The sequence below is a fragment of the Pteronotus mesoamericanus genome, unplaced genomic scaffold (genome assembly GCF_021234165.1).
Source record: "Pteronotus mesoamericanus isolate MK-2021 breed Mesoamerican mustached bat unplaced genomic scaffold, CSHL_Meso_final contig_101, whole genome shotgun sequence".
Lineage (NCBI taxonomy): Eukaryota > Metazoa > Chordata > Mammalia > Chiroptera > Mormoopidae > Pteronotus > Pteronotus mesoamericanus.
In genome coordinates, this window is record NW_026555001.1 from 12,259,990 (window position 1) to 12,525,000 (window position 265,011).

The 265,011-nt window shown below is 48.4% G+C and overlaps 2 protein-coding genes across 3 annotated transcripts; both read left to right on the plus strand.

Moving 5' to 3' along the window:
* The first annotated feature begins 3,139 nt into the window (after positions 1 to 3,139).
* Positions 3,140 to 25,217, plus strand: CAPN14 (calpain 14). The gene is made up of 18 exons (XM_054566061.1): positions 3,140 to 3,162; positions 3,845 to 4,019; positions 4,612 to 4,677; positions 6,654 to 6,739; positions 9,158 to 9,232; positions 10,348 to 10,511; positions 11,336 to 11,499; positions 12,002 to 12,010; positions 13,882 to 14,087; positions 15,074 to 15,110; positions 15,605 to 15,658; positions 16,965 to 17,022; positions 19,600 to 19,664; positions 20,985 to 21,053; positions 21,654 to 21,732; positions 22,336 to 22,452; positions 22,797 to 22,852; positions 25,191 to 25,217. The coding sequence occupies exons 1-18, from the start codon at positions 3,140 to 3,142 to the stop codon at positions 25,215 to 25,217; spliced, it is 1,530 nt and encodes a 509-aa protein (XP_054422036.1).
* Positions 25,218 to 54,571: 29,354 nt separating this feature from the next.
* Positions 54,572 to 243,444, plus strand: GALNT14 (polypeptide N-acetylgalactosaminyltransferase 14). Of its 2 annotated transcripts, XM_054566074.1 has the most exons (15): positions 54,572 to 54,700; positions 170,734 to 170,903; positions 197,358 to 197,456; positions 204,305 to 204,372; positions 206,182 to 206,247; positions 206,423 to 206,544; positions 213,286 to 213,373; positions 214,100 to 214,184; positions 215,314 to 215,417; positions 225,510 to 225,636; positions 227,873 to 227,965; positions 231,993 to 232,076; positions 232,543 to 232,687; positions 241,958 to 242,077; positions 243,286 to 243,444. In XM_054566074.1, the coding sequence occupies exons 1-15, from the start codon at positions 54,572 to 54,574 to the stop codon at positions 243,442 to 243,444; spliced, it is 1,659 nt and encodes a 552-aa protein (XP_054422049.1). The 2 variants fall into 2 exon arrangements, with proteins under 2 accessions (XP_054422049.1, XP_054422057.1); XM_054566082.1 differs by lacking the exons at positions 231,993 to 232,076; positions 232,543 to 232,687 and having other exon boundaries at positions 243,286 to 243,388.
* Positions 243,445 to 265,011: the final 21,567 nt, after the last annotated feature.

Sequence of the window (265,011 nt, forward strand, 5' to 3'; positions counted from 1 at the left end):
AATGGGGATAAACAGCCAGTATTAGACAGAGGAGCGTTCAGTTTATGACTCACTCAGTGCAGAGCCCACATGGGGTCAGAGGGTAGGGCCATTCCACAAACTGGTCACTGGCAGTGCTGAGAGCTAAGGACGGAACTAAGGGTTAAGTTTTCAGAATGTTTTATAGCAACTGACTGATAGTTTTACTTTTGTTGAATCTGACTTTTTTAAAAAAGGGCTTGTCTTTTGTATATTATTTTTAAATTTCATTTTCCTTTTCATTAAATTTTTTGTGACAAATTGGAAATAAAAGCATACAGGTCCTTCACTAGTGATAAGGTGTAAGTAGTAGGGTGTTCTATGAGGAAAGTGGCAAATCAACAGATAATCAGGATGAGGGGGAGTCATTGAAGGCTGGGCACCCAAGGAAGGCTTCCTGGAGGAGGGCTTTGGGGGATAGGCAAGATCTTGACAAATAGAGAGGACCTTCGGATCACCCCTGCAATGTATAGGAGTACATCTTGGTACAGACATGTTTGCAGGCTGCTTCTAGTGCATATACATCTTGTTTCATTTTTGCAGGCTAATCTCTCTTTCTCATATTCTCTCCATCTCCCCCCTCCTCTCTGTGGGAATGCCAAAGCATCCATAAGAAGTAAGTAAACTGAACATCATCCTTCCATTTCCGGAGCAACAGAGACCCTCCAGGAAGACTGCATCCACATCTTGCTATGTCTCTGTGGCTACCATGGCGAGGCCGAGGCAAGCTAGGGGAGAAGAACCTGATGGAGGACCCTTCACAGCTCCCCAGGCAGGACTATGAGGCCCTGCGTGAGAAGTGCCTGAGGGACGGCTGCCTCTTTGAAGACAGCAGCTTCCCGGCCACCCTGAGCTCCATCGGCAGCGGGCCCCTGCTGCAGAAGCTGCCGCCCCGCCTGCAGTGGAGGAGGCCACCGGTAAGGGGCTGGGAAGGGGGCTTCCAAACCACACATGCAAAATGTGTCAACCCAGGCCTTCCTTCCGAGGGCTCAGGGCTTTCAGATATCCGGTCTTACTCTCATTGGTCCCCATAAGGAGGAAACTGGGTGAATCCCCACATCCCCCTTTTCCAGGAAGAACCAGGGATGATCCTGGGAGGGTGTAGCTCCTGCCAGCCCCCAGGCCCGAAATACACAGAGCAGCTGAAGCCAAAAATATGTTAAGGTACTGTTGAGCTTCATCTGAGGCAGCAAGGCACCCTGAGCCACAGCCAATGCCACCTGCCGGAGGGACAAATTGTAACATTTCACACCCCACTCACCCAAAATCAGGCTCATGAAACCACAAATTAAGAAGCTGTTAATCACTTTACACAAGTATTCTCCACTTCAAAATGCATCAACAATTCCTTTCAAAGGCAACTCTTCAATGTGTTCAAAAGAAATTCATCTCCCCCAAACTTGATTTACATGCCAGATTCCAGAACACAGTAAAATCAACCCAATTCTCCCCTTTTGTGTTCCCTACTCAGCCATGACCATCAAAGTCAGACTCGTTAAGTCCCTACTATGTGTAAAATTCCCAAGGGTGCCTCCTGAACTAGAGGGCAGTCATGATTTTACTTCTTCCAGAAAATCTTGGGAACTATTGACACAGTTTTCACACACCTGAGCTGGAGTGAACCGTGCCCGTGTAAAAACTGAGGGATTTGGTGCAGGCCATGGAGCAGAGAACAGCCCCTCTCCCTGTGCCCCACCCCATCCCAGCCCACTTGTCAGCACAGAAAGCCAAAGAGGCCATCATGCTGGGATTCGGGGCAGGGAGGAGGAGTAGGGGGAGAATAACAATGGGAAGATCTCTAGGAAAACTGAGAGTATCCCCTATAAGAGGTACTTCTACTTTTAATGGAACCACAAGAAAGGGCATTTTTTGGTACAAGTGCTATTTCTCAGTATCTACACAGAATTCTCCAGGACCTGACTTATACGAGCTTTAAGGAATGAGAAATACAATGGACAGAATCTGTATGCTGGATTTTCTGGGACAGCCCTGATTCTACATCTACATCTACATCTACATCTACATACATTTATTCTATATCAATGTCCCCATAAGTCCAATTTGGGAGTATGGGACCCAATGGTCACTGTAGCTTCAGGAGCAGCTTCTTGGTCAGAAGGACAATTCTATCTGTCCCTGCAGGAACTGCACAGCAACCCCCACTTCTATTCTGTCAACGCCAAAAGGCTGGATCTGTGCCAGGGATTGTTAGGTAAGTCTGCACAGCCCCTGAGACACACACCTGGCAGCTCCGAGTCTGGCTGGGCCAAAGAAGAAAGAGGGGGGGAAATCAAGAGATTCCACTGGGGGAAATGGCCACCTGAACTCTAGCTGTGTCCTTTGCTGGGAAAATGATAACAACTGGTCCTGTCAGGATGCATGGGAATGTCAAAACTTGCCTAATGGTAATCTTCATCATGAGTCTAAGTCTTACCTTGGTCTAAATCTTATTTTGGGAAAATGTGCTCATTCTACTTTAGTCCCTGTAATGAGTCCTTCTTGGCACACCTGTCACTAGATGGCCCAGATTAGGGTCCAAGAAGGCCTCTTCTCAACTTCCTTTTTAGAGTAATATAAATAAGCCTTGGCCATGAAGGAAGGCACATGTTTAGTAATATCTGTTTTTACAGACAGGGAAATGGAGTCCAAAGGATTGAGGTTTTCCTAGAAAAACATAAATCAGTTACAGAGACAGGAATTAGAAAAGCTTGGTTTTGTGTGGGTCCAAGTTCCTGAGGATGGAGCATTTGGGGAGCTAAAAGCTGGCCCAGGAATATGGCTCAATTCTTGTCAAGGCTGGATTCCAGCCAATGTACCCTACCCACCACACTTTACTCCATCACCCTTTTCCTCCCCAGTATATAATTCTCTTGTTCTAAACTAGGCTACAAGCCCAGAATGGATAGCAATTGATACCCAGCATTTCTTGCATGCAATAAATCCTCAGTATATCCATGCAGACACCTGGAGAATGTGTGCACATGTGCAGTACATCCATGCAGATACTGTGTGCTGTCTGACTTAGGTGACTGCTGGTTCTTGGCTGCTTTGCAAGCTCTGACTTTGCACCAGGACATCCTGAGCCGGGTTGTTCCCTTGAATCAGAGTTTCACCGAGAATTATGCTGGCATCTTCCAGTTCTGGGTGAGTGTCCTCCTGGTGCCCCAGTCTGGGTTGGGGGTATAAGAAAGAAAGTTCTTGGAAGAGTCATGCCTTTGCTCCCTTGGCTGACCATGCTCCACCGTAATCTTCACTCACCAATGGGCCCTCTCTCCTCCCAGTTCTGGCACTTTGGCAAATGGGTGCCTGTGGTGATAGATGACCGACTGCCTGTGGATGAAGCTGGCCAGCTGGTCTTTGTCTGTTCCACCTACAAGAACTTGTTCTGGGGAGCTCTTCTGGAAAAGGCCTATGCGAAGTAAGACAGCCATGAGAGATCTTTTCCTTTCCCTTCCTCCCTCTCCCACTGTCCTGTCTCTGTCTCTCTATCAATGTTGAGGGAGGGCAAGAGGAGGCAGGTAAAGTTTATGAAGTGAGATATACTAGGGCATGACTCAGCGAATATACAATGGACGTATCCAGAGCCTTTTGTGTAGGGGGTCACCCCATCTGAACAAGTTTTCAGGGATTTTGCTTGCCCTAATGGATACGTTTGTTAACATGGATAAGAACTGTGAGCACATATTTTCTCCTTTGCCCTGGGATGGAAGGAAGGGGTAGCAGACACATGCCCAGAGAATAGCCAAGCAAGGCTCCTTTAAACCATCCTGGGCTGCAGGATAAATACCCCTTTTCCTCTCCCTATATTTACTTCTTTCCTGGGCAGGCTCTGTGGCTCCTATGAAGACTTGCAGCGTGGACAAGTATCTGATGCCTTGTTAGATTTCACCGGTGGGGTGACAGTCACCATCAACCTGGCAGAAGCCCCTGGAAACCTCTGGGACATCCTAACCCGGGCCACCTATAGCAAAACGCTTATCGGCTGCCAGACCCATGAAGGGGTGAGACTGGGCTGTGCGCTGGCTGGATGTCCTTCTTCTCTGCTGCCGTTCTCTGGACCGGTCACTGTTTTCACCTCATTCTGAGCCCCAAGCCTTCCCCACACCCCTGCACCTACAGTCCTAGGTTTAACCAGAGCAGCCTTGGGGCAGAGGACAAGGGAATGTACAGAGAAGGGGGCTGACAGTTAAGTGTCCACGACATGTAAGGTATTTTCCTAGCACGGCTAGTCCTTGCTATCTAATTTTAATAACAACCAAGAACATGGAACTGGAACAGGGAGTCCTCAGTTCAGCTGTGTCTCTGCTAATGACCATTGTGTCACCTTGTCACCTTACACAACCATTTAGTGGCTCTAAATCTGAGTTTGTCCTCTGCAAAGTGGTTATAATCACTGTAGCGTGGCACCCTGCCTTAAAGGCTCACATGAGACTGCAGGTGCTGAAGAGCTGTGGAAACTGTCAGGTAATGCAGTACCGTGTGGGTCTCTTCCAGCCCCACCCCCTATAACCCCTGCTTCAGCCAAACCGGCCCCCATGACTCCTGGATAAGCCGCACCCATTAGGACTGACAGGTGCTCTCTTGCCCGTACAGAGCGAGAGGGTGCTGGAGAACGGACTGGTGGACGGCCATGCCTATACGCTCATAAGGATCTGGAAGGTGGGTGGAACCATGCCCTTCTGTTACCTTTCAGCCTCCCCTTCTCTCCTAGGGCTGTTCACCAAGGCTTGGGGTCCTCTTGGTGAATGTTATTGTCTGTGTCTAGTCTGGGGGTAAATTCTCTGGGAGTCCTCCAGGGCCTGACAAACCTGGTGGGGCTCCCTGTACCTCTGGACATATTATCTGGGGTGAAGAGGGGGGTCCGGCCTTGGCCACCATCACTGCATCATCCCCACCTCTCTTTACATGGGGAAGCCCCGGCCAGCTGGCCACCTGTCCTCGCCGTACCTCACAACCTTCCTTGAGCTTCACTTCCTTCTGGGCTCCCATGTTTGCCTTTATAGCTGTCTCTTCCCTCCCAAAGGCCTGCTTCTTTCTCCCTTGCTCTTTTTCAAGTTTCCCAGTTTCCTTCCATTGCTGTTTACCTTTGAGCTCTACTAAGCACTGAGAGAAAGAGGGATCAGACAGGGACCCCACCTACAGAGAGCTCCCCATCAAGTATGGAGACAAACCATACCTGAAAGTGACAAGGAAGAAAGTAGAAACTGAGAGAAGAAGGCATAGGTCAAAGGCCTGAGGGGTTCAGAGGTCGGAGGGGAGACATTCACCTGGTTGGGTTGGAGGGAAGTCAGAAAAGGCTTCTAGAGGAGGTGACATTGAGCTGGTCTCTGAAAGGTGGTAAATTTGTATGAGGAAAAAAGGGCATTCCTGGCTGAGGGAAGAGTGTATGCAGTGTGGAGATAAGAAATCAGTAGGTTCAATCTTAAAGAACCTTGGATATTCTCTAGAAAGCCTCACTTACCAAAAGTCCTCCAATTCCCTTTAATTCTGTTTCAAATTTTTTGAACTCAACTCAAAACTGATTCTTCCTCCTCCCAGAAATCCACCAATCATTTTTGTGTGGGTAACAAGAACTTTACATTTATTTTCACATTTATTTAGAAAAATTTATATTTGTTAATATTCATGAGTTTATACTTGTTATACATTTATGTAACAATATTTGACAAAATTTAGCACTTACTATGTGTTAAATACTGTCCTGTTTACAAACATTAACGTAATCCTTACAACAACCTTGTGAGTAGGTGTATTAGTGTCCTAGGGCTGCCATGACAACAGAAATTTATTTTGTCACAGCTCTAAAGGCCAGAGTCTGAAATCAAGATGTTATTAGCGCTCTGGCTGGTGTGGCTTAGTTGGTTGGAACATTGTCCTGTAAACCAAAAGGTTGAGGGTTCAATTCTCAGTCAGGTCACACTCCTAGGTTTCAAGTTCACTTCCTGGTTAGGGTGCATATGGGAGGTAACTGATATTTCTCTCTCATATCAATGTTTCTTTCCCTCTCTCTCTCCCTCCCTTCCCTTCTCTCTAAAATCAATAAGCCTGTCCTCGGGTGAAGATTAAAAAAAAAAAAGATGTCATTAGGGCCTCATTCCCTCCGAAGGCTCTAGGGAAGAATGCTTCCTTGCCTCTAAGGGTTAGTGGTGGCTTCCAGCAAGTCTCTGCTAGGAAAGCATAGCTCCAATCTTTGCTTCCATCTCCATATGGCCTTTTCCTCTGTGTCTTCTTCCCTTCTTTTCTCTTGTCATTGGATTTAGGGCCTACCCGAATCCAGGATGATTTCATGTCGAAATTCTTAATTACACCCTCAAAGACCCTTTTTACAAATAGGATCCCATTGACAGATTCTGGGTAGACATATGTTCTGGTGGGCTGCTGTTCAATCCACTATAGCAGATGTGACTATTAGCTTCATTTTACATATTAGGAAACAGCCATAGAGAGGTTAAGTTACTTGCTTTATGTCTCATAGCTTGTAAGCAGCAGAGCCATTTTCTCCTCTGCCAACCCTCAGGGCCTTTGATCTTCCGGTTCGAAGTCTCATCTGCAGGCATGAGTCTCACCCAGGTATCTTGTAACACTTGCAGTTGGCACTGGGCCCAGCCACCTAAACTGCTTCTCATTCGGCACAGGTGACCTGCAACCATGCACCTGAATATCTCGTCAAGCTGCGGAACCCTTGGGGGAAGGTGGAATGGAAAGGAGACTGGAGTGACAGGTGCGCTTCTGGGACTGGCTGGGAGGGGTGAGGAAGGGGCAGGCGAGGCCCACAAAGGAGGTTGCCATCTGCACACAGACTCAGGGTCTTCTTCCTTGGGTCTCAGGCTGGATCAGGGAAGTTTTCAGAGTGTGATGGTCAATCTCTCACATGTATAAAATGGTTAATGATATATAGATTGTTTTCTCATTCATTATAGTAATTAAAGTTCAATGTTCGTTAAGAGTTCGCCAGCACTGTGCTAAGTCCTTTGGATTTTAATCTCATTTAATCCTCCAAATAACGCAATTATAAAGCGGGTAGTCTTATCCCCATTTTAGTGATGAAGGAACTGGGGCTTAGACTAGGTGAATTATAAAGTCTCAGAACAGGCTTCCGCCTAGTCCTTGCTCCCTAGTCATCCAGTGTCCCTTTCCCGGCGTGGTTCAGGCCACTCTTGGACTTGCTGAGTCAGAGGTAGACAGATCCCATTGGCCCCTGCGTTCTGGTTTCATTTAGTGGCCTTAGGTGGCTTCTACCTATAGACAGCCCTAGAGGGGTGTGGGATTTACAGACTACAGACCGGCTGGAGGGCACAGGCCAAAAGGGATGCCAGCAGCAAAGTCCTTCACCTTCTTGCATGAAGATCTATAATACTGGGCTCTGTATAACGCTTTAAAGTATAGAAACATTATCACTTAATTAGTTTTATAGATGAAGAAATGAAGGAACAGAAAAATAAGTTATATTCCACTCCTCATAGGATGTACTGTGCTTGATTTGTTGCACATGAATTAAAAGAATTGTCAGAGGACCTGGGTCTATGTAAAAAATGGCATCCAAAGATATATATAAATTTTAAAGTGGTACTAAAACAGAGCACCATGATGTTCGTGTTAGTTTGTTTCATAGAAGAACAATTACTTACATTAGAGATAGGTGAGAAATTAAATTAGTTTTGTAAGTTGTGTGATCCTGGGCAAGGTTAAATAAAATGATGGGCCTTTAATCCACAGAGATTTATCTGCTGTTAATCTCATCCAGTGTATCATTTCATTTTGGATATTGCATTTCCTAATTCCAGAGATTCCATTTGAGAATATCTTCTCCTTCTCTCCTCTTTATGTCCCCAGTTCTTTCTATAACCTTGAGAATATTGAATGGGTTATAATAGCTGTTTAAATGTCCTTCTTTGCTAATTCCATCATCTCTCTCATTTCTAGGTCTGTTCCCCCCAGTTGTTTCTATTCTGGGTCATGGATCCCCTTTTCTACTTTTTTAGATGCCTAGTAAACTTTTATTGGATGCTGGACATTGTAAATTTAAGCTTCTCAGTGCTTAATTTTGTTGCATTCCTTTAATGAATGTTGGGCTTTTTCTGGCAAGCGGTTAAATTAGGGACAATTTCTGATACTTCGGAGTTTTGTTGTAAAGCACTTTTAAGGCAGAGCTAGAGAAAACTTTATGTCAGGAATAATTTGACCCCACTATTAAGATGTTCACCCTCTGGGATCTCTACTGAAGACCCCATGTTGTCAACAAGATCTTTCAACTCTGGCTGGTGGGAATTCAAATGATCCCCAGCCCCGTGCCAACTCTGGAAATTCTTCTGTGTATAGTTTAGTTTTGTGGGGTTTTACTTTATGTATGCACAGATTTGATTTCAGCCAGAGACTCAAGGGAGCCCCAGTGAAGTCCTCCAGAGTTCCTTCTTTATGTAGCCTCCTTTTCTCAGGCTCTTTCCCTGGCCAATTCTAGCTGCTGTGGCCTCCCTGTACGCGGGACTCAGTTTCCAAACTTGTCGAGACTGTGAGGTTCCTTCTGGGTTCCACTTCACTGCATCGACACCCAGGAATTAGTTTCAGGCAGGAGTCCAGGCAATGTTAGGGCTCCCTTTCTTTGTCCCCCTCCTCTTGGGGTCTCAGTCCTGTGCTGCCTGCTCTCTAATGTGTGAAAACTGTTGTTTCTTATATTTGGTCCCAGTTGCTTATGGTGTATGAAAGTGATACAGAAAAGCCTGATCCTTCATGGCCAGAAATATAAGTCCGAAATGATGGACTTTGACAATAAGTAATTCCAACATAGGTTCAAATGCTGCCTCTGACATTTCATAGCTTTGTAACTTCAGGCAAGGGACTTCATCTCTTTTAACCTCAGTCTCCTCATCTCTAAAATGGCAATAAAAATTCCTACCTTGCAAGGTTGTTGTCCTTGATTGAAATAAAGGCCATCATAAGCCTAGGCCAGATTTTGGCTAATAATGAATGATGAATTAATGTTACATGTTGCTTTTACAATAGAGATTGTGAGATTTAGTTGTCTGCAAAGGCAGCATGAAGAGAATACATAACAATGCTATAGAGCATTCACTGAAGAATTTCTCGCGCATCCTCCACAACCCTTTCATTCCCCATGACAGCATTTCTGTTCTGTTTTCAGCTCAAGTACATGGGACCTCCTGAGCCCCAAGGAGAAGATTGTGCTGCTGAGAAAAGATAATGATGGAGAATTTTGGTATTTGACTCAAGGATGTGGGACAAATGCCCTGGCTTATATTTGCTCATACATCCAGCAAATATTTATGGGGTTCCTCATGTATGCCAGGCATCTCTGACGCAGTGATCAAGAAGATCCTTTAGGGGCTCACAGTCTAGCAGGGCAAACAGCCCCTGCAAAGGAACAGCCACAGTCTCTGACAAGAGCAGTGACCACCAGCATGGGGCTCAGCAGGCGCTCAGAGCAGGGTTCGGGGTGGCCGCCTCCTCCCGACTTCCACCTGCTCTTGCGTCACTCTGTACGCTCCATCCAACGGTGGTGCCTTTCCTGGCCTAAAGAGGAGATGAGGAAAGATGGAACTGCAAGGTCTTGCCAAGCTCTAAGCCACCTCACCTGTGTCCTCCAGCGCAGAATCGCACTACTCCCACTGACTCCAAAGCCACTCACCTCTTATTATGAGAGGGCACCCAAATGCCCTGAGCTGATGCTGCTTCTGGGTGTCTGACATGAGACCCACTGTTTCCCTCCCCCTTTGCTTTTCACCCTTACTATTAATTTCCACCCTGTGCCCCTGATTCCTCTTCTCCATGACCCATCGTTTTGAGACTGCTGCATGCAGCCCTCTCTCTCTTTTGAAGTAGTTGCCAAACTCAAGAGCCCTGTAAATATCATTATTTCCACACTACAGATAAGTAAACCAAGCACCGGACAGCTCAAAGTGCATGCCTTGATTGCAAAGTTAGCAAGAACGAGTGAAGATTTTTATCAATTAATGAATGAGAACTGATTCGTGAACACCTATAAATCAATTGACTGGTTGTAAATGCCTCAATTCAGCTTTATCAGTGCAACCAGCAAACCAGGAGGAACACTCTTCTCAGGCAACTGTTGTATGAGGCTACCTCCAGACACAGGAAGGGGTTTGTTGGTAGATCTACCAACTTGAGCAGGCCCCTCCCCCTGGCCTAGCAAGCCACACTCTCAAGTCCAAGGCCTGCTCAGCTCTGCACACGGACGTGCAGCGTCGGGGCCGGGTCTGGGAGAGGGCCCGCTGCTTGTTCCAGCCCCCTCTTAGGTCCTGCTAACTAGACATCACCTCACTTATCTTTGTATTGCTCCTTCTTCCTCTCCAGGATGACGCTTAAGGACTTTAAAACACATTTCAAGCTTCTGGTCATCTGTAAACTGACCCCGGGCCTGATGAGTCATGAGGTGGGCCAGAAGTGGTCATGCACCATGCAGGAGGGGCGATGGGAGAAGGGGACCACGGCTGGCGGCCCCGTGAACTTGCACCACGGTGAGATGCATGGAAGATGGGGCACCTTTGGTCCTAATTGGCACAAAGGCATGGGAATCTCAGTCAAGCTGCCAGCCTGTTGGGGCCGCATCCTTCCAGAGGGCGCCTTTTCCTAATTAGTACCAGGAGGCCACAGACACGCACACATGGTAAAAGGGTGGGTTACATCTTGTTCTGCTTTGAGGACAAGGTGATCGATAGGTTGAAGTAACCACCCCTTACCAGGCAGGACTGAAAGAGCAACTACATCATGTTATCGGGCCCTCCTTACCTACGGGGTCCTCCCTTACAGAAGACAAACATATCTAAATTCTCAGAATGGAGGATTTGGTGACTGTGTCCCTTTCTCCACAACAGAGGCAGTGAGAGGTCCCTTCGGAAGGAAAGGCCTGTAGGCACGACTGCAGTGGGCCGCGGTGGCCCGAACTCTGGCATCCGTCCCACTGGAGTGTTCCTCCAAAGCCAAAACTGCCCTTAAGCTGAGGCTTGGTTCCTTAAAGTGCAGATCCCCTTGGGCTCATGGGCATGTTCTCCTCAGTTAGTCAATGTAGCCACGTAGGCAGCAAATGTTCATAGGGCACGGAGTCTGTGCCTGGCACTGTGCTGGGCAAAGGGGCTGCGGCGGTGAGAATACCTCTTGGTCCGTGTGTCTGTAGAAAGCCTGTGTGGTGGCGGTGAGGGGGGAGGGTGGATAAGCTGAGGCAGAAGAGGCCCCAGCTCTGTCCTGATGAACCTCACCCTGGGTCTGTGACCTCTCCGTGGTTTGGGGAACGGGATGCTAGGGGAACCAAGGACCTGTCTCATTTTGCTGTGTCCAGCCCGAGACACATTTTGGAAGAACCCGCAGTTCCTGCTGTCTGTCTGGAGGCCAAAGGAGAGCAGGGCGTTCCTGATGCCCTGCAGCGTGCTGGTGTCCCTGATCCAGAAGCCCAGGCACAGGCACCGCAACCGGAAGCCCCTCCTTGCCATCGGCTTCTACGTCTTCAGGGTAGGGCCGGGGGGGCTCTGGGGCACACAGCCTCACACGGAGGCTCCAGCGGCTGTCCTTTCTTCCTGTTCCCTGTCCTCTGTCTGTCCACAGACCTGGGTGCAAATCCTGGCTCTGTCCTTTAGGAATATGTGATATAGACCAAGGCATCTCCTTGAATTGAACATCAGCTTCTTCATCCGTAAAATGGGGACAATGATATTTATGCAAAGAGCAGAGTGAAAGATTGTATGGCAGTGCTTTTCACTGTGCCCAGCACACAGCTTACAATCAATACTAGTTTCCATTTTCTCTCCAAAGAAGCCACGGCTGCCTTACTTCACCCTTTTCCAGAATTCCTGATGATGGATTAAAAAGTCATTGACTGGGGCCGAAGGTCTCGTGGGAGAGGAAGGGGTCTCTGGGAAGTCTTCTTGTCTATCAGCCTCCATTAGAGTTTGAGCTTGTGAAAGAGCATATTCACCGACTAATGAAGTCTCTCTCTTCTCTCTCTGTTTTTCAGATGAACCAGGTGAGTTCCCAACTTGACCAGCTGGCCCTGGTTTGGAGTGACGCCACGTGTGGCCAAGCCACTGTGAGGTTCAGTTTGACCACAGCAGCATTTCACAAGGAGCTCGGAGAATGTCTGACAATGTTACTGCCTACGTGTGTGGAAGTAAAGAGCTTCTGTGGGGTTTTGTTGTTTTGGGGGGTCTTTTATCCAAGGACCCCCCAAAAACCCTTATTCCTCTATAAGGAGGTCTCTGAGCCTGGTGTAGAACCAATAAATCTTAGAATTTATTAAATCCCTAGGTAAATACCTAGGGCTAATATCAGAAACTGTCACAGTATAGGAAAGCTGATAAATCACAACCTTGCCTGAGTTATGAGACCCATAATAAAATAGATCTATAAGATATGAGACAGGAGAAGACCATGCAGCCCACTGCCTTGGGGACAAGGGACAAGGGATTGGAAAACAGGGCAGAAACTCTGTACTTTGGGTGCAGTCCCTGAAGTATAGCCTAGAAGGATCAGTTAAGAAGGCAGGAGGCCTCCCAACCTGCAGGGTGGCAGCTGTTATTTTGTCTCCCGAAGATAATAGGACTAAAAATCTTAATTTTCTCAGATTGGACTAAGCAGTATAAAAGGATTTTTATAAAAGGAATTGGGTGTCTTGGGTCGGTGTTGGTTTTTTCCTCCTGTGGGAACACTGAGTAATCCCAAAGTTGCCTATTAATTAAAAAAAATTATTTACATCAGGACTATTTCTAAACAGAACAAAACTACAAGCCAGTTAAAAATTTAAACAGGAAGAAAGTAATAAATACACAAGGGATAAGTAGGCAGTTGATTCTACCAGGAAAACTAAACCTAGGTCAGCGAATGTTGGCTGATTGTAAAATTTAGTTCTGAGATTCCTAGCAGCCAAGGCAAAGATGGCAGCCAGATGATACCCTAGTTCTCATCGTCTGATTTAAAAAAAGCACGTGGCATCAGGAGATAAATTTTGTTTCCCTAGCCCTGAGTGGAATCTGTGAAATACATCTTTGTGTGGGTGGGTAGTGTCTTTGTTAACAGCTGTATATACACCAAGAAAGGATTCTCCATATGGACCTCCTCTTCCTTCACAGCTTTGAGTGAGGGCAAAGAGAAGAGGGAGCAAGAGAGAAAAATAAAGAGAGAGAAGTAAAGGAGGGAGGGGTGAAGGGATGGAGGGAGAGTTAGAGAGAGAGAGAAAGGAAGAGGGTATATGACTATAAGATAAAATAAATCACAAGCCCAGGCAATGCGAGAACTAGAGCCCTGATTCGTGCCTCCTGAGCTCTTGTCCAGGCCTCTTTCTCCCTTACAAGGCTGTTTTCCCTGACATGGAAAAACAGCTATGGACTGTCCAGCTGATCTCTATGTAGCTGTTGTGATGTTGGTGGGGAGGTGGTTGGTGGGTCCTCCCACCATAACCATGTCATACTCAACTTTGAAAGTGCAGAATCAGGACATGTGAAGAACGTGGGCCCTGGAGCTCAGCTTCCCTGAATTCCAGTCCTGGACAGGACTCTTACCAGCTGGGTGACTTTGGGAAGATGACCTAACTTAGAGAAGACAGGCATAGTGGCATTCCTCACATCATCCTGTATACGATGTTGTTTTCAACATAATGGCAAATCAATTGACCAAGTGTTTGTCTGGCCCCACATCAGGTTCCAGTGAAAGTGCCCACTCCTGACATGTTCTGTTTTCATCTTCCGGTTCCCTACTCCTTTATCCCACCCTCCACTGGGGCAGGGTGGATTTGGCAAATAAGAGGCCACCTTACTCCGGGCTCCTGGCGAAGGGCCCCAGGCCTGGCCACAAGTCCGGGGTAATGACCTCAACTTGTGCCCTTCTGTGTGTCACCTACAGATCTATGATGACCACAAGAAATTGCCCCATGAGTTCTTCTTGACAAATCACCCCCTGAGCCTTCCTGAGGCATTTCTCCAAGAAAAAGAAGTGAGTCGGGAGCTGTGGCTGGAGCCAGGAACATATCTCATCATGCCCTGCACATCGGAGGCTGGCCAGGAGTCAGAGTTCATCCTCAGAGTCTTCTCCAGAAAGCACTTCTTCCAGTAAGGGCACAGCCTGTCCTGGAGGTTGAGGTCCCCTTGGGCCAGGGACAAAAAGGAGTGTGAGGTGGGAAAGGCAGCGACTGGGGTCTGTGTGGCCAGTACGGATGGGGATCAGGAGAGCAGGAGAGCAGGCCCGCTCTCTGCACAGGGAACATCCCTCCCTTCCTTCTCCTGCTCTCCTTCTACTATCCCATGAACGCTCTGCTGGGTATTACAGAGAAAACGATAGAACAGACACAGGCGTGGCCCTTGCCCTCCAGAAGCTCAAGGTCTGGGAAGGACAAGGACACATAAGCAGTCATTTTTGTTAGGCTGTGTCCAGCAGAAGCATTTATATGCACAGATGTTAGAGGAGCATCAAGAAGGAACATCAGCTAAACTTCCATGGTCCTGGGGAAAATAGGAGTGGCTTCTGGGAGGCAGTGATTCCTAAGAGATGCGCAGGGATGGTTCAGATGAGGGGAGGCTCTCTGTCATTGACCAGCAGGCCCAGACAGTGCTGGTATATACAGGTGAATCAATACACAGACATCCCAGCTACACTCATCATTTGGCCTATGATTGTTTTGACATGGCAGCCCTTCGATGCTTAAAATCCAGTGTTTTCCCCTTTGTTTTGGCCATTGATAGTTTGATTTGATCTCAAGCATCACTGCCCCGTCAGACTGCTGCATCATAAACTATGAGGACGAACAGTTAGATGAAGGTGGTGGGAAGCAAAGGGCGTGCTGGGCAGAGGGCTTGGCACGCGCAAAGGCACAAGATGATAAACAGCACTGGGTGTGTGAGGAGTCACAGCAGTATGCTGTGCTGTGTGCTTGAACTTGTACTTCAAGGAGAAGTGGGAGGTGAGGCATGAGAGCTGGACAAGCCCATATGCTGCATCAGCTCAGGAACTTGGAAGAGTTCCAGGGGAGGGAGAACATTGGCCAAAAGATTCCCAAGATGATCCCCAAGAAGGAATCCTGTCTTTTGTTTTCCCTCAGTGAAATTGGCCATAACCACAAAGCTGTCTTCTCTAAGGTAAGTAGTCGGGTGGAATTCCACGTGGCTGGGACTGTCTACCAAGGCAAGGTGGTGGGTTTCTCCCCTCATGCTCAGGGTTCGGGAGAAGGTCCTCAGATGCTGCAGACCCTACTCCATGGCTCACACACCACAGTGTCTATTGTGCCCTAAGTTTACCCAGGTTCTGCTGTTTTTGCACCAAGAGAACTGCCCTTCTAATCGGGCCCTTGTCACCGAGGGCCCCGAGCACCAGGTGCATGAGTTATACTTTTACCTTCTTCTGCGTCTCTCTGTTTGGTGTTTCTCTTGCCCACTTCACTCTTTGCTACTTCCCCAAAGGCAGCGAGAATTGGAGAAATGAGGGCCATGTGAATGCTGTGATAGAAAATGTCAGACAGTGCTCAAGGTCAAACTTCTGGATTTTAGAAGCCTGGGGGCCATGAGACAAGAGTGTGTGTATGGGAGTTCACATGTCCAGGTGAATGAGTCTTCCTGTGTGTCTGTTCCTCTAGGAAATAGTAGACCAGACTGAAGGGCATGAGGAATTCTTCAAATTCTTTGAAAAGGTAAGTTGAAAAGGCATGGTAGCCAGAGGTGGGCAGGGCAGGGGACAAAGTGAAGCATGTGATTCCACAAATGATATGTTTGCATCTGCCTGACCCTGTGTATAAACTGTGATGTAAGGTGACCTATTGCCCAAACTGCCACATTCTATTCAAATCCTCAAGTTTTTAGACAAGTGATTGGAGTTGCCCTCTCCAGAAGGCTCCTGTAAAACGCATCTGTTCTCAGAAGCTCTGTGGATTAGTTGTAGGAGAAAATGGAGTAGAGTTGAGTCAGAAATCAGTATTGGGAGTGGGAGTAGGCACGGCAATGACAAGCCCAGGGAGAAAGACCCCTTGGGTGGTTTTCTGGGGAGGGGGTGGGGTGGAGGGCCCAGGGCTGCACACCTGGTCCCCGGGAACATCTTTCCTTGGGCTGATCCAGATCAGGAGGCCAGTGGGGTGGGTGTAGGGCTCTGGAGGCCACTCTGACCTGCAGGACACGCGATCTATTTGGAAAAAGGGCAAGAAACACATTGGAAATCTGGGTCTGACATCTGAGTGATTTCATTAAAAATGGAGGAGCATGAGTTCCTCATGCTAGTAACACTCTGGATTTAATTCACAACCTGTCTGTTCTCCCATCCCCCTCATATTCACCTCCAGTGCTTTGCTTCATGTAGCCAGAGGGGATATGTCAGAATCATATATGTGTTGTTTATAAATGTTTTCCTCAACACCAGGGGTTTCCGAACACTTTCTGCTGCCGTCCTTTTATCTAATGAAATCTCATAGAGAGTCCCAATATAAAAAATTGTATATTATGAATATGTGTCTGTTTTGTAAGTTCAAATTTGTGATCCTTGTGTTTTGTGAATATATTTAAAAGTTAAATATTAATGTAAAGAGTTGTTTCTGATGAATCTAAAATTAAAATCTAGACTCTTGGCTGAGGATATTGTATTAGGAGTAAAATCTAAACCACATTGCTTGCTCAACTTCTGAAGCATTTCTGTAGAATGAGGTTTGGATGCCGCCGCTCCCTTTTGGTCTGTCTGTCAGGAGTCCTGCCCTGCTGAGGCGCTGTGGACTTGGCACCCAGTTAAAAACTGTTGTAAAAGTTCTTATGAAATTCCAGATTTCATGACATGACGAGTCATTTTCCTGATGTGCACGCTGACAATGTCACTGGCTGTGCCCAGAAGCAGCCCCTGGGTCACGCTGAGCAGGCGCTGGAGAGGACAGCCCAGCCCCCTCTAGCAGTGGCCCCTGTGCCTCTAACGAGCCTCCCATAATGATGATATTCTCGGTCCCTCTGCTTTCGCTCCAGAATCCAGAAATAAATGCCGCTCAGCTGCAGAAGATCCTGAACGACCTGACCTGGTCAGGTGAGTATTTCAGAGTCGTCCATGCTGTAGGACTCAGGGGACACAACTGTTCTGTTCTCAGGGTCCGTTTCTCTTTTCCCTGGTGGGACACGTGCATTATGCCATGTGTCGCTCCCCTGAACAGCTGTGTCTTATGTCTTACACCAGGGTGGGTCATGTGGTCTGACAAGGCAGTAGAGGAATTTATGCAGCTTGGAAATTAGTTCTTTGTTTTGTTTTTTTGTGTTTGAGTGTGTAGAGACCTATCACAGTGAAAATGAAGATTTCTGCTATTTTCTTGGTTTGGGAAGAATAGTTGAGTACTTCTTTCTTGGCAAATACATTTCATGTGGGGAAACTGTACTCACTTCCTCAACAGGGCAAATAAATATTAAATATTGACTAGCCCACCAGGTTTCTTTCTGAGAAATTCATATTTAAATCAATCAACCTACAAAAGTCTGGGAGGAGGGAGCACGTCACCTAGGAGGGCTGACAATGGGAGGCGTGGATGTCTGTGGAGGAGGCCTGGGATCCATTATTAGGAAAGCTTCAAGTCCATATAAAAATATTTTATAAGCATATTTTGAGCGAGAGGAACATGATTTCTCCAGGGAGGATAATAACTTCAAAATTTTTTAAGCCAAAAAATTAAAGGGTATTTTATGCCTAACATATGTGATTGCTTCTTCTTCACATGGAAACAAGACTTCAAACTCAAACAAGTTATGGTCCAGGGTACTGAATAGCCCAGGGCTTGACATGATTTCCAGATGGTTTCTCAAAGCCTAATTTGGGTGAAGTAACCAGAAGAAGAGATTCTAGAAATGGTAGAATCTAAGAATCCTCCCTCTGCCCCACTTGGAAAAGGATTCCAGGGAAATTATCTAGAAAAGTACACCTTTGCATTTTTTAGAATGCCTTGATCACAAGTATGCAAAATGGTTTTCCAAGGAATCTATGGACCAATGGCTTCTGTTGAGTCTCTGAGAGGTGTTCTGGTTTGAGGGATCAGGGAGCTCCTATGGATTTTGGTGAAGTGCTTGGTAAAGTCTCCCATGATAAATGATGACGTGTGCATTGCAAAGCGGCAACATGAGGTGGATTCACAAGCTTTATCACCATTCTCAAGAGTCATACAAATATAAAACCAGAGGGATAATTCTGTGATAGCTGAGTGTCTAGATGTTTAGATGAAAGTCTTCAGACTTTGCCCTTGGGGTCCCCTTCACTTCCTCAGCTTTTATCGGTGGTTCAGAAGAAGACGTGGAAGGCAGGCTGACCAGATGTGCAGGTGGCTTGTGCTGGGAGGACCATTGTCATAGATGGCAGAATTGAAATTCAGAATGCCACTGGGAGCTGTGCCCAGACCAAAAAGATGAAACAGAGTCAGGATGATCATTTAAAACTACCACTTTGTTATTTTAAAAACTTGATTGTGCGTGTTCCTAGAGACCTCATTTTGGTGGCACTAGATGTGAAATCTATCTGGTTAATGTAGGTGACCTTGAGCTTCACATGAGCTAATAGTTTTAAATTGCTGCTATTAAATAAGCTAATCCAGATTCAGGCTGTATTGAATGGAAGCATTTGTTTTTTGGGGGTTTTTTTTAATGGAAGCATTTAGATTTGTGTTTTTGAAATTGTGTTTCAAGAAACATTAGAAACCAAGAAGTTTTAGTAAGTATCCCATGAAATAGAAAGGATTAGGTTCTGTGGTCAAGTGTGCTTGGGAAATTCTGTGTCAAACAAAATTTCAGTGTTGGCCCTTCGCTAGCTCTTATGTACTAAGGTACCTGATAAATGGAGAAAAACCCCTATAGAGACAAAGTATTTCAAATTTGTTTGAACTCAGAGCCCGTTCTCTACAGAAAATTTCCCTTGGAACATAGTTTGGAAAATGCAGACTGAAAATTTTGCAAGTGAGAGAACCATTATACTCTGCTTAACCAAGTTGCCTCTGAAGGAGTTTGTTCCAAGCTTCGTGTCGAATCTGAGAGAGGACCTGGCAAAGTGTGAATCTAGAAGAGGGCAGTGAGAGTTTAGAAACCCTATCGCCTGGGGAACGGTTGGAGAAATGTTGAGAGGAGACAAAAGCCCTATGATATCTGGAGGCAGAATGAGGAAGGGCGAGTGGATCTTACTGGAGCTTGCTTTGCAATTCACATAGGAAGTTTCTCCTGCGTGGAGCTAGCCATCCAGGTGGGCACCCATTATTCACCGACCATTGTCAAGACGTCTGAGGAAAGCACCCTCTAATTTAGGTGGGAGCTTAATCAAGATGACCTCTCAGACCCCTCTCATTCAGTCCATAACTCTCGGATCCTGGCCCATCCTGGGTACGTGGGGCCACGTTCTTCTGACCCACTCTATAGGCAACTCCAGGTTATGGCTGGGGTTTACTGTGCCATTTGAGTGTAGAGATACCACCAAGCCTTCCCTCTCTCTCCGTGGCTCTTTGTCCCTTTCCTTCCCACACAAATGGTGGTTATTGGAACCTGTGGCTGGCCTAGACGGCACTGTCTGGTCCCATCCAGAAAAGGGCCATGCGGTGCCATCCTGGGCCAGCCCCCATGAACTGTTTCTGTTCTTCTACAGGTCTGGGGAGCACACAGCCCCTCTTCAGCCTCGATGCCTGCCAGGGGATCCTGGCTCTACTGGACGTATCCTTTCTTGTCCATGGGGAGACACGTGCTGCTGGTTGAGAGCTTTGCCCTAAAGCCAGGCTGCCTGGGTTTGAATCCCAACCCTTGTGCTTTCTAGCTGGGTCATCTTGGGCAAATCACTTAGGCTCATCGTGCCCCCGGGTTCTCATCTGCAGCATGGGGATGGCATTCGAGCCTCGTCGGCAGGATCGAGGTGAGAATGCAAATGGCACATGCGGCATAAAGTGCTTAGGACAGAACTGTCCTAGGAAAAGTGACTAACATTAACTATTAGTAACAATAGTCTGATAGTGAGGAGGAGGCAGCTGCAGGGTGGTGGTTAGTAACAATTCTCCAGATTTACGAGAGACTTTAACAAGAGCTTCAGGGTCCTAAGTTTTCTGTTTGGTGACCAGGCAGTGGCTGCTTCCATGTATAGGTCAGGAAATCAAAGCTCAGGAAGTTCAACAACTTGCTGCAAACTCAGCTTTCCTGGTTCTCAGCAATTTTTTTTTTTTAAGCAAAACTTCTGCCTGTCTAAGTGGACACTTTAATCGAACTTTGGTTGTCCATACTACAGATAGGCACATGGGATGAATGTGGGTGGGTGAAGTAGCAAATACAAACCAGTGTTTATAGAAACTTTGCAGAGGGCACGGACCCTGTGGGATGGCGACAGGCATTGGAACAGGTCTCAGCCTTGTCACCAGCTGTATGAGCTTGGACATGATCAGATTCTCTGAGCCCTTATTTCATCATCCATGACAGGGGCAAGTTAATACCAACCTCACCTACTAGGTGAAAATGAAGTGACACGATAAAGCGAGGAACTCAGAGCTAGTCCCACTGTTAGGGTGGCATGTTTCCCAGTCTCTCTAATGCAAGCGTATTGGGACATGATCCTCAAGGCCAATCATTAAGCTTTTAACATTTCATAAAATGACTGAATATAAGAAGCATCCTTAGCCAGCTGACTCCATACCTTAGCTTTGACACTAATGAAAAACAGTTATTGGTTTTTTTTTTCTTTTAATTTAAATCAAATCAAATTGGCCATGTCAAAATATCCTGCTTCAGGAACCAGTAGCTGTGGTCATTGCCACCATTCACCAGCAGCAGCAGTTTGTCCCAGGGCTGCTGCGTTGCAGCTCATTCTGTCCTTTCCCCAAGGGCAGGGAGCCCCGGGCTGGGCTCGCCAGCAAGTGGGGGCCACCAGAGATACCCCACAGTGAACGGGGCTGCCTGCAAATTGCACAGTGCTGTGTGGTGGGCCCGTTGCCACCTCCAGAGGCATAGATGAAGCTCCCCTGGCAGCTTTGACTTTAACCCTGCTATCAGCTTAATGCGTCAGGTACTGTGAGCATCCAGGAATTCAGGGACCTGTGGAAGCAGCTGATTCGCTATCAGGTAAGAACAAATCTTTCAGGATGCTGCAGCAATGGCAATTCTGCGAAGTATGTGAGGCACTTACTTCTCTCCCTTTCAGCGCTTTAAACCCAACTACTCACCCAAGCTTCTCTGCTCTTCCTCCAATGGGACTCCTTCTCTCTCTCACAAACTCAGAGAGCCTGAACCTCTAGTACTCACATCTGATCCTGTCACTCTCTCCCAAAAGCTTTGTGAGACTCCCCATGGCCTTCAGAGGAAGTCCACACTCTTCAGCATGGCATTAAAGTCCTTCATAAACTGGCTCCTCCCTGCTTTTCTAATCATTACTCACAACTCTCCCCGTTGTCTCCTGAGTCATAAAGTTGGAAGCCCTTCAGAGGTTGGACTTTGAAGCCCATTTATGTGTACACAGACTCTCAATCCCCTGTGACCTAAAGACCACCCCCTTTCTCAGAAGCCTTAAGAAGAAATGGGCAACACGGTGGGGTCCCGTCATGCACCCTCTGTCCTGGTACCAGACCCTGCTGATGGAGCCTCCATTCTCGAACAGTCCTCTGCAGGGTTGACACTGGGGACAGAGGGGCTCTCAGGGAGTGCTTAACATTTTGTTCTTTGCAGGCGATTTTCCACAAGCATGACAGTAACAGGTCAGGATGCCTGAACTGGGCACAGCTGCGGGCTGCCATGAGGAATCTAGGTGGGCATGCGGGAGCCGGTGCTGAAGGCACGAATGGATAGGGGGTGAGGGGTGGCTGCATGTCATTCTGGAGATATTCTAATGTGCAAAGTTACTCCTCGAGTTCAGATATCCAAACACATAGATCTACAAATAACAGAAGCATTTATTATTATCACTAAAATCATTGCTAACAATTATTGAGGAGTGACACATCCACATTCGCATTTAAACTTCAGCAATGCCCTGTTCTAATCCCCACCTTACCGAGGAAGAGATTGAAGCTCAGGGAAGCTAGGTAGCTTGCCTGGGCTTTAAATTCAGGACCACCAGGCTCCAAAACAGATGCTCTTGACCCCTAACAGACTGCCTCCTGCCTTGAAGGCCAGTAACCCACTTGATAAAAAGATCCTCATGCTGGTTGCCTAAGGGGATGGGGGTGGGGAGTGGAGATAAAATGAATGGACTAAATAAACAATTCACAATGAAGCCCATAAAAGGAGATCCCCATGCTTTCAGGACCCAGGTCCCAGAAGAGGAGGGACAATTGAAGGGGTCTCAGATGAAAGGGGAGCTGGGAATGAAGTCCCCAGCACTCATGGCAGGAGTCTGTGTTCAATGCAGGAGTCGTGCTCAGCGATGACGTCTACCAGCTGATGCTTATCCGCTATGGTGGCCCCAAACTCCAGATGGACTTCGTCAACTTTGTCCACTTGATGCTGCGTGTGGAGAAGATGGAGAGTGAGCTGGCGGGAAGAAGGGAGGGCCAGGGCTTCCTCTGCGCTGCTCATGGACTGCCCACCTGCCTCCAGTTCAAGCAGGAGGGAGGACAGCTGCCAGTGCAGAAACAACAGGCCAAGGGGCTCCGGGGAGCGCTGGCTGCGTGCCTGGGAAACCTGGCTGCACCTACCCTGGCTAATTTGTACCCTGCCTTTTCCAGAGGCAAAGGTGGGAGGTAGCTCACTTATGATAAGTGTGGCCACATGTGCTTCCATCACTGGATTCCCAAGTGAGGAGACATAAGGAGGAACTAGTGCATAATATTTTCAAAATACTTTAGCTGTGTTTCTTCTGCATTTTCACAGGTGTCTTCCAAAACTTAACCCAAGATGGCAAAGGGATATACCTCCAGAAGCCAGAGGTAAGACTTTCTCCAGGGGTCGAATCACATCATGTAGGGTACTGGGGGCCAGTGCAGGTCCAGACTCCCCTGATGGAGAAGGGTTTGGGGGACCCTTCATTCTCCTGAGTTCAGGATGTGGCACTGACTTCACTTTACATATTTATTTGCATATTCATCACATATTTAGTGGGTACCCACTCTGTGCAAGGCACCTATGAAGGGAACAGGAGACCAACTCAGTGCACCCAGTGACTATGACCACAATAATGCTATGTGACAAATCCACACAACTTCAGTGGTGATGACAGCATGTATTTAGCTCCTAGTCACATGCTGGGAGTCAGCAGATCTCAGCTGGCTGGCTAGTGCTTGCGGGTAAGCTGGGGGCTTTTCTGACGCCTTCATTGAGGATGCTCTGGCTAGGCTTGCCTTTCTCAAAACGATGACAGGAGCAAAGAGGGGTGAACCGCAACATGCAAGGGCTCCACATCTGGGGACAATGTGCCTTGCAGCTCATTTTGTTGTGCAAAGCGAGTCATGTGGCCAAGCCCCCTTCAACACACGGAGAACTAGCCTTCTCCTCTGTCATGGGAGGAACTTTAAAGTCACTTGTAGAGGGCATGGACGCAGAGAGGGTGAAGGCCTAGGCCAACAATGAACTTGAGCACAGACAGTCATAGGAGAGCTGGATTAGGTAGCATGTTCCGCAAAGGCTTTACTGGAGGAGATGACATAGAAGTCGAAACCTGAAAGATAAGAAGGAGCCAGGAAGGCATAGTGGAGAGTAGGAAAGGCCCAGGCTAGAAGGAACAGCAAGTTCAATCCTGGCTGGAATATAGACAATGGGAAAACTGGCTCAGAGTGAGTCTTGGAAGATCAGGACATGCAGGCCAGAAATAAACCTTATTTCAAGATCTGACTTAGCCTTCCCCATATGGGAAGGGATTCTAACCAAGTCTCTGAGCCCTTATCTTGAACCTCATGCAGTGCTTTGCACGAAGTAGGTGCTTGACAAATGTTTGTTGAGTGGATGAGGTGATAGGCTGAGGAGAAGACAAATCTGTGCCTGACACCAGCTGTTGTCCTTGGTCATTGAAACTGCATGGGTGTACTGAGCATCTGCTCTGTGCCAGATGTGGTGCTAGGGGGCGTTTGCTGCAAAGGCATTGGAGCCTGGGATCTGTTCTTTCTTTCTGAAGCCCATCCTCTGTTTGGGTTGCTTAGAAAGCACCTACTAAACGCTGAGCCTCTTCTTTGACCTCAAATGTCCATTTTATGGAATATCTTCCCGAGAGAGGAACCCTCAGCCTGTGTCTCCCCTCAATGGCTCCCATGTTCAAGTGTGAACGTGAGATTCAGCTGGAGGAGCAATGGTTAGACTCTTCTGAGCCAATCCCCACCCAAGATCCCCAAGGTCACCTCCTGTTCTCAAGCAATCCTTCCACAGCACAGGCTCAGAGCTGAGCGAGCAGGACGACATGAATGTGCAGTTGAAACAAGACCGCCCACAGCCTGAGCAGGCTAGCAGCCCAAGGTGCTACAATGGGAGGAAGATTGGACTGAGGCCTGGTTGAACCCACTGCACTCTAGTGACTAGCAAATCATGTTAAATCTCAGTGTGTGGGCTGGGCTGGGTGCTCCCTAAAATCACCTCTATCTCTGACCATTTCTGGTTTCATGAGGAGGAGATCCTCAGGGCCATCCAAGGAGTTCTATAAGAAGTGGCAGCCAACTTGTCGGAATTTCACTCTGGGGTTTTCTTCGACATCGTTGGTAACTTACTTCACCATTATCATCTTCATCGTCACCATCCGATGACCATCCCATTATCATTGGGATATAATTAGCCCGGGAAGTGATTTCTCCAGAAGTGCCCTCCGTGTGAATTAGAGGGACTCTTCATCATACCCACATAAAACTGTCAGACAAATGGGTCTATAAATGTAAACATGTAGAATATGCTCTAATGGATTTCTGCTACCTGGTCGGTCCATATACCTGCACACACAGCTGTCACGAGCATGCCAAATTGAATTCACGGGGGCAAAAAGGCACTGAGAATTGAATACAGAATCAGCCTGTATCTTGGCTATCATCATTCATTCTCAGGCACCATGAGAAGTCAAGGTTGATTATATTTCAGGTTGATTTATAAACGTAGTACCAGATGGTGTGGCCCCTCTGGCTAAACCATCCATTAATATCCTGTCTCCATGGCTTTCCCAGGAGTGAGGGGGAGGGAGCCCCAACTCCTGTGTCAGGCACTGGGACCTGGTGACTGAGAAATGAAACCCCTTTAATGGAATTTCAGGGGTTGGGCTAAACTGACCATAATTTGCTTCCCCATTCTGTGCAGTGGCTGCTGATGATTATGTACTCCTGAGAAGGCTGGAGTGTCATCTGCCCTGACTGAGGACCCTCCACATGGTCCATGGTAACCATAGGCTGAGACAAAACTGATGCTCAACTCACTTACTGTTCTTCAGGCCCATGTCTCCAGTTGGGAAGACTCCTCTTCTGTAGATCTGCCCTTTGAGTGGCCATTATGCAGAAAGAAGAGGGAGGTAGCCAGGACTGCCTTGGAGTTGTAAAGATCAGCTCTTGCTCCCTGTGGCTACAACCTTGTCCCAAGCAGGGATGTCACCTGATGTGGCCTAAGCAATACGACTCCAGAGTTGGTGTCTTAACCTCTGTACAACACTGCCCCCAGGGCTGTCCAATTTAAGTGACCTTAGACAGGCTGAGTGTCATCACGTTTGGGGTAACACTCTAGGTTTCAAGATCTGAAGAGGAAATGCTATGTTCTTAGATGAATTGTGCCAACATCTGTAAATTGGTGAAGGCACAGGCTAAGTTTCAACCATTTGAGTAGGGGCTGGGGATATGTTGAGCTTTCAAGAATAGGCAGGGTTCAGGTAGGATGAGCTGGCTCTGGCACCTGAGGTCACTGGGTGGTCTTCTGACAATATCTCCAGATGATTGGATTTGGGGTGGTGGAGGACCAGTTGATTTAAAACACCTGAGTTCTCAAAGGGCTTCCTGTATGTGACGAGTGTCAGTCTGCTCACTTGATTTATGGACCAACAGATCCATTTCAAATTAGTCCAGAAAGCCTCCCTGTGCCTACATCAAAGAAGAGCAAACCCATAGAGTTAATCAGCGGATGCCCAGTATATCTGATTTTCTGAACTACAGTGACACCTCACTTTCATAGCATCCCCACCAATCCACGACCCAGGTGGAAAACCAGAACGAAGGCCATCTCCCAAAGCCCATGCATTTTCCTTATAGGTGGGCATCTTACCGCCATCCATTGAAATTCAATCTTCCTCATTTACACACCATTCTAACGAACATGACTATCTCATTTCCAAGTCCTTAGCAGGCTAAAAGAGAAGGCTCAATGTCAGGATAAAAGTGTGCCCACTGGCAGAACTAAAAGAAATTTCACAGCCCAATAGAGGGCTACTGATGGAGAAGGAGGGAACCCTTTCAAACCTTAGGGAGGTGGAAAAGAGCTTTATCGAGCGAAATCTTTATGTCTTCTAAATGATGAAATGTAAACTGATTTGCCATAAAGTGCCAGATATATGAAGTATTACTGATTTTATAAATGATCAGCATGTATTTATAATCTTCAAAAGATTCTTATGTCCATTTATATATCAGTATCTCTGTTTTAAGATCCTGCCATTGTAAATAGTTGTTTTAATTAAATATCACTACATTGGTTCATGAAGGCCATTTTGGGTTTTTTTTGGTGGTGGGGGGCGGTCGTGGTTGGGAAGGTGTTATCGTCAGCCCATTCTTGAGACTTGGGCCACAGTGTGATGGTTTTGTTTGGTGCAGATGGGCCAAATTAAGTCTGACTTCCTGGTGGTCTGAACTGCCCTCCTATGCCACTCACGTGTTTCTCTTGTCCCCGAGTCTTTTGATCACTGAGGCAACTCAGAGAAGCCTTGTGCCCTGCAGACCTGAACCCCACAATTTCCTCCAACACCCCCCACAGTGAGTAATGCAGATCAGGGGCAAAGCCATCTCCCCACCCTAATATATCTTTCCCATCTCTTGTCATTCTAGGGCATGGGGAGGGAGGGGTCAGGATGGACTGGGAAAGGGTCAAGAAAGGGTCGTGCTGAAGGTCCAAGTCATGGATATCAGCAATTCCATGACTGAGACAAGTGGGAAGTGTGCATACCAGGAGTCCGGTGAAGGAGGAGTGAGGAATCGGTCCTCAGGCACCCAGACAGGCGAGGTCAGGGAGTCCAGGGGGCTGGGCTGACCACGGTCCTGCCAAGCAGGCAGAGCATAATGCAGTAAGCCCTGCCCTAGGCTTTCAAAATCTCAGGAAAAAAAATAACTCTCACTGGTGAGAGAAAAGGACAGTACAAGAGGGGCTAAAATATATGGTTTTTCTTCAGCCCTGTTTAAAAATTGTTCCCCCTTTCGTGTTTTGCATAAAAATCCTATCACCTAAAAGAACCTTCCAGACTGCAGGCAGGGCCTGGGCAGGGCAGTCAGCAGCTGACTGCAAACAGCACAGCTTTCCTGCTGCTCTCACGCTGGGCTAGAGAAATGATTTTAGCCTCCAGAATTTTCAATCCGACATTTCTCCAGTGCAATAGATGTATTTATATGCATAATAGAAAAAAGGAGGAAAAGTGTTTCATAAGTTATGGGCAGATAGACGGGGGCCAGCTCTCTCTGGCTTTGAGGAGGAGAAACCCATGTGTCGAGCACCAAGAGCTCGGGGAAGATGGCCCTCTGGGGTCGCTGGTCCCAGTCGCGGGTTACCACCTCTTGGCCAGTGTCCTAAGGACAGAGCGGGTACAAAATCCAGCAGGAACTAAAGTGAGGAGGACATAGGAGGGAACATTCTAACCATGCGACATTGGACCTCAGTTTACTTATTTGTAAAATGGAGCCCTGTATGTCTCCATCTTTGGGTCATTGTGAAGATTAGATACTGTCTGCATGCTGTGGGCACTCGCCAAATGAGGCTCCCCTCTCTTCCCTTAGGCAGCGTGATATCTTTAGCAACTCTTATTATTCTTATTTTTATTTTTTAAAGGACATGGTCGCTCACAGTGACTGCTCCTCTGGAATACCCAAGGTTCCAGATTCCATTTTCACTATCCTCTTCTTCCTCCCTGTCTCCTCTCCTTGAAATGCAACCTCAGGAGGGCCGTCTCAGTCTCCAATGTCAGGGAGCCAGCTCCAGGGACCTCAGGGAAATGGGCCATCTTGTCGTTAATGCTCCTTTTCAGTCACACAGACAAGGGACCCTGCCCTCTACTTACTTCGAACCTCAGAAGCAGCAGCAGATTTACTCATCAGAGGCCCAGATTGTTAATGAGGGGTTGAGCGTCAGCAAAATAGTGAGAACAATATTTCCTTCACAGGGTGAGTATCACATGATAACATAGGATTGGATTCTGGCATTTGTCAGTGTACCTTAATGCCAGTTCAACCCGATTTCTCAGGGGGAGGGAGGGCACCCTCCTTTCCGCCTGAGCGGCATGTGCCGAGGCTACACCACCAGTAGATGGCGCTCTGTCCCCACAGAAGGGCTCCTTCAAGGCCACTGGACTGCAGCTAACAGCTTTAGCCCTGGTAAACCTGGGCTAATCAGTTCCCTGGCTCAGCTCAAAGACCAGCTTTAGCCCCACACAGGCCTACTTGCCTTTCCTTGCCTTTTGTTTTTCCTGCTTAGTCTTCAATTGATACACAGTTCTTTATTTTAGGCAGTGTATTTGTTTCTGAATAAAAAACAACCTGTGTTTTGAAGCCCTGTTTAATTTTAAATGCATCTCCTTGAGGGATACATCTGTACCCAGCCCACTCTCCCTTGTACCCCAGTACCTAGCTTAGCCCCTGCTCACATTTGGGATTCACTGAATGAATAATGTTTTTTTTTTAAAGTCATTCACATGAATCCTGTCATTTGAAAAGTCAATATCTATTCGAGGTGATAAGTGAAAGTATTGCAGAGACATACGACTTTCCTTAAAAAATAAAACCGTCCGATGTTGCATCAGGTAGAGTTTCACTGTGAAGCCAAGGGCTGTGCCCTGGCCGAAGGGGCAGTTCAAATCACCCCTGAGAATCCCGTCAGATTCTCCCTGAAGACATGTTTCAGATCTTGCCATTCCAGGGACTTAGGCGTCCTCTTCTCTTACACATTCAGAATTTCCTTTCCCAGAAGGGTTAACAGAGTGGGCCAAGCTCCAGAGTCTTTTGCTTTTGGGTTATGAGCAGTGGGAGGTGGTGTGTCCTGGGCCAGACCCAGACCAAGTTGCGGGAAGGGGCTGGTTGGTTGGTAAGTCCTTGTCTCCTTCCTAAGCCTCAGCGGGTACAGTCTCTCCTGCTGTACAAGAGAAGGAGGCCGTCTGCCACACAGCCCCACAAAGCAGCAGGGGTGGTGGAAGCATCAGGCCTCACTGTGTCAGGGAGTCTAGGTGTTTTCAGTTCTCCTGAAAAGCTGTTCATGGGGCCTTAGGTCAGTTCCTGCACTTTTCTCTCTATTTTAATTGAACTTATTCGGGGGCGGGGGGGTACTCAATTCTACTATTTAAGAAGGTTATGTGTGCAGCTGGAGGAGATTGGACTGCAGAACTTCCATACCTGCCTCTGGCTGGAGATCAATTTGCCAAGAACATGCACAGGGCGGCCTTAAAGCAAGATGCCTGCTTGAGTCCATTTCCAAGTCTTAAGTCTGGATCAAGGGTGCCACACGCATGTGGCTTAGCGCCGAGCCAGGCTCTGCTGTGGCTTGCCCTTACCTTTGACAGCCACACTGACCCGAAGGACGGGCCACTCTGCAACAGCCCAGGACTCTGTCAGAGGAGAAGCCAGGCGATGTCTGAACCAGAGAAAACCAGGCGCCAGAAGGCTCTGTTGCCTGGATCCCAAGTTTCAATTCTGCTTGGAAAACATCTATTTGAGAGCTTTTGCACAAAGGATTCATTTCCCAGATTCATTTTCATTTTGGCTGAATAAAATGATCAAAATGATCATTGTCTTTGTTTTGACTTTCCATTGGCCTCACATCAAGTCTCCCCCAAGAGGGAACTTCATCAGGCTCCGCATTCCGCTCATTCGGCAGCAGACAGATTTGCTCACCAGCAGTAGCGAGAGAGGCAGCCCTGTGGAGGCCTCACAGCCTCGGGCAGAACACTTGCTCAGGCGGAGCCCTGGGACCCGGCTGCCGGCGCTCAGGCTGCCCTTTCCCCTCCTCTAACCCCCCTCCCGGCCCCACCCATAGCTACTGCACACACTCAGAGGCGTGGGCCCGTTTGCGGCCCTGCAGCCAGGCTGGCCTGTGAGCTGCCCTCACTCCTATCTGTGTGGCCAGGGTTCCCTCGGTGCAGCTCTTGAGGGTTGACACAGAACTTTCTTTTCCTGGTCTTTGGCTTCCTTGGGAAGGGAGGAGTCAGAGACTGTTAGAGTGCCCTTGGAGGTGGTGGGGTGAGGGTGGGGGGCTGGGAGGTGGGAGATGGGAGGCGTTCAGGCTGAGAGGACCTGGTGTTCTTAGGGTGCAGAAGTTTCTCCCCTGAAGCCGCTGCAGGTCTGCGTGAGTGGATGAGCTTCTGCAGGGAGTGAGCAGCAGGGAGGCCTCCTGTGGGCGCCATCCAGTGGTGAACAGGCAGTTAGGTTTGAAGGTTTTGGGTAGAAACGGTCCTGCGAGATTGTTTTTCAGGCCAGCTCATTGCTGCAAATCCTTGCTCTGTAAAGTGTGTGTGTGTGTGTGTGTCCCCAGCACCCAGGCTTCCGGAATGCAAGTCCTTCAGGTCAGGCTGCGCCAGGCTGGGAGGTGAGGGCTGAATTCTGCACGTTCTGCTGTGAGAGTTGGGGGTCTTACAGGGAGTGAAAGTGATCTGGGGCAGGCTGGTTGGGTGGGAAACATGCTTGCCCAGAGGCCAGGTGACTTGAACTTCCGTCCCCTCTGCCACCAACTGGGTGTGTGATTGTGTGGCCTTAGGAAAGTCACTTAATCTCTCTCAGCATGAGTGTCTTCATCTTCTGATTTGGGACAGCAACTCCTGCCTCACAGTGTGGTGGCAGCGATTAAATAAGATTGTGAATGTGAAAGAGCTTTGCACATCGTAAAGTGGGGTTCACAGTTGGGGGTCGCTGTTCTAGCAACTCACGTGATGTCACGTGCATTTGCTGGACTATTTGAGACTGTATGATTCTGCTCAGAAAATGGGAGAAACAAATGAATTAGGGGGATAGAGAAACCTAAGTACAAACAACTGGCTTGAAAGAGGTGAGACAGAGAGAAAGCAAACTACACGTATTAACACTGGAAGGGAGGGGAGCTGAGCAGGTCCTGAATATTCATGATTCACAAGATATATACATGAGCATATGAAGCACCAAATAGGATACATCAAACACACCTGAGTCCCACGAGGCTCTCAGTCTTCAAAGCCTCCCATTGGGGATGCCGTGTGGCCTCATTCTAACTGCTAGTAAAGCAGATAAACAGCCAAGGCCTTCAGCTGACTCATTGGGAAGCTGCAGCTGTGGCCAGCTGCCCCTGCCCTGTTGTCTCTGATAGAGCACCTGTGAGGTTGGGCCCCAGAACCTTCTGTCTCCTGGGCTCCTTGCCGAAGCCTTCCCTCAGGTGCTTGTGACCACAGTATTAGCAGGAAGGACTGATGTGACAGAGGGCAGGGACATGAGCATTAAACACCCAGGATTCAGTCCTGTGGTGCCTCCACCACCCCCACACACAACATTCTAAGCGTGTTTGCTACCCCCTCTCCCTAGTCAATCACGTGATCTGAGCCTCCTGCTTTGGTCTGTGAGCTCTTCTGTTTAGGGGCTGGAATAGTTCACTGGTAGTGGACAGGAGGCTCCCGCTGCAGCGAGGTAATTTCCCTCATGACACGTGGGGCCAGGGCGGGGGGCCGGAGCTTCAAACCGTGGAGCTTGGCTACTGACACGTGGGTGCTGTGCCGACATGTGTGGTGGGTGAAGAGGGCCCTGTGGCCCCTCTGGTCCCCCAACCCACCAGCCCTCAGCAGGTAGACCAGCTCCCCGCAGTGTGCTGGGCAATAGGCTGTCTGTGCTGCTCACCCCCAGGAAATAGAGGGCAGAGCTGAGCGGAGCATGGTCAGTTGTTCCTAAATCAGGTATGTCTCTCATCATTCGTAAAACAGGGAAGAAACCCAGCCTGGGAATAGGATTCTCAGATGCTTGTGCCCTCACTTTCCACAACTGAGATGTGGTCCTTCTACCCCGACTCCCACCCCCACTCCCATTCCTATCCTCAGTCTACCCAGCCAAGGACAGTCTCCTTGGAGCCAATTCCTAGGGTTTCTAGTCATTTCTTTAATATGCTCAGCACTTCTCCTAATGTCTTTGCAAGTAATCAGATTTTTTTTAAGCCAAATGAAACATGTTGGAAATGTCCTTATTAAGAGGCAGTGGGAGGCTAGACAAGCAGGCTACTATTCTGGCCGGGCCTCCAAGGCCTGTATCCTGATGGGATCGCCACTGTTCGAGGCTGAGCTGGTCAGAAATGCCCAGGGCAGGGCACCCTGAAATCACCGGTCTCTGGGAAACTGGGTCCCCACCAGTCACGCTCATGAGCTTTTAAGGTGTCCTCGGAATCCAATCCATCAGCCATCACTGAAGCTGTCACTAGAGTGACCAGCCCTCCGAGAAGGGCCACCTCTGGGCTCCTGGAAAAACAAACAAATCATATAGGTGGCTGAACAGACTTACAGCCCAGGAAGTGAGCCAAGCCCGGGCCGCGGCAGCAGAGGGCTTCCCAGTGATTAAATATTTGTGCCGCCAGATGCGCCCTCCGTTGTCCCCCTGGACGGCCCTCCCGACGGTGGCAGGCTCTGCTTCCTGACTGTGCCGTGATCAGCTGTCGGTCGGCTTCATCCATCTGCCTGCGCTTGTATGACATCACCTTCTTCGTGTGAACGCATTGAGCTTTCACGGCAGGCCACGCTGTCCAAGTTCACAGATGGGTTTCTGGTGATTGCGTTTTTGAGTGGCTGCTTCCCTGAGACTGCAGGGAGGGTCTTGCTCCACCAGTGGGCGCTCGCTCCCGCAGTCACTCCCACAGCCCAATTTACTCCTGGGAGGATTTCCCGTTAATCCCCATCAGGAGTGTGGGTTCCCATTAGACCTGATCATAGAGAGAGTCCCAGTGATTTGCCCTTCCCTTAAAGCACCACATGAGTCTCTTTATTTAGCTAATAGCTGCTGCCTTTAATGTTGTTAGGAGCTCATGGGAGCTTCTGTAAATATCTTTGGAGCGAAAAACAATAGGAAGTGTGAGGGGGCCTTAAGCAGAGCCAACCTTTGAGTTTAAGACTTTGGGATTTTGAAACCAAAATCTTTTCCTCCTTGGCTGGTGTGGCTCAATGGACTGAGTACCAGCCTGTGAAGCAAAGGGTCGCCGGTTCGATTTCCAGTCAGGGCATGTGCCTGGGTACCTGGGTTGCAGGCCAGGTGCCCAGTATGGGGCACGTGAGAGGCAACCACACACTGATGTTTCCCTCCTTTCTCCCTTCCCCTCTAAAAGTAAGTAAATAAAACAAACAAATCTTTTCCTCCCCTTGCAGGGAATTTTTTAAAAGCAAGCAAACAACAGTTTGTTGTTAACAGGCATTTAAAAGTGAATTTTTCATAAGAAACAAAGACCTTAAAGTTAAACCTTGGGTCTTTATCTTCAAGGGTGGCTTCCCCCCTCAGCACCCACAGTTATACATTTCATTTGGGGATTGTCTATGTATTCCCAGTGGCTTGGGCTCTTCATTGTTTGGAAGAGCTCTCACTTAAAAGCCCATTTCTAAGGAAAGTGATCTTTAAAGGAGGCATTTGCCACAGAACTGAAGTTCTTAACTCAGTTCACTTGCCTTAACAGAGTTAACTCTGGGGGTTGAGTAACGTGATAGGGTACCTGGACACCTCCTTGGTGTGCCTGCCGAGTGGGACTTTTAAGTCAGAATTACCGGAGATAGTTTTAGACACACAGCTTCCAGGGTCCCTGAGATCACCATCTACATTTTAACACACGGCATGTTCATGGCATGTCATGTGCTTCAGGTTTACAGGTGGTTTTGTGTTGGTTGCGTTTTAGAGTGGCTGCTTCTCTGGGGGGCGCAGGGAGGCACCTCGATTCTCCCCTTAAATCTAAAATTCTGGGCCCAAGGCATGAAAATTCCAGGATTTCACAAAAGCTCACATGTTCACAAAAGAATCAATAAAATGATTCTGATGTATGCAAAGACCATTATTTCAGTACCTACCGATTTCTCTTGGTCACATTTCATTTGTTCCATCTCTCTTCAAGACGTCTCCTGTCCCAGGCTTCCAGGACATACGAGACTCATACAAGGCAGCTAGCAGATGGGCACAGGCAACCCTGACCTTGTGGCACAATGGAGAGTGCCAGGGGGGTTGTACATTTCCGCATCCTTCCCCCCTGTGCTGCTTTCTCAGGCCCACACTTTCTCCAGGGCTCCCCAACCTCGTGTGAATCTGAAGATGCCGAATCTGACCTGCTGGCAATGTGGGTATCTTGTTGAGAAGAGAGTGAGGTTTGGTTTACTGTTGTTGATGTACACACATTAAATTTAGGGTCTTCATCTGCTCTGGTAGATAAATTACAAACATTTCCATGAATAACCGCAACTGTTATGTAAATTGGTTTCCGTCTGCTGGTCTGTTGAGAATAATGTTCCATAATTACAACAGTTATTTACTTATGGGCAAATAGCTTTCTTATCACCGTCTTCCTTTGAGAGTGGCCTCCAACTGCTCCAGGAGCCCACGTGTCTACAAGGGCTGCGGTCTGAGTTTGCAGGTTCCAGGACAGAGAAGGATCTGAATACCTTTGGTCAACGTGTGGGGATTGGGCTCCCTCTTGGCTCCTCTGAACTCAGGTTTTAGGACACACTCCTCAAGGGTTCTACAGCTAGGAAATGAGTCACATGGAACAAATGGAAGAGAATTAAGCCCTAGCATGTATGATTCTGCTTAGGATCAATGCAGTAAGTATCCAGAAGTATCCAGCAAGGAAGAGTGATGTGGCCTGAAGAATTCTGAGGTGGTGTCCTGCAGAGGAGTTGCCCTGGGCTTGGGACGATGGGGAACATTCCTGGAGAGATCTCAGATAGGAAGGCATTCTGGGTTCAGAGCCGAGGCTGGGGAAAAGAGCTAATGTAACACGGCCTGTCTGGGTGCAGGGAGGTGGACCTCCCAGCCTGGAAGGAACTGACGTGGATTGATTGAGCCACTGGTCTCTTGTCCCAGGTTCACTGAGTTGCCCGCTAACAGTAGCAAGGGAGGTGGGAGCATCTCCAGGTAGGAAAGCCGAGGCAGGGAGAAGTTAAAGCAGATTCCCTTATGTTACAGAACCAGAAGAAACAGGGTTGGAGACGGAGGCAGGGTTGGAAGACAAGGGAAGTTCTAGCGTTGCAGGGAATGGCATTGGGACGTGCCTCTCTCGGTAGGGTCCCGGTCTGTGGGGAAGCGGCTAGCGCTGCTGGGACGATGAGTCAGAGCAGAGGTGGGCCACGGGGAGGGCCGTCACGCTCTCTTCTCTGGGCTTTGATCTTCCCTCCCCAGAAGGGCTTTTTCACCTTGACTTTGCACATTAAACCCAGTAAGAATAGTATCCATATCTGTAGTTTTCATTTTTCACAGACAAGGAAAATGAGACCATGGAACAGCGTGTCACCAGCTATTTGATCTTTTTTTTACTACTTAGTCACAGAATGCCAATTCTCTCGGGAGGGGGTCTTGTCACCCTTAGGTAGAATTCATAATAATATTGATCTCCATCTCATACTTTAGTACTTCCTGGAGCACCTGATAGAATACAGTCCTTGTCTTCAAACAGCTTCCACTCTAACATGAAAATATTCAAAGTGTTTGTTGGGCAGGGACATAGGACAGATTTGGGTCCCATGCTGAAGAGCCTCTTTATCTACCTGGCTGCCTTCTTGGTGGGAAAGGGTCAGAAACCTGAAAGACTGAGTAGCCCAAAGAGCATGAGCTATACAAAGAGGTTCCTAACAGATAAAGCTAAAATGTGACCTTGTGAACTAGATACAGTATTTCTCCTTCACTGTCTAGTAGATGGAAGGCAGGACTGAGAAGAGAAGGGGAGGCTTGGGAGAAAGATCAGATCCGCTATGGAAAATTGAGTACAGTAGGTATAATATCAACAACTTTATGGTCTGAGGAGAGATGCTTGAATAATAGCCCTGCACCCTAAGGAAGGGTTTTTTTTTCTTCTTTTTTTATGGTTTATAATTGCCATAGAGCTTGAAAATCTTCCAGGTCTTATAGTTCTTAATTATGCTCTCATGCATATGCATCAATTACCCACATGCTCCTTACCTAGCTTGTTACGGCAACGATATAAAAAAAATATATTTGGAACCATTTCCTCTGCATGCATCTCCCTCTGCAAATATCCTATGAAATATTTCACCTCCACTGCAATAATCTGCTCCGGTTGGGACATGCTTGCCAATCTTCCCCCTGCACGGCCGAATTAAACCTGACTGTCATCTGCTGTGGTCTCAGTGTCTGCTCATTCTACCTGGCAATTCTCTCCTCATTAGCTCCCCGTGGTTTAATTGCAGATCCAGTTCTCTGGGTTTGTGCCTGCTTTGCTGGGTATGGCCTGCAATCCAGGAAGAACCGGGAGGTTATGTTTAAATGGCAGTGGAGGGGAAGACAGGGTGTTGCTATTCTGGCTTGCTGTGTCTCCCTGTTGGAAGTGGCCCTGCAGGGCCTGTGCTTCTGGCCCACTGAGTTTCCATCGTAGAGCTGCTAGAGAGGCAGCTTTACCTGCAAATTGAGACTCGGCTCAGTGATAGCTTATGAATTCCCCAGGTGGCCCTTTGGTGATTTTCAGTCCCAAATGGCTTAGTTGACTAATCTACAAGTTAATGTTCTTCTTCCCTGGTCCCTTCTCTTCCTTCTATTCTTTCTCCCCCTGACTGCACCCCTCTGCCCTGCCCCATCCTAGAGGTGCCCATAGGAACTACACCTGCTGGCTTCTGTTGGGAAAATCACAGAACCGCATGGGCATTCTCATCAAATGGACCGATGTCATTCTGCTAGTGAGCTGAAAGTGGTGGTCCGCCTCAACTTTTGACTGTTGGACTGAACTTAAAATATTTATTTTGTGAAAGAGATGGTGTCACCTGTGGGGCCTCCATTGTATAACATATAAGTTGTATCATTAGGTAAACCCCTTAACCTCTCTGCATCTCAGTTTCCTTATTTGTAAAATGGAGATAATAGTATAAATGTCGTGGTGGTGTCCTGGGGAGGATCAAATGAATAAATATGTAAAATGCTTGTCACATATAGAATAGAGTCACTCTAAACATACTCGCTTCATTTTTATGCTAGAGATGCGTACACACCCTTCCTGGTGTGCTTGCTTTAAAGAGAGATTCTGGGGTCTTAGTACGGAGGGTCGGGTTCGGTTAGTCTTGGGGAAAGCCTGGGAATCTGAATTTTGAGCCAGCTGCCCAGGTGACATGGATGCAAGTGGCCCTCAAACTCTGCCTTTAGAGACTGCTCCATGGGCTGTGAAGATTGCAAGCTTGGCATAAGCACCTTTAGGGCAGCACCTGTGGGGTGTCCGCTTGTGTATGACCATGATGCCTGTCACAGAGGACATGCCCAGTACACACTGGCCAGCGTTAAATGAATACCTCTCACAGCACAAGCCAAGATATCAACGCGCTGTCTTCCCCCTGCTCCACTGCCTTTTAAACATAACCTGATTCTTCCTGGATTGTGGGCCATTCCCAGTAAAGTAGACACAAACCCAGAGAACCAGATCTTCAATTAAGCCTCTGTACACCTTCACTATTATCTGATTGATTTTTTCAATTAATCAGGTCATATAGGGCCATTAGAAGGCCATGTATAAAATGCAAAAACCCATCACCTGAACCTTGAGACTTATTCCCAGGGGTTGTCTAGAGTCCCCGTTCTCCCCTGTTCCAGTGTGTTCAAATCTAACCACCTTTCAGTAAGTCCCAGTTCAGAGCTGTGTTGTCTATGATGCCTTCCCCAGTTAAAGCTGACACTGCCCTTCTCTTCAAGCAGCTTCTCTATGCCATTTAAAACAGGTGAACTCTATGGTTTTTTATGTATGTGCATTCGCTCTCTCAGGAGACTGAGTCCTCTTGATGGTTTTTCCCCACTATCTCTCAAATCCACACCTTTCTCGCATCCCTGACATGTTGGCCCAGTCCCAGATCCATCATCTTGCTTGTATTCACTCTATCAGCTGCTTCTTTGGTCTGTCTGCCCACTCTGGCCCTTACCAAATTGCTCTCATTGTCGAAGCCAAAGGAGACTTTTGAACACAGGAGGCTGATAACATCATCCCTCTGCAACCCTTTTTCACTAGCCCTGCCACTTAGAATCCTCTCAGGCTCTACTTCCCTGTGCTCTTGGGATAAACCTCCAAAATTAGAACATGACCTCCAAAGCTCTGGGGGGCCTGCCTGCCTCCCACCTCTCCTGGCTCCTCTTGTACTATTGTCCCCTCGCCCAGATCTTCTTGCAGTTCCTGAAATGCAACCTGCTGCCTCTGCCTGAAGTTCTGTCTCCTCTTTGCCCTCTGGCCCAGGTAACTTTGTGGTCAGCAAATCTCACTTCCTCAAGAAAGTCTTCAGGCGAGTCCCCATTCTAAATAAAATTCCCCTGTTATACGATATTCTCATATCACTGTGTTCCTTTTCCTCATTGTTCCCATCTTACTCATAATTATATTCCAGATAGTTTATTGTTTGTCTCCATGAGAGCAGGGACTTGTCTGCTCTTGTTTATCTGTGTCTCCTTAGCCTTGGAAGGTAAGACTTAACACATACCAGGTATTCAGTTGGTGAATAACAGAAAGAGTAAATGCATGAATGAGGAATATGCGGATTTTCCTTCAAATGGGGGCTGTTTTGAACTCTCCCAGAAAGCACCTGGTTTCGCTAAGTCCTAGGAATCAGAATTAAGCAGTAGGCCTCTGAAAAATAAGTCAGAATTGAAAAATTTGTGAAAAGTGGTTTATGGCTTAACTTGGACTCAAAAACTATGCTGATTGATTATGCTATGACTATATCAAATTCTCTAAGAAAGCAGATTCTGCTGACTAAATGACTTATGGAACAGACTTTTGTTAGACAGATGGCTGTAGAGCACTATGTCAATGTGAGTTTAGGAGACAAATGTTTTCCAATGAGCAAGGAGGTGACTGCTATGATTAGACAAGGGGAGAGTGGGTGGATGAGAGAGGGGATGGGAGATGTGGGCTCTCTGGGTTGAGATCATATACTGTCATAGACCCCTCCCCATCCAAAACTGAATCTAGGAATATAATGCAAGAGTAGATATGGCTGAGGGTAGGTGATGGGAAAGTGAAGGTCATGGTCAAGAAACGGACAAGAACAAGATATGTGGAATGAAGGGCAGCAGTACACGGGAACTGTGGGAAATTAAAAATAGGCTCAGGAGATTTTTTTGATCATGGGAGCTGCAGCCACTTAGCTTGAGGTTCCCACTTCCACCCAAAGCTCTCCTCTCAGGCAGTTGGTCCAGCTCAGGTTGGCCAAGGCAGCCATACCTGGCAACCTGCCCTTTCCCCTTTCACTTCTCATACAACTGTTGGTTCTAGAGCAGTTTTCTGAGTAGAGCTGAGCTGATCAGACCCCTCTTTTGAAATCTGGAAGTGGAATAGAAAGGGACTGAGTTATTTGTCAGAACCTGAGCCCAAATTGTATATAGAGATGGGGTCAGAGTCACTCCAATGGAAGCCATAGCTGACATATGGGAGCAGAAACCATGGGTGAGGGTGCAGGTGTGCAGAGGGGAGAAGGCAGTGCAAGCTGGAGAGAGGCAGAGGTGCAAGACTCTTTGTGTCAGAGAGAATCACAGAGAATAGCTGTCATGTCCCTGTGCCTTCCAATCATTGGACTGGCCAAAAAGTCTGCTTAGTTTTTGTCCACAAAATAAGAAACATATTTTTTTCATTTTTACCAATAATTTTATTGGTTTGAATATTTTGAGTATGTGTATTTTCTTCCTTCTTCAATATTACAATGGCTACACAAAGAATTCACCAATTTTGATAATTTTTTAAATGCATGCTGATATGACAGCTGTCACAATAACAATATAATGAAATTATTTCAAATGACATTAAAGACAACTGAGCTCTAGGAGAGACATCTTATGGAAAAAAACAAACTTTTTGGCCAATCCAATACTTAGATCCTCTTTCCAAGAGCCCAGCTGGGCCAAGTGACTGTGCGTCCTGTATTTTCCCAATAAGCCTTCTTTTAAGGGCTAGCCTAAGTGGATCTCTCTCCATTCTTTATATTCAAAAGAAATTTGGGAAGCCTTCAGTGGATGAGTGTATCATGGAGCAAACTGTTTTCATCTGAATTTGAGATGGGCCCAGAAGGATTCAGCTTCCCTGAAGAACGGAGCCACAAACATAGCCTCAGCAGAAATAAGCTGGAAGGATCGTGCTTCTCTGTAATTAAGCTGAAGGCTAGGTCTGTGTTTATGTATACAGTTAGCATTCCCTGTGACTCACACCTGAGTGCGGGAGATTTCCTCACTGCTCATCAGACCTAACTGGAGTCAGGCTAACGTCCTGCTATGATGGAACCCCCGAGACGGAGGTCCAAAGTGCAGAGTCTTCTGTGTTGCCTTGGGAAATGATCGTGGAAATGCCAGGCAGAGAAAGAACCAGCCTAGCTTTTCCCTCTTCCCCTTCAATAGTAGCCTGCCCTAGCATAAGGTTACGGTCCCTTCCCTGGTCTTCTAGATCATTTCTAAGGCGTTAGCACCATGCTGATGCTCTTTTAAATCACGGCGGCTGCTACTCCCCTTGGACAGTGTCTCTGCCACCAGCTCTAAATGCCTTCCGATGTTCAAGTCAGCAGACTAAGTACCTCCTCGTTGCCTAGGTGTTGTCAGCTAGTCAGCAAGTGTGTGCTGAGCATTCCCTGGGTGCCTCTGTCTGCACCAGGTGCTCAGTGAACTTGGCTTATGTATGTGAAGAAAATAGTTAATTGACTGCAATATGTGCTCTTCTGTTGGAAATGTTCGATGCTTTGGTGAGCATTGCTAGGGCAACTGTACCAAGGGCCTGTTAATTAATTAATACTGCAGTGATTGCACCCAACTCGAGCTACAGAGCAGAGGAAACTGGTTTCTTGTTTGAGAGGGACAAGTAGGAAAAAAAAGAAAACACAACATGGAATGTCACAGCATAGAGCGGTAGGTCCCATTTTAAAGATAACTGGGAGAAAACACTGAAAGAATTGGTGTGTTATGGGGTTGTTATGGATGAAAATAGTTCAGCTCAAAACCAAGCAGATGACCAGAAGAAAATTAATTGAAGGTTTTCTTAAGAAAGAAGAAAACCACAGCATGAAGCATCTGTCAAGGGAGAAGCTCAAGTACTAAATTAGGGTTCAGGTTCCATGTGAAAGCTTGCCTTCTGATCAGGGCTTGTGAGAAGTTCCACTTAGAAGGGCTTTCACAGAAAGTTAGGAATTTATTTAAAAAACACACATACAGGTATGTTTTGTGTCATTTTTTTAGATTAATTTTGTGTGCATGTATGTAATAACAAAAATCAATTAATGATTGTCCAAGTTCCCCATTGGAAAGGAAGGAGAGAAATATCAATGTGAGACAGGAATATCAATTGGCTGTCTTCCATATGTACCCCAACTGGGGCTAAACCTGCAACCCAGGCATGTGCGCTGACAATCGAACTAATGACCTTTTGTTTTTCTAGAGCATGCTCAACCAACTGAGTCACACTGGCTGGTACAACAAACTGTTGTTTTTTTTTTTTTTTAATTTCATATATACCCACATGAGATTAAACAAAACAAAGACTGTGCACATACCGTTTTTGACTTAGAGATACAAACCCTTTCTTCCCACCGTCCTGGCTACCTTTCTGTACTTTGGGCCCCATTCTGTAACCAAAGGTCTTTGGACATAGGATGGACTCCAGAGGGATTCATGTGTAGGCTGGACTGAGTCAATCAGATTTTTTCTCTCTTCAAAACTTTCACTCAGAAATTAAATTAGTCAATAATTTAGAGCTTGAATGGGAGGGAAGTGTGCCACAGAGACCTGGTTCTGGGCAGCCATTTTCTTCCTTGAGCTCCCAGAAGCACCTAGAAGCAGAGAACAAGACTGGAGAGAGAAGGAGAATTCATTCATTCATTCATTCACTCATTAATTCATTCTTCACTCATTTGGAACTATTCATTGAGCACCTTCTGTGCATCATACTCTCTTCTGGGCCCAGATGATGCCACAGTGATTAAAACAAAGTCCCTCTAATCATAGAGGCAAGGGAGAGACAGAAAAATAAATGTATAGGATATGCTCAGGCAGTAATAAGTGCTATGAAGGAAAAGAAAGACACTAAGGAGCAGCCTCTCAATCCCTACGTAGGGATTATAGGTAAGGAGGGCAGGAGATGGGAACAAGGGTACAATCCATGCAGCTATCCAGGGGGAAAGAATGAGGCAGGTCGATGAGAGGCTTAGGAACAAGGCTTCATGTCCTAGAGAAATGAAGAAAGGGATTTTTTTTTTTTTTTTTTTTTGAGATCTGGCTCTCCATACTGTCCATGGGTTCTGCGAGATATCTGCTATACATCCAATGATTTACCCCTTTTTGCTTAAGTCAGTTTGAGTGGTTTACCTTTTCTTGTAGTTAACAGATATCAAAGCCACCTACAAATCCACAAGGTGGGTGTAAAGCTGTTATAAACTACCTAGAATTCCTGTCAAGGCTTGGTAAGCAGAACATGTGGCTCTTTATCACCCCCTAATGGCAATATCCATAAAGTGCAGGGGCCTTAACAAAGGCACAAAGCACAACCAGTCTGAGCAAAACGGACGGTCAAGAGATAATAATTCTGGAACTGTTTCTTACTCCAGTTTTAGCAAACTTTTAAAATGGTAAACTTTTTTTTAAAGCATTATAAAAGTATTTATTCACAAGATTTCCCTATTTCATTTGGAGGATTTGGAGAAATGTGGAGGTATGTGTTGTGATTTCTCGGAACTGTGGACCAGAGCTGGCCCCCATGCTGGATTCAGTCCATACAGATTACTCTTGATGGCTCTGAGTGATTCTGCATGTAAACCTGGGGTATGGTTTACCCCTGGCCTTCTGATCTCACTCTAGCTGAAGAATCAGCCAATACGGTGGGATCTCTCTAGAACAATGTGGATCCCTGAGGCACACAAATACGCGAACATCAGAAAGGACTGTACTAGTAAGTAACAGTAGCTTAAGGCTATGACTGCTGCTAGACTTGTGTTTAAGGCATATAATGTTTATTGAGTACTCTGTTGCCAGACACCTGACATATATTTTTGCCTTCTATCCTTGAAGAATTAACCTACTCTAAAGATGAGGAAACTGACCTGCAGAAACGTTAAGAGCCTTGCTGGATCAGTCAAAATCTGGGTTGCATGCTGCCGAAGGTGCCTTTGGCTGATAAAACCAAAACAGAATATTAAAAGGATTTGGGAAGCTCACAGGAAACCAGGGCTAAGCTTCTGGAGGTGTTTCTAACCTTGCACTACAGAATTGGTCCCTTACAGAGAACTAGATGCCTGTATTCGCCGCTCCGCCATTTCTGTGCAGGTACTCAGCCGCACGGCTCTTGCTATTGATGCCAGCACCGTGCTGCTTTTGTACCAGGAGTTCAGCCTTTTAGCTGTCACTGCTCCCACTGCTCCCTGTCCTCTCTTGTCCAATCAGCTCCCGGGTAAAATCTGGCGCCGTGGTCTAATTGAGAAAGCATAAATCTGGGCTCTAGCTGCAGGGGAGGCTAGGAAAGGAAGTAGTTAGCATTTTCAACTCCTTTGGGAGAGGCGTCTAGTCCCTCATTAAGGGAGAAATTCCCCAAAGATAGAAAGTGATTCGGACGGAGAGCACCAAACAAAAGTCACATGTCCACCAGAGTTGCCAACTTGATGTACAGTGGAGTTGGTGCTCTATTTCCAGGACGCATCACTTCACATTCCCTATTGTAGGGCTGCCAATCAAGAGAAAGGAGGTGCTCACTTTAAAATATTCATCAAACAAGTGCCGTGTTGAATATTTTCAATATACTCATTATATCACTAAGTGGTGGGGTACAAAGGTGCCAAAGATGTAGTCCTCGTCCTCAAGGTGAGAGCTTAACCATCATCACGTGGTTATGAGCAGAATAATGGGTGGCTAATATATTGATCACCTTCTGTATCAGATTCTTTGAATCTATAGTCTATAAATTTTGACAAATTTTCTGCAAGAGCATATTCTTAATGTCATTTTTTTTTTTTATGTGATGGCACTGTGGCTCAGAAAGACTACACAACATGTAAGCTATGTAAGTAACTTAATTCTAGAGGTCTGTCTGACCAAGTCCAACCTGGGGACACCAGGAGACAGAAGGACTCAGTAGCTTGACAGAAGTCTGCCGCTGATGGCAGAGCTGGGATTTGAACACAGGCCTCTGACTCCAGCACCCAGGAGACTCACCACTAAACTAAACCGACTCCATGTCAGCTATGCCCACTTCATGTCGTGTGTTGGCTGGCCTGCCCCTTTTTCCTGTCATTGTTCTGAATGTCTTTTATTAAGTCCTAAGGTTTTTAAACTTGACCGTTCCAGTTTCATGTTTCTGAGGGATAATGACCACTGATGATGCAGCTGATTCCAGGAAGAAAGGTGTGTCACTAAAACTAGACCACCCAGAGACCCTCTGAAGGCAGGCTAGAGAGAATCAGGGCATCACCAGCTGATCTTGAAGGGCACTTCCTGGTTCAATTCTCTGTGAGGAGGGCTTGTTCCTAGGGTCTGTGACTCCTTCAGGATAGAAAGCTCTGGATTTTAACTCTCCTATGTGAGACTGCTGAGCTGTATGATCTCAGCTTGTCACCCTGACCCTTGGTGAGTTCTTCCTCTAAAGGACAAGGACAGTCTGCTGGTGGTGATTGGCTTCCTAATGAGGAAAAAGGACTTTGGAAGAAGAAACATGCTCTGGTAGGGGACATAGTGAGTGACATCATGAGGACATGCCTCCCAACTGGTTAGGTCTGGCAGAGCTGGGGTGAAGAAGAGAGGATATTCTGAAGGAGGGCACATGAGGTTGAGAGAGAGAGAGAGAGAGAGAGAGAGAGAGAGAGAGAACTAGAGAAACTGGTTCTTTACCCCACATCTTTCTAGCCCCTGTTTCTTCACTGGTCCGGTTCCACTATGGTCACCTAGCCTTAGTTTTCATACCGCCCCTTGATGTGCATGCGGTCTGTATAGAAGTGCTTAAACATGATTATTGTCATTATGTTAACATTACTGGGCCATTTCCATTCAGTTCCTGGAAATGGGAGTTCATACCACTTCCCCGCCCCCAACTCATCCCCCCACACACCAGTGGAAATCTCAGATCTGTTTGCTGCACCCTGGAGATTGCTTTATCTTTGAGAGTCCAAAAAGAAAAACCAATCAAGCTGTCAAGGATTTTTAATTATTTATTTTTAATTATACAAGCAATGCATGGATATGTTCAGGTTGTAAAAAATTCACACAATACAGTACCTATAAAATTAAAGTGCTCCCCAAGCAAAGAATTTTAACTAGCTCTGGCGCTTATGTGTCAGACCACAGCTCTGCTGTGGACCAGTTCAGGGACTGTGGGTGAACCTGGCGGGGGTTTAAGGAAGCACAGAGCCGTTGTGACACTGGGAAGATGGGGGAGCTGCAGTCACTTCTAAAATGGAATGGGGGTCTCAAGCTGAACTTCCTCATGCAAGCCCTCATCCCATCTGACTTCCTGAAGGAGCTGCTCAGTGTTGGCTCACACACCCTCTTGAGTTTAAGGGGCCTAGACACATTTGGCCATAGCAAGTGGGTAGATTTGTGTCAAATTAATTTCTTTCTTAGCACCATTCTATTAGTGAGTATTTCCCTATGTTTCAATAACCCCCTGTAAAAATTTGTGTGGAACCACATGGAGATGAATAAAGGGTTTTAGAGGAAGAGTCGGAAATGCATTGAATCAAAGAAAAATTGAAGTGAAAAAGACCTTAGAGACCACCAATTTAGCCCTTCGCTTTTCAGATGAAGACATCGAAGACCAGAGAAGTTTGGTCCAACGCCCCAGGGCACACAGAGAGCTGGAAGCAGAGTGAGAGCCGGCGCAGCATGTGCAGGCTCCCAGCTCAGTGCTCCATCCGTTGTACCAGAGGTGGACTCCGACCGGTCACTGTGATCTAGCTGCAGGACCTGGGCCGGTCACAACAATTCTTGGCCCCAGTTGCCTCCTCACTCCTGTCTACCTTAGAGTAGCAGTGCTAACAGCATCAAATGAAATAATGACTAAGTGCCATGCAAATTGCCAAGCAATTTTTAAGTACAAAAGGTAAACTGCCTTTCAGTTTTTAGAAAGACAAGCGTTCTTAATTAGACAGTCATCTATAGTAGCATTTCTCAAAACATGATCATTACCTAACTGAACAAACATTTTTGGGAATCTGGCCAGAAAGCTCTGGCTTTTTGTTTTCATTTGTCTTTTTAAGTCCCCTAGGAACTTGATTATGGGCTGAGTGTTGTATGATCTTAGGAAATTATTTTTAATTGAGTTAGGTATGATAACGGTGTGTGGTTATGTCCAGGAGATCATTAATTTTGGGGAATGCTGGAGTATTTCTGGGTTATTTAAGTTTATTATTCAGGTATAATATATCATGATATCTATAATTTACTTTCTAATGGGTCAGCAATTATAGATGAATGCATGTATGTGCACACAAGTAAGGCAACATGTTAACAAGTTTTGAATTTAGGTATATTATATGTGGAAGGTATATTATATGTGGGGCTACCGAGCAGACTATCTTTCTGTATGCTTGCTATTATTTTATAATAAAATGATTAGGAAAACAATTTCTCCAGGTGATTCTGATTCTCTCTAATGGGTTGAGAACCAGTGACCTGGAGCTGTGAGCCACTGACCAAGGACAAGTGTGAATGGGAAAATCTTCTAAATCCCCTCTTTGATGTCTTGTAGGAATTGAAGTCAGTTTTCCTTAGCAATACTGGATAGATTCCATTTCTTATTGCTTCATTTTGCCTGTAAGACCAGAATATTAAAATAGTGGACCCCCTTCCTCATTTCCAGACAGGTCTAGAAATGACACTGATTCAACTTGATTAGACCAATTGTTCCCAAACTTTGGGGGCCTGGAAACATCAGCCATAGACTTTCAGCAGGCGTCGGGTGAGACACAATCATCTAACGTAACAGCAATCAGGGGCCCGGCTAATGTACATCTAGGTTTGAGACCCATTGCTTCCAGCCATCATGACCACAAAGCCAAGTCATGGGTTTGATTCCCGACCTAGGAGCTACTGAACTTTGCACGAAGTTCTCTTCTTTAATGGCATCCTGCATAGCTTACCTTGTTCTACCACTTTGAAATACGGGTTCTAGTGGAAAAAATGAAAAAAAAAAAGAACCAGGAGGAAGAAGGTATACGGATCGGAGAACTTTACTATTGTAAATATATATACAATTTTTACCCCTTCTTGTGAGAGCCTGCTACAATACTTTCTATTGTAGAGGTGGCTGCCTTTAATTGATGGGTGAAAAGAGACCTTTATTCGTTGTTCTCTGCTTATGAAATGTACCAACTACCTCAGAAATTTTGGATGAAAAGGTAAAAATGTTTTGTCAGCATCTGTGAATTATGATCAAAATGAATGATGCTTTTAATGAAAAACACTTGATGAACACTTACCCAGCAAGCCCGAAAGGAGAAATTGAAGCTCAGGGAATAGAAAAATTAACCACTCCCCCCTCACCCAACCATCTTTATTACTAACACTTCGGAGCTTCTTACACTGCTGTAGAGGAAGAGAGGACCAGCCCTTGGGTGTAGCCCCGGTTTCCGCAGCAGGGCCCTTTCCTGGCACGCCGTAGAGCGGCTTCTCTTGTTCTTATGTAATACGTCTTTGCCGCTTAAACCTTTAATTAACCAGAGATGTCATCAGGAAAAGTTTGCCAAGGGAGAGGATGCCTGGTTTAATTAAAAAGATCTTTAATAGTTATTAAGGAAATCAATTTGGAATTCAGGCCTGAGAGCAGTGATAGGGGAAGAAATCACGGGGAGGAACTTTGCCATCTCTTCCGGGAACGGAGGTTAACTCTTTGCTCTACGTCGCTGCAAAGCCTCCGGGGTAGCGGCTCAGGGAGTGGAAGGCATGCTTATCAACTCATCATTTTGAATCTACATTCTGGATCCCAGAGGTAAGTCTGTCTTACATAGGAGAAGCCTAACCTTCTGGAATGCAGTTATCCGGGCAATTGAAGGAAACAGGAGACCTTTATAAATTGGAAATCACCTACCACATAAGTATAAGCTATTTTTTTTTTCAAAGAGATGCATTATTTCTCCCTGAGGATTTGTGCTTGGACTGTACATCAGACTTCTTTCCATTACTGCTCGAACCCGCCTTCTTCAGATCCAGCCAGAAAAAGGGATTTGGCTCTTTGAAACACAAGAGAAATATTATTTTCACTTGTCTCATGAAAATAATGACACAAAAGGTGAAGTAGCCAGAGGATGGGCAAAATAAATTGTCTGCATGGAGGAAAACTGCAAAAGGGAAGGGGATTTTCTTTTAAAACACAGCCTTCTGCCAGCGGGCGATGGTTTCCTATCACCCCCTGATGCAGCCCAGTTGAGTTCAGATGCTAAAAGTGCCTTTCAAATAATCTATGCTTAATTAATATTTTTACAGCACTTAGAGAGGGAAACTGAAGACAGGTGCAGAGTATGGCAACAGGACTTCCCTGTTGCAACGTAGCCATTTCTCAGGTGGACTGAAATACCTCCACCTGAGACTCAGATCATTCCTCAATGGAAACCCAAAAGAGAGGAGGGACCAGGTCTTTTACCACCAGAGCCTGCATCCTAATCACCGGCTCACACTTTCTTGAAGAACTGGAAACAGGCCTTGTACCTATTTGTACTCTTCACAGCAAATTGCCCAGAATCTGTACTCACAATGCATTTGTTGATTGCTTTGCTGATTATCTGGAAACTTCCGGGCACAATAGTCCCCCAAAACATCTCAGCTCCCTGTTTTACTCGGTCCATTAAACCTTGTAAGGAATGGCACTTGGCGAATGGGGTATCTGGGGAGCTTCACCAAAGGACTTGTCCTGCTGTAGTTAGATCATGTAGCTTCTCTGGGCTGTACTTTCCTCACTTACAAAATAAGGAACGTTGAATTAGTTGGTCTCCCAGTCTCCTTCTGACCTAATGTAGTCTGATCGACCATTTCTTCTTCGTCTTAGCTGCGTATGTCTGTTCTAGGTTAGTAAAATGATGGTAGACAGGGAGTCTCAGTGTTTCTTATAATGTTTGTGGCAGAAGTATGAGTTGCACACTGGCAAGCAGCAGGTGGGATCCAGGCTGCAGACACGTTTGGCTGAGCCCACCTGATTTGGGGCTGGGTGGTAGGAATTGAATTAGTTAACAACAGTTGCAATGCAGGAGGTTTCATAGTTACCTGGACTTGGGTTCCTGTTGGGAAGTAGGGAAACTCTGGTGCCACTTTATCGACACTGGCAGTGATCATTGGAACTGCTTCCTTGAGAGTCCTGCATGGACCCCACCCTTCTTTACTGTGTCCTCGATAGGAAGGCCGCATGCCAGTCCCTTTGTTATCATTGGGCTTACGCTGTGGTTTTCCTGACCCCAACTCATCCCACTCATTCCTGTGACATTCTTGGCCTGAGTAGGAAGAGATGGTTGGAGGGATGACTAGAGCCTGACGTCAGGAACCGCCTGCCCCCTGGAGAGACATCCGAGCCGGGAACATGGCTGCTTCCCTGGCCGTGCGAGCTGCTTGGTAGGTAACATGCCTTCAGTTGGGTGGATGGGATCAGACAGCCATTGATTGGTGTGGGCAACACAATTATTTCCTATTTAAAGGAAGCTCGGACTGTGCGCATGATCTCTTCTTTGAATAAATGTCTTAAATATCACTTACCCGGATCAGTGCCCCACACAAACATACAGGCAATCCCAAACTCAGCACACACTCCAAAGAACTTTAGCAGCCGAGACTTACATTTTTAGTCACCATTGAAGAGGCCATGAAATTTATTGCCTAAAGGAGGACATATTTTAAGAGTCAGAGGGGCATTATTAATAATTATGCCAGAAAAACAGGAATAAACCAGCAAGCACACTGGGGCATGTGGTTGCCCTGCTCAATATGCAACATCCACGAATGACTTGATTACAAAATCTGCCACTGGCCGCCGGAGGTTGTTCTGGGAACCAGATTTGTCACAGTTCCACCCCTGGAGCTTGGCTCCTCTCACTGTTGAAGTCCTTACTGCAGGAGAGAGGACCTAGGACAGTTCTGTTCCTTCCAGAACTGAGCTCTCCTGCTCTCTGTACCTTTCACTGATGCCTCTAAGCCTAAGCCTCCTACGAAGGACTGCCTTTGACTCTCAGAGATGACACAGGTGGCTGTCAGGGTTGGCTCCCTGAAATCGGGGACCTGGCAAGTAAATGACATCTGTCTTTGGATCCCTCGATTTCTTTTTCTGCTGTGCTCCCCTCTTTCAGAGACCTTTCTAGGTTATTCAGGATAAACAAGTTTCCTCTACTCTTCCTTAAGCTAACTGGGTCACCCCTTCATGCTACTAGAAATTTGCATTTTCTATGTGTGTGTAGGGGGGCGGGTCACGGCTCAGGTCCCTGCAGGACACCACCATTGAAGATCAAACCACTCTCAACAACCAGCAAAGACATAGCATTGCAGCAGTAGTAAGTTTTACACTTGGCATTTGGGAGAGGAACAAACGAAGTCTGAGGGCATTTCAAATATTGAAAGAAAGAGGCAGGTTTTTGAAATGCAAAGATATGAGTCCCTTTCCAGGAGGCAAATTATATAGTAGTAGCTAAGATTAAAAAAAGGGAGGAGGGGTAGAAGGTATTGGGATGGTGAAAGAAATTGTTTAATGGATAGAGAATGATCCAGAAAGGTGACTCTCAGATCCCTTAGATAAAGCCACCCAGCTACTCGTCAAAGATAAGAGGAAAAGCTGGCTGGCTTTATTCTTTTGACAAAGATGCACCAAGGTGGCAGAGAGAGGAGGTTAGAAGGTTGGTAATAGCTCATTCTCATTTACAATGCATCCTAAACTATTCTATCACTCTTTATAAGCAGGCCTTGCAGGAGACTCGGGCCTGAAGTTTTGACAGAATCTACAGTGGCAAGGAAAAGGGGGAGAGACACAGGAAGAGGGGGCCGGTGTATTATTTACAGTCGGAGAACTTGCACAGAGCAGACTGCAAGGGCTGGCCCAAGACTGGTGTCTGTATGACTGTGGAATAAAGACAGACGTACCTGCATTCTCGCTGCGGCTGTGCTGGGCCAGCCTGCGGGCGTCTCTTCGCTGTGCTACAGTCTGCCCTGCTACCAGTTACCTTTCCCTATGGCCTGGCAGGGTAAAGAGCTCAACAGAACGCTGGTCAGGCCCCTGGGGATGAAATCTCATTAGGATGGTACGGGGAGGGCATCTCGCTGGTGGTGACAGGTCTAATAAGCATGCAGATGGCAGACACACACGCACGCACACACTCTACTGAAGTCACCGTGCGGTGGGCAGAGAGGAGGGATGTGGGGAATCTGATCCGAAAGGAACAAAAAGCTGCAGCCTCTGCAGTGAGCCGAGAGAGAGAGTGACAGGAGGACAGCACAAGGAAACAAGAAGCAAAGTGTGAAAACCCGCAGCCAAAGCCGCTGGAGAGCATATGCATTGGACTTCACAGTTTCCTCCCGTTTCCAGCTTACATTTGCTCCATATGCTGCTTTACACGGCTTTCCAGGGCCATAATGGGTTTTATTCCATAGTTTTTATACTAACATGAATGACTCACATCTGCTCCAATACCCAATTCGCTCTCTAATGTCTTCGGCTGCGAGGAGAGAACAGCTTACACAGAACTTGCCAACCACAGGAGTGGCAAAAGGAATCCTAATTCAGGGACGTGGAAGGTTAGAACTGTGTGTGAGCTGGAGGGGTCTTTCAGAGGGCATGACACGAGGGATGGGAAAACTGAGACCCAGAGAAATGTGGAACTTGCTTAAGAATATCAAGACCAGTGAGGTCAATTCATGTTCGAGCACCAGGGCATACCTAGTTAGTAGGGTACTTACTATTACTATTATTTTTTTATTTCCTGCCATGTTAAATCTTTTGCTGGGAGATTTTCCTCCCCACATAGGCTGTGGATTAATCGCTAATGATAACTAATCCCCCATTGGGATCAACTGCGCTCTGCATTACTCAGGCTGGTTATTAAAGTTTTAAATATCTGCCAGAGCGTGGAGGTCCCCTGGATAGACTGTGTCCTGCTGGAGACCTACAGGGCTGGGCTCAGCGTGGAGTTTCGCCTGGCTTCCAGATGCTCTAAGTCCCATCTGAAATTGACTTCAATCCTAACAACACTTACTGGTTTGACAGCCCAGACTAATGTGCCCTTTGGCTGGATCAGGTAACAACACTCGGCAAAGCTGGGTTCCTGCGACAGCTTCCGGAGGCCCAGGGAGTCTTCACCTGACTGGAGGACAAAATAGTGACTCGAGAGGCAAGCACCTTCAAAGGTAATGCCTGCTATCCCAGGCCTCACAGGCCTTGCAGGGAGCTGCCATGGGAATCCCAGGGCCTCAGTTTCCCCAGGTGCTAAACAGTTAGAAGGAAGTACCTAGCACCTCAGCAGCAGGCAGCGCCATGCCACACCATCTCGAAAGCTTGGCGGTGATGTTGTATAACTCCCTGCCATCTGTTACGCAGAAGCAGTAGTATCACAAAGCGCTGAGCAATGGACTTCGGTGCTGCAGCTCCTGCCTGGAGCTGACAGTGTCTCCGCGGCTTGCCTGGGGGTCCCCTGCAGAGTCTGCCGCAGAACACTTTGCAGGCCCAAGCCTGCAGGTCCAGGGTGAGGCTCCTGGAAGAGATCCAGGCACTCAAGATGCTGTAGGGATGGGTTCTATTGCTGCCATTACTCCCCCACCCCATGGCCCCATGACCATGGTCTACCTGGACCTTTGCCAGGCCAAAGGCCAAAGTGATGGCTGAGGAGCCTACACCAACCTTTCAGTACGTAGAGTTCTAATGGAGGTGAATCCTGGGTCACCCCCAGGGCTCCGAGGGGAGGTCTGAGAGCTCAGCCAGATCATGAGATGAGCTGGCAAGAGTGCTCAGCTTTTCTGGGCTGTTTGATTTCCACCTCTCTTCCCAGCCAGATACTTCTTATCTACAGCCTGGCTAAGAACTCTTTGGGGCTGTGAGGCAGGACTGCCCTGGTACTGAAAGACAAGGTACTAGACACAGTGGCTTTCAGCAGGTTCCTCCATTTCAGACTCTACTTCTTAGGGGCTCCATCTTACTGGAGAATGAATTTTGAGCCCCACTTTCCTGGTGCATGGGGCTTCCCTTATGCTGAGCTCCGTGGGTAGAAGCAGGAGGAAGGTGGCTACAGTGGTAGGTACATCATTCTCACCTCCTTTTGGAAGATAACCCTCTACATCCAGTATCTCCCTGCCCAGGGTCACTTTCCAAGAGCTCCGCGTGGTTGGCTTAACTTCTGACCTCCTCCCTGTAAGCTTCTGAAAGCACAGAGCTCTGATGCTTATAAGGGAAAGAAAACCCTTAAGGGAGATAACTGCCCCTTAATTTTTAAAAGGATGTCTTTAAAGTTAAATTTAGACCAACTCAGCGTTCCATTAAGCATAAAAAGTTGCTAGGCACCTGCATGCAAGTAGAGAAACAAACACCCTGGGGAGTTGGCTGAACTCGGCCTTGGCCCTGAACTGCCAGGAGCACCTCCAGCGTCCCAGTGCCCGCTCCCCGAGGGGGAGGGGTGGGGTTGGTGCATTGAGGGCGGGACTCGGGTTTGAGCGCCACGTGCAGCCCCCTGCTGAGGGAGGGAAAGTCCTCCCGGGGACAGCTCTGCCAGGCGTAACCTGCTCCTTCGGTCCCAAAATGAAACTGGCGGTGGCGGCCTCCTGGATGCACCGTTCACATTCCGCCCCGCCCCGCCCCAATCCAGGATGGCCCTGGAGCTGCGCCTTGTGTTCGGCGCGGGCGGCCCCAGAAAAGCACCGTGCGCCTCGGTCGGCGGGCGGCGGTAGCGCCCCCTGTCAGAGCCCCCTCACTCGCACCCTGTCTCCCTCCGAGTCGGTCTGTCGTGCCTTCCCTTTCCATTCTCTCCCTCCTCCCCTTTCTCCCTCGTGTTCCTGTCGGGGTGCCGGGCACAGCCTCGGATTCCTCCCTCCCCGCAGCTCGAGTCAGTTTCCCTCGCGGCAGCGGCGGTGGCGGTGGCGGCGGGTGAGGCAGAGGCGGTGGCGCGGGGACTATCTCGGCTGCCACCGCGCTTGTCCAGCTTGGCTGCCCCTCGGCCCTTTCCTGCCGCGCCTCTGGGCGCGCCGCTCCCCCACTCCTGCTCTCTTCTCTTCGAAGCGGGCGGGGCGATTTGCAGGATCCCGCCGCCTCTGCACCGCGTTCCCAGACTAGCGCTCCACCGGGCAAGGCGCTCTCCGGGACTCCTGCCCCGCCGACCCTGACCGCAAGGGGGTGCCCCAGGGGCGTAGCTCCGCGGAGAGAAGGCAAAGGGGACCATGCGGCGCCTGTCTCGCCGCCTGGTACTGCCGATCTTCGGGGTGCTCTGGATCACCGTCCTGCTGTTCTTCTGGGTAAATAAGAAGAAGTTAGAGGTGTCAACGGGACCTGAAGTGCAGACCCCCAAGGTACGCGGTTTGGCGGCGCGCCGGGAGCAGGGCAGCGATTTGCAGGAAGGCGCGCCGGGCGCGGGGCAGCGGTTTGCAGGAGGGCGCGCCGCTCGCGCGCTGGGTTTGCATGCTCCCAGGAAGCCAGGGCTGGGGTGTGGGTGCTGCGAGCAGGTAACTGGGAGCCAGATGCGGCTACACGGCATTATTTCTGGATTTAAAAAAACTCGGGGGCATCTACGGACCCTTAGTGTGTGAAAGTGGGAGTGGGTGTGGGTAGTGCGCGCGCCTCGCGGGTAGAGCGGAGCTGTGAACTTGGACAGCGCGCCGGGGTCCCGGGGCAAAGGAGGCGCTGCAGAAGAGTGGCCCAGAGGGTGGCTGTTTATGGACTCCTCGAGAGAGTCGCCGGTGTTTGGGTCGGGTGGCCGGGCCGGCGGTACTGGCGCCAGCGAGAAGTCTGGCGGCTGCGCTGACCTCCTTCTTTCCCGTAGCTGCCAGGCCCAACCACCGGAGGCCAGAGGCCCGGGGTGCGCCGCGTGCGTGTGCTTCTCTGGTGAGCGCCCTGCAGCCTTCCAGGGCGGCTGCAGCCAGTGCTCATCTGGCCTGTCGCCACCCCTGCTTTGTAATTGTCCCTGAGCCCTTCAGCTGCATTGGAAATTTAACACCACTAAAGAGTCTGTAAAACAAACTCCTTGGTATTGGTGGGGAGTTTGGGGAAATGAGAATTCAAGTGGCTTTTCAAACTCCTGCCCAGTTGGTTCATCTTTGAAGAGAGCCAGAAGGTTCTCTCTACAGGCTCACTTATACCTCTAATTCAAAGCCCCCATTCGTCAGCCTCTTTCTCTTCCATGCACCTGGTCGTGGGCCAAAGAAGGCGGCCTCCGGATTTCCTGACCAGCGAGGCAACATTTATGAACTGGGGCCAGAGTAGTCCTGCAGGGACCAGGGAAAAGCCCTTGGGAGAACTTCAGGTCCAAACAGGAGACTGAAAACGGAGGGGGGGGGGTGGAGGGGAGAGGGGAGTCTCCCCAGTAAGTACAGTTCAGAGGACCCACAATTTGCCAGGTAACGTAGCCGGTGCTTTTTCTTAAGTAGTTGTATGACTTGCGTGGTACTGTCCTTATTTCATAGGTTAGGAAACAGGCTCAGTCTTTGAGTGCCCTGCTGTAGGTCACTCTTCTGATTTGAACTAAGACCTCGGATATTGAGGACCTTTCTACTATATCCAGGTGCCTCTCAGATTCCCTTCTAACTAAGTCTTCTGGCACATATGTTTTGGAATCTTGCCAGTTCTCAGTTGGGTTTCACAAGCATTTTTTTTTTCTTTTTGTTGCCGGGCCATGTGCCATCACTATGGGTACAGAGATGCAGAACTTACACTCTGGGGTGGAATGGACTCATCAATGGACTGACTATACAGTGTGCTCAGGGCCAAGAGGGTCTCAGTGCACTTTGTGTCCTAGGAGCCTGGGGACTTCCTGGAGGAGTTCTTAACAGGACTGCGTTGAGAAGGACAAACAGTAGGTCTGTCAGCGGGCAGGGAGGGCATTCCAGATAGAGGTTAACTGCACCAAACAGGCTCAGAGGAATGACACAGCATGCTGGGTGAGTTTGGCATAACTGGAGTGTAAAGCAGGTGGCAGACATCAGGGGTGAGGCTGGGGAGGTGTATATGGGTCGTGTTGGGTAGGACCTTGTGGGTGCTAGTGGGCCTCGGAGCGGCACTAAGCAGGGAATTGATGAGGTCAGACTCATAACTTCCAACAGCCTTTGGCGCGCAGGATCAATTTTCTTACTCACCTCAGACCTGCCAATAGATCTAGAGAGCTTTTCTCCTTTTTCCCTTGGGTGGTTCTGTGCCTTGCGAGGCAGCTAATGGACGCCTGCGGGGACGTGAACTCTCTTTTGTGTTGCACCTCATTTCCTGAAGTTCACTTATTCTTAGTTTCCACCAGGGATCTGGGACAAGAGATGTTTCCTTCTTTGTGCACCTTGTCCTTCCTTCTCTGCCTGTACTCACCCTGGCGTGCGCTGAACACACGCTTACAGAAGGAATGCGGCTGTGTGCCAGGCTCTGTGCCAGTTTGGGGGCTGCCCTTTGTGGGATGGCCTCACAGTTCCTGGTTGAGGCTGAATTACAAACTAATGAGTAGATGACTAGTGTTGGGAGTGATCTAATAGCAAAGTCAGGACATAGTGCTGTGCTGTCTCAGAAGTGGGGGCTTCTAGTTTTGAGCACTTGCTCTTTGTGTTAACATCCTATTTTTTTCCTTTTCCCCCTTTTCTGTATTCTTTATAATACAAATTCCATAAATGTGGAAAATCTTGATACCTTTTATTAGGTGCCCTTCTTTTTTATTAGTTTAGCTCTCCTTCCTCTTTTTCATCTTTTTCATCTGTATGTATGACTATATGTCTGCATAGATGTGTGTATTTGTGGGTGTGTTTGTGTCTGGAGGATGAGCACCCTGTAGCTTAATGTGTAGGCATCTGAGGACAGAGGTGAGAGGAAAAAAAGAGATCTTGTGTTAGCCCCAGAACAATTTTATTCCCGTGATGGGTCTATGCAGTATAGGAAATTTACTTGTCTTGTATGAAGAAGTGCAGTTGGTCCCCAAACCTGACTGCACGCCAGAGTCACCTGGAGAGCCGGTTTACCAACCACACCTTGGGGGGTTGTAATCCTGTGGGTTTGGGAGAAGGTCCTAGAATCAGTATCTTTACAAGTGCTCCGTGTGAGTTGGAAGCAGCCTACTGATGGATGCCATCTGGGAGCTTGATGAAGAATATCAAGTGTGTGGATTTTTTTTACAGTTCCATTGGTCCCGTGTAAACTATGCCTAAATGATTTCATTCTTCTTGAGTTGCGGGTGGACCAAGCTTGTGTGAGAGTGTGCACTCATGTGAAATAACAACAGCTAGCCTTTACAAGTGCTTTCCAAACTCACAAACTCCGTTTTACATATATTTATTATCTCTTTTCATCTTCACAGCCTCCACAGGAAGCAGATAATACTTTTATGCAGATAAGGTTGACTAATGAAGTTACACGATTGGCCCACGCCAACAAGGCTATTATTAAGTGGCAGCGCCAGGGACAAGGGTGGGACGGGATCACTCTGGGAACTGCCCGCCTATGTGGCCCTTCCATGCCACCATGCTGCGTGGACCGCCTGGGCCTGCATTTGTGGGTGATGGGGGGAGGCGAGGGATATTTATAGCACTTGCTCCCCAAACCGCTTTTCAGCGCTTCCGTGCCTCATCCCTGGGCGCTGGCCTTTGGAGAGCTGCAGGGGTGTTGCTGTGACTTGTGAGAGAACCGTTTCAGAGGGAAATCCCACTCTGCCCTTGGAGGAGGCCGCCTGGGGCAGAGGAGGCTCCCCTGGCTGGTCAGAGTACACCCTGGCAGGGGAGGTCCCATGAGAGGCTGCACCCAAAAGTTCCTGATGGTTGCAGCACCTTTGGTTTAGAAATCATTTGCCAGGGCAGAGATTGTTTCCTCTACAGTAGGAATTTGGACATTTCCTGGGACATTTGTCTATTGCAAGAAAAAAAAAAAACGCTCGATGTGTGAGTGAGTTCTGTACCCCACGTTTGCCTAGGAAATGCTCGTGCATAGTTATGCAGAGCTCTTGCCTCAGACATGTCAAAGACTCAGGAACTTTTCCTCCTGCCTAGGCCTCTTCCCGCTGTGGTAGAGGGGTCAGCCTGTTTTCCAAAGCAAGGGCAGTGGGCTCCCTGCCCTTCAGAGCCTTTACAAAAGTTGGGAATGCCACTTGGAGAGGAGTGGGCTGTAGTGAGGGCTCTTGGGCTGGGGACCTCCTGAATTTTAGATTCCAAGCAGCAAATTGCCTCACTGGGGTCTGCTACAGGCTCCAGTCCTGGGTTTGCAGACCCTAGTCTCCTTTCTTCACAATGTTAGGAAACATTCTCATTCACCCAGTGATGGGATCTCCGAAGTGGGCCCGATAATAAAATAAAACCTATGCCTGGTCACAATCCACAGGAGATGGGGAAGGCATGCTGTACTACTGGTTGAAGAAAATTAATTGAGTTTTTTTTCCCCCTTCGTTTCAAGAAGGGCTGGTTCTATTAATAGCTCAAGTAAAGATTTTTTTAAATTTGACTTTTTAATACTGATTCTGCTCTTTTACCAGGTCCCCTACCACCAAATCCAGCCAGCTCTAATTCCTAATTGGAAATTATGTAACAAGTCTGATGTTTTAATTCAAATTGCATTTTAGTGATAAATATGGTACCACCAAAAAAATGCCTGAAAAATGTTTTTATTTCTTCTCTTCCCTGTCATTTGTTTGCCATTTGGACCATGCTACAATAAATGACAGAATTAAAAAAAAAAATGGAACACCAGCAAATTTTGTCACTGATTTCCTAGAACTAAATTTAGTCCAGGGGCTTAGGCTTTAATAAAAGCAAAAAAAAAAAAAAGTTTTATTTTTTTGAGGCCTGAGGGTACTTTTTGAGGGAAGTATTGGAAATGTAAAGGCTTTGAACAAAGTGCCTCGGGCTCATGTAAATGTATTTGTGCTGTACTGGAAATATAACAAACACTGTGAGAAAGAACTTGTCTTTCTGTAATATTTGCATACCACAAGTGCCTTCAGTATATGATACTGTTATTGTATTCCCCATTTAGTAGATAATTTCTTCCATTTAAAAAATCATGAACTTTAGAGAGAGACCCTATTAATCTGCTGATGCTCAGTGCATGCATGTTGGACTCTGTCCAGGGAATTTTGACTCTGGCATGACCAGAAGTGGCTCATTATCAGAAGAATGTTTATCCATCCGTTGGCTCCTGTGTCTGAGCGGGGCCCTGGGCTGTGATTTCCCCTCTAGCTGGTTCCTGGAGCAGGTCGGGGAAAGGCCCAGCAGTGGCTGCGTTTGAGAGGCTGGGAAATACACAAGTAGGAGGTTGGAACCTCGCGACTTTAAGAAATAGCATGTCTTTGCTTTCTAGATATCAAGAAGCTTTTTAAGCAAACACATCTGAGTTTACCCCGCCCCCTCCCAATCCCTTCAAACGAGTGGGAATTTCTCCCTCCTGGGTCATTTTTGGCTGCTCTGGGTTGTGCCCACGTCCCAGCCAGCGCTCTCCCCAGGCCCAGGTGGGAGGCAGTTCCAGAGACCCACAGATCTATTTCAAGGGAATCTCTTTGGGCCGGTCTGCAGAGCTGTCTCCCTCCCTAAACCCTTGTCACCCTAATTGGCCTGGTGCTTTTGGAAACAAAGACGGGGCATCCCTGTCTCAAGCATTCCTGGAGGCACCAAATGATAGCTGCTCAAATCCAAGAAGACAAAGGGGCAAAAGCAGGAAGGAAAGAAAAATTAATGTTTCTGTCACAAGCCTCCCCAGCCTGTCTAGGGACTACCCTTTTTTCAAGGTGGTTTATCTGTTTGTATCATTTAAAAGTGTTAATTTCCACTCATCAGAGGTCATTGATAAACTGAACGGGGACAGAATGAGGCTGTGTTGGCTGCCACCCTCGGCCCAGGATGTCCGCACAGCCCGTTCATGTGCCATATCATCTGCGGTGTCTGCCTGCGTCTTTCCCCACACCTGTCCCTTCACAAATTTCCCAAATAGCGTTATCTGTTACCAGGCGCCCAGGAGCACATTTGGAAGAAATGTGTTGCTCTGTCCTTGTGTAGTTTCTAATATACACAGTTTTATCACGGTTCCAGTGCATCTCAAAGTCCTCCATGCATTTTTTTTTTTTTAAAGAATCTGAATTAGAAAGCAGGAACAAATTCCCAGCTCGACTCTTAGGGGGAGACTATGGATCCTGCAGTGGCTTTTGCATATTCCACCCGAGAGACCAGCATTCTAGACCTGCCATCTCTGTGGGGAAGTGAGTCTGGCCGGGCCCATGCCCTCTGCAGCTGGCTGCTGACTCTTCCTCTTGCTTGAGCTGGGTGGTCAGCCTTCTTCCCCGTATGGACCTCAAAGACTCATACTGCTCACTAGGGTCAAGGATAGAGAGTTTGACCCTTTCCTGGTTGCTCCCATGGCGTCATAATCAAGCATGCGTTTTCACCTTCTGGGTTTTCTTACTCACGCGGCAGCATGGGCATCTCTTTCTGGCATTGGGAGTGCTGGGGACACACCAGATCCCCTCTTCCAGCTCAGTGGCCTTGCCTGTGAGACGGGAGTGGCGTGAGGCAGCACTGCCTGTCTCTCACGTGTCCTGCCAGCCGTCTGAGTCATTTCGGGTTACTTGTGAATAACTCTAAAGCGAGACCTCATGGCTATCAATAATTACACCAGAGATTCTCTGTGTCTATCACTTATCTTTTAATTATTTTACCAGAAATGCTAGATTAACCAAAAAATAAATCAGCCTCTGAGTCCTCAGATGTTGAACTGATTAAGAACGAACCCCTTTGGGATACTTAAGCGCCAGCGCACACGCGCACACGCGCGGGCACACTGGTACACTGGGGAGTTCTGCAGAAGCTCCTGAAATTTGCTGGCTCTGGTATTTTGGTATTTCAGAATAAATGGCCTGATGTGACCTTCTGGGGCAGCAGTCTGCACTTGGCAGCAGCTGCTGCCATCTCAGGACCTAATGAACACTAGGAAGCTGATAGGGAGAGAGAGAGAGAGACTTCTACGGTGTAAGAAATAGTGTGCCACCCAAGGAGTTCTCTTTCCTTCGGTTTTCTTTCCACGTGTCCCTCCTTTCTTCATCATGTTTCTCCTCCTTATCCAGTGCTAAGCTAGTGGGGGTCTAGAGCAGAGGGCCCCGGAGCATGTGGTCAGGAGCCCTAGGAAGAAGCCTGGAGAGACAGGAGCCAGTGCATCCCTGCAGGCTCCAGCCAAGGTCAGGAGCAGCCTGCCTTGCTGCTGCTCTGGACACAAAGGCACTTCTTTCTGAAGGAGGAAGGTAGCCTCTCTGGGCCACCTTGGGCCATGCTGCTCAGATGCCCTTAGACCAGCGGGAGCCCTTATTGGAGGAATTCAGGAGCCATTTGACCCACTGCCTCCGGGGAGATGCTGATTTTCAAGCACAAAGTCTTTTCAGCATACCATTTCTGGAAGACAAGATTAGGCACTTAAAGAAAAAAAACAATTAAATTCTCCTCGTGTCACTTGTCTTCTTAACTGTAAGCACTACAGAGATCTTTCAAGGAAATGCAGGGGAGAGAGACACACTCACATGTTCTTGCCTTGGATTTGCATACCGAGAGGAGGAAAGCTCCCCCAGCTGCCTCCTTTCTAATGATCCTGTTGTTTAAACCCAATTTGCATCTCATTCCAGGCCAGGAGAGAGTGGGAAATGCCTGTAGGACGGATATGACCAGCCCATCTTGACTAGCTCTCTCCAACGAGGTGACTGTCTCTTTTCTCTGTCCTCACTAAGGTTTAGAAATTAGGATTTTTCTCCCCTAGGGTCCGGGCTGAAGATTTATGTATCTTCTCTTGTTCCTCTGAGAACACTCTAATCATTCATCCTCCTTCCCCCAGCCACAGAGGCTGGTCTAATCAATATTTATGCGCCCATCACTCGCAGCTGCAACACGCAGGGATAATGGACGCCCAGTTCCTTGATGGCCATTGAAAAATTAGCTGGCGCCTGCATTTCAGGCTCATTGTTTTCTAGGATCTGGGGAGATCAGACCACGTGGTCCATGGATTAATTAAGCCACCCAGATAATTGGCTGTGAATAGATGGCCAATTGATGGCTGCCAGCTGGGCGCTGAATTGACTCCAGTCCTTCTGGTGGGCTATGGTCCTCTACAGAAGAGGGACAGGCCAGCAGACTTGACTGATGAAGGGTGAATCAGGATCGGGAAGGTAAGAGGAAGCTTCTTTTCTCCACCACTTTGTGTGATGTGTTTTTACAGTGTACAAAGCGTTTTTCTTTACAAATACCTCCTTTGATCCTTCCTGCCACCCTATGAGATGGACGGTATTATTATTCTCGTTTTCTGAAGTATGATGAATCTGAGGTGATAAAGGGAGGAGGTGGGCAAGCTTGTCTAACCAGTGAGTGGTCGTGGACTCACGCCTTCAATTATAACGCACGTGCTCTTTGCATTGTGGCTATGCTCAACTTTTCCAGGGAACCGAAACCTATTTTATCTATGTCTGTATTATATGCATATTTTCATGTGGACAGAAAGTGAGCGCTCTTGCTGAGAAATGGCTCCCTGCCCCGATGAAACCCCAGAATTGCTTTTCTGTACGTTGATGATGGGAACTGAAGAGTCAATGATGAGAAACTTAGAGGCTGTCTCTGGATGGTCACTGGGGGGCCAGGAGGACTTTAGGATAGGCCAAGTTTAAACCGCCTGCCGGTATTAGAGAAATATCCCGCAGGACACTGCTTTCTGCTGTAGGAAGCTGCTGGGCCAGAGCGGCCGACTTGGGGTTGCAAGGAGCAGTGGACAGAGGCTCTGCCATCCCCTCAGTCCCGAGGTTGGCACTGGCTCGGCCCTTCTGTGGTGAGCCTGCGCTGGGCAGCCACATGGTCCTGCCTGGCCCCGGGGGGTTTGACAGCAGGAAATGAGGCTGCTCAACTCTTATGTCAACAGGATTGTGCAATTAACAGAGAAACTGTTGATTGGAATCCCTTTCGTGATGAATGTGGTCCTTACAGAATCAGAAGCAATTTCCCTCTAAGAGGAAAAAAATGTCATTTGAAGGAACTTAATGTGGCCTATTTGAAATGCAAGGCAGGTGTAATGGGGTGGGGGGGATGGAATGACTCCAGGGAAGTGCCTTTAGAGCTAGACACTCAGCATCTTCACCTTAGAGCCTCCTTCCTTCTCAACCACAGAGGGCGCTCTGCCTGGGTCTTCATTGACCCTTGAATGTCCATTGAGGACTGCTCAGTTCAGTCCATCCGGTTGTTGGGGTGTCCGACCTGCGGACCGCGGGCCGCATGCAGCCCAGGATGGCTATGAATGTGGCCCAACACAAAATCCTACGTTTACTTAACGCATTATGAGTTTTTTTGTGATTCTGTGTCACTTTGTATTTAATGTGTGGCCCAAGACAACTCTTCTTCCAGTGTGGCCCAGAGACGCCAAAAGGTTGGAGGATACCCCTGGCAGGCGGGCTGTTTGGTTCTGCCCAGTACAGAACCAAACAGTCTGGGTGTGACTTATGTACTGCTGCTCATGTATCTGTTTAACCGTATGAAAGCGTAAAATCAGGAGGCTGCTGATGTCTTCCAGGATATTTTGTGTGCAATTCAGGTAAAGTACTGGAGGGCTCATGTTCCATGGCCTGAATGACAGTTTGTTCTGCAAGATCCACAGCGGAAACGCCACTTTCTCCCTCTTGTCCACTTCTGCTGATAATGGCAACATTAAAGGAAACTGTATTTTTGAAGAGTGTGCATGGAGTAAGAGTGAAAGAAATGTAAACCCAGACAACTCTGATGTTTTCCCTCTCCCCTTGGAGGCCCTGATGGTTTTCTAATCACTTGCTCCTTTTTGGCTCAGATCAACTCCCTATAATCCTCCCTGTTTATTGTTAAATGAAATTATGATTTTAGTTTTTCCTCTTAAAACTAAGCATATCTTTTTTAGAAAACTTCTTGGTGGCATCTACTATAGCTGAACATACGTAGATCACCTTGCAATTCACTCCTAGCTCCCAACCCAGCAGACATGCGTAGGTATTCCAGGGAATGCCATGCCCTGGAATCGGAGCTGGCAGACTTTTTCTGTAAAGGGTATTTTAGGTTTTACCATTTCTGTTGTAAGCAGTCAGCGCTGCTGTTGGAGAGTGAAAGACGGCATGTGAAGGAATGAGTGGCTGTGTTCCAATACAGCTTTATTTATGGACACTAAAATTTGAATTACATATATTTTTCATGTCTCATGAAATATTATTCTTCTATTGGTATTATTTTCAAATATTTATAAATGTAAAATCCATTCGTACTTTGCAGGATGTACTAGAGCCAAGTGGCACGCCAGATTTGGCCTGAGGGCTGTGGATTCCCTTTATACAATATATGAGAACAGGCAAAACTAAGCTATGGTGTTGGAAGTCAGTTTCATGGTGATCGGTGATTGGGGTTAGTGACTACGTGGGAGCAGGGGGCTGCTGGGGGGAGTTGGCGCTGTTCAGTTTCTTAATCTCGGTGCTGGTCACTCAGATGTGTTCACTTTGTGAAAATTCATTGAAGACATGCTCTTTTCTGTTTGTACAGTATATTCCACTCTAATTAAAAGTTCAAAAAGAAAACATCTAAACTGCGTGTGGCTTCTGACTCCAGGTTTTAGCACCTCATTTGGGGTTAAAGTGTAGCAGTTTTCATTCTTTTTATAGCCACTGGTTTCTGTTTTCTAATAAGAGAGTCTTTGAAGAAAGGTCTGATATGTCTTCCCAATTTCCCAGATCCTATTTCCTTTTATAGACAGGGAGACATTTAACAACTGGTGTGGTACAGACACCAGCCAGCCCAAGTACAAGTATGGCGATGAGTGTTAACCCTCTGGTTGCTGGATCACGGGAAGATGGGGGAGGCTCTGGGAGAGAGCAGGGGCAGCGGGAAGGCCTTCAGGACCGTGGGAACCACGAGTGGGACTTCAGATGGTACAGCTGCCCCCAAAGTGAATCTGGACTGAAATCTACTTATGCTTACACATAGAGGTGGAGGCTTCATTGCAGAGAATGGAATTATATGGCACAAGTGCCTGGCTTGTAGAAAACCAGTTTCTTTCTCTCTCTCTCTCTCTCTCTCTCTCTCTCTCTCTCTTTCCAGGGGAGGGAAAAAAACAGCAACAGAGAACTGACAATCAGAACCCCTAGTAGGCGTCAGGTGCCTCCTATGTATTTCAGTCATCTATCCTCCATAACAACGCTGGGCAGTAGGCGTTATTTTGTTTTTCTGATGAGGAACATCAAGGCTTAGGGTGACTCTTCCAAGTGACTTTCCCAAGGTCGTGCTGCTCACACATGGAGGAGCTGGCTTCCCAATCAGGTCTGCCTGCCCCCAGAGCCCCCCTCTTTCCACTTCACCATCCTCTCCCCATGTTCCCTTCTCTCTCCTCACAGTCACACTGAATCTGGTCTCTTGAAAATGATGGCCTCAATATATTTTCCCCTGAGCAGCCAGCCTTTATAGCTCGCCTGTGTTCTGCTTCCCAGAATTGCACACACTTGTTTGGATGAGAGCTGTTGAATGAAATAGTTTTATATCAGCAGCTATCTCTTCTAGGACAAGTCTTTTTAAAACTATAGTCAAAGAGAAAAGTTTACAGCATTTTCAAAGAGAAATATATTGGGCTTTCAGCACTATTTGACATCCCTTATGAATACTTCTCTCCTACAGGCGACAAGGAATGTTTCTGGTCCCAGGGTTAAATTTTAAAAAAGAAGTCTCCCTGGCATCACACTCTGGGAGTGTTAAGGTGCTTTAGGCACACCTCAAGAGTGACTCAAGAGGGGACAATGAGGAATTCATCCACAGATACAGAAAATGCAAAGGCTGTAGTGGATGGTAAACACTCCCCACATCACCATTTGGAGAGGAATAGTCTTGTATCTATTATAGCATAATAGCACCAATTATTTGGTTGTTTGTGCTGAGGAGTTGAAAGCTATCATGTGCCGGGAAAATACTCAGCATGGAGCAGTAATTATGGATCAGCTGATGATAAAGGATGCATTGGATTGACTGCTAATTAGATTATTAGCAACAAAAACAAATACCTGCTATTAACCATAAATAAGCTGCATTTATGACATTTAATACTTTTTAATGCATATTTCTTTTTGTAATGTGCAATTTTCTTTCTTTTTATGTGCCAAGACTTCCCATGCTCCCCAGTCATATTAAACATATTTGTTTATTGAGCTGTAATCAACTCCTTTTCTTGTTTCCTTCCAGTCTCGAAAGGGGCTGAGAGAGCCGACACACACTGAGTGCCACATATCAGGCCCTTCGTGATGTGTGTTAGGTCTTCTCAGGGAAGGAGTCAGGGCTATTCCAGAAGCAGATCCAGGTCTTTCCAGAGGCACAGAGTCTTTGTTAAGGGTAAGGGATGGTGGGGTTTTCTCAATGATATCGGAGTCGCAAGTTCATTGTGAAAGAAATGACCTGGTTGCTTTTTTGTGGCACTTTGAGGTTAAGTCCTTTTTATTCTGGATTCAAGGAGGATGGGATGGGCATTCGGGTGCCTCAGATGACTGTACTTCTCTTCCCTCCCCACCAAATTGGTCATCTTCCTATAAGTAGGTTGACTGTGTCCCCAGCAGTGTGAGACTCCTGCTGTCCTCCTGCCCAGGTGGCTGTGAGTTCTGTGAGGAGGACAATCTGGGAGAGTACTTGGAAGCCCCCTGGGTTATCTGGAGAGAAAAGCCAGCATGATCCAGCAGCGCCTCTGGCCACGACCTTGATAAGCGATGTAAGAGATTGTCAGGTGTCCTACAGGAAGTGCTAGACATGGAATTGTAAGTGGCCACCATTATATGTCAGGAGCATATGTAGAGAGAACAGGTTTCTGTGGGCAGAAGGGCATGTGACTGACTGCCTTTTGAGAGAAATGGCAGGTGCTTTATGTGTGTTAAGTCATTCATTCTTTACAGCCCCCCCCCGCCCCGCCCCCGTGAGGTAGGCCAGCTGAGAGTGAGTTAGTGCTTGCCTGTGTTTAAGGCTGGCGCCTTTCTGATTAAACAGAGCCTGAGCCGTGCGGGTTGTCAAAATGTTGTCTGATGAATACTGTCTCTGGATGACGTATTGATGATCCTTATTTTACCAGTGAGGAACTTGGGGTTCACAAACATCCAATAATTTGCCCACGTCTGTTGAGCTAATTGCTGTCAGAACTAAGGCAGGTCAGTGTGATGCTGGAGCCCATGCCGTGGTGCCACTGGGTCACTGGCAAGTGAGAAAGATGGTGGGCTCCTTGAAGGAGTTTTTCCCTTTGTATGTCTTCCCAGTGTGGGGATACTGAGAGGGCAGACTCCCCCGTGCAGGGCACTTGGGTCAAGCTCATCAGCTCATCCAGCAAAGGGATGTGGGCATTGCCGTGTGGGAAGCCCTGTGCAGGAGGTACCTGGCCCGGGCTCTGCTCTCCTTGCCCAAGGTGGGTTCTGGGGAGTGGGGGCGTATGGAGCAGCGCTGGCCCCTGGCCGCTTCTGTCTCTAGAACTCTGTCGCCCTCTTGGACTTTAAGATGTGTTGCTTTATCCCGAGAAAGACATCGCTGCGCCACAAGGATGTCTGTGCAGCGGCGAAGGAGACTGCAAGATGGATTGAAGTTTTCTCTCTCTTTTGAGTCAAAGTGGAATGTAAGGCCAAGGAGATGAAGAGACGCTCTACGTGGTTCCTGGGATAGAAGTTTGAGACAATTGCTTTTGAATTTCCTAGGAGTCGTTCCGCAAGGTTGAATTTCTTCCCCTGATCACGCCACTCTTGTGTTAGCTCAGAAAACTGTGGTTGAAGTTAAATCTCATCCTGAAAGCCGTTTCAGTATACCAGGGACCTGTTATTCCACAGGGCCTTTTGTTAGAAGAAGAAGGATTTCGGGCAGTCTTTTAAAGTCAGTGATTTTTGAAGAAGTATATTTGCTGGAATCTGCTTGTCCCCAAAGTGCCCGATGTTTGAAAAGCATAGCGCTAGTGGAAATATAACGGGGAAGGAAAACCAGCTTCAGGATAGAAAATAGGCTGACTGAACAATGACTTTAATTTAATTAGTGTGGGTGGGGGGAGCTATGGCACGTTCTGTACTGTTTGGGGCATCCTAGGCCAGGGTCAGCCCATGGCAAATCCAGACCCCCTTCCTCCTGAGGTTTATGCGTGGCTTGTGAGCTGAGAATAATTGTTTTATAGTTTTAATGAAAATTACATGAAATTCAAATTTCAGTGTCCACAGATGAAGTTTTATGGGAACACAGTCACGCTCATTCCTTCAGGTATCGCCTGTGGCTGCTTTCCCACTGCGTGGCAGAGCTGAATAGCTGCAATGGAGACTGCTGGCTGGTCTACAAAGCCAAAGCCTAAGCTGCCCCTTTTTTAGAAGATGTTTGCTAACTCCTGCCCTAGACCTTTGCTTCTCAGAGTGTGCCTTCCCTCCCCGCCCCCAGGCCCTATATCCTGGTCCTGGCTTCCTTCCCTAAGGAAACTGTCCGTTCCAGGACCTTCCCTTTTCTCTTTTCTCACTTCTACAGCTGTTCCCACTCATCTTCACCTCCAGGCAACAGGCACTAAATTAAAAAGCAAGGTCGGAAGCCCCTCTCCCCAGAGTCCCCCCAGTCCTAGCACCTCCCTCTCTTCCCCCAGCAGTCCCCATACAAAGCCCATGTCCACGGGAGAAAAAACATTTTTTGTTTCTAAACAGGCAATACCTGACTATTTAGTCAGGGGGCACTGGCCTCTTTTCCCTTAGATTGTCAAATTAAAAAATGACAGCAGCCAACACAACAATATCTGTCCAGTGTGAATGAATCAAAATTATACCTATTTTTTTGGTTCAGGTCAGTGAAAGAGATAATGTATTTTTTGGTGTGCCGCAGAATTTTAGCAATTGCTTTATGTGTGTCATGAGATGGAAAGAGTTGAAAATCGCTGTTCTACCGTATGGATGTGACATTTTGTTCAATCAGTTCCTTTTGATGGATATCCAACTTGTCTCGTATCTCTTGTCACTACACACAGTGCTGCAGTAAATAGCTACGTACACGCCTTTTTCCATGTCGGTGCTTTTACTTCTATGGATGAGATGTTGAGGAGTGGGATTTCCAAGTCAAAGGGAGGCATACGCACACGCACACACATATTAAGACTGCTTTTAAAACAGCGTAGTGTACTCCACCTTTCTATGAGCAAAGTGTGAGGGTACTCTTTCCCCAACATCCCCTCTAGTGTAAATTTGTCATTTTCATTTTCCCTATTAAAAGGTACGAAATGGAATCCTACTGTAACTTTATATTCCTCTGACTACCAGAGTGGTCCTTACATGTTTATTGCCCTTAAAGGAACTGCTCTTCGGTGAAGTGTCTAGTCATCGCCTCTGCCCATTTTTCCATGGGGCTGTTTATCTTTTTGTTGTCAATTTTAAGAGCTCTTTGTATGTTATAGATAGCTCTTCATTGGTCACACATATTGCAGATTTTTTTTCCTAATCAGTCGTTAAGCTGTTGACTTTGTTTATGATATACATTGCCATGCAATTTTTTTTTGCTTATTTTTATATAGTTAAATGTGTCTTTTAAGAAATAGCTAATGAGTGTTGTGTCTTATTGAAAATACTTTCCAAACTGCTAGGATATGTATAAAACATCCTAAATTTCCTTTCTTTTATGACTTTAAAAACACTTTTAATCTTAACTCCATCTGGGTTTTATTTTTATGTCTAGTTTGAGGTAGGGATTTAACTCCATTTTATTCCAAATGGATAGTTATTTGTGTCAAAGCCATTAATTATAAATGATCTTTTCCTCCACTAGCTGAAATACCATCTTCATGTATTTTTATATATGCCATATATTTATTTCCCATAAACATTAGGTTTTAGTTCTGGAAGCTCCATTCAATTCTATTGATCTATTTCTCTCTCACTATGCCAATATCATATGTTTACCAGAATTTTCTTATTAAATCGAGTAGTTACTTCTTAATTAGTCCAGTGGTTTTATTAGGTACAAAATCATATCATTATCAAAATGAGTTACATTTATCTCCTCTTTTTGAGTATTTATCTTGATTATTTTTATTACTTGTTTGTCATATTCATGAGAAGATTCGAAATGAAATACAATGGCAATATAGGACCATTCCTTGATTTTGATGCAATGGCTATAGTGCCTCACTATTTACTATTCACTTTTATGAAATAAGACTTTATTAATATTTTGGTAGTTTTCTTTACCTGTGTTACTTCAGGTTTTTATTAGAAATTGTTATGGATTTTTATCATATTTTGATTGAATCATAGATTTAGCTTTTCTCTTTTTTTCATGCAGTGAATTACTTTGACTTCCGTATTTTGAACCAACCAACCTTGTATGCTTGAAATAAGCCTTATTCAGTTATATATATATATTTTTTGTATTTTATATGTTGTAATTTATTTGGAATTTTAATATTTATAGTCATGAATTAGATTGATAGATAGTTTTTTGGTACTCATCAGAGTTTAGATTTAAGCATATAGTGCTACCATAATTAGAGAAAATGAATGAATTAGAGAGTTGTTTTTCTTTTTTAACTTGTGGGAATACTTTGAATACCTTTGGCGTATCTGTTCTTTAATGGCCACTTAAAACTCCAGCCTGAAATTACTGCTACTGTTGACTTCTCTTGGGGTAGCCCTTGACGATCTTAAATACCTATTTTTATTTTTCAACCCAGTCTGATAACGTTTGTATTCTAATAGAAATATCAACATATCAAAATTAGTAAAATAATTGACATATTGAATCTTTACTATTTATTTTTCTTTACTTTTATCTTTTTACCATCTTTACTAGTTTGGCCAATTACTATGTCAACGCTTTTTTTTTGGTTTGTTTTAAAGTTAGATATCTTACTATAACATCAACACCATTTACCTTCCTTTTCAGGACATTTAAATAGATATATCTATAAAAACAAGATATCAACAATTGTTTAAAAACCAGCCAAGCTGTTCTACTCACTTACTCATTGTTGACCTAATAAACCGTGCTTTTTAGGAGTACTTTTATGTCCTTACTCTTTCACTGAAAACAGGCAGACCTTTTAGAAGACTTTTACTCATTCTGCCTTCTACTGCTCCTAATTTCTAGGTTTTGCTAAGATAATCAACACTACTGGAAGTTAATGTCAAGTTTTTCTCTGCTGAATGCTTCTTTTTAAGTATTCTTGTTGCTTATATTACATGTTTCCAGCACTTTAACGCTATTTTGAGCCAACCATGCAAATTTTAAGTAAGGTTCATCCTGCACCAGTGTGTTCTCTTCATCTCACTCATCTTGAGCTTTCTGTTTGAATTCATACATATATAAATTTGTTTACTTAAAAAATTTTAATTGTAGTAGACATACAATATTACATTAGTTTCAGGCGTAAGGGTTATATTTTCTATGAACCCTTGCGTACCACAAATATGGATACCATGTGGCTTGGATATCTGGCAGTCTGTGGATGGTTTTCTACTGTCTTCTAGACTCCAGTTTTGCAGATGGCAGGTCTACTTGAAGGCTTAATTACTTTCCTCGGGAAGTTACTTACTTTTTCTCTTTGGGGGCTTATGAGATCATTCTTGGAACTTAGAAATGCACCTTGGGCTATGTCCTTTCCCGTGACTCCTGCAAGGAGCTCAGTTCCCTTTGCAGGCAATAAATGCCCGTGGACCATATTCATGAGCTGATCAGTAGGCCTGACTCGGAGGTGATAGTGCTGTTGAAGAGCGTAGGTTTTTGCCCAGGATTTTCTCAGAGTAAGAAAGCAACAGTGGTGTGTTTGCTCCCCTGTGTGCAGGGGCTGGCTTATTGCTGGTTTATGGCTGAATGGCCATTGGCCTTGAGCTCGTGTTCTTTGTGGAACAAAGAGAGATACAAAGAAGAAAAAAGAAGTAGCAAATACACAGAGCTATAGAGGGAGAAGGTGCCTAGCCCCTTCCTCAGGGCAACAGTGGCCTGTGGGACTGTCCTGTTGGTGCTTCAGGTGGCAAATTGAAAAAATTAAAAGGTAAATAAGATATGAGGTAGTAGCACAATAAATGTAGTAAAACGAGGGAAGGATCAAACTGTGACTCATCTTGCACAGAAAAAGTGACTAAAGTCAGAGAAGGACCTTTGTCTGGAAAAAAGTTTTAGCCAAGCATCTACTAACCTGCATCCTACCTCAGTCTCACAAGGCAAAGTGTGCTGATGATGTGCCTCAGACTCATGGATCCTCGGAGGCAGGGCTCAGGGGTGAGCCCTGTGCAGTTCGTGGTGGTTTGTTGTAGTTTATTTTCAGTTTGCTGGGTTTAGTTTGAAATCTTGGATGAAAGCCACACAGGGGGCTTATAGAACAGCTGTTCGAGCCAAAGCAGCCTGGGGAATAAGCAGAAAGGGGCCTTCCTACTGTTGATTTTGTGAACAAGTTAAATTCTACAAATGCTTAGCAAATACCTGCTGTGCATCAAGCACCGAACTCATCATTGCGGGCATACAAGTATTGGGTTAGCCAAAAAATCCGTATGGTTTTTGCTGTAAAATAAAAGATCTGTTTTCCATTTTCACCAATAACGTTATTGATTTGGATATTCTGAGTATGTCAGCTCTCTCCCATGTAGTGTAACATTGATTGTTCTCAATTAATGTCTCAACTTGATCACTATCAACTTCAACTGATCTACCCAACCTGGGAGCATTGTCCAGTGAGAAATCCCTAGCACAAAACCTCGCAACCCGCTTTTGATACATTCGATCAGTCACAGCACCTTCTCTATGCACCGCACAAATCTTTTTTTGCATTTTTACCTTTCTTGAAATACTAAAGCATAATATACTGAAAGTGTTGCATATTTTCTTCCATTTTCAATATTAAAATTTAGAATGCACGCTGATACGACAGCTGTCACAATGCAATCTAACAAAATTGTTTTGAATGAAGTTAAAGACAACAAAGCACTACTAGAGCCATCCTAGGGAAATAAAACCAAACAAACTTTTTGGCCAACCCAACATAAACCCTGGCCCTTTGCCCCGGAGACCTGTGAGGTTTAGGAGGGTAGTCACCATGGGAGGCCCTGTTTTGGTGTGCTGGTATCTTGATAATGCAGAACGCTGGGCCAACATGCTGGGCAGCTCAGCGGAGGCATCTCCCCAGCCACAGCTGGACACTTCCCTGCCATCCTCCGCATACTATCTTTGACGCTCAGGAGTGCCCGCTATTTTAAATCCTCTGACTCTGCATGAAGACCGCAGGAGCGAGGGAAGGTTTTCTCACTCTCTCTTACAAATGGGGCACGTCAGTAAGGGAAGACTAAAGTGCTTGACCCTCAGATCATTCAGGGATTTGGAGTTAGAGTCCCAGTTTCTACCTTTTTCCTTAACCCCCTCTGACTCAGGTTCAGTCACATCTTTGAAAATCAGGCTTCAAGGATTTTTTCGCTTGAATTGAGTACCTATGGGAGAGTTGATACAAGTCTTGCAGAGTCAGTTTTTCCCACTCAGAGAAAAAGACCAATCAGCTTGATGTGAATTCCCTGAAAATTTAGAACAGATGGTTTTCTAAGCACTTAGGGAAAGAATGTGGTGATTGCCAGGCGTCTCTAAGAGCAAAGCACGTCTTCTTTCCTGTGGTCGTTCCACTGGGGGGTCAGGGGAAGAGCTGGCCAACACCTAGCCTGTGTGCTGGCACTCCCGCCCCGGCGCTCTGACAGATGGCACACATTGTCTCCCGTGTCAGCCTACGTCCACGGTTTTCATGGGAGCCAGCAACCATGCTTGGCACCCGCTGGTCCGCTTTGATTTTGCTTGCTAAGGATTGCCTTCTGGGTAAGAAACAGGGTTCTATCTTTCTGCGACTTTCAAAATCCTGGGCCTGGTCAGTTTCTAGGATGCCTAGTGTTTGGGAGACCTGTCCCAGGGAATCGCTACAGGTAGGACAACCTTTGAATTGGCGAGCCAGTGAATAGAGTGCCCAGAAGTGGGGGCCATGAGGAATCTGTGTACTTCTTGCACTTGAGGAGATTTAGGCGGTAAGGGAGGAAGAAGGATATCCTATTCAGAGACCTGGTGTATTGTTTCAAAGAAAGGCAATGCAGAAATTAAACCATTTTCTTGGAAAAATGGGTCTCAAAGACAAGGAAAGAATGGATTTGTTTTTAACGATTTCAAGTAGAATTGGGCCTGTTCCTGTGATTGTTGGAAATAAAATTGGTTAGAAAATGATGTCAGCAGAGAGTGGGGATTGTGAACCAGGAAAATAAATGAGCTCTGAAATCACCTTCTATTTTATAAATATTGTTTCTAGAGCTGAGAAAATTGAGACAGATTATTCCTTTTTCTCTCTCCCAAGCTATGGGTGGAAGAAGCCCTGAGTATCCCATTTGGACCTTGTGAGGAGCGTCTCATCTTGTCCTGGCGCGCTAAGCGGTTTTTTCTGTATTTAGATACACTCCATTTCCCTTTCAAGGACTACTATCAGCAGCAGCCAATTACAAACACACCTCATAACACATTATTGAGACACACTGCACACAAATAAGCAGGAGAGATGTTTAATGATTGGACCACACCGTGTCCGTTACAAGCTGTCCGCGCTGCCGTGGTCGGAGGGGCCAGTTCCCGGGTGTGAGTGTCTCTGGGTGTGTGTGTTGATGTGTATTTCATTGTCACTGTGTCTCATTTAGACTTAATTTGAGCCACATCAGTTTACACTTTTAAGGAAGGAAAATGGGCATTCCCTTCACGTTCTGACAGGCTCCTTTTAAGCCTGAGATTCCTTGTCTTTGGTTTTCTGAAAATATCAGCACTATTAGCAGCCTGAATTCATCTGAGAACAAGGGCTGATGCATTTTCCGACTCAATGGGTGGCTGCCTTCCGTTATCTGTTTCTCGTGGAGAGGCGAGAGGTGGGCAATTTAGGGAAATGTTACTTAGGCTGTCACTTCCTCCACTCTTTCATCTGCTGGTTTGGTTTGGCAGTCGAAGTTTGCTGGATTTTATTTTCCCGGCCCTTTGCCATTGCCGTTGGTTTTGAAGTAATGGCTGTATTTTGCCCCGGTAGCAGCTGCATTCTAGGCTCGGGTGAAGTGGCGGCTCATTCATAAAGCACAAGGCCTTCCCCAACAGTGTTAGGGGAGTGGGATCTAGGAATGAGATGACAGCCAGGCTTAGGGGGCTAAGCCAGAATCTCCACTTGTTGAGGCAGGAAGCCATTTTTTTTCCTTCACCCGAGGACATTTTTTTTTTCATTGCCTTTAGAGAGAGAGCAAGGAAGAGAGAGAAACATTGATGTGAGAGAGAAGCGCCAATTGGTTGCCTTACATATATGCCCTGCCCGGGAATTGAACCTGCAACCTATGTATGTGCCCTGCTCAGGAACTGAACCCATAACCTTTTGATTCTGGGATGATACTCCAACCACCTGAGCCACACTGGCCAGGATGGGGCAGGAAGCCTTTGAGTTTCTCAGACTTGCTTGCTTTCTCTACCTCTGAGGATGCTGACGCTAAGGAGAGGAAGTTACCTTCTCAAGAGAACTCAGCTGGTTAGTGGCAGAACTTACCTGGAGCCTGGCCTCTTGGCCCCTAGTCCAAGCTCTTTGCATTCTGCCTGCTGAGAGCTGGCTGTGTTTGCCTCTGTGAAATGTAGCGTTCAGCAGGGAGCTGGGAGCTGCCGACACGGATGCTGGGAAGCCTGTGGATCCTGTGCCATGAAAACCGTCACAGGGCATGCAAATGATTAACACCCACATTGTGCTCATGCCCCAAGGATACTCTTCCCATTCTGCAGAGCATCCTTAATGAGGGCATATGATTTCAAAGGATTCTTTTATCCAAGGATTGGTTTTATCTTCATGCTTTTGTAAAAATGGAATGCTCCATGCACCCACCCGTGTTGTCTCTCTTGAGATTTGCGCCTGTAGTTCTGGACCTCTTCTGGAAGAGGTAGCAGAGGAAAGAGAGAACACACCCTTAAGTCAGCCAGAAACATTTTCAGCTGGATGGAAAACTAGGTTGGGCCTTTTAGAGCTTGTTTGTATAGTTGAGCGGGTGACATGTCCAGCCTTCTAAACTTGGAAAAATTTACTGTTCACACTTCATTTGTATGTTCCTTAGTCCTTGGCAAATGAACTGCTTTTGAAGAATTTATGTTCCATCTGCCACTTCTATTAGTAAGAGTGACATTTCTGACTGATGTGGTGATGGTGGAGTCCTGGGGCTTTGGTGATTTGATCTTGCCCATCTGCAGCCTGAAACTTCGGGGTCACGTGGGTCAGAGGAAGCAGGGTGGGTTTGGTGTTTCCTGAATCACACTGCCTGGCGGAGGGACCTGTGTTTGCTCTCAGCCAGGTGTTTGGTGCCAAGTAGTGGCACATTCCTACTGCTACTTTGCAGCCAGCAAGAGAAATGAGGCAGGGCAGCCAGCGAGTTGGTATTTGGAAGAATCTGCTCTGTCTTTGGGTGTGAGTGTGGGTGTTGTTGGGGAGGCGGTGAGAGTCTGAGGCGAAGGGTATGATTCTGTCCTACAGAACCAGCTGTTTCCTGGCTGGTGGGCTCTAGAAGTGCAGGCGCCAAGGGAGAAATTGGATGAGAGGTAGAACGGTCAGCACCATGGAAAGCACCATGTTTCTTGCCATTTAGGACATTTTTCCTGATACCAAGGAGACTGTGCCTTCCACACTCTGCTCTGATCACCGTCAGAGGGAGCTGGGTGAAGGGCAGCAGTTCCTTCTGCCTACTCTGCTAACAGGGATCCCGAGGCTCAAGGGGTGACCGGTCTGAGATTGTGGTGAGCCAGTAGGCAAACAGGACTTCCAGCATGATGTGGTTGTTTGTGCAATTCAGCCTCTTCCACTTCCTGGTCTTGTATATCACACAAAAACGACAAGGAGAACAATTTGAAAAATTCAAATGTCCTTTTCAGCGGAATTAAAGAATAGATATAATCTGTGGGGTTTGAATTACATGCATCGGCTGCCCCCTTGGCTAGGTCAGGGGGAGGCCCCTCGGGGGATGTGTGGAGAGGGTTAGAAGAGTGGCAGGCGGGCCTTGGAGCAGCAGGTGGCAGATTGCCAGCGAAATGTGCATTCCAGAGGTGCAGGGATGTCCCGTGGAGTCCCCAGCTACATCCTGTATTTGCCAGCATTGGACAGGGACTGGCAGGAGCAGAACTGAAGGAAGGTGCCTCCCAGGCCTGTTTTGCTTCAGAGCAGCAGAGGACGTGGGTTCATATGAGGGATCCTCCAAGAGACCTATTTGCAGGAAGTCATGTCTGTGGTAGCACAAAACAAATCCTCCCTCCTTTCTTCCTTCCCTTAACATTTTTCTTGAGGTATAACATACATACAGTAAAATATACAAGTAGTTCTAGCGTGACGAACTTACATATGTGTACACTCGTGTCGCCACCAACCAGATCAAGATCTAGAGTGCTTTTGGCACCCAGAAGTCTCCCCACGACCGCTTCCAGCCATTACCCCTTCCCGCAAAGGGAGCTTTTTGTAAATAAAGGCTACCCTGCTTCCTCCTCCCCCCTCACAGGAATTTCCTGCAAAGAGCTGGTCCGAGAAAGTCCATACCATAAAATAATAAGTCATAGAAGAGAAATTGAGAGTATTGGTAGAAAAGAGGCAAAGATATTCTATTGAAAAATGTCAATAGTAGCCGCAAAAATTATCCCCCCAAATAAGGAATATTTCCAGGAAAACGTTCGTAGGGAACAGATGAAAATTGTAATCAAGTATTTCACAGTGAATTTAAAGAACTCAATGAAACAATGATTTTTAGAAGAAAAACTACAGTGCAGAAAAAAGACCTCTGGGAGGGATGGCAAGATGGCGGGAGGTGGTGAGATGTGCGCTGTCTGGACTCAAAGGAGGAAATTGGATAAAAAAGGCAAATTTATCTCAGAAATGAAGATAAAGTTGGGAGGACCTCAAGGGAAAATAGACACTGGAAAATACAGTGCAGGAAATAGGCAGGGGAAATGAGAAAGGCAAATAAATGCAACTGAAATAAGGAAAGCATTAATAAAAATTAGAGTGAAAGTGATCAATATAGAAGACTGGCAATGGAAATCCAACAGAAACTTAATTTTAGTCCCTGAAGGAAAACACAAAATAATTTAATAGAACCAATATTTAAAATATAAATTAAGAAAGCTTTTAATGATTTACATAGACTTAAATCTAAATGTTGAAAGAACTCAGTTTGGGTATTGGGGAAAATTATCCAGAAAAGTTAACACTAAGATATAGGCTTGTATAGTTTTAGATGTTAAAGACAGGGAATGATTCTTCTCTCCTCTCCTCTCTGTCCCTCCCCTCCTTTCCCGTGCCCTCCCCTCTTGCCTCCCCTCTCTCCTTCCCTCCTCTCTGCTCTCCTCCTCTTCTCTTCCCAGCAGGGTAGGGGGTGCGTGTGCACGTGGCAGACACAGAAGGGGGCTAGAATGATTGAAAAATTGGTTACAGAAGGCAAATGAGTTAATTGATGCAGCAAGTAAATAAATATATAGAGGATAATAGGACCCATATTGTTCACTGTTTGAAAAGAGATTTATAAACATGGAAAAAGGGAAGGCTAGGAAGAACCCGGGGGTCAGGCTGGAGTTAGAGGTAGTGGCCTGTGTGTATACACACGTGTGTTTGCTGGCTCATCCCACTGAGATGATGTGGCAGCAGTGGAACTGCAGTAGCGATGAGTAGGCATCGAATATTTGGACCCTGGTTTCTGAATACTGTAGTCCACTAACAGTTACTGGGGCTCCTCAGAGAAATAGCTGATTGAAGGGACAGGGCCAAGGAAGTGTAAAATGAACCTGAAATATTTTACCGGAAAGTCAGGAAAAGATCAGAACATGTAAAAAGGATACAGAAGCCAGCTTGAAGGAGTTTCCGTGGGCCAAATTGAGGACAGTATGAGCGTCAAAGTAACTAAGGGGTATCGGATTACCACCTATTGAATAAAATAGGAATCCATGAGCTCATACTGTGATAAGTGGATGAGTAAATAAATGAGTGAGTGAGTGAGTGAGTGGGGGCAGGGGAGAGAAACTCTTCCTTACAGCAGAGCCAACTGGAGAACATAGAGGGGATGATGGAAATACATATTCACTGTATTTGCCAAATGTTGTTGATACAGGCAGGAGTTGTCAATATGTAGTGGGTGGAGGTTTCATAAGGATCAATATATTGGTACCATATTGGAATAGTTTCCCATGAGATTGTAATCAAAGACAATAGAAAAATGGTGAGTTGACAGCCGTGAAACCCGGCAGACACCAACTTGGCCAGGTGAGCATAGTTAACATCGCTAGGGGTGGGATGGGTTGACCTAGGGTGCCCCAGGTGTGATGCACTGAGGCCGTGACGTCACTTCCATTGTAGCCCTGCCTGGAATGCATGGCTTGTGTCTGGTCATGAGGTAATACCAGACGGACTCAGGCCCTGCAGAATGGAAGGCCTGCAACTCTTTGAGACTTTGAGAAACTTGAAAAACAGAGAGAAAAACTGAGGAACGCTTTCAGATTGAAGGAGACTGATGAGACTTGACAACTAAATGCAACCCATGTTGGTGGATAGGATCCTGGACCCGGAAGAGAAAGGAGACATCGCTGGGATAGTTGGAGAAGCTTGAATGGGTCTGCGGATGAGCTCTGTGGTTTATGGTAGACATAGAAGAAGGGAGGCTTTCATGGGAGTACTTAGAGGTGATAGACATCATGTAAGAAGAAAAATCTCTGACGTCTCAATAAAATATCATCACCTAGGGAATTTGTGTGGAGGGAGTATAAGAGTTTGTACTAAACTTGTAACTTTTTCTTAGGTTTGAAATTATTTGAAAATTTATAAAAGGGCCATGAGAAAGAACAGTATATAGAAAGGAAAGGAGGGAGGGAGGGAAGAAGGAAGGGAGGAAGGAAGGGAATCCAGGCAAAGAAATCAAGTTACTTACTAGGAGGAAAAGTATCAGGTTGGCCCTGGTTTTCTCTGCAGCAACATTCAATGCCCAGAAGACAGTGAAATGTCTACCAGATAGCCAAGGAAAGAAAGTGTGAGCCGAAGATTTATACCCATCCTAGCTGTCTTTTATGTATAAAGACAGTTTTGAGCATGTGATAACTCAGGGATTATTGTTCCCAGGAGCCTTTCCCCGAGGAAACTAGCAGGGGATGAACTTTAGCCAACAAAGAGAAGACTGAAGATGAACACTAAACACTTCCAACTGTCAAAGTAAACTAAAACAAATACAAGGATTAGAGCAGCAGAGGAGAATGTAAATGTTCTGTGCCCTGATGAAGTAGAAAGGACACAACCAACAAATATTGGGAGGGGAATGAGGAAAAAAGAGTAAGTTCTCTGGATGCCTCATTCTGGAATATCAAGAAGTCACAGGGTATAATTTAGAGCTGACAAATAAAGCAATGTAAGCATAATTATATTTAAAAATAAGTGGTAAACATTAGGAAAGATAACATTATTGACTAAAATCAGGTGGTAGAAGAGATGCAGTGCAGCCAGCGTAAGTGGTCCCTGGGGACTGTGTAATGTGTTTGCTCTCTCCCCGCGCAGCTGCCTCTGTGTTAGCGTCTCCGTGCACTTTCAGAACTGGCATCCGGGGACGCGTCTGTCTCTCTCTCTCTCCACCCCAACCAAGCCTTTGCTGTGCCTCTGTGGGAAAGGACATAAAGAGGAAGAAGAGAAAGTGTACCAGTTTTATCTTTGCTTGTAGTGTAGGATTAATAATGATGTCCAAAGACATGCGTTCAGATTATTATATAGCATGGTAGATATGAATGCAACCACTAGAATAAAAACATGAACCTTCCCAGAAGAACCACCCATCAGAAACAATCACAGAAAGACTGAAAATAATGCCAAGGAACCAGAGAACATGATATAAAACGAGAACTAGGAACAAATCCATTTGTTATATTGCTAAATATAAATGAGTTTAACTCACCCTTTAGAAGGATTTTCAGATTGGATCACAAATCACAATCCAATTCTTTCTCGTTTGTAGAAATGCCCCTAAAAGAAAGTATTACAGAAAGGTTGAAAATACAGGAAGTAATGAATAAAGGAACACGAGGAAAATGCTTTAAAAGGTCAATAGAGAGTAAAGATAGAAATAAAAATTAGTAATTATGAGCTTGCATCACACAAAGTAGAATTCAGGCTAAAATGCATTAAATAAGATAAAGAAAGGAGTTTCTTAATGCCAAAGTGTATATTTCAGAATGAAAAAAAATAGCAGTAATACTGGAAAAAAAAAAAGCCAATCAGAAATCTCAGGAGATGCAAGGGAAAATAGGCCAAAGCACACTAATAACAGATCACTTTAATTTACATGTTTCAGATAACTGGATAAAGAATAAAAATCAATATTGAAGACCTAATTAATATAAGTAATAAAGCATGTCTGATTGATAAATAGCAAACCCTGCAGACTAATGAAAAGAATGCATCTTTCAAGGGCCCATAAAGCATTTATAAATATTGACCATCTATTAGGGGACAAAGATAACCTCCATAAATTCCCAGAGGTAGAGAAATATAAAAAGTATCCTCTGATTACAGTACAATTAAACTAGAAATTAACACTGAATCGGAAAACCGAAGGACCAATCCACTGAAAGAAAAATCAAAACAGAACAACAACAACAAGAAAACACTCAATGCCTGACTCATAAAAATGGAAATTGCAGATTTTCTGGAAAATAGCGATTAATGAAAACACTCTCAGAACAGATGTGATATAGTAAAGTAGTACCCAGAGGAAACGATATAGCTAAGGCAGTACCCAGAGGAAAAATGATGGACTTAAATATTTACACAAAAGAATGATAGTACACGAATTCGTCATGTAAGGCAAGGAGTTATAACAATAAAACAGATTATAGCAGAGTGAAAGCAGAAGGAAGAACAAGATAAAAGTAAAAACTAATGCTTTAGAAAACAAAGCAGTTGAAATAAATTTCAAAGCTGGTTTTGGGGAAAAAACAACCATGAAATAGATAAGCTACTAGTTAACCTAATCAAGAGAATGTGGTAGCAAGTGTAGATACATAAAATAAGAAAGGGTATGTGGGAAATAATGATGTAACAGGAGATTAAGGGGCTCACAATAGAGTACTTTGCTCAGCTCTATGCAAATAAATTTGAAAGCCTGAATGAACTAGATTTTTCATGAAAATAAAATGTATTCTACTGACCGCAGAAAAGAATCCAAAATTTCCAAAGTGGAAATTTAAAAACAAAGAAACAAACAATAAAACCCCAAAAGCTTTTCAGACATGCGTGTGTGCCATGCCTCAAAGAGAGCACCAGCCCCGATGGTTTTACAGGGAAAATGTTACCAAACGTCCAAGGAACAGTTTCAATATGAATAGTCCTAAACGAGTTAACAATATACTCAACCTTACATCATAAAAAAATCAAATTAGAACTATATATAAATACAACCATATTTCATCATATTGCCAAGTTAAGAAAAAAGATGCAGAACAGTATCTGTACAACACTAATTTTATATAAAAGGTGGTAGAATGGAGGTGGGGGCAGGATTAGAATGTGTGTTTATATTTGCACCTACATGCATAAGAAATTCTGGACAGATACACAACAAACTAACAATGGTTTGCCTTTACAGGTGGTGATGTGAACTAGGGGTGGACAGCGCAGAAGGGAAACTTTTCATTGTATGCTTTTCTTTACCCATGTAAATTCATTTATTCTGTAAAGGCATTATTATGCTAACATGATTCTCACATATTCAATGACATATTTATATCAATAAGATGATGCACACTCTTTTATCCCCCAGCTACAGAAATGGGTACAAATACTTCTGCTCCAACAAAATATAATTTGCTCAAAGTCTTCCGCTCTTTAATAAACCATGAAGGATAGAGGCAGAGTTTTCAGCGTCCACTGTGAGTTTTTCAGGTAAAATTAGCATCTTCTCGAATCACTGAGTTTTATTAGGCTCTGGAGTGTTTGTTTGCAGAACACAGTGCATTTGCTGAGTGCACGGTTTGCATCTCCCCTGATGATTCGACATGGATCTGGATCAAGTGTTAGATGCTTGTTTTGCAGCTTTTTAATGGAGATGTACAATGGTGATTGATACCAGTTTGAGATTACTCAGTTTCCAATTATAATGGAAGTCTGAGCAGCTCTGACCATATAGAGCATAAGATGCAAATTGTGGAAGTGGAATGGAGTCTATTGTTTTGTGAAACTCCCTCATTTCATTGGTAAGGAAACATCCCAGCCCAGGTAGAGGGTACACGGCTTGTCAGTGCTGAGCTAGGAACTAGATAGAGCCTGAGCTTCTAAGCTGGAACCTGTCAGTCGTGGTTCTTTCCCATCGTCCATTTCCTGTGATCACAGGTTGTGGCTGGGTCAACACAGTGTGATGCTATGAACACAACAGTATTAGGGACGCTCAGTAGGAGGGGGGTCAGTGCCATCTGTGTCAGGATGCTTGGGTGTGAACAAGGGCAAATGTGACCCAAGTGAACTGAAGCACAAGAAAATTAGGTAGTGTAACTGAACAGAAGTCCAGATAACACTTTTGGCCTCTCTCTGTAACAAAAACCCTATTTTATTTTTTCATAGCCCATAACACTCTTGAAAAAGTATCTTCTTGGATTTTTTTTGCTTATTTACTTATTTGGTAGCTCCACGACAGTAGGGGACTCATCTCCTCGTGTATCTTGTCTACTCTTGTATTTCCCATGCCTAGAGTACACATTAGGTGCTTAGTAGATACTTGTAGTTGGAGCTAATTTTCTACTCTTGGAGTGGAGGGTGGAGAATAGATCAAGCATATGGTCTGAGAGTAAGCAGAGAGATTGTCACAAAGACTTTGATGTGACAAGGACGCTCGGGGCCAAAGAAATACCAAATGTCTACTGCACCTCAAAGACTGTCAGATAATCTTTAGCTCCCTCATCCTTCTTTGTTTCCTAGAAAATGACTTCACTGTTCCTGTTTTTCCTTGCACTGTATTTGACTTAGGAAGACAGGGAGGAAATTCTATAATGGTGCTTAGTTGTCCTGTCTCACCTCATCAGGAGGGTCTCGTATCCCCAGCGCTGCACAGAGGACATGAGACCCTCCCTCAATCCCAGCTAGAGGCTCATGACTTCCCCTTGATTTAGACCAAGGATTGTGCTGATAGTCTCATAACAAGAAGGAGGGATATGGTTTTAGGAGGATACTTTCCGTGGGACACAGCCTGACGGAGTACAGGAATCCAAAGTGGCAGGCCCAGAGTCCTGAGTTATCTTCAGAGACCACTTCCATGACTCGATTCTGCTGTTGATTCTCAGCACATCATTTGCACTCTTAGTGACTGAGTTAGAATATGCCCATTGATTCTACTCCAGACTTGACATTTACTTGGTCATTCTTTTGTGTCAGCTCCTGGCCTCTTTCTCATTTTGATCTTGATACTCCTACTTTGTGTCTCTGACCCAGCTCCTGGTCCAATCTGCTCGTTGGACAGATGAGCCGCTAGGGCCAGAGAGGAGAGATTCCTCCATGGGACCCAGTATCACTGTGACAGCTATGAGGCCAGAGCTCAGTTTCCCTTACTCTATTCCTTGTCCTCCCCCCTCCCCCCCACCAGTACACCCTCTATACTACATATAGTGAGTATGTAGAGGCATCGTTGCTGGACAAGGTACCACCTATGCCTTCTAATATTAAGGCCAACCTCATGTTACTTAAAATTACTTAAACATGAAAGTAATTTCAAGAAGATGCTGAGAGACACCTGGGGAATGGTGAAGTTGGGCATGAGGAATGAATTGGATCAAGGGAGGCCTGAGGCCATCTTATTGCCAGAGCAAAGAGGGATGAGCATGTAGCCACATACTACCCACATCCAGTTTTTAGGACTCTCTGATCACACAATAGCTTTGGCTTCCGGATTGGGCCAGGTCAAAGCCTGCAGCTGGGGTAGATCTCATTGCACCAAAATGAATGTAAATGACCTGGATTCAATGGGTTTTTTAGCCAGTCCACATGCTTGAAAGGGGCTTGTCAAGTCCTGCCCGGTGTAGTTCAGTCTAGGATATGGAGGAACCTGGAAGTGTTTCTGTTCTATGCTCACAGGTGATTTTCTGGAGACTGCTAGCCTACAAAAATGTTTTTTTTTCAGTCCATCTGCATTCACCACCTGCTGGATGCTACAGAAATAAGGTGATGTATACATGATAGATAATAATAAGAAATGCAGCACTTGTCATTTGTTAACGGGGCTATTCATTATTCTTCATAGCAGCATGATGTGATAGATTCACATTATCCTTTTCCTAAAGAGGACCGACACAGGCATGGTGGATGGGAATTGATCTACCATGTCTGTGGTTCCTGCTCAGGATGTTCAGTGGCAGACTCCCCAGGGACTGCTTCTAGAGGTGGTGCGGCCTCTCTTCTAGGCTGACAAAGAGGATCCAAGATTCACAGTACTAGTATCAAGGTTTGTGTCTCCCTACTCCCAAAACTATTATTTAAAGTCAGAGAATCCATCTCAAGCTGGCTTCTGAAAAGTGAGATTTTTTTTATTTGTAGAACTTTTTATTTTCTTTTTTTAAAACATATTTTATTGATTATGCTGCTACAGTTTTTTCCCGCTTTGCCCCTTACCACCCAGTACGACCGTTTCCTCCAGCAGTCCCCTCCCTTAGTTCATGTCCGTGGGTCGTGCATATAAGTTCTTTGGCTTCTCCATTTCCTATACTATTCTTAACCTCCCCCTGTATTTTTTGTACCTACTATTTATGCTTTTTATTCCCCATACCTTTCCCCCATTCATCCCTTTCCTCCTCCCTGCTAATAAACCTCCAAATGATCTCCGTATCTATAATCCTGTTCCTGTTTTGGTTGTTTGTTTAGTTTGCTTTTTTAGATTCAGTTGCAAATTTGTTGCCATTTTAATGTTCATAGTTTTGATCTTCTTTTCCTTAAATGAGTCCCTTCAACATTTCATATAATAATGGCTTGGTGAAGATGGACTGCTTTACCTTTACCTTGTCTGGGAAGCACTTTATCTGCCCTTCCATTCTAAGTGATGGCTTTGCTGGGTAGAGTAATCTAGGTTGTAAGTCCTTGCTTTTCATATTGAATATTTCTTGCCAGTCCCTTCTAGCCTGCAAAGTTTCTTTTGAGAAATCAGCTGACAGTCTCATGGGAACTCCTTTGTAGGTAATACTCTGCTTTCCTCTTGCTGCTTTTAAGATTCTCTCTTTATCTTTAACCTTTGGCATTTTAATTATGATGTGTCTTGGTGTGGTCTTCTTTGGGTCCAACTTATTTGGGATTCTGTGCTTCCTAGACTTGTATATCTATTTCCTTACCAAATTAGGGAAGTTTTCTTTCATTATTTTTTCAAATAAGTTTTCAATTTCTTGCTTTTTATCTTCTCCTTTTGGCATCCCTATGATTCGGATGTTGGTACATTTGAAGTTGTCCCAGAGGCACCTTATATTATCTTCTTTTTTCTTCTTGCTCTTCTGGTTGAATGCTTATTTCTTCTTTGTGTTCCAAATCATCGATTTGAATCCCAGCTTCATCCCCTCCACTGTTGGTTCCTTGTAGATATTTCTTTATTTTACTTAGTGTAACTTTCATTTCTTTCTGGGTCTTTTTTATTTTGTTGCTGTACTCTAAGTTCTTTGAACATGCTGACCACGTTCAAAGTGTTTTGAAATCTGCATCTGATAGGTTGGTTTTCTCTGTTTCCTTTAGTTCTTTCCTGGGGTTTTATTCTGTTCTTTCATTTGGGCCACATTTCTTTGTCTCCTCAACTTGGCAGCCTCCCTGTGCTTGTTTCTGTGTGTTAGGTAGAATTACTTTGCCTCCCTATCTTAGTAGCATGGCCGCCTGTAGAAAAGGAACCTGTACATTTTTGTGTAGGGGAGAGGCTTAGGTAATCGCCAAGGGGGGCAACCTGCTTCACTGCTCTGTGGCTCTGTGAGTGGGGAGGGCTCGGAGAGGGGACAGTGCTGCTGCCTGGCTTCTGGAGGTTTGCCTGGCACTCCTCCTGTATAACTGGTACCCTTCCAGCTGTTGCTCTGGTGCTGACTTTCAGAGGGGGTGGGTCTGCATATATTTTAAGGCCATGTGAGCCCTTTAAACAGAGTCTCCTGCAAATCTGGCAGTTTCTCCTGCTGCCCCAACCCCACTGGTTTTTATAGCCAGAAGTTATGGGGATTTAGTTTCCTGGTGCTGGAATGCCGGGCTGTGAGGTCTGGCCTGCGGCTGGGATCACTCACTCCCAAGGTGTCCCTCCCATTTTTATCCCTCATACCTGAGTGTGGGACGGCCTGTCCCCCGCCCCCGCCACTGCCTCACCACATCACATCACATCTCTTCGCCCCTCCACTCATCTCTGCCCCTCCTACCCATCAGGACGAATGTGGCTTCTTTAAATCCTTGGTTGTTGGACTTACATACAGCTCTATTTTCTGATGGTTCTGGGTGTTACCATATTTTGCCTTGTATAACCCACAGCCACATTTTTGGCCAAAACTTTCAGGTAAAAAAATCTTCTGTTTTAATTCAATTTTTAATTTATTTATATTTATATACTTGGGGTTTTTTTTTATTATAAAGGAATTTTAGCATTTATTTTTGAACGTATTATGGTACAAGAAATTTTATGTAACAAATAATTACAAAACATGAGAACACAAGGTATGAGAAATTTTATGTACCAGTAACACATTATAATATTTACACATCATAGAAGGCCAAGCACTCTTCATCCCTATCAATATCAGAAGTATCATCATCAATTTCTACATTACCAGTGTCTTCTGAAGAGTCGTTTTCCTGAAGAGTCACATAAATAAAAGAATTAAAAACATTTATATAGGTACGGAATTAATATTACCCATGTATAATGCTCATCCTTATTTTTCCTTCAAAAATTTGGGCAAAAAAGTGCACATTATACATGGCAAAATATGGCATTTGTTTTGAGGTCTAGTTGTAATTCTGTGGTTGTGCAAGGAGGTGAAGCGTGTTTACCTACGCCTTCATCTTGACCAGACTTGACCAACTTGACCAGAAGTTGAAAAATGAGATTCTTAAAGTGATCCAGGAGTGTGGTTATAGAAGCCAGGCCTCGTGAAAAGTTTGGAGGCTGGGACGTAAACCCGTCGGGAGCCCTGGCAGAACATAGACCTTTTTCTATCTCATCCCTCTCCCCCTCTCCAGATACCTGCTTTATTCTTCTTTCCTGGTAGACCAACTTTCTTTGCTCCTGAGCCCACATGGTGGATGGAAAGGTAACCCTCCAAGCCACACAGAATACCCTTATCCTCTCCCTCTTTCCCACCCTCACCTGTTCTTAAGTTCTAAGGTGAGGGAACCCCATGGGCCCCAGCCTCAGACAGGAGCCTTGCCTGGTCCAATAAACCATGGTTGAGTCACATTGTACAAACGTGGCATCCAGGGGCATCCTATCCTGTCGATGCTTGTGGTGGTTAAGGAGGTCTTTGCAAGGTAAGTAGTTTTCTGAAAGATGAACTGGTGCTGGTGATTGATCACTACATTTTACATTCTCGACATTGTACATCAGCTGCTTGGAGTGTCTGTAACGACAGGGACCTCATCACCTGAGACAGTTCAGTGAGCTAGGATGCTTCCTCTCTTTTTTCTTAACATACATCTTTTTTTCATTTTTTCAATTGTTTAAGTACAGTTGTTCCCATTTTCCTGCCACCACTTTCCCTGCCCCACCCACCTCTCTCTTCCCCCCCTCAATCCTTCCCCTCTTTGGCTTTGTCCATGGGTCCTCTATACATGTTCCTTCTTTTCCCCTGTTATACCCCTTCCCCCTCCTCTCTGGTTACTGTCAGTTTGTTCTTTATTTCAGTGTTGCTGGTTATATTTTGCTTGCTTGTTTGTGGTTTGCCAATATTGTGTTGAGGATTTTAGCATCTATGTTCATCAGCGATATTGGCCTGTAGTTTTCTTTCTTGGTTGTGTCTTTATCTGGTTTTGGGATTAGGATGATATTGGCCTCATAAAGAGTTTGGGAGTCTTCCCTCTTCTTGGATTTTTTGGAATAGTCTGAGAAGGACAGGGGTTAGCTCTTCCTTAAATGTTTTGTAGAATTCTCCTGTGAAACCATCCGGTCCAGGGCTTTTGTGTGCTGGGAGTTTTTTGATTACTGCTTCAATTTCACCAGCTGTTATTGGTCTGTTAAGGCTTTCTGCTTCTGCTTATTCTTCATTCAGTTTTGGAAGATTGTATTTTTCTAGAAATTTGTCCATTTCACCCAGGTTTTCAAATTTCTTGGCATATAGTTGTTTGTAGCAATTTCTTACAATCCTTTGTATTTCTGTGGTACCAGTTGTAATTTCTCCTCTTTCATTTCTGATTTTATTTATTTGGGTCCTCTCCTTTTTTTCTTAATGAGTGTGCTTAAAGGCTTGTTGATTTTGTTTATCTTTTCAAAGAACTAGCGCCTGAATTTATTGATCCTTTGAATTGTTCTTTTAGTCTCTGTGTCATTCAGTTCTACTCTGATCTTGATTATTTCCTTCTTTCTACTCACTCTGGGCTTTGTTTGTTGTTGTTTCTCCGGTTCTTGTAGATGTAGGGTTAGGTTGTTTATTTGAAATGTTTCTATCTTTTTTTGGTAGGCCTCTATTGCTATGAACTTCCCTCTCAGGACTGCCTTCACTGCGTCCCTTAGGCTTTGGACTGTTGTGTATTCATTTTCATTTTTTTCCAGAAACTTTATGATTTCTTCCTTGATCTCATTATTGACTCATTCATTGTTTAATAGCATGCTATTCAGTCTCCATGAATTTGAATATTTTTGAGTTTTTCCCTTGAGGTCGGTTTCTTGAGTTTGGATGCTTCTTCATATTGAGTTGAGATTGTCCTTCGGTACTAAGTGTACTTCTTGCAGCCACAGGGAATTATCCTTGTCTTCCTTCTTTGTGACATTTCTTGGATAAATGTAGGCACCCCCTGAATTACCTCTCTAACCATTTTTCCCATGATACATCTGAGTCTCAGCCCATCCCTGGTTGCCTCCCTGAATATGACCCATTTTTTTTATATCTCTTAAAGTGGAATCCTTATCAATTAAATCCTTACTCATCCCAGATCGTTTTCCAGGAGTAGCCTTGACACAAGTAGAGAAATGGACTGTATCTGGGGTTGGCAAACTTTTTCATTAAAGAACTAAGCAGTAAAAAATTTGGCTTTACAGGCTACATGGTCTCTGTAGCATCTACTCGGCTCTGCTGGTGTAGAATGAAAGCAGCCATTGGCAATATGTAAACAGGTGACATGCTGTGTTTCAATAAAACTTTATTAATGAACACTGTAATTTGAATTTCATATAATTTTAATGTCACAAAATACTCTTCTTTTGACTCCCCCCAAAAAAACATTTAAAAATGTAAAAACTGGCTCTGCTTGGTGTAGCTCCGCTGGTTAGGCATCATTCCGTGAAGCAAAGGGTCGTTGGTTTGATTCCCGGTCAGAGTTCCTGCCTGGGTTGTGGATTCAGTCCCCAGTTGGGGCATGTACAATAGGCAACTGATGGATATTTTTCTCTTACATTGATGTTTCTCACCTTCTCTTTCTCCCTCCCTTTACCTGTCTCTAAAAATAAATAAAAATCTTTAAAAAAGTATTCTTAGCTCACCTGCCATACAAAAAACGAATAACAGGTCAGATTTGGGCAGTGGGACATAGTGTGCTGACCTTTGGTCTAGATTCTGTAAGTAAGGTCTTGAGCACCTCCCACAGTCAAAACAAATGCAGTTCCTTTCGACCATGCCCAAAATACCACCATTGCTGAAGGAAGAAAACATTGGGAAGGGAGGTCAGAAGTTCTTTTTAAAAAGTGAAAAGGCTCTAGCAGAGGTAGTACAGCCTTTATAACTTTAGTATGAGTTAGTGTTGATGACTTAACTTTTGAAAAACACTTACTGGTTTATAAAACATGCATTACTTAATTCTGTCCTTGCAGCACCTGTGAGGTGGCTACTTTAGTGTTCCCCTCACAAGCGAGGAGAAAGTCCCTTAAAGATAAAGTGACTTCCTCAGACTCTACAGTTCAGGCAGAGCTGAGGCTTATCACAGGCGGCCCAGTTCCCCACCGATCTTATGCTGTGAGAATATAACAGAGCATTTATTGGGCACTTGCTCACTTGTTCCTGCTGGAGAAGGACATACAGGTGGGTGTGGTACAGCTCCAGTCCCAGAGAGCTCAGCGTCTCGGGAAGGAAACACCTACCGTCATTGGCAGCGCTTCCCTGGAAGGGGAGGGTATGGTGCTCCCAGGAGCTCGGAAGAGGGCACCCTGAGGGCTTCTTTAGGGACACTTTGCTCCAGCAGAGGAGGATAGGTGGGCTGCCTTGGCGATTCTGGTGTCTGGAAATGATGGGAACTGGGGAGGGTGGACCGCAGCCTTTAGGGGAGGGAAGGTAAGTTCCCTCATGATCTTGCCTATGGCCGTCCTGCAGCCAAGCAAGTGTTCTCTGGACCAGTCCTGTCTTCACATATAACTGGTGGGTGTTGGAGATGGCGGCGCAGGACCTTCTGAAACCCTCAGGTTCTTTGAGCTGAGACGTCAAGGTATTCTCAGCCACCCTGGGTCAGGCTCGGGCGTCAGTCCCTTGAGAGCTACCTCCGCTCGCTCTCAGGTACAAACAAGATTCGCATAGTTGGGACGGAGAGAGCATGCTGGCTGCTGGTTATTTCTGGGCCCCCGTGCATGAAATACAGGCTTCCTAGCATCACCTGTCAGATACGGTGCCAATTGTTTCATTAAAAATAAAACAGAAAACCCTCTGAGCAATGGCATTAAAGAACATCTGGAAAATAACCCTCCTGTCTTCCCAGGGAAGGTGTCAGTATGTCCAAGGCAGGATTGATGAAAGAATTTTTGAAGCGCTCAAGAAAATGGATCAGGCTTCAGGGACACTGGCATAAGAAGTAAGAAAAAAGTAACCCCAAACTAGAAAACATGTCTGTCTCCAAAAACAATAGTTCTGGGGCTCACTCTTCACAGCTCGTATTGCCTGATTTGCTTTGGACCAAGTCAGCTCTTCTGGAAGAGGAAACAGTGACAAGCACTTTTTCTTCTTGAGCTGGTTACCAAGTAATTTTTAAGCCTCTTCAGTATGACCGTCACTATGTCATGGGCATTGTAGGGGATTCAAAAGAAGCAGATGGTATATTTTCCACCCCACCCCCCGTTTCATCAAGCTCAAGTTCAGCAGAGGGAAGATATGTGGGTCCTGCATCTCACAATGAGAAGGCTAATCAAGTGTTGGACTAGGGTGAAGATTACGGATGCTGTAGGAAAAGAGAGGGGTCAGAGTAGACTGAATGAGTTAGCAAAGGCTTTCAAGGAGAAAGTGAGACTTATCAGGATTTAATTTAGTGGAGAAAATTGGAAAGACACATTTAAGGAAGGGCAAACGACAGGCAGCTAGCTCTCCCTCACCACCTCCAACAACACTCTTCCTGATGATTTTGCCTCTCCGTTTCTTGAGACGTTCAAGTCCATCCAATCTGAGTTCATCTTTCCCCTAGCAGACTTTAAGTTTGACACCTGGGACCATCTTTTCTATTCAGCTGTCTTGGCATTGCCATGGGGGTGTCGTGATAACCCCCAAACTCAATACATCCAAATGGAATTATCTTCCCTCTATAATTTGCCCCCTCGACACCCCCACCCTAAGCCATAAAGGTCATAAACAGGCTGTGTTGGCACCTGTCTCAGGGCCTTTGGAAAGGCTATTCCTTAGGCCTGGAATGCTCTGTGCTCTTTTCCTCCCCACCCCACTCTCCAATGGCTGGTGTCTTGTCATTATCAGGTCAGGTGGTCAAAGGTCCCTCACCCAGAGAAGCCTTTCTTAACCATTCTCTCTAAAGGAGGCCATGTTTTCTAGGTTGTCTCTCTCTCTCTCTTTTTAATGTCAGCCCTATGTTTTCTACCAGTTACCATAATTGGTCATTCTTTTATTTGTTCTCTTGGATGTTTTCTGTCTCCTTAACTAGAATGTACACTTGCTAGCAGGCACTCAGTAAACATTTGTTGAATTAATGACCTTGAAAAGCCCATAGAAGTTGTGCAGTTCACTGTTTGCCAATCTGTAGGCTTGGACTCTGGGGGACTGTGGAATTATTACCATGGGTCCAAGAGTCCACAGCGCACTAATCACTGCTTTGCTGTCAGAGAACTAAGTAATAAATCTCACGTGTGTGTGTACTACTATTTTTCAAATGATGGTGTTGTAATGAATAAAATACGAATTCATTCGAAGGTATTATTAAATTCATAGGGCCTTTTTATCTCACTTACTAGCATAATTGTATAACTTCTATCTTTCTAGTGTAAATACAGCTCCAGAGAGAGGAAGGTCCTTGCTCAAGGTCAGGTTCTTCAGCAGCAGCAAGGCCTGGAGAGGGATGGAAAGGGAAGGTCAGGGCACCGGGGAGCTCCCCAGCCTGGTGATTAAGAGCAGGACTGTGAGACAGACACCGGAGGGCACCTGCTGTGGGGGGTGGTCTCATGTCCCTGGGCCCAAGCTGCTTTGTGGGGTTGAAAGCCTATGACTTGGAGGCTAGTAGGAGGAGGGAGGGTGGAAGAGCTAGCAACTCTGTGTGCGTGAAAACCAGGGTTTAGCCTGGAGACTGTGGGCCACTTCAGACATCTTGGGGTGTAGTGAAGGCCTGATGACCAGGGTGGGGGTGACCGTGGCAGATCAAGTGTCACACATAGGCAGGAACTGAGCATTTCAATTTGAGAAGCATCAAGAAAACACAAGAGAGCAGAGGGGTCACAGCAACACGCAGAAAGGATATGAGTGACTTCTAATGAGGGAGAAGGAGAAAGTGTGACCGAGGTGGCAGAAGGTAGCATGGGGCTTCTTTGGTCAGTACATCGGGGCCCAGGCGAGGGAGCTGCAGAAGCCGACTCCCCGCCTCACCCCGTGCCCTCCTTTACCCTCCTCGCTGCTTTCCTGTGGTTAAGGCTCCCTCCTGTCTGCTGCTGCTGGAAGTTACACTCTTCTGTGGCTGTTCTTGGGAGCCTCTTTTTGAAGCCCTAAAGATCATGCTTGAGGGAAAAGAGGGGCACGGAATGGAGACTTTGAGTCAGGCTCCTAGTTAGACCAGTTGGTGCAATTAAATGCCGTCCTGGGGAGAAGGATAGCTTCTGTGTGGCTTGGGGCCTGGCACTCTTGCACTTAGCAAATGTTTGCTTAAGATGATGTTCCCATATAGGGAGGGCTACCTTGTACCCCATGCAATGCAAAGCATGTCACACTTGCTATCTCTAATACACCAGCTCTGGTGGGTAAGCCAGGTTCTAAGTGAAGAGACTGAGGTCAGGGAGGTTCAGCGACTCGCTGAAGTCTGTGTAGCTACCATGGAGCAGAGCCATTATTGCAATCCTGATTTGTGGGATGTCTAAACCTATGCTTCTCATTTACTGTCCCACCTCAGCAGTGTTTCCAAGGACGAGACTGCCTCCACCCCTGTGAGCCAGACATGGTGAGCATCAGGTCAGGGCGCCGCCTTAATAAGTCTTAATAAGCGTGGAGGGGCAAGGCACATCACCCTAGGGCCTCAAACGCCGCCCCGGATGGCTTGCCCAGAGAGGACTCTTCTGTCCTGAGGTTTCTGGGGTCCTACATCAGCCATCATCAGTTTGGTGAACGTTGCCCAACCTGACCCACATCTTTCAAGTTTTCAAAATCAATTGTTTCAGCTCTAGCCAACTCTGAACCACCAACGAAATTGCTTTGTTGTCTTGAATAGCTCACCTCTCTTAGCCTCAGATCTCAGCTCCCTGAGACTGATTTTTCATAAAAAAGGGGAGGCATAACAGTGCTTATTGTGCAGTTTTGTGGTGAGAATTAAATGAGGACAGACTTTGAGAAAGTGCCTCATGCAGTTGCCGCTCCCAGTGCCCAGCCAGCAGGGGTTAGCTGACGCTGAACTTGGAGGGTGCCAAGCACGCAGGTTCTGACTGTGAATCCAGTGCCCTTTCTCCCCTGCTGCGCTCTGTATCTGCAGCCTCTAGAAATAATTTTCCTCATTCCATCCCCAAATCCAAATGTTCTGCAGCCCTTTCTTCCCAGCTTTAAGATTTGCCAGCAGCAGGAGAGGGAGTAGGAACCCAAGGCTGTGTAACTGCCCTTTCCTCGGGTCAGAGTTATAGGCAAGGCTTTGGGCCTGGGCCCCCTGGGACAGGGAGCAGGGCCTCCCCGCTGAACATGGCTCCCTGGTAGTAATTCCAGCCAAGTGCCTAGGCCTTTCTGCAGAGACACTCAAGAAAGTGGCGGATCAGAATCCCAGCCCCACCCCCAGCCTATCAGGTGCTGTGCACTTGGGGTTGAGAGCCCACCACCCGCCAGGCCCCTGGGTGAGGCACTGGGTGGAGGTTAAAACTTGGTGAAAGGTGGAAGATCAGATGAAACTCTGAAACTCAGTGATTCCTGGCACGGCCAGACGTGGCTTCCTCACCACCCGCTCCTAACCCTTTGTTCTGTTTTGCTTAACTGGAACTGACTGGAGGAAGTGATTATCCTGGACAGCTCGTTAACGATCATCGATTCACTACATTCCCTTCACTAGGTGAAGAGAAAAGCCAGGCCATGATCCTTGAATACCTTTCCACCTAAGAAGCTGTGGTGCCCGGCTCCCTGCCTCTGCTGACCCCTGATCCTCAGAGCTAACAGCTCATAATGCCACCTGCAGGGTCTGTCCCACCCCCAGGCCCTGTGAGCAGTCTGGGCACAGTGCAGGGAGAGAAGGACCTTCCTGGTTTGCCCAGCTCTTCCTAGCTTTAGCACTGAATGTCCTGAATCCTGGGAAACCCATCCATCCTGGACAGGCTGGACAGTTGGTTCTACGAGCGGGGAACACCATTTTTTCTTCATCATTGTCATCTTTATCACCCTCATCCTTATTGTTGTTAATAACCAATACTGAGCACTTCTCATGTTCTACGTTGATACATGCCACCCACTGTAAGTCTTTATGAGGTTAGTAGTTCTCTTTGGGAAGCTGAGGCAGAGGACGTGGTTAATGCATCTGGTCAACCTCTGCGCGCCTCTGTGTCCTGGTGCCCCCAAGGCCTATTTTTAGCATCAGGTCAGTCTCCTGCAGGGGCTCCTCGAATCCTGTGGCTCTAAACACTGGTTTCTCCCACTCGGCTGCCTTGTCCTAATCTCCGGCGCTCTGCCTCTCCTAAGGCTGGGGCCCGCTGAGTGCTGCAGCCCCCTGTGACTGAGGTCGGCCTTGTTCCTGACCGCTCTTCCAGACTTCTACAAGAGCCTGGAGTGTCGCACTTGAGTTTCTGTTGTGAGGCTTCCCCTGTGCACCCGTGCTTTGGACCCTTCTGGCTGCCTCGACCCATGCCTGCTCAGTCGCTTAGTGATTATAGTTGGTGCTTGGTTGGCCTCGCTGGGATTATCTGCAACTGGTCTAAGTTTGCGGGAGCCTCTGCTCCTTGCTCTGTCGGTGTGGCAAGGGGAACACAGTTCTTTTCCTATCAGTCTGAGCATTCTATAACTAGGAAGACAAATAGGCCGCTGAAAATAACACCATGCACTCCGAAGGCACGTATCAGTGACTTTTGGATAGGGTGGGGTTGATTAAAATCAAATTGATTCAGATCATGATTTGAATCACTAGTCAGGAAGAGTCGATTAAATCAATATTTTCCCTTCAAAAATGCATTTATTTTTGATATAATTTTAATGCACAGTCTCCACAACTCTGACAGAGATAGATGTGGTTTTCATTTTTAGGAGTTACGTACCATGCATTTTTAAGCTGTGATTTATTTTGACATTTCATTGAATCAATTTTGCAGCCACATCTGAGTCTTGAGTGATGACTTGGTTATTTTATTTACCAAAGCTAATCAAACAAATGTGTATAATTTTCCCAACAAAATAAGCATGTGCACTTTTGAATCTTTAACTATTTTTTTTTTTTTTTTGCTGTAAATGTAAAAATGTGTTTTTGCTGAGATGAATTAGACTGTTTTGGGCAGATCCAACCCAAAACACTTATAATATTCTATTTTGGAGTTAACAAGAGTCTTTACCTTTCATTTCTGCTTAATTATATATTAGAAAAGAAAGGTAAGCTTTTCTACTTTCGCAGTTGCCAAATCATTTTTTAAATTTAGACTGAATTAATCTCCTGTGGAAGACACTCTTGCATGTATAGAGAAGAAATAGCTGTGATCACACCAACTTGATATCCCTCTTCATCATTGTTGGGAATCCGCACGCTTGACTCCTGCCAGGCATGGGTGTGGGCCTGTGGGAGCCTTATCAGCATCTTTCATGATTAATTGAGCCTTACTATATCTGAGACCAGTTGTCTTCACAGGCATCAGTGGATTGTATTTTAAGAAAGTATTCTCACACCAACAAAACCTTTTAAGATTCACATTTGGAGTCAGTTACAGTCTTAGCTGTGGCTGTCTTAATGGAAAGACAGCTTCCCTTCCCTTCTCCCAGCCTCAGAGTGTTTGGGATGGACCCCACACAGCATGAGATGCCCAAATAGCTTGCTTGGGTTTATGAGTTTACCTCTGTCCTTTCTGAGTCTGTTTTGGGCTTACCCATGACATCATCTCCACATACGTTTTCTGCCTGCTGGGAAGTCGAATCATTGTCTATAGATGAATGGATACAGAAAATGTGAGACACACACACACACAGGAATATTATATCACTGTCTATAGATGAATGGATACAGAAAATGTGAGACACACACACACACACACAGGAATATTATATCACTGTCTATAGATGAATGGATACAGAAAATGTGAGACACACACACACACACACATACACACACACACACTGGAATATTATTCTGCCTTTAAAAATAAGGAAATCCTGCCATTTGTGACAGCCCGGATGAACCCGAAGGGCATTAGGCTAAATGAGATAAGCCAGGCACAGGAAGAGAAATACTGCGTCATCTCACTTGTAAGTGGGATCTAACACAGTCAAACTCATAGAAGCAGGGAGTAGAATGTTGGTTACCAGAGGCTGGAGGAGGTGACAGTGGGGCGATATTGGCCAAAGTTTCAGTTGGGGAGGATGAATAGATTTTGGAAATCTAATGTACAGCATGGCAACTGTGGTTATAATGCTACACTGCATACTTGAAATTTGCTAAGAGAGTAGATCTTAATTGTTCTCACCAAAAAACAAAACAAACAAAACAAAACAAAAAAACCCCCACAAACCAGTAATGATATGAGATGATGATATTTTGAAAAAGATAAAACAGTACCTGCATCTTTCAGGTGCCCTCTAGTTTTCCTAGGACTCGGAACAAAAATACATTGTGTTCACCCTGTTCATGTAGTTCTAATTGAAAAGAAAATTATAACATTTTAAGGTTGGAAGGAACATGATACTCTCCTCGTCCCATCCTCAAAGTACCTCTTTAATGTAAAAATTAAGTGATTTGCATAGGTCACAAGCCTGGGACAAAAAAACCGTGTACTCCAAGTGACTTGGAACAGGGCGTTTCTTGTAATAAATCATGCCTGGATTTGGATATTTTCTCCTTTTAGTCTTTGTCTTATGGAAAATAGTGATTTTTTTCAAACATCTTTATACAAATGCCTAACTTTTGTTCATAGGCAGCTGTCCTTTTCTGGACTTTCACTGAGCTGCACTCACAGTCCAGGTGTGGAAGGGACACCACACGTTTCTCTAGCAGGGATGCCAGCGTTAGCAAATAAAAATAGAGGACACCCAGTTAAATCTGAATTGCAGATAAACAGCAAATATGTCTCTAGTATAAGTATGGCCCCCAAATTGCAGGAGACATACTTACATTAAAAACTTAACTGGGCATTCTGTTTTATATCTGGCAATCCTTTGTTCCTTATTATTCGGGGTAATGTGGTGTGTTTGGTTTCTATTCGAGAAGGGATTCTATGCTTAGGGAGCTCATGCCTGCCGAATACATCCTGTGCAGCACCAGGTGTCGGGACTGGCCAAATCCAGGACTGCTGGAGGCTGGAGCGGTGCCCTCAGTGCCCTGGTCACCGCCAGAGGGAGTGGCTGTGATAGGGGCTGAGAGACTGCGAGCAACCTCGCTGTGCCCAGAATGGGAGATGTAGACGCCTGAGCAAACCCCTGGGGACACAGCCGCTTTGCCGGTTGATGGGAGCCTCACCCAGAAGCCAGTTTTCCCTAGATGCGTGGCTTTCTGATTGGTAGAGCAGTTCTTCCTGTCTCTCACTTCTCTCCTAACATGGAGCCTGGGCTCTTGGTTTAGACAAACTGGTTTCCCAAATGTCATGGCGTGCATTTCCGTTCCTTATTTCTTCGTTTTCCAGAAATGAAATGGTGTGCAGCAGCAGCCTGGGCCCACCGTATCACTTGGAGCCCAAACCCAGCACCCCAGCGTAGCTCCCCTGCTCCCCCTCCGAGGCCCCGAGATGGGCACATGCAGCAGGGGCCCTGCCTACCCCGCTTCCTGCTCCAGTGGGCCCCACGGTGCCTGGGTCTGCAGCCCTGTGCCCCTCTGGTCTACGAACCGACTTTGCCCTGAACTCTTTCCTCACTCCAGTTCTCCCAGGCCCTTGCCTTGTCCTGTGTCTTGCTCTCATGTGTCTGTGTCATTCCCTGTTGCTTATCTTGGTGCCTCACCATGCTGTCCAGCTTGAGTGAACACTCTGTCCTAGTGGGCGGCGCCGCCCCCCGGAGCCAGGACACGCCATCTCTCCGGTTCCAGCCCTTCCGCAGGCCTCGGCCCAGAAAGCTCACGGCAGCTGGTATGGTGCAGGGCGGTGGGACTGATTTGTACAGGGCCCACGGAACGGGAAGAGAAGTCTGTATGGGCCAAAGCCTCCCAGGGTGGCTTTGATGAGAATTTCAGACTTAGACTTTTTATTCTCAAGTCATTTAGTTAGCTTTAATTCTGGACACAATTTTCTGGTAACCTTTAAAACAATAAGGTTTTCTTATCAATTTGTGTTCCTTTATTAAGGGACAGGCTGATTAAGACTGGAGTGGGGGGCAGGCCAGGGGGATTTATGATGGTCTAACATTATCAAACCTAATTACCATGTGCAGAGCCTTGCTGAAACTCTGAAAGTTGTTGAGCAGGATCATTACCATTCAAGTTCTCTCTTTCTAATGAGCCTGAACTTCCGCTTCCATTTGCTTCCATCGCTTATGCCTGATACTTTTTGGCGGTTGTCCCTATTGACTAATGAACGTAATTGGTCCTGGCCTTTTTCTCCAGCCTTCTCACTTCAGAATGAGCTCGTCCTCCCAGGAGCCAGTCTTTTCTCAGGATTACCCTTGCCTTCCCTTATTCTTTTTTTGGTGTTGTTACCTCTGCGATGACAGCGCAATGTGCTCAACTACTGACATGAGCTGTTTGCTTCCACGTTGCCCCAGGCTCTTGGCCCGCCCTGGTCTCCCCTGTCCCTGGTCCACATTTTCCCGCGGGCACAATATGGCAAATCTTGGTCAGGCTCCTCGGCCAGTCCTCCGCAGCCTTCCCGCCTAGACAGCGCCCGAAAAGCGAGGGTTGCGCGACGGGAAAGGGGCAGCGGTGTGGCCACCCTGCTTGCTCGCTGTGGGATGAAAGCCAAAGGTGATGAAGTTGAGTGAGAAATGTGTGTATTTTGCTGGCACTCAGGGAAAAATCGGTTTAATTAAAGACAGATAAAGAGGTACAGAAAGATTTCTGGGGATTGCGAAGGGGGACTTCTGGGCACTTTTTCTGTCATGATGGAATGATATAACTGTTTATTATTTTAAATTTTATTTTACAACTTAAGCTTTCATTTGCCTGCCTAGAGGAAGTCTTTGACTTACCCAACAGGATTAGCTAGTGTCTCTGGAGGTTTGTAACAAGAACGGAAATGGGGAAAAGAATATTTAGAGAAAAGGAAAAGTGTTTTCTGAGATAATTGAAGGGGAAAAGGACAGATGTTAAAGAGGGAGACACGTGTTAAAATGGAGAGAAAGAGAAACTGCCTGAGATAGCACATGAGCTATGAATGGTAAAGATGAGGGTATATTGGGTTTATGGCCTCCTAGAGGAATACAGCTGAAAATAAATAATGAGAGAACCAACAGTTTATAATGGGGATGAGGTCCTTTAAATTCAGGCCTAGGTTTGAAGACTCAGCTTCTGTGGCCGCCGAGCATGTCACTTAACCTGAACTCTTTGTACCGTGTTTTTACTCTTCTGTAAAATGGGTTTACTCACCTCTTATCATTGTGAGGATGAAATGAGATTATGTTTTTAATGGCTCAGTGGAGTACCTGGATTGCCCGATCAATAGAAGCTGCAGTTATTATTAGGATTGTTACTATAATAGTACAAGTAACACCAGTAGTCATTAGTGCTGATGTTACAAGGCACAGGGTGGCGCTGCCAGAAGTCAGCACTTGTATAGGACAGATGAAAGCTGAGTCTGCATAAGTTTGGCTAGGGGCTTATGACCTTCTAGCTACCTTAGGAGACCTTAAGTCCTTGGTCAATTTGGACAGTCCCGTTTACATCTATTGTCCCAGGGCAGTGGTGGGCAGTGCCTCCTTTTCTTCCTAAGAGTGTTCTGGTTTGGATGACAAATCATACAGTTACCTGACATATGGTTCTTAATGTTTAAATCAGTAAGACAGTATTGTTGCATTATTTATTTTCCTATTTTCTCAAATACATTGAGTTTCTTGAGGCCACTATATATGTGTATATGTGTAAATCTGTGTATATGTACTTGCACGTGCAGATATACACATACGCCCCTGGTACTTCTTTTGCATTTATGTCAGGCCTCCACCAAGAGATGTGGTGACCTCATCCTACATATTCATCTGTACAGGACATAGCGCCTCGTGCTGTTTGCTACTCAATGCACCTGTCACAGAAAGGGGGTCATCAGAGGATGGTGAATTAAGAGCAGAAGTGAGGAGAGGGTATACATAGGGGCAGAATTGCTTCTAAAATGTGGAACTGTGGACAGACAACGAGTTTGCCTCCTCGTCTGTCACCTGGAGCCACATGCTTTCGGACCACTTATTGAACTTTGAATCTCCAATTGCTCGTACAGAAAAGTGAGTAACAAAGTAGATCTTGAAGGCTTGTTTAGAAGGATTGCATTGCCTGGGGCCTGACTGTAGTGGGTGCTCAATAAATGGGAGTGTTGAAAGGACAGTCCTCTAAAGAGATGTGGGTGACACCATGTCCCTGCCTGCCCCTATTCAACTCTTTTCTCTCAGTTTTCCAGCTGTCCTTTGTATGCTGTGGCTTTCAGGTCCTTTGGTGACCTGAGTATGCTTGAGTTCAATGGCCAGGTAGATGGATAGGCCAACTCGTTCATTCGGTAAATATTTATTGAATGATGGCCACCGTGCAAGGCACAGGGAACTCCCTGGTGGATGCCAGATGCATTCCTGGTCCCGTGGAACTGGTGGCTGCCAGAGCTGTTTGTAAACTGCTTTAGAAAGATTTCCATCCACATCTCATGAAAACGCCCGTAGAACCTGCTGGGGTCCCAGAGCCCATTGTCCTCTGAGAGAGGTGTTCCCCCCCGTGGGCTTTGAACTTCCTGCCTGCCTTGAAGTTAAATCATGTTATTCAAATGGGATATTTGTGATTCAATAATCAATTCAACAGTGAAAGGCAAAGGCGCAGCCTGCCAGCCCTGGCGGAGTAAATCATCCTGGAAGCATATGACGAGCAGCAGCCCTAACAGCTCTTGTAAACATGCTGTCACTCTCGGCATTGGGCACAGTCCAGCCCAGCCTCTCCCTGGTGCTCATCTCCATTTCTCAGAAGCTATGTGAGCGCCAGCTGTGACACACATCCTGCATCAGCCCAGAAACACCACTCAGAGATCGGTTTGGAAGTTTGCATACCAATCAACAAGACTTTGCGGAGTAGCTTCTCAGTGGGTGGAGGGTAGAGACTCCGAGATTCAGTGAGACATATTTGCAGGTGAAAGGTGTGGGGACAGTGGAGCCCCTATTGTGTACCAAGTTCTGCCTAGGTGCTACCACTAATGCTCATAGCAGCTGTCCCTTGTGGCTTTGTTTTATAGATCAAGAAGCTCCAACTTAAGAGGTCAAGTGACTTCCCCAAGGCCACCCAGCAGAGGGCTGGATCCAGGACTGAGTGCAGGCTGTGTTTTCTGCTCAGTATACTAGGAGCTGAAAATCTCTCAGTATACTGTCGACTTCTGTCCTCCCCTAAAGTGACACCTGGCCCTCCCTTACCTGCTTCCCCTGCATCTTGGTGTCATTCCTCACCCACATTTATGTCTTCCATCTCCAACTCACAGGCAGCTGTTTGCAGTGTGAACCCCAATGGATTATTTTGTGCAGGAAACTCAAATAATGTGCAGATAGATAAGTAGCCAGCTGGGGGTAAGGCAAAGGATCCCGTGTAACAATGGAAAGAGGGGGTGCACCCCAGGTGTTGCTCCTCCCTTGCACTCTAGCCCCTGAATTTGCTTTATTTTTCTTCATAACAGAAATAATTTATCCGTGACTTGTCTATCTCCTCTAATAGAATGCAAGCCCCAAGAGAGCAGAGTCTTTGTTGGTTTTCTTGACCACGATACCCTCTGTGCCTGGGTCAGCACCTGCACACAACTGGCACACAACACTTGTGTTTATTTAAGCCCCATCTTTATAAGTAGCATGTACTGAGCGCATATAATATGCCAGGCACAGGGCAAAGTTATTTATGTTATCTAAACCTCATAAAACCCCTACGGAACAAGTCCTGTTAACATTCCCTTCGGCAGATGAGGAGTCTAGAGCATAGAGGGGTTAAATATTTTGTCCAAGATCCTACAGTTGGTTAGAGTTGGAGCCGGGGCTGTTTGACTCCTGATCTGAAGTCCATAAACACTATTCTTGAGTGACCACTTGCTGCCATCACTCAAGCATTTGTGGGAGGGGCTTTCCCAGCAAAAAATTGCTTGTCCCCTGCAGTTTCTGGTAGGTGCTGTGAATTGACTGTTCTCCTTAACCGCATCTTCCATCTTCCCAACACTCAGCTGTTTCAGAGCAGAAGCCAGTTTATCATTGTGTGTTGAGGATTTAGGGCTTAAATAAGACATGTGGACACCTATGATGCCCAGTGCAGGGCAGAAGCCACACGTGGTCACAGAAGGAGCACCGGGCTAGAATCTGGTGGCCTGTGTCACCCCCGTCCGGCAGGCACATCTCTGCATGGTGTCCTCATGTGCATAGTTTCCCTCACCCTCTTGCCCCATCTAGAGGGCTGAGAAGGAAGTCCCTCAGTCCCTGTGCACTGAGGTGCGGGATCCTGTTGGAGGGATGTGTCTGTGTAGGGGGGGCCCATGTCCTCCAGGTCTCCTTCAGCTCCAGGGGGCCTCGTCTGTGAGCCCCTGAGTCCAGTAAGGGAGAAGCAAAGGAAGGCAGAATTTCCCAAGCAAACCAAAGCAAGGGGCTGTGCAAGGAAAAGAGAGAAGGAAGGAGGCAGGGGAGAGAGAGGACAGAGAGCGGCCAAGGCAGGGGACCAGAGGAAGATGAGAATGAAACAGAGAAGAAAGCAGTGAAGGAATGAAGAAAAAAAGACTGGGACCAGGAATGGAAAAAAATATGGATTTGACATGTATGTGTGTGTTTAAAATAAACATGGTGGAGGAAGGAGGCGGGAAGCCAGGGACGGGGAGTGAGCTCTTCTCGCCTGACCTGCACCCCTGCCCCTCCTCCCCTCCACCCCAGCCCCTCTGGACAGCACAGGTTGGAGACCTGCCTCCAGTCCTCCCATCCTGAAATGCTCCTCTCTGCCCTGGGTTCACTGTGTTCTTCCACGTGTCTCTCTCAAACGTCCCTTTCTGGCCCTGCTCCCACATCCTCTCCCTTCTCTCACACACAGTGGTCCCTGCCGTACCCAGCTGCAGTCCTCGCTGTCCCCTGGGCATAATCTTCACTGGCAGTTGCTGGTCAGCACCCCCAGGCCAGACCTGTGTGTCCGGGCAGCCCCCAGACCGCACAGCTCTCCGGGTGGGCGGCTCCTGCGATTGCACTGTGCTTGGTCTCATGCCTGCTGTTGCCGTATTAAAATTCTTCAAGAGTTTTAAACAAGGAGCCTACACTTTCATTTCGCACTGGGCCCTATCAGTTATGTAGCCGGTCTCACCTCAGAGCCCAGAAACCCACTGGGGGTTCTGAAGGGAGAGGGAGATTGCAGAATTCAGAGGAGGGTGCGGGGGAGAGCGAGGGAGACCCAGATAAGTCAGGTCAGGGAGGAGAAGAAGGTGGGCCTTGGATGCTGCGGGGAAGGGTCCTGGGACCAGGTGAGCCAGGTAATCACAAGGCAGGAGAGGCCGGCTAGGGACCCACGGAGTCGGCCTTCAGGGTCCCGATCACTGAGGCAATGCTGCTTCTTTGCGTCTGGCTGCAGGGACCCCTCCCTGCCTGGGTGGGCAGGGAGAACAGCTGTAATAAGGGGGACGATGTCATTTGACACCCGTTTCTGAACAAAGCTGCTCTGCCCACCCTTGGTTTCAGGTCCAAGTGGCTCTCCATTATGCTGTAGTGTCCTCTGGATGTTGTTCAAGAAAGAGCTGTAGAAAGTCAAGTCCAGGGAGAACTCAGACTCATGATGGGTATCCTTGGTTGACCCCATTTCCACTTTTCTTCAAGCCCAAGGAGGACTTGCTATCTCTCTGCTAATAAAGGCATCTCTTACCGCTCCTGCAAGCGGTAAGTGCCCAGCCCCGAGTGGGCCAGCCGCTCTTCATCCCCCAAACATTAAGTTACCCAAACTTCCTAATCTGCATTTTTGCAACTGGACAAAGGATTTCAGATCGCCTCACCAACGCCATGATCTGAGCAGTCGTTGCAAACTAGAATGTGGATGCACCTGAAGGAAATTCAGACTTGAGGATATAGGATTTCAAATTAAAATTGGAAGTGTGGTTCCCAGCGCCGCTTGTTGTGGCCGCACCGACTCGTGCCTGGCGGCTGCCTCTCAAGCGCACTGATAAATGGCTGCTGAGCCCTTTTCGGGCTGATAGAAATGAATGAATCACAGGGTTTTGGGAGCCTAACTGCAAGCTTGTTAAAAAGTTCAGTGTAAAATGGGCAGGTGGAAGAGACAGCCTTCGAGTCAGGGGCCCACGGGGGTCTATGGGTGTCTGTTTCTGAGGACAGGACAGCCTGGGCAAGGCCTGTGTGGTGTTACCATTTCTACGTTCCTTCCATCTTCAGAGGAATGTTGGGACCTAAACGATACCCTTCATAACATCCAAGCTGATCTCCTAGGTTTGTTCGGGATGGTGGGCAATGCTGTGTGCAAACTGAACTTGTGACAGGTGCTTAGGAAATGAGTGGATGGGGGAGTGGGTCCTGGCTCACCCGCGGAGGAAGAACTTAGGATCAGACTGTGTACCCTGCCATGGCGTGGCAGGGCCTTTCAGGTGGTGGCTTACGGTTTGTCTCTTTTCCTCCCAGAGGTTATTGGGGCATGCTTTGCAGAGTTCAGGGGAGGCGCAGGTGGGTGGAGGGAAAACGGTGGCTTTGCTCTCGGCCAGCTGATTAAGCCATCTCCTTCTCTTCACCCGGGTTCTAGCTGGCGTTGATGGATTCCTCGCCTCCCTGTCACAGCGCCTGCTCCTCACTGAGGAAGGCAGTTCATCACCCCCATCGGGATGGGGAGACAAATGACAGTAGTAACGGGAACTGAGGAGGATTAGATAAAACCAAAGAGCTATCACACACAACAGCGGACAGTCATTTAAAAGGAAATCCATCTCGTTGTTGCCTGAGGCTTCTCGGGAAGAAATAGACATCTTCCTACTGCGAGTTCAGTTTTTACTGCCGGGGTCAGCCCCCAGGAAGCTTGGGCCCTGCTTCAGCAGGTGGGCATGGCCCTGGGTGGCCTCGAGCATGCTCTCCCAGGGTCAGGGCAGGGGGAGGAGGGAAGGTTCTAGAGAGACTACCTGAGTCCCTATCCCAGCGCCAGCACACAGGGTCTGCCTGTCCTCGGACGAGGTATTGCGTTTAACCTCTCGGTGAGTCCAGTCTCTCATTTGTAAAGTGGGGATAATACAAGCATTTACTTTGCACAGCTATGGTGAAGAATAAATGAGGGGATATGAGCAAAGCGCTGAGAACACAACTAGGATGCAATAAACGATAAGTATGGTGATTACAGGGCAGAAGCAGGCTGTCTAGCCTGTGCATGGACAAACACACACTAACAAACACACACAGACCTCCTTGCCGACCTCAAGGAGCCGTGCTGTAGATAACAAAGAGAATGTTTCACCCTATTTCTGAGATAGTCACCTTCTCCCTGCCCCTCTCTTAAAAAAAAAAAGGATAAAGGGGGTAATCCTGGCATTTTCTTATTTTTTCAAAACAGCTTTATCGAGATATCATTTACATGCCATAAAATCCACCCACCTAAAGTGTGCAGCTCACAGGGCATTGGTGTGCTCACAGGGTTGGACAACCATCACTGTAACCTACTTTTAGAGCTGCTTCACCCCCCCAGCAGAAACCCTGTACCCATTAGCAGTCACTCCCCGTGCCTCTTACCCAGGTCCCGGCACCCACGAATCTACTTTCTGTCTACGGACGTGCCTCTTCTGGACATTTCATACACATGGGATCGTCCACTAATTGTCCTTTCATGCCTGGCTTCTTTCACTTAGCATGCTGTTTTCTAGGCCCATCCATGGGGTAGGGCGCACCATTCCTTTTCATTGGCTAATACTAACCCCTGGTATGGATGTCCTTGTCAATTCATCACCTGGTGGATGTTTGGTTGTTCCCACTTTATGAAGAATAATCCAGCGTCGTCTTACACACCCAAGGGCACCGCTGCTGTGCTGGGCTCAGGGGCAAGGGGTGCTGCTGTGCGCTGCAAGGGGACCCGTGCCTGCCCCTAGTGTGGGTCCTCTGGGGCTGGGAAAGCAGAGGGGCAGCTCTGCGCCTTTTGTTACTATTTAATTGGTTCATCCTCAGTTACAAGGACCTTTCTCGGAGTGCAGCCCTTTGTCTCCCTTCTTAAGCAGCCTGAATACAGATGCCTGTGGGGCTCGGTTCCAAGGTCCTGACCAGAGATTCCAGTGTGGGGAACGGCTTGGAATCCCTTTCTGGGCAGGGCCGGGTGCGGGATGGGAAGCGGAGGCCCCTGAGCTCCGTTGCTGGTGCAGATGGGGCGCTCCACACCCTGCAGATGGGGCGCTCCACACCCACAGGAGGGAAGAGCAGACTCGGGGTAAAAGGCTGCGTCCTCAGCCTTTCTGCCTGCATCTCCCTAGGCTGTGGCTCGTGGGCATATTGGTACCGCAGTCCCCCTTATCCTTTGCTTCCTGTTCCGCAGTTTCGGTTACCTGTGGGCAACTGCGGTCTGCAAATATTAAATGGAAGATTCCAGAAGTAATTCTTAAGTTCTGAATCACGCGCTGTTCTGAGTAGCGTGATGAAATCTTGCGCTCACCGGCTCCGTCCCACCGGGACGTGAATTATGCCTTTGTCCGGCATCTCCGCGCACTATACATTCCCTGCTCATTAGTTACTTACTAGCCGTCTCGGACGTCGGATCTGCTATGAGAGAGAGAGGGAGCGAGGAGAGACCACATTCACATAACTTTCATTGCAGTATGTTATTATAATTGTTCCATTTTATTATCAGTTGTTATTAATCTCTTACTGTGCCTAATTTATAAATTGAGGAAAAAAACAGCATTGATATGTATAAGGTTCAGCACTATCCAAGGTTTCCGGCATCCCTGGGGATTCCCTCGGAGGAGAGGGGCTACTGTACTGTGCATGTCCAGCCTGCCGGGATTTGGCTCATCCACATGGACTGGGTCACTGAGCATCCTCGAACCCCATCCTTGTCTGAAAAATGGGGTGAGGCATGCTCACTTCATAAAACGTTGATGGGAACTTAGCAAGAGGATGGTACTGGAAGCAGAGCTCTGCCTGCACACAGAGGGTCATTTTTATTGCATGGGAAGTTCGGACTCCTGAGTCCCCTGTCTGTGAAGCTGGGTAAACTGAGGCATGGAAAGCAACCTCAGTTTCAGGGCCATGACGGGTGGAGTTGGGGACCCTGCCCAGTTTCACAAGAGGTCCAGTCACCTGCAGACCCCATTTTCCTGTGCTGTTGGCCCTTCCCAAAACCTGCTGGGAGGAGGACTTGAAGAGAAACCTCAATGTCTGCAAAGTCCTTGGGAAGCGGCGCAGAAAGTCAGGCCGTGGTTGTGCGCCTCCTTTGGGATTCCAGGGTGGGCCCCTGCCTCAGAGGGGACGCGTGCTCCTGCCTCTGGGCTCGCTCTGCGGGTGCAAGGCCTGAGCTCCTCCTTGCCCTTTCTCTCCTCAGCGTCCCCACTTAGGTCTTCAGGGATCTCCCCACTCGCCCCCCTTGTTCTCTTCTGTGTGGCCAGGAGGCACCAAGGCCAGGGGGGCCTGGGGACTGGGTGAGGGGGGCAGGGCACATGGCGCACCTGGGGCTGGAGGAAGGTAGTGTCAGAGCAGGTGATGGAGTCCGTGAGGGGACGGCAATGCCGCGACTGCTGGGGGCAGAATAAGGAGATGCCTGGCTCAGTGGGAAGCCGGCATCGTGCCACTGCATCCCTGGAGCAGCTGGGGCGGGTGTCCCTGGCCCCGCGCGGATGAAGGCTGGTGTCCGCACACCCTGAGCAGGGACGTGGGCGAGGCGGCCGTGCAGCCAGGGCCCCTCTCCCGCTCCCCGCTTCTCGGCCTGATGGGGCCTGGGACTTGGGTCTTTCACAGGCTCAGCCGCTTCCTGCTCTGACTTGATTTCCCTTCTGCTGCTGAAGAATGGGCCAACCTTGGGGGTGGGGGGGTGGTGGCAGAATGTGGCACCAGCGGCTAGGTTGGCCTGGGAAGGGCAGGTGGCCTCAAACAGGTGTCCATGGCAGCAGCAGGGTGGTTCCCTGCCCTACCTGCACCAAGCCCCGCAGGCTGCTCTGTGCTCTTCACATTTTTGCAGCCGGTTTTATTGTTCCTCCGGGATCCCAGGGATGACAATGTTTTGGCCAAGATGTAGTCCCGGCCCAACTCGAGTCAGCATTTCAGAGGGGACGAACTCTAACAACAGGCTTCTCCGCATGGCCCCCTCCATGCTTGCTCAGCTCCAGTGACATAAATAAGCCCCTTGTTTCTCTTTCACAAGCAAACATGGACCCTTAATGGTGGCTGGACGCCACCTCCCCACCCCCCATCCCTGGCAGCCGCTGGGAGTCCTTGGGCAGAGCCGGTGAATAACGGCGGCTGTCGAAGCCACAGCCTCACGCCTGTAGCTTCTGACAGGCTCCTGGGTGCTTTACAGCGGGGAAGGGTGTTATGAATTCTTCCTCCATCTCCCTTTGATGCTGGAGCTCTAGACCCTGGGGTGGCCTAAAAAACAGCTCAGCTGAGCAGCCAATGGGATGCGAGTACAGTGGGCCCTCTCAGAATGGAACCTCCAGATTGGTGCAAACAGGGAAAGGGCTCCTGGGAAGGGGGCACTTGCGTGTGCTATCCTGCTCCCAGTTCAGCACCTTGCAGCTATTGTGTCCTCTCTCCCGCATAACAACCCCGTGTGCAAGGTGTGGAAGGTAAGGCTCAGAGATGTTGAGCCACTTGTTCTAGGACACACAGCTGGAGAGAGGATGGGGTAGCGTTCTGAATCCTGAACTGCAGGCCTATGCACTGGCTGTAGGCCAGTGCTCTGCTGACTTCCCATGGGTTGAGTTTTGGGGCCGTTTGTGGAGATATTTAAGTAAGTTACAAGGCATGGAGGTATCAAAGCTGGAACTCAAAACCGACACCTGCCTCCTGCCTTCTGCCCTGCTGCTGTGCCTGCGGGGGGAAGACCCAGGATGTGTTGGTACCTAGGGAGGACTTATAGGAGACTTTGTTCTAGTCTTTTGCAAAGTAGAAAGCTCCCAGTACAACTGGAAGGTGATTTCTTTCACAATACTCCAACCCACACATCATTTTTAAAGTCCCATGTAGTGAGCGGGACCTGTCAATCTGAGACCTGGGAGGCGCTGTTACCGGGCTGATGGGGCTGGAAAGGGGTGCGGTAGCCTCCATTCATCCCAGGGCCTTTCTTCAGGCCCTGACTTGTCTGCCAACCCCACCCAACACTATGCCGGTTACTCCCTTTTCTTGTCCCCCAGGACTTGCTGGCTACTGAGTGTGGTTTACCAAAAGCATCTGTGTTGCCTTAATTCTTACCACTCTCCTGAAAAGTGTTCTCCCCATTTTTCCCATGCAGATAATGGAGCTCAGAGGGAGCCCGTGACTTGCCAAAAATCACATCATTATGACATAGAAGGGAGGAGTTTGGATTGACTCACAGTCCCCACGTCTCAGCCTTGCGTGGAGGGAGGAGAGAGGAAGGAGGAGGCTTGAAGACAGACTGTGAAACAGCAGACGCAGTCTCTGCCCTCTGGGTCCTAGGAACTTAGTGCATCCACATAATAGTTAAAAGAATAAAACAAAAGAGTAGATAAAGGACCACGAGAGAAGCATAGACCACAAGTTCTGGGGGGACCCAGAGCTGGCAGGTCTTCAGGGCTGATCTGGAAAGGAGAGGTCAGTCTGGGCCTTGCTTCCAGCCCATCCTCCGTCGTCCGCACTCCCCCTCTCTTCCCCCAGGAGAGGTGCAGCCAGCCTGAAAGCGTGAGCACTTAATGTGCCAGCCATGAAGGAGGAGATGAATCTCTTTAACTGTTGTAACAGTTTTTCACTGTTCTTTCCCTCCTTGTCCCCGTTTATTCTGGAGATCGATACGAAGGAAAAGTTATTCCCAGGAGAGGACCTGGCTATGTAGTTTCTTAAAAAATATATTTTATTGATTATACTATTACAGTTGTCCCAGTTTTCTCTCCTTTGTCCCCCTCCACCTGGTACCCCCCTTCCCTCCAGCCATCTCCCGCCTTAGTTCATGTCCATGGGTCGTGCATATAAGTTCTTTGGCTTCTCCATTTCCTATACTATTCTTCACATCCCTCTGTCTGTGTTGAACCTGCCAAAAATACCCTTAGTCCGTCTTCTCTGGCCCTGCTTGCCTTCCCCCATCACAGGCATTTATAGCAGAGCTGTTTCTGAGAAGGGACACCGGGCCATGGTGCTGACCTGGACAGCGCCACTGCTGCAGGGCCCGCGGAAGACCCTGGAAATTCATCTCTTCTTTAGACAGAAGTGTTGACTTCCTGAGTCGGAAGCCTTTGCAGGAGAGGGGACCCAGAGGCAGAGGAGACGCCATGGTGGGCGGGAAGGAGGCATAAGGGAGCCTCCCACTTTCAGATCTCAAAATATGGGAGTGTCTGGCAAGAGCCAACAGGACAATCTAAAGTCTGCCAATCCAATACAAGTCAGGATCCTCTGTGCCATATATTTTGACATGGAAACATACAGTCTTGGCTGTTCTTTCTCTAAGCTAGTTGAATAAGATATTAACTTTCAAACATTTCCCCCAGTGGAATCCTTGTAGTTTGATTGAAATCTGTGCCATGTCCCGTATATGAACCAGATAAAAGTGGAGCTCTGGTGTTGGGGAACCAGGGATTGGGGGAGATGCTACCTCTTTAGTCGATCTCTGCATTACCATAGGATCTGGGGGTTTGAGAGGGGCAGGAAGGCCCTGGAGGGTTTGGCTCTGGAGTTGCTGCGGATCTAACACTCTAGAAACATGCTGTCTTAACACTCCTCTCCTGTCAGCTTTGTGCCTATGCTTAGACTTTCCAGGGACTCCGTGAAAGCTGTGGTGCAGAGGCCCTATCTGACATCAGTGTCCTTGCACATAGTAGGGACATGAAGGCAGATGTGTACACAGTTGGGTTGCAGTCTCTATTCCCACTAAACTCAAGTGTTTACAGCACATTATCTGGGGGAGCCGGCCACTCCCTACCAACCTAGATGTGACGTCCATTCTGAGTTCCAGTGGAGTTGGCTGGGAGAGCGGCCATTTCTTCTCTTGTAATCACTAAAAGCGATGAAATGAGAAGGGAATCCTCATTTTGGAGGTCCCCTCCTGTAGAATTGTCTTTTTCATTCAGGCAAAATTATTCATACTTACCATGTCAGGGATTCAATTCATTGTCAACATTTTACTGAAACCATTTGATCCCGGCACTGCATTAAATGCTGGGGTGTGAGTAAGCTTAAACTACGATCTTATTTTCCAGGCCTGTTTAATGTGGGTGGTGACAGTAGGCACCTAGGAGCAGATGACAGGGTGATAAGATATAGTGACAGGTACTCAGAAAAGGGGCAGGTGTAGAGTAAATGGCAAGACTTTATTCTGAAAGGACCAGGGTACCAAATTTAAAGGATAAATAATAAGGAAAAGAACATTCTAGGCTGGGGGAAGGATATGAGCACACACTTGCAGGCATCGTGATGCCTCCCTTCTTAAGGCTGTATGGTGGTCTGCGGTAGCTGGAGTATCAGGTTTATTGGGGAAAGTCGCTCGAGGTGAGACTGGCCAGAGAGTTTGGGTCCCAAGTAGGAAAAGTCATACAAGCTACAGGACAAAGAGTTGGTTCACAGGAGGAGAACATTTATGGTCATTACTCAGTTTGGGGAAAACACCCTAATTATATTTTAGAGGATGTGTATTGTCCTTTGGAGTAATGATGGAAGCCCAGGCTGAGATGAGATGACTTCATTTAAAATGAGAGAGGAAGATAGATGGGTGCCAGGGATATTTGGTAGTAGAATTAATAAGCCCATCAGTGGCTGTGAGAGTTGAGAAAGAGAAATTAAGGAAGAAGTCAAATGTTTGTTTTGAGAAACTGGATGGAGAAAGGAACTTGCTTTTGAGATTGGAGGTGGGGGGAGAAAGAGCACCGTGGGTATGGAAGGTGGAGAGAGGATGGTAGCTGCGTGGGGTCTGTGGGGCATTCGGCGGGGGGCGGGTGCTCGGTGGGCAGCCTGGAGCTCAGGGGAGAGGCCTGGTGGAGTTTGGGACCCTTGGCCTCAGGGCGAGGGTTGACTGCCTGGGTGTGGGCAAGCGATGAGGGACGCCTTGAGGGGTGGGGAGAGAAACACCAACACTTAAGAAGCAAAGGGAAAAGGAAGTGAAAAGAACTGCAGAAGGGAGAGCTGGAGGAAGGCCTGCCTCCTTTTAAAAGCCCACTGGGAAGAAAGTCTGCAATTCCTACAGCAGATGCCTCTGCTGCTCAGAGACCTGTCCTGTGGCGATAGAAGCCCTTATCCTTCTATGCCCTGGGGCTTTCCCACGAAGGTCCTGGCTGGGTGGAGTGCATTCAAGACTCAGGAGAGCCAGGTGGTCCTACAGAATTGGTTGTCGCCTGGGCTTCTCTGACTTCCCTTGGAGAGGGGTGACCCACTGGGCCCAAAGCACTGAAACTAATCGAGAGAGCTGTTTAACTTAAACATATCACCCCGGCTGTGTTGGCTGGGCCCCAGGTGTCACGTTGACAGCCGCTGGCCCGTTGAAGATGCAGCTAGTCTGATGAGGCACAGTTCCGAGGAGCGGCTATTAACAGCATTTAATAGCAGGAGTGTAGTTAATGGTTAGCAAATGTTTTATGAACAGGTTCCCTCGTGCTCTGGGAAGGAGGATTCAATTTATTCAGAATGGATTTGCTTTCCCCTATTAAGCTCCAGAGTGTATCGTCAGCTCTGTTCCTTCACGGAGGGCTTTCTCTCTGGCTTGATTGGGATCTGTTCAATATTGGTCCTGTTTAGGGTCACGAAGAAGCTCTGGATGGTTGGCCTGTGTGGCTTGTTGGCAAAGCAGTGGCCCAAGAGACTGGTTTGTGGTGTGTGGAGAAGGGCAACCTGGAAAAGCTTTGGGGTCATAATAGAGCATTCCCAGACTGGTAGAAAATCCCTGACTTGGGAACTCTTTAGGGACTCCTGGCTGAAGCACTGTTGTCCTTGTCACTCTTGGGTGAACCATTTAACCTTTCTGCTTCTGGTCTCTTCATTTGTGAATTGCAGCCAATAACACCTGCCTTCCTCTGAAGGGTCCTGGAGGAATTTGTGACTCTGGAGAATTTCAAGTTTGGGGATGAGAAAGGGCTTGGGATAGTAGTGTCCACACTTAGCATTCAAGGAGACTCAGGAAGTCTGGTTCAGGGAAAGGGAAACATAAGCTGGCATTACCAATAAATCATGTGTTTAATTGAATTTCTGATCGTGTTTGTTCAGGACAAGTCACATTTTAGAACAGACACATGAAGTGTTGATCTGTTTCTGTGCAGAATGGAAGTGGGCTGTGGTTTTTGTTTTTAATTCAAAGAAAACTAACACTGTTTTGTTTTTTGTTTTTTTTTTTCATTAATGCTGGATAGGCAAGGAGGAGGGCAAGGCCCCCGCCTGGCTTTCTGTTTTAAAACAAAGGTGAAGAAAGTGTTGTCTCTTGGGAAATAACCCAGTTAAGATGAAATTCCAGCTCTCTAACTTTGACTTAAATGAAAGATGTTTCTTGTACCTCTCTTCTTTTTCCTAAAATTAATTCTCTAGATGACACAATCAAACCACACATGCTCAACGACTAATGGACAAATGACTCTCTCTGATGCCACCCCTGTTTCTCAGAGGCAAGGCCTGCCTCTCCAGCCCAAAGACTGCTGGAGGATGCGGATTTCGTTGGGTCATTTATATCTGCTTTCTCAGGTCTTTCTACTGGGTAAGAACTTGAGACGTTGTTTAGAAGATTGGAGAACTAGGCATGGTTCTGGTACCTAATAGATACATAACTCTGGATAATTCTCTAGTATCTCTGAACTTTGTGTCACCCAAAAACTAAGTAGTATAATAAGGCCTGCTTCATAATATCATGAAGATCCAGTGGGACATCCTCTTGAGAGCACCTGTCAGGTGTGGTTATTTACTGCCCAAGTGGGAAAGAAGAGGGAAATAAGGGGGAAATCTAGAGGGTATTGTCCCTTAAGCCAGATGGCTCCCCAGGGCCAGCCTGGCCACCTTTCTCCTTCGGGGAATGGGCCCCAGCTGCTCAGTGCACCTCTAGGGCAAGAGGCCTCTGAGCCCTTTGTGCCACCGAAAGACCTCCCCTAGAGCGATTCTGGCCATTCTGGACAAGGGACACACTAGGGTTGTTGACCAAGAAAAAGATATAAAACAACCTGTCCAGAGCTCATCACCAGCTCTAAAATGAAAGGAGACTTGGTAAGAGCTTCTAGAAGATGGGCACCCTGCTAATCCCTCTGTACACACTGTGCCACTGAACCGCAGCCCCTGGTGTTGAGAGAGGAGCTCCGGCTCCCCTTCCATGGAGTGGGAGGCTGATTGGTGGGTTACCTCGCCCAAGGTCCCAAGGCTAGGGGGCTGGTTATATTGGTAGGACTCTGGCAAGAAACAGCTGATGTACAGAGAGCATGGCCGAGGGGACCTTAATGAAGAGGGGTTTAAAGATCTGTGGGTAGGAGTGAAGGAGCCAGCAGGGAATGGAGAGCCCCTCAGGAACTAGCAAAAGCAGGAAGCCGTTACCCCCTGGCCTGGAGGGGCAGGGGAGAGGTGGTGTTACTGGAGTAGGGAGCCATCTTGGAGCCCCAGCAGAGGGTGGTTGGGTGTGGCCAATCCCCAGGGCGCAGAGTGGGATGGGGAAGGTCAGAGACAGTATATGGGGGGCAAATGGAGAATAACTGGGAGGCGAGCCGGAGTCTCTGACATCAAAATCAGGGCTTGTTACTGTTTCACTAAGCTGAACTGGTGTTACACATGGGCTCCCACATGCAGGGATGTGTCATGTGATAGTCTAAGGCTCAGTGGCAAAAAAGTGAAGCACCAGGTGGTAGTTGCTCCTGGTGACCACCAAGAGGGCTGTTGCCTCTCCTTTGGTACCAGAGCCAGGCCCGGGGCCTCAGCAGCTAAGCTGGGTTCCTAGCGTGGCCCTAGCTTTACACTTAAACTTGTAGCTGCTATAGGCATATAAAAAAAGTTTTCATCTTGTTACTACCATGAAATTATAGCAGTTATTAGACCACTGCTAGATATTGTTGTTGAATATATTATTATGTGCAATTTTAAAAATTTTTTGAAAAATCATATTTGAATATAATTTGTTTCCTTTGTAACACTATGCATTTTATTTTATGCATTTATAAACATTATTCTGAGAAGGGCTTCCCCATGGCTCGCGCACACAGAGAATATTCAGAATCCCAGTACTGCACGGTGTGGACCCTATGCGTGTTGCTGTAACCACGGGAACTGGATTGTGGAAGATGACACCTCGAAGGTCTGTGTCAGAGGGCCTGGCCAGTGGTTCCTGAAGGCCAGGACTAAGCTCCAGGAGTGTCCCTGGTATGATCCTGACTCTTTCTGCCTCTGGATTCAGTGACTTAAACACTGAGCCTTTCTGAGGATCACACTTCTGAAACTAGTCTCCTGGGAAACAGTGGTGACAGATAAGTCTGAACCTACCAAGTGGACCAGGGTAAACCAGAAAATCATCCGCTTCAATCCGGCGTTTCCCCAAAGTGTGAGTCATTCATCCCTGCCTGCCTCAGACTCACCTGGGGCGCTTATTACAATGGAGACTCCCAAGACCCCACCTCAGAGCTACCGAATCAGAATTTTGGGGGCAGGGCCTGGGAATCTGGGTTTTATGAGCTTCTTGGGTTGAGTTGCAGGCATACTGATTGTTGAGACCCAGGACCGCTGCTTTAGGTTGTTGGTGCCTGGGGCTTTTAATTTGTCCTGGAGTTCAACATCTTTTTAACTTCACTTTAAAAAGATGTTGAACTTCACTTTTTGTTTAAAATCACTTTTTTATTGTTATTCTATTACAGTTTTTCCCCCTTTGCCCTCCTCTGCCCATCCCACCTCCCGCTCCCACAGTCATTCCCACCCTATGTCCATGTCCGTGGGTCATTCATATGTGTTCTTTGATGAGTCCCTTTCCCTTCTTCCCACCCTTATCCCCCTTCCACCTCCTCTCTGGTCCCTGTCAGTCTGTTCCTTGTTTCCCTGCCTCCGGTTCTATTTTGCTCATTAGTTTATATTGTTCCTTAAGTTCCTCTTACAGGTGAGGTCATATGGTATTTGTCTTTCACCGACTGGTGTAGTCACTTAATTTTAACTGAATTTTCAAGAAGACATCTAATCTCTAAACCAAGCTACATTTGGTTTGGGTGAAAGCATGCAAGGTAGGGACTCCTGACTTTTCACAGTGTGCATACAGGTCTCCTCATGCTCCGTCCAGCAGAACTAGAGGTCTTCTTGCCAAGAGGGGCTCTCCTCTCTGTCTGGACCTCTGTTCATAAGAGAAATAAAACAGCCAGTCACTATACTACCAGGGTCTCATCCCCTGATGCTCTGAAAGGCAGGCGGAGTAACAGATCCTCCGGATAGTCCTTCAAGTGGCCCCTGTTAGCCACAGCCTGGCCAGTGGGGAACCTGTCTGCTTTGCTGTGGACCTGCTTAAAGCCCTCATTATGCAGGAGGCCCCTCCCAGGACCCAGCACACTGCAGATGGGGGGGCAGACACTCGGTGTCAGGAGCAGGCTGGGGCTCAGAGAGCAGATAATGGCAAAATGGCTCCTTTGTTCCTCTGGCAGCTGGAATCCCAGTTGACCTGGGACTGTTGTGTTTTGACCCTGAAGCTTTGCCAGGCAGTTGATCACGTGAAATGACAAGTCTGTGGTTTATCCAGCACCTTTTGCCCCAACATTTAAAGTGCTATTCAAAGGTCAGCTTCCAAGGGGTAAGTATCCATGTCATTTATGCGTTTAAAATATTAGAATAATGAAAAGCAGCGTGTTAGCACCGTGCTAATGGGTGCACCCTCTCCAAATTTTCATTAGCCTTTCTGAAGATTGCTAGTGTTATGTGGATGATCTATTTGATAGCAGTGAGCCTGAAGATACTGTGTACTGTGCTGTGAATAATAATTTTTGCTTTTATTTAAATTACTCCTTTTCCAGAGCATGATTTCTTTTATGAGCAATATTTTCACGGCCGAGTCTCATCTTTTTTTCCTCCGATAGTGTACAGGGTTTTTACTGATGGCTTATATGGCCTCCCACCTCCGTCTTGCCACCCAGAAATAGAAAGGTATCCCCAGTCTCCCTTCCACCAGGAGAATCTCTAGTGCTTTTTATTTTGCTCCATGGTCTCTAGTGTTGAAAGATGTTATCCACTAAATAAATGGCTCTTATGTTATAATGGTTTGTTTTCCCACCTTTAATACCCAAAATATATTTACTAATGAAGAGTGTCTGATTAGAACGGGTGCCAGTAATACTGAGTTGATATCAGTCTAGTTAAAGGCAAAGAAATGTGACATTTTATTTCTCCTATGGGACTTTATCAAGGGTAAGCAAACAGATGAAAACTGTTAGGCTTTGGAATATATTAGAATAGCTCGCAGTGCCAAGGGCCCCTGGAGGTTGGGAACCAATGGGTTGTTATTCTTTCCATTCATTCAATCGTTTATTGATTTGTGCAGTAATACCGGTGGAATGGGCACTGTGCTGGGCGCTGGGGGTGTAGCACTGTATGAGACAGACAAGAATCTGTTCTAGGCGGAGGATGGATTAACAAATCAGGAGAGGTCAGGCAGAGATAAATGTTGTAACAACAATAAAACAGGATGATGGGAGAGTGACAGGGCCACCTCAGATCAGGCAGCTGGGAGAACCTCTCAGAGGAGGGGACATTTAAGGTGAGACCACAATGACAAGAAAGAGCCAGCCACGCCAAGATTATCTTTGATCACATTGACATAATGGCCAGAGTAAGTTCGCACATCTGCAAATATGACTTCAGTTTTAAACCATATTTAAAAAAAAAAAACAAACCTGAAAAACCAGAACAATCATTAAGTAGACAGCTAATCCCAGGGGACTGAAGGATTTGTCACACTTCCTGGCAGTGGCCGGTATACTTGTCCCTCTCCTTCCATGACGTGCGATCTTCTTGAAGGCAGGGTTGCTGACTTGCTCCCCCTGTGTCCGCGGAGCTTGGAGCGGTGCCTGGCTCAGGGGGGCCTGCAGTAAAGTCAGCGCGTCGATGGATGAGTGGAGGACTGGATGATGTCCACTGTCACCCTTCTCAGGCTCTGCAGGACTACCAGGTGGTGGGATTCTTGCCAAGCAATGACAGGGCTCCAAGGTGGGCAAGAAGTAGTAAGAGAGGTCTTCCCAGCCTTGACCTGACCTACTAGTCCCCTGAACACTATGGTCTGAAGACTGCAAGAGAAGAAAACATTTTGTCCTTAGTAAAATATTAATGCTTTGTTTGTCTCTTGTTAAGAAGGCACAGATGCCAGGACAGCCAAGAAGCCAGTCTAATCGGAAGCATAATTGTTTTGGATTCAGGCTCCCAGTTGGAATAGGTGTCTCAGGGGAAGCAATGGGATTTCTGGTGGGGGCCTGCTCGGGAGCTCCACCTGGCTAAGATCCCATTCATGGCTCTCAGAGCTGGGGACTGGCTGAACAGTAGGGCGTGACAGGGCATGTGGGGAAAGGCGCACCGAGAAGGTTCTCACTCCCCTGAGAGGAGAGCTCACCCAGCTGCAGGTGCCCCGTGGGTGAGTTTACACTGACAACCACTGCAGGGCTTGGGGCTGTCGTTGTCCTCAGTCACAGCTCCACCAGGGAGGAGGGCGGTGCATACCCAAGGTGAGGTAGCCGGCTGTCCTGGCAGTCAGGACGCTCCCCCCATTATGCTGGGGTTTAGGCATTGGATCTGAGGACAGGCAAAGGGCCTGATATCATCAGGCAGGTTCCCAGCTCTCAAAGTGGTACCAGGCAGAACACAGCACAGACATGCGGTACAAGTGGAATGCAAGAGTAAGGGTTGGGGCCAGGTGAGGGCTGGGGTCAGGTGAGGGCTGGCTGGGAGCACTGGGGCTCCCTTTTGGTGTGTGTCTGGAGCTGGTTAAACCCTCTTGCCTCAGGTTAGGGCTGGGCCTGAGCTGAGCGAGTGGACTCAGCGGCGAGGAGCAGGAATGGAAGACCCAGACAGAGGCTGGTGACCAGTCAGGCCCTGAGGCTGTAGCTCTCACAGATCCCTGCCATTGGAAGTAGGGACGCCAGGTAAGATGCGGGTATATAACTGGGTGCCCAGTTATATTTGAATTTCAGAGAAACGATGAACAATTTTTAAATTATAAGTATGTCCTACATCGTACACGAGAGGTATTTGTAGTTGATGTGAAATTCAAATTTAATAGAGTATCCTGTATTTTTTAAAGATTTTATTTATTTATTTTTAGAGAGGGGGGAGGGAGGGAGAGAAACGTCTTAGTGTGTGCGAAACATCGATGGGTTACCTCTCACACGCCCCCAACTGGGGACCTGGCCCACAGCTCAGGCATGTGCCTCGACTGGGAATCGGACTGGTGACCTTTCACCTTGCAGGTTGATGCCTAACCCACTGAGCTACACCAGTCAGCATTGGCATCCTATATTGTTATTTGCTAAGTCTGGCAACCGTAATTTGAAGGCAAAAGGCAGAAGCTCCCAAAGAGGCCACTGATTTCTTGAGCATCGGCTGCCCGGCCAGTCCTCTGCAGTCACGGCCGATGGAGCCTCTTTCCTCTCCCACCTCAATGAGCACATGTTCCTTTGGGTTGGCAGTTGAGCTGAAGGAAGGAGCCGGAGTGCCTGGGGCTGATGCAGGCAGTGGGGGGCATCCTGGCCGAATGGAGGAAGAATGCCCTGGCATGTCCCAGGAGGCCCGGCTTTCATGGGGAGCAGGCTGTTGCTCTTTGCTACTCCTTCCTGAAAAAGTGTCCAAAGTAAAAATGCCCGACTTCTCACTTTGTTGTTTGACCTTGAAGACATCCTCTACTGACAGGTAGGATGTGACCTGTAGGATGCCACCCACCCAGCTGCATGGGTCACCAACGTTTCTGTTAGGTCACAGAGCGGGGGACCTGAGGTGCAGAGGAGAACAGGGAGATGGGTGTCTCAGTGTTGCTCGGGTGCTGGGAACGCAGCCCAGATCTGTGGGCTCCTGGTCAGCTGAGAGCCCACAGGCCCTGGGCTGCTTCACAGACGCTGTTCTTGTCCTTGATGCCGAGAGAACTGCAGGACCGAGGACGACTTTGAAGGACTAGTGGCCTGTCCCGGTGAGGTGGTCTGTTGTGTGCTGCTGGTAACTCAGCACCTCAACAAGCACCTCCTTGGCAGGTGGCACGTTTGTTCTCTTCACCAAGGAAATTCTGTCAGCCCAGGGCATGTGTGACCATGGAGGGCGGGGAACCTGAGTGATGTGTTATTTTTGAGTTGAAAATGAAAGGCCGTGGGGGGAATGCCCACTAAGCTATTTCTAAAATGTTTGTCACTTACTGTCACTTTTGAGAACAGGGAAAGACACCCTCTTAAGACAATCAATATGAACTCTTTATTTCAGTGACTGAACGGTGAAGCAGTGAATGCACCGGTGATGGGGTGTCACAGACTCTAAACCCACAGAGAGATGTCAGCGGGACAGAGAGTGGAGCAGGCACCTCTGACTCTCCACGTTGCTTGTATTAGTCATGGTTCTCCAGGAAGGCAGAGCCAGTATATGGCTCTATCTCATCTCTATCTATTTATCTATCTATCTAGATTAATTTTAAGACATTGACTCACGTGATTGTGGTGGCTGGCAAGTCCAGAACCTGCAAGGTTGGAAGTTCAGGAAAGAGCTTATGTTGGAGTGTTGGGTTTGGAATCCAGAGGTCAGGCCATGCAGGATGGAGGCCCAGGCAGGGTGTTCAGGTTTCACTGGTGAGGAGAATTCCTTCTTCGGTAGACCGCACAGTTTGCTCTTAAGACCTTCAGTTGATTGGGTGAGGCCCACCCACATCAGCTTAACTCAAAGTCTGTTGAGTTAAATGTTCATCTTTACTCAAGGTCCAGGGTCATGTAGGTTGCACACGCCCCCCTGGAGGCAGGTTCGAGGGATCCCAGCCATGGGCTGCCTGAGCCCAGCCCAGAAAGTGCCATGTGGTGTGAAGCATTCTACCGAGTTTGTTTCACTGCCTCCGTCCAGTAGAATTTTCTGGCAATGAAGGTGGTTTCTTTGTAGCATTTTCTGCCTGATTCCTTTGCTTCCATCTCTCTGCAAAGCCTTTCCCTTCTCCTTTTCCCCTTTGACCTTCTCCTTATTTGTATCCTGCCTGTGACTTGCAGGCTCTGTCTGGGGTGAGGTCCCACACAGAGCAGGTCCCTCTTGGTGCTGGGCTGCCCCCAAACCCCACCACCCCTAATGGAGAACCTTCTTCTCCTCCAAAAGGGCTGCACATTCACTTTTAAAAAGTGAACTTTGTAAAATTATTCAGAACTTTGTAGATCAGAATAATTTTAGATTTACAGAAAAGTTGCCAAGAGTACAGAGAGGTCCTGCCTACCCCTCACCCAGTTCCCTCTGATGTTATCATCTTGCATTACAGGGGACATTTGTCATAATTAAGAAACCAACATGACTGACTACATTCCTATTAACCCAGCCCCAGACTCTGTTTGGCTTTCACAGGATTTTCTGCCCCAGGAGCGCCCCCCCCCCCCGCCCCCTGCCGCCGATGCCCCAGTGCCTTTCAGGCTCCTCCCTTTTTCAGGCAGGCTTGGTCTGTCTGCCACTTGCTCCTTCTCATCACGCCCCTTCCCAGTCTCCTGCCTGTGGTTCATGGTCACTGACTGGAAGCCCATGGCCATGCCTGTTGATCTCTGTTCAGAGTCCTAACTTGGAGCCTCCTCTTGCATGTTGGGAGGAAGGAAGCCAACCTGGCTGCTTGGTAAATATTTTACAACATCTAATGGAATCAAGTTGTTTACTCTGCAGGAAATAGAAAGGCATTAGTTAAAGAAAGTAACAAGCTGGCTGGTTGCTGACGTTTCAGATGTAGGGAGGCCTGGAAGCCTGAATGATTTCCACTGAAGGAGTTTTAGTGCTGGCAACTAGAACATCCCAGACAGGATTGGCTTCTGCCTCTGCGGGGGCAGGGGGGGGCCTGGCCCCCAGAGCCCTAGGGGCCAGGATTGGGAGACAGGCTCCCTTGCAGCCTCAGATTCTTTAGGGACCTTGCTGGGCTTGTGCTCAGGTCTGTCCCACAGCACCCCCACTCCCAAACCTCGTTCCCCAGTAGTTCTCCAGTTGGCCTGTTCAACTCGACTCCCCCGGCCTGCGCCCTTTGGGGTGTCCAGGTGGGTTCGTGGACCACGTCCTGAGCCGGTCGAATCCATGTCCATCGTCAGGGCCCGTTGGCTGCAAGATCTAGCTCCTTGTCTAGAACGAGGGGGGCGGCGCTCAACACGAGGCCCCGAGACCGTGAACGGGGATGCTGGTGCCGAGGGTCCAGAACTCCCATCCCGCGCCTGCTGCTTTTGTTTCCTGCTCCTGCCTCACCTCCCCCACCTCTTGGTCCTACCTCTACTTTTCATACTTTGTTTCCCAAGAGTTTCATTTCACAGAAGAGTGAAATAAAAATGTTTATTATTTAAACCAAGGCAGATAAAGGTTGTAGTAAATTGTTTTGATGCCATTTACAAGCTGCGTGTTGTAGTCAAGTTTAATGTGAAGTCAGAAGGGATTCAACGAAGGAGGTCTGAGCAGAATTTTGAATGAAGGGGAAATGGATTTTATAGACCCACAGGCTTGCAGGTTGGTCCTCTCCTTGCCTGCTACTCTGAAAAGACTACTGTCTGCCTTGGCCCTTCTGCTTGCCCTGTGGCCTCTTCTCCCTCCTCAGCCTGTGTACCTTCCCCCATCCCCCAACCCCTCACCCCTCTCTATGCCCTTCCTCATCCCCCCCTTCTTGGCCCCTGCCACACACACACCACAGTCCTGGGATTCTCCAGGCCCCAGAGAGTGAGCTGCCAGCGTGGATCACGGCACCTCAGCCCAGAAGCTGTGCAGCCTGGCTGTCCCCCAGTAACCTGGGAGCCGAGCAGCGGAGCCAGCTCAGCTCTGGCTTGAAGCATTCAGGAGACTTCTCAGGAACCTTAGCTTCCCTGTGTCCCCCAGCCAAAAGCCACAGAGCCTACACGGCCCCAGGCCAGTGGTCCCTAATGGAAAGTTAGAGAAACAGACCAGTTCGTGTCTCCTGCCCCTGCCCTCCCACCTTGGGTGGGTAGCACACATACCCAGGAGCTCTCCTGAGGGGGATGAGGTTATTCCCGACTCTGAGCACGCCCCCCTGGGCCCAGGCCAGGTGGTTTCATGACCCCCGAGTCTGGGCTGTTTCTCCCAGAGAGCTGGGAGCTGACTCTCGGGTGTTCGGGGGCATCCCAGAAGCTCAGCAGCTTTGGGTTAAAATGTTCGAAATCCATCGATTATGGGCCCCATGCTGGAGCCCCAGAGGCCTGGTGCTTGGCTGTGAGCCGGTGCTTCCCAGAATAGATTGGACAGTGGCACTCAAAACGCGCCTTGAGATGAGGTGGGTGGGTGCCCACAGCTCGTTTCCAGCTGTCTGTGTCCCCTTACTGGTCACGGCTGGTAGGAAGGCTCCGTTACAGCTTTGCTTCCTTATGGCACGAGACTCATCTGCGGAGCCGGTTCGCATGCAGACTCCAGGGTCCGCTTGCCGAGCTTATGATTCAGGGTGTCTAGGGTATGGCCCTGGAGTGTGCGTTTTGACCAGACTCTCCTGGCGATCGATCCTACATGTGGCCAGATTTGGGAACTCTTGCTCGAGCCTGCCCTCTTCTTGGAAGTATCCTTTCAAGGTCACCAGCCCAGGCTTTCATGGATTTGGATATAGAAGGGAGACTGGGGAGCACCTTGGGCCCCCCAGCCCTTGCTTTTAGTTATGCAAAGGTAAGAGATGTTACCTCCAGTGCCCATCGTTATCAGGGGACAGAATCCTTGGGAAGAGCCAATTCTGAAGCTATTCAGTGTCCATTGGGTGGCTACAAATGGAATCTGGGCCACTGGGAATGATACCCTGCCTTGCAGTAAAGTGGGAAGGTAAGGAGCAGCATAGGAAGATGGGGGGCCCTAGGGCTGGCTGACGGAGGATTTACCCGGCAAGATTACTCCTTCCTCAGGGAATGAGGCCAGGCCACAGAAAGGCGGGTAAAACGGCATCCCTTCTTGGCTTGCTGGGTCTGACTTGGGGTGGCACGTAAGGCGAAGCTGCAAGGTAGGCCTCCCCCTGCTCTTCTCAGCTGCCCAGGGCCCGCAGCGCAGCCTCCTGGACCAGTCAGGCCCTGCTGTTTTCTCTCGGAGAAGGAATCATCAGTAGAGGTGCCCATTGCTGGCATCGTGTCCCCTGTGTTCTTTGGGGTTCTGATAGGGAGGGGATCTATCCTGTGAGGTTTACCCCCTCACAAGGAAGCAGGAAACCTGGATGGAGTTTATTTCCAGCCACACCACTTCCCAGCCTCCCAGCACAGGCGAGGGGCTCGACTTCCCTGAGGCTTAGTTTCTCCATTTGCAAAAGGGGATTTTGATTTCTGTCTTGCCTTCCTTACAGAAACATTTCAAAGACCCAATGAGCTGAGAGATGAACAAAATCTTGAAAATTCTAAAGCGAAGTCTGTGAACTTGAAATGGGTGACATAAATGAGTGACCCGCGGGCAGTGAGGGATGGCGGGAGCAGTGGAGGACTGGAGAACAAAATTAGATTCGCTTAGAAAAAAAATAAATACTGCAGGCTCCGAATAACTCATATCTAAGGGCTAAATTTGGCTTCTTGCCAACAATGAGCCTCTACTGTAATGTGTTGTTCAGAAGCAGGTATCACCAGTTTCCATACCACATTCATTAACTATGATGCAGCAACATTCCAAACAATGCCCTGCAAAGTCTTTTATGCCTGTAGGTGTCTACACAGAGGGGTTCCTTGAGTACAGGCTCCAGAGTCAGCCTGCTTAGACTCAGACCTGTCCCCTGATGCTTGGGAATGTTATTTCAACTTCCTCCACTCTCATTTTTTAAATATGTGAAATGTGGACAATAGTAGCACCTACCTCATGGGAATCCTGTGAGGATGAAATGAGATTCTCCATGAAAAGTTTAGCCCAATGACTGCTCCTAACATAACCTTCTCAATGAAAGTTCATTATTATGTTTTATTGTGTTATTATTATCATTCTCTGCTTTGTTGCACAAAGAACTGGAGGGATGTAAGCAGCGATAACAACATGATGATAATGCAGAATAAAAGATGGAGGTAGAAAAGAGTCAGGACTTAAGAGCAGACAAAGATCACCACAAAGATGTCATGTGGTACCTTTTGGGAAGTTTCACACTTCACTCTGAGCTCCCTGATGACTACGGGGGACAGGGAGAAATGGTCAGTTAAAGCTTCTTGTCAAAAAGGAAGGATCATGGAAGTTCCTCCTGGATTTTTGTTTGTATTTTGTTCAAGAAAAGAAGTAGAAAAGACTTTCATTTTTGGGTGACCAGCTATGAATGTACCTGGATGACTCAGTGGATGAGTTGGAAACCAGTGTTTTCTCATAGGCACGTCTGCGTTCAGCTTGGCACCTTGGCGGTTGTTAAACCTCATCCAGTCCCTGGATTCTGAGATGTTGAATGGCCCCCTCAGGGCTAGGGCTTCAAAATTCAAGGTTTGGGCCAGTGTTTTCATCTTTCTGAATGCACCAAGATAGATCATGGATGCTACTCAGATGATTCAGCAGTCCCATCCTTGCCTGTACCTTGTACCTAAGTAACCTGGCCATTCTTCTCTTCCCAGCATGCAGAAGGCTCCTGACATCTGCCTCTCTACCTCCCATCAGGAGGCCCTTTCTGAAGGTTTTCTAGATGGTGATTTTCCTTGTGAGCATTATTGGTTTGAACTTCCAATGCCTTTGATGGATCTGATGCCCATACTTCTGACCAGTCAAATGCACTTGGGTTAGACTGTAGCCAGTGTGTACTTTCTAGAAGAATCCTGCCTGGTGTGTTCACTGTTAATATGTAGTATCAAAGTATGTGTTTCTGGAGTGCAGAGACCACACACCTGTTTATCTTGCTCTGAGTTACATCCCGGGCACTGAAGGACACTTAATGAATCAATGGCTTGATGAAGATGGTGGTATTGTCAGTAAATGATAATACTTGGAAATGCAAAAGAGGACGATGTTACTTGATTTGAATGTAAACATTGGGTTTGGGGGAAAAAACAAGCTCTCTGCAAGCATGTGGACTTTGCAAGCCCCTCACCATTGTGGGGTGGGGTGGGTGGCGGCGAAGAGCAGTGCATTGTTTCGCTGCTGAGCCCTTCCAAATATTTCTGGGAACTCTGATGTGTCAGGACAAAAGGCTTGTCTGTTCCCAATAATGTGTAGCTTTCAAAGGCTTACTAATGAGAACATGAAGAAACAATGACATGAAAAAAAATTGATCTTCGAATGATGTAATGGTCTTCAAAATGATTAGGTGGTCTTATAATAAGCTGCTACTCCATGGCTATGTTTTTATAGAGGACAGTACATGAAGGTGGCAGTCAGGAAACTTGACAGCATTCACTGAGGGTGGGCCCTTCTGGTTCTGCTTTCCATGATGCAGTGAGGCACCCTGTAGCCCATTCCCTGGCCATCCCCTACCCCTACCCACCCTACCACTGACCTCCTCCCTGTTGCATCTATGATTCCGTGGCACTTTGCGTAGACATCTGATAACATATTGTATTGTAATTCTTTGTTTACAGGTTCATCTCCCTGGACTGTAGGGAGGGACCATGCGGTGTGATGTCTCATCAATCTTTATATGCACAGGACTTAATAGGTAGCAGGTCCTTATTATGAAATTGTTGAATGAATTGAGTAATTTTGAAAAAGCACTAAAAAAACAGTTATTTGGTCCATCCGTTACTGGTAAGGTGGAGTATCCCAGAGAATTTAAATGCCTTGTCTGGAATTCTGCAGCCAAACTTGTGGACGCTGCCGGGACCGGATCCTTTGCCTTCTGTCTCCAGGTGCAGCATTTTTGACTGGAGTTGCTGAATTGTGGGTTTCCCTCCCACTTATGTGTATGTTGTTTTTTCTTCTTCACTCATTCCTTCATTCATTGACTCATTCTTATGTTTTTTATCAAACAGCTACAATGGGCTAGGTATAGGTATCAAACAAAACTGATGAGGAAAACTGATGGGCTTTTATTTTAGCAGGGGAAGATAGCCAGTAAATAATAAGCATAATCCATAGTATAGTATGTTCAAAGGAAGTCAGTGCTATTTAAAACAAAACAAAAGAGGAGAGCAAGGGGAGGGATTGGAAATATTGAGGAGGGGCAGGCAGGAGGCTGCAGCATTTCATTGGGTAAGAGTGAGAAAGCGAGATTTGAGCAAGAGCTTGAAGGAAGTGAAGGATTTAGTCTTGCAGATATCTGGAGTAGTGTGTTCCAGGCAAAGCAAAACACTGCAGCAAAGGCTCCAAAGTGAAAGTGCGCTTGGAGAGCTTAGGGAACAGCCAGGGGCTGGCAGAGTGGAGTGGAGTGGGCTGGGTGAGGGTAGGGTGAGGCAGGTAGCCAGGAACATATCAAGTAGAGCCTTGTAAGGCATGAAGAGGATTTTGGCATAGATTCAGAAGGAAATGGAGAGCCACTGGGGATTTTTGAGGAAAGGAATGACTTGATTTGAGTTGTCTTTTCAAAAGGACCATTCTAGTCTATTGAAAATAGACTTTGGGAGGGAAAGGGAGGAAGCAATGTGACCTACTAGGAAGCTATTGAAATAATCCAAGTTCAAGATGGTGGTGGCTTGGATCAAGATAGTGGCAGTAGAGGAGATGGTGAGAAAAGGCAGAGACTGGATATGTTTCAAATCCTGGAGAGCCATGAGGATTTCCTGATGGATTAAATGCAGGGTGTATGCAAGAGGAAGGGAGTGAAGGATACCGGAAGATTTTCACCTCGTCAGATGGATGGATGGAGTTGCCATCAACAGAGGTGGAAAAGGCTGTGGGTGGAACTGAGTCTTACCATCCAACCAGCGGCACTGGTTCGTGAAAGGAGGGGGAGCGGGGACGATATGGAAGGCTACCCATCCTGGTGAGACTACAGTCCCCGCTTCTGAGCCCTCAATCTTTTTCTTTACTAAGTCAAGTGCCACCCTTTCAGTATTCCCTTTAAGATGGATCACCCCCTTCATGACATCTACCTTGATTAATTTTACCTGGCTGAAGTCTCCCAGTTCATTCCATATTCATACATAGATATGCTTTACTTAACACAATAGATGGGTTTTTGAAAAGAGAGGTGTAAGTCACCTTTCAAAAAAAAAATATTAAAGCCTATTTTATATTCACCAGGGGAGCTAACTATTTGAAGTACCCTATTATTAATGCTTTTGTAAGGTGAAGAATCCTTTTGTTAGACGACTATGGAGCTCCACTAATTTATCAGTTTTGAAAGATCAGGTCGTAAATGTGTAAAACTGAGTGCGCACTTATATGCTCTGTCTCTATACATGAGATACCTGCTAAGCATCTCATCAGAGGGCCCACTGGGACCTCAGGCTCAGTGCATTCTCACCTGAGCTCATTTTCCTCCTGAATTGTCTCCTGTACCCTCTGTTCCACGCAGGGATGAAATCTCAGAGTCATCTGTTGATACCTGTTTCCTGCATTCTCCCCCGCTCCCAGCTCATCACCTCTTCCCATCTGTAAACTCTCTTGCATCTCCTGCATTCTTTCTAAGGCCCTCTGCCTCTGTTACAGTGCGAGTGCCCAGGACATTTTAGTGGACTTCTTAACGCTTATCTTGTAACTACTTTATCCGTGTTCTCTAATGTATCCTCCCACATACAGCTATTTGAGCAAACTGCCAAAAGCATTTTTCTTATTATGACTCTTCTCTGTTGAAATATCTGTAATCTCATCACCTCGTCTTTTGCTTGCAGTGGAAACACCCAAGCATGGTATCTGAAACCTGTCTGTGATGAACCTGCATGTGCATTTCTGGCCTTCTCACCACTGCTTAGCCATCATCCTCACATGTCGTGAGAGGCATCATGGTGAAACATTGGCCACGCCCCTGCAGCCCTGAGCACCAGCGGGTCTGCACCCTCACCTTCATCACCCCTCAGGCCACCGTGTTCTGTTCAAATCCTTTCCATTTTCCAAGACCAGCCAAGAGTCCCTTCCTCTTTGAGCCTTCTCTTTCTTCAGGCACAAATGACTTCTCCTTCCATAGCACTTTATGCAAATCATTTTTATAGCCCGTCTCCCTCTTCTAGTGTGTTGTTATTCTACTTCTCATATCTTCCTCTCCAACCAGTACCTTTCCTGGCTGCTGAGTGCTGTCTTCATCCTCACCTATCTCTCTCGTGCCGTATGTGTAATGAGTGTATAGGATGTCACATGACTGTCTGGCTGTCCTTTTCCTTAGTAACGTTTTATTGTTGACGTGTGCTGCCCACATTAAATTCTGTTTCATGAAGGCTGGAACTGTCCTTGTCTTTTTTTCCCCTCCTTCCCTTACCTACCACATAGTCCCCGCTGATGCTGTTTACTGTGCCAGGTGCGAGCTCTCCATTTGCCCTTGGGCTTCAAGGTGGCATGACCTTAATGGTGGAAACACAGCAAACCAGGAACTGATCCCAGGCACTCTGGCCTCAAGTCTGTTTACTTACTCATTCATTTATTTATATCCCACATGGCATGTATCAATTTCAGGCCACAATGGTAGGGTGCAAGAGATGTCACATTTCTTTATCTGAAATTTAATGTGTGTCAAGCTTCCACCTGCTGAGCTGGCAGGAAGTTCAGTTTGTCTTTTGAGAATCTCCCAGTCCTAACCACTGCCTGATGACTGTTCAAAAGCCTCAGTGTTCTCGCCAGTTCTGAAGGGCTGGGGAATGGCCCTTTCTCATTCTAGCCCATGTGATCTGCAGGCCAGTGGTTCCTCTGCTTCTGTGTTATGAGAGCGAGAGGGTCGGGGCTGGAGTTCCTTTCTGAGATCCTCCCATAGACCCAGGATACTGCAAGGAGAAAAGCCCCAACATCTACCACTCACGGTACCTCCAGAAATTAAACCCCATCTCAGCTTCAGGGGACACTCTCAGAACTTCTTCCAGATGAGAGGGAAAATAACTCTTGTTCCTTTTAGCTTCTTTCTGTATTGCTAAAAAAAAAAATAATAATAATTGGTATCAGATTGATTTTCCTGTCATACATCTTAATACAGTGATTTATGCTAAGTATACATCATAAATTCATCACATTATAGAAATAAAGAATTTGGACCAGGGAAAGCCCCCAAAGTTGCAGTGACTATAATTGCTATAGTTAAACTTCACAGTTGACTTTAAGCTTCCTGTAAAAGTGAAAAGGGAGATGTGATTTCATAACCCTGTTATCAGAAAAGGAGAAACAATCAGTTTCTCAAGAGAAGCAAAGATTTTTCTATTGCTTGATTGTAAAATAAATTTTTCATGTGAAGCATTATAAAGGGGTTATGAAGTCTTTTAAGGTATTCACATAGGACTTTGTTTCCTGAAGCTTGTGTCGCCTGATAACCACTTGTGAAGATAAATATGTCTGATGCCTGCACATAGGAGCATTGACCACAGACGCCAGTCTCTTTTTTGCTGTCTTTATCTCCTGTTTAAACTTATAAATATGATCATATATTATTGATAGCACCACTAAATGAGAACCTAAACAGAACAGGGGCTGAAATAAATGTCTACTGAAGATTATAACCTAAGAGACATAAAAGTATGGCCAGTCTGAGCAGATAGGTTCTGCTCTTGATGTTGCCTTTGCCTGTTGATGGCCTTGGCTGTTTATTTCTCCTGTTGAAATGTCTTTGAGCTGGGACTCTATTCATCATTGAATCACCAATGTCAAACATGGTGCCTAGTACTTAACAGGCAAATAAATCATTGTTGAATTAATATACTTGTTTTCATCTCTCTTTCATGTCTGAAATATCATCTCTTAAGCTACCGTCCTGTGTTTCAGGAGTAATATGGAGCTAAATGATAAAAGAGTTTCTCCAAGGTGGACCCTTTTTCTCCACATACATGACAGGACTAAGGAAATAGGCCTGAGGACCCTTTAGTGAGTCAGGAGACATATGAGGATTAAAGGAAAGTATGAGAAAATTGTTTCATTAAATACAGAATGTCAATAAAGAGTTTGAAATTATATATATATTTCAGTTATACTTTTTTATATTTTACATATTAAATAAAAATTCATTAAAGAAGCTCAATAGCATATTTGGTTTGGCAAAAGAAGGAATCAGCAAACTTAAAAATAGGTCAATTAATATCTGGTCTGAGAAACAGGATGAAAAAAGACGTAAGAAGAATTGACAAAACATCTGAGACCTATGGTACACCGTAAGGCAGGTCAACATATGCTTTATAGGAATTCCAGAAAAAGAGAAGAGAAAGTGACAGAAAGGAAATTTGAAGAAATAATGTCCAAAAACTTACCAAATTTATGAAAAACAATCTACACATCCAAGAAACTCAACAAATTCCAAGTAGAATAAACTCACCTAGACAATCTTCATGGTTAAACTTTGAAAGTCAAAGAGAAGGATAGAGCATTTAAAGCAGATTGAGAGAAGAGACTTGTCACGGACAAGGGCACCTCAATAAGATTAACAGCTGACTTCTCACCAGAAAGCATTGAGGCCAGGAGTCAGTAGTATGAAGTATTTAAAATGCTGAAAAAGAAAGACTGTTGACCAAGTATTTTTATATTCAATAAAAACTAGGTTTCAAAAGTGAAGGAGAAATTAAGATATTCTTAGAGAGACAAAAACTGAGAAAATTTGTTATTACAAGACCTGCCCTATAAGAAATACTAGTGTCTTTCGGGTTGAAATGAAAGAACACTAGATGTAACTCAGACTCACATGAAGAAGTAAAGAACAGTGGGAAAAGTTGCTACAGTGTGAATGTATTTTTATTCGTTATGCTTTAGCTTTAAAAAGCAACTAAAATTATTGGCTTATAATGCATAAATAATTTGTATGGCATTAATTGCATGAAATGGGGGGAAGGAATAGAGCTATATTGGATTAAAGTTTTAAATACTATTACAAATAAGTTGGAATGAACCTGAACTAGATTGTTACAAATTAAAATGTTAATCGTAATCTCCATGGAACCCCCCCAGGAAAAAACAAAGAATAAGGAATAAAAATGGTACACTAGAAAACATCTATTTAACATAAAAGAAGCTAGTAGCAGAGAAATAGAGGAACAAAGACATAAGACATACAAAAACAAACAGCAAAATGGCAGACCTAAATCCTACCTTATCATTAATTACACATTATATTTAAATAGACTACTCCAATCAAGAGGCAGAGATTGGCAAATGGATTTAAAAGAAACATGATCCAACTATCAGCTGTCTACAAGAGACACATTTTAGATTCAAAGACAAAAATGGGTTGGAAGATATAACATCCAAACAATAACCAAAAGGAGCTTTACTAATACCAGACATAATAGACTTCAAAAAAATTTTAGTAGATGCCAAGAAGGACATTTTATAATGATAAAAGGGTCAGCTTATCAGGAAAACATAGATATAAGCATATAATCACCTAACAGCAGAGCTCCATAATACATAAAGCAATAACTAACAGATTTGGAGGAAAAATAGACATTTCACAATAAATAGTTGGACACTTCAGTACCCCACTTTCAATAATTGGTAGAAAAACTAGGCAGATGACCAACAAGAAAATAGAAAGCTTGACCACTATAAATCAGCTCAACAAACACCTGTAGAACATTTCATCCAACAACAGCAGAACATACCTTCTTCTCAAGTGCACATGGGATATTCTCCAGGATAGACCACATGTCAGCCCATAAAACAACCTCGATAAATTTAAACGGATCTAAATCACACAAAGTAGTTTCTCCAACCACAGTGGAGTAAAACTGAAAATCAACTGGAAGAAAATTTGGGAAATTAACAAGTGTGTCGAAATTAAACAGCATACTTCTAAATAACCAGTGGGTTAAAGAAGAAATCACAGGGAGACTTAGGAAATACTTTGAGAAGCATGACAGTGAAAACACAATCAAAACTTATGGGATGCTGCTAAGTCATTGCTTAGAGGGGAATTTATGGCTGTACATGCCTAGTTTTAAAAAGAAGATCTCAAATCAATAACCTCAACTTCCACCTTAAGAAATTAGAAAAAGCAGATCAAACAGAAGGAAGAAAACTAATAAAGCTTAGAACAGAAATAAATCAAACAGAGAATAAAATAACTATCAAGACTAGGAAGAGATCAAAACTCAGTGACTGGAATAACCACAAGCAGCTCACCTCATTCGCGAGACAAGGCTGCAAAGGCTGTTGGGACCACATCTTTTTTGTGAAGGGCCCCATGCTGGACTCAACACTATATTTTGATGTGTGAGCTCAGAGGACTCCTTGGAACTTTCTCCTAGAAGAGTAACAAAATGAAATATGCCCTAAAGGATTATTTAGTGTTCGTGTGCATTATTTGGAAGCAGTGTTCAGTGCATTATAAAGACTGAAGAATGGAATCAGTAAGGTGAAGCAGGAGGCCACTCAAATAACACAGCCAGCTAGGGATGAAGTCGAGTTGTGCAATGGAAGGACAGGCTCAGCATAAAAGGGATTAGGAAGGAAAGACGACTTCATAGGATTTGATGGTGTTTGGATCTTTGATCTGAGAAGTAAGAAAGCATAAAAACTCACTTTAGTCTTAACTCCATAATTTACTAGCTATTTGATCCTAGAGAGTTCTGAGCCCCCAGTTCCTTCATCTATGAAATGAGAATAGCACTGCTTCCCTGGCTTTTATTCCAGGATTTTGGGTACGATTTAAATGGCCTAACGGGTGTCAACAGGTATTAAAACCTATGTGAATGTTCAAACTCTTGATGAGTATGAGGTTTTGTTTGCTATTGTCATAATGAGTTCAGTTTCTGACTCATTTCAGTAGTGTGAACATCGAAGGGGAGATGTTGAGGTTGGACCATTGAGAACATGAGAGGAAATTCTGGAGAGAAATCAGTGCGAGAGCTAATATCCGGGCATCACCAATCTGTCTCAGGGAGAGGAGTGGATCGTGGACTGGGATGGAGTTTTGAGTGGGCAAGGACTTGGCCCGGGGAGAAATCAAAATGGTTAGGGGCAGAGGAAGGCCAGGGTGGGACGGAATCAGGAATTCAGGATACGGTTTCCCAGAGTCACAGCCATTACCCCTGAAATGAGAGAGAGAAGGTAGTGGGTCTGGGGACGAGGACGTGTCTGTGAGTTACACACAGGCATGTCCTCTGAAAAAGAAGGAAGCAAAAGAAGCGTTATCAGAACCTGAGATTCAGGAGTAAGGCGAGGTTGGCAACTCTGTTCATTTTAAACAAGTCGTTTGGGAAGAGGGGCCTGGGACAATTTCAGAGTCTTGTGTTGCGATTTCATGGTTCTTTATTTTGAAATGGAAATGGTTGTGCTTCTGCTGTTAGACGTGTCAGGGCCATGAGGGAGGACAGGAGATCCTATCTTGTCCCTGCCTCTGGTGCGGGTTTTGCAAGTAGGAGCCCTGCCACACGTGACAGATAGATGGGAACCCCTGTCCAGGAAGCTGGAGGGAAATGCTCTGCAAATCAGAGATACCCTGAAGCCTCGAGAGCTCATCTGCTTCTCAGTGACTCCGCCTGAGCACTAGAGAAGCAGTCCACCCGAGCCAGCAGAGCTCAGTCTGGAGACCCAGTCTGTTCCCCAGCCCAAGGATGTTCACTAATCACAGCATGGCCCCAAGCTTGGGGTGAGGTGTGATCCAGGTCCCTCCCAACTCAGGGCTGCTTTGGGAGTTGACTATGCAGTGGTCCCCTTGGAGCACAGACGCAGCCTTTCTGGCTCCTTCTCCCACAGAGCCAGCTGTTCTCTAGTGTTGAGCGAAGGGCCCCCTGAGGCAGGGCTTCCTGGCTCCCAAGTGCAAGATGCATCTTCAGCTCCTCACAGCAGCCCTGTGGGAGGTTGATGTGACGCTAATGGCTCAGCAGTGTTGCTGAGCTGTGCTGCAGAGGGGCTTCCTGGGCGGAAGGGGGATGGGGCAGGGAGAGCATCAGGGCGGAGGTGGTGGGAGTATCCTCAACAGCAGCTACCCCAACAGGATCAAGTTGTGCACTGGCTCGCACGGACCCCTGGGCTGCTGCGGTCATTTCGCAGTCCCAGGGTGCTCCTTAGTACGCTTGATGTTGGAAGGCACCAGAAGAGTAGAAGCAGCAAAAGTCAGGCCCAGCTACCCTGAACCGCCGATTTCATCTGCTTCCCACAACCTGGAAATGAAAGTGGCTCTGCCTTTGGTGGCTGTTGAGGACATTTTGGAGCCCTGCACTGTGGTCTGCCTGCCACCCCAGGACCCCTGATGTTCTCATTCCCGACTTGGGGCTCAGGTGGGGATGAAAGTTCTGGGATGTCAGTGGCTGGGAGGTATCTCGAGTAGGTGAGTCCTCTAGGGACCACGGGCACAGCAGACTTTCAGAGACAAACCACTCTTTCTTAATAGTTAGGACTTTGGGCTTGAGCGCAGTTGGTCACCTACCTTGGGGATCCTGCTCCATCATCATGGGCCTCAAGGGCTTCATTGTATCCACAAGTCTGGTCCCTGGGTAGTCCTCCCAAAATCCCACCAGCGGTTCCAGTGTGGCCTTCCCAAAGGACAAAGATGCCTCCTTCCAAGTGAAGGAAGGTCCCTGGCAGATTAGTGTAGCAGCTACAAGGAGTTCCTAGAGGAGTGGGCAAAGGTAACAGACAGCTGAGTAATACCATACACAGAGGCTCCAAACAGAAATCTACTTATTGTAGAGAGAATGCATTACCCCAGTATTGTGTGTGTGACTCATGTGTGACTCACCCACAGTGGGGTGGAGGGATGGGGGAAGCTTCTACCTCTTCCTCTAAGTTGGAATGTATTGCCAAGACTCAGCACCCAAAGCCACATTACTTTATGGAATTCTAAAGGTGGCAGCTATTTTCAAGGTTTAGGCAGGACATTTAAAAAGCCTTCCTTTTTCTCCATATGATCTTGATTGGCTGGATCCGGATATGAATGTGTGACAAACTGTAACTAGGTACTTGGTTTCCTTAACTTCATGTGTCGGGGGGTTGGGGAGAGGAAGTGATGAGCAATGTATGAAGTGTGGAGGTGGCCTTGGTAGATGAGGCTAATCAAAGAATTTTCAGGGCAATGCAAAGGTGGGTTTGATCACAACTATGATTTCAATCACTTTAGTGGGTGTAGATATAATTTCCTCGTTACCACTTGTGATTTTAGTATTACATCTAATAATGATTGTTAAAAATGGTGGTCCAGTAACCGGAGAGTGAAAATGTTTTTGTTTTTGTAAATGTGTCTAGTTACCCAGTTGAGGTCATGTTAGGCGAGGATCAATAGGGCTTGCTCCCCAACCCTGGGGCTGCTTACACCCTGGGGTCACCTGATGGGACTCCTGTGACTACGCAGACATTCACCTGCTAAGTGATCTCATCGTGTCAGGACAGGAGTTGAGATGTATAAATTTTGAGAAAGGATTTTTAGTCACTTAAAAGTTATGATAGTAAATTCTCTAAACACAGCCTGATTTCCATTACAGGAAACTCCATTCTCACATTAGAATTGTACTGTTGGGGCTAGCTGGTTTGAGGTGTATATGTGTGTGTGTGTGACTATGCTTTCTCATGGTGCTTGAATATTAGTGGCTCTTTTTTTTTTTCTTACCTGAAAGTGAGAATATCAAGATCTTTCAGTCCCCAGGGAATCCAAAACACAGCAGTTGGCATCTCAAGAAAAAGAGTTGCTGATGGATCCGTATCTAAATTCAGGCTGTGATTGACTATTGGTGTTCAGCACCTTCTCTGTCCTTCTTTGTTCTCATCTATAGTTCAGTGGCTAGAAATCTGCCAACCATATTTGTCAGACTCATAAAGATTCCACCAACAAGAAGAATTTGCCTAAAATTTGCAAGGCAGGAGAGAAGCAGAAGCTCAGTGGGAAGGCTCATGGACTTCAGCAGATGGTACACATGAGGTTTTGCCGGTGCTTCTGGGTGTCCTCCTGTGAATGGTGACAGAAGTGTCACCTACCCTGAGCTGTAGACAGCTGAGACCATTGGTTGCCATCTCCTACAATTCCTGCATTTTCTGATTTCCTGAACACTAGTGGTGACTTTCCTAACTTTTGCTCCCTCAGTCATTTTAACAGTTTTATAAGCTTCTCAATTCCTGTTTAATCCTTGCTAAAAAAATACCTGGAGTGGTTCCTGATACAAACACCTTGTTTTTCTCTTCTTTTGTCCAAACCTGGTACCCAGCCCTAGATTTGTGTGACTCCTTCTTTTTCCTTTTCTGGGAGTCTATCCATTGATTCCAGAGGGGGTGGAGGGAAGAGACAGCAATGTGAGAGAAACATCAATGGTTGCCTCCCACAAATTGTGTTCTGGTCACTCTTAGCATTCTGTTAAGGCTCTACTTGCTGTTCTGGAAATGCGAAAGGTCAGGCCATTCCATAGAAAATTGATTCCTTACATAGTTCTGCAGCAGCGAGGACCCTTGAAGATGCCATGGGAGAGCCTGATAGGGAATTTATTCATTTGTTTATCCATAATTTTATGACCACTTACTAGAATAAGTCATCACTTAACTTCATTGATAGGTTCTGGGGCTTTAAGTGAAACAACATATAATGAAACCAGTCATACCATAGGCTAATTGATAAAAACAAAAGTTCCTACGGCATTTTGCCAACATTACAATCAAACAATGTTATTTGAGGACATGCGTTGCCTGGTAAACACTTTTTTTAGGCCCTAGTGATATCAGAATAAAGGTGATACAAACCCTGTTCTCCAGCTGCTCACTGTCTACAAGACACATATGTAATAACCAAATAAGTGTGGGTGATAGACTCTCAGAGAGGGTTGCCACAGAGATGGTGTTCTGTGGCTGCACAGTGCAGAGGCGGGCTCAGTCCCTGCAAGGACAGTGGAGGTAGATTAGTTAGGGCATAGACTGTGCCCCTGTAACAAAGATACCAAAAATTAGAGTGGTTAGACCAACACAGAAGCTTCTTCCTTTCTCTCTAAACAGTGCAAAGGTGGTCCAGGGAGGGTAGTGTTCGGAAGCATGAGGTCATGTGGAGAGCCTGGCTCTGCCTTGTTGTTTTTCTATGCCTCGGAGTGTTGTCCTTGTGCACGTGGCTGAAACTGGCCATCAGCATCACATCCATGTCCCAGTCCAGGGGAAGGGGGAAAGAGAGGAGTAGGGGACAGTCAGTCCCCTATATGCTATATACATAATTTCTACTCACCTTCCTTTCGTTACATGGTTCCATCTGGGTGCAAGGCAGAGGGTGGGAAATACAGTTGCTAGCTGGGTGGTCACGCCCAGCTTCAACTCAGGAAGGGATTCTGGTACCCAATAAATGAAGTAGGGGAAGATTCAGGGAGGCAGAGATCAATCTTTGCCCGGATGGCTTCACTGGGAGGGGACGCAGGAAGTGCTGCCACCTGCGTGAGACTGGCTCTGCGCAGGGCCAGATAGACAGATGCTGGTGGGTGAAGACCAGGCATTTGGATAGGATGGTGGTGGAGGCAGCGGGGTGATGGTGGCAGAGCTGGTACAGGGGCATCAGTGACAGCGAATGTGGAGGTGGAAGTGGCAGAATATGTGTGAATAGGCAGACTAGCTATTCCTGGCTTCAGTTCTTTGTTAAAGAGTCACAGAGCTTGCCTCCTCTTTTATTTTACAAGTGACAAAACAGTTACAGAGAGTTGAAGTGACAACCTCAAGGTCGCACTGCTGGTGAGTTGTTGAAAAGAAACTCAACCCCGTGTCTTTGGTCTTCTGGGACAATACTCTTCTCTCGATACATGTTAGAATCCGGGGGAGGGGGGCGGATTTTGATAAAGGGGAGTCCAGGGAGCACCCAGAACGCTGAGGGTAGTAAGAGCATTTGAGAACTGCGGATTAATGTCCTCATTCCTGGCCCTCAGCCTTCATTCTGGAAAGCAGTGCTTTCGTTTTTATTTTTCATTTTTTAACATGGCCAGTCCTGCAACTGTAAGCTCTCCTCAGCCGTTGCTGCTCGTGGTGTGAGCCGGCCTCCTCTCCTCACCTTCCCTACCCCACTGGATACGGAGGCGATGAAATACCACCGTGGCTGAGTCGGAGAATTTGTCATTTTTACATCTCCACATTCTAGTGTCTTCTGCTCCCGGTGACAAATAAATCCTTGGGCTGATGGCTGGCCCCGGCCATTCATTAAGCAAATATAGCCCCAGTGTGCGAGTGGGAGACTCGTAAATAATTCCTGGTGTTTTATCCCTGTCGCCTGCTGCCTTCCAAGCTTTGCATATTTATAATACAGGAGCAGTATTTCTGACACAGACTGTTGTGTGTGGGAGACTCTGGGGAGAAGGACAGACAGAGGCAGCTGTAACCTGGGTGGAGGGAGCTGGTTGACTGGGCCTGGCTGTGGGCAGCTGCCCGGAAGCTCTGAATGTGGGTGTCACCCCCCAGCAGGGGCGAATGAGGGACTTGGTGGTGTGCCACCTAGAGCCGGCTCTGGATGGGCTGAGAGTTCTGATCCGGCTCCAAGTTGAGGTGGGGAAGACGAGGGTGACCTGGGGCAATCGGCATCTTCAACCTGGTCTGTCCTGGGGGCATCCCAGGCTGAAGGTGCCACTTCAGCTAGGGAAGTGCTTGGCAGTGAAGGACACAGTGTCCTTCTCAGAGAGGCCAAGCACCCTCACACCTGTCTCCACGGGCAACCTCGTAGATGAGGGCGTCAGACTTCGGGCACTGAGGAGCGGGAGGAGGATGAGAAAGAGTTCCTGCCAGGAGCGATGAGAATGACAAGAATCACTGACAGGAACGTTTACCACTCAAGCGGGGGGTCGAGTTTACAGGTCTAGTCATGTGCATTACCTGCCTCGTTGCACACGCTCATGACCAATGGACTCTGCAAACCTCGTTTACGCGAGGAAGATGTCACCGATGTGGCCTCCCACTTCCAGCGCATATGTGCACGCACGCACACACACACACACACCAGGGAACTCTTAGCATGTCATGTATCTCAGGCAACAGTTGTTGCCTAGAGCCTTCCAGAAGCAAAACCTGTAGTTTGCAGAGGTGTCCAGTCTACAGGGGTACACGATGGTGGATGTGAATGCATTTCAGTTCCTGTTTAACCATATAGGGTGGGCACAGGAAATTGTGGTGAAAAATAGAAGCACAGATAATGGGCAACTAATACAACATACCAGCCCTGAAAGGAACACTTGGGACAACCTCACATTAACCCACTGGTATCCAGGTGCCAGGTTTCCTCCAAAAGTTGCCAGGGTTGACTGGTCTCACACACGACCCACATTGTCTGGGATCCATGTGCACTGTGCAAGGACCCCCGAGGTTGAAGGTTCGATCTCAGACTGGGCCCCATGACTTCTTAGAGTAAGATAATGCAGAGAACAAAGGCTGCCCTTGAGCCCTGGTGAAAGCATGTGGACATGCTGATTCTTCACTGTGCCTGGATAGTGTCAGGTGGACCAGAGTGTTTTTTAAATACACATTATGATGCATCAATGAATTGTATTTTTTTAAGATACAGGGCAGAGTGAGAAAGCATTACAAGCAGAAAGGGAGCTTTCCATTCCTAAAATACTAGCCTCTGTTGTGTTTCTAGGCGTATGCACTAGGTGGGTGTGCTGGTCATATTATAAAATGTATTTCTTACCTTGGGTTGCACTCAAACAAGTGGGCAGTGGAGGCGGGGAGGGGAACTGGCGAGGAAAGGGCTCTGGACTTGGAGTTGCGGGTCCTGGGTTTGGTTCCGAGCTATGCGCCCGAAGTCCTCGAGCACATGTTTATACATCCTGACCCAGGCCTGACCCCTTTCTGTGTGTATGAGCATGACAGAAATGGCCTGCCGTGATGGCATGGTAGAAACGTTAGAGCGGGAGATTATCTAGGTCTGCAGGGAAACTCCAGGACAGGAAAGGCGGGTCTGTGGTCCCTTGGCACATTAGCGGCAGATGCAGGACTGGAACCAGTGTGATTCCTGGGACAGCCTCCTTTCTGATAGGTGAGTGATATATACAGGGGCCTCAGGAATCTTCTTAGAAGCAAAAATCTCCATATAGCAGCCAGGATGACCTGGCGTCACCCCGTTCTAGCTCTCATTCATCTCTGAGCCAGGCCGGGGCAGCCCACTTAAACTGTCCCAGGCCACACTCCAACGTCTGTCTGGGGAGAGGAGACAAGATACCCTGCATCCAATTAAACCCAACAGGAGTATGTAAGGGAAACAGAAAGTAATTCTCCTTCTTGGAAGCCGGCCAGGGCATCCTCGTGCCAAGATTAAGAAGGATAATAACAACAGCCATAACAGTGGGAAGGATAAAGCTTCTACAAGGCCTCAGGGACCTGGCGGTGCAATAAGAGAAGAAGAGGAAATCAGGACGAACACTCTGACCTTTGCAAACCTCCTGCAGAAAAGCCAATAGCCCAGCCCCTTACTGGAGAAAAATGGCCTCTTGAAAGCTCCAGACATCCACCTGGGTCTCCCATCAGCTCTGCGCACTTGGCACTTCTGAGGACAAGCTCACTGTGATGGTTCACGCTATGTGTCAGCTGGGTGAGACTATGGGGCCCAGCTTCTTGGTCAGCGCCAGCTGATATGTTGCTGTGAATGTGTTTTGAGCATGTGACAAACATTTAAATCAGTAGGCTCTAGTAAAGGTCAACATTTCAATTAGCAGACTTTGAGTCAAGCCTCATTACTCTTCATAATGTGGGTGGGCCTCATCCCATCAGTTGAAGGCCTTCCGAGCAAAGGGTGAGGTTTCCTGAAGGAGAAGAAGGAATTTTTCTCTCAAGATGTCAACATCAACTCTTGCTGGAACCAATTCCTTAAAATCAATGACACTTGCTCTCCCTCTGGTCTGTTCTGTCTCCCTGGAGAACCCTGACTGCTATAGTCAGCATCTCATCTCCACTTATCTTCTGGGTTACAGGTCCCTTCAGCCAAAATTAAAGTTTTTACCATTCCTGCAAACATGCCTTTTTTTCCTCCTCCATGGCATTTGTTTTGCCACACCCTCAGATATCTTGAAAGCTTTCTCCTAGGTTTCAGTTTGTTGAAGTTGCATCTGTTCTTCCAGGCCTGTCTCGGATGCACCCCCGGCCAAGTAGCATCCCCGCCTGGGTGCTTTCCTCGGTCTCTCCAGAGCACTTCCGTCAGTGCTGCCCTTGTTACTGGGCACGCTGAGCGCATGCGAGGGCAGCAGCACAGCATGGCCACCCACGGGTGGGGAGCGAGAGGAATTCAGCCTCTATGCACTTACCCAGAATTGTGGTATTAGAAAACCTACAAAGAACCTCTTTTCCTTTTTGCATACTTGTACATTTTGTGCTCTACTGGGGTGACACATTGTTCTTATTTGGAATTATATATGGCAGAGGGCAGCATAAGTTCTTCTGTGCTTAGATCCAAAGATCCCTAAAAAGTCTCATCTGGTCCTGCGTACCCTCTTCTTCCCCTAGGCGGCTATAGTACCTTGGGCAGGCATTGTGTCCCACAGTCTTGGGGTCTCTGCTGTACCTTCTTAGTTCCCAAATGCACATTCGCTGAGTGTGAAGACACTGTTTTGTAGTGGTGTTACTTGGTTATGTGAGGCCCTATGTAGGGTGGCATTCTGGCTTGGAGGAAATTAGAGTGTTGGTTAAAAGTGTCCTTATTCCAAAACTAGGAGGAGAGGGGGCAGCAGGGCTGAGTATGGGGTCATGATGCATAATACTCAGCCCAAGGAGAGGCTGACCCCAAGCCAGCCCAGCATCCCACCGCCCCCCACTGAGGGACCACATGGCCATGTTTTAGGTGCGGTCATGTTCATATTGAAAAGGAAGGCAGGCTTTGACTGGGCGACTTACCAGTATTTCTCCTGGGAAAATCAAGAATAACTCTCCCTTCTTCCCTCCTTCCCTCCCCTTTCTGACTCATGCCTCTCATCCGTACACATATTCACAAAGCACGTGCCAGGTCCCTGAAAATATTCCTGCCCATGGGGAGTGGGACGTAAACATATATTTCAGAAGGAAGAATCTCCGTTCTATCTAATTACTTATTGATGCATCTTCCTTTGAGGCGTTCACTGCACACATACCTTATCTCATTTTCACTAATTATGACAACAACCCTCTAAGCAGACAAGGTATCCCCATTTTATAGACGGGAACAACTGACCTCTAGAGAAGTCAAACCTTCCCAAGGCTGCACAGCCAGGACAGGGCAGAGCACACGGTTAATCTCCAGTCTCCTGACTTCCCCCCTCCAGCTCCTGTGCTCCTTCTATGGCACCAGGGTGGCAAACCTCTTCTCTGACAGTCCAGGGAGTAAGTATTTTAGGCTTTGCGGCTGTGTGGTCTCGGATCTGCTGTCGTAATGAGAAAGCAGCCACAGTGTATGAACTGTGCGTGTGACTGTATTTCCATAATACTATTTATCAGAGCAGGTGGCCGACTGGATGTGGCCCCCAGGGTGAGCGAGAAGACCCCAGACCTCCTCCAAAGCTTTCTGTTTCCTCCGGTCCTTCTGTGACCACAGCTTCACGTGGCTGTCAACGTCCCTTCCTCGCCTGCAAACTGGCCCAGTTGTGCAGTGCTTGCTGGCTTTTCCAGCTCTTACAGGAATCTCTCGGCTCCAGGATGGGCGTTTATGCTCCTGCCTTCCCTCCAGGCCCATTGGCAGGTGATTAAGAGCCCAGCTATACATTTCTGACAGCAGTGGCTGGCAGAAGGGACCGCATGGCTGAGATAAGCGAGTGTGTGCTGGGGAAGGGGACTGGCCACGTGGGATGTGAGTTTCATTCCTGGAGAGGAGTAATAAGCATGTAATTGGCTTTTCAGAAAATGTGCAGGCTGCTGGCAAGCCTGTTTCTCCCGCTCACCATGCTCTCCAGAGCGGCTGAGCCTGGCTCACCCTGAGTGGTGATGAGCCAGATGAATTCTGGATCAGCAGGTGGGAGCCGCCTGTCCCAAATAATCACTGTAAGCTGTATGATGTTTGGGAGCCAGGAGGCAGATAAGGACAAGACAGAGGTAGGTTGTTCCCACCAGCAATACACTTCCTCACCCCCCGGGAGCAGAAGAGGTGGGCCTGGGAGGGCCCGTCCTAGACACAGCATGATTGTTGAGGAGTAGAGAGTTAAGCGGCTTCCCCAGGGTGCCAGGACCCTTGGGCCTCAAAAGCGTACGATTCTTAAGTGATTCCCCAAGACCACCTTGAATTCCAGGCACATGTGGGGACTGCATACCCCCAGCTTTGTGCTGCCTGGAGTGGGTGCTCTGACTGTCTTTGCATGAGGAGATCAGGAGCTGCTGGGGGTCCCCTGTTTCTTTCTAATCCTCTGTTCTCTGGGGCATCATAGACCCACAGGAAAGTATTAAAAACTGTAGCCATGTTTTTGACAGAACAGTTACAAAAAAAATCAGCTTTCACTTTAGGTTCATTCTAGGTTCATTCCCCTTTTAATGAGCACAGTTAAAATGTATGGTTTTATAAATGGAGTCTATTTTCATGTTCTGGATAATGATCCACCACTGCCTTGCTGTGCTATAGCAGCATGACACATCTATCTAACATGTATGTTTCTAAATCCCTTATACTTAGTGGTTGTTTGCTCAGCAGAGATGCTGTTCATAGGGTAGACCTCTTGCCCCTACTCTAGTACAATTCTATACTTAAATTCTGGCATAATAATCATCTCTTACACTTGTGGCATGTTTTTTTAGGTTATCAAGATACTTTTATGTGCATGTTTTTACTTAATTCCCACAACGACCCTGTGACCCAGGCAAGCTAGGAATCATGATTCTCATTTTTACAAAAGGTCAAATGGAGGCTCCATGCATGGTCTTTTGGAGTCACACGGGGAGTAAGTATGGAGATGGAGCTAGACTCCACTACTCTTTCCTCTGCTCTAAGTTGCCATTCTCATGAGGGTCCAGGCTCCAGGCTGAAGCCAGGGTACCAGACTCTGGAAAGGGAGCAACAGATATAAGATCTGTCTGGAAAATGTCCAGCCAATGTTGATATAATGAGAATGGTTTGTGTGACATCGATGTAATCTGGCAGCCAAAGAGAGTGGACTGGAATGCACATGTGTGAACAATGACAACCTCACTGTACTAGTCAGTGGGGGTGATAGACTCTGTTGAGTGAGCATGTGTACTGTGTGGCCATCATATTTAAAATGACTGAACCAGTAGAGCAGTGAATCTGCATCAGATTTTGCATTAAGCTTGAACATTTCTCCATGAAAACTATCTGGATGATTCAGAAGGCTGCAGCTATGGGTAACTGGTGATTGGCAGCCTCATCACGACAATGTGTGCGCTCATGCTCACGTCTCATGCAAAGTATTTTGGCAAAACATCAAATCAGCCAGATGACTCAGCCTCCCTACAGCCCAGATTTAGCACTTTGCAACTTCTGGATTTTCCCAAAACTAAATCACCGCTGAAAGGGAAGAGATTTCAGATCATCGATGAAATTCAGGAAAATATGAATGGTGATTGGGAGAACTGTATGAGGTCCCAAGGTGCCTACTTTGAAGGGGACTGAGGTGTCATTGTCCTATGTACAATATTTCTTATATGTTGTATCTTCTTCAATAAATGTCTCTATTTTTCATAGCACATGGCTGGATACCTTCTGGACAGACCTTGTGCATAACCTCTGTGAGGAACCCTTGCATCCCCTGAGCCTGCCCCATCACAATCCTCCTGACCTTTCAAGGTCAACTGCAGGCTCCTGATGCAGGACTGAGTTGTGTGGTTGTGTGGTGTACCCTCGGCCTGCCGGCCAGCCCAGGCCTTGCAGGGCACAGCTAGATTCTGAGTGAGTGGTCATTAAATGAGTGAATGAATGAGTCACCTGGGACCCTCACAAATGAGTGTGGTGGCCAGTTAGGTGTCAGGCACGAGGCTCTGCAGTTCCAGAAAGGGGGGTTCTGTCCAATCGAAAATTAAAGCCAAATCCACTCACAAAAAGTGCTGATGTCAACAGACTCTCGGCCCAAGTCAGATTCTCAATGAGGACCACCCTGCTTGGTGTTGATGTAGAGTTGCAGCTGAAGGCCAAGTGGAGGAGTGGCAGTGTCTGCCCTTTCTGAGAGGGTGTCGGCCCTCAGGCTTCCATCCCCTCCGCCGTGGGTGGAGGCACTCGGGGTGCTGATTTAGGACCCCTGTATTTGAAGCCTCTCTGCCTCCTACCAACCTGTGGCCTTGGGGACATGACTTAATCTTTTCTACTGCGTGGAGTTGTACGAGGATCACATGAGATGATGCCCAAGAAAGCATTAAGCATAGTATTGCAGATACCTAACTTGCCACCACCAGCCCCTGCCACACTGTCATTTACTCACTTAATGACCACTCACGGAGACTCTGTGTGCCCTGCGGGGCCTGGGCTAGGCAGCAGGCCCTGGGAGCTGCACCACACAACCACAGAGCCTGCGGGCCACACTGAAAGGCCGTGAGGTCATGAGGGCTACGCGCTGAGTAAACCTGTGCATTTATTGTCACCATCCTTTGCATCATCCTCGCACATCCCAAAGGACCTGCACAGATTTCCTTCTGATTCACTTTGTCCATCCCTAGAAGCCCTCACTGCTCCAGATGTCGTCTGGCTCAAGTACATTTTTTTAAAAAAGAGCCCACGCCTCTAGTTTCTTTAGCAAGAAAGGACAATGTGTGGTATCTGTTCCCCTCAAGTCCTCCAAAGCCGACACTCCCTCTCCCCTGAGCCGTGGCCTCCTTGCCGATGGCAGAGGCCGGCCTGGGCTTTCTTCCTCTCACTCGGCTCCAGGCCCCCCTTCATCTCAGGAAAATTGCATCTCCTGGGGCCATGAAGCCGCGAATGGCTGCCCCCGACCTCAGTCGGGAAATGAGTGGAGTGCGGCCCCCAGGGCCTAGGGCCTGTGGGAGGGTGATTTACCCTTGTCACTATGACTACAGAGGCCCTTATTACTCGCACAGACTGCGTGCCCTTGTTTAACAACATATTAAACCATTAGTCTCCATGCCAGTGGGTTCACTTAGTTCAAAGTGGCAAAAGCTGATCATTAAATTCTTTTTTCCCTGCTTAATCTCTTTTAAATTGGTTGCCTTTTAATTTCATCAAGTGCCTTCTTTCTCAACCATTCCATCGTGCCTGGTGCGGCAGCACTGGCGGACGCTTAGGCAAGAGGAGCTGGCTTTCTGCGGCTTCCCTGAGTGGTCTCTATGGATGAGAAGGATGCGGGGACAGAGGCCAAATGGGGTCCTCTCCTTGCCGAGTGGGCCCTTCTGAACACCGTGAAAGGATTGTTGGTTTTCCTTTCTCCTCACTTATCTCTGATGCCTGTGTTGGAAGATTCCAGTCTTTAAACCCTTTGATTCATCATTCTGTCCAAGAACCGGGGTGTCCTGTAGGTAAAAGTTAAAATCCTGTGTTTTCTCAGCAGAAAATGCCAATATTTATTAAAATGGAGACTGTGTTATATATATTACTTGCATTAAATTCAGATGTCATTAAGGTTTTAATAGGAGGGTTCAGTTTGCTTGGACCTGTCAGAAATGCATGTGTGGGAGCAGGAAAGGGAGGTAGGAGGGGGTGCTGAGGGTCCACTCTCCCTCCTGGCAGGTCTTATTGGTCATGGGAGGAGAAGTCCTGGCTTTCAAGGTACCAGGGGTCAGGTCATCCCTGCTGAGGCCACGGGATGGAGGGAGATTAGAGCCTTCGTAAGAATGTAGAGACAGAATTGATATGTGAAACAGAAACAGCATTAAAAGAATGACCGTGGGGCCAGACAGGTTGGGGCTCAGTTAGAAGATGGCATAGCTCGGCTCATCCATGACCAGGACATCATTTATTCACCTTGTAGGGTTGCTAGGAGGCGTCCGTGAGTAATAAGTACAGTGCACCCAGCCCGGAGCCTGGCACATGGTAACCATGACAGTGTGCTGTCCTCTCAGGGCTGCCTCTCCATGCTGGTGCCTCAGGATTGCTCCAATGGGCTGGTGGCTTCTGAGTGGCAGAGTGTGTTTTAGGATCAGTGGATCTGTAGTATTATACCCACCACTTTACTCCCTTTGACAGAAAGAGGTCTCTTGGTACCAAACATGCTATGGGTGGGTGGAGTTCCCTGAAGATAGATCAGACTTTGTGTGAGCCTTCAAACGGTGGTACTAGCTGAGGCTCCGCAGGCAGGAAACGTGAACACATACCTGGAACACATATTCAACTGGGAAGAACGAATCGCTGCCTCTTCCATCATGAGAAGGTCCAGTGGAATCTACTTGCACGCATTGGCTGGCTGGTCTCCTCAGTGCATGGTGCTCTTGGGACTCAGCATTGGTCTCTGTTGTTGGCAGGTTGGCATGTGGCCATGGCAGTGGCTGGATCACACGTAGTGAAAGGGAGGCTGTGCCTCAGTCATTGGAAGTGACAAGGTGGCAGAGGGGTCTGGCCCCCTGTTTGTGCAGCCTTCTTGTGCCCTCTGGACATACTCAGCCCAGTTCTGGATGTTCTTGTTCCATTTTCTGATGACTTGCTCCCAGACCTGCTCAACCTTATGGCTTGGTAGGTCAGACAGTATTCGGTTCATTTTGAAAAGTTCTGGCTATGTTCTTGTTTGATGTCGCATGTTAGATTTCTTTTTAAAATGTTTTTTTCTTCACTTGATATCTTAGGGTTAGTGGCTGTGTGTGTGTGTGTGTGTGTGTGTGTGTGTGTGTGTGTGTGTACATTCTGTCTCTCCCAGGCCCCAGGAGCATGCCCTGGTATAGAGTTCTCTGCCTCAAATCACATATGTCACCTAACTACATAGCCCTGAACTACAGACCTACTATCAACTAAACTACAGTTTAAAACTCTGCCAGTTTTTCCATTACTGTCCTCTGGCTCTTCTGGGATCCAATTCAGTTGTTATATCTCCTTAGTCTTTCCCAGTCTGTGACAGTTTCTCTGTCTTTCCTTGACTTTCATGACCTTGACACTTTGATGAGTATTAGTCAGTTATTTTGTAGAATGGCTCTCCATTGGGTTTGTCTGATATTTTCTCCTGATCGGATTGAGGTCGTGGGCTTTTGGCAAGAAGGCTGCTACAAAAGTGATGTGGAGCCCTTCAGTGCATGATTTCAGGGGATACCTGATATAGCTGTCTTATTACTGTGGTGTGGACCGGGATCACTTGGCTAAGGGGGTGCCTGCCAAGTTTCTCCATTGTGAAACTAATATTTTTTCCTCTTTGGAATTAATAAAAATCTTGGAGGAATGAACTTGGAAGCAATGCAAATATCCTATTCCTTCTCAAACTCTAGCCCACCAGTTTTAAGATAGATGAATGCACTTTCTTTGCCTTTTGTGGCCCCTTTTTATAAAGTGGCATCGACTCCTTTCTACAGTTCTCCCATCAGGAGTGGAACTTGGGGTCGGAGGCATGTAACTTTCAGCTCCCACTGGCAGGCAGCTGACATTCCTTTAAGGCTGTTGAACTTGGTCTGTCATAGGCCACAGAGCTTTTGCTCTTTCCTGCTTCCTTTTCTCATCTGCTCTCCTGCTAATTTACACTCCCATCTCATGTTTCCTCTGTCTTTCTCCCTGTTTCCTTTGGTTGGCTTGTGGAATTCATTGTGGCCACAAAGACTTCATGCAGGGGATGCAGCCAGCCCAGAACTCAGCACTCAACCAACCCTCAGGGTGGACCCAGAGAACTCCGAGAACTCCCACCCTCCCTCTCCACCGATGAGTAAATAAACACAGGGCACTGACAAGGAATGAGCAGGTGCCGGTGCTGGGTCTAGAGCTCAGCTTCCTGACTGTGTGTCCTGTGTTCCCCGGGGTGCTCAGTCCCTCCAGGCGGGTCCTACAGAGATGCCCCCAGGCCGTCAGAAGGAGGTGACCTCTGGCAAGCAAGCTGGAGCCACACCTCCTGTCCCTCGGCTCCTTCCCTCCCGTTCAGTCTTCAGCTCCTCTGCCCCCGTCCTGAGGAAAGGGGCTTGCTCTCTGCCTGGTTGGAAACCGGGGCCCCATGCCTCTCTGGGGGAGAGGCATCTCCCTCCTCTGACTTGCAGCTCTGCCGCAAGGACCTTGCAGGAGCCGAGTCTCCTGTGTACTATCCAGACCCAGAGCAGTGTGTGTTCCTCTTGCCTTTCTTTGGGGGAGGGGAGGGGGGCAGGATGCAGGGGTACTTGAAATGCTCCCCTTTCGTTCTCATTTTGTCCTCATCTTTGGTCCCTGTCACCTGTTAGCAAACAGTTACTATGAGCAAGTCACAGCTTTTTACATATGGTATTTTCACTCAATCCTTAAACCCTGAGATAGACATGATTCTCCCCATTTTACAGGTGAGGGAACAGACTCAAATAGGTTCAGTAGCTTAATCCAAATCACATAAAGGGTAAGTTTTCAGACCATTCCCAGAGCTGGTTAGTGTTGATTTCATGAGGAAATAGATTCAGTGTTCTACTGGTTCTTATATTCCATTCCCAGGCTTCATTACGAACCATCTCTTCGTTGGCTGGGTGTTCTTTAGTGGAGTCTTCAAAATGGGCTCAGACGAGCAGCAACCCCTGAGCTCTCCCATAAGGAGAACGGCAGTCTCTCATTTTCACATTTGAACAGCAGCCCAGCAGGTTCAGATGCTCTCGGGTTGCACTCGGACTTAGCCTCCGGGGACAATTTCCCCAGTGTCTTCTGACAATGAACGTTGCCGTGGGGAGGATTGAGGCCGCAAACATTTTCTCCTTTGAGGTGACTTGTTAGTTCTGCCTGGATGCTGGATGATTTCTGACTTGATTTTCCAAGTTCATTACCTAAACCAGGAAATGTCTTCCTGTCAACTGTTCTGTATCCATTTTTTATGGAACGCAGCACACTCTTTTGATATGCAGTTTTGGAGCCTTTAAAAAAAATTGGTTTGTGGTTCAATTACAGTTGTCCGCATTTCCTCCATTACTCTCCCCTGCTCTGCCCAAGGCCCCTAAGGTGAATACCTGTTTGTGTGCTCCACCTGTGTTTCTGCCTCAGCTTCCCCAGTTTGCTGATGTTGGGTCACCTTTGTGGTTTCTACGTGTTTTTTCTCTCCTCTAGTTGCTTTAATAACTTAAGCCTTTCACCTTGGCAGCCTCAGTGACTCGCCAAGGACCTGCTGCTGCACAGCCGATGGGGATGAGCACCCTGCACTTGGTATCACTAATTAGGTTTTCTCCTGCGTCTGCCCTGCACCTTGGAGTGTCTACGTTTACTTACTGGGTTCTACAAAACTGCTTTGTGACTCTCAATTGTATAAACCTTCATTTCATTTCTCTGCTTTATCATCTCATCTTTAGCTCTTAGTTGATTAATTTATGTTCTTCAATTGTTCTATAACATGAAGCAGGTTTGGGTAGCTTCCTTCTGTTCCTAGTTTCTGTTTTCTTCCACACAGGGGAGTTTTTTTTAAATGTCTGTGTGGTGGTGTTTTTTAATATATTTTTTACCCTGTATTCTGTTTCTTTGTTTATTTTTGTTATTTCTGCCCACTGACATGTGTGTATTATTGCCATGCAATGTGTTCTCATCTTGCCTGGCCTACTGACCCTGATTTAGGGCAAGTCACTTCTCACGGCTTTCCCTGCCTGCCTGCGCTTGTCCCTGTCCTCCGGTAGAATCCGAGGGCCAGGAGTTCAGTGTTGCGCTTGGTGTTCTGCAGCCTGAGAGCCTGGCCAGGTGGGGGGTGAGAGAGAGAGCTGGCCTAGGGCTCTGAGCCGTCTTGGCCAGGACACCCGGCCTCTCTCTGAGAGGCCAGGATTCAGACAGAAAACCTACGCTCCTGCCTCTAAGGCATATGCTACTTAGGGAAGAAGGCACAATAAACAGGTAATTATAGTAAGTGTCATGACCTAAGAGGAGGGAACACTTTTAGACTGCAGAGGCCAGGTGTCCTCAACTTACTCCCTGTACTGGCGGTGGCAGTTTAAGGACACCATTGTGCGGGGACCAGGATGGAACCAAACCTGATGAGGCTGGAAGTCCAGGGAAGGACTTGCAGGCCACAGTAAGGAATTTGGCCCTTATTCTGTCAGTGGGACCTAACTATGTGAACTCATTCCAGCAGCAGTGTGAACGATTAAGTACAGATCTAAAGACAAGTCCCTGGCGCATACCTGTTGGTCAGCTCTGTGAAGGGACCAAGAAATCTCTTCCACACTTGGAGCTAGGGTGCCAAGGCGTATAGAGGTTCCTGAAAGAGGCAGACACCCCCACTCTTCTCTATTCCTGCCCCATGTAAAACACCCTCGGCTTCTGGGCAGCAGCTGAAGAACACGCAGCTTTTCATCCTGGTGATACTGCCTCGTGGCCCTCTGGAGATGTTTTCGGGGTCACCCAGATGGCAGCCAGGGCTGGGGAGTGTACATCTGGATAATATATTTCAAGGTTATTATCTTTTTTTAGCACAGCACAGAGCAGGAACCAATGATAAAGCCCTTCTTCACCGCATGCCTTATAACTTTGCTCGGCATATGGGATGGCCGGAGACTGGCAGAGCTGGGGAACTGACTTTGGCCCCCTAAAGGGTTGCTGGGAGGGGAGGAAGGATGTCGCTGGTTTCTTCCCTGCCAGACAGGTCTGCCCATGTGAGCTCGTCTTTTCAGGGGGGCACCCACTCCTCTGCACCTGATTTGGCAACCAGGTGCTTCCTGGGGCCCCAGGGTGGCACTTGGTCCTTGATACTGTAAGCAGAAAGTTACTTCTGCAAGGATATTTCTTTGGGGGAAAGGGCCATGCATTCCCTCACATTGAAAAAGGGGCCATGTTTCCTCCAGAATGCCTGCCCTATCTAACCCTGCATTTCATAGGTGGGAAAAGTAACCAGAGACCCAGTGAGCAGAAGTGATCCACCCAAGGATACCAGGTGGTGGCAGGGGCAGGTCTAAAAGCCAGAGCTCCTGGATCCTCCAAGGACTCCTCGCTGCCTCGCCGTGAGATCACCTCCTGCCCTGTGGACACACAGTGTTGTCTTCATTTTACTAACACACTTATAGCTACTCTTTATTGAGTGCTCAGTGCTTTACTTATATTAGCCTGGTAGTTCATAAAACAGTACATGCCGTGATGTTGCAGAATGGGCAGCTATGTCACTCTCAGTTGAGAGGAAGAGGATAAATCACTTGCTCAAGGTCATGGAGACAGTAACTGGAGGAGAGAGACGGCACACTCAACTCCTTTTGGCATCCGCTCTACCCATCCCATCCTCCCACTGTTTTGGGTTCCTGTCTCGGTCTGGTCCCTCTCTAAAGGCTCACGTCAAGCCGTATCTGCTCCTGAAGTGTCCTCTGACAGGCCCATTCCTTGCCAGCCTTATCTTCTCTGGCGGATGGGGCCTTTGCAAGTCCTTTGTAGGCAGGCGGTCCTGGTGAAACTCTCATCCTGCCGCCTCCCTGGTGGCTGCCCTTCTCCCCCACCCAGCGTCTGCTTGGATGTGACATGGTAATAGCCATAGTCCAATCCTGGGGCTTTTAAGAGGATTAAATGACATCATTAATGTCCACTGACTCTTTTATTCAGCAAGTATTGGAGAACCTACCATGTGCCAGGAACTGTGCCAATGATCCCAGTTGTGACTGAAACTGACACAGTTCCTGTTCTCAAGAAAGTCCAAGAGGCAAACAGGAAATATGTAACTAGACAGAGTTACCTGCGTTAGGCTGGGACTGCCAAATTCCATGAAGGAGATGTGCCAAGTTCTAGGAAAACATAAGGAGGGACTTGGTTCGGCCTGAAGATTCATGGAAGGCTTCTTTAAAAATGTAACAGTTTGTCTGAGAGTGGATGGATGAGTAGGGTTTGACCAGGTGAAGAACATTCCAGGAAGGCATGGGGTCTGGAGATGGGGTGTTAGTGTGCTGGTTGCCATTACAGAATACCACAGGCTGTGTGGCTTAAACAACAGACATTTATTTTCTTGAAGTTCTGGAGGCCTGAGGTCCAAGGTTGAAGTACTGGCAATGCTGGTTTCTCCCAAGGCCTCGCTCCATGGCTTGCAGAGGACCATCTTCTTGCTGTGTCCTCATGATGCCTGTTCTCTGTGCAAGGGCACCTTTGGGGTTTCCACCCCTTTGTATAAGAACACCAGTCATATAGGATGAGGGCTTCACCCTGGTGGCCTCATTTGAACAATCACCTCTTTGAGAGTCCTATCTCCAGGTACAGTTGCATGGATTAGGGCTCACCCATATGACCTCAGTTAACCTTTATTACTTCTTCAAAGGCCCTGTCTCTAAATACAGTTACATTCTGAGCTGCTAGACACTTCAACAGATGACTCTTGGCGGGAGACACAATTCTTCCCCTAACAGATGGAAAAGAGCTTGTCTTGTTTTACAAGCTGAAGGGAGGCCAGTGTGGCTGGACCCTAATGATCGGAGAGGAAGGGAGAGTGGGGTGAGGCTGGAGAGTGCAGGGCCTGCGGGGCCACAGTGCAGTGAGGACGGTCTTCCGGGCGCAGTGCAGAGCCCCTGCTGGTTTGTGATCCAGAATGGGGGAGGTTCGGGTGCCATTTCTAAAAAGATGATTCTGGAAAAGGGATTTTTCAGGCCAGGAGTAGAAGTATGGAGTTGGGCCCTGTCTGGTGTGGCTCAGTGATTGAGCACCAGCCTGCAAAGCAAAGGGTCGTGCGTTCGATTCCCAGTCAGGGCACATGCCTGGGTTACGGGCCAGGTCCCCAGTGGGGCGGGGGCGGGGGGGCGCGCATGAGAGGCAACCACACATTGATGTTTTTCTCCCTTTCTTTCTCCCTCCTTTCCCCCCTCTCTAAAAATAAATAAATAAAAATCTTAAAAAAAAAAAAAAAGAAGAAGGATTATGGAGTCAGGCCTACTGCAGTCCGTATTCCAGAAAGGAGTCGGTGGTGGCCAGGCATGGTTGTAGAAATAAGAGAGGGTGGGTGGATGGGTATAGACACGTTTTGGGGGTAGGATGGACAGGACATGGTGATGGGTTGGAGACATGTGTGGGGGTTCAAGTGATCAGGCAAACATGTGGGTGAGAGAGAAGGGCACGTCAAGGATGATTCTCAGCTTCCTGGCTGAGCGCCTGTCTGGATGGTGGTTCCGTCCCCAACATGGGAAAGATGGGAGGAGGTGCTGTTGTGATGGAAAGATCAAGGGCTCCATCTGGAACCTACTAAGGGGGAGAGGTTTGTGAGACACCAACGTGGGCCTGTCAAATAGGCATATGTTTAATGTAGATGCAGAATGCAGGCAAGAGGCCTGGGCTGTAGAGATATGTTGGGAATTATCCACCTGTAGAAGGTTTTCAAGACACGGGCATGGAGGAAGTCACCTGTGGTCAGCATGTCATGAGAAGAGGAGGGACCAGGGTTAAATCCAGGAGCAATTCCAACATTTGGAAGCCAGGGAGGAGGAGAGGGCAGCAAGGAGATGGGAAAAAAGGCCCAAGCGTGAGGGAGCCCAAGGGAGAGGGCCGGGGGGGAAGGCAAGACACAGGAGCACTTGAAGGGGCTTCCCCAGCAGGGCAGAGTGTTGCTCAGGGTCAAGGTCAATGAATAGGCCAAATCATAGCTCAGTGCCGGGCAGCCAGTAGGCGTCCATCAATGTGGGAACCTTTTCCTTGCCCCTCTCTGTTTCAGAATTTGTTTTCTTATTTCTGAGGATGGCCTTTCCCCTCAGATTACAGAAAGAACTCAAGGAATAATGAAGGAATGAATGAACGAATGCAGGCATCAGGTGAATGAAGAAGCGTGTGACAAGTGCAGCTGTTGTTGGTGGCTCTCCGAGGTGGCCTGTAACTTCCCTCACCTGCCTGCCTGCAGCTTGGGCATTGGTTTTGTGCAAGGGCTAGACTGGGTGCAGTTTCCTGGACACCGTTGGCCCCAGTCTGGCAGAGGGCCCTCTGGGGAGCCTCTTCTCCTGCTTGTCGGGCATCCGGGCCTGAGCAGGATGGAGGCGGTCCCCTTGGCTGCCCGTGCAGGGAGCCGCCTTTCCCAGCAGGTCGCCAGAGTCCCTGCCGTCTTTCCTCCCCGAGCAGCATTGCCTGCACTGTAATCACACAATTATGATGCCATTAAAATGTCACATTTGGAGAAATCCATATAAATAAAGCATTAACGATCACTTGAAAAGCGTAGTCTTCACCGCTAATGACCTACTTTTTCTACACATCATGCCCTCCTGCCACCCCCACTCAGCTGCTTTTTCCCCGGCCTTGCTTCAGAGACAGACTAGAAGGTACGGTCGTCTCGGCTGCCTGGAAAGCTTTAATGTTTAATGTGTTGGGAGAGGTTTCTTGGTGGGGCCAAAGACGTCGAGGCCAGGGGAGCCCGGCACTGAGCACTTAGTGAGTGAGGCGAGAGGATGCCACAGCCAAGCAGATCTAAGATTCTGATGATGGAAGGGCCCTCAGAGAGAAATCTGGACCCTGGGAAGTGGATGAAAAGGATGGTGTTGAAAAATCTGAGGGGTAGATTCAATCCATTGGCTTCCCCTCCTTTTGGGAAGAGATTGAACCTGAGACATAGTGGTCATGGCATCCTGCCCAGGGGCTGCGGGCCAGAGAACTTGGGATCCCCACCGCTATGAATGCAGGGTGAGAATGTAGGTAAAGGTAGGTGGGCAGAGACCCACGGGGCAAGACAGCTCTTGATAGTTTTCACCTCATTTCCCAGCATAGTGCTCTGGAAAAGTTCAGGTACTGAATTTTCTTTGTCATCAGAATCGAATTTTAATGCACTCAAGCAGCAATTTTCAACCAGTGAGCCATAAGAATTTTTAAAACATGCACTACCTGACTATTTAGTCAGGGGCACCTACCTCTTTTCCCTTAGATTGTCAAATAAAAAAATGACAGCAGGCAACAGAACAATAGCTGTCCGGTGTGAACGAATCAAAATTATACCTATTATTTTGTCAGATGGGCAAAAAATGTATTTTTTGGCGTGCTGCAGAATTTTAGTAAATTAGTTTATGTGTGCCACGAGACGGAAAAGGGTGAAAATTGCTGCACTAAGGAAAGGGAGTATTGAAAGGAATCTTGTAGTGAGTGAGCCTATGAAGTGATACACAAACCAAAACAGCTCTGGTGAGTTGATTAACCTCTTTCCCAAAGGATCTGAATTGCAAATCTGGATTCCCATGCAGGTCTCGCTGCGATGGAAGTGAGAATACAGCTAATTTTGAGGAAGCCAAGTGAAGGCCACTGTGGATGAAGAGAAGTTGAATTATAGCATAGGAGACATTGGAAACACCACTTTGGCACCCTACATGCCTATAACAAAAAGAATAATCAGTGACAAGCATGTCATTTAGGGAGCAATTACTGGTGGTTCCTAAGGTGGTGGGAATGCCCTCATGGGTCTTGTTTGCATAGCAAATGCATTATAAACCCCTTCTTATAGTTCATACAAGATGCCCTGGAATAGTTTCCTGCTGCGCTGTAAAGATGGTTGATACTTGGGACAGGCTCGTAGGATCTCTCCCAGTTTCTCAGTCTGCTGCCATGACCGCTTGCGGTATAGCTACAGCACTTGATTTGCGCTTGGCTGAGGTGGGCACCCTGCCCCCACCCGGATTCGGCAGGCACGACAGCAGGTACTGTGGCCCTGCTTTTGACATACCAACCAGCGGCTTCCATGGAGTCCTGTGAGATAAAGGCATTTCAAAGTCATTCACTCTCACCCCACACCGCCACATTCAGCAGCTGACCTAGTTTTGAGGGAACTAGAGGATAGCTGGATGTCACCTTATTTACTGAGCTGATAGAAAATGCGCTAAACTCTGGGCACAGCGTCTGGGGAGATCTTGCAAGCGCCTCGGAGGTGTGGGAGACAGGGGGACACATTTTTCTCAGCTGAGAGTTTGAGGCTTCTCACTAATGTGACCTTATGGGAATGAGCCTCGGAGCTCAGGGGACACTCGATTATGAAGCTCTCTTTCTAGCCAGATCCTGGTTTAGCACCTCCGCGTATGGATTAGGGAAGGTGTTTACAGGCTAACCGTAGGGGAAAGTGTACGATTGAGCTTCTGGCTGGTGCCTCCTCCCTGCTCCTTCCTTTGTCTTTTTCTCTGAGGGCTGTGGGTTTGGAAGTCTTATTGCACCAATGACCCTCTGCCATTGCAGGTCCCGGTTAAGGATGTGACAGAGCTCACCTGCCTGGATTTAACCCCGTCACCTCCACTTATAACTGTGTGACCTTGACCAAGTCTCTTTAGCTCCTCAGCTTTCCCTTCAGTAAAAAAATAAGGTTCATAATAGCTCCAACTTCTGGTTTGTTCTCAGTATTTAATGAGGGACGTTTCTAGGACAGAGCATGGCACAAAGTATACTCTACAAAACTATGGGTTGTGGTGGTTCTGAGTTGTGTCCAGTGTGAGAGCTGATCACCCTTTCTAGTCTGTCCTTTCCCTTGGCTTTCCACAGCCATTTCCACCTTGATTTCTCTGGTCACCTTTCCCAGAATAGCACCCAGAGGGAGATGTGGACCGGGGGCAACCCTTGCCGAACACATTCCTGCTGAGCACAGCTGCAGGACTGGCCCTTCCAGCCCTCAGAAGCCAAACCCCAGGCGCTGGAGAAGCCCTTCAGTGGACGAGAGGAGCCAGCAGCTGAACAGAGAGACCTGACGTCCAGGCTCCTTGGCCAGATGAGAAACTTTGGGTCTGACCCCAGGTCTGAGATCTCCAGATCTGTCTCCTGAATAGCTCAACACAGCTTCTGGCCCCACCTCCAGATGCATGAAAAAGGGTTAGCAAAGAGGCCACACAAAGCTCAATTTCTAGCCCTCTAAGCTGGTGATAATCTTACGTATTATGCTCCTTAAAGCAGCTTTCTTGTCTTATCATTCGTATGGCGCAAACCCATGTTCGAGATGGAGCTTTTGGACTGAAAAGTCCTGCCGAGTCCCAGGAAACACTGGTGTTGATATTGACTGACGGCTTTCGTCTGGGCAGTAGGTGATGCATCCAGTTGCCTGTGGATGCTGTCAGTGATCGCACCCAGAAGGAAGTGTAAATTACATTTTCTCTCCATTAGCATTCAGTCCCCAAAAGAAATAATGGTAACCACAGCAATGTGGACGATAATAATATGTTACACATGCATTATGTTTTGCCAAGCAGTGTTTCATGTCTTATCTCATTTCTGAGATTTCATTCTGTAAAATTGCATGGGGTGAAGATTAGCATTGTCCCCAGGATGGAGGGAGAAGCCGACGACAAAAGGAAGAAAGGACATGCAGAGCAGAACCAGGCTGGCTCGGGACCGGCTCTCCCGTCTCCCGTTCTCCTACGGTGTCGATGGAACTGTGGAGGAGAAGTACAGGACCACCCTCATGTTGTACTTCCCTTCTCTGCCCATCTTCACCTTCCCACACAAAACCACTGGTGCCCTGCATTTCTTCCAGGTGAAATTGGCTTAAAATGTACAAGGGACCTCTTTGAAGAAGAAAAGAAGACACAAAAACATAACACATAGGATGAGCACTTTTCCTTTGATTTCCTTCTCCCCTCACTCTCTTTACCCTTCCCCTTTTAATCCATTACTGTCCCTGGGTTCATAATTTGAACCCTTGGTCCTGCAGGCCAAGGTCGGCCCACAGGCATTATTTTTTTCCACCCCAAAGGAGGTTTGAGCGGCGTACCTGGGCAGTAATTGGGTAGTGCTCACAAGGCCCTCGCTTACAGTTTGCTTCTCAGTGACCCCGAAGGCAGGTTCATTTGTGACCCCGGCTAGATATCTCGGTTCAGTAGGGCCCCTTGAAAATTGCTTCACTCTGCAGCTACACCTGAGGCTAAAGAGCTTTCTGATGCTGTCTGACGATACTCCCTCAGCCTGTCCAGGCGAAAGAGGAGAGAAGAGACTGACTTTTAGAGAGGCTGCTCCTGTCCTTGAGAAATCGAAATCTTATTTTTAGTGTTTTTTTCTTCTCCTTCTAGAAGTGGCTTCCAGTGGGGTAAGCCTCTAACTATGAGGTTCCATCTCTGTCCTGCTCGAGGCCACTCTGGCCGCGTTGCTGGGCCACCCTAGGGAGGAGTTGGCCTCTCTCTCGCACCCCTGCCCTGGGAGGTGCCACGGTATCACCCTTGCAGACCTCCCCTCAGTCTGACGAGGGGACCCTCCACCCATGACAGCTCGACTGTCCACACCATGGATAGCATGTTGCAGTGTTCAGCGCTGTCTGGCTGGAGGCCTTCCTTCCTGAGCTCACTTCTGGTTCTTCTCTTCCCAAGTCGAAGTCCTCCCTTTGGTCTCTCCCAGGCATGGGTTCCATCCCTTGGTGCATGCCATCCTCCAGTGTTGGCAAATCCACCCCCGGGACCCCTGTGCAGTCCACCAACCCCGCTTCCTCCTGAGCCCAGTGTGGGTACCTGGCCCCCTCCCTCCGTGAACTCCTGTTCTCTGGTTCCACAGCTGGGAGGGATAGAGGCTTCTCATGGCCCCGTGATCAGCTCTAGTCTTTGAACACAGAAAAGAGGGTGCAGAAATAAATGGTGCGGTTGGGGCCAGCTCTCTCTCTCTCAGTCTTCATGCCCACCAGCAACTGGAAGGTGTTCCTCAAGCGAGCAACAGGTGACTTGAGATGCCTGTCTCCGTAAAGGAGCTCTGGGTTTAGCCTTTGATGGTGGAATTTATAGGGTTTTGGGTAGGAAGGGAGCAGACACATCAGCATTAGAGCTCACGCACCCTGGCACATGCAGGGAGCCAGTCATCTTGCCTGGGCATGCTGACTTACGCTTCTCTGGCACCTCCCTCTCATGCTAATTAGTAAGCAAATTAATCTCTATATAGGGTCCAAATGGTGTGAGTTTCTTTATTTCTATTCCAGAAACAAGAGCTGGGCTTCTGTCCATTCTGTTAATCACATTATATTTTGTGGTTGGAGTTTTCAGGCAATTAGAATTATCAGAACTTTTCTTCTCCCGGAAAGCCTGACGCAGCCCCCAAAGCTGTGATTGCACATGCGGTGTGCAGTTGGGATATCGGTGGTGAGCGTGTGTATCGGGGATGTGGCGCGGAGGAGAGAGCCAGGCGGTGGTGGCTCTTGCCGTCAGAGGCTGAAACTAGATGCAGAAAGAAGCCAGCATCCTAGCGGGCTCTAGACATGGCGTCAGGGTGGTCAGACCCTCCAGGGCCTCAGAGCGGCCAAAGCCAGCCACTCCCTGCAGGGCTCTCGATGGCGGGGGCGGGGAGAAGCGGAGTGGAGAGAAGACCCAGAAGAAAATAGAAGTGTAAACTCAGTCCTGCTGATTACATGCGACCTCATTTGGTCTGAGAAATAGCCCTTTCCCCCTCTATTATATGTCCATTTCATCTATTAAACTCTTTAAGGAGTGACTTTCATATAATTAATACTAACCATTAAACTACAGCATTGAAGAAGCAATTGCCTAATTCTGAGGAAAATTTAAATTTATTAGCAGTACCCGAGATAAAATGAATGCTAAAGAGAAGGAGAGAAAACCCCGTAGAAGATAAATAGAAAGCCAAGTGGGATATTGACTTGATCCTTCTCCAGTGCTGGGTAATTTGGCTTCCAAAGTGAGTTAGATCATAATAAATTAAATTTAGATTTCTGCACATCAGTTAAATAACTCCCAAGACAGAATTGCAGTGAGATGAAGAGGTGCTAATACATGGTGAAAATATTAAAATGAAGATCTTATCTAATAATCCATAATTGATGTGCTGTCCCCAGATGAGGGGGAAAGGATTTTCCAGCTCTTTGTCATGAGCGCAGGTGAGTGAAGGGCTGGCTTGCCCCTCATTATTTGTTTGAGTTTGTCTTGCACGCCGGGGGTGTCTGTTATCAGCGATCATTCTTCTCCCAGAATACTCACTCTAGGGAGGATTTACAGAGCAGGGGTTATGCCGTACTCTTCTCTCATTTGATTGGTCCTGGGAAAAATGAGGTCTTGCCCAGCAAGGTGGACTGTAGAACAGTATAGGAGTGAGCGAATACTTCTATATAGAACAGTATAGGAGTGAGCAGATGCTTCTACATTCTTGTGACTGCCCAGCATGGGGCAAATCTGGCCCTGTGGATGAGCGAACTATCTGGTGATGTGGAAGGAACACCAGCTTTGAAGGCAGAGTCCTGGGTTGGAGTCTCAGTAGCAGACTCAGCATCTATGTGATTTTAAGCAAGGTCCTTGGCTTCCCTGAGCCTCAGTTTTCACTTCTGTGAAATGGGAACAATGTAACTGGCCTGTGTCCTTCACAGGGGTCATACAAACAAGCTGTTCTGGTGAAATCCTTTGCAGATTACACACATTCCCCTTTGGCCAGTTGGGTATGGACTTTCCATCCTTATTAAGCTCTTTTTTTTTTTTCTAAGTTATGCTGGTTCTTTCTTAAAGAACCTTTGTTCTTTGCTGATTTTCTATTCCATATTTTAACTATTTTATCTACAGTTATGCTTTATTTTGTGTCTATATTTCCTGTATTTGACGTCCTTAGAAGACCAAAATACCAGGTCCAGGAGAAGTAACCCCTGCTTGAGTGTGGTTGGTAGGGTAATAATATGGGTGGAACAATTGATAGTTTTAAATGGAAAATTTCACCTAAAATGTCATGTGGTGTGCTTGAGTGTGATATTGTCATGTTACAGAATTACATGCTTATGATTTTGTAATAAAAGATTTTGTAATAAAAAAACGGACGCTATTTGCGCCAGGCCCTGTATATTGTTTCTGCTGACTCTCCCACAGTGGCTTGTTTCCTTGTGCGTCTGATCATTTTTTTTATGGTGATTTCATCTTTTGGGGAGCTTTGTGAGAATCTCAGGAGCCTAAATTGGAGATGCTTTTCTCCAGATAGGATTTACATTGGCTTCCGCTGGGAGCCCTGGGATCAGTTGATCTGGGACCATTTCATCCCCCTTCTGGGCCTTCATTATGGAAAACGCAAGTTCATTTTTCCCACCGCATGGCCCCCCCCGCCCCACCAGGGCCACCTCCCGTGGCTTTGCTTACCATTCTATTATCACAGCCGCGATGTCGGCGCCCTGTATTTTTCCCTAGCTTCATCGCTTGTCTCACACTGAAGAGTTCCCTTCTAGAAAGCCCAGAAATGTATTTAAAAACATGTTTGTTGTCATTCATGCAGAATCCAGTTGTCGCCAAGCATGAGTTCCCGGAGCGCCTGGTCTGTGCTAGAGGCAGAAGCCCCAGCGGGTGGGAGGCAAGGACACGTGGAGAGGCTTGGGGAAGCCAGAGGCTGGGGGCGCACGCGGGTGCGAACTCCAGGACCGCACGGCTGGCTGCCTTAGGAACTGGGGCTGCGGGGCTTTGAGACAGACACTTCTCAGTTGGGTGAACTTTGGCAAATCATCTCTCCTCCTGTGCCTTGGTTTCCTCATTTGGAAATTGGGAATACAATTTTCTGTTGCATGTTAGGTGAATTTCATGTGCCCATTTGGCAGGCACTACCACAGACACAGCATTTCCACACAACAGCTTCCGTTTAGGAAAGCTGGATATACAAGTTAGACCCCACCATGAGCAAGGCCTCCCTTGCATACACCACTTGTACAGAAGGCTTCCCAGGATGTTTGAATTCTTGATGAACCCCACCTGACGTCAGTTGGTCTTGTTCTCTTTGACCCTTAATATATGCTTTGCACTCTTCTGTGTCATTTATTCCGAGCTGTAAGTCTCAGCTGGTGGTACGGGAGGGTAGAAGGCCCAGGAGACACAATAGTTGCCATTGTTTGAAAGGTATATAAAGATTAAACTGGTATCAACTAGTCTAGGGGATAAAACCAGGCCCCCAAAAGAGAGATTACTAGGAGACAGATTCTGGTTCAATATTAGAAGGAAACTTCTAGAAGCGGCGGTCCTTCGAAGCTTGGAGTGGGCTCCTTGGGACCTCCATGTCCCTGGCTGGATCCAGGAGGGCTGCCCACGGGGCAATGGAATGTCATGCTAGGGTTTCAAACACTGAATGGATAGATGAATTATATCATCTTTAAACAATATGCTATATCGTTATTTTCCTCAATTATGACCTCCCGAGTGTTAGACTAGCACAGTCCCACCTTCCTGCAGGCGTGTGACTGCAGGTTTTCCTGCCCCGGCTGTGGGGAAGAAGCCTGCTGCCGGGAGAGCGACCGCCCGGAAGGGACAGTGAAGAGCAGGTGGGGCGAAGGGGAAAGGGGTTCAGACAATGGCCTTTGGCAGAGGAAGGTCCCCGAGCAAAGAGAGAACTTGACTGAGAAAAATGGCGGGAAACACGTAGACAGTCTTCGCAGACGACCCGAGGAAATGGCAGGGAGGCTGCAATAAGGCGGCACCCACCTCGCGGTGGGGAGCTTGGAAGCTCGAGCCAGGCCCCCCGGGTTCACATCCTGGCTCTAGCATGTACTTCCTCTGTGACACTGGGCAAGTCACTCCCGCTCTCTGTGCCTCAGTTTCTTCATTTATAAAATAGGAAGGGTGCTGTCGACATTCATCGTTGTGGGGATTAAATGAAATATTTATGACACATGATAGATACCCCCAAAGTGTGAGCTGTTTTACTGTATTATTGGGTAAGTTTGAGAAGTTTTATTCCGGATCTGCACAGTTCGGAGTAGGAGAGGAGCCTTATGAAGAGATAGAGATGTTCTCATTTTAAAGGTGAAAAAGTTGAGAATTAGGACAGTAAGAGAGAACTTGGAGGACCAAACTGGGGAAAGGAGGGAGAGTGGAAAGAGTGGAAAATAGAGGCAGCTTCAAAACTGAACAGAAGGGAAGCCTTACACCGTGGTTCCTGAGCCAAGTATCAGCTTGAAACCAGAGTGAGAGAAAACAGGCCGGGAAGGGATGGGGCAAGGGGATTCAAGATTTCTCGTGGAAGCGTGGTGGGCGGAAAGAATTAAGCAACCTAACAGATGTGCTTTTGAGCTTTTGTTTTAGGTGCCAAATTATTTCAGCAACGGTCTTGGCCAGGGGTTTGGCTGACTTAATCATATGGTTCCTATTTAAAAGATTGTTGTCTGTCTGTGGCATCGTACTGACCGTTTGACTCTAGATTGAATAAATTCTGGTTAGAAAGTTAAGTGGGGACTTGCTAGAGGGGCATGAATGGTAGCCAGGGCCACCCAGGAGTGGGCACAGCCCTGGGGTGGGGCCCTGTGAGGGTGCCTAGGTGTGTGTCCTTGTTTCCAAGAGGAGCATCACTTCCTGTTCTGGGGGGGCGGGGGTTGTAAAGGTGTAAGTGTCGGTTCAGTTGCTTTCCTGGATGGTCCCACGAGCCCAGAAGCGAGTGGGTACAATGAACTGCACTCTGGACCCTCAGACGCTGGACATGGGACTTGAATTGTAGAGCTTGGAAGCCGAGTACAGGCTTCCACATTAGTACTGGAAGTATCTGGGGAGTCAGTGGCCCCTCAGAGAGGCTGAGAGGCCCACAGCTGGCCTGTTCTGGGCGCAAGGAGAAAAAGAGTGGCAGACCTTTCCTGTGGGCATGGCCCACTCCACTCCTCAAGACAGTGGTTGTCTGCCTACTCACCCTCAGCAGAGGAGATGCTCCTTGTTCCTGCCCATGAGAAGATAGAGCAGACCGTGGCCTTGAGTGGCTCTGGGGAGGGTTCGATCAGCTGTCCTGTCACTTACTAGCTATTAAAGCCACTGAACCTCGGTAAGCTGATCCCTCCCTGTGCAAATGGGGTTGTGTGCAGATTCTGTGACAGTTGCACACGCTGCATTGTAAAACAGAAATTGCTATTCCAATGGTAGTGCTATTATTTTAAACACAGGTTCACCATTATTTAATATGTCCAGATATCGTGATAGGAAAGCCAAGCTCCCAGTGCAGAGTGTTCTGCGCCGTGGATCTCAGAGCAGAAAAGCGTGGGCCAGCTCTGTACATGTGACCATCTGAGGGAGCAGTTCCCTCTTAGGACAGCCTTGTTGTCTAGTCTTGACTGTTCAGGTGACTGCCCTTGCCAGCCTGGCCGCTGCTCTGGCTCGGGGCTCTCTAGGTGCCAGAATCCCACTGAGTTCTCATGGCACCATCTCCAAGGAGACAGATCTGTCAAGGAGGCTTCACTGCTCCCAGGATGGCGAATGCCAGGCTAAGCTGATCACCCAGCCTCATGCCCTCTTGGCCCCAGGCCTGGTCTAGTGGGAACAGAGAGGAGGGGATGAGGCCAAGAGGTTGGCTCCCTGCCCCTCCACGGGCACCTGCCTCTCCACCTGTTTCTCCTGCTGATGCTGGAACCATCCGTCTGGGTCCCAGCAGGGCCCCGGACCAGGCTGCCCTTCCCACCAGGCTAGTTTACTGAGGTCACCTCCCAGCTGGCCTCCTGCTGTAGCTCCCTTCCCCCAACGCTATCCCACATATGTGGCCAGAGACGTTTTCCCCCCTTACCTGCTTCCTACAGGCCCAGCTGCGCTCCAGAGTTTTCTTTCGCTCATGCCTCTTTGCAGCCCTGCTCTGGCTCCCCCATTCCTGAGCTAGCCGTGCCCTGAACAGATTTTCCTCCTTTGGGCCTTCCTTTCTTTTACCTGGGTTTTCACTACACATGTATTTGCCCTCCCCCTACATCTTCCCATAAGCAAAGTAAAATTCCCGCTCAGATTTCAAGCTGTAACTTATTTGACACTTCTTCCAGGAAGCCCTTCCTATTTCCCTCACACCTCTGTTGGAGGGGTGCGAGGCCTCTCCACACGTCTCTCTGCAGCTTGCAGCCCCCTCGGGGGCAGAGGCCTCCCGTCTCTGCACCTCCCTTCATAGCACAGAGCGCTGTGGGGCTCACAGCTTATTTAGAAAAATCCAATGAATTAAACTGGAAATGAGCCATCCGGAGACAGTTCAGGACCCCATGCTCCTTCCCTGGAAAATACGAGGTCAGTTCAGAGGGGGTGACGTTCTAAGCACAGGTGACAGCTGTCAGGCTATGACATTGCACAGCACAGGCTCAGGAGTTTCACACACACTCTTCCCCCTTCCCCCACCAAGTTCCCCCTGAGTAGCAATAGTATCGCAGGACATTAATAAAATCAATTATTGGATAAAAATCACTCGTTTCTAAAGCTTCATTTTGTGCTATTAGCGGGAGAGTGCTGTTTCAAAAGGAGATAAGGAGAGAGAAAGGGAGATCAATTACCAGATAAGATCGAGTGGTGCCCGAGGTATGCGCACACTGGCAGCGGCCCCCTCACCTGCCCTGTGTGGGCCGAGCACCTGCACTGCTGTCTGTGTGCCTTCCTGTCTGGTTCCCCAAGTGAAGGAGGGCATCCTGCTCAGCGATGGGACGGTTGGGACCCGGGCGGCTTGGGATGCTTGCCTAGCAACTAGGCTCAGTAACACGTGAGTGAGCCTCTCATCCTCAGCGAGGATGCCAGCCCCAGGGTACTGGCCGCCCATCCCAGACCCTGGTTAATAGGCTCTTCCTAGAGACACAACACGCTTTTGGCTTTGCCGAACCTGAAAGGTCTGAGCTTGATTGGATGCTGACTGGCGCTCACCTCGCCGGGTGACAGCGTGGGTGTCCTCGGGGCAGTGGTCGTCCAGGGAAGCATCTGGCTGCCGAGGCCCTGAGGCCCACGCCTCCGTGCTGGCCTTGCGGAAGTGCCCTGTTGGCGGTGGGGCTGGTGTGGGTGGGGCAGAGGAGACAGCCTGGGCTCTGGAGGGGGTCCCCCTCCCTGTGTAAATCCTGGCTCCTCCTCCACTGTGCAGATGCACCGGAGGGCCCCGGAGAATGAGCTCCGCTTTAGGGTCTGCCTCTGTCCACCTGGGTGACCTCAGACAAGCCAGTCAGCTTTGCGAAACCTTGATTCCTGACTCAGTGCAGAGCATTTCGGGGAGGGTGAGACGAGCTCATGAATAAGGAAACCACCTAATACCTTCTAAAGTGCTGTCTCCCCATCTGGTAGGGGTTATTACTTGCTCCCCAATTGGTGCTTTATAAAAATAATTACAGATTCCTGGGTTGGAGGATGAAAGGACCACATAGGGTATCTGTCCAGTGGGTAGCACACCATTTTAGATGGATCACCTACTTCTCGTCACTGCCTTTCTATGGGAATGATGGTCATTATATACCTACTCTGTGGCAGCTATCGTGCTGGCAATTTCAGTCATGTGTTCTCAGGTTATCCTGGAGAGGTGGCCTCTGGAGTCAGGATGCTAAAATCTGCTTCCTGATTGTGGGATATGGAGCAAGGTACTTAGCCAGGTGAGGCTGGTTCCTTGCATATATAATGGGACTGTGAGCGATATCCATCTTACAGAACCACTACGAGAAATACATGCCATCACATGAGTAACGGTCCTCGCACGTGCCTGGTACATAGTGCTCAGTAAACGGTAGCTGCCATTACGGTCATTCTGTTTATTTTTGTTGCTGATGTTATTATTAACATCCTACCTCCGGCCCATCTTCAAGCTAAACTTGCCAGATCAAGCCTGGCCTCTGCAGCTGAACATTGACAGACGGACAGACGGGCTGGGGGAAGGTCGGAGCCATTCTCACAGGCTTCCTGTTCATGTCACACAGATTCTGGATGCTGACTGGGATGACCCGTGGGACCAGTTTGATGAGCGGCGGTATCTGAATGCCAAAAAGTGGCGTGTGGGTGACGATCCCTATAAGCTGTATGCTTTCAACCAACGGGAGAGCGAGCGCATCGCCAGCAATCGGGCCATCCCGGACACCCGCCATCTGAGGTATTCCTCCTTCTCTGCTACTCTCCCCTCCCCTCCCTGTAGCGATGACACTTGATTTATGCAGTGCCCAGTGCCACGTGCTGGGGCAGGCAAACCATTTGGTGCCAGTTGGTTGCTGGAGGATTTATAATGTGGTCATTTACACTGTCTGTGCTGCTCATTGTTGTGGGCCACCCCATGGGGAGGGTGGGAGTCCCCCTTCACTGGCAGCAGGGACTAGAAGTCTCCTGCAGTCTGAGACCTGGGGACGGACTATACCTAGAGCCTGTCCTGCTGCTGGCTTGAAAGCTTCTTAGGGTCAGCGTCTTATAGTATTCTTATGAACAGCCTCCAGCACTGATCCTGGTCCTTGCCATCTGATAGAATTCTATTTAAATATTAGGCTATTATACTCGCCTGAGCAGATTCCATATAGGAGAAGAGGGAGGAGACAGAACGCTGAGAAACCCCACAGGGCCTCAGTCTGGTGGTGCCTTCTTGCCCTGAGCCCAGGTGCCGAGCTCTCCAGAGAGCTGGTGAGAGCTCTGGGAGGGAGCTGGAGGGGATGTCCCTGAATAGTCTCCCCTGCAGCGGGGAGGCTTCAGGAATTTGCTGAGGAGGCAGGTTCGCAGGGATGCCCCATGCAGGGTGAATTGCTGCGTTCACCCTGTTCTATGATCTGAGAGGCAGAAATGCAAGAATTTTAAAAAGGCCGGATGTCCCCGAAGATCCAAGTGCCCCTCATCCAGTCCTGGGCTCTGCAACTAATCCAGCGAGTTCCATCTGTTCACTAACTGTGATCTGCTGGGATTGCAGCAAGAGGGGAAGAGAGAATCTAGAGGAAATCCAGACACCCTTTGGGGAGACACAAAGGAAAAGTGTACCAGACATATGTCTGCCTCAGGGCCCTAACCTTGCCTGGTGGAAGCTGGGATTGTGTTACTGAGAGCATTTCACATTTATGGATCCTAACCTGAAAGAGCAGGAAGGGGAGAGGAAAGGGGATTGGGAATGAGGGCAAGCACATGGGATCAGGCAGTCAAGGAGGGGGTATTGAACACCTACTCTGTGCAAAGCCCCAGGGTAGCACCGTGAGAAACCACTGATTGGATCAGCCATCTCCAGGCTCAGTTTGGTGTAGGACTGACCCTGTGCCCACATCGCTCTTGTGGTAGTGCGAGTCCCAGAGACCGCCAGCAAAGCCTGGCGTTCTTCCCTCAAATGGGCCCCATTGCGGGGTGACCTTATGTCTATAGGGTCTCCCGCTTCCAATGCCTGTGTCCATGAGGCCGAAGTTACCATCTAAGTCCCTGAATCCTTCTCTGATTCCAGCCCCCACTGTATACTGACTTCATCCTGTTGTGATGCGTGGGGCTTGCCTGCTGGTCTGGCAGAGCGCCGGGGCCCTTCTTGGGCCCTGCCTGCCCCAGCACTGACCAGCTGTGGCTGCTGGTGACCTATCTACATCTGTAGACTAGGGATTCTCAACAGAGACTGACATTTTGGGTTGGGATAATTCTTTTTTGCGGGGTTGTCCTGTGCATTTTAGGATATTTAGCTGCATCTCTGGCCTCTGCCAACTAGATGCCAGTAGCACCCCCAAGTTGTCAAAACCGAAAATGCCTCCAATCATGGCCAGATATCTCCCGGGGACACAACTGCAATGAGAACCACTGCTGTAAAGCCCGCCCCCCTTGTTACCCGAGTTCTCAAGAATGAAACATAAACACGCGATATCAGCCCCAATAATGGGATGCGTCCATACCTTCCCTGGAAAGCAGAATTAAGCAGAAGGCAGTACAGCCCAGAGGTCAAGGTGCAGACTCTGGGGTCAGATCACCCTGTTTCCAGTGCTGGCTGTGCTGCAGACACAGCTGAGGGAACTCACCATTGCCTGCCTTCCCCCGACTGCAATTTCCTCTTTTGACAAATGGATAAAAATGGCAGTAATGATACCCACCTAATGTGATTTTTTGTAAGAATCAAATAAAACATGTGTAAAGTACTTATCTACTCCATAGTAAATAGCCAAAGCTTTCCATTGCAGTTACTATTACAGAGTAATAACATAAGCAGGCTGGCCCTGCAGGGCCTGAAATGGAAGGAGAGGGCTCTCCTGAGAAAAGGGAAGATGCTCAGGCAAAGAGATGCAACCAAACCCCAGGCATCAGGAAGGGGCACCAGGAGGATCACTAAGTTGTCGGGAGTGGTGGTAGGGCCGGGAGACACGGAGAAGGGTTTCAAGATTAAGTTCAATGCTAGAGAAATGGGAGCGTTGGAGTCAAACCCATAGGTGTGGGTGTGGAGTGTAGGCATGAGTATGAACCTCAGCAGTTCCCAGTCGAGGCCTCACAGAAGAACTCCTTGGGGAGCTTTTTAAAAATGCTGATTCCGAACTCCGACCAGCTGAAGTTGCTCTTGTCTGAGCTCCCTGGGTGATTCTAATGAGCAGTCAGGCTTAAGAACCCCTGCTCCAGCTAAGTGTTTCTCAAACTTAAATAGGCAAACTGAAAAATCATGCGAGGATCTTGTTAACCTCTGATTCAGCAGGTCTGGGGTAGAGCCTATGGTTCTGCATTTCTAACAAGGTCCTGGGCAACACTGATGGCAACTCTTCATGGATCACGCTTTGAATAGCAAGGGCTTAGAATGACAGTTCTCTAAGTGTCGGTTCCACGAACTAGCAGCCCAACAGCAACGGGCACCATTTGGGAACTTGTTAGAGAGGCAAATTCTTAAGCTTCACCCCAGAACTACCAAATCAGAAACCCCAGGCGTGCAGACTAGCAGCCTGTGCCTTGACAAGTACGGCAGGTGATTCCGATGCCTGCTCGAGTTTGAAAACCATAGGGCATCAGCTTATACATGCGCTTGCTTTTGGAAGCCAGATGAAGTCCACGGGCAGGTTGGTTCAGCTGGAAGACTCAGGGTTTCAGTAGAAAGTAAAGGCCCTGGAATAAGGCCACCCACCTGCCTGCAATCTGCAGCACTGTCCCTCGATCCCGGTGACAGGACATCTGTCTTGCCCTGTGCAGACCTTTGGCTTTTCTGGTTCCTTCCAGCTCCTCCCCTCTTCTCCTACTTTCTTCAGCCATAGAATCTGTACGTAACCATCCTCCTGGACTTCATCATACTGTGGGGCACTCCTGGACCGGTGGCTATTGTCCAGACTGGGCTCCTGGCTCCTTTGTGGAGTCCAGCCCCATTGATACAGGCTTCCTTCCCGCTGCTCTGCTTTTGTGTTCCCATCCTCGCTTGCCGCTCAGGCTCTACTAGTTAGGACATCAGTTGCCCTCCCAGGGGAGTAATCTTTGATAACATCTACTACAATGTGCCTGGTGTGTGATAGGAATTCAGTAAATGTTGTTGAACCAATGTAAGGGAGATTAAAACTAGAAAGACAATGGACTACTCCCTCCCATCTGCCTTATGTGCAAAGAGTAGAAGGGGAACTAGTAGAAGTCTCTTCTGTCTTCCTTCCATCCTGAGGGCATTCAGATGAGGGATCTGCACAGGCTCAGTTAAAGGAAAAAGGCTTTTCCCTTAAAGAGTTCTCATTATTGAAGAGAAGAGTGAAGATACAGCCTGTGGGAGGGGTCTGAGCTTATTAAATTTACTTGCAATTTTCTTACCACAGTAATTGGATTCTGATTTATAGGATGCATTTGGACAGCGTCTGAAACAGAACTATTAGCGGAGCATTAGAACAGCGCTGCCGAGAGAGAGGGCGGGCGCTGGGGTGAACTGCCTAGGAATCCAAAAATGCAGCAGGTGGGGTGAGGAGGGGGAGAAGGAGGAAGGCTCTGGAAGCTGTCACCCAGCAGGCTGCTGTGCTGATTGAAAAGCCTAGTGTGTTGGCAGCATGGAACACCCCTGACAAGCAAGTCACAGTATGTTGTCATGTGATAGAAGAAGCCCCAGAGAGGCTGAGGGCTCAATTTTTTTTTTTTTTTTTTTTTTGTATGGAACAGGACAGAGTTGCCATTTTTCTCTGGGGCCTTTGCCCCTGGAGCCCATGGTATTTTGGAGGCAGCCGGTTTGCAATGAACATGATATAACTGAGGAGAGGAGTTTAAGAAGATTAGATTGGAGCAGGCTTCAAACTCCACTTTCCTGGGGTTTATGGGATCCATGCGGTGGGCAGTGAGTGATGCCCACACCCAGACTGGTTTAGAAAATGCATGCCCACAGTTTCTAATGGATCCCCTATTCATTCGCCCTTTGGAGTTAACAACCACCCTCTCAGGCCCCCACCCCTTCCACAATGTTTGACATTTTCACAATTTTAGATTGAAACTTGGTGTTACTGGCCTTTAGACACATGTTTGCTGCAGCTGGATATCCTCCTCTTCCCAGTTCAGGTCCTGGGAGAGGAGTGAGGATGAGGTAACCAGCCATGGCCTTCCACACGTTCCTGCTCCTCTCTTGGCTTTGTTTTCTCATCCGTAGTTGGACGTGAAGCTTTATCATTCTGTAAGTCGCCATGCAATTGTAGATCCAGTCACCCTCTCGCTGTTGGTCAGATATTTACACATGTATGCACTCTGCTCTCCCACCCTGCCTCAGCGTGAACAAAGCAACTGCACCTGTGTCAGGGCATCCTAACCCTTAATTCTCCCCCTAAGGCCCACAATTCTGTTAACACGGATGAAAGCTTTAACTTCCAGGACAGTGCCTAGGTCCTGTGGGGTCACAGGGATGAATAAGTCAGGGCCACCCATATCAGGGAAAGGGGGTGGTATTCCATAAATAACTCACAGTGAAAGAAAGAAGCAGCATCTAGCTGGGGTGAGTCTGAGATTTCCCAGGAGAGTCCTGCTGTCTATAAATCATTGACTGGCTCAACAAATAGTCTTTGTTTTCCTGTTGTCCTGCCCCCGCCCCATCCTGGGGACAACAGCTGGATCTGCCATCATCCAAGGAGCACATAGAACATCTGACAGTCAAGAAGCCCTTAGCCGGAGGCACTCCTCTCCAGAAGGGGAGAAATATTTTGAGGAAACAAATGTGTATCTTCACCGTCACCCAGCAATACTTATTATGGGTTGCTTTGATTGCAGGGAAGCAGGTAGCAGGGGGCGCTGAGCCCAGAAGCTGTGGGCTGGAAGCAGTTAGAGCTGGGAAGCCCCATTAGGTCACCTCCTCCTGGCCCGGCTGGTGTGATATTCCCCTCAGCACATTCCCCCGGCCTTTGTCCAGTGCCGCGCTAAATGGTTCAGACAGTGGGATGCCTATCAGTGGCTTGGAGGGAAAATTCCACACTTCTGCACATCACACCAGGAGGACCTTTTTCCTCTGCACCTGTCATCCTGGGGAATGAAGGGGCAGTGGCCCAGTCTCAGCTCCCATTTCTCCCTCCTTGTATTTACTCAGTTGGAATGGCTGCCAAAGATCATCATCATTCCTCTCCTTGTACTCGTCACTTAGCAGTAATAGGATAAAAATCTTTACGGCTGGAATGGCTAAGCATAAAAAATGTTCACACTCCCTCAGAGTCAAGGCCATTCCACCAGCTCAGCACAGAGTTGGTGATTCCACGTCAAGGTGGCGGGAAGGGGAGGGGAAACCCATCACAGACACTTAGCTTTTGCAAACAAGCTCCCATCTGCTATCCTGGTCCCTCCTGTGCACTGTTTTTCAAGACAGGAGTGTGTGCGCCTCTTGACAGTGGTGCTGAGTGCACTTCACCCTCGAGCGTCTCAGACTTTCAGGGAGCTTTGGAAGGGAGCAACAGGAGTTTCTGAACATTCTGGAGAACTGCGTCTGCTGCCCTAGGCGGCTGTTCAGGTGCCACCAAGGGCCTTGGAATGGATCAACAGGGTGGCGGGAAGAAAGACCACAGAGGCTGAGAGAGGAGGTGCCTCTGGGCCAGGATTCCTTTTGCTCCCAGTCCCCTGGGTCCTTACATGCTGCCCCCTCTGCTGCTTGTTCTGTGAGTTTCAGACATGTTTCCCAAAGAGGGAGCTCCTCAGCTGCTGAAAGGGAACCATTCAAGAAAACATGCTGATGAGAATTCACCTAGACAAACTGCCTTACTAATTAATGTTTTCTCACACCTTGTTTCCTAGTTAATTCCCACCAACTTTGACATTGCGTTGTGTACCTCGTTCATTCGTTTTCCTATCATGTGCTCATTCGTCTGCTCAACACATTTACTGAGCACGAACCACGTGCCACGCTCTATGCTAGGAATTGGTCCCCACTCCCCAGGAGCTTGTGGTCTTGTGAGAGACGTGCACATGGGACTGATTCCTGATGCTCAAATGTGGATCGCCCCAAGGCCATGTCCTTGATTCTGGAGTTAATGCACAGACTCCCTGCCCTCAATTTCCAAGCACCCACGTCCTGCCCTGCCCCTGATTTGGGTGTAGCTATCCCTGTCTTGGCCATGGCGCGAACCACAAGAGTTAGGAGCTTTCCTGTAAAGAAAAAAGACAAAGCATCAGGTGGGCATATGGAGAAGGAATGTGCAAGTGGAAGGGAGATAGAGGCTTTTTGACTATGGCATCTGGGCTGGCGCTGGGGGAGGTAGGTAGGGTTTTAGCCAGTGGTAGGCACTCCCAGTTGAGAGAACAGCATACACAAAGACAAGGAAGGGGAAAGCCACAGTGTCTTGTAGGAGTCAGTTTAGTTTCCCTGAAGTGTGGGATGATGGCGTGCAGGGGTTGGGGGAAAATATTTCTGGAAAGAAAACTTGGGGTCATGTTGTGGCAAAGTCTTAAATTTAGGATAAGAGGCTTAGCGCTAACTCAGTAAACATTAGAATGCTCTGACTTTCATACTGTCATTGCCTTATCATCATGACAGCTCTGAGAGACACCCTAAGCCACGCACCTTTGGCTACCATCACATCCTGGGAACTCCTGCCAGGGGATGGGGACAAAGGTAGGACGGAGCAGAACTGTGCTCAGATGGCAGTGATGCAGGGCCCCCCACAAGAGAAGGGTGGGCGACAGTACATGACGGGCTTGGCTTGAACTGGGTGCCACCCCAGGGGGCAGAGAGTAATGTGGGATCTTGGCTTTAAGGCATTGGCATCCTCAGGATGGAAGTGTTGGGTCTTACCTTGGAGAGTTTGTTCTCGGGTGAGGTGGAAGGGATGAGAAGCAAGAATTGATCCTGAAGGAAAATGAGCTGCTGGGAACCTAGAAAAGAGGTCTATGCTCCACCCCTAAACTAAGTGCTGGGTTTCAGGATTGAGCACTAGTACTGGCCATGGAGACCTGGGCAAAGAGCAAGACACTAGCAGATTAAGCATATACCTAGATAAGGGGATTCAGGCTAAAAGAGGTTAAAGGACTTGTCCAAGGTCGCACAGCTAATCCATGCTTGGCTGAAACTCAAAACTGAGTTTTCAGATTCTAGAGGAGAGAGAGAGAGAGAGAGAGAGAGAGAGAGAGAGAGAGTGTGTGTGTGTGTGTGTGTGTGTGTGTGACCTGTGCATGCGGGACAAGGAGAAGAGATGGTGCCTGAGAGTTCTGAGTTTCCCAGTTAATGGTGTTTGATATTTCTATCTTAGCTTTGCTTGGCGGCACAGATACAACATATATCAACTAGCTAACAGAGTCAATAGTTTTTCCTGGGGTTCTGTCACCAAGACCAAGTTCTAATGGGCAGGTAACCCAAGAAGAACCTGTGTGCCTTTGAAAGGTGCTAAATGGCCTTAGTTCTGGGGGCAGATGTCCCTTCTTCCTCCCTGGATTTGCCTGCTTTATTACACATTGCCTGAGGAAAGAGGCAACGGGAAGATGTGGAAAGGGATAATGAAGTATGTTCATTGCTCAGGATGGGAAGGTGATTTGGAATTCACCATTCCCATGAAAATTCATCCTGAAAATTAGTGCATATAAGACTATTAGCGATATATCAGTAAACGAGCACTCTGAACACCCGTTCTCATGGAGCTTATATTCCCCAGTGAGCAAACCCCCAGCCGGCGACCTGGAACTGCTTTAGTGCCTCCTCAGGCTACCAGTACCTTCTCACCTGTGGGTCACCCAAGGAAAGAGTGTTCCCCTGAGCTAGCCTTGAAAATAAGCCCTGGCCCAAGTATTCAGGGCCAGAAATGCCAAGGGGAAGGTGGTATTATTTCTCCCTCCCCTAAATTACCTTTTTAAAAAAATTGTTTGGGGGTGTGCTTAGAAAAAGGTGGAAGGCAGAGGGGGAGGCCCTGGATTTGCACTCTGCATTCTGCGATGCTCTCTGTTGTGCTGTGGGTTGCCAGGGTAGCTGGAGTTCTAAGCGGGGGAAAAGGCATAGTTGTGTTTGGTTTTGGTTGTATTGAATTCTTCTACTTCATGGGCTGTATTGAATTCTTCTTGGGCTCAGGTGGCAGTGATGCACTGCCCCCCACAAGAGAAAGGTGGGCAACAGTACAGGCTTGGCTTGAACTGGGTGCCACCCCAAGGGGCAGAGAGTAATGTGGGATCTTGGCTTTAGGACATTGGCATCCTCAGGATGCCAACTTCATGGGCTGTATTGAATTCTTCTAGGTCTGAGGCATCTGAAATATTGCTGCAATGCCAAAATATGCCCCAAGACCGGAATCTCTCTTTTCTTAAATAAACTATACATGAAAGTGTCACATTCATATAGAAAAATTCAAGCATCAAGCATGGACAGCTTGGAGATTTATCCAAAGAGAACACAGCCATGGTCCTGAATTAAGCACCTTGATCAAAGACAAGAAGACTCTTAGTTTGCCAGAAACCACCCTTGTGTCCCTGCCTCTATTCCCCAGCACAAGCAATACTGCGTACCTCAAATGCCACGGACTAGGGTTGCTTGTTGTTGAACTTCACGTAGATGCAGTTACACAGTATGTACTGTGTGTCTGTTTTCCCTCAAAATTATATTTATGAAATCCAGCCACAATTTTGCAAGACAGTATGTTCTTTCTCATTGCTGTATAGTATTTCTTTCAGTGAACGTATTACTATTTATAGACCTAGTCTACTGTCAGTGCACATGTTGGGTTTTTCCAGAGTGAGGTTCTTACTGAACAGAGTGCCTATGATTAACCTCATACTTGTCTTTCAGTGAACAGGTATAAGTATGTCTCTAGGGTGTATTCCTGGAAGCTTTTGGCGGTCCTGTCAAACATCTAAGGGAGTGGTTTTACCCGGTTCCATCCACTTGCGGTGTAGGGGAGTTCCAGCTGTTCCACGGCTTCATTATCAGTCACTTGCTATCATCTGTCTTTTCCATTTTAGCCTTTTTAGAGTCTGAGTGGTCATATCTTATTGTGGTTTAAATTCGCCTTTCATAAGTTTTTTCGCCTCTTAAATACCCAAACAAGTGTTCTGCACCTTCTCTATTCATTTTCCTGGGCCCTTTGCCCAAGAACCAAGCACAAAGCCTGACTTTTAGTCTCTTTTCAGTTATGATTATTCTCATTTTGTCCTGCTTCTTGGCAGTGTGCTTAAAGAGTGGGGGGAGGGGGCAGTTAGACTAAGCCGGAGAAGACTTGTGTCCTATCTAGGATATTGTCTGACCCTTCAGCAATCTGGTGTCTGTTTCATACCTGTAGAAGCGAGAAGCAGCTCAGAGATGGTTATTAAGGTCACTTCCAGCTCTGTCTGCTGGTTGAAGATACTTCTGCCAGGAAGGACGTGTGGGAACTGACTTAGGAACTGAATCGGATTGGAAGCTATTTCCAGATGCGTGACTCCGGCAGCTCAGCAGCAGCTCTCCTCCCCCACCACCCCGGATTAATCTTTCTCCTCACACACTTCCCTTCCCAGCAGGACACAGGACCCGTGAACCATCAGAGCCGCCCTTTTCCATGGCTGCTTTGTCTGCTTCCTTATGCAGCCTTCCCCGGCCCTCATGCCTTCCACTCCAAAGAGGTCACCAGATCGGCTCCCGGCTTAAGATACACACGTGAGCTGGTGCGACACCGTCTCTGCGTTTATCTGAGGGCCCAGGATCCATTAAACACAGAACAGTAGAGCTGCCAGCTCTTGGAGTTGGCACATCACGTGGATGGCAGCCTGACTGCGAACTGGTGACCTGCCCGCGTTTGCCAGCCTAGAATAAGGAGTTGGAACAGACAGACTTTCCCCCTTTAAAACCCAGAACGCTGTCGTGTTCGGTTACCATTTCCCTCCAAGGCTTTACAGAGCCCTTGGCTTGGTCTGATACACCACGTGGGGCTCTAATGCCAGAAAGAAACAGGGCTGCAGAAGCAGCTTGGGAAACCCTGAGGCCACTCAGGGCTCAGAGCGCAATTCTCAAGTAAAAGGCCGATCCTCATAGGAAGTCCTCGCATAGGAATAACCACTACCTGATACACCTTATAATTATGTGAGACTTTACAAAAATGCTCTCACATCTCTGTCACATGATGTCCTCAGTAGCCCTTGGGGTGATGGGCCATCCCTGTCATCACTGTTTCACAAGGGGAAGAAGCTGAGGCACAGGCAAGGGAACTAGTTAACAGGAGAGCTAGCTGTGTGAGGTGTGAGGTCAGGCACCCCAACCAGCTAGTAGCTGGGCCTTGCGTGTGTTACTCAAACTCCCTGAGCCTCATGGGGATAACAAGGGTCGCTGTAGGGTGAGCGAACCCACAGTCCACGTCAGAAGCTGGGCAGTCTTTGTCCTCTAGTGATACCGGGTGACTGTGTTAGCTGTGGTGATGAGTTAGTCAAATGGGTATTCGTAGGAGGATTAGCATCAACACGCAGGCCCTGAGATCTCTTCTCTGCTTGGTAGCTGTGGGTAGAAGCAGGTCTGGGAGGCAGGGCAGAGAGGGGGACAGCTCCAGAGAAGAAAGGAGTAGCAGGAATGAGGTTGCAGAGGTCCTGGCTTAGCTCTGCCCCCCACCTTTGAGTTGGGGTGCATCCCAAGACAAATTTGGGGCCAGGTTGGAGGGAAAGCAGGCAGAGAGCCTCCTGCCTCGGCCCTGGCTCCTGGCACCATGTGCCGAACGCTTAACTTGTCTGAATGTCCAACTTAAAAAACTGGAAGGCAAAGTGAGCAATGAGGTGATTGTGATGCCCGGTCTGGTGAAATTCGTACTTTTAAGATGCTGGGGATAGAAGGCAAGGGCAACTGAGAGAGTGATTTAAGGGCCGGGGGCCAGGAATTATAAATGTGTTGACAGGAGAAGAAAAGAGCAGAGAGGCGATGACAGCTGTGGGTGGGAGAAGCTGTGGCGGGGAGGCGGGCTGAGGTGACAGACACTGGGATGGAGCGATGCGATGCGATCAGCAGGGCCCGAGGGCGGCTGCAGAGCTAGGAGGCGGTGTGATGTGACAGGAGGGGGGCTCTGCTGAGGGACCCGTGGAGCCACGGAGCCAGCCCAGGTTTGAGCTGGGCTAGCAAGGGGTGAGATCAGCGAATGTCCCTTGTGGTTGTCCTTGGTGTCCCTTGTATCCAGACGGCTCTCACCTTCTGCCCTCACCTGACCCTCACGATGACCTTGGAGCTAGCCAGAACAGGTATGGCTCCCTTCTTCACCTGTTTCCCCATTCCTCCCTGCCCCTCCTGGATTCATCATACAGACACAGCGTTCATTCCTTCCCCGGGTCCCTCTGAGCCTGCCTGGACCCCCTCTCGAGACAAGAAGCATCCATGTTGCTCTGACCTGCCTCACCTCAGTGCAGGCCCTGCTGTTCGCCCTTTGACCGAAGCCCAGACCCTTGCAGTCCTACTCGTCTCTCACCCTCGTTTTGTTGAGTCTGCCTCCTAGATAGCTCTTGACCCCTGACCTTGCTGCCATGCTCATCTGCTGTCCCCTCTCACCTGGGGGACCGCAGCCGACCCCAGCTGCCTTCCTAGCTGGCTCTGACGCTGCTTCAGTCCATGCTCTGCGCCTCCTCCATGGGAGCTTTCCGAATGCGGGCACATCGTTCCGCCTCTACAGTCCTTCCACGCCATCAGCTCGCCCCTCTCCTGAAGGCGTGCCCGCCCCAGCCAGGCCTGGGGTTTGCAGCTGCCTGTCGGTACCCGACGGTTCATGCTTCCTCATCCTTGCTGGTCTCCCAGCGCGGGTCCGAGCATCTCCAGGAAGACATCCCCCCTGCTCAGGCCAAGTTAGGTAACTGCTCCTCTCCCCTATGCTCCCCAGCAGCACCTGTACCCCAAGTCACAAGCATCAGTTTGCTTCGCCTCTCCGCTCTGAGACCTTGAGTGACGCGGGGCAGGGATGCTGACTTACCTTGGTGTGTCCTTCTGGAGCCTCGCCCAGTGCCTGGCACGCAGACTCCTCACTGGTGTCAGCTGAGTCCACATGGATTCAAAAAGCACCTCATTGGATTTATTCCCAAACTACCACTGGAAACATCAGGGTTTGAGAGTGTGGGCGTGGGAATGAATCCTCAGAACAGAGGGAGAAAATCAAATCACAGGAAATTTAAAACCACCTTCACTCAACAAAGAATTCTCTGTGTTGGTACATAAATCCAAGACCATAATCAGCCAACATTTATTGATCAAACTATTTCCCTGACATGTGGTAGGCACCTTATATATGTTCTCTCAGTTAAGCCTCGCAACAAATTTGCTGTGACCCTGGTTTTAAAGATGAGGAAATTGACTCCAGTCAGTTGAGTAACTTGTCCAGAGGAACGGAAAGGTGAAAAGTGGCCTCTGCCCCCAAGGAAGATGGCACAGCGGTGCAGAAAGGGGTGTAACCCTGGGCAGCCCATGCGGAGTGCGGTGGAAGAAGCCGACTTGGGCCAAACATTGCGCAACAGTTACAATTTAGGCAGCCCCAGAAAAGAAGGTGGCAGGATGGGAGGCATGTGGAGGTTGTGGCTTAGGGCAGGACCAAGGGCTTGTAGGGACAGAAGCTTCCGGCAAGTTAACTATGTGGCAGGGCTGAGGGTTTACCTGGTGGTGGAAGCCTTGAGATATGGTCAAGGTTTAGCTTCAGTGACTGCCGGAGACAGAGCTGCATGTGTGAAGCAGTGTGCTGTGAAGGTTAATGTGCCTTGAAGGGGAGTGGGTGTGGGCCGGATGGAAGTGAGACTAAAAGGAGGTGGTGGTGGCCGAAGTGGGTGCAGGACTGATTTAGGGATGGATTTGCTGCCCAGGAGGGTGCAGGAAGGTGTGAGACGCCTTTGCTTTTTACCTCCCACCTCAGACCTTCCAGAGGCTCCCACTGTTGCGAGAGTCCTGGAGAAGAAAAGATGGAGACATGAGACACTGGGCCCTCAACCAGGCTGTCCCTGAGCTCAGTGTGCTCAGTCTGGTGACATCCCTGGAGTCACTAGGCTGCAAGGCTTATCTCAGCTGCTTCAGTTTGAGAAACCTTTCGCCCATTAGGCAAAAGGAAGGAATGACTCTTTTCTAATCTTTCAGCTGGGCGGTCTGAAAAATATCAGGAAATAGCTCAGGGACTATCAAGGAGACAAATCATTCTGTAGCAGGTGATGGATAGCCCAGCATCGTGATTTTCCAGCTTTCCAGAACCTTCCAGGATGAGACCTTCAAGACCAGAGACAGAGAGAAAGGTCAGTATGAAATAAAGGTTTGCGAGCCAGTGAGTTGGATGACCATCAAAGGTTATTCTAGTGGAACGCGTGAGAGCACGGAGTGGGAGCCAGGCCGTCTGCTTTTACACCAAGGCTTTGCGGCTCACGGACTGTGACCTCCCAGTCTTCTCCCCAACAAGGGAGAAGGAATCGTAGCACTTACCTCTGAGAAATACAGTGCAGATTTAAAGCTCTTGAAGAATGCCGGAGCCATAGCGAGGGTTCAATAAATGTTATCTATTATTCCTGCTGTGGAATATGATCCAAGCAGGGCTAACATAAGAATTAAAGGAGCCCTGGTCTCAGATACTGAGGAATCTTTTTCAGAAAGCATTTCAAAAATAAGTCTTGGCCTGCCTCCACACTTGGGGGCCAGCTAGACTCAGCATTTGCCTTTTGAAAGCACTCTCCCCTGTGCACGCATTTGTTCACACACACACTCACGCACACGTATACACACGCACCGCTGCCCTCTGGGTGGCGCTCTGTACCACCCAACACAGGTCCTGGTGGCGTCCCCAGAGAAGCCTCTTTGCAGCCTCCCAAGGGCAGCTGATCTTCCTGGAGAGAAGGCAGTGCTGCCTCCACGGTCTTCACCGAACCTCGAGGGCCCACTCACCTCGAGGGCGCTGGTGCAGACCAGAGCAATGGTCATTTCTAGGAGGTCTCAATGCAAACAGTCATCTGTATTCTGCAAGTTAGGGGAGGGTCCAGAGTGCATGGGCCGCGAAGAGCCTGTGGAGAAATGGGGCCATAGATTGGAAAAGCCACACAGACTCGGCATCAGCGGCACCCAGGACAGAGGTGGGGCTGCTGGTCCCAGAGCTAAGAGAGGAGACGGCCCATCTTCTGGGTTCAGGATCTGTGCTATCTGCAGAGGGGAGTCAGGCATAATTTAGGCTCATCATAATTTAGTGGAGCAAACCCTTGGTGCCCGTTGGTGGGTGAGGTAGTGCTGATCTGGTCCATGGGTTCGGGGAAGAAGGGAAGACTACGAGGGAGGTTTTCTTAACGCTAACTTACAATTAAAGGGTTTTCAATTGTTCTGAGATTGCGTCCTTTTCTGGCGTTTAAATACCCTTTCTTTTATAAAATATTGATGATACTAGACAATGGGATTTTTATAATATATTCTTTTCTGCAGAGGAAAATGTCGTAAGCAATGGTCTTTCTAATTTTTGAATTTTATTCCACTTATACAAAAAGAACCGAATATCTATTCATAGAAACCAATGTCTGACGCTAACGTTGAAATTTTAAGTTAGATTTTATACAAACTAAGGTTTAGGAATGACCTAGGACCACAGTGTCCAATAGAAATTGATGTGAACCTCATATATAATTAAAATTTTCTAGTAGACACATTGTTAAAAGTAAAAGAAATAAGTAAAATAAGTTATTTTTAATAACATATTTTATTTAACTCAATATACCCTAATAGTATCATTTTGACATATAAGCAATGCAAAAAATTTACTGAAATTGTTTACATTCTGTTTTGTACAAAGTCTTTGAACTCTCATGTGTATTTTGCACTTACTGCATATTTCCATTCCAACTAGACACCTCTCAGGTGCTCAGTAACCACACGTGGCCAGTGACTACGGATTGGACAGAGCTGGTCTGGGAGAACAGTGTTGAGCCACAGTCTACAGTCCCGTCAGAGAGGATTCAGTCTCTCTTGTCCTACTTAAGGAAGCATCCCTTGTCATCCCTTAAACTTTGGTATATAAGAGGAACATCCCACCCTTTTAACATAGTTGAGTATTTCCAGCACAACAGAGAATGGGTCAGAGCTCCTCAGAAGCACCGTGTGACTACCCCAGATGGCCTCCAGGACAACCTTAGCCCCAAGCCCCCTGTTCTTGCCACCGTGGCTTCATACTCCTACTTTAGTTTTGGGGACTTGTTTGACCTTCCTTCTCCGCATGACTGACCTTTGGCGCCTCACTCAGCTCACAGCTCTGCCACTCTCTTGAGCTGGTGTCACCCATAACTTAGCAAGGGACGTTTTCTCCTGTGGCTTTGCCCCCATGGAAGTCTCACCTGCTTCCTCCCCCACTCATTCTTGAACACTTACTGTATGCCTGCTGTGCTTAGTTACTGTGCTTGGTGCTGAGGTTGCAACTACAAAGAAATCCTTGCCTTCCCTGCAGCTAACAGTCAGTAGAGGAGAAAGAAACGTAAATTCTCAAGACTGGGCAGTAACTTTTAGTGATGTGGTGAATGCAGGGTCCTGGGAGAGCCCTTTGGAGAAGTCTTGGGAGACCAAGGAATGCTTCCCAGGGGAAATAACTTCCCAGCTAGGATTGGAAGAGGAGAAAATAGCCCAGCCTTGGAAGAGAGAAGAGTGCATTTCAGACACATGGGAGGGAGGCGGCGCCTGCACAGGTCCAGGAGGAGAGAGCAGGTCAGGCAGAACCTGGCTAGGGTGTGGAAGATGTAAAGAGAGGAATCAGAAGTGGCTCTGGGTCACAGAGATGGTGAGCCGTGGTTAGGAGTTTGAACTTCATTTTGTGAGAAATTTGGACAGTGTTGACAGGCGTTAAAGATTTGCAGTTTGGAAAGATTGTTTGAGCTGCAGCGTGCAGGGTAGATTGGAAGTGGATAGAGCCCGCCAGAAGTTGCTGCCCTGATCCCCGAAGACCTGATGGGAATGTGGCGAAACGCCCAGGTTGGGAGATAAGGATGAAGATCCGCAGGGCCAGGTTTAACCAGATGGGGTGTGGGTGAGGGAGAGGCAGCATTCGAGAATGTCTCTTAGGTTTGGTCACACCGTAGACGGTGAGGTGGGGAACATGAAAGGGTCAGCAGACTAGGCCTATGTGTAGGAGGCACCGCCGGGGGACATGCAAGGGAAGATGCTTGTCAGGGTTAGGGTCAGGGTTGTAGTCATTAGCAAACAGACAGGAAGTTGAAGACAACTTGAAAACAACTTAGGTAACTCAAAGAGAAGGAAGATTGAGAAGAGGATGGATTAGAGAGCCTTTTTTTTGGGAAACACCAGAATTTCAGATGAGGGAAGGAAAAAGAAAACCAAGAGGAAACAGCTTAAGATGAGGATAGCCATGCTAGGGTGATTTCACCAAAGCCAAGGGGAAACAACCAAGCCTTTCATAAAATGGATGGTCCTCAGTGCCAAATGCTACAGAGATGACAAGTAGGAAAACAACTGAAAAGGTTTCCGTTAGGTTTAGCACCATAGAGAAGTAATAGGGAACTCGGTGGATGTATTTTGAGGGGAGAGGATACCAAAAGGGCACTAGAAGGCAGAGGTGGCCAGTAACCCTATGTGGACTGGGGCCTGGGGCCTCTCTGTACCATCTGAAAATCTGATTTCCAGATTTTCTTGGAAATCAGATGCCTGAGTGCTCTAAGGAAATAGCAAATTCAGTCCCAAGAACTAGGAGATCTCAGCTCTGCCACTAACTAGCAGGGCAACCTCGGGCAGGTCAATTCACTGTTCTGTGCCTCCGTTTCCTCATCTATAAAAGAAGGAGGGAGCTAGAACCAACATGTTCTAAACCTGTGTCCCACACCATTCTGTTTGGTCGGATATTAAATGCTGGGCTTGACTCAATCTATATTCGATGAATATTTGGGTTCCCATTATGTGGGAGGGATTGAGAGCTGGGAAAGAAAAAGTGCGAGGGGAAGGGAGGGGACAGATTTTGAGGTCAAAGCTTGGTAAACAGTAGGCTAGTAGAAGTCTCAGAACCTTTAACAAGTTAATACATACGTGGGTGGGTCACCAAAAAGGTAATCTGGTATTTTTCCAGTATTTTTCATTTGCAAAGTTATTCGACTCTTGTACACTCTGGCAGTCTCCCCTCTGGATCCCAGAGCCCCTTTAAGAGTTTGTCTTGTACACAGAATATCACAGACTTCTCTTAGAGATATGTCAGCAGCTCACAGTGTAGGGACTGCGTAACCAGATGATCGCTATGGTCTGTCCCAGTCCAGGGTTGCAGCAACTCAGGAGTTTGGTGCCAAAGAGAGAAAGGTCTTCCGTTTGCTGTGGGCTGCAAAATAAAATAGAGGCAGAGACTGAGCCTTTATGGGAGCCAGGACAACATGGCCTCCTATTATCATGGGGCCCCACTTCCCTAGTTAGCCTCCCAGTTTGTCAGCAAAGACCCCATGGGGCATTCTTACGTTGCCAGGGAAATGGGCTTGCAGAGCTGACTTCTGGGATTGCCATTCTGATCTACAGCCTGCAATTAATTGATCTTATGGGGAAGTGCCCTAGAATTATCATAATGCAGATTTTCTTGGAAATTGGATGCTTCTGGAAATCTGTGGCTAAGAAATCCAGCCGGGTCCTCTGAAGAGAAAGAAGTGAACTGAGAACCCTGAGTTGGTCTGACAGATTCAACCAAGACTAGGGTGGTGGTTGGTACAGGGAAATGCCTTTGTTGATCTAAATAGGCCCATCCTGAAACCTAGCACCCTGTCAGATGGCCCTGTGTTCATGGAATGGAGGAATGTCTATGATACCGTTTAGGCCTTTTTCTTCTCTCTCTCTCTCTCTCTCTCTTCCTCCCTCCTTTCCTTCTTTCCTCCCTCCCTCCCTCCCTCTCTTCCTTCCTTCCTTCCTTCCTTCCTTCCTTCCTTCCTTCCTTCCTTCCTTCCTTCCACTTTTTAGGCTGGGTTATTTTGTTTGTTTTTAATTAATTTATTTTCCAAATACAGTTTTACCATTGACGTATAATATTATATTAGCTTCAGGTGTACAACATAGTGATTTGACATCTATATGCATTATAAAGTGATGGCTCTGATAAGTCTATTAGCCGTGCGACACCAGACATGGTTGTTACAGTATTATTGTAGGTCAGCTTTCCTTAACAGGACTTCTGCAAAAGAATTAAGCCCTAAAGCCTAGGATGTCCATTGTCTGAAATGAATTAACTTCTCTATACATGTGTAAAGGTATTAAGTATGTACCATCCATGGAAGAAGTGAGAAGACAGTCACTCAGATAATTTTCTGTGTATTGTGTTGTATATTAGGAATCTGGGAGTGGAATCTATAGAGTAGAACAAACCCCAAAAATACTGCTGGAGGGTTTTGTTGTTGTTGTTGTTGTTGTTTTAAAGCTAAGAGTGCCTGTATTCATTGTCTATTGCTGCATAACAAATTGTCCCAAAGCTTAATGGCTTAAACCAATGACCATGTTTATCATCTCACAGTGTGTGTGGGTCAGAAATTCAGGAATGGCCCAGGTGGCCCCTTCACTGCAGGGTCTCTCTCAGGCAGCAGTGAGGGTTGGCCAGGGCTTCAGGCCGCTCAAGGCATGACTGGGGTGGACCCTCGTCCAAGCTCCCTCGTGTGGTTGTCGGCAGGATTCAGTTCCTTACAGGCTTGGACCGGAGGCCGTGCTCAGGCCCCTGCCGTGGGGGGCTCCCAGGTTGTGGCGGCTTGCTTCGCCAAAGCATGCATGCCAAAAAAAAGGTCACAGTCTTTGGTAAACTAATCACAAAAGTGATATCCCATCTCTTTAGCTGTGCTCTGTTCCTGGGAAGCAAGTCACCAGGCTCAGCTCACACTCCAGGGGAGGAGATCACACAAGGAGGTGGGATCGGGGGCCGTCAGCTGCCCGCCACAGAGCCCAGCCAACGTCCTGTGCAGTTCACGTCTCTGCCCCAGCCCACCCGATATCCTGGAATTTAATAACAGGCTCAGCAATTCAAAACATGACAATGTCGTGGAATAGCAGATCTCAGTATCATTTTAAGTGTCTTGATGAGATGGAGGATTTCTATAATACTAAGTGAGGGTGGCTATTGAAGCAAGAAACAGGAACAGTTTATGTTTATGAGGAAGAACAAATTAACCTGCATGTGAAGTCCCAGGGAAATTGACGTGGAATAAAAATTTCATGCCTTACAGTGTATCCATGTTGCCCATGAAAGGAGATTAAAAGGAATTTCTGATTTCACAGTTGTCATACATTTTAGACTGCTTGTGTTTTTCTCTCCTACAGAGTTGAGTTTGAACCTAGAGGCCAGTCACAGATGCGGCATTTCATAGTTTGTGGGCGTCTTCCTTTTCCTCCGAGCTGAGAGCAGGCTTCCTTACACAGAACTGAGCTGGGAATGCATTAGGTGTTCTCTGCTCTAAAGAGTAAAACGACTCTAAGAGCTGGCAGCAAGCTCATGGTGCCTGTCCTCAGGGAGCTGACGTTCTGGGAAGATCACTGGGCCGAGAGCTTTTCCCTCGTCGTCCTTTCTTCCTCGCACACATCAGTTTTGGTGGCAGGGGAAAGGAGGGGAGGAGACAGTGGTCTCCACACGGCTTCAGGGCTACAGCGGTGCCACAGGGGGCTGGGTGGAAGTAGGGCAGGGAGGGAGAGGGGATGTACCCCACCCCCTGCATCTGGGAATCCACAGATGGTCGTTCCCTCGAGGACAGTGTTCTTCCAGGAAGCTACCCCACTGTATGTCCTGTGTCTGTGTTTCCCTCAGCCTTTGTGGCCGTGGAGTTCGGGAAACGAAACACAAGGAAAAGATAACCATTCATTTCCTCTGCCCAGGTCTGAGCTCCGTAGAGTGCGCTGAACTCCAGGAATTGGAGGGATAAACCATAGCTTTCTGTTTAGGAGCAGCTGTTCATTAACTGCCCCTAGAGAGAGGCCTCATGGGAATCACGCCTCCACTCACCTTTTCTGGCTCCATCTGGGAAGTAAGTAGAGGCCCCTGTTAGCATGTCCATGTGGCTGCTCAGCCAGCAGGGTCCCTGTCTTCTTGTTACTAAGCAGGGGTGGCAGCCTGTCCCTCCCTTCTGGGCAGGTCAGTACAATAGCTGGATTCCAGAGCTCAGTAGAAATGGCTCTTGCAGTGGTGATCGATGTGGGCCCATGGGTCCACGTGGTGTGCAGGGCACGGAGTGGACCTGAGTAACAGCCAGGTGCTTGAAACAGTGCCGGCATGGCCATGCTGTGGCGTGATGCCAACCCCTCCAGCAGGCCTGGGGTCGCTCGCCTCGGGGACTGTTGACCTCCCTGAGCCTCAGTTTCTTCATGAGTGAACTCACGAAACAGTAGCCCCTCATAGGGCTGTTGGGAGCATTACATATGCCGGGGGTTCCGTACAGTGCCTGGCAGTGGGGATCACTAAAGAGGAGAGTAGAAACGTTCCTTGCAGCAGAGATTCTGGCCTCTGTAACCAGGGGGCTCCGGCTTAGAGAAGGGAAGTCACTGCCAGGCTTCCTGTCACTCCGTGTGTCCCACTCAGACCTGCCGGGTTTCCCTTACACCACGCTGCGTGATCTTTGTGTGTGACCTTCCCCCTTTCTCTAACTGCCTTCAGTCTCCCCTCTTGATTGCCAGAGCCCCTTTAAGAGTTTGTCTTGTCAGACTCGGAGCCATTGTCCGTTCTGGAGGAGCCAGAATGGCTTTGTTTTATGTGGACATTTTCGTAATAATAATTATGCTTTCCTCTCTGCTTCAAAGTTATTGAGGCTGCCTCTCCATCATTCCCTCCTGATTTTATGCTCGAGAATAAAATCCCGTATGTTTATACTTTATGACAATGTCTCTTCTTCCCTAAGGGCAGCATGTCGTAGGAGGAAGGCTGTGTATGGGAGTCAGAGGACCTGAGTCCTCGTCCCAGCAGGCACGCCCCCGGCCACTAGGGGCCCCTCCTGCTCACTGAGAAAGTGGGGATGATGATCATCATAACATTCTGTTTACGGGTTGCTGTCCGTTTAATGAGCTTGTGCAATAAAATGAAAGGCATGTGCACAGCATTACATTTCTATGATAACTGACAGTGATCCTCGCTTGGTGAGTTTCTGACATACCCGAGTTGGCATGTGTTCAGGTGCAGGGGCGGGCCGAGGTGGGCAGGGGAGCAGTGATTGGCTGGTGGAGAGATGGAAAGAGACAAAAGAGGGAGAGGCTCTAACCGCCGGCCAGGGGTTAGCATCTCAGACCCCTCTCTTGGAAGCAACCTCGGCCCTGAACACTCAAGAGGTAGTTCAGGAAGCACTTTGAGACCCAGCTGAACTTACGGAAGTCATGAATCTTAGTAGAATCTTCCTTTAAAGGAAAAAATAAGCTCAGAGAAGCATGCATTATTCAGGAGCTGCTGTGGCAATCGGGATGGTAGCCCAGGGCTGGCATCTGTCTCTCCACAGAGTCAGCGGTGGGCCCGTCCTTCCTCCTGGTCCCACCCCCACACCTATCTTTCCTGCTCACTAGCTCTTCTCTCCAGTAAAACCCCTGAGTCTTTAATAAATTATAAACATGCTTTCTGGTCCGTCTGCCGGCGCCAGAACTCTGTGCTGGCAGCCTTTTTCATTCCCCTCGTGCCCCTAATAGATCTCGCTGTTTGATTAATCTTTTAGATTGCTCTCACTGAAAGCCAACTCTCCTCACTGTGTCCAGTTTTAAGGATTTTTCTCAGCCCTTGGCTTTGCTGTCTAGTGCTCATTCCAAAGCAGGGCTATCGCTCCCTCCACCCCCAGCCTCGGAGGGCTGGCGGCTCTTGCACAGGGTTCAGGCAGGTGGGCCCCACCTCACACCAGCCCCTCCATCTCTTGTGCCTCAAGCAGGGTGAGTTCACAGTAGGACACTAGAGACATATACTGGGTGACAAGTCACAGGACCTGGGTGAAACTCACTCTGCAAGTGTGTGATCTTGAATGAGATTCTGAGCCTCAGTTGTCCTCATCTGTGGAGCAAAGGTTCTCAGAGGTGTCTCAACGATCAGATGAGACACAGGGTGACTCTGGGTACTGCGAGCTATGAGCAGGGGCAGAAGGCAGGGGGTGCTGTGTCCCATGAGCCAGGATGCCTGTACCTTTGAGGTTGGAGCACCGCCCTACTGCCTGCCCTCCCCAAAGCCTGTACATGCTTGTGGCACCTGCAGGATTCCTGCCCAGCCTGGAGGAAGAGCCACCATCCTCTAGGCACAGGAAGCTGGAGGGGGCCGAGGCCCAGGAGCACAGTTGCCCAGGCTCCAGCCCAAGCCTGTTATGCCACAAATTTCTACCCAATTTAGGAGATTGGACTGGGCCACTTCCAAAGCCCTTTCCTCTTCTGACCTGTGAGCTTGTGGTTCTAATTCAGAAGTGCCAAACACGGCATGGAGGCTGGTTCGGCCTCCGTTGTGATAACAATGCTTAGCCGCCGTCTACTCAGCAGCCGCGCAACACCAGGTGTTTTGCCTGCGGTATCTGTGGTCTTCAGAACAAGCCTGGAAGGAAGGTATTTGTCCACATTTTATAGATGACGACATTGAGGCTCAGAGAAGGTAAATGACGTGTCCAAGGCCACACACAGCCAGCGTCTGGCAGATCCAGGATTCACATGGACATCACAGCGCAGTTTCCTTTCTCTGACATTGATGCGACCCCCTCTGCTCTCCCCTCCTCTTCTAGCCTCCCAGCACCCCTCAGCTACTATTGTACTGTCTAGACAACTCACCAAAGACACCCTTTCAGCCCATGCAAGATCTGGCTCCAGCCAGTGGAGGATGGGTCTGCAGACTTGAATTGATGTTAAAAATGAGTTACTATTTGTCAAGCATCTATTAATAATCTGGTGGACATGGGGGATGGGGGAAATCTACAAGTTAAAAATTGTCTCCACTTTCCAAATAAAGAAACTGAGGCTTAGAAAGTAAAGTCGGATGTCCAGCCATGCAGTTGAACCTTAGCTGCTGCATATTTGACATTCCATGCAAATCAACCATTCTTTATTGAATGCCAGCCCTCATCAAAGCTTTTGATTACTGGTGCTGTAAGAACCTTTAACAGGAGAGCCCTGTCTTAGAGATGAACCCAAAGCAGCCTGGAGAGGCAGGTGGTCTGCCCATGGCCCCACTGCTGGTCAGTGGTGTCCGGACCCTCGGGCCAGAGTACCAGGAGCTGCCTCACGGGCACTCAGCCCATGGGTCCAGGACTGTGCTGTCACTAGGCTGCTGTACCCCATTTTCCACCTGCCCAGGTCTACCTCTCCCTGTGAGATCCAGCCTCTCTTCCAGGGAGCCTTGCTCACCACCCCAGGTGGAGCCATGCGTACCTCTCTGCTCTCCCAGCCCCATGTGCTGTGTCACTGTGGGGACATACACCTGTCTCCTGGCTGGATGCCTACAAGGCAGGAAAAGTGGCCCCTGTCCCCTAAAGCGCTCTAAACCATCAAGTCCCAGTACCACCCTCCTGCACCAACTTGCCCTTGAATAACTTTTATCACAAAGGTTGGGGGGGATCCCATTGCCCCCCAGGGTGTGGAGGGGAAGCCATCTCCAAGACAGTGCCTGGAGCCTGGCCCTAGACACAGCCCTGGTAGTGCCGGCCTTCTAAGTCACTCTGCGTGGTCTCTTTTTTCTCTCCGTCTCTAATGGAGACGAAGAGGTTCTGCTAAGTTCTCAGCTTTATTACTGTCCTGTAAAGGTGCTGACCATGCACATTGCCACCTATCCCATGCTCCAGGCCTCTCTGCATCCTCAGGAACCTTGCAGCACACCAACCAAGGGTCCCTCCGCATCCACCTTGACCAGCCACCTGCCCTTCTCCCTCCTCACTGCTCCCAAAGTAGATTCTGGTCTGCGTCCAAAGGTAAGGCAGTCCAAGGCCTCGCCTCATTGGGGGCCATTTCAAGACATTTTTTTCCTCCCCTTTTCAAAATGGTTATCTAAGGTACAACAAAATACCCCCCAAACTTAGTGGCTTAACATAATAGGAATCGTTGCTTATCTCACAGTCTTCGTGGCTCAGGAATTTGGAGCATCTTGGCTGAGTGGTTCTGGCTTGGAGCCACTGGAGCCACTGTCAGCTGGCAGACTCACTTCCAGGCTGGCTCATTCATATGGTGGGCAACTCGGCGCCGGTCGCGGACCTCAACTCCTCTGCATGTGGGCTGGCTTCCCTCCAGGTGGTCAAGGCAGAGCCTGCAGTGCTTTTATGACTTAGCCTTGGAAGTCGCATTCTGTCACTTGCATCACATTCTCTTGGTCATATAGGCTATCCCTGATTCAGTGAGGGACAGAGCTATACAAGGCATGAGGACCAGTAGGTAAGAATCCCTGGAAGCCATCTGGGAGGCAGGCTACCAGACCTTTTAAAACCATAAAAGGCTAAGACATCAGCTGACGGAGGAATGCACTTCTTGAATGTGTTCCTTTCTCTGGAAATGGGCTCCTGGTATACTCAATTCCTATTCTAGGGGTAGGGGAGATGGACAAGGGTCCTTCTTCCCTAGGGGAACTCACCCATCAGGTGGGGGAGACAGTCCCATCTTGAGAAGTACTAAAAGAGAGAGATGCGTACAGAGCAATGGGAGCACAAAGGACAGGTTGTTACCTATCTGGGAGAGTATAGGATACCTTCACAGCAGAGGGGACATTTGCTCTGGGTCTTGAAGGATGAATAGGAGCTCATCTGGCAGAGAAAGGAGGGAGGATATTGCTTCATGCAGAAGTAGCAGTGTGGGCAGTGGCATGGAGTTACGGAACTGCATTAAGCAGCAATGATGAAAGGTCTTGAAGGTTCTGGTGGGGAGTTTGGACTTGTACATGAGGAGCCACAGGAGGGCTTCAGCCAGAGGAAGGCCTGGGCAGAGCTGTGTGGTGGACTGGCAGGGGCAGAGGCTGGAGGCAGGAAGACTGGGCAGGAGGCTGTCGTAGGAGGGCCATGGGGATGAGAGAGGAGGATCGATTCAGGGGTGTTTTATCTGGAGGTGGAGCTGGCAGTGGATGGTGAGACCTTGTCTCTGCGGGGCAAGCACAGAAATGCCTGAAGGTCGTGACTTACCTTTTCCATGGAGTCTTCCCCTGAGGCCTCCCTTTCCTAATTCTTGGCTCCTCGTGGATGGCCTAAGCCCAGCCTGTGCTTAGGTGCTGAGCAGGCCAGCCCGCTTCTCTTGGAGTAAGTTCTCTGACTGAGCCTTTGCTCTCGTAGAAAAAAGTATTCAGAATTATCAGTGAGGCCAAAGGGGCATCAGGCCCACTGGCCTGGGAACGAGGTTCTTAAGTATCTTAGGCCACAGGCTTTTTTGAGAATCTACACAATAACTATGAACCATCTTCCCAGAGTGTGTGTTGCGGGGCGGGGCGGGGGGAGGGATGCACATTTGCATACACTGTTTTGCAAACAATTTCAGAGGACTCACAGCCCCCTTGATGTCCATCCTTGGATTTCTGGACCCAAGATTAAAAGCCTAGGAAGAAATTGAACATGAAGAGAGGAAATGTTTGACTCGCCAAACGTCTGTTATTTACTTCCTTGTTTAATACCCTCCCCCCTGTGCTTGGACGCCCCCCAAAAGAGCAAGAAACAGGAGGAAACATTTACTCAGGGACAGCCCCTGGTGGCATCAGCCTCCCTTGGCAGGTTTATCTTCATTATTATAGTGATTTTCAGGCTGCGGGCTACAATTTTCACTTGCAGCAAGGTATTAAATTGAAAGTACCCCAGACGTCATTGTCATACAAACGATCCTGGACACGTGGAAATGAATGGTTTCTCAAGACAGGGTTTTACGCGTATTGTTTATGCCAGGAGTTGGGGGCCCTGCCTCTTTAAGTGTGCCAGATTTGGGTGTGTGGGGCAGGAGGTTGGGCGTGGGTCAGCGGGTGTGGTGGGCTGGAGCCGCTGGCCCAGAACATGTGCAGCCTCTGCCAGCTGGAAGGGCACAGACCAGTGAGCAGAGTCCAAAATCTGGGGGCGGGTTTGTGCAGCTGCTAGGACCCACTGGGTACTAACTTGGGCATGTGAGGAATCCCACATTTATGTCCTGTATCTCAACTTAATTTGGCTGCAAGCCCATGTTCCCCTAGGTGGTGGGGAACTGAGCTTGTTATTTTCAGAGCTTCCCTGCCCCACACAGGGCTGGGTGAGGCCCTGGGGTCTTGCCCAGGACTGCAGCTAGGGCGGCCCCATCAGACGGCGGACACGTGCCCATGCTCGCGGCCGCCATGATGCCCTTGGTTCCAGCCCCTGACATCCGCTTTGCCCCAGAAGTCTTAGGCGTCTCCTGCCTTTTCTTCCCCAGATGCACCGTGCTCATGTACTGCAGGGATCTCCCTCCCACCAGCATCATCATCACCTTCCACAACGAGGCCCGCTCCACCCTGCTCAGGACCATCCGCAGGTAAGATATCCTTCCTGGCTGGTCAGCCCTCCAGTGCCAGCGCTTGGTGAAGGCTTGTTTGCTCGCTGGGGGTACTGACCTTGTGATAAGAACAGCAGGGGCTCTCAGCCCCCACCAGGCACTGTTCCACACATGGCACATGCATCCCATGGGAGTGTGAGGAGTGACTGTTCATCCCTTTTACAGGGGAAAGACAGAGGCCTGAGGTGTCGGGTAATTTGCAGAAGGTCACTGAGAGTCATAGATGTCCCCGTAGAGTCCTTGCCCATGATCCCTGTGTAGACAGCTTCTGGAACATGTGTTCTAATTCCACAGCTGACAAGGGAGCTGAGGCCCTGATGGGCTGAGGATGTACCCCACCCTCAGTGTCAGGCTGGGACTAGAACTCAGGTCTGCCAAGTGCTGCCTCTTCCAGCACCTGCCTCTCCACAGCCTCCTGTGGGCCAGGACCCTGCTGCAAATCAGAGCAGCCCGAGGTAATAGCTAACGTTTGCGTTCTCGGCCACCACTCTGTCAGCCCTGTTCCCTCTCAGGCCTCTCCATCCACCCTCGGCACCTAGCCTGGGCCATGCCATTACTCTGAAAGGTAGGTCTGTACCCGTGGCCTGCATGCATTTTTGATAAGCAGAAGTCCCAGTGACAGCCCCCAGCAGAACACCCCTTCAAACAGACCCCGGAGACTTGGCCGGGAACGTTTTGCCCAGGTTCTCAGAAGATGCCGGTTGCTTCGGCGCCCTTTCCCCCAAATCATCTGGCCCACCCTTTTGTCACTCAGGTCTCTAGCCACACTGACATCTTAGATGCTGGTCACAGCAGCCACTGGTCCCTAGGTCAGCTGGGGTGTAGACACCTCAGTTCATGCTCTTAGCTGAGGAGGCAGGAGGCCAGCGCTATGCCCACTTGACAGCTGAGGAAACTGAGGCTCGGAGGTACTAAATTAAGGCCTCCTGTTGTTCATCTAACAACAGGGAAGCAGGGCTTGGACCCTTGCCCTCTAATCTGAGTTCTTCTCAGCAGCCTCAGTAGAATCAAGCTATTCTGCATGGGGACATTGAGCACCCCCAGGGGAGGTGTTAGGGCCAGAGGTGGCTCAGCCACACCTCAGCAAGAGGAGGGCTGGCAGGGGAAGGTGCCCGTGGCACCTCCATTCCCTCGGCGTACAGCCCATGAGAGCCCTTTCAGATCTGCTGGGCAGCACATCAGGTGGTCTCCTGATCCCACAGAGAAGGAGGTGAGATTAGATTGTGCCAACCAGGGGACAGCCAAGCACAGCAAAGTCTTTTGTCATTTCCATCAACAAAAGCCACACCTTCCCTCCCTCCCTGATGCACCTGTATGGCTGTGGACAGGCAGGGACGTGCCAAGTGGCAGGAGGAAACCAGCAATAGGGCCCTCCTGATGGTGGACATCAAGTCTTCTGCAACACATGTCAGTCTTGATGAATGTCCACTGTGCAAGGCCAATGCATCCCTTAGAATTGTAGGGAAGGACCTGCCCAAGCCCACAGGCTCCAACCTGGCATTTCCCACTGTCCGTGGGAGCAGCTCTATGTGCTTCCCAGATGTCCTTGGAGGCTCGCTGGCTGGGCCCTTCCACCAGCCACGTGCTCTGTCTAGGCTTCTGCATTCACCCCACAAGCCGCCTGACTTGAATTTGATTTTCCAACAAGGCTTCGGCTTTTGACAGGAAAATGTGCCAAGCCATTGTCAGATGTCACTGTCTCACAGTGGACCAATAACGTACCTTTCTGATTTATAAACCAATATGGGTACATGTCGGGGGACAGGGATGAGGAATGGTCCCGTTTACCTGGGTCTGTTCTGATGAAGGAAGAACAGAGTTTTGCGGTGTTTCAGGCAGAGCAGGCACACGGCGGTGGCAGAGGTGCTGGTTCCAAAGGGCCAGCCACAGCCCCGCCACATGAGGTCACGTCTGCGCATGTCCACCAGATGCTTCCCCAAGGACACTACAGCATCCGAGAGAAGTTCCTTGCCTTCCGGGCTGGCCTCTCCTGCTCCATCAAGGAGTCTTCTGAGGCCATGCCTCTCTGTCCCCCTCAGTCCTCAATGCACACACATACACACACTCATTGTTAGGGGACTGAGAACTGCGCCAGCACAGATTAAGCACTCGATTGATGTTAGCCATCCCTCTATCTGTGCAGCTAGTGAGCAGAAGAAGAGAGGCTATAGGGTGCTTAAAGGGCGCTGCACTCGGAGCCTCAGGACCTGGGGTCAAGTGTCTACCCTACACTTCCTAGCCTCATGACCTTGGGCTGGTCACTAACCACATCTGTAAAGATGATGATAAAAGTACATTAGAGGTCTCAAGTTCTGTCACATTTCCCACAATAAACCTTCCTGGAAATGTCTCAGACATTTTGGGGGCATTATAATATGGAGGCCGCAGGCCTCCCCAAGCTTCTCTAACACTGTGTTTATGTCCTCGGTGGCTCTGCAGCTGCTGCCCTCAGACTCATCCCCTTCATGATGATGTGAACACACGTCTGTTCACACATGCCTTTCCGGCCCCCCCATCCTTCTACTTCCTCCATTACACCTAGGTCTGAGCCGGGGGCCTGGCTTACACCGGAAGTTCCTGAGAGGCAGGACGTGGAAGTGAACTTTAGGGGTGGGAACACAGAAGATTATTTCTAAAAACTTCCATGGCCAGTTATCATTTGCCTTGGGATTCTGTACTGCCTTCCGCTCTCTGCCCTGTCCCACAAATAAGTCACTTGCTACTGAGAGGGGACTGAATGAGAAGCACTTCTATCACTTCACCATTGATGAAAGGATCTTCTCTAAGGTATCTTTCACCTTTAGTCTTCTAAAATTTGGATGGCTTTGCTTGCCAGGTCCTTGAAAGAAAAAAAATACTCAAGGAAATGGTGGGGACTATTCCTTCCTCCCTGCAATGCTTCACCTCTTGGCTCAGGCCTGCCCATGCCCACTGACCCCTCAGCCCCTGAGTTAGTTGGCGGGCTGGGGACTGCCCACAGCGGGGGCACTCAGAGCCAGGCAGAGGTGGGATGAGGTGGGTGATGGGGGCGGAGAGAGAGAATCACAACCTAGATGAACTGGGGCACTTTCCTCACTTAAGGAGAAAAAGCCCCAAGAAATCCTTGATGTTGCAGTGGTTCCCTGTGCATATGTGAGACCCAGGAAAGGGGGCGTCCTGTAGCGCCAAGCCTCCCGTGGGGGCTCCAGAGCCCACACCCGTTAATACTCTACATCCTGAGTTTCCTTCCAGTTGCTTTTTTGTGAAGTCCTAGATTTAGAGGAACAATTCCTCAGGTTGAGGTGGTTAAGAAATTGGACTCTGGGTCCATATTTGCCTGCTCGGCCCTTACCAACGGTGGGACCCTGCGTAAGCTCCTTCACCTCCCTGCCTCAGTTCCTTTCTCTGCGAAACAAGGACCACTGGTAATAACTACTTTGCGTGATTGTGGAGAAGCGTGAATGAGCTCAGGAAGGTAAACAAAACCTGGTACCCATTGAGCCTATCCAGGTGGCAACAAACGGTGTGCCCCCAGTGGGTAGGCGGCAGCGTTCTAATGCAGCCTCACACTGGAGCAGGGGGCAGGACCTCCCGGAGCGCTCGTTAAAACATGGTTTCTTAGCCCCCCTCTGCAGGTAGCCTAGATCAGTCAGCCTGGGGTGGGGCCCAAGAAGATGCATTGCTAACAAGCCCTTAGGTGACTTGATGCTCCGGGCCCCAGGATCACACTTTGAGAACCAGTATTGATATCAGCGCTCAGATTCCCAGAGCAGCCACTGTGCACACGCACATGCTAGGGGCCTTTCGTGCAGCCGTGGAAGATGCTTGGTACTTAGTGAAGCTCTCCATCTGGTGAATGGGGGATGGACAGATACAGTGCCTCAGCCCAGGCCAGCCTGGCTCCAGAACGAGGCGCTTTCCCTACCAGCCTTGGGTCTTCATTCAACTGGCATTTAGGAAGCATTTGATAAACCCTGCCTGCATATAGCACCATGGAGTTCACAAAGCAATTTCAAATACATTTCCTCATTTCATACGCACAAAAGCCTGTGAAGTAGGTCAAGTATTAATATCGCCTGCCTTTACAAGGAAAATGTAATTACAGATGGCAAGGAAGGCAGCCTGGCGTCTTGTCCAGGACTGCACAGCTAGTAGGCGATGGAGGCAGCCCGGCCTCCCACGCTGCCCACCCGCCTGACCGCCGCCTCTCAGGCTGCTCCGTGTGGGCCCCACAGTTAGGGCAGCAGGCAGAAAGCAGAAGGTGCAGAAGCTGCCTACACGGCTGTCGGGTCCTTTGGCAGAGATGTGAGCTGTGTTTCAGAGACTCTGTTATAGAATGATTCCCAGGCACAGTGTGACCTGGATATGCCAGTGTGGTGAGCACTCACTCCCATGCTGCGGCTGTGTAAGGAAAGGGCTCGGAACAGCCCCAGGGGCTGAAGCAGGAAAAAAAAAACTTGCTCAGCTGGGCCCTGGGGAAAGGGAGGGTTGGCCTCACTGTGGAGGGGGCTGGTGAGGCGTGCTGGCCAAAGTGATGAGGGCCAAGGAGAGGCCTGAGCAGCCAGGGTTAGGGTGGTGGGAATGGGGGTGGGGTGTGCAAAAGAGAGGGCCCTGTGGGCTCATCTGGACCTTTCTCCTTCACCAGCCACCCCAGGAGCCCAGAGCTCCTGCCCAGCTCCGGCCCTCCCAGCGCAGAGCCACTTTTACTACGGAGCGGGGCCTTCTCCCCACCGCCCCCATCACTCCAATTGCTCTGATTAGAGGAGCAAAAACAAGCCAGGTGTTACCAGGAAATGGTCTAATTAGCACTTACTGCTGACGATTTCTTTTTTTCTTTTTTTTTCTTTTTAAAACCCTGGACATTTTTTATTCACTAATCATCTCTCAGTTCAACCAGTGCAGAGCCACACGCGATTTACCTTTTGATGTTCGCAGAAGAGAACTCTTGAATTTCAAAGAGCCGGCAGGGATTTGGGGAATCGCATGCAGAAGCTGCAGCCATAATCAAACCTCATTAGAGGGTATTCTTCAAGCAGGCTTTCCCTCTCTTTCTGCATCCCGTTCTGATTAGAGAACTGGTTGTTGAGTTTGCCTGTGTTTTCTCTGGGACGATCATGATGAGGGCCTCCTTCCACCACCTCCTGCCCCTCCTGGTTCTCACCTCCCAGCAGCGGGCTCAACGCTTGGTGTTGGGGCTCTTCTCTCTGCCTTACACACATTGCTGTTGCCATGGTAAGAATTTAGGCTTCATAAATAAAGGTAGCTCCAGGCAAGGTTCTGCCGGAGAGTCTCTGCCGCCTGTTCAGAAAGGTGGTTCACCTGAAACAGGGCTCAAAATGGGCCTCCTGAGAGGAGGGACGCACACAGCGCCTCGGCCAGCGCCCACCTGAACCCACCCCCCCACACATGGCGGTTCTGGGCATCCCATGGTGGGCAGTGTGGCCCAGGAATGTTTCTGAGGAAACAGGCGTTTTGGGGGGCTTTCAGGAGAAGCGGGACCCAGCCATCTCAGTCAGGCCTGGCCCTCAGAGTGAACTCTGAAACCCGGCCTTGCCCTGGGAATATAGATCCACAGCCCAGGGGTGTGAACGAAGTCAATTAAGAAATCATTATGATGCACAAAATAGTAATCATTGCTACCACGTTTCATCCTTTAGTGCCAGACATCCTGGTAAATGGTTTAGATACCTTTTCTCCTTTAATTCTCCCAACAGCCCTGTGAAGTGGCTACTACTATTATTACCCCCATTTTATAGATGGAGACACTTTACTGCACAGAACAGTAAAGTAACTTATGCAGGTTTACACAGATTGTAGTAAATAGCTGCTAGACCCAAGCTTCTGGAAGACAGAACCCGTGTCTCCTTTTTTCCTCATCATATACCCAGTGTCATGCACATAGTAGGTGTGCATTAAGTGTCTCTGGAGGGGATGGTTTTGGGCCAAAGGGCTGTGCTGGACTCTAACATTGCAGTGGTAACTTGACAAGGATGTGATCTGTCCCTGAGAATTTGACTGTCTACAGGCGTCAGCAAAACCAACCCTCAGAGTCAGGCAGCAGTGAAAACCACAGGGAGCTTCAGATACAAACTGCTGAGGAACCCCAGAGGAGGAAGCAATTAATTCTCACTAAGTGGATTGGAAAGCTGTTAGAGAGGAAGTGACATTTGAACTGGTCCTTGTGGCAGAGGATGGGCATTTCAAGCAGTAGGGAACGGCTCTGGGTTGGGAAGGAGCAGGGTGTCTGCAGATAATGGCATGGGGCGTGAACAGGCTGCCAGTGGGAGCTGGCTCCAGGCTGTGACCGGCCTTGAAGAGCACACTGAGGGTTTGGGGTGCCGATAGTGGAGAGCCACTGAGGGGGGTCTTGTCAAATGATATATTTGCATCAGCAAGGCAAGTCACACAATCAGAGATCAGATCTGCGCTTCAGAAGGCTCACTCTGGAGGCCAGAGGAGGACGACCTGGGCGGGTCAAGGCTACTGTAATAAACTACACAAAAGAGGCTGGGGCAGAGATGAGTGCTGAAAGTGATTTGAGTGACGTTTGCAAGTCAAACCAGCCAGCCTTGGTCACCGTTTGGGGCGGGGTGTCAGGGAGGGGCAGGGCTGTGGAGGATGACTCCTGTATGTCTACCTTGGTGCTGGGTGGGTGGTGGGCCATTCACTACCACAAAGCAGAGTTCTATGCCAGTGGCTCCCAGGGGAGCGATGGGCCTGGACAAGCCCCGCTGGCCGCCCTGGGTTTTCATTCTTCAAAGGCAATGCTATTTAAAACTCGATTTAATGCATATATATTATACTTGCCACTAGAAGTCATAATGATCTTCCTTCTTCCCGTCTCACAGCGTATTAAACCGCACCCCTATGAAACTGATCCAGGAAATCATATTAGTGGATGACTTCAGCAATGACCGTAAGTAATATGACTCCCTTGCCCTGTAGACACCAACGTCTGTTCCAGACCCTGAGTGACAGGCAGAGGCAAGCCCACGGTTCTCTGGGGATGGAGGCAAGCCTGGGTTTATAGTTGGAATGGAAACGTTGAGTGTCCGTGAGGGGCTCAAGGAGATAAACCTTGCCTTTATAAAACAGTTTCTCGGGTTCTCTGCTGTGAGTCTTTGAGGACCTAAGCAGGTAAATTTAGGAGATTCTTGATTGGATCGGTGTGTGCATGCGTGTGTGTCACTGCTCCCTAACCTGCACTCCTGGACCTGGGAACTAAAGCTTCAAAGGATTGACCCTGGACCCCAGAGCCCAGAAGAAATTATGTCACCAAAGCTTCCTGCCTGGAGTGTTGTGATCACCTGCTGGCCTGACCTGAGGCCAGCGCACCCTCTCCTTTCCTTCCTATGGGAGGGCTGGGTGGGCTCTCTCTGTCTTTGGGATCACCAATGGGACACCCCATCACTGAGGTTGTAGGGTTGGAAGGCATCTCATGAAACCCCACTGGTCATCACTGTTTCCTAGTTATATCCAAGAACTTAGGTCCCACCCAAATTCACCCTCCAAATCCTCTTTCCGCTAGAAAAGCTTGCAGATGTTTTCAAACATCTACGTGTTCAGTTTGACAGGCATAATACTTGTAGAAGCGTTAGACTGCAGGTATTAATAGTGCCGACACCTCTTCTGAGAGCTGTGGGTACAGTTCCAAGCAGACAGCCACACCCAGGCAGGACTGCCTCTTCCCAGTGATGACCAGGGGAAGCAGATGAGTCACAGGGGACAGCTCCAAGTCCCAGGGGAGCAGAGTCTGTCCCCACCAGTGCTGACACTGGAGGCTGGGTATAGGAGGCGCGACTGGGCTGGGCTGTGCAGTAGGAAGGCTGGAAACCCACATCTGTGACAGAGACTTGGGACCTTGGAAGTAACACGAAAGCTGGGTATGCAGCAGGTCCTCACCGACCTGAGCGCTGCGACTCAGGGACCTGATCTCCTTTCTCTAGTGAGGAAGGGGTTGGAGGCAGGGAGGCCCTCGCCCTGCTGGGAGGTAGCCTGGCACTGAGGATGGAGGAGGGAATGCTGCTGGCGTCACTTAAATGCAGGACAACCTGGTGGTTAGAGCCTGGACTGGCGCCAGACTGCCTGGCTTCAGACCCTAGGTCTGTCACTTCTCTTACTAGGAACGTGTCTTGGACAAATTATTAATCTTGATGTGTCTCAGTTTCCTCAGCTCTAAAATGGAGATTATAATAATAACAGATATGGTTTATATAAGGACTCAACTATGTTAACACACTCAAAGCACTTCGAACAGTTCCTAGCCCCAGGAAAGACTCAGTGAGTCTTTGCTGTCACTGAGGAGAGTCCCAAGCCAAGCGGAAAGCCTATGGTTGGTAAACCAATGAAGGATCATGATAAAAAGTTCAGAGCTGAGGGGTGGGAAGCCAAATAAGTGCTGGGGCAACGGGCAAGCCAGAGGATGACCCCAGGCAAATGCCTAAGATGGGGTCCCTTGCCCATCCTGGCACATTTTCCTGCGAGATGGGAAATTGGACCAGCTCTGTGTGACGGAAGACACTGCGGATGGACCTGTTAACAAATAGGATCTTCTGTGTTAAGGATTTATGGTCTGAAACTCCAAAATTCATCTCAACCATTCTCTGGGCTCTGCAGTCAGTAGGGGAGAGGGGAGGGGGAACGGCAGGCAAGGCTGCCTTACCTGCTCCTCAGATTCACCCCCATCCTGAGCTGCTCCCCTCACATAAACCTGTTGTCTTTGCAGCTGGTGACTGCAAAGAGCTCATCAAGTTGCCCAAGGTGAAATGCTTACGCAATAACCAGCGGCAAGGTGGGTCTGTGAACCTGGCAGGGCCTGGGGATGTGAGGGGAGGCTTGGTGTCGTGTGTGCGCATGCGTCTGGGCGTGCGTCCCATGTGTGGGGAGAATGCTGAGGGGTTCTTCGGTGGGCCTGCTGGAAGGTAGAGTGACTTGGGCACCTACTTGGCCATTTGTCTCCATTGCAGGTCTGGTCCGGTCCCGGATCCGGGGCGCCGACGTTGCCCAGGGCGCCACTCTGACTTTCCTTGACAGCCACTGTGAGGTGAACAGGGACTGGCTCCAGCCACTGCTGCACAGGGTCAAAGAGGTGAGTGAGGCCAACTGCGACGCGGACGGATCGCGTGCCCCCACTTTCTGCCGGCTCCCTCACGCTCGGTACTGCCCATATGCCCCCAATCCTCTGGGAGGTAGATGGGCTAGATGGCTGTCCCTATTCTATAGGTGGGGAGACTGAGGCAGAGCAGCCTGCTCAGGGTCGCACAGCAGGCAGTGCTGCAACACGGTCCAGGGCCTGTTCTGTATCACACTGCCACACACTACTTCCTGGGCTAGGGAACTAACTGCCCAAAACTGTCTCTCCCAGACAAGAGAGGGGTCCAGGAAGGGAGCCCTGACGAGGACCTTGTGAAAAGGAGGCAGCGGAAGTAACCAGGCCCCATCCCTCAGTCTGTGGGTCTTGCCTCCACCACACGTCACCCTCCCCTGTGGCCAAGGCAGATGGGCTGGATGCTGCGACCTGAGTTCCTTGCCTCTGTCTCTCCATAAATGACTCTAGAACTGTGTAGTCTCTCTCTCTCTATGTCTCAGTTATTCTTCTTGAAAATGAAAAGAATTTCAGGCATTTTCCCATCATTATTTTATATTCCCGCAAATCTACCCCGCCACCATCCTGATGTGCAGAAGCTGCTGTTGTGTAGTCGGGGCCGGCGCTGGCCATGAGCATTTGCGCTCGTCATTTTCTCCCCAGGTATCAGGTGCTACCGCTGTTCTGAAACAGGAGGTTGGGAATTGTTTCGATACCCATTTCACAGATGAGGACACAGTTTCGGGGGGAAGTATATAACTTGGCTGATAGTCCCACCGGAGCCCTCGATGTTGCCTGTGCTGTGCTGATTTCCTCCCCCCTCTTCCCACTTTCTTATGTTTTCACCACTACCTACAAAATGACAGCGTGGCAAGGATGAAAGAACTGGGATGTGTCAACTGCCCAGAGGGCTAGGAAATCCTTACCAACTTCCTTCATTCCCATGAGGGAAGCTCGGTGGGTTTATAAAGTTTTCACACGTGGGCCTAGATGTTAAAACTCACCCTGTGACCACTTTTCACAAGGGCAGGGGTGGGGTGGGTGCTCCTACACTGAATGCTGTTTAGAAAACCCCCCTCTCTTCCCTTCCTAACACTATCTTGGCAAAGAGCTCCGGACTGCAAAACAGTAGTTTATGAACGGACCACCCAGTGGAGGGGCCTTGCCTGGCTCCGGAGGCCCTTCCAAATCCTCTCCTTTCTTTGGGCTCAGCCTGCAGCCACAGCGCTGCCTCCCCAGCCTTGTACTGGGTACCCCGTCTCTCTGGACATGCCCCACATTCCTGCTGCTCCATCTCTGACCACGCCCTTCCTGTCCCTGGGAGCCCCTCCCCTCCTCCCTGCAAGCCCCTTGCTCTTCAGGGCCTTGTGCATATTGCCCTCCTCCTGGAGCCCTTTCCAAATGGCCTGGCCCGCTGGGACCACTCCAGGCAAGAAGTGCCCACTTGGCCCTGCAGTTTCTTTTCTGGGTTTAGTTCTCTGTCTCCCCTAACAGACTACAACCCATCGGGGGCACCAGTCACCTCCTTATGGTCACCCTGCTTGTAGAGTAGGGGCTGAGTGTTCAGAAATGACCATGAGAAGCCAGGTGTACTGGGGAGGTGATGCGTTGCAACGGGAGGAAAACAGGCTCACTTCCTGCTTCTAAATGAACAGACATTTCTTGAGCACCTATTTCAGGTAGAGCTGCAAGGGAGGGGACCCATCTTAAGCAGACACTCTTAGTTCATCAGCCCAGCACTGCTCCGGACTCTGTGTTCAGGGGTTTTATGGGGGCTTCACTACACAGGCACAGTTGATTAAATCATTGGCCATTGATGATTGAACTTAACCTTTCAGTATCTGTCCCCTCCCTGAGGTTGGGTAGGGAGACATTGGAGGCAGAGGTGACAGGGGCAGAGGTGGGGGGTGAAAGTGCCAGCCCTCTAATCATGTGGTTGGCTCCTCCAATAACTAGCCCCCATCCTCCAAGAGTCCCTAATTAGCATAAACTCAAGTATGGTGAAAGGGGCTTAAGAGCAAAAGATGTGCCTCACCCCATTCGCTCAGGACATTACAAGGGTTTTAATAGCTCTGTTCGATGCCCTAGGAATAAAGGCTAAGTCTATATTTTTTTATTATATCACACCTTCACAGTGCAGTACCACGTTTTGTTTATCCATTCTTCTGCTGGTGGACATTTGTGTCGTTTCCCTCCTTTTGCTGTTGCGAATAATACTGCTGCAAACGTTAGTGTACAAGTTTTTGTTTGAGCGCCTGCTTCCAATTTGGGGGGTACATACCAAGGAGTGGGGTTGCTGGGCCATGTGGTAACTTGGTGTTTGACCTATAGGATCCCTCCGGCTGCCATGTCCCTGCAGGATGTGTTAGGGGGCTTTGCCTCCTTCAGACAGTCTTAATGTGCCTGCCAGGCCCTTTTCATTCCGGGGCCTGAGTCCGTCTCAGAAGCCCTGTCTGGAAAACAGGCGGCCAGCCTTATCTGCAGGCAGGGGAAGCCTTCATCGCCTCCTCCTGCCCATGAGTGTTGCCTGCTGCCCAGGGCTCCTCCTCTGGGAGTCATTGGGCCCTGAGATTGAGCTCGGCCTCCCAGGCAAAGATCCTGGTTCTCACCACTGTCCGAGCTAAAGCTTTTGTAGCAGAGGGCTGGTCAGACAGACCCCAGCCAGTGGCCCTTGCTCAGCTCCTGCAGAGGTTGTCACCAGGCCCTGACTCCCGGTGACTGAATGGTTCCACTGGGACATCCCTTTCAGGATAAAGAGTGTGGGTGAGTGCCAGCCTGCATTTCTACGAGTCTTCGTATGTGTCTTGTCTCAGTAAAATGCGATTTGATCTTTTGAAGGGAAGTGGAAATTTTAAGCTGTAATTGGGATTTGGGATTTTCAAAAATAGAAAAGAGATAAGAAAGAGGCTGGGCTCGAGCTGTCAGAATCGGTCCTCAGCTGGTGTTTTCCACATGGAAAAATCTCGATTTCCCTTCTCTCCCCTTCAATTACATGATGATGCTTGAAACAAGCACCAAGTTGCTTTTCTTTTTTTTTTAAACATAGGCTTCTTTTTCCCCTTCCTTATCTACATATTTTTTTTTACTAGAAAAAGATATTTTTAAGAAATTTCAATCCTGTAGCGTTTGGTAAATGTATATAAACAATGGCTTACATATGCTTCAAACCCTCAATTATTCCAAAAACCCTGGTGGGAAGGCAGGACAGTTTTGCAAATACTAATTTGTTCTCCCTTCATAAATGAAGAAACAGAGTGCCCCACTGTGTGCTGACTTGCTTCAGGTCATGTGTATTTTAGATGGTAGAGCCCAAATAGGAACCCAGGTCTCCTGGCACAACATTACCTCCCGATGGCCCCCTCCAGTCTCCCGCCCCTCCCTCCAGGATAGCTTAGAGACCTCATCATAGAACTCCTCACCTGTCCACCACCTTCCCTAGATCATGTGAGGTCATACTCATCCTTCTACCTGCCACAAATCCTAAACCACAGTAGGTGCTCAGTAACGCTGGTTGGTGAAATGAAGGAATGGAAGTCTCTGGGAGTTTTTTGATTGCCCATCCACAGTGTGATTTTAATTATATGAGTGGGTAGAGAAATGAGAGGCAGGACTGCAGGGGTGATCGCTGGCCATTGGCTCCCAGTGGAGGGGTGGGGCTTGGGTCAGAACGCAGTTCTGGGTCTGCTGAGGATTCCACCAGCTGCCTGCTTGGCTTATCCGTGGAACCTAGCCTTAAAGATGTAGCCTTCTGGGGCACACAGATGGGGATCTGTGATGTACATGGGTATCTTTACAGAGAGTCCCTCCATCCCTGAGCCTGCAGGGGGAGAGGCCATCTTGCTCAGCTCTAATTGATCTGCCTGCTTTGCTGCCAGCCATTGACACAGTGCCTTTAGCAGGAAATAATAGATGGCCTCTTTCAGCCAACATCAATCGAACACCTGCCCACCAGGCTCCAGGCTGGGACTGAGGGATACTAACCCCCCTCCCAGGGTGACTCAGAGAGGTTCTGTCCTGGCTTCGATGGGTCATTCGTAAAGTCTCCTGCAGCCCCTCCTCAAGGTCATGGCTCCACTCAGCACTTAGCCACAAACATCTCTCATTGCCTATCTGGTCTCTGTGACTCCAAGCAGATGCCATGATTGAAATGTGTCAGGAATAATAGGACAAAACCCCTCAGAACCTATAGGGAGACTTAACTAGAGCTTGCCACAGCCCTGGAGAGCCCCATGGCTGGCTTCTGGGGAAGCCTATGGATGAGGTAAGAAATCTGCATTTTATGTTGCATTTCAATTTCCAGATATTGAAGACAGGTTTTTTTAAACAACCAGATTGCAGTTTGGGTGTCTGTAAAACTACCCTCAGGTTCAATAATTCACTAGAAAGACTTGAAACTTAACAAAGCTATTGCAATCATGGTTACTGTTTATTACAGTGAAAGGATACAGATTCATATTAGCAACGGGAAGGTACATGGGGAGAGTTCCAGGCACACATTTCTAGGTGTCCTGTCCCAATGGTGGTGTACAGATAGCGCTCACTCGTCCCGGCACAGACATGTGGCAACACGCAGAGAATTGCAAAACAGGGAAGACCACCGGAGCCTTGGTGTCCAGGGTTTTTATTGCCATTGCATAGACATGGCTAATCACCCCCATGGTGTCCATGTACCTCCAGAGGTCAAGTTGAGGTGGCATCACATGGCCAAGGCCCTCATCCTAACTCACGCTGTTAGCATAGACTATCTGGTGCAGCCCAAGGCTCCTAGCAAATAGAGATATTCTTAAAGGTGGGACATTTCAAGGGCTTAGAAGTTCCCTCAAAGGAGCTAGGCAAGGGTCAAACGTATTTTTGGGTAAGGTTAATCCTTTACTGCACAAGGGTGTATATAGGACTTAGTGAAGCTGCAGAATCCCCAAAACTCGGCAAACAAAAGAAAAATGAGGATTTTGTTAGCCCACAGAGTCCAGTCAGTCTCTGAATTCCTGAGAACATTTCAGAAGTCAAGTCACAAGAATGTCTTCAGGGGTGAGTCTGTGTGTAGATGTTGGAATGGACGGCAGTGTGTGTGTATATAGCGTGTGCATACACACCGATGCCTGCGACAGCGGCCTGCGAGGAGCCCCAGAGAACTGTGGCAGCTGTGTTGACCATGAAGGAAGCATCTGTGCACATCCCAGAGGTGAAAGCAATGCATTGAAAATGAGCATTTTTTACCCACATGGGCCAATTGGCTGCGGAGGCTCCTTGTCACTGTCAGGATGAGTCACACATGGAAGCTGAGGGCCAAATTAAATCTGTGAACGTAAAAGCAGGCACTTGGTGAGTCTGAGCTTAAAATGAGAAGACAGACTCATTTGGAGGGAAGATTGGACCAGGAAATTAAATGGCTGCAAGGAGAAACGGAGGTTCCCACCTGGGCCGACCAGGGGTGGTGGGTGCAGAGGATTGGAGACGTGGTCCCGCCTGGTCCTCCGCCGCCGCTGGATTCTGTATATTTAGCTCTCAGCTCTCCGTGCTCACATCTGGCACACGCTGCCCATGGGAGTCCAGCTTCCCCTCCTGCACACCAGGCATGGAGACGTTCACTCAGAATTAGGGAACATTAAAAAAACATGTATGTAATGCCTGGGCGGCCCCCAGGAGGTGATGAATTTCTCTTGTAGATTTTGAAAATGTCCCCCGGAAGACTTGGATGCCTATACACAGGGCGGCCTGGGGGGACTAGCAAGAATAAGGCTGGAAAGCTAGATACAGGCCTGTTTTTGATGGTCGTGGATGCCAGCTAAGGAGTTGGAATCTTATCTTGGAGGGGACTCAAGTCTTTAGCTGTGGAGCTGCAGAGTGAGATTTGCATATCAGAGAGACAACTTTGTCCGCCACCTGTAGCCTGAAAGGGAAAGGGTGGTGGGGGTGTGGGGGCGGGGCGAGGCTGGGGGTCCATCGTAGGTGTGAGGCGCTCAAGGAGAGGCAGGATTCATTCCAATTAGCAGTTTTGATTGATGGGCAGAGATGAAACTTCTTAATTTAGTGCTGGGGAAGAAGTGGGATATGTGATGGCTCTGTGAACAGAAATAGGGAACTGAGAGGAAGGAGCACATTTGGGGAGATGACGACGAAGCCGCCACTGAAAGGCTGTGTGAAATCCACATGGCGTGGCTCCTGGCGTCCTGGATCTGAGTCTGGTGGCGAGGAGGGTGGCCAGGGCAGGAGGTAGAGATCTGTGAGTACCACAGGTGGCAAGCCACAAGTCACGGAGGTAGGCAGGGGTCTCTGGAAACACTATTCATCAACTTGCCTAGAAACAGAAGCATAGAATGAAAGTATCTAGAAAGTCCAAGAGGTTCCCACTGTGGGTGAGTGGCTTTGCTTCTTGGGACTGCAGGCTTGGGGTCGCCTTCCCAGAGGAGCATCCCCTGAGGGTGAAAGGCTTCTGGAGCTCCACCCCCGCCCCCCGGTGCCCCCTTCTCAGTGAGCAGGACTCTGCAGCCAGCCTCCCCTGGTCTCCACCACGCTTAGATGGCCGCTGTGCCGGGCATCAGGGAAAGGCTCTTAGCATTTTTGACATTGGAACTAGAGAGATCACAGTGTCCAATGGCCCATTTTTTGGATGAGAAAATTGAGACACAGGGAGAAAAATGGTCGAGACCCCAAAACCTGTCTCTGGCACTACTGGGGGGAGACCCTATGGAGCTCCCCAATTCCTGCCATACCGCACACTGAGCCGGGGTCTGCTGTTGACAGGACAACAGGCGGGTGGTGTGCCCTGTGATCGATATCATCAACCTGGACACCTTCAGCTACATCGAGTCGGCCGCGGAGCTCCGAGGGGGTGAGTGGGCTAGCGCCTTCTACCCAGAAGGACTTTCCTTTTCCTCCTAGTCATTGCTGTCAAGGGGAAAAGTGAGGACAACTTTCCTCCTAGTGGTTTGTCTGAAACGTCTGACCTTGCATCCTGTAATGCCCGTAGCTCCAATGTGGCCCTCACCACTGGGACTGAATGGAGGGTCCAGGGAAGGGCCAGGTCGCTCCCAGCCCCCAGAGCTCGGCTCTAGCACTGGGCTCACTCCAGGGCCTGACAGTGAGGGTAGCAAGGCCCCCTGGCTACGTGGGGCCTGAGCTGCTCTGGCACCTCAGCACTGGGCACTGCCCTCTCCTCAAGGCCCCCCACAGCTTTCTCCGCAGGCCCCCACCCCAAGACCAACTTTGGATGATTCAGCCCCTCCAGACCTCCTGCTTCTACCTTCTTGAGGCTCCTGGCCAAGGGCCACATTCCATAACTGTCCATACTGTCCCCCTTGGGCCCTGTCACTTGTGTCTCTTTATTCTCTACCTGCAGTTATTCCTAACTGCAGCCAGCTGAGAAGGTGCAGAGAGGCAGGAGGAGGTAGAGAAAGAGAAGGGAGCTGTGGGCAGCCAGGGTGAGACTTGTTATCCCTGGGATGGGCTTCCCCAGGAAACTGGGTACATTCCCAAACTTCTAGAACAGGGACAGAATGAGCAAGCTTTGCAGGCACACCCGAGAGACCAAATCAGCCCCGTGGGTGCTATGTTTTAGGGTTTGACTGGAGCCTCCACTTCCAATGGGAGCAGCTCTCTCCAGAACAGAAGGCTCGGCGCCTGGACCCCGCTGAGCCCATTAGGTAAGTCAGGGCAAGGGTTGGTGGAGGCTGATTCATTCCTACTTGGTCCTTCCCCCCGTCACATGGTATAGGGAGGTGTGCAACATTAGATGCTCAAAAGATTGGTCAGAGACCAAGAGAGCCCTTAGCCAGACCAGCACCACTTTTGCCTTCATTTTAGGAGGTTTCTATCCTCATGGAAACTTCTATTAAAGGGCTCAGGGCCCAGTGGAGACCTGTGCTGGGGAGTTGCCCAGTGTTGTTCACACACAAACATGTCATCCTGTACTCGTGCATCCTGCTAAACATGGGAGGATCCCAAATGGTCCCATCTGAGCCTCTGACAGGAGAAAAGGTCCCTTGGGGTCAGGAGCAGAGCTCCCAGGTCTTGGATGTCAGGATTTAGCCCTCGAGGTCGAGGCAGCCATTGCAGTGAGTGGAGGCTGATATCAGGGCATGGCCACTGCTGCTTATGACCAAGCACATCTGCTCTGCTCTGTGCGAGAGCCTGACAGTGGCGTTGCCCCTGGGCTGCTTCTGCCCTGCTCTGCGTGGCTTCGTCCTGATCTCCAGTCTCTCTGCCAGGCCCCATTGTGACCACCCTAAGTCCTTCATTTTAAGCTGCTTAGCTCCATAAAGACCCTCTGTTCAAATAAGGTCACATTCTGAGGTACTTGGGGGTTAGGACCCCAATGTTTTTTTAAGGGAACATAACCCATAACACAGGGGTAAAGAGGGGAAAAAAGAGAGAGGAGCTCAGTCTTAAGAAATGGATGTGTTGTTGACAGGCGCTGCCTCAGCCTTTGTCCTCTGCCTGGTCAGTGGTCCACTACTCCTCTCCCCAAGAGTGAGCTCCCAGGAGAGCGACGCTGGGCAGGGCCTGGTGGGGGAGGCCAGTGTCTAAGCGAGTCTTGGTCCCCCAGGGGAGGTGTGGTAGACTGTCTGCAAGGTGAGGAGATTTCTAATGAAAGGAAAAACCCCAGGAGCATGTTCGTGTTTTAGGTAAGTTGGAAAATGTGCTGGCCTCTCCCTGAAGAGGAGCAGAAATGGTGAGAAATTGGCCCCGAGTTCCGGACGGCTGGGGCAGAAAAAGGTGGCCGTGATCCCCCTCCCATCACTGGTCCTCCCTCTTCCCCTTCCCTCTGCACAGGACTCCAATCATAGCTGGAGGGCTCTTCGTGATGGACAAATCCTGGTTCGACTACCTGGGGAAATACGACACGGACATGGACATCTGGGGTGGGGAGAACTTTGGTGAGTTGCTCTCTCTGCGTCCTGGAGCTGCGGTCGGGAATCGGTCCTTGGACCACGCACGTGTGCCTGGGAGGAGGGCCAGGGGATGGGAACAAGTCACTCCTGGGGGGGAAGGCCAGGTGGGGCACCGGAGGAGCAGCTGCTGGGAGGGGGGGCACCCAGGGAATTGCTCCATGGGGCCAAATGGATGCTGAGAACCAGGCAGCCCTTTAGGGGGAAATTGACATGCAAAAGCCAGGAAGACCAAGGAAGAACACCAGAGGCAGGCGTGAGCTACGAACACAGAACTTGAGAGTATGGAGTCGCAATGAGACTGGAGATAAAGAGAATGAAGAGCAGGATTGACAGTGACACTGGAAACATCTGGGTCACATCTGTTGGCTGCTCTAGGCACAGAGCACTCAGCCCTGGGTTAATGAGGAGGGCCTGGCAGGACTGCTCCAGAAACTCTGGGGGCATCGTGTCCTTATCTTTCAGCAGGGGTGGAGGGGCTGGGTTACAGGTTCCCAAACTATGCAAACAGAGGGTCAGGTGCAGCCAGATGTGCAGGGCTGTGGTTTGCAGAAGGAGCAGTAAGAGACCTATTCCACCTGGCTGATGACACTGAGTGACCCTCCAGTTTCCTTGTGTATTTAAAGCATAATGTGGGGATTCTTCTTGGGGTCATTGTGAAAATCAATCCATTGAGGTGAGTCTGTAAAACTCTGGGCACCACACGGGCACAAAAAAATGTTTTCCTTCCTCCCTGACCTTTCCTTCCTTCCTTCCTTCCTTCCTTCCTTCCTTCCTTCCTTCCTTCCTTCCCTCCCTCCCTCCCTCCCTCCCTCCCTCCCTCCCTCCCTCTCTCCAGCAGCTGACTAGAATATTACCTGCACAAGGGCAGGCATTTGGGTCTCTTGTGTTCACAACTATCTCAAGTACTTAGTATAGTGTCTGCCGTGAAAGAGACTTTGGTAACTCTGTTGAATAAACCACAGTAAAAGAAGAGGAAGAGTCCCCAAATGCTGGGGCCCCGTCTCCTCTCTGTGCACCGGGTATTGTATTTGGCACGGGCTCCCTGAGCAGGGGTGCGGGCCAGGACAGTGATCCATGGGGATCATCTGGCATTTAGCAGTAGTCCAGGGCATCGTTCTCTGCCATTGTTTTCTCCTGTCCCTGCCTCCAGAGTGTTTTACGACTTTCTTCCTCAGTCACTAAGAATTATTTCCCAGAAATTTATGGCTGCTGGCCTGACCCGTAGCATCTGTTCTCCCAAACTGGGCAGTGTAGGGAAATCCATCAGAAAAGCCAGTCTCCTGCCATGCGGGGCCCGGATGGGCAGCTTGGCAAACAAAGCAGAAAACCCCAACACCCACCAGCCAGACTCCCCTTCTTGGACCCAGCCCTGAAATGTGAGGGGGTCTTTGGTGTGGGTTTGGGGTCAGAGCTGCCTGCACAGGCCCAGGAAGACATGGAGCCAGGTCCGCCCTTGGCGTTGTCAATGGGGACGAGATTTCTCTTTTCTGGGACAGAGCCAGTCAATGTCCTGATGATCACAGCTCCTTAGCGAAGTGCTCTAGCCTTTCCAGCCACCAACTGAACTCTTTCTGCAATAGTTTTGACAGACAGCAGTCATCCGATCTCTGCTCAGATGCTACTTATGGTGATGTATTCGCTGCTTCACAATTCAGTATGTCCTGTTGCTGAGAATGTTGCGTTGAAGTGTTAGAAAATTCTTCTAGGTTGAAGCCCATCTCCCTCCAGCTTTTGTGTGTCAGGGCTTGTTGTGCCCTCCGCAACCCTACAAAGTGTGTATGTTCCTTCTTCCACGGGGCAGCCCCACTGGGGCTCAGAGAACACATTATTCTTAATGATGGCACATCTGGTCCCACCGACCAGGACCTTCTCTGTATAGCGATGTTGACACACATCTGCTCCAATCAAGTGGCAGTCTCATCTAATTGGCTTCCGAGTCGGTTGCATTACCTAGTGCGGGTTTGAACAGGGAAGTAGGGAGGGACTTCTGCATAGCCGTGGGAAACACATTTTATAATCCATCACCGCATTTTTAAGCCCCAGAAAAAGCACCGCAGACAGCTATCACGGGGAGCACTTGGTTTTCCCCCATCCGAACGTTCTGCAATGTTTCAGGCAGTTCCCAGCACTCGCATTTCTTTCTCTTAGCATTTTATATGCCAGGAAATGCAGGGCTCGTTCCGTGGGGGATACAGCACGTGAACAGCATCAGTTCTGCGGGTGAGGATAGCTAGGCACCTGAGTATGTGGAGGTGGCAGTTTAGAAGAGCCCGTGCGGGATGGGGTGATGAGCAGGGGTGCGATGGGGCTGGAGACCGATGCTTCGGCTGCAAAGGAAACACGGTGCCGAGGGGTGGCGGAGACCGCGTGTCCCAAGCAGGTCCCACACCAGGGTGTGGAGAGAGAGGCCTCCCCACACCCCAGCTCACCATCACCAAGTCCCAGCTCACGTCCATTGCCCTCTCTTCATCCCCAACACTCTCTTGAATGATCCCCCACCTTTAGGCTTCTCCCCTCAAAACCATTCTGCCTCACTCCTACCAAAGGGCTGTCTCTGAAATGCAGGTCTCTCCCACCCTCTCAGGCCTGGCAGCCACCAAGTGGCTGCTGCTTGTCTCAAGGACGAGGCCCACGCTCCTCAGCTGGGTCCCTCCTTAGCCTTGCCCACCCCTCCAGCCTTCAGTCCAGAGGCTGTGCCTTGACGTGCCTACACTCCAACAACCTAGCCCTGTTTCTCCACCAAGCGGAGTGAGGAACACAGCTCTGGGACTGCCTGCCCCAGGGCGCGGGCACCTTCGCTGCCTGCTCTATCGCCCGCCCCTCCCTCTTTCTGTGCCCCTAGCACCCAGCTCTCCTCTCCACCCTGGCACTGAGCCCTCATGTAGTGTGTTTATTCCTCTGTGCCCACCGCCCTGCCTCCTACTAAACCTGGAACAAAGGCAAGAACCTTCATCCAGCTTCTCGTCCTCAAGGCCTGGAATGGTGGGAACTACTCTGTGTTCAAAATCGAGACACTGGGACGGGGAGTCAGGGTGGGAAGGTGAACACACGTCCAGACAATGAGGCTCCATGTCAGTCTCATTGCCTTAAACGGAGCCCATGGAGAAGAATAACAGCAGCAGGTGCAGGTGTGTTTCCTTTCCAAGAAATGGGATTTCTGGGTGTCCCTGATGTGTTGGCCTAGGTTGCATTGACTGTATTTCACAGCACAAAAATCCATGAGGTTATTGCAAATGGCTCTGGCCGGGGTGGCTACCAGGGTCCTGAGCGGCTTGCTGCCCCTGCCCGCCCCATCTCGCTTCCATCTGTAGGAAGCAGCCTCAGCGGCCACCGGAAAGCTGACCCCCAAGCACTCCCCCAGCCTGAGCCTCCTGCGCCTTATTCTCACAGTGTTTCTAACAGGAGCTGAATAGTTTTGATAATTATGTCTGCAGTTTAGCATAGGGGCAGGCTTTATGGAAGGAAATGTGGCTTTTAGCCTTTTTATTCCCCCAGAAGTTGTTTTGCATTAAAATTGCACACTTTAAGTCTGATTTGCATAACACAGGACACCTAATATATCTGATACATCTACTCCCTTCCAGCTGCATCTCACTCTTAGCTTTTGGTCTGTAGAGATCAAAGGAAGCTATTGCCCAGTGAGAAGAGAGAGAGAGAGAGAGAGGGAGGGAGAGAGAGAGAATAGGGGGTGTGTGCACATTTCTAAAAAAAAAGAGGCCTTAGCACATCTGTGAAGCTTGCACATGGGGTGCCTGGATTTAGAATGGGGGATTCCTAAACCAGCAAATATGGAAAGAAACGAGGTGAGGCCCCAAAAGGAGCTACCAGCACCCCCATCCCTAGATGCAGTCCAGGACGTCAGGCTATGTCAGGCGGGGCGCGCACACCCGCGTGTGTATGGACATGGGCTACCCAATCAGACGGGCCTGAGTTTGAATCCTGTAGTTGTTAATGGGCTGTGAGTCCTTGAAATAGTTACTTTACTTCACCGTGCCTCTTTCCAAGTCTTTAAACTGAAGACAGTGTTTTCTGGGGTAGGGAGGGTGGCCTCCCCCAAAAGATATCCACCCCCTCGTCCCTGTGTTAAAGAAAAAATTACTCTGAGGCTTGTTAAGATGGTTAGGAAGACGTTATTCAGGGCTATCACAGTAGGTGGCAAGATTGTCGCAATAGGGGAGGGAGATGGGGCTCGATTTTGAAGACAATGAGAGCAAGTGGGGACTGGAAGCCAGGGGGCGAGGCAAGGGTCAATGGATAGAAATTACTAAAAGGGAACCTGAGGGTGGGGGATTCTCTCTCAACTGGATTAGTGGGATTCTTGCTACACCTGGGGACTGAAGGCTCAAGAAGGACGGAGCCAAGGTCAAGGCCTCACGGAGAAGAGAGCTGACTAAAGCTTGATCAAGGAGCCAGACTAAAGCTTAGTCAAGGAGAACACAACAAAAGGGACTTTGCAGATGTAATCAAGGCTATTGACCGTGAAGATGGGAGATGACCCTGGATCATCCAGAGGGGGGCCAGTCTAAACACATGAGCCCTTAAAAGCAGAGAACTTTCTTCAGCTGGAGGCAGAAGAGATGGAACAGAAGAAGTCAGAGACACTGGCAGCCTGAAGGGCGGATTTGGCCACTGCTGGTTTAAAGATGGAGGGGACAGCGTGAACGCAGAGAGGCTCCTGGCCTACAGCCAGCAAGGAAAAGGGACCCCCCCCCCCGCCCCGCCCCACAACCACAGGAACTGAGTTTTGCAAACAACCTGAGGAACTTGAAGGCAGATTCTTCTTGAGGGCCCCAGGAAAGGAACAGGGTCCTGCAGACACCTTGAATTTGGCCTTGGGAGGCTCTCAGCAGAGGCCCAGCCAAAGCCACACATTAGACTAGTGTGGTAGCTTGTTACAGCAGCAATAGAAAAAGGCCACACCACCGTATCCCAGGGCTGCTGTAAAGATGTACCTCTGCTTCCCCTTCCAGCTCCGTGCGGGCCACGTGTGTTCAGGGAGCACGTGTCAGGCCTGCTGCAGCGGCCCGTCCCTCCAGCTTTCTTTCAGCCTCATTCTTTCCATGCTCAGTGGGCCAAGGTGAGGGAAACGGCCCTGTCTGAGGACACCTGAGTGTGATGAAAAGTCATTTTTCCCCCAAGGTGGAGAGCAAAGTGAAAGCAGGCCTCTGCTTTGTTCCTTGCCTGGGCTGCTTGCTAAAGCCCCGTGCCCGGGCGAGATTCCCTAGAGGCCATTCTTCTCCGCTGGGAATAGGGAAACATAAAGGGTGCTGCCGTGGCCTTTGCCGTTGCATGGCCCTTGGCCGTGGTGTGACTGAGGCCCAGGCTCAGCTGGAACTGTCCCAGACGGCGTGAAGCAGCTTTGCTCAAAGATTCAAGGCTGCCTTTTGTAGGCCAATTAGATAATCTCTACTCAAGTCTGTGTGTTCATTAAAAAATAATAATAGGGATTTCTGGCCCAGGAGGCCCTGAGAATGTAAAGATGATTGAATGGAAAGGTCCTGTGCCCACATTTATATGTGTGGCCTTATGAGTAAAAATAGCCAGGTGCGTGTCTCCTTTTGCCTGACACTGCCCACCCTGCTCCCTTTGTTCTCAGTTGGTTTCAGCTGCCAAAGGTGGGCTGGATAATTCTACTGAATGTCCAGTAGATGTGGCTTCATTCAAAACAGCCTGCTGCACGCGGTGGAGCCCATGTCTAATGCTTTTTTTGCCTTTGCTTAGAAACCAGGCTATAAAATGAAATTAGAACTTTGACTAGGAGCGACACAGGAATAGGTGTGGCTTAGTGCCTAGGGAGAAAGCTGTCCCTTTTCCCCTGAATTCCTGTTTGCCATCATGGATTTGTCAGGCAGACGCTGGTTCTGGTGAAGAGAAGGGGGTCCATGAGCACTGGTAAAATGACGGATGGATTGATGAGATAGAAACAAGTAAGAATGGAGAGTGAGGAGGGCAATTTGCTCTCAAATATTATCTTAAAGTTTAAAGAATTAAGTTAAACGCAAGGTTAAAGGAAGCTTAAAAAAATAAGATAACGCTGTCCCCATTGAGGATGGAATAATTACACATCTCCCACCTGGAATTCACAGCAGATTTGACCCTGTGTGACATTCATCACGAGGGAGATTATGCTGGTTACTCAGTGACAACCCCCTACAAACTCCCTGCATTGTCTCCCCCCCCCGCCCCCGCCATGTTGTCTTTTTACTTCATCTTCCTTCACATAGGAAAGGGGTGACTTTGCAGGGCTAGAAGACGTGGAGACTGAGGGTCTAGGCTTTGCATACGAAGGACACATGCTGAGGTCCAAGCCCCCTCTGCCTGGGGCTGCAGGATTACAAGGCTTTCCCAAAGCCTCCAGCAGAGATCTGTGAATCACTGGGCCTGGCTTGCAGTCCTGTGAGGACAGGCATCTTCATCTTGAAGACAGTGGAGTAGATAAAGGGCCACTCTGTGCCCTAGGTTTTAAATATCCCACACTCTGGTACCTGTAAATCATCACACTAACCTGACCCCTCCAAGCTGCCTCGGCTGGACAGCCCCGACTCTAGCAGCTCAGCTCGACTCTCTATGACAGTCTGGACCCCCGGGGAGAGGAGCGCTCCCGCCCCTGTGGCCACAGAATCCCCTGGGTGGCACCAGCTAGCCTGAAGGGGATCTAAGGCAGACATTCGTCAGGATTGGGGGAATGAGTGGATGAGGGAGAAGTGTGACCACTGGTTATAAATCTGTCTCTCTTGTTTGTGAGCATGTTGAAGTCAGTGTCTCTGTATCCACAGCTGCATTGGCTGATGGGAGGTATTCGATAGTGAGGGAGGATGGAATCAGGCAAGAGCATGAGTTTTGGAGTTGGGGGGATGTGCTTCAGTTCCCAGCCACTTGCCATCAGTTGCCCCATCAGAACTGCTTCTGCATCATAAAATAAGAGCGTGCACAACCACGAGCGGGGTTGTTGGATGACTAATAAGCTGCCACCTAAGGAGGGACAGAGGAAAGCCCAACCAGAAGTAAGTGGAGGAGTTGTATTCCTCCCGTGGGTGATGTTTGCAGAATTAAGATACTCAGAAGTTTTAGGCAAAAGCACTGGACACAGGAAAATGAGGAAAAGGAAGCGTGGCTTCAGAGGTAGAGGAGAGGAGGCAGGCTGTAGGTGGTGCTGACAGGCCAGAAGGCACACTGTGTCTGAGGGTGTCCAGTGCACCTCGACAGAGCACCGGGCAGCCACTGGAAGCTGGTGCTGGAGCCCAGAACAGAGCTGGGTGGCAGGATGGAGGTGAGTCCTTAGTGTTAAATGAACATGTGATCAGGATGAGGAACCAGTGTCAGGAACACACTCAGAGGCAGAGCGTGGAGTGAAGAAGTGCTGGAGACCAGGGGGAATGTGGAGAAGGACCAGGATCAGGTATGGTACTTTCTAAGGTGGGGACCTGTGCCTGGCTGTGGCAGAGGAGAAGGAGGTCAGCAGATTCAGAAAAAAGCGAAGTGTTGGGCCAAGTGAGCACAGGGAAAGAAGCAGGCTTTGGAGACTGGGGTGAGGGGGTGGGACTGAGGCATAGGTTGGAGGGATTTACTTTGCAAATGAGGAGGGAACATATGTCTCATTTGAATACATGGAAAGGAAGAGACCATAACCAAAACATACGCATACTTTAAAGAAAGCTGGCATAAAATTTGCTGGTTATATCTAGTAAGCAAGGCTTCCATCTCTAGTTTTGAGAGATTAGTGCGTTTTCCTTTTTAGGAACAAGAACAAGACAAGTTGATGGGAGCACAGTAGACTTCAGGCCTGTTAAGAGAGACATCTCCAGAGACTAGATTTACATGTGTACTAATGTAGTTCCCTGGACCACGCCCTTCAGCCGCTCAGCACATCCTCTGCAAGGTGGAGAGGGGCTGTAGACAGTCAGCTAAGCACACTCATTGTTCCTTGTCTGTTGCAAACATCAGCTTGGGGCACACGATTCCAACAGTGCCCCACCAAACGCCGGAACACTATGCATCCGGGACCTTGGTGGAGAGTAAAAATCTCAGATGTTAAGTCCATGAATTTCAAGTGCCTCCTATGGCAGAAGAAGGAAGTTACAAGTGGCACAGGTGGTCGATGCCATCGGTGTCCATGTTTTTATTAAAGACACCGGCTTCAGAGGGACATCTCTTCATAACCGCTGCTGATCTTTCCATCCCACTAGAGCTTCCAGTTACTCTCAAAATTCTATTCGCCAGAATACAGCAGCAATCCAGTAGAGTATTTTTATGATTTTCTTTTGATGAATGAGGAGACCCAGCCTCGGCAAGGTTAACCAGGTGTCCCCACGAATGATGCAAGTAGGTTACTGCAGACTTGGGGCCACTGACCCCAAAGCCAAGCTCCTCTCATTTCTCCCCCACCCCATGTTTCCGCTATTATTTGGTAGCAACCTTGATGAGGGCTTTCTTCATCCTAGTGTACATGTTGTCCACGCTCGGAGGGAAATCTGAGCTTCTGGAATGAGCTGTAACCTGTCCGGGACAGTACCTGGGCAGATGTGGAGAAGGTGACAACTGTAGGGTTGGTGACAGGGAAGTCTTGCCTGCAACTCTGGCTTTTCCAGGGATACGTCACAGGATGAAGTAGGGGTCAAGGGTGGCTGAGGACTGGTGAGTGAGAGAACATGTGAAGATCAGGATAAAGAAGCGGTCCAGGTACCAGCTTGGGTTGTTGGAACGAAGGGAGACAGAGAGCAGGAAGGAGGAGGGACATAGAGGAGGCCGAGGGAGGTGGGGTGCAAAGTTCTGGATGGTCCAGGAAACCTGTGTGGTGGGAAGGTACTGGAATATTCCTAACCTCATTCCTGCCCCTGGACACCCAGCCTGCTGCCACATGGCACCTCCCAGGGACAGTCACCCACAGCCTGGGGTTTTTTTGAGCCCGCCTGTCCTCCTCATACTGGCGCTTGACTGCAGAAGCTAGGGCTGGGAAGCTGGCTTTCCCACTCATGGCCCACCTAGGAGAGTGCAAAGGGGCAGCCTGTCCTGGACCAGTCGGCAAGGGGGTGCACTTCTAGAGAAGTTAAAAGCAATAATAAAACTGCCTAACAGCTATTCTGCTTTTTATTATCACTATGCACTGGCAATTCTGAACAATGGCACTGATAAGGTACATCCCCCCCACCCTGGTACGCTACTGCTTCCTTCTGGGGCGGAGCCACTGCTCCAATCCTGCCGGTAAGCAGGCCCTGGGAGAAATGTACAGGCCAGCCCAACCCTACTCTTGCTAACTCCACTCCCTGAGGTCCCTGCAGCAGCAGCGGCTGCAGCCAACCAGGGAGAAATGGGTATGTGTGCAAAATCCCCAGCCAGTGCAGCACACCCAGCAACAGCTTTGAGGCTTCGAGCACGTTCTAGGGCTGCTCTCAGTCATCCTCCTGGGAGGGCTACAATTCAGGTGCCCCTGCAGTGTGGTAGGACTAGTCTGGGTATTGGGAGGTGCCTCCTGGAACTGGCCCTGTCTGTTGCACCCTGGCCATGTGGTTCGCTGGCCCGCCAGAGTGTGAAACTCCCTAACTCCATGGCGGCCACTTCTATCTCGACCTTGACTGTCAGCCAATTCTTCCATATTTTCGAATGGAAATTCTCTTCAGTCCTGGTTCTAACCCTCCAGAGTCCTGCAAGGGAGTTTAATCTGTCTTCCACACTGACACCTTCCACATGTCCAAAAGCAGCACTCTCGTGGCCCCAAGCCTTCTCTTTTCCAGACTAAGGCATCACAGCTGCCTGAATGTGTTCTGGGGGCTGATTTAGACACAGGCTCCTCCTCTCTGCAGGCCACTGTTCCCCTATTAACTCATACCGCCCTCCCAGGTGTGAGCTATTATCATCCCCATTGGTGGGTGGGGAAACTGAGATCGCCCAGCCTGTGGAGTGTGCACAGTTTGGCTGTGAGCCCAGCTCTTAACCCCACACCCTAGGCTGAGTGCAGTGGGCTCACTGCTTCCTGGGACCTGGTGTTTCCTGGGGCCTCAAAACTACCATCCTGTGTCCCCCCGCCCCCCTCCTTGTCCAAGAGGCAGGGCCGTGAAGGGAGGCCTGGCTTTCTTGCAGAAATCTCCTTCCGAGTGTGGATGTGTGGGGGCAGCCTGGAAATCGTCCCCTGCAGCCGAGTGGGCCACGTCTTCCGGAAGAAGCACCCATACGTTTTCCCAGATGGAAACGCCAACACATACATAAAGTAAGTGCAGGGCCCAGGGGCTCCCTGGGAGCTGCGGTGGCCAAGGGCTTTCCTGGGGACGGCCTGTGGCTGCCTCAGGTCCCCTGGTAGGTCGCCTGAGTGTCCTGGGTGGTCAGGAGCCACGTGTCACGCTCTCCAGGCCTCTACCTCTGCAGGGAGGTCAGGCCTGCCGTCCAGCGTTAGGCAGGAGCCCCAGGCTGACAAGGCCCCACAGGTGGCCTTGGAGGTCTTTAGTTACTTGGGCTGTGCCATTCCGCAGGGCTCAAGGTTTGGGTATTTTGTGGTGTTTGGGGTCGGGGCAGGGCCACCGTTTTGGGCCCCTGAGTTCTGAAGATGTACTGCTCCCACGTTCAGGCTGAGTCACCAGGGTGAAGGTCCTTGGGAAGATCCAGGAATGGGGAGGCACAGTGGGTACAAGGCCCGTGGCTGCTCCAGGGCCTCGCCCGTGCACAGAAAGGGTCCAGCCAGGGCGGGCCCTGCGACCCCAACTCCTCTCCTAGGGCGCACTCACCTCCTGTCAGGGAAAGGACCCGATACCAGGGACTCAGTGACCCAGTGGTGCACGCGGGCCTTTTCCTGCTCTCTCCTTCTGCCTACATCCTCCTTTGCCTGATTTCTTCTCTTTCAACCTTTCTTCTCTCCTTTCAAATGAATTTCTATATAATACAGTCCCTTTTGTCCCCTCTAGCATCTTCTCTCATTTTCCTTAATTCTGTTGTCTTCTCTCATTTGAAAGTTTCACTCGCCTATTTCTTCCACTGTTTCCTATTTTTTTGTCCATTTGGGGAGAAGGAGGACTAAGCACCTCATTTGGTGGCTTTCTTCCTTTGGGATGTCACTTTCCTCCTGTTCTTCCAGCCTCAGTTTTTCACATACATGAACAGGTATGAGTCACGCCCTGACCCAAGAGTCTCACAGGAGGCGTGGGCGTAAGCCATAGGAAAGTTAGCGCCTTTCGTGGGCACACGGTGGGCCAGGGCAGGGCAGGGCAGGGCAGCGAGACTCCCGCAGGCAGGAGCAGCAGGGAACAAAGGTAAGGCTGCCTCGGCTCTTGGGCTTTTTAAAGGGAAAGAAGAGCTGACACCTGGTAGGGGAAGGCAATGTGGCTGTGGCACAGAATGGAGACAGCCTGCGAGTGAAGGGGCAGAACCTGGGGCTCCAGGACATCCACTGTCCTTGAGACTGGACCCTGGCCAGTGGGCATCCTGCACAGCACTAGTGGGTCATTCAGTGGTTAGAGAAATTAGGTACCAGTGTCTCCTGAGCAGCTTCCGGTTTGCTGATGGGTCAGCCAGCGGAAGGGTCAGCCGGGCAGGAACGGCCTTCAGTGCCCCCCAAACTGGGCTGGTGTGCGTGACTCGGTTCTGGCCCACCCGCTTGGGAGGGCTTGCCGCGCCCCTCCATTGACTACCTCTGCTCCAAATGGAACCAGAAATCTGGAGGAGCCCACCTCTTTAGTGGGAGCCCAAGTTCACCGCCGCAGGCCTCAGCAGGTGCTGCACCCCACGCTGCCCTTGGCATCTGGTGGTTTTCCGATACGTTTTTCCTGCACTCTGGGGCTCTTCCTGATATCTGGCCTCTTTGATTGCTGAACGATGATATTTCTCAGTGTCTCTCTTTCCCTCGGTCTTTTTTTCTGTGTGACCTTTGGAGTCAGGCTCAGAACAATTCCTGATTTTCTAAAAAAAAAAAAAACCCTCAGTGCTGGCAAAATATCTGAGATGGCTTGATTACTTAATTCCTTACACCTGCAAGAAGCCAGTTGCTTAGGCTGCGGGGAAACCTGGGCAGGCTGGGGCCTTGGCACGTGCTCTGTGTAAAGGGGGACACCTGGAGCAGGGGCCCGTGCACGGCCTGAGGCGAGGTGGCCCGCGCAGGCCCTGTCTGTCCTCTTGGCTACTGGCACCGACACAGATGCTCTCGACTCTCCCGGCTCTTTTCTTCCTGTGATTCCTTTTTGAGTCCCAGAAATGCAGTGTATGGGATTTTTCTGATGCGTACCTTGTGGAGAAGAGTTTGTCATTACTACCGAAACCCTGCGTTTTGGGGCGGAGGTCCCGTTGCAGACTGGGTGAGACTTGGCTGGGATCAGCACCCTGGGAAGAGTGGTGTTACTGGGCCATGATGGCCTGGGTAATGCTGCCAACTTGCTCACATGTGTGTGTCTTAACTACATACGTCACAGGTCCCCCCAGATAGCACCTCCTTGACACCCCCTGTCCCACCCCCACCCCAGGAACACCAAGCGGACAGCCGAAGTGTGGATGGATGAATACAAGCAGTACTATTATGCCGCCCGGCCGTTCGCCCTGGAGAGGCCCTTTGGAAAGTAAGTGCCCCTTCTGGCTGATTTGTGCAGAGCCCAGAAGAGCTGCAGCTCATAGGCCTGAGGCATGCGTGTCCTGATGGGCCAGTCACTTAGCTGGTCTCCTGAGCCGCTAAGCCTGTCCGGGCTGCAGGCTGTGGCTGCTCTCCCTTCATAGCCCTCTTGCACCTGCCCAGTTCTGGGTGTGCAGGGCTTTGGGCAGCTCGTGTGGAATGACTACCTGGGCAACCCGGACACCAGCTCCAGTGGGGCTGTCCTTGTCCAGTGGACAGATACCTCCAGCTTTTTCCAGAAAGACAGGATGTGGAACTACACAGCATTGGTGCCTGCACATCGGAGCGCCTTCCTCCTAGTTCTCAGTCACCCAAACCTAAGTCTTCCTCCTTCCCAGGAGGCACGGAGTCACACAGAAATCCCCTACAGCAGCATCCCAGCTTCCTGGGGGTGGAAGAGGACAGGGAAAGGAATTAAGCACCAGATGACATTACAGAAGATCGCTATCTCATTAGCGCTTCCCAAACTGTAAGATGTGGGTATAATTACCCGTTTTACAATGAGACAACTGAGGTTTCTCCAGGTTGTGGTACTTGCCCTGGATCACACCACTGTAAGAAGGGACAAGGCTCAAAACACACCTGTCTGATTCTAAAACTACACGATGTTGCATTCCCCAGCCCAAAGCTGAATTGAGCAGGGAAAAGTGGCAACTTCATTTATATTATCTGTCTTTGAGGGGCAGGGGCAGCCAATGGCTGTTTGCTCTGTTAATGCCACTCATTGGGTCAGACTAGGGCTGTGAAGCAGATGGGTTTTTTGCAACAAACTCTTCATAGGCTGATCCCGTCACTGCTCCAGAGGGTTGAATCAGACCCTGACAAAATGGATCTGCATCTCTGAAGCCATCAACCCACGCTGTCCCTCCACGTTTTTCTCCCAGTGCTTCCCCAGGCCTTCATCGTAGTCCTCACCAAAATCACTGGCCATGTCCATCCACCCTCCTTTCTTCACTTCCGTCTCTCGCTTGGATTCCACTCTCCTGCTTCAAGGAAGGACTTGAAAGACATCATCCCCAGATCTTTTGCCCTGCTGTGCATCTATTAACACCCCCAGGCAAAGTTTTCTCAACCCTCGATGAATCCAATTCTACACCTTTTCCTCCCCTGTGCACAGGCTGCTGAATGGTCCTGGGAATTATAAGCTGGTGCTGCTAACACTGGAGCCATCAGTCTCAGGGAGACCCTCGCTGTGCTTACTGGTCCTGCCCTCCTCCTGGCCAGCGTTCTCCCTCCTCCTCCATTCAAATCTTCTCCACTTTCCCCAGCCGCTGAGTCCACACCCCTCCTGTCACTCACAGCAGATGACATCTTCTGTGTTATAGATGAATTAGATGGCATCCACTTCCCAAGACGAACCAAACTATACTCTTCACTGTATCTGCACCATCCTCCTCTGCCTCTTTCATCTCAGAGGACAGGGTGTGCCTCCTGCTGCGACAGGCCAGCCCTCCACCTGTACTCCAGACATACCTTTCACTCCTGCATTCATTTATAAATCAACATTTATTGAGTTCCCACAGCCTGGATTCATCTCCTCCTGCCTCCTGGCTCAGAGCTTATCAAACTTTAATGTGCACACAGATCTCCAGGGGATCTTGTTAAAAAGTGCATGCTGGTTCGGCAGGACTGCATTTCTAATAAGTTCCCAGCTGATACTGTGTTGCTAGTCAGAGGACCTCACCCCCAGGAGCAAGGTCCTAGGGCGATGGTTCCCAAAATAACCAGCTCATTGCAATCACCTAGGGAGCTTCAGAACCTACTGATGCCTCTACTGCACTCCCAGAGAGTTGATTTAATCTAGGGTGTGGCCTGGGCTGTAGAATTTTTAAAAGACACCCTCCCCCTGGTGATTCTAATGTGCAGACAAGGTGGGAAGCACTGTTCTGGGGGACTTTGCCCTCCATGTGTCTCCACTCTTTCCCTGATGACGTGTCTCTTTACTGCATGGTTCCCATCAGCATTTGAACTTACTCAGTGTCCTACATCTTCAACGTCAAATGAAAAGAGGAAGAAGACACTACCAAAACTCTTCTTCAGTCCTACTTTGCTCATTACCTACACCCTGTCCTCTCCCCCTTTAGAGCCAAGCTTCATGAAACAGCTGCCTGCCCCTCCTCCTACCCCTTTGATTGCTCCCACCTGGTTCATCCATGACTCCCTTGGACCCTACACTGTCCTCTTTGTTACCCTGTTAGTATGAGTCTTTTCCCACCTCACCCCACCCCCAGCACACCTCTGATCTCTGGCTTTAGTTCTGCTCAGGCTCCATCTTCTCATTCTCATTTCCAGCTTCAGTTTCCTCTTGCCACCCTTATACATTGGTCTTCCCCGAGGGTCTGTCATAAGCTGTCTTACCGCACATTCTCTCCGGCATCAGCCACCGCTTCTATGTTGCTGCTACTTGCATGGCCGTCTCTAACCTGAGCCTCTCCTCTGAGCTCCAGTTCCCTACATCCAACTATTAATCACCTGGTTGTCTCCCAGGTTCCTCCAACTCAAGTTCCAACTGACCTCATCTACTTTGCACCCAAACTTGCTCCTTATCCCATATCCCCCATCTCAGTGAACACTCTTCCATGCATCCTGTAGCCCAAATCAGATCTGGGGGTCCACCTTCACTCTTCCCTCTCCCCTCAGGTCCAGACAATCGCCACATCCAGGTAACACTGAGTACCCAGGTCCCCTGCTAAACACTGAACATTCAGCATTAAAAAAAAAAAAAAAGTTATTTCTGTCCCTGTGAGAGAGCCTGGTGAGTTGTAGATGGCAGGAGGCGTGGCTGGACAGAGCAGAGCCACTCTGTGTGGATGCCCAGGGGGACAATTGCAAATGGAACTCAGGCGGGTGCTGGTGGTGCAGATGGAGAGAAGTGGAGGGACTTGAACCTGTCACTTCTCTCCATTCCCACCCCTACTTTCCTATCTGAAATCATGATCAGCACCCAGGTTTCCACAACTGCCTCCTGATGGCTCTCCCTGCCTCCAGCTTTGCCCCATCAGACCCATTTGCTATCAGTAGGATGCTCTTAAACTGCAAACATCCTCATGGCATGCTCTGCTCAGAACCCATCCATGACACCATTGCCCTTAAAATAAAGTCCCACCTCCTCCACAGAGCCTCGCCTCACAAGACCTTATAGGTCTCTATCTTCATCGTTCGTCCCACTCATCTCCCCTCTTCCTTCCCCTCCACACACATATATTTGCACGTACACATATGTTCACCTCCTACAGAGCTGCTTCTGCCCACATAACTCTCTCACTTCTTCACATACATTACGCTCAGCTAGTCCCCTGCCTCTACCAGGGTGCCTGCTCCACCCACTTTCTGGTTTGTTTAGGGAACATCCACTTTTCCTTCAGCATCACCACATTGGCCACCACAGACCTGCCAAGCAAGGGCACACCCCTGCGTGCCCACCCGTCCACGTCAGGGTGTGATCCCTTACTGCATGACTTTTCTCTGTTGCTTGAAAGTGCATCATTATATCCCACACTGGGCACAAGCCTGGCATATAGGAAGTGCTCAATAAATATTCGATGAACAATTAGATGACAAGGCCCTTGAACCAACCAAAGAAAAGGATTCGTTGAACCTGGGGTGGCCAGGGAGGGTATTTTGACTGCAGAATCCTAAGAGGGATATGTGAATGAGTAGACTCGGAGCCCCAACGGTGAATTATTAAAACACAACAACTGTTCGTGTAGCCTTGTCTTTAATGAAAAGTCAAAATACCCCCCAAAATCCATTTTGAATTTAAAGCACAAGGTCTTGGCGTCATTACTGCACCATTGTGAGGTGTTGCTGAGTGTTTCCATTGCTCTGTATGGGGCTCTAGAAACCTCTACTGGTTAATTTTTTTTCAGCACACTCCAGGCAGGCTGGCACAGTGTGGGCGCAGGCTGTGCGCTGTGCTGCCCAGCCTGGTACCTGTCTGTGACACAGCTGTGTTTTATCTCCCTGTCTGCCCCCAGCATCGAGAGCAGATTGGACCTGAGGAGGAATCTGCAGTGCCAGAGCTTCAAGTGGTACCTGGAGAATGTCTATCCAGAACTCAGGTATCTGCCCTATGGTGTGAGCCTTTGTGGCTGCCGGGAAGGGCCCTCAGCTGACTTGGTCTGGATAAGGGACAGCCTGTGGCCAGCTGGATGAGGGTTTTTCTTAGATAGAGGGCTGAGAAGTCCAATGAGCTCCCTCTCACCCCTGAAACCAGAAGAGGAGCTATACTAATCAGCAGCATCGGGGACTGAGGCTAGCTTGGAGCAGTGTTCCTCGACTGTGGGCTCTGAGCCCCTGGGTGTGACCGGAGCACACAGACAGGCAACTGCTGGCTCCCCTCCAGCTCCGGCTAACCTTTGACTCCTGGGTCTTTCCTTGCTGCCTTGTTCCTAAGGGTAACCTCCTCCCCAGCAGGGCCCAGGGCAAAATGCCCCTGCCATTCTCAAAGCACTGCCCCCACCTCTTAACTGCTGGGGTACAAATCCCAAGAGCCACAGATTCTCACCTCTCTCGGCTTCCCTCTAGGGTCCCGAAGGATTCCTCTATCCAGAAGGGCAGCATCCGGCAGAGACAGAAGTGCCTGGAGTCTCAAAGGCAGAAAAATCAAGAGATCCCCAGCGTCAAGTTAAGCCCGTGTGTCAAAAACAAAGGCGAGGACGCAAAGTCCCAGGTAAGTAACTGGCTGGAGATTTGTGAACATGTGCGTGGACTCAGCCTCTGTCACCTGCTGTTACGTGACACCAGGTGTCCAGTTATAGCCAGAGCTCAGCAGCAGAGGAGAAGCATGACTCCCCTCACTCTGAGACTGGGTTCCCTCCACCGAGTTTCCAAGGGCACGGAATTTCTCTGAAGGACAGCTTACCAGGAAGCATCATGCCCATAGGAAATTGCCATTAAATTAGCAGTTTAATGAGTATGTCATCGGCGTCCAACCTGCTGGCAGTAAATGAGGGCTGGGTCTGGCAGGGCAGGCAGGACAGGCAGGACAGCTACTCCCAAACATGAAATGCAACCAGAAATACATGTCATTGGGTGTCGCTGCCCCAGCCTCAAACGCTGGCTCTGTGAATCTTTCTGCTGATTTAACCCGGACTTTCCAGGTAGTGACCTCGGCTTTGCTAAAGCCATTACCATCGTCTGCCACCGCCATCTCTGAGCAGGGCCCTCGTCCACCCCCGTCCTGCCCTCACCAGTCCTGTGGCTCCATCCCTGCTACTTCCTGCTTCCCCCAGGTCTGGAGGAACCAGGTTGCCCCGTCTCAGAAAAGTGTCGTGGTGATGTAGCTGATTCACCAACATAGCATCCCCACGTACCGTGGGCCAGTGCTCTCCCCTCTGATGATGAAACAGCTCTTTAAAGTCACTGACAAATACATGGCCTGCTTCGACCTCTGTAATGTGTGACCTGCTGGATGCATTAAAGGACACCCATCTCGTAAACTGCCGTCCTGGCTCTGGTGGCTCTGCATGGTCCCGATTCTCCTGCATTTCCATTCTCCCTGTCTCTGTTTTCTTTGCTGGATCCTCCCCCAACTCTTACACCCTTATGGTGAGTATTTGCCAAGAATTTCAGGTCACTGCTCTTTTCCCTCTAAGTGGTTTCTGGGAGCTTTTATCCATGCTTCCAGCTTTGGCAACCTCCTCTGTTGCACCGATTCACAAATCCTAAATCTTCATCCATCTATGAATTCAATCATTCATTCATTCATTCAGCAGACATCTGCATTCTCTGCTAACTGTGATGATGCCAAAATGAAAGGCCAGGTTGCAGGCCTCTTTGGTTCCTCCAGGAATCTAATGCTTATTTCTGTACTAGACCCATTGAGGGACCACGGAGGCCTCTAACTGTGTGCATACATATGCACATGTGTGCATGTATGAAGTATAAACCTCATAGGACTGACTCATGGTACATTTCTCTTCCTTTCAGTATCCACTCCTCCTTTCTACATAAACTCACTGTCCTGTCTTTCTGCTTCTCACCCGTTTCTCCTAATGCATCACTACATCAAGGGGTCGTCGCCTCTTCCCTCCCACCTCTCTCTGCTTGACCGGCCTCTTGGCCTGTCTAGAAGGGGTTGTGTCTGCCCCTCTGCCCCTTGCAAGACTATACATCCCTCTTTCCTGCTCCCACCGTTTCTGTCTGAGGGGCCCTATCAAGGAAGTGATGCAAGAACCCTATAAAGTAGGTACAATAGCCCCCTTTATCCATGGTTTCATTTTACATGGTTTCAGTTACCCATGGTCTAAAAATGTTAAGGATAATTCCAGAAATAAACAATCCGTATGTTTCAAGTTGCGCATCGTCCTGGGTAGCGTGATAAAATCCGGGGCCACCCTACCTCATCTTGGATGTGAATCGTCCCTTCGTCCAGCCTATCCACACTGCATGTGCTCCTCGCCCATTAGTCCCTTACAGTCCTCTGCGTTATCAGAATCGCTGTCACAGTATTGCAATGCTTGTGTTCAGGTGACCTTTATTTTACTTAATAATGGCCCTGAAGCACAAGAATAGTGATGCTGGCAATTCAGATGTGCCAAAGAGAAGCCATAAAGTGCTCCCTTTATGTGAAAAGGTATATATGTATATGAAAAAAAAACATAGAACATACAGGGTTCAGTACTATTCAGGGTTTTAGGCATCCACTGGGTGTCTTGGAATGTATCCTCCAAGGATAAGGGGGAGACTATTACTATTATCCTCATTTTACAGATAATGAAACCAAGGCCTAGAGAGATGATCCAAGGTTACTTGCCAGTAAGCGATGAAGGTGGATTTGGGGAACCTGGCCACCAGGCTGCAGCTCTGCTATTGTTACTACTACCAGAATCGTGGCTGGTTTCAGAACCTTTTTATTTCTATTTAATCACCGAAGCTGTCTGTCCCTGAGATCCTCTCCCAGGCTGTAAATATTAAAACTATAAATCAACACCACTTTGACAGAAGAGAGCTGGCAAGAAATTCTTCTTCTTGGCCAGTTCCCAATGGGAACCCCTGTGAGGAGGGAAACAAAGGTCGCACCCCATTGTCAGGACTGGGTCGGGGCAGACCAGAGAGTAGGCCCCTTCCCTAACATTGGGGGAACCGGGCAATGTAGGACTGGAGGCCACACTCGGGGGACTCCACACCAGACCAGGGGACACGCAGAGCTCTGGTTTCCAGCTTGGACGGCCCCCTTTCCTTCCCACCCCTGGCTCTGTCCCCCATGGTAAACTCCACGCCTGCATGTCCATGCTTGGTCACCCCCCTCTAACTGGCCCCCCTTGGGTCTTGGCATGTGGAAAGGACACACACCACCTCGGGAGGACCAACCCAGAGGCAGCCTCCACACAAGTCCTGAAATTAGACTTGGGCCACTGAGGAGAGGGATTCAGGGTCCTAGATGTCTGGGGTAAAAGAGCACCAGATTGTGGATGCCAAGAGCTGTGAGTTCTGCTTCCAGCTGGCCACTCACTCTGCAGGTCGTGTGTTGCCAGGCATGTGGGTTTCCTCATCATTGAAAGGAGACTCTCAGACCATGTCTGTCCCCTGGCTCTGATGCTGGCTTGTGTCCCTGCTCCACCCCCAACCCCATTCATCCTTCACCCTGCCTTACCTCCTTTTCTTGGCTGGCTTGTCAACCTTGGGAGCAAAATGTTTTATCTGAGTGTGTATTGAAGACGTCAGCAAACTGATGCTTTGGGTGGAAGGCAAGAGAGATACATCATGAGTCTGTAAACGTGTGAAACCTGAGAAGCCTCCAGGTTAACAAGTTTCCTCTTAACTTTATTGGCTTCCCTAGAAAAATGTGTATTGGATTCCCTAGAAAGAAGACAGATGCACCAACCTAGTTGCTATCCCAATTTAAAGAGAAGGAAGACACATAAATTAAAAACTTCTGAGTGTGTTCTTCTAGCTGGATCCTGGCACTTCAGGCTACTGGCTCGTGATATAGGCGTGCAGACAGTCAAACACCCTGGGAGTGGGGGTGAGATGAAGAAAAAAAGCTCTTCCCCAGACCTGGACTCACACTGGCCGCTCTAGGGGGGTCTGCCAGTGGGACAGGTTACCAGCATGTCACCACCCTTCCTCCCTGAGTTTTCTCAACCCCACCTTGGGAGAGGCCCCATTGCAACTGCCTCTCCAGCATCTCCTGAGAGGCAAAGCAAAGGCAGATTTCTAAAGAGAACCTCTAGGGTCATCTCTGCCTCTTGGCTTCTCCCTTCATCACAGGCAGCATGCAGACAGCAGCTAGCCCTTGTTCTGTGGCCAGCACCCTTGTGGACACGTGTGTGTATTAACCCATGTATTCCTTGCGGTGACCTTCTGCAGTAGGGGCTGATTGGGTCTTCATTTTTTTATATGAGGGAACTGAGGTACAGGCTTAGTAACTCACCCAAGTTTACAAGGGCTCATAAGAGGGTGAGCCAGGACGGCCAGTCCTGGAAAGTCAGTACACTTGGATGATCCTTCGGGGACCCAGGTGCATCAAGAGGTCAGCTGAACTCAAGTTTCAATGGAACCCACGAGTTCATTCCAGACACCTTATCCGAAGAGCTTCAAGGGCGTGTTCAATGGATTAGTGTGCTGCCCAGTATGGCCTCAGAGGTTCAAGGCCACCTGGTGACCCTGGTTACTCTCAGCTCAGGTCCCATCTCACCAAGGAGGTCCCACGTTCGCCACCTACCCTAAGGTCTGCCCCTGGCGTTGCCCGGAGTAACCATTGACTTCAGTAATGGTCTCTCTTCTGTTAAATTGTGCCTACCTCCCAGAGGTAGGAATCTATGACGACTAAATAGGCAATGAATGCGAAGTGCCTATGAGGGACTTGCCAGTTCTAAGTGAGCTGTTTTGGCCTTATATCCACAGCATAAGCAGCAGTGCTACCTTACATTTGGTGTTTCCTCTCCATTGTTTACTGTTTCCCACGTGGGAGAGTTTGTGAATGGGAAACTCACCACCATCAGTAAATGGCGTGTGTCTCTGCCTTAATGAAAGCACAGCCCCCTAACTTTTCTCTGCGTGTGAATGTTTCTCTAGTCTCACCCAGCCACTTCTCCTTCCCACGTGCCATAAAGACACTGTTCCCAGAGACTCTGTGCCAGGGGCCGGGCACTGGGCTAAGTGTTCACATGCATCATCTTATTCTTCCAACAACCTGCTAAACCACGTCCTGCTATTGCTCCCATTTTGCAGATGGGGTGGATGAGGCTTAGATAATTTGGCCAGTGCTGCCCGGGTTATATGTGAGTGATACCAGAGCTGGGTGCAGACACAGCCGCTGCCTCCAGAGACCAAGCCTTTAGGATTAGGTGAGGGTTTCTCAACCTCAGGACCACTGATGCTCTGTGCCAGGTAAACCTTTGTTATCAGGACAGTCCTATGCATTGTGGGATGTTTAGCAGCATCCCTGGCCCTACCTCCTAGGTGCCAGTAACCACCCCCTAATTAGTCATAATAATCAAAAAATGTCTCCAAAGCCAGGTGTCCCCTGGGAAGGTGGACAGGGGCAAAATCTCCCCGTTGAGAACTGCAGCCTCAGGCTGCTTGTTTCTGGCCTCCCAGAGGGGAGCCTGGACCATTCTAAGTTCAGCTCCTAGGTCCCCCCTACTCTTCATGCCTGCCCCTCTCAGAGCTTTGCTTCTTCCATTACCTCCTCTTAAAATCTTTGACGTGCCTCTCCATCCAGTGCAAGGTGGTAGCCCCAGGGTGGGTGCTGTGGCCTGTTCCATCCCAGCTTGCACAGCTGTGGCCACACTGCATTTACTAGAGAGAAGCCTGCCGTCCCTGCTGCCAGGCAGCCTCTTCTCCTAACGCAGTGGCTGCCTGCAGGGACTTCCTCCAAGCACAGGCAGCCTCAAGGCTGTCCAGCCTGGACCAGCCTGCTCCGTCATCCATTTCCATCCTTCCAGGGGAGAACCCCTTCCTCCTCAGCCCCTTATCAAAGGGGGCAAGGCCACCCACACTGCCTCCAAGATGGCCTCTGGGTTTCCTTCCATGGGTATGGCTGTGCCTGTGTGCCCTGGACCTGGGGGTATGAATTAGTCAGCCCCCCAAGACGGCACCATCAGCAGGGGCCCAGTGCTTGCTGATGGAGGCTGGGCCAGTCTGAGCGACCACTGCGGCCCTCCTGAATCCATTCCTGACTCCAGGATTAGTTTAATAAACCTATTCATCACCAGCCATTCTGGGAAGCCTGACAGACTGCGGGGCGGGAACTGGAAAGCCCCTCCTTGCTCCTGTGCCCCCTCCTCTGTTCTGCTCCCCGCGTTCGGCTCCTGCAGTTGTGGCCATCGAGCGAGCAGTGTTCCTCTGGGAAATTGAGAGGCTGAATTATTTCAATGCCAGTAAAGCACCAGCTAATGGAAAATCCACTTAGTGAAAAGGCTTCGATCCCTGTCTGTGCAAGACCCTTGGGGGTCTTGAGGTGGTTCCCTCAGACACCAAGCCCCAGGGGTGTGTCCTGTGTATTCCTGCCCAAAAGGCATGTGTGGATGGGGTGGCTCAGATGTCAAAAGAGTCCCCCTCTCCACACACCATCCCCAGTACTTCTGGTTTTCAAGGCCACTAGGTCAATGGTTTTTCCATTTTTTTCATCTCATGGCGCACATAAACTAATTACTAAAATTCTGCAGCCCACCAAAAAAAAAAAAAAGAAAAGAAAAGAAAAGAAAACCACACAAAAAAAACTTCTTGCCGATCTGGCAAAAAATATAGTTTTGATTGATTTACAAAAAAAAAAAAAAAAAGTAATTAACTACCCTTTTTGTTCCAAAGTGACTTTTTTTAAAAAGTCAGTTGCCTGTACTTGTATACAAGGATTTCTGGTACCAAGAATTAACCAGTCCAACGCAGCCTTATTATGCGATGTGACCAGTAAGATGTGACTCTCTTGTATGACTGTACGGTTCAAGGCAGAGCAGTCACACCAGGTGGCTATTGTTGTGTTGGCTGGTGTCATTTTTTTTTTTATTTGGCAATCTAAGAGAAAAGATGTCAGTGTTCCTGACTAAATAATCAGGTATTGCGTGTCCTAAAAATTCTTGCAACACACTGGTTGAAAATCAGAAATTTTTTTTTTTACTTTTAAATATACAAAAATTTATATTTAAATATACCTAAATATAGGGATTTTTGTTGATGTTGTTGAACCAGTTAACACTTCATGTAAAAAGCACAAAGCCAGTTTATGGCAGAGTGATAAGATAATTTCAGGACGGTGGTTAAATGGCTAAGGCACGGCTCGCGAGCCACGCGGTCGGGCAGTGGGGCCGAGGGATGCCACTTACCTCCTTGCCACATCAGCGACTCTGTGCTTGGCCTCATTTCCAGACAATGGCTGGAGTCTGAAGTGGAGGACAGTTGTAGGTGAGACTGGGCGCACAACTCCCTGGTGGCCCTGCCCTTGAAGCTGGGCCGCGGGCTCATCTCTCCTTTCTCAACAGAGCAAGGGATTCTCCATGCCAAAACCCGAGACCTTCTCCCACGTTTCAGATAAGCCCTAGATATCTGGGACCCAAGTCCCTCACCCAAGTAGCCCAAGTCTGATTTCAGGACCTGCATGGACGTCACCTCTGGGTTGGTCCTCCCAAGGTGGCGTGTGTCCCTAGCACACAGCTAGTCCCAAGGGGGACGATTTAGAGGCGGGTGACCAAGCATGGACATGCAGGCATGGAGTTTACCATGGGGGACAGAGCCAGGGGTGGGAAGGAAAGGGGGCCGTCCAAGCTGGAAACCAGAGCTCTGTGTGTCCCCTGGTCTGGTGTGGAGTCCCCCGAGTGTGGCCTCCAGTCCTACATTGCCCGGTTCCCCCAATGTTAGGGAAGGGGCCTACTCTCTGGTCTGCCCCGTCCCCAGTCCTGACAATGGGGTGCGACCTTTGTTTCCCTCCTCACAGGGGTTGCCATTGGGAACTGGCCAAGGAGAAGAATTTCTTGCCAGCTCTCTTCTGTCAAAGTGGTGTTGATTTATAGTTTTAATATTTACAACCTGGGAGAAGTCCTCAGGGACAGACATCTTCTGTAATTAAACTTGAATAAAAGGTCTCTAGAACCAACCATGAGTCTGGCAACAGCAGCAACAGCAGAGCTGATGGAAAGGGTATGTGCAGAGGCCACTTGCTAGTACATGACTCTGGATACCCTCTCTGAGCCTTACTTTTACCATCTGTAAAGTGGGGGTAGTGATAGCTATGCAATAGGATTCTCATGAAGATCGAATTAATCTGTATAAAGCTCCCAGAACAATCCTTGCACACAGTAAGTGCTCCATAAACATTAGCTGTTGCTAGCAGTCTTATCTGGCTTTGCATCACCTCTGTGCACACAGACATCTTATCCTTTTCAGCTCATCCTGGAGGAAGGCAGGGCATGTGCAGAATGGTGGCGTACACAAGCTGGAGATCTTCTTGACCTGCCCCAAGGAGTACATTTCACAAGTTTTTACTAAAAAAAATTTCAAACATATAGAAATAGATGGGAGAGTATAAGGAACCCCCATCCTCATCCCCAGGGGCCAAGAATTCTCAGGTCACAGCCTGTCTTTTGTCATCTGCATTTCCACTCACTTTTCAGGGAGTACTTTCTGGTCTAGGTCTTCTCCCAACACCAACTCGAGAAGGGACAAAAGAACCCACAGGCAGTCCCCAGTCCTAGGGGACAGAGGCTCCCACTGGGCTGGTGGCTCCATCCAGGTGTGAGGGACAGAGGAAGATCCCAGGTCAGGAGAGGCAGTAGTCAGCATCCGGGTTAGCAGAAGGACCCAAACCTGTGGGAAGGGAGGAGGAACAAGCCAAGTCACAGGGACACATCAGCTGTCCGCAGACAGTGGAGGTCAGGGGAGGCCCAGGCCCCGGAGGAGGCTGCCGTGAGCTAGGGGAGGTGCAGGGCAGGGGGCAGTAGCCTCTGTATCAGCTCATGGGGCACAGGGTCCTAGTGCGGGGGCTGGCCAGTCAAGGGACCCTTTTTTTATCCTTTGGCCAAGGAAAAGCAGCCAGTGAGGGGCCTGGTCTAGAGGCTGAGGGTCAGCCATTCAGCAGGGGTGAAGTGGCCGAGAAGGGATGCAGCGCCTGCGGGGGTCCTCTCTGCAGCTCCCCTCAAGGCACCCAATTCAAGAATTGTTGTCTTTGCCCCATGGTAAAGGAAAAGGGCAAATCTCCCCATTTTTCATTTTATATTATGCCAGTACTTTCACCCCTTGATGTAAGAACTAGGAAGTATTTGACTGCTTCAGCCTTTAGTTGCTCTCTGATCTCTTTGGAGGAAATACTGAGGAGCATTCTTCCTACTGGACCTCACAGAAAGCCCCTTTCCCTTTGCCATCAGACCTCTGCTTGTCCCTCCAACTTCTCAGCTCCGCTCCCTGCAGGAGCTCAGGGCCGAGCGATCTATCCTGCTGGGGGCGCTGGAGTGCACGCACCCTCTGGAATAATTTTATTTCTCATGACTTGCCTCTTTCCCTCCACGCTCCTCTACCACCAGCTCCCTTGGGACACTTTTTCCCCCATCTGCCTCCTGTCATAACTCTCATGCTCTCAGAACACCGATTTAGACTCCTTTTCAGAGAAGAAGGGATATTCTAAAGACAGCCGAGGGGTGCAACCTGCCAGGTAGCTGCAAGAAATGTCAAGTGTGCAGAACAGACACCTATCCAAACAGAAACTAGAGACCATGCAGCTTGGCAGGGGTGTTACTCAGCTCCTCCCAGAGGTGGCCTGCACGCCCCAGGCTGGTCCCCCTCATGGGGTGGGGGGACAGAGACTAGTGGGAGTGTGACCTACAAGTCTCTGGCTCTTCAGTAGCATTTCCCAAGGTGATCCTGTTGACAATTGATTTCGGCTAGGCTCCCCGAGTGCCTTTTACGAGCCGTGTTATATTATCACATGTGGGCATGGTAGTATCCCACCAGTGCTGGCTTCTTCCAAGGATCCTAATGTGACCCTTCCTGGCCTCTTCCCCTCCAGATCTGGGCCTTCACATACACCCAGCAGATCCTCCAGGAGGAGCTGTGCCTCTCAGTCACCACCTTTTTCCCTGGTGCCCCGGTGGTTCTGGTCCTCTGCCAGAATGGAGATGACAAACAGGTAAGCGTGCGGTGGGTCCACCCTGGGGCATGGCTGCCTACATTAATATGACAGCCTGTGTGTCGTGCGCAGGAAAAGAGAGAAACTGTAGAAGAGGAGTATTAATAAGAAAAAGGTCCTTGTGGTTAGGAGAGGGGCAGAATGCTGCCTCAATAGCCGTGGTGCCAGCAGCAGTGGCCAACTTGCCATATGAAAGCCTACTGACCTCGTCAGACCCCAGCGTGCACGTATATCTTGTACTACCCTGTCTTGCCCCAATGCCCACCTGCGATCCCAGAGCAGGAGAGGACTGGGACAAATCCTCAGGCCCACAAGGATGAACAAGGCTTAAACCTTTGCCTTCAGGGGCCTTGGGCTCTGGCAGGATGTCCACCAAGTTCATAGCACTCTGGGTATACCATGTGTTCCATTCCTCCAGCAGCAAGGTGTCAGCTGCACTCAATTCCCTGCCAGTTGCGTACGGGCGTTAGGGACACAGAGATTCAAACGCCCATTTTACGTCTCACTGGCTGTGTGACCCATGGTAGCTTTACTGGATCTCTCTGAGCTTCAGCTCCTTCTAGGAAATGGAGTTGATGATGCCTAACCACACGCGGTAGCTGTTTAGAGAAATTAACTGAGATGGCCCATGATAAATGGTCAGTGGTGATTTCCTAATACGTGTCCCTTCCCAACCTGCTTGTCATGCAAGGTGACCTCTGAGAAGCAGCAGCTTGAGACCCCCACTGTCTGCTTGGGCCCCTCATGTGCCGAAGCGCGTTGGAGGTCCAGAGGTTTACATGCTGCAAAGGAGGCCCACCCCCCTACCCCCGCTGCGGGGCCATCCCCCAGCTCACTCCGACCCTTCGCAACTATACAAACACTGTGTGTGCATCATTTCTTTGGTTGCTCCTGTGACTAACTCACTTCACATTTTCTGGCCTATTGCTTGGAAGGTTATTCCCTTCTAATGAGTTTTCCTAGCAAACATATTGATTTTGCTTTTACTTTTTTTTTTTTAATCTGATTAAAAAAAGAAAAACAACAATACCTGGTAAAGCAATTAGTTGCAGTTTTATTTCTCCATGAGACCGTGAAGTCAAGCCTCAAGGGGACCCTAGCCATGTGGTTAAACATTTCTGATTCCACTGGAACTCCTGATACTATTGCTAGGACCTGGCCTTAGCCAGAGAATCCGGTTCATCCTTTTCTCCTCTCCGTCTTCTCAGCAATGGACCAAGACTGGCTCCCGCATTGAGCACGTGGCATCTCACCTCTGCTTAGACACAGACATGTTTGGCGATGGCACTGAGAACAGCAGGGAAATCGTGGTCAACCCCTGTGAGTCCTCACTCATGAGCCAGCACTGGGACATGGTGAGCTCGTGAGGACCCGTGGAGGAACCAGGGGGGGCCGTGGGGCGGCGCTTCCCCCGAGGAGAAGCAGACCAGAAATCAGGCTGCGAGCTGCCCATGACTGCTGCAGACGCCCTGACCTGGGAGGTGGGGGCAGAGCCCCCCAGGGCAGGAGCGGCTGTCTCAGGGAGGATGGAGGAAAAGTTGCAAGCCAAGTGGAGCTCCCGCCAGACCCCACCTCTTCTCAATGCCATGAAGCTCCAGTCCTGGCCCGGTCTGCCCCTGACTGGTGTCTGGAGACAGATGTAACAGGAAGTGTTCGTGTTTTTCCCTTGCTTACTCGAGAGGCTGGTGAGAAAAGCCTTCCTGTCACTCACTATGCCGGGGCTGGAGGCAAAGTTGAAGTGTGAACGTTCGCTGTTTTCTAAACAAATAAAGAAACTTAAGAAGTTTTCTGTGTGTGTCTTTCTTTTGCTTCTACTTATCTTAGCTCAGGGCTAGGCTGAGTTCTCCACCGAGTCGGGGCTGTGGGGCCTTGTGGCAGGTAGACGGAGCAAAGAACAGGGAGGTGGGAGACCTGGGCCACCACCAACATCCTGTGTGACCTTAAAAAGGCCTGTCACCTCTCTGGCCCTTCGTTTCCTATTATATCAAATTGGGGAGTAGATGCTCATCAGTGGTTTTATGCTGGGATACACGGTCTGTGTGTGTCGTCTAGGGAAACTCTACCTATTCAGGGGCTCTGGGTTCTGCCTGTGCAGATCCCACTTCAGTGGGTCCAGGGTGGGGTCCAGGCTCCTCAGCTGATTCCGATACCCCTCTCTAATTAGAGTTACTGCCCTAATGGGCCCTTATGGCCCTATAGTCAGCAGCCAGCAATGTAAAGAATTTCTTTCCATCATCAATTCCCCATGTGCTCTAGGTCTGGTGCATGTCCATTCTTCTTAACTGGAGTTGAAGAGAAGAACCAATCTATGTTGTTTAAAAGTTCCCAAAACCTGCTTGTACATTCTCTGCCAAGGTAAGTTCACCACATGCTGATTATTTGTGGTCTTAGTTATCTATTGCTAAGTAACAAAGTACGGCACAGCTTAGCCACTTAAAGCAACACACATTTACTATCCCTTGGTTTTTATGGGGCAAAAATCAAGGTACAGCCTCACTGGGTCCCCTGCTCCAGGGTGACTTAAGAGGCTACAGTCATCTCAAGTTGCCGCCAGGGAGGATCTGTTCCAAGCTCACTCAGTGGTGGTTGGCAGGATTCTGTTCCTCGCAGGCTGTTGGCCAGAAGCTTCCCTCTGTTCCCTGCTATATAGTTCTCTTCAGTGAAGCAGCCTGCTTCACCAAAGCAAACAAGCCAGGAAGGCCCGAGTGACAGCAAGGTGGACATCACAAGTCTTTTATAAGCTGATCTCACAAGTTCCTCCCCATCCCTTTTCCCACATTCTGTTCGATAGAAGCCAGCCAGTAGGTCCAGCCCATACTCAAGGGCAGAGGGTTACAAGAGAGCGAATGCCGGGAGGTAGGGATCCCTGGGACCCTTTCAGAATCCGTCTACCACAGAAACTGTGATACCCTGGGCAGGTGTCCATCTCCCTTTCACCCAGAAAGCCATCTGTGGTGGGTGGTTGCACAAGCTCATCATTATATTGGGTTGGCCAAAAAGCCTGTTCAGTTTTTTCTGTAAAATAAAAGATATTTTTCATTTTCACCAATAACTTTATTGATCTGGATATTTTGAGTGTGTCGGCTATCCTGCGTGGTATAACATTGATTGTTCTCAATTAATGTCTCAATTTGATCACTACAGCTTCAATTGATCTACCCAACTGTGGAGCATAGTCCAGCAAGAAATCTGCAGCACAAAATTTCACAAACTACTTTTGGCACGTTTTATCAGTCACAGCACCTTCTCCATACACTGCACAAATCTGTGTGTGTGTGTGTGTGTCACATTTTTACCTTGAAATAATAAAGCATAATATGCTGAAATGTTGCATATTTCTTCCATCTTCAATATTAAAATGGCTGCACAGAAATGCACCAATTTTGATAACTTTTTTAAAAATGCACACTGATATGACAGCTGTCATGATACAATCTAACAAAATTGTTGTGAGTGAAGTTCAAGACAGCTAAGTGCCACTAGAGCCATCTTACATAAAAAAAATAAACTCTTTGGCCAACCCAATAAAATGCATCCCTATGGCTGCATAGTGTGTGTTTTCTGTTTTTGATGGATGCTGAATTAGAGTCCTCAGTCAACTCTGATCACTGAGTTTACCAAATTTCCATAACCTAGAATAAATAGCTCAGTAGGCCTCCACTAGTTGTGGATGAAAGTGAACATTTTCCAAATGACATTGACCTATGAAAACAAAAAGAACCTATATTATTCATATTTCGGGGGCTCACAAGATTTAGACTCCAGACTGAGCTTGAAGAGTCACCACTGTGGAGCAGTCTCCCCACACTGCTAGGTGAAGAATGGCCAGGTGTGGCAGAAACCCCCTCACCTGGGAGCACAACCGGCTGGTGGGAACAGATGTGAACAATATGGGCTCCTATGTATCTTAATGGTGTGGTGTACAAATTTCATGAAAGGAAATGTATACATATATTATTGTGAGTGTGAATGTGCGTATACTGGAAAGGAGAGAGGCAGGAGCTTCAGGCACTCTCTAGTGTCTGGGTTAGAGTTGGGGTGGTGATGGTGTTGAATGGATGGGCAGAAATGGGAGTTTTAGGTAATCCTGGGGCCAGCATAGGTGGCCAGGCCAGGTGCCACATTGAACGTGAGACTCGCTCCCTTTGTTTTCTTATGTGCCGTGTAATTTCTCTGTGTGAGTTCATCTTCAGCAGTAGTTATTCCTCTGGGCCCCATGGTTATGAAGGCATGCCTCAGGGAACCCAACTTGTCTGTTGGGTTCCATTGATTTCAAACCCATTTGTACATGAATTGCCTCATTTGTGGTTTCCATGCTGTGGGAATATGATGCAAATTTAGACTCCACATCTATGCTTGGCACAAGTTTGGGTTTTGGTCTTTCACAGATGATCTTTTCTCTACCCCAGTTGTCTTCTTGCTTTCATGCCATCGCCGCTCACCCGGCTGGGTGGGGATTGTCTAGTCCTCCGAAGTGCCCAGCCCTGTGTCGGGTCTCACTGGTGGCCCCAGGCAGGCGTGAGGCTGCGGTCTGCAGTGCCTGCCTCTGCATGGCTGTTGGAAGCCCGGCCCTGATTACACACATCTGGTTACAAGTCCCCTTCAGCTCTCGCTTTCCCCTCTGGCTTTGAATCCCCACTTGTTTTCGGAATCTAGAATTTTTCCTTCTATCCTTTTGAATGCAGCTATGATGTCAAGTTGTTTTATTGTATTTTATCCAATATTTATACGTGTGTGTGGGAGGGCGCTTCCATGTCAGCTCAGGCCAAATTCCTTAGTGCTGTAATTGGCTGTCACTGCTGTCTTTCCCACCTGCTGTGGGCCCATATCTTAGTATAGACACCCAACACATTTCCATGAATAAGTGAGAAAATAAGCCTGTGATTCTTTAGTACCATTTCCTAATTACCCCCTGGCTACAGCTATCAGACATTACAGTTTTAAAAAGACAGCAAAGGCAGAAATGGAGGACCAGGAAGACAAATTTATAACAATGAAACCTCGTTATAATACACATAGATTTAGAGATCATGCATATTTTACTTTGTAATGACAGAGTTTAATACGGAAAGTACTAACTGGAAAGAACTATCAGTAATGGAAATCTTTAATACTGCAGTGGAGCCCCGCAAGAGAGAATCTGTTCTCATAAACTCTGAGGGATGGTGATTCATTTACCATCCCTCTGCAAGCATCTCAGGCATGTTCTCTGGCACCTGGCAACCTAAGTCATGGCTGGCCTCAGGGAGGCACTCACCTTTCACCTGCAGTCCACCATAGTCGACCTGCAGTAGGGTTAAACCCCCTCACGTCCCCCCACTCCATACTCGGAGCCTCTGAACACTGTGTCCCTGGAGAGACCTATTTGTTCCTTTGGCACGTGACAACACCTAGGGCAGCATCTGGCACGCAGAGGAGCAGAGTGAAGGTTGTGAGGGTTACAGCAGAGATCGAGCAGCTGTGCACACGTGGTGGCCTCTGGGATGTTGCAAACGGCGGGCGGAACTTCTTGCCCCAGCAGGCAGAGTCAACCTCCCGAGCTCCCTGGTGGTCTAAGGTCTCAGGCAGCCCAACCCAGATTAACAAAATCCAAAGCTCCGAGCGCTTTTTCATTTGCCATGGAGCCGACTAATTTAATGAAGCCGTCACAGTGCAAACCTCGGGGCTTATTGGAAAAGGACTCGAGCACGACATTATTTCACAGCAGTAGATTGCATCATTTTCATTTCACAGCTTTCCAATGGGAAATAATAAAACAAAATTACAAACATAATGAAGAAAGAAAGGCAAAAAAAAAACCCCAACAAAAAAAAACCCCTTGGGTGAGAGACGCATCCTCTGTGCTGTGACAGGGCCGGTTACCTTATTCATTTGAGCCAGTAAATATTACCTGGCTTCGCTCGGCAGGAAGGAGCCTGGGATGCCTCCACGTGCTGCTGAAGATAACAGGCTGCAATAACTCACTGTCCAGCACAGCCAGGAGCGGCGTGCGCCCCCGCAGAAGGATTGCTGGGTGGCCTGAGAAATTCCAGCCTCCGGGAGCACATCCCCGCCCCCTGGCTGGCTGCAATGCCGGGCGAAGGGCTGCCGTTGGAGATGTCAGGGCAGCCTGATGGACTGCGGGTGTGCACTGTGCATCCCTTCTCTTGGGAGGATAAAGTAACTTCCCAGCAGGGCTTCACCCATTCCTGGGATGGAGGAAAGATCATGGGTCCCTGTCCCCATTTGCCTCTGCAGGGTGCTCTGGTGTGACAAGGTGAGCTGATAGTCAGAGGCTAAATTGGAGTCAACCTAGGGAGACAGAGCTTTTCTCCAAAGCTGTTCCCATTCACAGCACTGAGGTGTAAGGTCACGGGGCTGCCAGCTCGGCTGGGCCTTTTAGTCTATTCTGTAGGCCTGTCCTTTAGCTCAGGGATGCCCAGGCCTGTCCCTACAGCGAGGGGACTGACCTCCGTCATTCCACGCAGGACCAAATTCTGCCCCTGCCTGTACTGAAAATAATATTTCTCGTCTGTCAGGAGAGAGGTAGAAGCCATCTGGAATAACATCCCAATTTCTCCTACTCTGATGTACAGAAGAAAAGCCTTCTCTTGAGTCTGGTCCCCCTTTTACTTCGACCAACATGCTCCTCTAACAGTTAATCCCATGGACTTGGATCAAGATCTTGACTCCTCCAGTTCCTCGCTATATGGCTACGGGCAAATTACTGAACTTCTCTGAAGGTAATTTCCTCCTCTCTAAATGAGGCTAATAGTCATGACCTATCTCACAATTTTAGTGTGAGATTAATTGAAATGATTAGCACAGAGCCAGGCACATATTATATCTAAAAATGCTTGTCCTCCTAGTTTTTGTGTGTGTTTGAGGTTCAAACATCTGTTTCCGGAGCAGAGGGCAGGGACTGGGGAATGTTAAGGGCTGACCCTCCATCCTCAGGCATCACTTAGAGGTTAAGCGGGCACCTGTGACTCCCCTGGACAGTGGGGCTGTCCAGGGCAGTGGAGGACTTGAGTCCCCTGCAGCCCTGCTCTTTGGTTCCGAATTGGTGATGACCGGGGGGAGGAGGAAGCAGAGGGAAGCAGTGAGGCACAGTGAGGGAAGTGGCGGTCCCCCGGCTGGTCCTGGCCCTTTGTTGCCTGCATTTCTCCGCTGCTTGCCCAATGAGCGCTTCCTCAGCCTTGGTGTTCATTCCCTGCCTGTGCACACAGACCGGGCCTGTCACCTGTGAGCTAGTCCCCATGCGCGCTGTGGGGGAGCCACACCATGCCAACATCAATGGTGTCATAGACGGGAACAGGACATGCATGCTAGGCACGGAAGCCTGGCAGAGGAAGTCCCAGCTGGCTCCATCCCCACAAGCTCCCTCTCCACTCACAGGGATGGTCACACTGCACACCCTGACACCCAGGAAATGTCTCCAGCTTGGCTTCCTACCCTCTGTTTGAATCATCTGGTCTAACCTGGGAGCTCAGCTCTCATGCCTGAACTCAGCCCCTTTAAGCTCCTCAGCAGCCTGGCACCTGCATGATTTTTGGTTTTGGAGCTCCTCTTGGATGCTGTCAGAGCACCAAGTTTGCTGGGGTGCCAGTGCCCAGGGACTGGGGCTTCCACCTGCCTTCCAGTAGGGTTCCCCGCTCAAGGAGCGGGGTCTCCTCCATCTCCCTAAGCCAGGGGTAGTTTTACAGGACACAGCCCTGAGTGAGTGGACAGGATGTTAATGTCCCAAAGCAGTTCAGCCTGAATGTTTTGTCAGAAAGGAGCTTCAAATAAAGAACTCTGAGGTTCAAAGGAAGAAAAGACCTCATGTAAGATGAACTGGAGATATAAGTGAGACTTCTGAAGGGTGGAGATGGGGACAAATCTGAGGCAATAGCAGCCTACGCAAAGGCAGAGGCCTTTTCCAGCGAATGCGGAACAGGTCAGCCAGCCCAAGGTGTAGAAGAAATGAAGGGAGATGGGGGTCAGGTAAGGCCAAAGAAGGGGTTGTGAATGCCAGGCCGAAGATTCTGAACTTAATTGGTAAGTAGTTGTGAGCCACCGAAGGTGCTGGAGCAAGGAAGTACCACTGACCAGATTGTGGGAAGGGGAAGGTGGGTAGGGCAGCTAGGAGTGGCGAGCAAGGTGGCTTGGAGGCGGGGTTCTGGGAATAGGGGCCTGTTAGACAGTCCGGAAGTTGTCCAGGGAAGATTCTGAGGGTGTGTCACCCTCAGTCAGAGTGGACAGGGGACGGTGGCCATGGAGGTGGTGGGCGTGGGAGGAGAGGAGACGGAGCAAGGCGGGAGAGTGGCTTTGGTGCCACATGGATCCTGCTCTGCTTTCCCGTCAGGTGTCTTCAGGGTCCCACATTTAATTGTTCTACTTGAGTACCTGATAATTATTTAATCATAAAACATTGTAGACACATACAAAAGAAGAACAGTAGCTTAGCAACAGCTTACAGGGCGCTTCCCGGTCGTCGGTATTGTTCTAAAAGCTTTAAAGAATTTAACTTAGTCAATCCCCATGAAAATAGTAACTACATAATAATAATTACTACTGTTATCTCCATCTTTCAAGTGAGACAGCTTGAGGGCCAAGAAGGTTACATAACTTGCCCAAAGTCACCTGGTACTGGAAGTGATATTCAAGTCTAGTAAGTTTACTCCTGAGTTCTGGGTTTATAAGCTCTGGGCAACACTGTTCCTCACATTGAGGATGGAATAATGAATGTGAGTTCTTGCCCCGAATACAGAGAAGTTCCTGGTGCAAATCTCCCTATTGGGCTGACTTTTCCAATCAAGTAGTTTTATATCTTTAACGATTGGTTAACCACAGCTCAAATTTGTTCACTCGTTAGCCATTCATTAGGTAAGGAAGGGAGGAGGGAACTAGCAATTAGTGAGCTACTCTTATGCGCCAGCTATATGTCTGTGTGCTTTACAGTCACTATTTCGTTGAATGCTAACAGGTTTCCATGAGGTAGCTGTTATCCTCATGATTTTACATACGAGGAACGTGAGTCTCAGAGAAGTTAAAAAAATAACTGGTCAACGTGGCCCCACTGATAGGTGGCAGAGCGTCTTCTCAGTGACCAAGCTGCCTCACAGTGTTCGTGGTGACTCAGCCCCTCCCCCCACTGTATACATAAGTCACTAAGCAACAAATATTTACTAGGCACCCGTTACACGACAGGCACGATGCCAGCAGCGGGCCACCAGTCCTCGCCTTCAAGGACAACAAGTGCAGGGAGAGAGCTAGATTTTATTTTAGAGAGTCCAGGGAGAGGAGAAGAGCAGGGTGGGAAGGAAGATGTGCTGGGTATGATCATGGCTCTGACAGGCGTCACTTGAGCACAATGGGCACAGAGGAGGGAATGGAACAGCTTCATAGAGAGTAGGGTGGCTGAGCTGTAAGGCTGTTAGGACAAGAGGAAGAGAGGGCAGAATTCCAGACCCAGGAGTTGATGTTTGCTTCTCCATGCTGTCTCTGAGCACCTGGCTCAACCCTGGCAATAATACGTTAGAGGCATTATCTTTATGTACTTTCAAGGATTTGTTTTGACGTTGGGTAAGAAAATGGGACTGAAGGAAGGCTGAGCCATCGCCTGAGAAACCCTTTCTGGACTCCCCAGCAGGAGGGGTGCTGGGAGGCTAGGTGTCCCTGGGGTAGCCTCTGTCCTCAGGGAACACTTTGGGTCTCCATGTCCTTCTGTGGGAACAGCGCCCTCTGCAGAGCCGACTTAGCACTTCCTGATCTGCACCGCCTCTGTTGATGTGTCTGCCTCCCAACACATTTGTCTGTAAGCTCCTCACAGGCTGGGACCCCCTGCATCGGGCAGGGCTGGCGCTCAGGGTGCCTGCTGAACCGAACCACCCTGAGTGGGCCAAACCAGATTTTCCAGATTAAACTGCTCCTCCACGTGCTCTCATGTCTAATCAGCCGGGCCAGGGTCATACACATTTTTCTCTCCAGAACACACCCTTGCAAGTTGAGCAGCACAAACAGGCCATAGTTCATTGTAACTACAAGAATTCTTTCTGTTGGATCGTGAAGCAAATGAAAACCTCTCAGACCTAGGTTCTGTCGACGGATAATGAGGTGCCTCTGCCCTGCTGCCCCGGGGACTTGGCAATACACAGTTAATGGAAACTTCAGAGCATTCAGAACTGCCTTAAGGGGCCTTCTGCTGTCCCCAGGTTCACTCCGCCACCCTGAGCAGGACTGGCCCACCTGAGGATGGCAGGGCATAGCTCAAGAGCTCAGAGGGGTGGCTCCTGACCTTCTCTGCCACAGCTGGCTTTGGGACATCCAGACTAACTCAGCTTCTGATAACAGCCGGTCTGTGAGGCTGTGCCTGGGGAGGGGAACCCAGAGGAAGGCACAGTGGACAGCAGCAGATGTGTGTCAGTCACGGGTCATAGTTCCGATCCCAGACACAGAAGCTCCAAGGAGGAAGCGTGGCTTAGATGTTAAGTCCCTGTGTCCACTGGGAATCCAGTGTGGCCCAACAAGAATTTTTTATTGTAAAGCAAAGGCGCCCTGGCCGGTGTGGCTCAGTTGGCCGGAGTGTCAATGTGTAAACTGAAAGGTTGTGGGTTTAATTCCTGGTCAGGGTGCATAGAAGAGGTAATCAGCTGATGTTTCTCTCCCTAACTCTTTTCCTTTCCTTCTCTCTAAAAATCAATAAGCATGTCCTCGAGTAGGTTTAAAAAAATAAAAAGTAAGATAAAATAAAACCAAGTCATTCCTGGGGAAACAGGTTTGATTACCTCTGCCTCTTCACCCATCCTTTCTAATTGCAACTGCCCAACTGCACGGCCCTAAATTGTGCATTTCTTTGATAGAATGAAAGAAAAGCCTAGAAGGCCGAGCACGAACAGAATCTTGAAAGAGCATTTCAAGTCCAAATTCAGCTTTTTTTGGTAGGTCTGTACCTGCATTAGAGCAGCCACTTGCTTCTATTTTAAAATGTCTTTAGAAATCACTCAATTTATTGTAATCAAATCATTACTTAGTGGATGCCTACTTCATGCGTGTAGCCAGTCTACTGAGGCTGCAGTAAATAAAAGGTCTATGCCCTGCCATTCCTGCCCCGCGAGGAGGGCGATGTGCGCCTTCTCTGCAGGGCAGGACGCTGCGTTTCAGAGCAGTGCCGTCACTTGTCCAAGGGCACAAAGTAAGTCGCAGGGGCAGGCAGAGCTGGAACCCACGTCGTTCAGCTCCAGACCCCAGGCCCCTGCTCTCTTCCCTTTTTTTTTCCAAGAAAGTTTAACTTAAACATCTGATCAACAGAAACATGAAACTGATGTGATTTAAGTTCAAAATGGAACACATTTTTAAAATTGTCTTTTCACAAAGAGAAAAGCTGGAGTTTTGAGATGGTAACGACTAGGCCAGTTTGGTTGAAAAAAGGTTCGGCCAACTAAAAGGCTGTGCAAGCTGTCTTTGTCATTTCTAAAAACTCAAATTTATATTTGTTAATTATTTGTACTAAGTAATACTTGTTTGAAGTAATGTCTACATATAGAAATCCCGTGTTCCACATGCACTTTCTCTCCCCAGACATAACATCCTTCACACTTCTATGGCTCTCCCCTGGCATTTCCTCTGTAATTTAAAATTCTGCTGCTGTTTCTTGAAATATCGGCTTTATCTATTGACTTTGTGCATCGTAGATAAGGCCTTAGTTTTTCTATACCAATGCCCACATTTCTCTCCTTTTACCCCTGTAACACATTTAGAAAACAATTCCTGGCAAAATCAACAATCAGCACTTACACAATGAGTAAATAGTGAACCAAACCTTCTTTTCCTGTGCAATCTTTTGTTTTTCCTAGAATTATTAATTGCTTCATTTTTTTCATTACCTTCGTTTTCCGTGGAATTTTCAAACTCTTCTCCAAATTTTTCTGCATGTTATAATAATACTTTTCACAATGCAGGCTGACTTCCTAGGAATTTTCTCCTTCACATCTAATTTTGCTTCTCTCTTTTTTATGGATGATATATCTTTTTATTTCTTAATTAATTAATTAATTTAGTTTTTCTGGACAATATCCTAGAATCCATTCCTAAGACATGTGCATTCACTGCAGGTAAATTTATTTTAATTTAAACTTGTCAAGACAAAAATTTTGAATTGTTAAAACTGTCTATTCTACTTTACATTTGCTTACTGCTTTGGCCGTATATGAAATTCTAAGGTGAAAATCATTTTCCCTCAGAATTCTGACGGCATGGCTGTCAGGAACGAAGAGTGAGGTTTCGCCCTATGTGTGAGCTAGCAAGCTGGCCCGTCCCAGGTCCATGCAGGCTGGTGGGAGATACAGGGCTCCTGGGCCAGAGACAAGGGACAGTTTATTAACTCACAGCAATGGGAGAGGCCAAAATGTCAGCATTTTTACACCTGCTTCTCTAACCCCAGTTCTCAGAGAGGACATCAAAAGGGACACATGACACCTGCACACACACAATGGACTGTGTTACAAGAGAGGAGCCCTGAGTTTAGGGAACCCAAATCTTTTTTAACGGGCATGCCTGCCTTTGGTTCTGGAGGGAAATGCTACCTCTGTCATTTAAAGCTGGTCACTATACATGCATACCTGAGAAGGGAGTCCAGAGCTAAGGGCAGTCAGTGCTTCCCCCACAAGATATTCAGGAATGCAAGAGACATATGGTTAATTGGCTGCCCAAAATGGTTTCCTTGCCTTGTCGCCTCCCCCACTGCTCCTGGGCTTCCACTGAAGTCAGTGCGGTCGTTTTTCCTAGCCTGTCCCTTTCTTTAGCCAGCTTATTTGTTTGCCTCTTTTTCCCTCTCTCTTCACACCTGGTCTTCTGACATTTCCAAATATCAATTTGAAGAGTCTTATCCCCTGCATTTCTGGAAACTCATATTATTTCTTTGGTTATTATATGGTTTTCTACGGAATTTTTCAGTTTCCTGTGGATTTGTTTACTTCGTTCTGTCATTCAGTTTGGAGGATTTTCCTTAGATTTCCAGTTACCTATAGATGTAGAGTATTCTTCAGAATGAGAGACCAAAACAGCTGGAATCCTTGTGTACGGGCAGGGCATGCCACGTGGTGAGCTGAACCACAGGAGACTGAAGGTGATGTGGCCTGTTCAGCAGAGCCTTTCATTCAATTGTCAGTATCAGGAGGTGTTTGCTCTTGGTTCTTCTAGCTTCTCTAGAAAACAGTTGTTGGTTTCCTACTGGAGAGATTTATGCCAGGTGTGGCTTTCTGGACATAAGGCAGGGGAAGAGAGCTCGGGGCTACCAATTTCAGCAGGCATGTTTTTATCAAAGAGAAGAAATAAATACATTGATAAACTAATAGCTCTTGATCCTCCTGTTCTCACAGTGGTACTGCCCTTATCCCCAACCTCTCAGGGCATGGGCCTCAGCTTAGAGACTGAGACTTCTCCCTCAGTGTCAAGGAAAATCCTTACAAATTCATTAAGGCAACAGGATGTATGGTTGAAAACTTCCTCTGCTCTCTCAGACCTGGCTGTTCTCGGTGGGTCTGTCTGAGGGATGACATCTGAGGCTGCACATCCTGAAGAAAGAACCTGGGATCCTGGTGATGACATGGAACTTTCTAAAGAAAATAACTGCTTTTCTTTTTCTTTTTATATAATTTGACCTCTGTTTCTTGATCTTCAAAATGGTATTTGCCTTTCTTTTTAAAAAACTTTTTCTTCATAATGTATTTGTAAGCTCATCACACTTTCTGAGCGTCTGGTTCACATACTTGGAAGACCTCCTGCCTCATGGTAAAACTTGTGTAATTAAGTTCAAAGTCTCTGCTGTTATGAGGCCTTTTAGAAAATCACCACCTGGGAAGCATGTGTACTCGCAGAGTTGGAAATCTCAAAATCTCCTTAGACAGTGCGTCCGAATTACTCTGCCAGCATCTCATGGCTGGAGCGTGAGAATCTGCATTTTAAGAAAGTGCCCAAAGTGATTGCAGTGGCTTATTTACTAATTGACAGCACACTCTTTCCTCTCATGCCTACTCCCAAAATTTGGAGCTCCGACGTCCTAGGCCACATGTCCCTGGTGCCCATTTGAATCTCTGCCAACCCACTGCCCTGGCTGGACAAGACCTAAACCCCGGACCTTAACTTTGCATCACCCCTCTGCTCTGGTCCTCTGCCTGGCTCTCCTCTGTCTGCACACAGGCTGCCTGGTCTCAGACTGGCTCAATGGGCTCACTTGCCCTGCCAAGGCTCCTATCCTAACCCCTCACCCACTACTCACCACCCGAGTTCTGATGTTTCACTCCACTCTGCCTGGACCAATCGGATCAGTATGTGCCTTAGATCCTGTAAGTAGAAAAGGTGCTATTGGGTGTTGCAGTGTTTGGTCTAATATGAAATTCAGACAAAGAACACTGAGGAGGAAGGGAGGACCTCAGACTGGTATTGCAGCAAGGTGTCACACTGCAGTGAAGTTCAGAGGACTTTTAGCGGAAGACTATTTTTGCATAGACATAGAGGAGGACCAAGTCAAATCTAGGAAATGCTCCACCAAATGCCTCCTGCTATTACAACATAGGGACTACTGCTCTGGCCAGTCCTACTAACAACCAGATATGTCACCATTGAATACCTCCTCTAGTGCAAGCACTGCATTTGTACGTATATAGATTTATATAATTGACATACAGTATTTGAGACTTTCCAACAACCCTACAAGGGAGGCATGATTATTCCCATTTTAGAGATGTAGGAAATGAGGCAAAGAAGGGAATTATTCTCTCAAGACCTCAACACTAAAGTGTGGAAGGAAGACTGGCAACCCAGTCTCCTGGCAGGTTTCTTCTCTAGGGCCCTGCTGTGTCCCCATAATTGAAGGCTGCAGCTCTCTCCCTGGGGAGGAGCAGCCTCCTCTCCGTCTTCCAGGGAGACAGGTGCCAATAAGACCCGCATCAAATGCCCCAGTGTCTCCCTCTCAGCCTGGAGGCCGGCAGGGTGTTCATTATTCTGGCGTGTAAAGTGTGGCTAATTGTGATACTGATAATTCGGGGGCCGCAAGAGTTGTCTGAAAGACAGGGTGGCGTTGCAAGGCTGCAAGCCCTTTTCTGTCTACACCCTTCTCTTTCATTCCCCATCACTTCCTGAGACATTTTGCTCTGAAACTAAAATCATTCACCGTTCAGGGAAGCCCCAGATCTGAATTACTTTGTAAAACTCAAGTGCTTTTAGAGTTAGGCAAGCAAGAAAACATTTTAAAATATAGAAAACAACCATACTTTTGCACTTCGGGCTCCAATATTTGCCAGTGTGCTGCCGTACCCCGCCCATTAAGAACACAATAGATGAAAATCTAGGTTTACAGAAAAGTTAAGCTAGAGATTATGTTTACAAGGGTGTCTTTGTACAGGAATTCCAGTGATCCAAAAACTTGAATCCTGGGTCATGCCCTACCACCTATGGGCATAAGCTTTGTGCACCTCGGTATGCATCTGTGTAAATGTGGGGAGGCCCCAGTAAGCTGTTTTCATGTGTCATACGAGGCTGTCATGAAAATCTAATGAGATACAGATTGTAAGCTGAGAGGTGCTTAAAGAGGTAAGGCATCTTCAGTGACAGAGGTAAAGAGCTGGGGTGAGAAGAAAAGGAAGTCCCTGTCAAGAGGCCATGTTCCAGGTTGCTGGGGACCAGTCTGGACAAACTTAGGAACCTTTGACCCTTGGTTGTCACAGCAGAATATGAGCTGTTCCAGTTCCACTATCCTGCACAATATCACCCCGCAGTCCTGCTAGTCAGTTAAACACCACAGCTCCCGAATACATTTTAATTTCTGATCATTAGTTACAAGATTTTCTTGTTAATTCTGATTCAGCAGGTTTTGCTGAGGCAGCTCTATTTTTTCCATTTTATTTTGGTAGCGCTGCACAGAGCCTATTCATACAGACAATAAATTCCAGTGGCTCACCTTCCTCCGGGGATGAAACATCTGAAATTCTGAAAAGGACACAGCCATGGGGCTGGAGACAGGGAGGGGTCCGCATCCCAGGCTTCTTTACAGGGAACTAACTCTGCGGGAACCTTCGAGATTCTGGCCTCAGGACATAAACCTGCCGGTGGTGATTACATCAGGGATAACAAGGTTCCCCCAGAGCTCCGTGGTGGGCAAATCAGGGGAAAAAATAGAACAGCCCAGGACAACTCAGCAAAATCAGTTCCTGCTTTCTGCTGTTTTTATTAGATCATGCATTTGCTATAGATTTATCTAACCTGGAGGCACCAACAAAATTCTGCAACCAGCAAGGCTGGTTTTGAGCCCTGTACCCTCTTCTGCTCCTTCCTTCCTGTGTCTAGTTGTTCACCATAGCCATTGGCATGAAGATTTTTTCTTCTCTTTGGTCTGGTAGGTAACCCCCTCCCAACCTTGGACCTAGAAAAACAGTGAGCCCATGATGCTAAAATGTTCTGGTTGATTGTAGTACCCTTCCCAGGGACCAATGGTATTTTTAGACATTTCTGACCCTCACAAAATGTTTACCATGTGCTGGGGGCACTCTTCTTAACCCTTTTAATCTATTAACCCTATTGCCACATCAACCCTGTGAGGAAGGTGTGATAATTTTCCTCATTTTATACATGAAAAAACTGAGGCACGAAAAAGTTAAGCAACTCTCTGTAGTTACACATGTAGTATGTGGCAGAGCTGCCCTTTGGTCCCCAGTTCCAGATTCCATGTACTTTATTGACGAAACTTAAATTTGTCACAAGGTATTGCCGGCCTGGCCTGATGTTATAGCTGGACAGCCCAGTCTCAGGGGAGCGAGAGGGCCTGGGTCACATCTACAACAGAGAAGAGGAGACCTAGATGTTTGGTTGAAAGGAAGTCGTGTCTAATGGAATTCAATCCAGGGCAAGAAGCAGCAGTCTAGACAAGCGACCAACATCATGAAGGCTGGCATAGGATAGAAGGGTGTCCCAGACCAACAGATAATCCAGGGCAAGAAACACTCAGCAGTGTAGGCATCAGGGACAACTTCTGGCAGGTTCAGGGACTTGGATTGGACCCCAAGCTGAAATGGGGTTGGGAGCAGGAGGAGAGAGTAAACAAAGAATCCCTATCTCACACCATATACAAAAATTAACTCAAAATGTATCAATGACCTGAGGATAAGAGCTGAAACCCTAAAGCTCTTAGAAGAAGACATAGGGGTAAATCTTCATGGCCTCACAGTTGGCAATGAGTTTTTGGATATGACACTGAAAGCACAAGCAACACAAGAGAAAAAAAATAGATAAATCAGACTTCCTCAGAACTGAAACTTCTGTGCATCAAAGGATGTTATCAAGAAAGTGAAAAGACAACTTGCATAGTGGGGGAAAATATTTGCAAATCATATATCTAATAAGAGTCTAGTATCCAGAATATATACAGTACTTTTACAACACAACAATAAAGGACAAACAACCCAGTTAAAAAAAAAACAAATAAACAGATGAAAGAATTAAATAGACATTTCCCCAAAGAAGACATTCAAATAGCCAATAAGCACATGAAAAAAAGTTTGACATCATTAGTCATTAGAAAAATGCTAATCAAAACCACAATGAGATATCACATAATATCCACTAGGATGGTTATACTAAAGACAGAAAACAAGTGTGGACAAGGATGTGAAGAAATTGGAACACTCATACATTGCTGATGGGAATGGAAATGGTTTGGCCACTGTGGAAAACAGTTTAGTGGTTTCTCAAAAAGTTAAGTGTAGAGTTTACCCTGTCATTCCACTTGTAGGTCTAGACCCAAAAGAAATGAAATCTGCTCAGACAAATACAAGCACATGCATATTTATAGCAACACTATTCACAATAGCCAAAATTGGAAATAAATGTTCACCAGTGGAAGAATGGATGAACAAATTGTGGTACACACATATAATGGGCTATTATTCCAACACAGAAAGAATGAAGTAATGACACATGCTGCAATGTGGATGAACCTTGAAAACATTATGTGAAGTGAGAGAAGCCAGACACAAAATGTCTCATATTGTATGATTCCAATTACATGAAATATCCAGAATAGGTAAATCCATAGAGACAGCAGGCTGGTGGTTGCCAGGGTCTGTGGGGAGAAGAAAATTAGAAGTAACTGCTTAATGGATATGGGGTTTCCTACTGGAGTGATGAAAATGTTTTGGAACAGGTAGAAGTAGTGGTTGTACCACAATATGAATGTGCTAAATGCCACTGAATTGCTCAGTTTAAAATGGCCAATTTTATGTTATGTGAATTTCACCTCAATGTAAAAAATAAGTTAAATAAATAAGGACCTTAGAACAACCACGGCACCAGGCAGGGACCGAGACATGTGCGCCAGTACTCAGGTAGAGGGGTAAGTGATGGGAGGAGCAGGCGCAGCATGAGGCAGCGGCCCGCTCGTTAGCCAGAGGAAGCCTCAGCAGGCTGGGCCGGGGCTCCCTGAGCAGGAGCCGCCCTGGAAGAGGATCAGGGACAGAGCCAGCAGAGGGGATGGACTGTGTCCCGCTGGGCACAGAGGGACCTGGGATCCCCTTTCTCAGTGGGAAGTTACCAGCAGCAAGGAGAGGCAGAAGTGAGTGACCAGGGGACACAGGGCAGCCTCCTTGATTTGGGTGTTTCTGGCCTCCCTGCTTCAAGTTGTCTGATCCCTGAGGTTTAGACAAATGCATTCGCTGGTAATAGTTCTCACACACAAAGGAACACATGGGAGGGGTGGAGAAGGAAGGAATGTTCTGTTGTTTAGAAAATGAACCAAACAGCTGGAGGTAAAGCTTTTGTTACGGGCTGCCATCTCTGATTCATGCAGCTGTAATCCTGACTATGGTGTGAGTCGGCCAGGAAGGGTGAGGGAGGTGAGGATTTCCCCTCCACACTGCGCCCACCAACATAGGGTTTATTAGAAGTGGCGAGCAGCGTCAGGAGTGCACTCATCATGACGCGGAACAGGCCACTGCCTGAGTGAAGAGCCACATTCCTCGGATGCCCAAGGCCCAGCTGAGGAACTCTGGGGCCCTGGGGGGAACCCCAGATGCTAACATGAAGCATGCCTGGTGGCCTCAACCCAGGCTGAGCAGAGCCTAGTTTAGGGGCCAGTGAGTGAGTTGAGGTCCTCCAAACCCCCTCTTCACTATCAGCTGGGAGTAAGAAAGGAGAGGAATTTGTGAAAAGGAACAAGAGGCCCTTGACACGACCACCATGTTGCTACCCTCTCCCACTTCCTTCGTAGCTACACCTCCTCCTCATTTCCCCTTGGGCTGCCTGCTGCCCACAAAGCTCTCCAGACTTGTAGCTCTAGGGCCATGCTCAGCTTCTTCCGGGGGTGAGTCTCCCACCACGCCTTCCCATGACTGCTTCTGGTCTCCCCGTGTTGGGTCCTACCCTCCATTACTACCCAGGACCATCTTACCTTGCCTGGGAAGCCAGTTTGTATGGTGTCTGTTTAGAAGTCTTTCTTGATTGCCCACCCAGATCTGTGCTCCTTACCTCTGAACAACTGAGGACAGACGCCTGATAAACGTGGCCAATGAACTCCTGACCCGGGGGAGCTGGAGCTACCCACGTGCCTGGCTGGGCGTCAGGACAGACCAGGCCTGTGCTCACAGGGTCGCTCTCAGCACCCACCCTCAAGACCTCTCTTGCATTGAGCCCTTAACTCCCACCCTGAATTCCAAGAAATGAGACAGGAAAGGGGAGAAGTGAACCAGCAAAGGAAGGAGCGGCAGAAAGACGGGAGAGTAACGGAGGCAGATGTAGGTGTTTAGGAACCTGAGACACACAGTTGGAGGGCTCTCTTCAAAATTTACCAGTGCAACACTGGTGTCGGAAGCGATCACGCCAGAGAGTGGCCCTGAGCACGAGCGTTACCTTCCAGGGAAGTTGGCCCCTGCCTTGTCTGGAGCAGTTGTATATACAGGGGAGGGACGGGGTGGAGGGCTAACATGCCCCCTGGAAGCCCAGGCCCACTTTCCCCTACCCTTTGTACTACTCTCCCTCACTCATCTCTCGAAAGCCTTGCTGGGCTGCCCAAGCCGCCTCCCTTCCTCCCAGCCTCCCATCCTCCCACCAATCCCAATTAAAAAATCCATTCTCCGTTTCCTGCGTGCAGCACCCTTAATATTAGGCCTGAAAACAATTTGCAATCAGTTGCACTAATTAATCTAATTGAATTTAATTTCCCTTTCTTGGTGTTAGGGGTGAGCGAACTCCATATGCTGACTTATGTAAAGCAATATGCAAATTTGAATCTTGAGCCCAGAGTTCTGCAAATGGTTTTGATTACAAAAAAGCCTCTGCCAAGGCCCTCAGGAGACACTAACCACTTCAGTTTCGGGCCTGACACCCCTACCTTCTGGCTGCCTGGACTCAGGTATCCCCTTATTGTGCCACTCGTGACTTGGTCACCTTTGCTCCTGCCCTAATCTACTCGGTTGGGTCCCTGCGAACCTGGATACTATATTTTCTGCTTTAGCTCTTCAGAACTTAGGTTCCTTCCCTTTGTTTTGCTGCTATTCCTTCTCCCTCAGCCCCCCTTTAAGCTCAGGAATGGGTCCTAACTTTGGCTGGGAGATCTGATGAGCCCCCTGCTGGTGAGACATCCCAGCCCGGGGAGGTGGTGAGCAGTGGGATCGCTCCAGCAGAGGGCAGTTGGGGGTCTTGGGTGGGGAACCTGGCCGCGGTGCAGGGATACCGGGCATCTCTACTCGCATGTAGACGGGGTGGCGTCACCCACGGATGACAATGGAGCAGAGGGCCATAAGCCATGATTAGCACAACTGAGTCCCCAGGTCCCCTGTAGAGCCCTGCTCTCAAAAGCTGCACCATGGGGAGGTGCTGAGAAAAGGTGACCGTGGGCACCAAGGTTAGCACTCACTGAAGGGCTCGTGCCCCTGGTGCCTCTGCTCTGTTAAAACTCAATGTCCTAGTTTGGGATTTGCTTCAAAATAACCTGGAGTAGGGAGAGGAGTATCACACTGAGTAGGGAAGATACAAGGTTGGCCATGAGTTAAAAAGTGATGGTTGAAGCTCGGTGATGGCTCACTGGGGCTTATTATACTTTTCTCTCTATTTCCATATATGTTTGAAATTTTCCTCAATAAAAAAAAGGTGCTTTGTAAAAGTCCTAGTTCTGAAGCTGGATCTAAGAGCTGGCGTTTTGCTTCCAGTTGAGTGGGAGCTTGGAGAGCGAATGAGGAAAACCACAGGAGGCTTTCCTGTCAGCTCCCGCCATGCCTGGACTTGTGTGGACGCGGGCAGCACCCTCCCCCCACCTCCCAGGCAGGGGAAGACAGCAACACAGCCGATTCCTGACCGTGAAACCGCAAGGATGTGGACCAGGACGTGGAGGGCAAATTGGAAGAGAAAGAGGCTGAGGGTGAAAACCCATTTCAGGAACTTGCAATAATTTTGGAAAATTAAAGAACAAATGTGAGGGTTTGTACTGGATCAGGGACAATGGATATGGTGAAGAGAGCACAAAGAAGAAATATTCCCAAGAACAACCCAGAGCATTCACGGGAATCTGTACGTGAGAGATGAGCAGGCAGGAAGCCTCAAAGATTGCACCAGCATGCCGAAATTGGTGGGGACATCACTCATTAGGATGAGGATTCCAGGTCGGGGGGACGTGAGAAAATGTTTTTTCTCAGACAAATTTAATTTCCGACACAATATGAATCCAAGCAGAGTTCCCCAAGGAGGCTGGGAATTGAAACTGGAGTCCCAGGATGAGGCGAGAGCTGGCGATAAACAGTGGAAGTCACAGGCACTGAGGCGACAGGCCGGCAGAGGAGGCCAGTGAGCGTGGGAGAGAATCCCAGAGAATTCCAATGTCTAAGGGGCAGGAGGAGGGGGTGGAGACAGCAAAGACTGAGACAGAAAGTAAAAGGAGCACTTCATGTGGGAGAAAGAGAACCAGAGAGGTAATCATGGGAACCTGGAAAGGAGGGGCTTCCAGGAGGCTCATCGAATGGAGACACATACTGCAGGGAAGATGCATAAAATGAGGAGAGCAAGAGATCCCGCACTAAGTCGGATGCACCGGATCTCCCCCGAAAGAGGTCACCGCCCACTGTGGTGCGAGAGTTTGAGGAATTTGTGTGAATGCATATCCTTTGCACTCAAAAATTATACTATACTTAAGAAACTTTTTTTTTTTTAAAGTAAAAGCAATTTCCAAGCCTAGGTCTGTTATGCATGAAATCCATATTCTTCCCTAAATCCAATCTTCCCTCCAGTATATTAAATATACTTCAAACATTATTCAAAGGTCTTCAAGAACAACGAAGAATTTTCCAGTGTAGCTCTGATGGGAGGAGGAGTTTATCACTAAGAATAAATCCAGTTGAGAAGGCAGAGGGTAGAAGACAAGGATTGTTGAGTTGAGGACACTTTAAGGGGCCCCCGGGAGCATTCAGCAACACCCTCCTCCTGCTGTCCTTGGCATAGACTTTACATTTCTGATTTTTTAAAATCTTACACATCATTCAACCAAGATTTGTTAGGGGTGTAACTATGTGCCAGGTACATATCACATTCAGAGATAAGATTTTACTTAGATTTTTGTAAAATTGATTTGAGAAAGAGAGACATCAATTTGTAGTTTCACTTATTTATGCACTCTCTGGTTGATTTTTGTATATGCCCTGACCTGGGATCAAACCTACAACCTTGGTGTATCAGAATGACGTTCCAACCAACTGAGCTACCTGGCCGGGGTATGCTGGAGACAAGATTTTAAAAACTGCTGAACACAAACCCTAGCCATGGAGGAGTCAATGCCCTGGAAGAAATTAAGGAGTCTCTCTAGGGATTTTATCACAGAGTCTCACAGGTGTGAACCAGCATGGAGGTGAGACAGAGCTAAACCCTAATCCCTTAACCTAGCCCAGGCTTCTCCCGCAAGACTAGCTGCCTCCCAGGACATCTTGAATAGAGGCTCTTAT

Excerpts from the sequence above, each read along its gene's own strand:
- CAPN14 (XM_054566061.1), top strand. The coding sequence starts at position 3,140 with ATGCTGGCATCTTCCAGTTCTGG. Across the intron at positions 15,659-16,964 it reads TCTTCAAATTCTTTGAAAAG|AATCCAGAAATAAATGCCGC; the intron begins GTAAGTTGAAAA and ends CTTTCGCTCCAG. Across the intron at positions 22,453-22,796 it reads GCGTGTGGAGAAGATGGAGA|GTGTCTTCCAAAACTTAACC; the intron begins GTGAGCTGGCGG and ends GCATTTTCACAG.
- GALNT14 (XM_054566074.1), top strand. The coding sequence starts at position 54,572 with ATGCGGCGCCTGTCTCGCCGCCTGGTACTGCCGATCTTCGGGGTGCTC. Across the intron at positions 206,248-206,422 it reads ACGCAATAACCAGCGGCAAG|GTCTGGTCCGGTCCCGGATC; the intron begins GTGGGTCTGTGA and ends TCTCCATTGCAG. Across the intron at positions 214,185-215,313 it reads GACCCCGCTGAGCCCATTAG|GACTCCAATCATAGCTGGAG; the intron begins GTAAGTCAGGGC and ends CCCTCTGCACAG.